Source organism: Callospermophilus lateralis, chromosome 2 (genome assembly GCF_048772815.1).
Source record: "Callospermophilus lateralis isolate mCalLat2 chromosome 2, mCalLat2.hap1, whole genome shotgun sequence".
Classification (NCBI taxonomy): domain Eukaryota; kingdom Metazoa; phylum Chordata; class Mammalia; order Rodentia; family Sciuridae; genus Callospermophilus; species Callospermophilus lateralis.
This window is the reverse complement of record NC_135306.1, coordinates 71,667,752-71,956,109: the sequence shown is the minus strand read 5'-3', so window position 1 is coordinate 71,956,109 and position 288,358 is coordinate 71,667,752. Positions and strand designations below refer to the sequence as shown.

Sequence of the window (288,358 nt, the reverse complement as noted above, 5' to 3'; positions counted from 1 at the left end):
GTCTTCCCTTTAGCACACATATGGAAAAAAGTATAACAGAATTAGCAAAAACTCATTACCACTGCTAAGAAAACAGCTCAAAATTGGTGCCCCACTCTTGGTGAGAGAATAGCATCACACTTATTAGTAAAGGTGATTGACTCATGAAAGAAATGGTATGGGAACATTCCCTTTTGTCTGATGTCTCTCCACTTATTAATGATAAAATCCCAAGGGAAAGTTCTCTTCAGAAATCAGAAAAATTTCCTCCTATCTGTGAGTATTAAGGTAAGTAATACCTTGTCAGATTAGCCATGGCTGCTCAGGTGGACTTCAGTTAAATAACTAGGTAAATTATAGAGAGATTGAGGGGTATAGAATGAATTCATAATCATTTACTGACCATCAACAACAATAAATTGGTGAAATAGAATTCCAGAACTTATTCTTCCTATCTAACTATAAAATAAAATTAGAATTACTTTAAAATACTTTAAGTACTTTAAAATAATTCGTAGTTATTTTTAATTTAAATATATATGCACCAAAGGTCTATGGTTGGCATTGTCAAGAAAGTAGGAGGAAAATAATTCTGTTAATATCATAAGACTATTAGTAATGTGACCATGATCACTGCTAGCGATAACAATAAAAAAACTCAAATACTGGAAGATCCAGGCCAAAGGGGGCAGGCTAAGAGGCTGCCACTCTGTTCACTCAAAAGGAAAGACAAATTCCCTTGAACATTTAGTACTGAACTCTGTTGGTCAGATATAGCCTATAATTTGTGCCCCTGTGGTTAAGAGTCAGATGGGAGGAAATTTAAAACTCAACTAGGGGTTGCCTAGAATAAAACATTGAGAGGGAAATTGTGTGTTTATATGGTTATGGTTACCATGTTGCTATGGCAACCCTCTGTAAATACTGACATGGGTAACACCTAACTCATCCTTGTCTCACTTAATTTGGCTTCAGACAGCAAGAAAATTGAGTTATCCTCACTCAGGTACACATTGAGACAAGTGCACACACAAACAAATACATAGACACATACAAAACCAGGAAAGAACATTTTAAACACTTGCGCAAAGCCAGATGTTCTATCTAATTTCCAAAGCATTTTAAATACATAAAATTGATGAATGGAGATGTAATATCACAATGCACTGTACCTGTATATACCATTGCCAAGGACAAACAGACAGGAATTACTTTAGGAGAGTATGTTTTAATATGCCTTCATTATTTATAGTAATCTTTTAGAAAACCAAATAAAATAACCATCACATTCACTCATTTTTTGGATTCAATATACCAAATACCTAAAGCATTCCATATATTTATTTTGTAGAATTTTCTGGTAATATTTCTAAAAGGAAAGAAATGTAGAGTTTTGTTTGTATGATTTGGGGGATTTAATTGTGTGTGCTGAGGCAGAGGAAAATAAATAAGAGATTTAGAAACTCCCCTGTTTTGCACTAAGTAAAAGAGAAGTAGCCTGAATTAATGACTGTGTTGAAGTCAATGCTATCTTTTTCCCTCCTGAGCGTGCTCAGTGCCTCACACTAGGCTAATAAAATGTTGCCTAGAAGCAGTCATTAGAGAAACTACTTTACTAAATAAGAATGTAAATAAGAATGAATCACAATTTGTAGTGTATCGATTGTTTTAAGGGAATATTTCAAAGTACAATTTACATAAACTAATTGAAGACAACTCCAACAAATTTGTTTACATGATAAAATCAAGCCATGGGCTCCTATAACTAGAGAACTAATAGTCCAAAGTTGGTAGATGTTTACACTGGAAGCTTAACACAATTGTTTCATCACAATAAACACTACACATCCACAGCTCTGATACACTGTCCATTTTACCATAATAGCCAGATAAGAAAGCACTTGAAATTCTCTACACACAGATAAACATATACGGTTACCCTTTGTTAATATTGAGCACAGAAGAAATAATTTTATTACTGCTTTCTAGGGCTTGTGAGAATATTGTAAAGGGTAAAATGTAGAACTTAAAAAAAATCAACATGTTGATTGCTAATAAATAACACTTCTGGATACAAAACAACAAAAAAATAGCCCCCCCCAAAATAGTCTTATAAAGTCCAGGGAATAATTTTAAATACCTTTTTTGTTGTTTTTAATATATTAAAACTCCTGACATCAGAGACCAAAATAAATAAAGAACAGGTCTCAATTATAGTTATGGTCAAATGCTGATGAATCGATTCAAGGAAGGGTAGAAATGAGAACAGAATTAAGAGAGCACCTTTGAAAACACGATTCTACTAATCAAAAAATAGGAGACCAGACAGCAGGAAAATGCCAAGAAATAAGGGTATGATGTCTGCCCTTTCCAGGACATTTGTGTTAAAGAGCAAATTAATTTTTAAAATTTGGACACTAACAGGGTCTAGTCAAAGAAAACATTAATGTATGCAATGAAGAATTTTCCTCCACAGACAGGGACAGTAAGCATCATTACCAGATGGATGCAGAATAACATTTCTAGTTCTATAAAAGTAATTTTCAAAATCATATCAAAAATTCTCTAGTTCTTTGTTTCAGTTTTAGTCAACTTAAATTTACCTGTTTTCAGTTAGGGAAACCTAAAAATTATTGTTTGTTATATGCTTTTTAAAAAACATTAAACATTTTTCACTTTGATCCCTTTACCATTTTAATTTAAATTTCACAGGATCCTATACAGCATGTAGGCCAACGCCAAAGACATGGAAGTGAAATGAGGAGTTCAAACTCCTAAGTATTTGGAAAATGGACTTCCAATAGAATGGCTGTTTCTCTCAGAGAAATTAGTCGAGTGGCTGTTTCTCTGGCACAGAAAAGAAGAGCTAACAAACCCAGTAGCTCACATGTCTATTTTTTTTTTCTCAGCCATGTTCTAGAATCATCCACAATTAAACATCTTGGTATGAACTATATTGCAATGAACAGCAATAAAGTGAAGAGAGTCTGTGGAGAGTACATTTTGAGCCTCCTAAGTGTCATTAGTCTTTGGCTTCAGCTTCTCTGCTAGGATGGTAAGGAGACAGTCAGGCTACGTTAATGTCAACTCTGGTAAAATTGCCAGTGACACGGTCACTTCAATTGTTGAGAAGTGCACCCTGTCTACCAATTCTTTTTAAACCAATATTTAATGAAGCTTTCTGAAAATATTACATATGGCATGTATCAACCTATGACATGTGGCCTGAAACAACCGATATAAATTTAACTTGCAAAATTAGATATGAAGGGCATACTAAACCATTAGTAATCTGTATCATTTAACTCTAGCAAAAATACACAAGTAAGTAGGCATGACACACTTTGTGGATAATTTTGATCATCCCCACAGTGAGTGAGGTTTAGATGAACTTCTTGGGGTTTGTTGGGGAAGTGTTGGAGAGGGATCTTTGGAGGAACTTGATGTTGGAAAGAAACACTAGTACTTACATGTCAGGGTTGCACAGGAATGAAGATGGGAGTGGAAATGGAAACTTCAGGCTGCATTACTGATGAGAGATGTATTTTCACTAGAAAAGTACCACAGGGACTGGATGACATTGTTAGGGGACTGATGATGTCGTCATCTACTGGAACTGGTTATGATGATTAGGCAAGAGCCCAGCAGGGACAGTGTAAGAGAGAATACACAGACATAGCAATTACAGCCCTATCATCAAGAAAACCTCTATCCCACTTGAAACATCCACAAGCAGAAAGTCTGAAAGAATGCACAGCAGAACACATTGACATAAGTTACAAAAATTGTGCTGACGTTAATTATCATTTTTGTTTTGAAATCGAACTTAGCTTAAGTAAGAGAAGAAGCACAACAGTTGACCCATTGAATTTCAGAATGGAAAGGGTGAAGAGTTCACCCAACTTGGGAAGTAAAAGTAGTTAGTTCCAGGTACGAATGATCTCAAACATTTTTTTGGTTTTAAAGAGAGAGAGATAGATAATTTAAATATTTATTGTTCAGTTTTCAGCAGACACAACATCTTTGTTTGTATGTAGTGCTCAGGATCGAACCCGGGCCGCACGCATGCCAGGCGAGCGCCCTACCGTTTGACCCACATCCCCAGCCCTGATGATCTCAGACTTTTGGAGGGATTTTGAGTCAATAGGTTTAATCAGACCATGTTGCCCAGTGGGATTTCTATAAAGAGGTATATGCTTCATATCTGTACTATACTTCATATCTGTAGACACATGTGGCTGTGAAGCACATGAAATGTGGCTAGTGCAACTGAGAAAGTGAATTTTAATTTTACTTAATTTTAATTAATTAAAATTTAAATTTAAGTGGCCACATGAGGCTGGTGGTATCAGTATTAAATAGCATAGCTCTGGAGAGTAGAGAATCATTATAAGTTTTAAGCAGGAAATGACAAGATAAAAACAGAATTTTAGGTAGATTAATTTGGCAGCAGTGTTAACAATAGGGTTTTTTTGGTGGGGGGGTTGAAAGTTCTCTTGAGATTGTACTGGATTTATAAATTGATCTTGGGGAATTGACCTCTTTAAAATAATACTCTTCCAAACATGAACATGATGGTTTGTTCATTTAATTAGATTTTTCAGTTTTTAAATATCTTTCAATAAGATTTTATGGATCTATAGCCACTTAGTTCATAAAAATAAAAATATGGAAAGAACCTAATGTTCATCAGAATGTAATGTGTATAGAAAATTCTATTGTAAGAAAAATCAATAGCTATACACAGCATTATAAATACTATTAAAGAAATGAAGTACACTTAGTATTTCTTTTTTTTAAAAGAGAGGAGAGAGAGAGAGAGAGAGAGAGACAGAGAGAATTTTTAATATTTATTTTTTAGTTTTTGGCGGACATAACATCTTTGTTTGTATGTGGTAAGGATCGAACCCCGGCCGCACGCATGCCAGGCGAGCGTGCCACCGCCCGAGCCACATCCCCAGCCCCCACTTAGTATTTCTTCATTTAAAAAAAATATTATCAGACATACAAAATGTCATTACTTATATGTATAGTAAAAATACACAGAAAACCAAGAATTTTACTATGGTTTACTATGGAAGGCAAGATGGGAATGAGGATGCAACAGGAGGGAGTTTTAGGACTTTTATTAACCTGGTTATTTCCCAGTGTGGGTTGTGTACTAGACATTCACATTACAATTATTCATTAAATTTTAAGTGTATATTTTATGTACTTTCCAGAATTTGCATCATAATAAGAAAGAGGTTTAACAAAATATAAGGCAAAGCAAAAACAAAATTGAAATCATCAAAATAGAGCAGATGCCAGATTGCAAAAACATAGCCACAAATCCTTTGTAGCTCTTCCAATTCAAGAGGTAGAGCCAGTTTCCTTCCCCCTCCATAGAATCTAGGCTGGATTTGTGACTGTCCATGGGGACATTAGCAAACGTGGTGCAAGCAGAGGTTTGAAAAGTACTTGCACATTGGGTCCCTATTTTGCTGCTTTTGAAACCCAGCTGCCATCTGAAGAGGCTCAGGCTAGTCTGCTAAATGCTAGAGGCACATGGTTTGGCTTGGTATTGCTCACCTCAAGCAACCATCAGACCTTGAGTGAAGCCCTCTGGAACCAACAAACTCCAGGTGTGCCACTAGCTGACTGTAGCTTCAGGAGGGAGCCAACATTTATGACAAGAAATTCCCTGGCTAAAACCAGTCCTAATGACCGAACCAAAAATCATGAACTAAAAACAAATCTTGTAAACTAGAAAGTCTGGGTTTATTTTCTTTCAGCAAAAGCAAGTTGTCAATGAAATATTTAGATATTGCCAGTTACCAAAGCAGAGTACCTTCACACCATCAGTGATTCTGAATCCAAGTATTTTCACAGTAAAAAGTGAAAGCACACTGAAGTGCATAGTTTTTACTTTCTGATCAACAGGCTGCTGCTGACGAGCCTCAAGCATTAATTTATCATATGGGTTTCTTTAAAAGTACGTTTGCGTGAAAAAAAATGGACAGTCTGATTAGTCTCAGTTTTGCAATTCATAGAAAAGTTATTCAAGTCAACACTTTTGAATTACTCCTCTGTTAGGAGAAAAAAGAAACAGATAAATAGTTACTCAAAGAGAGCATTTCAGGAGAGGGAAATATGACCCAAATAATTTTCTTTCTATTGATAAATACACCCTGAGGTTATCGCTTGCAAATATCCTATGTCAGCCTTTTGAAGTAACTGTGTTGTAGACAACTCATAAGTAACTCTATAAAGAACCCGTATTTTGTATAGGATGATAAACCGAGAAGTATTTCCTTTAGGTATAAGAGTTGAGACAAGGGCTGGGGATATAGCTCAGTTGGTAGAGTGCCTGACTTGCATGTACAATCCCCAACACCACAAAAATAAAATAAAATAAAATAAATAAACAAGAGTTGAGACAAACTGTTTCAATGAAATATTCTCAACTACCTGTGTCTAACTTTCTTTACTTTATGCTTTTTCTGTTAGGGAATTTTACTGTCACTGCACTTTACTTTTACTTGTATGAAAATCAATTTCATATCTATAGCTCTATTTTCAATTTTCTGTGATCAAATCAACTTTCAGTTATCTTTATAGTAGCATTGCTAGAATATTCCATTAATAACTTATATAATAAATTAGAAACAAAATTACCCCTGGATGTACATATTCATTAACCCAACCAGAAACTATTATATATTTGTGACATTTCTGCATATGGACTGCATTCTTTCTCTATAGTCCTGGTTACTTTGCCTGTGGAAATATTTCCAATATTTCAAGACCCGTTTAAAAACGAATATCCCTCTGAAGACATACCTACATGTGCCTCTTGCTCTAGTTTGCACAATTAATCGGTTGTGATATTTTCCTTTGCTCCAATGGAGCCATTTTCATTCCCCTTAGCTTATCTGAAGTACCTTAAAAGCAAAGATTATGTCTTATTGTTTGGGTTCTCCACAACATTAGCACAATGCTTTATTTATACAAAGGAGCTCAATAAATATTTGTTAATTTTGAAGTTTAAAATCCAATCTTACATCTTTACTCAGACAGAAACTTATCCCAGTAGAGCATACGTAGATAGTAAGAAGTGAAATCAATTGGCTGAAATGTTCTAAAGACTGTGGGCCATATGGGGTACAAACTTTAAACGAGTTTCCTTCTGATGTTATCCTTTTCACATGGAATCTCTATGGAGTTTCAGTAAACTGATCTAAGTCAGCTACCAAAGACTTCACTTTGGTGAAGAACTTGAGTTAATGGGAATGGTAAGAAAATGGGTAAACAATATTTTGAAGTGAGAAAGAAAAAAATAAAGTAATTTAAAAATGAAAAGAGTATTTAAAAAACTGAGATTCAACCAATATTCCCTAATCTTATAGAGCAATCAAAAAGCTCAAGGACTGAGGAAAGACACACTTTAGAATTTGCCATGGTCTTAAATATTTTTTTTAATTAATTTTTATTGTAGGTTGTTCAAAACATTACATAGTTCTTGATATATCATATTGGTCTTAAATATTGACAAGTATCCTGTTAGTATTCTTTCACTTACAAAGTGATGAGTAATTATGAAATTAATTGAGCTTAACACTTCATACTTGTGCATTTTATCTACATAAAACAAAATTTCTTATATATGGTTCCTCAGCTACTATTTTTTGACTTGATTATCACTAATTTCTATATTTTCCTATAAGTAATATAACACCTGTTTGGACAAAATGAACATTATTTGAAACAAATGAAACAACCCTCCCACCCAAGTTTAATATTCAATATATCTGTGGAAAAACAATTTTCAATTATTCAAGAAATCAAAAGGAAAGGGGGAAACAACACAGATTAAGTAGCTATTCCCAAGCAATAGCAACATATTTTTTCATGTTTGTTAACCCTAATAACAGTAATATATAAAATAGTAAATATCTTTTATTAGAGATTCTACCAGAAAACTCTATTCCTCTGGATCATATAAAAGAGAATGTTATATAAAGTTAATTGCTTAGTTGCAGAGACAAATACCAATAAAAATCTATTTTTATAATGAATTCAGAGTTTGTTTCATGTTATAGGGCTGTTTCATTGAATATATTTAGAGATGAGTAAGATTTAATAGCCATACAGATAAATTCATTATTTACAAGAAAACACAGCTCAAATGTTTCACTGGTATCATCCATAAATATTTTTCTGCTGTACAACACATCAGTTTTCATTAACATTATTATTATTCACAATGGTGTCAAAGGCTATTGGTATCTTGCTGGTAAAAGTTATAGGGCCCAAGAAAGTTTGACACAGGTTGGCTATAATTTGTCCTGTTTGACAGTCAGTCCCTTATTATTGTGACATAAGTACAGATTCATATGGATGATGAGTCTACGACTCTTATTGGCTAGTATCAAAATGTCCAAAATTGATAAGATTCTGAAACTACATTTGCTAAAAGAAAAGCAATGATAACCTTAGAATATCTGATTCTTCATTAATAAAAGGAACCTATCATTCCCCATTAAAAATGTGACTTGAAAATAGATGTATTTATCTTATACAATGCTAACTTGAGACACTGTTTGGAGTTCCTTGTGTTTTATAACTTTTGAGGAATTATTATCCTATGTAAAATTAATATTCACATATGTTACCTGCACAGCTCAGGAGTTAGTATGGCAATTAAAAGACAGATCAAAATATGCTCATATCAAAATTTTTAAGGTAAAATATCTATGTATCCAACAGATGATGGTAAAATCTTGGTATACTTGTTCAAATTGTTCATATTATTAATTTTAGGTGAGACAATAATAGAAGTAATTATGTCTGAATCAATTAACTTTAAACCATTTGAGTTGTAATTTTGGCTTTCATCAAAGCTATCATTGTTAACTTGAAAAAATAGGCAATATTTTCAGTATCTGTGACTTAAGTATTAAGCATGGAACAAACACATTCTAGAATAATCACTAATGTTTTTAACCAGTTATTCTCTTTTTCTCCTTTTAAATTAAGTGTTTAAATATTCTTGAATTTGCATTCAATAACCTCATGGAGAGGCAGAAGATTTAGAAGGGAGACCTGGCCTGCAGTGCTTGATTGTTCCCATATATGTGATCTGTTCACTCCCTGATTCTTCCAAGAGCTTTCCAATGAACAGCTTTAAAGGGAAGACTGTGGGGATTGTTAGGGGGACCAGAATGAGGGGGCGGGAAATGAAGCATCTCGGAGGAGTGTAAGAAAGGTCCTGAGGAAGTGGGGAGACAGTGACTAGTGCCAGACATGGAAGGACACAGCAGCATTCCAAATATCCCAGGACCCAGTAAGGGAACTGTGGGGAGCTTTTCTGAATCCAAAAAGGGAATGTGAAGCTTCAAAGTCAAAAGACCTGTGGGCAGTATTCTGACATGTTAAACAACTGCAGTGCCAGCCCACAAAATAACGAATCCTAAATGCCCAGAAATATGGTGTGTTGTCTTTTACAACAGGAGTCCTAGTCTTGCTTGATTTTAAAATCTGAATCTGAGTTCTGAGGTGATTGATGGTCAACACAAGTATCTATCTCTGATCAGTGACAGCACACACCCAAAATACTAAGCTACTTTCTATTTATAGACCTAAGACTGTGCCTCATGCATCTTTGCATAGTTTTTTTTTTTTTTTTAATCCTACCTTCATCTATTTCAAACAATGTTTTCACAAGAATCCAAATTATTTCCTGGTAAATTTCTGTACAACCATTAATCAAATAAAATGGGACCTATAAGGACACCACGGTGTAAAATGTGGGCATCAGAGTGCAGCCTCTGAGGGCTTCCTTTGAAGTCTTTTCCCCCTCCCCCACTAATGGATTTAAGATGACTACATTGGAAGAGGCAGAGGCGGGACAGAAAGGTGATGTTGTGACAAAATGAGCTTGGTTGTTTGGAAGCAGCCCTGCAGCAGGAGCTCTGAATTAGGGGCCTTATGAGTTTCTCTATGATGCAGATAGAACTTCATGATATATTTAAATCCTTTTCCGCAAACATTTCCCTGATTTGTTGCCAAGCAGTCACTGAATTTAGTAATCCAGACAGATTACCAGAGGGGGCCTATTTTTAGGGTCCTTCTGTTGCTGTGGCAGTTGCCGCTGATCGGATTATGGCTCTATCCTACCCATGTAAAACGCACTGATGCTTCAAGAGAAACCTGCGCTCCACTCCTGTAATTACAATGTCAGACTCATAGCTGGATATTTCTCTCTGAATTTATTTTGCAGCTCCACTGTGGCCAATCCATTATTAACTCATGAGATGGTGTGTTGTCTTTTAGTTTTGCTTTGTGGCTATCAAACTAGCGCACTATTGTGTGTATGTGTGTGTTGGGGGGAGGGTGGGTGATAGTAAATGCGTGCTGCGGGTCACAGAGGACATACATAATTTCTCTTGATTCCGAAGGCAAAAAATAAAAATGTAACTCAGACATTTCTCTCTTCTCTAAATGACAACATCTCCATCTAGTGGCGAATCTGACCTCGCATGTGCTATTATGTTTTACTTCACCACCAGAGGAACAGTAGTATTTACAAATTTGTCTCAGAATGCACTTTGAGTTTTCCTTTAAAATGTAAATGTTGTGCTAAGAAGAATAGATGTTCCCTTAACCACATTGGACCCTATCCCGCAGTCTTTGTAAAGGAAAAAAATTGCCACTTAGCTCAGAGGAAGTTTATCCTCTACTGTGATCTGATATCTATATGCAAAGCTTGCCTTTTGTTTTTAGTGTTTGCTGTGTTTTTGTTTTGTTTTGTTTCTGAGCAAGGCATTGAAAAAGAGGCAGTTAGAAACTGCAATAAAATTAAAATTGTATTATTTACATATAGAGTCTCTTACCTGATCTAAGAAGTAAATTACTCACTACATTTCTCATCTCCCATAAGACAATCTTTTATCAATTTTATAGCTGAGACACCCAAGGAAACTAACATACATTATAGACAGATAAGAAAATAAATGATATTTTTCCCTGAAAAAGTGAAGGCTAAAACAGAATACTTACTTTTTTCCTCTTCATAACTTAATTGGAACCTCAATCAAAAAGGTAACCAGGAATTGATGAATGTCTGTTAGAAATGTTCTTGATTTTATTTTTGTTATTGTTAACACAAATGAGAGATCATTTTATCTAATGTTCCAACTCATATCCCATTATTCAGCTTGTAGTAGCAAACCTGTTTATGTAGGGCAGATATATAGTCATCACCTGGCCAGGTGAAGCTGGCCACTACCACCAGCAGAGCCTCCAGCAGTGTGTGGGGTCAGCCTACTGCAGAGCCTCGTTCTTAGAGCATCTGAAGCCCAGCTTTGTTGGTGTACCATGGAAATCTTGTCTCTCCAAAAGAGATTCCCAAATGCTTATTGATCAATGCAAAATTGAAAGCATGTATGAAGTCTTTTCTGAGTCTGTAACTCTGGAATGTGCTGCCCAAAGAACTTGCCATCAAATTCTTTCACTTCAAATGCTGAATGCATTTGGGTCCTTGACAAACCTTTGATCCAGTGTATGTCAAAGTCCAATGACATTTGTGTCACTTTTTCCCTTCCTGCTTCTCTCTCTACTTCTTTTTCCTCTTCCTCTTCCCTTCTCCTTTTGATTTTCTTTGTCTCTTTTCTTTCCTTTCTTCTTTTTTCTTTTTTCTCTCCTTCTTCTCCTCTTTTTATTTCTTCCATCCTATCCTCCCTCCCAGTACTCTTCCTTGGCTTTCTTCTCTTTGACAATAATAATAACACCGATAATATCAATCACAAAAACAGAGCAGCAACAACAAATAGAAAACTAATAATATTTGGACATCTGAACCTTACTGAGATTATCTCATCTAATCACTTTAACCTCATTCCTATTTTATACTATGTATACAAATGAGCAAACAGGGGCATTATGATAAAGTAAACTTTTCAGCATATTAATTCAGGACATATATTTGGACACATGTTATGAAATTAGGATATAACAGGCATCAAATCAGATATATATTCTTATAGAATTTACATTCTAGAAAGAAAGACAGCATGAGAAGTTTAACAAAATAACTACGAATTATGAAATAAAATGTACACTATAGACAGAAAATAGAGTCTTAAATAAGGTAGCAAATATAAATTGAACTGTTCATATATAGAGTAATATGGTCCTTAATGATGGCAATGATATATTCTGAGAAATGTGCTGTTGGGTGATTTTGTTGTTGCATAGTTAATTGATTGCCTGCTGATCAAAATGTTGTTGTGCCACACTTGAGCACATACAGACACACCCAGATGATGAAGCAACTAAGTCCTCGAAATCTGGGGTTCTGTTTCTCTGAGCTGTTTTGGACTCCTGCTATTTTAGTTTTCTTGCCTATTAGTCTTACACTTTATAGTGTCTCTGTTTATATTACCCTTAGTCTTTTTTTTTTTTTTTTTACATTCTGAAAAGATTAGGCTTTCACTTCCTTAGGTGAAATATTACACTCATACTTTGTGAATTGTACCCCTATTGGGACCAGGCTCCTCAGAAATGTTTTCCAGAGCTAATATCTTAGTTAACTTGCATAGATGGTCAATCTCATTCATCATGTCATGAATCCTTGCCTAAATTTCAACTTATGGGGACTTTTTCTCTCTGTACCTAATAATTATGTGTGTATGCACACATTTTAAGGATAAAAAAGTTTGTAGGTTTTTAACACTATATTTTAAGTCACTTTAGAAAATTTGTAATGTCAAAAATAATCATTTTTTTCTAATTTTAAGTAATCTAAAATATTGGAAATATTATTCCTTTTCAAGATTTTAATTCTTTGGCACTAAAAGTTCACTATCCCCTATTAATATACTACACAAGAAACAAACAGTAAACTTTGTAAATGTGGTGACATTTTAAACAGTGGTGAATAAAGGAGAGTGAATACAGACTGAAAACAACAACACTTAAACTGATTGATGAAATTTCATTTTTTTCTTGAAGTATTGTTAAAGTTTTAAAGATATTCTTTAAAAAGGAGATCATAGTTTTAATATAGTCCATGTTTTAATTTATTTTCTGCATCCCTAATGCTTACAAATTAAATAAAATATTAAAATGCATATTTTAATTTCATGCCACACTAAGATTCCTCAGCAAATATAAATAGTATTTCTCATTACACTTACTTAGGTTTTATTGGGTACAGTCATGTTGTCTAATGTAGACCATCCATATTTGTCATACATTATAGAAAAACAATGAAGATAGTACTACTTAAGAAATATAAGGATTTTCTGATACCCAAAACATAACATTTGTCAAATAAATATTTTTGAATGTGTTAATAAATGAATGAAAATCAACATTTCTTAGATTGACAAAGCTATGTGGCCTCAGGACAAGGAATTTGTATGTTTAGTGTATTCATTCAACAATGTTTATGGAACCTTTTCTGTCCTCTAGCAACTATATTATATTTTTGGAATTTCATTTTTAGAAACAGTGCCTGCATTTTATTAGAGAAGACATACTAATAAATTATTGCCAATTAAAAATTGAATTTCAATCATCATAAGCTTTAAGAAGAATTTCAAGATACTAGAATATACTTTGTATACAACCGAAGATATGAAAAATTGTGCTGTATATGTGTAATAAGAATTGTAATGCATTCTGCTGTCATATATAAAGAAAAAAGTGAAAGAAAAAAAAGAATATAATAAAGGAATGATCCACTGTGGGGGGCCACTGGTGTAATAATAAAAAGCTAATGAGTTATCAAAGGTCTAAAACTCTTTTAACAGAGCTCTAAGAATCCACTTAAGCTAAGCAAAGCTCGAATTTTTAGAGTATTTTTATTAATACCTGGTATTTCTATAAAAGCAGAGCCTAAACCGAACAACTAATCTTAATCATGCTGTAGCAAATTAAAAGACACTGCACTTTCCCATTGCCTAGATAGTATCAGAAACATTTAAGGTTCTACTATGAAATAGGTCTGTAGATTAGATAGAAATATTGTGTCGATGTTAATTTCCTGATGTTGATCATTTTACTATGGTTTTGTCAGAAAATGTCCTTGTTCTTTAGGAAACACATGCTAAGGCATTGAGTGATAAAGGGAATCTTGTTTAAACATGTTTTCCAATGGTTCAAAACAAATTCCTGTGTATGAGAAGAAAAAGAGAGAGAGTGCAGGGGGGACAGAAAAGATGGAAAAACAGGAAAATGCCAAAATTAAACTCGGCATGATAGTGTACACTTATAATCCCAGCAACGGAGGAGGCTGAGGCAGTAGGATCACAAGTTCAAGGCCAGCTTCAGCAACATAGTGAGGCCCTAAGCAACTTATCCAGATCCTGTCTCAAAACAAAAAGTAAAAATGTAGCTCGCTGGTAAATCACCTGAGTTTGATCCCAATACCAAAATAGATAAACAAAATTTCAAATTAGGGGATCTGAAATAAAGGTATAAATCTTTGTTCTAGTCTTAAAACTTTTTTGTAGGTCTGAAGTTATTTAAATTTTTTAAAAATTACAATTAGAGTGTATGTAAAATGATACTAGACACAATTCCTGGCAAGTCGTCATGTCGAGCCTAAAATCGATGATTTTCAAAAAACAACTTGAGTCAATCACTGGATATGACAAATTTAATAAAAAAGTACTTGCCATTCAACCTTTTAGTCCCTAGGTGAACTTTTAATTCACAAAGTGGAAAGTAAAATATCTGTGTGTTAGGTATAGGATCACAGAGACAGTTTTAAAAGCTGCTTAGAAAGTTTTAGTTCAAAAAACTGAATTAAGCACAGGAATTTTTATCCTCTCCTTACTACAGTCTTCCTGAAATTACAACAGACATACACAAGAAAATTACTTATGACGGGAAAAAAATAGAAAATACAGCATCCACCAGTTACAGTTACACAAATGTTGAATTTCCATAATATAGAAAATCAATAGATTCTTATTGATGTGTAAATGGGCATATAGAAGGCAAATCAAAACATGTGCAGAAGAAGGCTGAGAAGAAAATAACCACAATTTCTTTCCATTAGAAAGTGGCCATGCTGGGCTGGGGATGTGGCTCAAGCAGTAATATGCTTGCCTGGCATGCGCAGGGCGCTGGGTTTGATCCTCAGCACCATATAAAATAAAAATAAAGATGTTGTGTCCACCAAAAACTGAAAAATAAATATTATAAAAATTCTCTCCTCTCTCTCTCTCTCTCTCTCTCTCTCTCTCTCTCTCTCTCTCTCTCTTAAAAAAAAAAAGAAAGAAAGAAAGAAAGTGGCCATGCTCCCAAAAGTGGCCAACCTCAGAGTAGACAGACAAAGTTCAGGAAGGGCAGGGTTTCCTACAGAGTAATTAGTGAAAGGCTAAATAGAGAGTGATAGAGTTTCCATATTTGCATCTGGCTGCAATATATGCCACCAAGTAATGGCATCAGAGGAATGATAATCCATGGTGTTTATTTGACCATAAAGAAGAAGACCAAGATATTGCAGAGTTGTCCAGAGGCCATGCTGTTATTAAGTCTTGGCCAACCTTACAACCATACCCTCCAACTTCTTATTATGAGCAGGAAATAAATTCTTACTCATTTAAGCCATGATAGTAATAATCAAGTTTTCTTTCATTAGGAGCCAAAAAACATTCCCAAACTGAGCCAACATTTAAATACGTAAACACAATAATCTGAAAAACTCAAAATAATGATATACTTAACAAACAGTTATAAATGTAGGTAGGACCAAGGAGATTGAGTAAGAAAGTTATTAACTTCATCTTTTACAATAGGGATATTAACATATACTCTCTAAAGTTAACAAACCAAGAAATAGAAGTTTATGTTTCTAGTAAGAAATATTGAGTTAATCATGTAAAGGAAGAGAATGTACATTTTTCAAATGCCTTATCCTGTGAGCATTGTAATTTCCCAGACAATATATGAAAGAAAGACAAAATTAGGAAAAGTGACCTAAGGAGTTTAAATGAATTTTAAAAAGGAGTAATTCAAAAAAATATATGTTGAAAATATGAAATGAGGGAAGATACCATACAAAATGATATCACATAACTTTCTTAATAGTATGTCCCTATTTACCTGTACAAATAAAACATGCATAAATAATTTGATATGATTATTCAGTGTATTTCCCAGGTGTCTCTTGCAATTTTTTGTCCTAAATACGTTTTCTCTTTCCTTCACACAGCTGAGAAAGAATAAAAGGTTAACAATGTAAAAAAAAAATTCTTAGAATTTAAGGTAGATTTTAATTTTAAGAATCCCTGGAAAGAGGTGATTGAGTATTATTGGATTTTATGTGCCTTCAATGGATGCTTTTCTTCCTTACATTTTTTTTTTTATTTTCAAGGATCTCTTTTTATTTTTCTTGCCATGTCAGATATACACCCTCAATCAATGCTAATAGTCTTAAGTAATTGAAAATCTCTTGTTTATGTGTGAACTGGCTTTAGACAATCTGTCATAAATCCAAGTGTCTACTGGCATATCACCAAGAGACAAGAAGCAAGACTTTAAAAACACTAGATGTTTTCTGCTAATTCTATTTTCACAGTGCTGAATTCTAAATAGAGTTATTAGTTCTTATTGATACTTTTGGCTGTTAAAATCCAGAGGAGTCCTTCTACTAGTAAACATTCCTAGTAAAACACCCTTAACTTTTGTTTGTTTCCATCCTTAATAATTTTAGTAATCTTTGGTAGTCATTAGGGTCCCTGAATTTCTATCTGCTACCAGTGCAAAGATCCTGTTAATGGTGGCCAGACGTTATCCATCTCTCACAGTGTTATTCTGTTACTCAGCAAGCCTTAAATTCATTTTCAGATAGGAAAGGTGGACACAGAGAGCTTCAGTTTGCAAGAATCATCCAAGTGTTGGAGAAGTCGCTAGATATACAAGGGAGGTGGGCTTTGAAAAGTCAATGTTCACACCTTAGGCTTGAAGGACATGGAAATGCAATGGAAAATAAAACCAAGCATGCAGATGATGTCATGTGACCATAAGTTAGCCAAGTAACCACCTTAGGTCATAGATAAAACACTTAAAGAGAATAGTCAGGGGACACAGAACCCATGGAGGGTAGGGAGGAAGGGAAAGAGGAGAGAATCAGAGGACCAAACTCATGGGAGAAGATGATATAACAGAGTTGTTGAATATAGCAAAGAGAAATAGGGGGTAAAAGTGGTCATTTTGACTGATAAGGTCACAAGTGGTTTCCAAAGTCATTTTGGCAGAGTAATGAAGAGTAAAGTAGGGGAAAGGATCACCAAGGTGTACTTTTTAGGAGCTACAGATGAGAAGGGGGACAAAAAAAAAAAAAAAATGTGTGTGTGACTTCTAAAGCTCCATGCTCTATTAATCTTAAACAAAGTTACACTGAATTATGGACAATGGATGTTTGCATTCTAATGCTTTATTATAAATAAAATAATGAATGTATAATATCATTATTATGTTTCCCTAGTACATATATAGTTTTCCCATTGTAGTTAAGTTTTTATTCTTTTATATCCTTTTAAAATATTTTTCATACTTTTCAGTGGATATAGATAATTTGTCCTGGGCTAGATTATAAATCCTATACAGATATAGAGCATGCTTTCTAGATTTTTTAAAAACATTTTACTACATGGTTCTTTATTCTGTATGCATTGAAGAGGAAGTTCAAAATGTTGCCACTAGATGGTGCAAAAGATCAAAAGTTGGATGAAATCAGGGGCAAAAATCTTCCACCATGATCCATCATTTTGAAATAAATTATGAAGTTGTACTTTTCAAATCAATATGAAAGCTACATTTCCAAATTCTCTTGCTAAAATATATCTGAAAAAATATGCCAACTCCTTATTAGTGTTTAAAAGGAAGATTCTCCTGGGGAAAGCCTTGGAAATATTGAAGTCAAAATTTTAATGACTGGAATCTAATAATGGTCTTACTATTTCCTGGACAGATGGACCCTCCATCACCCAGCACAACATAAGAAGCGTGCCTAAAATTTCACAGTTCAATTCTGAACTTTCTGTCAGAAAACATTAAGTTTCCCCAACAAATAAAAGAAGGGGAATTTCTTCATTTACAATTTTATCATTTTTTTTTTAGCACTTTCCTCATTTTTGTGGAACAATTGACTAACATAAAACAATATTAGGATGCTACACAGTAATGCTCACATAAGAATTATATATTAAATGTATTTAAGAGCAGAGATTTTAAAACACAGTTCCTCATTTTTATAAGCTTTTTATTGTGGAAGGATTATGGTTCCCTTTGCCACTAAATGCGAGTGTTCTGGCAATACATTTGCATTATTGTCTTTGCACTCTAAACAGCACCACATGTGCACTCTGATCAGAACTCATGTGGACATATTCACCACCCAAAAGGAATCGCAGAAGTAGGATCACTTCGTGAATTCCTCAGTGGATCAAAGTTTCCTCCTCACAGCTCTGTCTTGGTATCTGTTTTCACTAACCAGCCCCATTACCTAATGGAAGTAAGTAATGCTATCCTCAGCTTAGGTGGCCCCAGAAGCCTTGGCATATGCTAAGCTTGACTATTTATTTTTGTTTTTATTTTTTATGATAGAAAATCCTTGAATCTTTTAAAGAAGAAAGAACTAATAAAAGTAAAACTTTTAAATTCAACTAAACAATGATGGACCCTAATAGTGTCATTTTCTTTTGAATACATCAAATCAAAAGTAAGAAAAATAAGAGTAAACAATGGGCAAAATGTACCCACTTTTAACACCAACGTCATTTAATAAATGAGCTTACTATAACTTGACTTCCATTAATAGGAAGTCAAGTTTGTGGTTTTAAGTATAAGTCATTTTGTTTGATTTATTATTTGTCTCATGTTTTTTTCACAAAACTCACCAAAATATAAATTAAGACTTACTTTTAAGTATAAAAAAATTGGGGGAAAACTACCATATATGACTAGGTCATAAATGTTCCACAAATCACAACTTATTTTTAGAGAAAATTATACTCCCCTTTTTTTTTCTTTTGACTGTGGTTAATCTTGTCTTTATACCAAGTTTCCACATAATAGTAGAAAAATTAACCTGGTGACCTGTCTTGTTTAAAATCCACTAATAATAGTCCTTTTAAGAACGGGCAATGTCTCACCACCCAAGTTTACTAACTATAGACTTTAGCCTCCAATATCAAGTAATCCCTAGAAGGATAAGAGATGGATAAGGGACAAAAACAGAAGGACCAGAGGACACTGGGCCTCCAACTTCATATTCTCCAATGACTCCCTTTCCCAGTACATGCCTAAAATTCTTAGACTAAAGCCAGCAACGGAAAGGGTGGAAGAGAAATTTAGAAACCACACTGTTTTTCCTAGACAAATAAAAGGAGTATCTAAAAGTAAATTATCAGATCCAATGAAGTCACAGCAGATGCAGAAAAGTTAACTTCTTCCCCTCCTAAAGCAGAATGTATGAGTTCTTGAAAAGTAAATAATTTTCAGACAAAATAAATAAGCTAAATTCAGGGCTGGCTTCAAAGATGTATGGCCTGTGCAGATGCACAGGGCTCCATGACCAAAAAGTCCAATTTTGGTTATTAATGTTTTGCTCTCAACTTCTTGAATTTCTTTAGAATTTCTGAACAAGGAGCCTAATCTTTTTATTTCACACAGCTCTGCAAGTTAGGCTTGTTAAGCAAGTTGTGCTTGCTTAACTTTATTCTCTTGTCCTTTCAAAATATGATGTAAGGGCACTACAGAAAAGCCAATAATTTCTTCCTTCCTCCATCTCTTTCTCTCACCCTCTCTCTTTCCTTTTAAAAATACTCATAAAATATGGTTTTTCTATGACTATGAAGGTATGTTTTTTGGGTACTTTGCTATTTTTCTCCCATGGTATCAGACTTAGAAAGTTGTAAGTAGGACCCTGAAAGCAGAGATTAGAAGGAAGACATACAGACGCTAGATAAACTAGGATAAAGATATTTAAAATATAAACACTGAAAATGAAATCAGTATTTTGAATAAAAAAATTGTGTTTGTGTGTTATTAAAGCAATTTTAAGTCTAGGGAAAAAAATAAATTAAATATAAAAGTTAAGGCATCTGAAATTAATAGCTGGTTTGCACTCCGCCCACACAAACTTTCCAGTGGTCACAGTCCCCATGAAAATGGAACCACAATAATTGTTTCCAGTTAGAAAAAGAGCCTAAAATGTTTATTTCCATATTTCCAGTAGACTAGCCAAAATCAGTATTCTTTCCAGATGAGTGGTTTGATTGGTTGATGACTCAACTTGGGACTAAGCCTGAGTTTCTGTCGACCCCTCTGCTTGGGCCTAAGGAAAAAAAAATAAATAAATATGTGATTTTTTTTTATTTTTTCAAATCACAGGACATTATTAATCTGGAATCACTGATAATAAATAAATAAAATCTACTTTCTCTAAGCTAAAACCCATGAGGTTCATATGAGCTTATAGTTACATAAATTGGAAATAAATAGTTATTCAAAATAAGAAGAAAATGTGCTGGTGTCCAGGTCATAAAGACTGAGGAGGATGAGTCTGACCACTTATGAACATTGTTAAAGAAGTTGTGGACACACTGGTGCCCTGCATGCAGGGATCAAAAAGCTCCTCCTGTCTAATGGGGCGGATACAGGTTCCTCACAGAGCTCTGGCCATTCCCAGGCCTATAACGCATTTCTCCAGCTGCCCACACTGCAATCAGTGTTGTTGGTCGATTCGCCAGTTCTCCTTTCCTGCCTCCCTTGAATCTCCAGGCCTAGTCAGCTTCTTTCCCTGGTCCACCTGTCTCACCTGTGGCAATGGTTCTGGATTCAACAGGAGCAGAAAGAGTAACACCTCTGTAATCTTTGATACCCAGATGTATTAAAGGCATTTTCATTTCTATTCTTTTCTTTTATGTCTAATATGCTGAATTTGAACCCTGCTCCTTTTCATTTTCCCTGCACCTACATTGGATCCATTTATAGTTTTATATTAATATACAAAAAGACAGTCTATGAATAAGCTATCCTCTATTTAAAAGGCTGACACTATTTAATAATCTTCAGTGAGATAAGAATATAAAGAATATAACCCATAGCCTAGTTGACTACATGTGATAAATCCACTACATTTATCTTTGCAGCAACTGGAAATGGTCTAATGTTTCTAATATTACAGGATATTTCATAATGAATTATCATATTAAAGGAAGATCTCTTTTTTAGCAATGCATTAGGAGATCCTCGTAGTAGCAGTAGCTACTATATATTAAAATTTACTGTTTTCTGTGTGCTGCATGCTGATGATCACGTTCAGTTTGTATCATGATCATTAATATTCTCATTTCACTGATGAGCAAACCCAGCTTAAAGAGGGTAAGAAACTAGGCTGAGCCCCACTACCAGTGCATATTGGGGCTGGGATTAGACTCAAACTGCCTAATTCTGAGTTATGGCTGTGAAGACACTGACCTCCTCTGAGTCCATTTTCAGAGTCAGAAATTAAACAGTAATAATAATTGCCAGGAGCATTTTTTACATGTCAAACACACAGAAAGTATTTAAAAGGTGGGTTGCTTTGGCTATTGAGTCAGCATCTCCAGGCGTTAGAATCAAAGCTAAGGAAAAAGGATTATTTCCACATGACTGTTTTTTTGGTTTTCTGGATACCAACAGCTGTTTCTATTCCAGTATTTCTGGTTCAGCTACAGCAGGCACATAAATTCATCTTAAGAATTTTTTTATATGATATTGGGGCAGGCCCCAAATGGCTATAGTTAGGCTCCCTTGTTGAGGCTTGTGGTGGACTATGAGATGTTTTGTTATGTTTTTAGTATGTAGCCAAGGCCATGAATTGGCTCTATATGGTTAGTGTGTAGTCAAGACCAGAAACACTCTGATTCATAAAATTGTGAGCCTGCACCTACTTATGTAACGTGTTGGCAGTGTGCATTCTCTGTTTGGCCTACATATAAAAAGGACCTATGAAAAAGACTTGGGGGCTAAATGGCAATGACTGGGGCAAAATGTAACTGGCTGGGGGCTAAAGCTGAAGCTGGAAGCTAGAGACTGTTGTCACATCTGAATAAAGACACATAAAACTGTGTCTTGCATCTTTTTCCACCTGCTGGGAACCTGAATCTGTATCCTGGGACCATACAATTATTCAAAGTCATTTCAGTTTGGAGTTGAGAATTAGCTTAATCCAAATTTAATCACCACAAGATCTCCACCATCTATATCAGCAAATGTGGATGAAAACCAAAATCTGATTCAATTATTCTGTTTGGCCTATCATTAACAATTATGTTAGCTTTTGAAAACATTGAATTTTTTCACTTTCTCTTAATTGGCTTGATATTAGCTATTCCTCTGATTATTTCCTGTTAAGTGTCAATTGTTTTAACTCTATCATATATAATCCTTGTAGCAACTCTGAATAGCAGGTAGGGATCGCAGAATTTTACTAATGAAAATTTATAAATTAGAAAAGGTAATTGTTACCGTTGGGGCCACGGTAGAAGTTTGATTAGACAGATCTTTTTGGTTTCCAGGTCACTATCCTCTGTACCACTCTGCTCCTGTGTCATATTTACAAATATTTACAAATGTCTTTTCTTCTCCCTTTTCTTTGGCTAGCAATATTGCATAACACTTGCAAAAAACAAAACAAAATGAAAAAAAAACATGATTATTCTTAAGTCTTGTTCATAGAATACAATCCTCTGAGCCAAAAAGTAATTATGCTGAAAAACTGTTAGCATATAATTACAACTCTGGAATGCACTAAATATAGAGGCTTAAGTGCTAAAAAATGTCTGTTAGGGCCCTTCAGTTGATAGTTCTAGGATTACTGAAGTTACCAAGAATGAGAGGAGAACAGGTAATGTTTAGAGTGAGAAAGTATAAAATGTGAGCATTTGAAGAAGTAAAGATTGTAAAATACCCACAAAGTACAGAAAATGCCAGAGAACATGCTGACCCAAGATGGGACGCTGGGTAAGACCCAGGTCATGTCACTATTATTTGTTTCCATAAGAAAGCTGTCTTTTTCCTAAAAGCAATTGGAAGTCAACAAAGCAGTGTTAACTCTGTGTGTGTGTGTGTGTGTGTGTGTGTGTGTGTGGTGGGACTGTTGGGTGGTAGAAATACTAATGATGATCATATTTTCTTTCTGATAAGGTAATCATTTTATACTTACAATTTTGCAATTGTTATTGTTAGTATTTAATGGCAAGAAATGTGAAAAAAATTAAAATGTAGATTCTAATGGTAAGGATACAGATATCCTAAATTTATTCATTAAAAATAGAAATCCTTGCAGGCTCTGTGGTACACACCTGTAATCCTGGTGGCTTGGAGGCTGGGGCAGGAGGATTGTAAGTTTGAAGCCAGCCTTAGCAACTTAGGGAGGCCCTAAGTAACTTAGTTAGTGAGACCCTGTCCCAAAATAAAACATAAAAAGAGCTGAGGTTGTAACTCAGTGGTAAAGTACGTCTGGGTTCAATCCCCAGTACCTGCCCCCATCCCCCCAAAATATGAAATTCTAGACCAAACTAGCATCTTGGAGTTCAACCTCATTTTGCAGATCTAAAGGCAATTTACTGTGAATTCTATTCTGATGAAAAACAAAATTAAAGAATGGGTACAAAAATATCTAACTAGAGATAAATATCAAATGCGTGCTAATGGTAGATTGCCTATGAGAGTAGAGACAAAAGAGAGCAAGGTATGGGATAAGTCAATAAAAATAAGTAAATAATATCTTGTAATTAACATGAAGAATAATTGGGAATATTTTGTAAATTTTAGACCTCTCCTCAAGATAGTAAGTAATATTTTGCTTGATTTTCCCTTGATGAATAACCCATAATAAAATGGGCAAGAGTGTTTTATGCCTTAATTTTTAATAGGAATTCCGTGAAACTTAGATATAAGTAATTCTTGCGGGGGGAGGAGCTGCTGTCCTTCGGTTGTAGTCAGATATTCACAGGTGTCGTCTGCTTCTACCCACTGACGGCCAGTAACACCATCTCCCATTCGTAGTAGCTTCACAATGTCTCCTGACATTGTCCTGTCTTCTGGGGGCCAAACCTGGCCCTGATTGAAGACCACTGACTGAGACCAATTATGCCACCCTATTTCCAATCTGATCAGTGACTCTTAAAACACAGTCTGCTGATGTGGGGATGGGAGAAAGTTTTCTAGGAGGGAAAAAGAATGAGAGAGAAAATACGCAACCGGCTCCACCTTCTCTTACTTCCCTTTTTTCTTTTCATTTTTTTTTTTTTTTTTCCTTGCTGGAGCTCTGGCTGCCATTTTGAAACAATGAGATAACCACTAACTGGAAATGCCAAAAGAACAGAGCATTTCCTGCTGTCATCCAGTCCTAACCCAATGCAACAATGCAAACAGTCTTTCCTGTATTTGGGGGAGGAGGATGGCGAAAATAAATTCCCACTTATTTCACCATTATTAGACATCTTTTCTGTTACCTATGAAGGACCACAATCTTATTTGATATGTTCCTAGAAACTATCACTGTTCATTTCATACAAGGTATTAAGTAACAAGTAGATAAAGGAAGAAGGGAGTCAAATAAAGGGGGCTTGAACGAATTGACCTGGGAACTCCAGTGGCAGAGGTATTATAAGAAGTATCACAGGGTACAATATATGGGTATTTGCTTTATTATTTAATAATAAGAAAAGCATGCAAATGAGGATAGATAAAGTTAATATATAAGTAAGGAGCGAGGAGCTTGTGGAACATTTTAGACATAGATGAAAGACATAAAGCAAGTACATCCTGAGAATAAAAAGAGATGGAAGGACCAATAATTAGATATTATAGCATGACATATTTTCTCTCTTGTACTACTTCTAGATATGATTACTATTTTATTTGAGAGATTAATCATTGATAGTATTTAGTTTCTACTTCTCCATGTCAAAACCAACAAGTATTGTGTGTGTGTGTGTGTGTGTGTGTGTGTGTGTGTGTGTTAATTTAAAAAACTAATGTACCAGGCCAAAAAAAAAAAAAAGTAATAGAGTTTGTGCCAATGCAAAATACTGACTGCATGCTTAATGTGTTTGTACATTCATATATTTAATTTTTCAAGTATATATTATCAAACAGGACTGGGTTAGGTACTACAAACACAGAAGCGAATCAAACAAGCATAGTTCCTACCCTTGTGAAACCTGGAGAAAAACAAGGACAGCTGATTAGGAAATTACAGCACAAGATTATGGAAAACAGGAGGAAGACTTAACCAAAGACTATTTGGAAGAATTAAGAGCTTAACACAGATAGATCTGAGCCATTCATTTAATTAGAAAGACAAATAGAAGGGATAGCAAGTTTTCCCTGAGTTTAATCATTACATACAGAGTATGGTCAGAATTTTACCTACACCACAGTTTACCAAGAGAAATATCCTGACCAGGGGGAACGTTATTTCTTAGCATGATCTTTAATTTTAATATCTTGTTGTGGAACTTAAGACTATAACCTTTTTATTCATCCCCTTCTCTTAAATCTTGACAAAAAATGTTTATTTCTAATAGCTGCTATTTGCATGTCTCAACCACGTTTTCTTTAAATCTGGTTATTAAAAGGGCAGATGCTATCACAAAAAAAATCGGCAAATAATGCAAAATTGCCTTTCATTGTTTTGTTCACTAGATTTACCACAAAAAGTAAGAAGCAAGCAGGAAGGAGGAAGAAAGGTAGGAAAGGGGCAGGCAGGGGGAAAAAAAGAATCCGGTATTTGTAAGAAAAAGAAGATGTATTTTCTTTTGTTACTTTTGGATACTTGTGATTAAAATCATCTCCTGTCAAAGGCCTGGCATCTGAAGTAAATTTTTACTGAGTCTCATTCCTTCCTCATACATGTCCTTTCTTCCCACAACTTTGGGAAGGAGAAGAAATTTCAGGACTTCAAATTAGGTGAAGAGTTTGTAAATATGCTATTAAAAGTAAAATCTATCAAAAGAAAAATTAATAAATTGGATTTTATTAAAATGTTAAACTTTTGTTCCAAAAAAGTCATGTTTGTATAAATATGTCAAAATTAACTCTACTGTAATGTACAACCTTTAAAAAGAACAAATTTTTGAATATTCCTAAAAATAAAGAGAATGTAAAGAAAGCTACTCATTACTAAAGAAAATATTACAAACAGAGAAAATCTGGCAAAGAACTATTATCTAGAATATACAAAGGAATCTCAAAAATTATCAATAAAAAATAAACAAGCAACAACACCAAATTCTAGCAAGGGTGTGGAGAAACTCAACCACTGTTCCATTTATGATGACAAAGTAAAATGGTATTACAACTTTGGATATGTTTGGCAGTTTTTTTAGAAAAAGTCAACATGTAATTGCCAAGAAACAAACATGAGAAAATTTTGTTGGTGCTGCCATTTCAGTTTTGTACTACTCCATGAAATATTGCAGATGTCAATTATAATGTTGGTGCAATAGAAATCCAGACAGCCTCTTGGTAATCTGTACTCAGATAACAAAATGTTAAGGAGTTCATTTTCCAACTCCATTAATATTTTCTTCAATTTAGCATGTGAAAATGATTTCATTAAATAATTGTCAATTAGCATTCAGGCTCCAGTCCCTTGATACCAAATTAAATCTCTGCATTACACATAAAAGAAAATCAGAATAAAGAGCCAATGACACCAATTGTCTTGTAACACTTTATTTTCAACTACTTGTACCTTTCTCAGGTAGTTACCAGAACAACTTGTTTATGGGGTTTTAGGGTTTATGGTAAACATATTTTTTTTAAAAAAAGTTTCTCTCTACTATATAGAGTTGTGATATAAAAATGACTTATAGGCTATATATTTCAGAAAGTAGGTAGCAAGACTGTAATCCCACTGAGCAAACCTTCCTAGTTAACCCTGTTACAGAATGAAAAGCTACAATTCAGCAATCTTCTGATGAGAAGGCTTGAGAACATCAATGGATTGTTTAGTTTCCTCCACAAAGGGCCACCAGGATTTTTTCATAATCTCCCTTTGTTTCATCCTGTTGATTCAAAAATAGTGTACCTTAGTGCTATGCAAAATCTTAAACAACATATTTTTAAATGTAGAAAAATTGCATATTTACAGACTATAGCATACATTGCAGTACATCAGTGATCTGGGATCTATAATCAAAATACTGTTTGTATAATTAAATAATACGTACAGCCAAAATCTGGTAAGTGTGGATTGTTATACAAAAAGCAAGGGCTTTCATGATTCAAATTATAAACTTCCCTGAGTTAATTATGTTGTATGTTAGAGCCATTTTTATCTAAGGGTAAAATACATTATATGGGATTGAATACAGTATTACAAATATAACCTCATATATATGAGAAAAATATTTTGATTCACTCACCAGAATCACTCACTTTTTATTTGTAGTTTTTAGTTATTGGATACAAATAAGTGTTAATTTAAATAGTTATCAATCTTTCAATATGTTCAAAACCCTTGACTTTTCTTTCTGTCTTATATTTCAACATCCAAATGAAATAACTTTAACATATATTTTATACATTTTACCATGATAAAATTAATTAAAATATTTTTAATAATAAGCCTTTTATCTTCTGACAGATTTTAATTGCAAAATAAATCATGATGTCTATGCTGGTAAAAATTCTGAAATATTTTGAATATTTATGCAAGAGCAAGTAAACATTTTCATGAATTAAATTGAAAAATGTACTAGTTCTCCATTACTAGTGAGTAGATTATGCCAGTGAAAGTTTATTGACAAAGTATTCACCTAGATATACTGAATTAATCTTATATATGAAATTTATGGATACAATGAGTTATCTCTTTTTTGTTTTTGTCATTTAAAAAATAAAACAAGTTATTACAATGATATTTGAATACTTCTATTTGAAGAAACATAAAAACCTCTTCCAGCCACACTATGAACCTATAAATGCTAGACAAAATGTTAATGTAAATCTAAAGCGAATACAAGAAAGAAATGTAAAAAAAAAATCAGTTACTTAAATAACAGGCAAATAATTTTCCTTATCTCAGAAAATAAAATTTTAAATTTTGTACAGATTTAATTATGTATTTAGTCAGTTCTTCTTTTGAAGATGTTCCTAAAAGAAATTTCATTTGTGGAGGTGAGACTATAAAAAGCACTACATACCAGAATGGCTTGGCACAGAGAGATACCATACATCTTCTGATAGTATGCTTTGATTTCATTCATGTCGATTTCAGAACGGGAGACCATAACTCTGATCAACGTCTTATGACGGGTTCCAGCACCCTGTACAAAAAAAAAAAAAAAAAAAAAAATGTGCCATTTCTTGTATTGTATTCAGAAGGAACTCTCATTAAAGAGGGATTTTAAAGTGAATCCCTTTTTATCTTTCATATAAACTCTATGGAGAAACTACCTCCCTATTCTTACACCACACACACACCCACACACACACACATGGGGGTACCCAGATAAGTGGTAATGAAATTAAAAGAAACCAGCTGCCTAATTAGAGCTTTTCAACCTCCTAACTGGTCTTCTACCAGTCAATCTTTCCTATGTCTGAACCATCCAGCAATTGCAAATAAAGAGCATTTTTTACAAAATTGTGACTCAGATCATCTAACTCATCTAGTTAAAATACTTCCTCAGTCTCCTGTTGCTCTCAGGATGAAAACTAATCATTTTATCAGCCTTAAAATGTCCTGCTTGACTGCACAACCTCTTCCACTGTGCACCATCACTCTGATGATATTTACCACCTGAAAACGGTTGTGCTACTGTCTGCTTTCAAGCTTAAGGACGTGCTGTTTCCTCTTCTTGGACCATCCTTGCTTTGACCCCCTTATCATCCACCCTTGTCCTTACCTGGCTCATGCATACTCAGGTTCAGGTTTTAGGTTAGCTGACAGCAAGCCTACGTGGTTTCTGAAGTCTGGGGCACATGTCCCTTTTTGCTCTCCCTTAATGCCAAGTAGTCATCATTACCCATCCAAATACCACATGGACAGTGGCTGGCATGGTGGCTGCAAATGTGCTAAGTACCCTATACCAGTACCTGTCATTTTGTGTTAGGCATGCCTAACATATCTACCCTCTCCCAGGATTCCTTAGTAGTATTTGAATGGTTAGAAACCCCCTGTCCCTATATTTCTCATATATTATATGAGAAAAAAAATATATATATATATATATATATATATATATATAATGACCTCCTCATTTTGGAATACAAAGAGTAAACAAAGATAACTTCATAACTATTCATTTGAGAACTCAAAATGAAAATATAGAGGTGGGATCCTGTATAATACTGTGCATGTTAGACAGTAAAGTTAAAGTGATATAGTTTTAAGTATCTCAAATTCATCTTAGTAATACCTTCTACTTCTGTAACCATGGAATGACATTTTAAAAGATTCACTATTAATTCATGGCATGAAAGATAGCATAATAAAAAAGATAAATGAAAAGAAAATGAAAGATTATAAAACCCACAACTTTAGTGGAAGTAGGCTACTAAAATCACACATTAAAAGGGAAGGTATATCACCCTTCCCTTGGTGTCCCAAGTTTTGCAAGTCACAAGTCAGCCATAAATCACTTACAAGCTGCCATTACAACCACAGCCATGTATTTTTAAAAATGCAACAAATCTAACACAAATAAAGTGTTAGATTTTCTCTTGCACTGAATAGAAAAAAGATTCTCTTCAATGAGAAGATATTAACTTCGATTTTCAAACAATATTAGGTTTTCTATACTGCAAGTACATTTATTCTCTAAGCAAAGCATATGAGTGGATGGTACCTTCATGGCCAGATGAAGCTTCTCAGCAAAGAAAGCTGGTTTGCTTGTGGCACACTTCACTGCAAGAGAGACGAGTTTTAGTTGATATATTCATCACAGAAGAAAGATGCATATGAAAGAAATAGGAATAGAGAGTTTTGCCAATAGGTTTCCATGTACCACTAGTTCTTTCCCATCCCAATATGAGACATTCACCTTAAAGAAAGATATTGTAACTCTCCAGATGGTGGTCCTGAAAATATCAACTATTTCCTAATTATATTTAATTCATCCCAACTGCAACTTCAAGAGTTACAGCTATCCCAAATAAACTCTCAGTGCACACAGGGAAACAAGCAAGTATTTAAGGTCATACAAGTAAGCATTTGAATCATTTGTAATAAGAACATTTTTTTAAAGTCCTGCAATACAACAAGCTTTAAATATAAAGAAGCTGCTCAAACAAAATACTAGCACAGGTCTATTTGTGGAGTTTTCTTAATTTGCTATTCCAAGGGAGTTCCATGGACCTACTCCTATCTACCAGAGGCTTGTTAGAAATGCAGAACCTACTGAATCAGGATCTGCATGTTAACACAATTCCCAGGGTATTCAACCATAAGCAAGGTAATATTTGAGCAGCACTTCTTGAGAACACAGATTCTTTTACTCTGATGGTCATCTCAATAATCTAGAAGACCTTTTAAACACTCAAATTTTCAGAGGCCAACTTCAAACTGCTAAATCAGATTCTCCTAGGCTTGACCAAGACCATACAACTAACAAATGGTAGAATAGAATTTGAATATACATTTATCTAATTCCAAATCCCATGCCTTTGGTGACCATTCTTGACTGCCCAGAAGCATGTCCATCTTAGTGTACCGCTTGGCATAAGTAGGTATTCGATAAGTACATTCTACTTCTCCATGTTTTTGAAAAAGGAAATAGTATCTGTTGCTATTAAGAAGATTATCATACTTCTTTGTCAGTCTTACAAGTAGCCTCTATCTGAAACATGGATGTATCACCTCTGAAGGTTGGTGCTTTGTTTATTTGTTTGACATATTAGGCAACATTAAAAACACAGTTAGTAGTTAGAAATTTCTTTGAAGCCCAGGATTACATACCAATGGCTGTAAGGCACTTCTCAATGTCACCCTTCAGCTCCAGGTCCAGGACTTTGTTCATGTCATGTTTGCTGTATTTGGTATATTTCTGAAAAACTGAACATTAAATTTAAATTAAGGTACATACGAATCATCCTTTAAAAAAGTCTAGCAAAATCAGGGTAACTGATTCAAGGAAATTCTAGGGTTGGCTAAACTCCAGCCACACTTTAAAAACTATTCATACAAATCAGCATAATATGAATACTTCATCTCCTCCTAGGAATGTAACCCATGTGGCCATTTTGGTGCTCCTGTATATTTGGGGAAAAGTTTGCAAGTGTTAACAGTTATTAGAAATGATACATGATGGCAACCATAACACTTACTACAACAAAATTATGTGCCAAAGCAAATGGATGTTCCCCCATATAAAGATCTGCATGGTGATTTTCTCATGTTTAGCATTAGAAATCAATGTGTTATAATAAGACAATGAGCTTTAGATAAACATTATGGCACTACTCTTGCCTTGGCTACTATTGGGCTCAGAGCAAGTCTTATGCTCAAAGGTAATAAGTCTTTTTGAGCTTTGTTTGGTTTTGTTTTAACTTTTGTTTTCTGTAATACCTGTGTAATCTTTTCTTCTTTTACCCCCAAGTGTTTTGGTTTGTTTTGCTTTGCTTTGTTGTAACTTTTGTTTTGTTCCATTATATGGGTATTTTTTATCATATCTAAGCCAAATCTTTGGGGAGAATAGAAACTGTGAAAATAAACAATGTTCCATGTGCCAAAGATGTAAAATGTATTTCCAATACACTTTAAAAATGGGCAAATAGCTGTATTGGGTCAGGAGCACTGTACCATATGATAAAGGAGGGATCTGAATAAGACTTTTCTCTTTCCCTGCTCTATATGTCCTCAGTGAAAAAAATTCCATTTTCCATGAACTGATACCACAAAAATATTTTTCTTGTTACCTCTACGAAGATGGGGATAGCTTCTTGAGGTAAGAATGGTATTGAACACATTCACATCTGTCCCCTTTCTTCTTTCTCCTGCTTCATATAAGGCCTGTCAAGAAACACAATAGATAAATGCTTGACTGCCAAAATGTTGTGTCCATCAGGATGGTAGATTTTCCCCAAAGCTTTTCTAGACAGTTGCTCTGTGCTCAATACAATCAGAGGATGCCAGAAGAAGACTGCACATTCCTCAATGACAGGGACCAATTTTGTTTGTCATGTCTGCCACTAACTCTCTCAAGGTCCCGTGTAAACCCTAGAGACAAGAATATATTTGCAGAACACATGTTTGCAGAATTACATTGCCTTAAGACTATGCTGCACATCAAGACCTCTTCAAGTAACTCTCTTTAAAAGATTCTTACTCTACTATTCAAAGTAATTATCATTAAATGGTACTTGTAAATCAATAAATTAACCATAAGCTAGATCAGGTGTTTTGATATTATAATTCCTAAGATTCAAATGCTGACTCCGAAATTTAAAGGCTATATAATCTTAGGCAAATAATTTGACTTTACTGAACCACAAATTTTCATCTTTTGTAAATGAAATAGATAATCCCCTGCCCTATTGTCATAAGTGTGCTCTGTTAACTTTGAAATGTTAATTACTATCGTCCTCCTGGGTCACACTAATCCATGTAGCCTCTATAAATATACATCTAAGTGCCCTGAGAGTCTTAAAATGGAAAACATATTCAGAAATGTCACAAGCAAACAAGAATAATTTTTATCATGGGCAATTATTCAAGTGCTCACTCTTGTTCTTTTATATGCTTGTAAAATTTCTGTTTAAACAATCAAACTTTCAATAAAAAGTTATTTTTAACTTTTCAAGCAAAATGATCTGCTATGTATGCATTTAATTAAACAAAAATTAATTAGTGCCTGTTGCAAGATAATGTACTGGTACAGTATGTTGATCTAGGTGGACAAATAAGTTTTTTTTCTTTAATGACTCATTGTGCTGGGAAAGCATAATGCAAATAATTGTTCTTTTTAAATGGAAATTTCAGATCCAAAAATGTTCTGCTTTTTTCTAACATCAACAATGGTTTACTGCATAAATAATGGTAACTTCATGAATGGTATGCAACAGTATGTTTTCAATGATATAACTTTGATATTATAATTTAAACTGTTATAATATCACTGCAAAAATTTTAGAATATAAATTTGTATCTGTAAAGCATTTCATAATCACAGTTAAAAGAATGTTAGATGTGCTTACTGTTTTATATTTTGAACTTAAAATTTTTTCTTCCCTTTCTTATACTTGATAAAATTAAAATTTAGAATTGTTCTCAATAAAGCAATTCTTGGAAAACAAACAAACAAACAAACAAAAATTCTCATTGTTCTCTTTTAATCCTCTCTGGCTGTATGAGATCCATTGAAAACTTAAAGACCATATTTTCAGTCTTGAACCAGGAAGCTGTATCTCATTCAGGGAAGGAATGTTAAGGAACCACTGGCTTCTCAGCAAATCTGAACCCTGATGTCACACAGGGTGACCTGTGCAATGTAAGAAGACCTACTGAAGCAATATTTGCTGAGCTCTTGCTTACCCTGGCATCTGTATCAGCCAAGTCTTCGTTCACACCCAAATCTTCACATCTGTCACCCTAAAAAGAAAAAAAAAGTCTCATTCTATCATAAGCTTTAAATAATCACATGATTTACTTAATTCCCTTGAACTCAGACACATAATAATTTTTGAGAAAAGAGAGTCAAAAGAGAATCTTGTCTTGTGAAAACATGGATAAAAGTGAGGGGCACCATACTAAGTGAAATAAGCCAGGCACAGAAAGACAAATACCACATGACCTCAGTTAGATGTGGAATTTTAAAAAGCTGAACTCACAGAAGTGGAGAGTAGATGGTTACCAGAATCAGGGGGAAGGGAAGATATTGACCCAGGAGTACTAATTTTCAGACTGGAAGCATAAGTTTGGGGATCTATTGCACAGCAAGGTGACCAAAATCAATGATTTAATATAGTGTATATTTCTAAGTAACTAAGAGAGTAAATTTCAAATGTTTCATCATAAAAAAAGGATAGGTAATCAAGGTAATGAGTATATTATTTACCTTGATTTAATAATCCCACATGTATACATACATAAAACATCAAAATGTACCCATAATTGCAATTATGATTTATCAATTAAAATAGTATTTAATTTTTTAAAAAGAAAATAAAGAAAAACATTTAATTACTTATTTCTAGAGAGGGTTCAAATATCAGATTTTACTGTTCATGAAAGAGCAGAGAATTTCCCAAAGTATTTGTTATACCTTAGCAAGAGAAAGCAAAGCATTCCGAAAGTCTCCAGAGGTGTCTGAGGTGATGTCTTTGGCTAGATCTCTTTTCAGTTCTAAGAAATAAGAAAAACAGGTTTTTTAGTAAGCTATTGAAAAACAATGGTGCTAATGATAGAATAACCATATCTGACATGTCTGTATTGGCTTACAACCTATAATTGCCACAATGTCCACTGACTTATGAAACATATTTCAAATTATTATCCTTTTTGAATAAAATTTGAGAAATTAGAACCGGTGAAATTTTAGATAATGAAATTTATTTCCTAACCAACCTAGATGTCCTTCAATAGATGCATGGATAAAGAAACTGCGCTTTATAGACCCAATGAAATATTACTCAGTCTTAAAAAAGAATGAAATTATGGCATTTGCAGGTAAATGGATGGAGCTGGAAAATATCGTGCTAAGCAAAGTAAGCCAATCCCACAAAACCAAAGATCAGATGTTTTCTCTGATAAGTGAATGCTGATACATAATGATGTGGGAGAGTGAACAAGGGACGAATGGAGGAACTTTGCATTGGGCAGAGAGGAGTGAGGGGAAGAGAGGGGAGGTGGTGGTGAGAAAGCTGATGAAAGAGATGGACATTATTACTCTAGGTACATGTAGGATTGCACAAAAGGCGTGACTGCATTGTGTACAACCAGATACATGAAAAGTTATGCTCCATTTGTGTACAATGAGTCAAAATGCGTTCTACTGTCATGTATAGCTAATGATAACAAATAAATAAATTATTTCCTGTAGGGCTTTGGAAGCAATCTGAATAACACTGTGAATGAAAACCCAGAGTCAAAAAGTTTTTTCTAACAAGAATAATTTGCTTAAGTAAACATTTATCAAATAATTCTGAAATAAAAGTATGCCAGAATTAAGCAATATAGTGAATAGAGCAGGTATTTAAAAGAATAAAACAAAAATACTCACTTCAACATAAATTATTTATTTACTTTAAAAAGTGTAACTATCTTGTATGCAATATAGCTTAATGATGTATGTATGTGTATAGAGATATTTTAACCTGTCTATATACACACATTAACTGTACAAAATCATGCTGTAATAGAAAAAAATTAGCTGAATTTGTAATTGACTAGAAACAGAGCAAAATAATAAGCTATCAATGGACTAATCTTCATCATAATGGAGAAATATGGATGTTTACCTTTATGAAATATGCTTTATCAAACAAAAATTAATAACAATGTCCCTTTTGATTATTATCACTGATAAATAGATATAAGGTAAACATAATGACATAAACATTTCAAAAATTAAGTTAAAATCTTCTTGCTTTCATACTTTTATTATATTGTTCTAAAAACAACATATAAGAACTTTTGGGCTTTCAGGGCTTGCTATGAGACCAAGGGAGGAAAATATCTAATGGAGGGAGTCATGTATTGGTTTGGGGAAAGAAAAGGAAAATAGTAACTGATATGTGGGTATCCTCTTATTAGTGGGGAGCATGTCATTTAAATGAGATATTTCACTGAATAGGTAAAATGAGTCATGGTTGGTCTCTCTATACCATGAATCTAATTGAGGTAAAGAGTATGGGAATCATTTATGTTTATAATGGTACAGTTAAGGTTTCCAACATAGAATTAAAAGTACCTAATTCTTTACCTTGTCAAAGACAGATGAACAATATTTTTGAAGATGTTTTATTACATACTCTTCTCAAAAATAAAAAAAAAACATAATACTGGACCATTTTTATAAAATAACTCTCAGAACACAGTGCTCTGAATTAAGATCTCTATCCTAATAACTTGAGCCCATTAGTTCTAGATGGACATTTTCTATTAAATGCCAGCCCTATGTGACCTGGGACCTGGGATATCAGTACCCTAGCACATTGAATGCTGCCTGATAACAATGTATGCTTTCAGTAGACATGTGCAAAACAGTAAAGACACATTTTAATAGATAGGCTTTCCAAAGCCTACACAACCAACATCTGCATTTAATTTTAAGATAGTGTATCAGGATTCCTTTCCCAGGAGCACACTTGGACTGTTGAACACTACAACTTACCATCTCTGTAGACTCTGTTAATTTCTCTTATTTCTCTGTTATTTCTTGATGCCAAAATTTCAATCAGAGTGTCTTCATCAGTTCCAAGTCCCTGAATTGAAAGAAGAGAAAAGGAAAAACATATACAAATCTGGATTCAAGAGGATCAACCAGATTTTTTTAAATTTAATTTGAATTCAAGTTGTTTGAATTTAATCATGTCAATTTCACCTGTAATTTTAATAATTATGATAAATTCTATTTACTGTATGCCTCTAAAACAAATTGGGTTTAAAAACCAATATTTCAGGTAAAGACATAAAAATGCAGATATTTGACTTAGATGATGTTCAAGAAGGATATTAGTGCCAACATTTATTTTTTCTCTACTAATTTATATTTATTGAATTATTGATTTACTAATTCACCGAGCTCCCACTGATTGGCATACACTATACTAGATATTGAAGAGGTGATGCTAGGAATAAGCAGACTTGCTCCATTTACTGTCCTAAGAAAGGAGTTTTGCCTAATCAGGAGGGTTACCTTCATGGCAGCACGGAGCTCATCTGCATCAAATTGAGCTGGAGTTTTCAGCAGAGCTAAAACAACTTCCTCCAGGTGACCTGTAAGGGCTTTCTTCAGAGTTTCATCCAGGGGCTATAAGAAAGTTTAGAAGAAGTTAGGTGCTAGTTTATATAGCAATGTGGTGATACTTGATCTTAGGTCATCTTGAAAGAACTTCCTAAACACAGCCATCTTTTAGAGCTCCTTCCCTTCACCTTGACAAGCATGAGAGATATTTAGGAATGTCATCTTCATTTTTTAGATCTAGAGAGATTAGATGAAATTTACTGAATCTATTTTTAATTTCTTAGAGAATAGGGTTCTCAATCTTAATACGGAATAGAAATCACACAGTTCAAAGAACAGAAATCTGTGTATCAACAGAAAATAGTAGTAAGAATACTTCAAAAATATGATATGAAATTTTCCAAGCATTGAGCTTTGCACTGCTCAGATAAGTACTATCATTGAACATCAATGATTTACAGCTTTCTAATGGCAGCAATTTAAAAAATTATATCCATATTTTCTGTAGAAGAAACAAAGCTTACTTCTAAAATAAATATATACAAACTTTAAATTTCAGCTCATTTTAAATTTAGCAGAAGATGCATTTCAATCAAAATATATTCTTTGTCACCTATATTAATTTTAATATTTGTTATGTTCAGATTGAAGACTTATCTCTAATATAGAACATCACTTCTGCAAAGAACTTACACAAAGATGACCAGCATATGAAACCAACTAATTTGCTAAACTTGAATCAATTGTAATGAAATGGATGAATAAATACTGCAATGCCAGTCTCAGATATAATGGGAAAATGATAGCTAGAAACTTGAAGAACTAGGTAAGTATGCTTCAGAATCTATGATGATGCATAAATGAAACCCAAATCAAACTTCAAACCTACCTTTCCCTTTTCCTGGAGGTATGCAGCTTTGATTTGTTGACGCTGAGCATTGTTTCTCTTAGTCAGAATGTCAATAATGGTTGCTTCATCCACACCTGGAAATAAAGAGACTCCAGGCTTTAAAATCAATTTTCCTCATAATCAACAACTAACATATAATGATTCATTTTTGAGGTGCTCCAAGTGAGGTTCTTAACAAACAAAAAATATAAATTATATCATCCCAAGAAATAAATGCCACACTACTATCAAGCTAAAGTACTTAGGATGGCATTTCATTCATTTGAATGAAAAATGAAACTCCAATTAATTGTCCCTGAACCTCAGTGTCACAGGGTTTGGTCCCAGTTTAAACCCTAAAAGTGATCAGAATGGTGACTTCAGGATTCAGTATCTGCTTGAAATGGGCTCAGTGGATACCTGTTATAGCAATTATTCCATTGATTATACCACATTTTTCAAAGTAACAAGAAAGGAAATATATCTTCATTCAACAAAGAGAACTTTAATCTTCAAATGAAATTCTCTTTCCAGTCTCTCAAATCTATTATTCAACAGCCAATGGAAAGCCACTTTGGAGTTCTGGGGAGCAGCTGTTCTCAGGAGACACACTCACCTTTAGCCATTATGGCCTTGTGCAAAGCTTCGACATCCGAAGAAGGATTGAAGCTAGGATAGGGGCTCACGGCTGACCCAGGACCACCTTTGGATGATTTCACAGTTTGCTGTGGTAGAGAGACAGGCATACATTAATGTCCATTTACTTGTGTTAATTCCATTTTAATATGGTAACTAAGTCATTGTACTTACAATATATTCCTGCTCTTGGTTGTCAATAAACCAGGCCTGCTTGAGGAATTCTGATACCATTGCCATTTTCAAAGAAGTCTCTGGAAAGAAAAGGGGTAAATGTTTTTATGAAACAAACCCACCACACACAAACACTCCCCTTACATACCCAAGACATAGCATTATAGAGTTACCTTGTGCTTACTTGCTGGGATTGTATTTAGGGGCATAATAAATATGAAGTGTTGGTATTTTAAATGGTCTAACTCTAAAAAGGAAACTCATAGCCTCCACTCAGAAACTGAACTCTTTCTTGGTATATTTAATCCTAACCTTCTTAGAGCAAGTGCTGGCTGAGCAAAGCCTTTTACGAAAAGAGTCAAGATTAATCTGTCAGAAAGTAAAAGAGAATAAAACAGAGAAGTTGATCTTATTTGGAAAGCTGAAAAGAGTTTGCTGGGGCAAAAAAAATGTTGACAGAAGCTGAAACAAAGAAGTTCAAATGTATGTCCAAAGCATTAAGGAAATGATACGTTTGTAAAGACAAAGTGGCATAATTTCATTTATATTTCAGAAAGAACCTTCATTGCAGGTCATGGAGAATGACTAAGAGACAGACAAGTTGGAAGATTGGAGATCACTTAGTAGGTTATTAGAGAACCTGTGTGAGATGAATTAGGGCCTCTACCATGGGATGCTTAGAGAAAAAGCATAAGTTTTACATTTGTGAGGTCAATATTCTGTAACAATCTGCAGGTGTGGTTTACTTAAAACTCAGTTTACTCAAAAATCCATGTATTTCTTCCCAAATCATCCACTTTCTTCTTCCATTTCTGGGTGAAAAATGGTTTCACTACTTATAGTAATTGCTATCTTCACATTTCGTTCTATCTGAACTAAGTATTAGACATGTGTTTTTTTCCTCAACACACATGCACGCATGCATGTACACACACACACACACACACACACAAAGCTGGACATGGATTATTTTGTACCAATATTTTTTTCTAACAAGAAGGACTGGAGTGAAATTGCAACATACATGCCCTGATGTCAAACTTTATCTTAAATAAAATTTCTTAAATTGTTCTGTTGTGATAATATTTTTACTTAATGGAGCATATGTATTTTTTAAACTTAATGCATGTTAAAAATTAATGTGTCTTCTGTTTTCTTCATTACACACACACAAAAAAAAAATGCCATCAATGATCCTTTTTCTCTGGAGCTGTATTTTAGAAGCTCATACTGAAAATCTACCCTGATATCTCTTTCCAAACCCTTTTGTTATATCACTTTGGAGACTACTCTCATGGATTCTTGTGAAGGAGGTTGAAAAGATAATCTCTGCAGTTTTAAATTCATGATATGAAGTGAAGTGACTCATGAGGAGTAAAACTCATAACCTGATTCCTTAACAGCATGTTCAGACAAAGTATTTTAATCCACACCTGCTGAAAAATGACTGCATTTCCAAGTAATGAGATTAAATACCTGAGGGAAATAATATCCAAAGCAGAAACAACTGCCACTTAATTATCATGGGGATTGTTCAAATTACTATTTTGTCATCTGTGTGAAAAACCAGTATATTGTGCATTCAGTTAATGTATTTTCTTCTCTCCAGCAACCCATAAATTTAGCTGTTTTCCTATGGTAAAGTCATGATGTGCAGTTTTGCACAAGATTTTACTTCCCATTATAGTCTAATCTGGTGCAATTGCTGTTGCCACATGAAATTTCAAATGCAAACTGTTTAATTGGTACATCCTACATTTCATAGCAATTCTAGTAAAATTTCAAATATTCAGAATTTCTTTTTCATCATCTCACTCAAACCTTTAATACAGTAGAATCCTCAAAAGAAGTAATATAATTGGTCACTTGGCAAAGTTTTTTTTCTATTACTTATAAAAACATGTTCAATAATTCTATTCTTTTCAACTAGAGAAGAAAAACTCCTAAAGAGAGCAAAGCAGAAACTAAGAATATTTGCAAATGTGCTATTAAAAGTACATCAATTTAAAACACTGAGAAAGTATAGGAAAATAATGATATTGCTGTATTAATTACATAACACAAAATAACAATAAGGGAGTTGAATAATTTATTTGACATGAGTGTCCTTAGACAAGAGAGCTTTGTGACTTGTAACTTCTGAGTGCCTACATTTTAGTCTGGACTCTTGGCCTAGAAACATAGTCTAGGAGAGAAAAGCATGAGAATGAAATCACCCTCAAGACAGTCCAGGGAGGGAAATGAAAGTTGAGTCTGTCAAATAACATCTTCTAGCTCTTTGCAAAGCTTAGACACAAGATCATGGTAGGATGTAAGAAACTACTCTAAAGGAAACATATTTTACCATAGTCTGTTAGTTTAGTGCCCTCATCAAATTTCATGTATTAACAGAATTTTTGCATAACCATAGCACACCTTACAAATACCACAGCAAAACAAAATTTTGGCCCAATTTTATTACTAAATCCCTCTGCCTATTCAGTACTTTACACTGTGTGTGAAAACCACCTTAAACTTAAGAGTTCACAATAGAGTTTCTTTTTTAATACTATGTTTAAAACTTGACTAGGGTTTTTAAGATCCTATTCTACTAACTATTTTAGGTTAATACGTATTTTAATTAGCTACCAGTGAGTTTCAAACCAAGTTTATCTCCATGAAGAGCATCAGCTATTTTGGGGTGAAATTAGCTATTTGTACATAGGGCTGACCTACAAGAAAATTAATAATGTTCCACATTTCTTCTGACTGATGAACAAGCACTATATACCAATCTCAGTTTATCTGTGGACTAAATGTGTAGCTTTTTAAAGGTTAGAACATTTTTGTATATTTGTGTGTCCTAAGAGAGTCCCCATCATTTTTCTATCCTTATCAGCCTTATGAAAGGCAACTTCCAGAATTTGTGACAGAGGAAGCTTTGTTCTGCGGTTGACCATAACTTCCTGGTTACAACAGTGATATTACTATATTAACTGCATAACACAACATACAAAAGCTAACCGGCTTGAGCAATTTATGTGACACAAGAGAGTGTCCCTGGAGGAGATATCTTCGTGATTTGTCTTGGTTACATGCAAGAACTATCAGAATTCTGCAATGCCAGTAGCATCGCCTCTTGTTTGGAACAACTTTATCATCATAATCTCATTTTCTGTCTAGGAAAATAGAGTGTGATTTTCAGTCAGTGTTGTAGCTAGTAGTGGCCAGAATTGTGACACAAATCCATGCCTTCTGACTTCTACATATTACATGCTTTAAAAATTAGTGACCAAAAGACAATAATATCAAGGACAATATTATTTTTAATAACTCACACTTGAAAATCACATTCATTAACAATCAAACCATGGAGACTATAGCAGGTTTCATAGCAGCACTAGGGAGTTTATTTTTAAATGCTTTGACCTAGTACTTTTTTTTTCCTTGACTATGTATTTTATAAATCCTTACCATTGCTATTCTTGAGAAGAAGACAATTAAACTATACAATGGCCTGATTCTGAGGAACCAATTTATGAAATGTAAATTTATAGATGTTTTACTTCTAGCTTTTTGAACAGGGAGTTTCCATTGCCTGAAATGTGCTTTCTCCTGCACACCCTCTTCCTTTCACCTAACTAACTGCTTACTTCTAAGTGAGGACTTAGCATAAAGGACCCATCACATCCTACACCAAGCCTTCATTGAGTCCTCAGCACTGGATTGACCTTCTGTGCTCTCCCAAAGCATACTGTCTTCATCTCTGCAGTAGCTCAGCCATTGTGCTCTTACCCCTTTCTGAGGACTCATTTATAGCCCCCAGAAGCATTCCATGAGAGCAGAGCAAATATACCATTCATTATGTACATCCTAACCCTGGCAAAATGCCTGGTATTTAGTATGTTTGTAACTATTATTGAATTAATAAATAATGCATGATTGCTAGGATTTTAGAAAAGATCTATACCGGTTTAATCAACATCTATCCATATCTATAGAATAGCAACTTAAAAACTAAAGTACTCCTGGCCTTGGATTTTCTTCATTTTTTACTTATTTATTACTGGTGCATTTTAATTATACGTAAAAGTGGAATTCATTATATCAAGTCCAAATTTGTATGTAACATAATTTGCTGAGTTTTCCCTCTCCCCCCATCCACTTGTTTTACTATATTGATTTTCCTTCTATTATTATTATTATTAATAATATCTTCATCATTATTTTAATTAGTACATTATTATATACATATATATATAAGCAGGATTCACTCTGGTATATTCATAGATGGATGTAGTATATCTTGGTAGATTTCTTTTCCTAGTAGTTCCTCCTGCTCCCCTCCTCCCTCACTTTAGATCCCTTTCCTCTATTCTATTAGCAATTTGACCCCAAGAAAATATCAAACTTCTCCAGAAGGTTTTAATTGATAAAATATAAATCTTGGAATGAATAGTATCTAAAAACCATTACAGCTCCGAAGTACCAATCTTAAATTTCACCTTGAGTAGTTGGAGGTGAAGAAAGTTAGCCTGATGAAGGAAGGCTACTATTGGATCTATCATGATCTTCATGATAAATATCTGTTAGAACTCAAAGGAAAAGGAAGTAGCTTACTTCAAAACAATTTATAGCTTATCACCAAATGTAATAGGCCCATTCACTTTGCTTTGATGTTAAATAAGTCATAAATTAATGGTTCTAGAAAGAATTAAGAACAATCAGTTTAGACAGCTAGTATCATGTACTGAAATCAACTTTGCAGATGTTTTGATTGAAAAAGTACTTAATAAGCTTGAAACTCTAGCTGGTTCCCTAATAGTGTTGTTATTATTTTGCCAACATCAATCATATGTTGGGTGTCTGCCAGATGTGGATGCCTGGAGCTAGGGCGGTAACATAACTTCTGGGTAAGAGATCATTTCAGAGTTATGAAACCAGTATTTTTCCACATTTGAATCATTTGTAACATGCCTTCTCTTACAGCTACCAAAATACTTTTCTGCAGACATAGGAGAACATTGCTTTTTCAAAGTGTCTACATAATTTTAGGCACAACCAAAGCAAGAAAAAGCACATCTTTCTTAATTAGCTAACATTAAAAATTAAAAATCAAGGCATTTAATTAACATTTAAAATGTTTAAAAGAAAAATCCTTGAAGGAACATTTGTAAGGTTATGATTCATAATCTCTCACGTAGCAAAGCTCTCAAGACTTGCTTTGTGTTTTTCTAAGGAGTTCTGTGACCATTAGCTCATTCAACAGTCAAGATACTGCTAAGCTAGAAGAGCTTTTTGAAGGCCCCTCTGGCATTCCCATGGGATGACTTATCTGACACCACCCAGGAAATATTTCCTTTCCCTTAGGTTTTCAAACCAGCACTGGAAAAGCCTGTCAATGACACAGAGACTCCAGGGAAAAGAATGTGACCACACCCTGTTTAAATGAAATGAGTAATAAGCGGGCCTTCTTAAACTATATGAGTAAACATAACATTAATTTTAAAACGTTAATTGCAAAGAACACAATTACCGCTCTGAGGTCTCTTTAGTTTGCCTTACAAAGAGAAAAATAAATTATAAAACTTAATAGTTCCTTGTAACCTATCAGTGACACCCCTGTTTCTCTGACCAACCCCCCCCCCCACCAAGTACCCCCTCCAGCATGATTTACATGTAACATACACACACAGCTCCTGGAGACAGGGGATCCAAGGAGGAAGGAAGGAAAAACACAATCTTTCCAGGCTGCCACAGGCCAGGCACATTCTTTCCTTCTTTTCCATGGTAACTCAACAACAGGACAGGAAGAAAACTTAACATATTTTTGAAAATGTTCCTTAAATAAAATAAACATTACAATTTGCGATTCTTAGAATGTACATAAATATCCAATGTGATTTTACAGATTTATTAAAGCATATTAACGCAACTAGCCACAAATTCTATAGAAGCAATAACATTCAAGTTCATCAAACTCCTTAGAAAAACACAAAGAAAAATCTAAAGAGTTTTTACTGGTGTTGGAAAAGTTTTCAAAACAACCCAAGCTATTTAAAGGCAAAATCAAGGCTTACCTTTTTTCTACCTTCTGCTAAAGAATGAAAGAGAGGCTCTTCTCTGAAGGTTGCAGTCTAGAAGTGGAGCCTTGTACTTCTGATTTTATAGGATTTGAACAGAGGCCACACCTAGCAACCAGAAGTTAGTAATTGGCTTCCTTTTGTTTGAAGTACAAGGCTCAGCTTTGTCCAAAAACAAAGTGAAACGACTCTTGCAAAACTACTCACTAAACCAACTCAGCTGACAGTAAGAAGAAACGGAAGGACAGATTTTTTTTTCCTCCCTTCTTCCTTTTGCACATTTTTCCCCCAGTGGGAAAGAATGCGATACAGTTTCAAGTATGCAGTGCTGTCTGCTCAGATCCTAATGCCAAATATTGGCACACTTTTAAATTAAATAGATTGTACATTAACTTGAAAACCAAAAAAATCAAAAGAAAGAAAAGGATTTGAATTCCAGCTCCATTACCTATTACTATGTGACCCTTAGGACATATTTAATTTCCCTGAACTTGTTACTACTTTTGTATATAGGAGTAATAATACCAATGCTGCCTACCCACAAGAATTCTTGTGACAATTGCAAAAAAAAAAAAAATTGTAAATTTTAACATTATTCAGGGATGAGTAATTTTCTGTTTTCATATCTCACCATCATTTTTTCTGCCTTCAAAATAAAATTATTTTTGTACCTGTAAGAAATATTAAAAAAATTCCAGAGGGGTTCCAAATTTTGAACAGAGTTAAAATTAAAAATTTGAATATTATAACATTCAATAAAAACACTAGCATTAGAGCAAGGCCTATCTATATTAATTCTTTTGAAGAAAATCATTCATCTATAAACTTTGATACAAATAGATCCTTGACACTGGAAAGTGATTGAACTAAAACTACACATTCAAAGGATTAATGGAGTAGCAACTATCACAGAGCAGGTATCATAAGAAGTTTCCCACCTGACATAAGGAAGGGGAATTTGTTCCCGTAACCTCAAGAGTGATTCATTTTTAATTCTTTATTAAACCTTACAAAATAATGTATGATGTTTCCATAAAACTATGCACAAATGTGAGCTGCCTCACACATGGTTCTGTTTATTTTGCATTTTAGTGCTTTGTTCTTTTTCCTCTTTCCTCATAGATATCTCTGGTAATTATGTAGGTCAGGCAAGAAAAAACAATGAGAATACCTTTGTAAGATTTGGCAATATTTACAACACAATGCCAATTTCAATGAAGTCAATATAGCCTACAGTCAGATGGTCATCTAATTTGAATATTGGAAAAAATATCTATCTGTATTTTGGTACCTATCACATTGTTAAGTGCTAAATATAAAAATTAATTAATTAGATGCTAATTAATTTGATTGATATCTTTGAAAATTGATCTTGACAGAGGTAAACTAGCTTCCTAATAGTATATTTACATTGTCAGCTGAGAAGGGAAAAGATAATTATGTAAAATATGGTTTCTTTTCTTTTTTCTATTTGTGTTTATATTTCTAACTTTGGTCTTGGAAATGTTGGCTCATACTTCCATAATGACACTCTTGTGAAATGAAGAAAAAAGTCCATGTATTTTTAAGTAAAATATAGCAATCTAAAAGACATGCCATCTTATTTTGTTTTTGTTGAAACCAGCAGCATGAACCAAGGGAATTGCTTTACATGTTCAGATTTGCAATGTGCTGACAAACCCAAAATAGCAACAATAAACATAGTACTTGTGGTAGAATTTGGAAAAAGAAAGTTTAAGGAACATTTTTCCAAAATTAACTTCCAGCTGTGGCTTTAAAGGCAAGGGAAACTCCCAAACTTAAAGGAAAAGAAATTCACTAATCCTGGAGTAACATTGCTGTGAATAATCTGTTGGAATCTTTTTTCCCCATACAGTCATAATGCCAAGTAGATTTTTGGAAATAAAAGAAGACATAAAATATGTTACCACTGAAGGAGAGTCAGTTTTTCAATGCTGTACGGGAGAGAAATGCAGATAACTACAACCCCAGAGAAAAGACTCACCACTCTTCTGTTTCTAGAAGATGATTCATCAGCTCCATTTACTTTACAAATAGCAAGAGAACATAAAGTAAATGAAGAGGAGGAAAGAAAAGCAGACAGTTAAAAGCACCTAGTACATATTACATTTTCACAGCATACTTATTTCTACTTCTTTTTGTAAAATCTGACAGTGAATAGGAAACAAAATAATGAGAAAAAATAGGGAGCCTCCCATGTACCCCTCATACTGTGACAGAGAAAGAGCAGCAGAATGTCTGACATTGGTGAGGTTTCTCCCCAACCTTTTTATTAAGCTTTCTCTAAGCACTATTTTCTCTAAGCACTCATATGGAAGAAGAAGTGTACTCAGAATCATGGGAAAGAGCTGGGTGCAGTGGCACACACCTATAATCCCAGAGGCTCAGGAAGCAGAGGCAGGAGGATTGTAAGTTTAAAGCCAGCCTCAACATCTTGGGGAGACCCTGTCTCAAAATAAAAAATAATAAGGGCTGGGAATGTGACTCGGTGGTGAGGTTCCCCTGGGTTCAATTCCTGATATATATATATTATACACATATTATACACACACACACACACACACACACATACATGTGCACACACACACACACACACACACACACACATATATACACACATCATGAACAGTGGTTCACTGAAATCCCCAAATGTCCCCACAGCTTTCTTATACTCACTATTTTATTACCAATGAAAGTCATTGTTTTAATTTCTAATGTGTTCTCTTATAAAAGGACTTTGAGAACTAATGCTCTAAATAGGTTGCCCGTTACCTGTAGATAAGTCTAGGTAGGTATGTTTAAATATGCTACCTCATTTGTTGGATCTCATTTAAGAAAACAAAAAACAAAGTTATCTGTGTGCAAACAAGACCAAAAAAAGCAACTTCATTTTCTTAATCACATCTGGTATAGGGAGATGACTGGTTAAAAGAGTAACAGATCAACCCTTTGATAAATTATGTTGCTTTTCCTGATAGAGATTCAGGGGAAAAAAAAAAAAAAACAATAAAGGTATCAACCTGAATGCAACAATAAAGCCTGGATCTGATATTTCTCTAAAAATTAGTCTGTTAACTAAAAAAGAAAGTTCAGTTGACAAGATAATTCCAAAGATATATGTGGACTATATAATTCCTAATATAATTACTCAGAATCATTTTAAATCTAAAGGAAAAAATTCATATATACATTTTACAATATAGCAAGTCTTCAGATAATCATCATTAAGCCTGCTCATGACATGAGCAAAAGTTTCCACATCCTTAAATTTAGAAATGATGTCTGTCTTGATTTCTATTTTAATCAAATTGGTTAAAAAATAATTTAAAATATTTCTCTTTTTTTTTGGGGGGGGGGGTGTAATGGGGTTTGAACTCAGGGGCATTTGACCACTGAGCCACATCCCCAGCCCTATTTTGTATTTTATTTATAAACAGGGTCTCACTGAGTTGTTTAGTGCTTTACTTTTGCTGATGCTGCCTTTGAACTCACAATCCTCCTGCCTCAGCCTCCTGAGCTGCTGGGATTACAGGCATGAGCCACACATCTGGCTAAAATAATTCTGTTTTGCATTTATTTTTATTGGTGCACTATAATTACATATAACACAATATTCATCCTTCCATATTAATATATACACATAACCTAGTTTAATAGAATATTTATTTTACCTAGAAGAGTTTAAAAAAAAACTGGGTGGGAATGAGATCTTCACAAGCAAGACTGTTAGAAAGGATGCTCTGCACATTGCTATTTGTTTAAAAGCAAGATAGCAGCAGTAATTAAAATAAAATATACACACAAGAGGATAATTCCAAAGAACAGAGAGCAAGCTGAGAGCACGTAATCCTGGGCAAGCACTGAGGAGAGAGTGTCAGGAAGGAAGATGTGAAACCCATTATGAAAGGCTGGTGTTTAGAAAGAGGCTTTAGAGGGGCCTGTATTTGGAAATCCAGAGGAAGATGATGGCCTTAAGCATAAGTTTCAGAAGTAGAGTGGAGAGAAAGTGGTTTGAGAAGGGCATTAAGGGCTGAGGGATGGAGTTAAGTGACCTCACTCTCAGGCATAGACTTGCAGTAAATGGTGATAAAGTGAAGGCAACAAGGCATTTACTATGAAGTGAGAGTGGAAAACCTGCATATATTTCTGGGTAGAAAGTTAGAGGCTATTAAGGTAAGAGAGTGAAGATAAGGAATGAATGATGCAGTTGAGGGACCATGCTTCTAGAAGATTTCAGAAGATAGAAAAATCAGTACAGAGAAAGCATTACTACCCTTAGAGAAGAGGAATACCCCTTCCACCAGGAATCTCCTCGTATTCTCCTTTCTTGTTGAAGACCTGATGGGAGGAAGGCGAAAACCCAGTAGTATAAGGGAACAAATGTAGTCATGCTAAGGGGCAAAGATGTAGCACTGGCAAGAATGTTCAAAGGGAAGGTTATGGGAAGCAGCAGGGAGAAGACAGCCATCTGCAGGCCAAGGAGAGATACCAGGGTCAGATCCTTCCCTCACAGTCCTCAGAATGAACCATTCTGATGGCTCCTTGATCTTGGACTTGCAGCCTCCAGAACTATGGGCAATACATTCTATTAAGCTGCCAGACCACAGAACAGCTGCAACTGATGCTCCCATAGTCTTAGGGGAGGCAAAGGATGGGCCAGAATGTCTGCCTCATGAAGCAGTTGCTTTTCCATGCCTGAAGAACTGAAGCTAATAGTGGTGAACGTGTTCCTTGGGGTGCACCCCCAGGAAAGTGCAGGTGCAGAACGGCAATTGAAGAAGAAATGTCTCTCATTCATAGAAAACATACATTTTTGCACTGTATCAAATAATGACTAAATATAAGAATAGCTCTTTGACGAATATTTGCTCTTCATATTTGGAAAAGTTGATTACTATAAAGAGGTTTTAAAAGACTTTGTTTTGTGTATATGTTATCTCTGATTTTGACAATGTCTTAGAGCAACACTTTATTTTCATGTTGCAAGACAGATGTAACTAGTTTAAAGGAATCAGATAACGCTTTAGTTTTGCAACAACATATCACATTTTTTTTTCCCAACAGTTATAATCAGGGCAGGGGATATAATGCCGAGTTTAATAACCAAATAATTCAAAATGTTTTGCATTGACAAAATAACTGAACAAAAATATTGGAAGTAACTGTTGTATAACTAGCTAGCATATAAAAATCATTGACTTCACTTTTCAGGTATTTATATTTTATATACCCAGAAAATAAGGAAACTCATGCAAGTACCATAAAATGAGCATCAGAATATAACATACACAGGTTGGGGACCTGCACACTTTTTATAACTATGATCATCTTTAAGCTCAAAGCCAAACATGCAAATTCTAACATTTTCCCTAAATCTGATACATAACCCGGAGTCTTTCTGAGAGACTAAAAATAAGCACAATGTGAAAAAGAAACAATTCTAAATTCCACATGTGATAGTCAGGTGGAAATGAACTCCAAGAAATTCGAATTCGGCTAATGGGTTTATGGTAGTCAATCCAGAGAATTAAAGATCCTTAGGCTTCATCAGAAGCTCCTCTGCCTATTTGAAACTGTAGCCCTGTTGCTGGGTTAAGGTTTTGCATTTTTAAGAGGCTGTGGCAGGTGCTTGCAATATGCACACTGAGGTTTAATTTCCATCTGGGTGAAAAAGAAGTCAGCTGCCTGAAGCTGAGGCTTATTTGCTGTGGACACAGGTAAATTTGCTCAAAGTACTCTAAGTGTAAAGAGAATAAAGGCTTAGTTGGGTAAAGAGGGAGCACGAAAACTCACTGGGATTAGAAATGATGGGTTAGGCAAATATTCTTTACAGCATGTGATATTTGCCATATGGAAATGAAATGCAGATCAGAAAAACAACCTCATGAACTTCTTAAATCGCAGTGTCTCCTAAACTTCCTTTAAACTGAAACATCTAAGTTACATTTCTATGCAGTTTGAGTGTACTAAAGTTAACATAACTATGAGATATTTTTTAAAACTCTATAGATGGGGTTTTGTTGTTGTAAAAAAGCACTTTGTTGAAGAGAATTATATAGTGAATGTCAGTAACATAAAAAAAGACTTTCTGAAAAAATTAATAGAGAATTCATTTTGTTAACAAACTTGCTTTTGCAAAAGGAGTTACAAAACTTCTCAATGTTTAACTGTGGTTTGATGAATCATGACTTTAAAATTTGCCCTGAGGTACAGAAGTTGTGGAGGGAGATTGTGGGAGATTGCATAGTTTTGTTTGTATCTAAATAATGAAAAAATAATACTATTTTTTTGAAACAAATTTATTTATTTACTTTTTTATTACCTTATTTACTTTTTTCATTAAAATGACAGATATTTTAAAATAAATTAAAAGCTCTTAAAAATAAAATATTTTTTCAAGTGACTCATTTCACTTTAAGAAGTGGTAGAAAAGCCACATTTCCCCCCAAGGGAAGTTGCCAGAATTGCTTAAAGTACTTCTGACTTAAAGAAGTTGCAGTGCTTAATAAATTACAGTAAAGTTACTTCAGCTATTGAGACATAGCATTCTTTATTTTTACTAGTTTTACAGAGGCTCAGAAAAGACTTTCATTTCTAGAGCAAGGCATTCTCTGACTTGGAGCCCTCTCTGATGATTTTATTCCCCCGTATTTTAAGACTCAGCTCAAACCCAGTTCTCTAGAGCAAAACTTCAAGTCTCTGTAGAAATAAATGTTGCTTCTGTTGAAAGCAAACAGCATATTGGTGGGATCTTGAATAAAAAATCATTTTATTATAATTTGTAGTGTATCTGTCTTATGCCATCTCTCTACTAGATTGTTTCTTTAAAATTCATTCTTATTCATATCCAAATTATTTTCAGGGCTTTGTCTGTTGTAGGTATACACATGAAATACTCAACAGTTATTCAATTGTTTAACAGAGTGATCCAAATCTACCCAGTAACTGTGTGTTAATTCTTCAAAAATTGTTACCAATAACATAGAACTAGGTGCTTTGTCAGGCACTGGGTATTCCGTGATAGACAAAACAAAAGATCTACCACCCTCACAAACACATTCTAAGGACACAGTCACTACATTATGTCAGAAAGGTAAGCTTACCCTTTCACCCTAATGTTTTCCCATAGTCTGTTCACACATAGTGCAGTGCAGACTGAAATCAGACTTTTGCCTTAGAAGGTAATGGATGATTGTCTCAAGGCTTAGCTCATATATTTACAAGTATAGGCAATATTCGCAGTTACAAAAAAAAAAAAAATACTATAAAATCCCAACACAAAGGCGGTAATAATTAGATCTTTGAGGGCATCCAAATTCAATTATCTGCCCTTTGTGGCCATGATGCAAAGACAGCACATCCATTTATCCATCCCTAGTGTGGGCCTTAACAGGAGACTTGGAAAAGCCAGTATCAGTGTTGTGTCCAAGAGAGAGAAGGACTAACTCATCCTTCGGGGTCAACAGGAGCAGGGGCTTAGAGGAAGGGGATCAGTAGAAGGTCAACTAAATCCAGCAGAGGGCCAGAACGCCTGACTCAGCATATTTTGTGTGAATATGATGGATGAGTATGATGTGTGAGTATGATGGTTGAATATGATATTGAGCTCTTAAAATAGACTGGGAAATAACAATTAGGCTTGACTAGGGAGGAGGATAGAGAAATAGGTTCAAGAGGACACTGCAAGGGGCCTTGGTAATTGCCCAGGAGGAAAGTGCCTTAAGCAAGGGAGTTTGTCACAATTGTAAAGTTAATTAATCAGTCTGTAATATAAAGAGTGTCTTTTATATTATTGACTTATTTTAAAATACAAGTCATCTGGATTACTCAGGATTGCAAGTGCAGCAATTGTACAACAAGGAGTTTAGGCAATGACTGGAGTATCTATGATAACTGAAGGGTTAAACCAGGAATCTTTTGGGATCAGGAATTTGAATAATGTTAGAAGTTTCTTTTTCTTTCTCTTGTCTCTGCATTTATCAAACTTGTTTTTGTTCTCACAGTAATAAACATGACATTCAACATTTCTGTTCTTGCTTCTCAGAGCTTCAGTAACATCTTCTTTCTTCCCCTCAAATAGAAATGAAAATAAAAATCCCATGGAAATGTTTCGATTGACCTAACTTAGATCTGACTTAAAATAATCCACTGTGGACAGAGAGACTTAATTAGAAGACTCTGCAGAACCAGTTGGTTGGTTTTACCCAAAACAAGACAGAGTTGTTCATCCATAAGGCACTGGAAGAATTAAGAATTTTAATACTAGTGAAGGCTGCTTCTTAGACAAAATAATGAATTCTATATCGCCTTATGGCAGTGGAATCCACTGTCTTCCTCAGTAACTCATATCTGGAAAGGTTTTAAAACCATAACCATCCAGATAAAATTGATCATCTTATTTTCCTCTTGATATAGCTGAAAAAAAAAATTTTTGTGTAACCAACATAGTGACTTATGGTAAAGACAGAATTTTTAAAACAGATAAGAAATACAGTATGTTGCTCCTATAAGTAATAGTAGACACAAAATAAATTTTTCCCATGATCCTGACTTTATTTTTAAAAATCCTATTTTCAGAATAAATATCATCTCATGATTATTCCAACTTTAAAGTTAATTGGCTTAATGCTTTATGTAGTCAATGTTTTTTGCAAAAATAACAAATCATGTAACATCTTATTATGAACAGCTACAACCAACATGACAAAAATTTTAAAATTATATAACTCGAGTTTGGTGGTATCTCTGTATAATTGTTAGTAGAATCTCATTTCATTCACTTATTCTCTGTCTTAGTAATATCTTAAGAGGATAGTCAGATGAAGACGACCCCTATGCCAGTGTACAATCACCCATGTAATCTTTTGTGGTTTTTGTTTTTTAATTTTCCTTTAATCATAATCCTTTCTATTCATTAATTAGGGTTCTATTATATAATTATTTCATTTTATCGTGGTTGACTACCATATACTTTGTCAACCCAATTTAATCACAATATGATATAAAATAGCGGGCTACATTGATTAATATTGAATAAGGTGTACTTAGTTGCCTATATAGAGCTACTAAGAGTCAAATAAAATAAAGATCAAAACTTATTTTCATGATCTTTCATCAGGCCGCCAAACATAGCATGATTGAGAAAATGAGTACTATTAAAAACATAGTTTTTGTCAGGTCATAACTAATTTTGAGCATTCTCCCAATCTCTGTTATACTTGTTGCTTAGCTTAAAGTTCTATTTAAAATCACAGGAGATAAGAATTATCCAACAATAGTTTACAGTCTACTCAAAGTTCATATTGATGGTAGGTTCATATCGATGATATAAATATACTTAGGAATAATTAGGGATGTCCTTTATTTTACATTTAGGAAAAAAAAACACTTCTCATGTGGTATCTCAGATTGATGGTTAATTGAGTTCTTAGGATCCACACTTAACTCAATGGCATATTTACCAATCATTTTTGTGACTGTAACTCTAAAACAATATATGTGTCATCAACACCAAAAGAAGATTTGATCCAGGTCCTGAAAAATAGAAAGCAATTTCCCAAAGCCTTGGAAGATTGATGTGCAGCATTACATGTAAATATTGTTTTAAAGGAAGACAATATACAGTTCAAAAGCATTTATTTTCTGCTAAGAAATGAGGAATACATTGTTCCAATGAAAGAACAATGTATCCTTTCTATGAAATCTAGTAACTTGCTTTCCTTTATTTTCATGTATTGCTGAGGCTCTCAGCCAACATCCCCACAGTAAAACCTTTTTTTCCCTAGGAGTTCATCTTTTCTCATCACATTTTTTGCTACCTGAAGTAGTGATCCTCTTTTGCATATGTTCATTGCACTTGGATAAAGGAAATTTATGGTCTCAGGTAGAACTCTCTGTGATGAAATAGATGTATTTTTCTATTTCTATGTATACGTCTATTATATCAATGCTGAGAATGTATTTGAAAATGTGTATAGAGAAACAATAACATCGCTAATACTTGCCAACCTATTTTTAACTGACCTTGTTTATTAAAACCTATTGTCCTGATTCTGTACCTAGATTCAAATGAAGTCATACTTTGTAGACTCAAGGAAACACTTTTCCTCTCAATTTCATTTCTGAGGAAGAACACAAACACACATTTTGTAAAATGAAAATATGAGTTTCATCTGTTGCCTTAATGTCTAAAAAAGACCTAAAATGGGAAAATAGACATCCTTTCCTGTCCTTTCTCTTTCTTTTTTCTCTCCCTTTCTCAAACTTCAGTTCTTTCTCTCCCACTCTATATTCTGAGCCCATGTGTCCTCATCCTAGTGAGACCCTTTCTGTACAATTTCCCAAACACTTTAGATTCCAACTTGTGCTCATTTGGTTGTTCTTTGGAATAACACTTCCCTCTATTTTCCATAAATCTTTGCATTTTTTCAAGCCCAACAGTAACCCTCGCTATATACTCCCTAGCTTTCTGATTCAATCCTTTGAAAATTCTTATTCTATTTTTTATGAGCATTTCATGTTTCCATAGTCTTAGAAATTCCTCTAGAGCACTCACTATTTTTATTACTTCTTTAATTTAAACCTCAGGACTTTCATGTTACAAATTATAATTGTCATTTTTCTAATGAGAAAAAATTAAATGAAACTCACCAAATTTCATACTTTTTTCCCCTAAAAGTGAATTAAGTGACAATATTTGAATTCAGGCAAGATAATTTTCTTCTTCACTGACTTTGCATTATACTAGATATTTGAATTAATTGTTACATATATCCAGTTGTGATTAGGAAAAAAATATATGAATATATAATTGTGACTTAAGAAAGATTATGCTGAAATTCTATTTACTGAATTGCTGCAAATGTCTAGTTACTTGTGCAGTTTTGTCTGTAATTATGTGTTTGATTTCTGTCTCCAAAAACAAACTGTAAATTTATTGATTTCTTATTTGCCCCATTTCCTAGCACAGTGTCTGGCACATAGTAGGCACATAATAAATACTTGTTAAATAATTTATGAATGAGGATATGATATTTAAAGGAGGTTATTTGGACTAAGACTTCTTAAATAATAAATAATCACACAGAACAATCTGGTTTAGCTTTCACCACTGGGAAGCTGATATTTCCTGAAAGAAAATCTGCTTGGACAGTATCAAGGAGAGCTGATTCTGACCTGTTCTATATTTCAACACAAGTTTCATAAATGATAAGGAGATATGGAAAATTTATATCTATGAAATCAATTCCAGTTTCAGTTTCTGCATTCTAACATTCTTCTTGTTTTCCATTTCTTCATCTTAAAGTGAAATTCCTCGCTGTGAATGATAGTGATGATAATAATGAAGCATGACATTGTTGTTTAATAACCTGTCATAGACATGTTATTAACAAGCAACATTTGTAATAAGGAGATTTAGAATGATCTCATAAGGATAAATAAGCATTACTTGGATATAGTTTTAAAAGTTGATGAGAAGGTGGCAGGGTGGGGTGAGGAACATGTTGACGATGAAACTAAAAAGAGGATCAAATATAAAAGAAGTACTGCCTGCCTTGGAGGAGTTCCTGGATAAGTCCTATACACAGGACACATGCAGAGCTACTTGAAATCAAGTGAAGGGGCAGGGGAGCCAAGTATCCTGGTATAACCAAATGAGCTCTGTTTCTTTAATGCTCTGAATACTGGATAAAACACATCTCCTATCAGTCAATAGTCTTTCTGTACCCATGAAAACTCTGAAACATAAAACTTTGCAGGGCACTGTGCCCAGGTGGGCCGGTGACAAAGGAATGACACAACAGTGTTTACTTAGAGTTGACTAGCTCTTTCTTTGTGGTTTATGACTGAAACTCTACAGATCCCACCCTCTAGTGTACACTCATGTACTGAGATTGCTCAGGAAAGCTTGAACTTCTCTAAAAAGGGCAAATGGAAACCAAGTCAGTAGAGACTCAGCAGCCCCAAGTCTTTCCCTGGCAACTTTCAGGGTAGGAGCAACTCTCATTCTTTAAGATTCCCTCTCAGAGTGATCCACTCTGCTTTTGTGAATATGTTTTACTTCCTGTGAAAAGACTTCATCATATAATTTATTAAAACTGGATTGGTTCTGTTCTTCTATAGATTAGATAGACACATGGGTATATGTGTAAAGGTGTGTATGGGCATTCAACATTCACTCAGTGCCAATGTTCCTGGATAGCACTAACTTAAATTTCTTAATACTGTTGCCTAACTGATAACTGTCAGCACTTATGTTTAAAAAAGTTGAAACATATTGGAGTGGTGAACTGAATGGCAAGGATCACGGTGATCCTTGCCATTCAGTTCACCACTACTCTGGTTCATTCTACTCTGATTCTTGCATAGAAGCTGCATTGGCACTTCACCGAACAGCATTGTGTACAGATTTCCAAGGATAATACAAACTATAAAGCAAATACTGATTCAGAAAATGAAGTGTAATTGTAGTAGCTATTCAACCTATGGTCATTTTATTTGGAAAATGCAATGCTAAAATTGTATTAATAGAACTAAAAACAGTTATTAAATCATAACTCACTGTATTTATAAGACCTCTCAAAGAGTGCTTAAAACTACTGTATTGAATGAAATTTATGTATTTATAAATATATTCTTATTTTTGAGTATAGACAAAGTTATCTTCATGCCAAAAATTGTCACTGTGCCAATGAGGTCTATCACTGATCACTTGAAATTTATTCTTCTGACTACCAGATTCTTGAGGTGCTACAGAATCTCACTGAGGAAAAAGACATATCTGAATGTCTATCATTTTCTTCTCAAGCATGCAACCACAGAAACTTTAAGTAAAAAATAAAGAAGTAAAATCTTATCTGCTACAGCAGTAAAAGTGAAAATTTTTGTTGATTATCCCTTCTTCACAATAACACAATTGGAAAAGATAGGACAGGTGATACGATCACTGTGCATATTTCAAAACTGAAGCCCAATGAAGTTAGGATTTAGCCAAATTCAATGAATAGTAAACCAGGGAGTCATGACTTGAATCTAATTCTTCTACCTTTGAATGCAAATTTCTTTACATCAAACCACAGCACCTACTTAAGCTTAGTCATTTGAAGGCATAAAATTATCTAAAACTTCAACCTAGAAAACAAAATTAGAGGATGTCAAGAAAGCCACACAATGAGGCTAGAATATGAAGGCTTTAGTGACTATGAACTTACATCCAGTTACCCTGTAGTAGTAAAATAATTTCACATTGAGCGCCTAGCCCAACAGCCCCATTTTTGTAGCACATGGAACCTCAGGTATCCATTCTGATTCTGTCTTTGGGAGGGTGAGAGAACCTCAGAAGTACACTTTTGCTTCTAACTCCTCTAGCATTAGTCAGTTTCCTTGACAATTCTTGAAAAACCAGCTATTCTGGAGTTAGCACTCCTAATGTGCTCATACTTTTCAAAAGTTTCCTCCCTTTTGAAAATTTTTGTTCTTCTCAGTAATTTTTCATACCTGACAGTTTAAACAAAGCCAAGTGATGAAATAATGAGACAGTCTGATTTATTCTTTGTCTTTATAATAAAAGGAATCCAATGCAAAGGCACCAAGCAAGCCTAGTTTTTGTCCACTCCCGATCTTTTCTCTAGGTTGATTGTTCTTGAACTCTACTATTTTTTGTAATTTTCTTTGATTTAGTTTCTGAAATTGTTTCAATCCTTGAATTAGCTTTTAACCTTTAGTTCTTTTGTCAGAATTCTTCCTTCATGATTTCTTTACTTCAATTCACTGAAGTCATTGACTACATAAATGCTTAGTTTCTAATTTTCTTAGAATTCTTTAGGAAAATAAAAAAAATAAGCTGACTCCCCAGACAACTTTCTTTGTATATTAGGTTTCAAATAAGTTATAAATCCTAGAAAATTATAAGTTCTATTGATTACAGCAAATATCATTTAAAGTGCTATTATTCCATCTTCAAAACAAATCGACATGGATTAAGAAAGCTAACAGACACAGTGGTTTACGCTTATCTCATGTGGTTTATAGAGTAATCAAATTTATTCAGTGAATGTCTAAAAGCTCTGATCCTCTGTTTCTGAAATGTATTTAATTAACTGATGGCACTAGTCATTGAAATTTATGGTTTATTCATCTTCTAGAAATTTAGCACATTTTATGAGATAAAATACTTTGTTTATATCAATGGCAATATGACATAATCTTGAAATGTCAATAAGAATTTCATCTTAAAGTCCTTACTAATTGTTGAAAATCCAAAAGTAACTTGATTTTCATTTTTCTCAAGCTAATGACCTTAGATATTTAATGAAGAATCATCAAGATAAAAGGTCTGAAGTATAAAAAACTTTATAATTTCTAAAATCTCTGGCTTTCAAAATATAGGATTTTGAAAAATTAACAAAAAGCTTTAATAAACACTATTTTTAATGAAATAAATTTGGGAAAGCAAAAACAAAAATCTACTATAAATTAATAAACACTATTTTTAATGAAATAAATTTGGGAAAGCAAAAACAAAAATCTACTATAAATCAGCACTTTTAAATGAAGGAAGATTTGAAATTTTCTGATGGGACATGGGTAGATATCTTTTCTCTCTCGAAGTTTGGTCACTGGTTTATAATTCAGCAGTTTCAGGTAGAGGACAAATGCAGTTAAGAAATGTTTCAGGAGATGTCCTTTGCATTGTATATGACTCATGGCTGATGCTTGAGTGATATGACTACTGGGTGTAGATGGGGATTATGTGGAAACATAGGAATTATCATTCTGAAAGGACTCTCACAAAGTAGTTGGAATGTGGACAGTCACCTCGGGTCATGAACGCTGAAGACTGATTTGGTGAGCAAGACATGAAAGGCACTCTGGATATGAGGCTGGGGCTTGCTACAACTGACTCATAGAGTAGAGCCATGAAAGCATGAAAAAATATATCACACAGAAAATGCAAACATCAAACCAGTTGTTGACCAGAGTCCTGAACATCTTATTAAAAGGAAAAATATCTTGGCTCACTGTGATGTTAGAATGTGAATCACAAATGCTCATCAGAGTAGCTTGTTTTTATTGGCACTCTATCAGTTTTATATATTGCTAATACAGGTTTAAGTATAAAGGCTAATCCACCCGTTTACTATTTGGTTTTTAGGAAGGTACAAAAGAACTCACTCATCCAGAAACTAACTTTATCTGAACTCCAGTATATTGAAACTTTGAGCCATGAAGTTTTTTTAATAAGTTAAATTATAATTGAAAACATTAGATAAAAGATAGTAGTCACATAATCTAATTTTAAGGAATCTGTTATTACAAAGTAAAATCTGTGATTGCAGAACAACACAATGACATTGGGTGAAGATTTAAGGCTAGAATTCATTAAATGGCTTCTAATCATATCCATCTATTTCTTACTCTATTCCCCATATGATTTATATAGAACCTGAATATTATCCACAAAGAACTCTTTTTCTCTATCTAAAATCATGTGTTTTTTTTAAATATTTTGTCTTCCAGTTTAACTTCAGCTCATCTTAAGTAATAAAAATAAAAGGTAATATTTACTTATTATGTGCACATCATAGGACATTGGTCAAAAGTTCACAGCATACATTTTCAAAAATAACCCTTATAACAGTTATATGGACAGGATACCATTATTATCCCTACCTCCCATAATCACTTATTTGCTTGAACAACTTTCTGAAGTTCTCACTGTCCCTAAGTGAGAGAATTACGACTTAAATCTAGAGCAATTATTCTCTATAGACTATGCCTAAATATCTGTCCCACATATAAATTGAGAAAATATTAGCATAGAGCTCACCCATATCCCCCTGTATACTTTATATCTTCTCTATATTACTTATAATATCTAATATAATGTAAGTACTAGGTAAATCATTATTACATATTGTATTGTTTATGAAATAATGACAAGGAAAAAAATCTGTTCATGGTCAATACAGACACAATTTTTTCCAAGTATTTTGAATCCACACTTGATTGAAAGATGAATGTGGTTGCCTGAAGATACAGAGGGCCAATAATATCTGTTATAAAACAGGAATGAGAAGAGGTACTTATAAAAAATAGACACTGTATAAAAAGGGAGACTCTTAGAAAAGATGACAAAGATGCTGTAAGATCAGAATATTAGCACTAGAAATCAAGGAGGGGAGAAAGGCAGAGGCATGGGTTTCTGCAAGTGAAGTGCCTAATACTGGAACCTGGAGGAGCTAAAAAGCCCCTGGTCTGAGTTTTAGGCCTGTTGGAGCATGTTTTTTTTTTTTTTTTTTTTTCTGTCAAGGCACTTCCTCTACTGGTTGCTATAGAAATAATTATACTACACAACTCGGGGAATCAGAAGCAGATGCATGTTAAAGCAGAAATGCTGTCATCTTTGTGTGTTTGCTCCTAATGGCCTCAGAATTAAAAGAAGATAAAAACAAAAGACATCATTATTTAAACTGAAATTTTAGTAATAAGGATTTCATCATTAACCCAAGTATTGCCCTTGGGTTAAGGCTCTTTGCTCCAAGCCTCAGAACAGTCAGCTAATTCAAAAGAAAACAGGAAGCAAGAGCTGCTGTCAAGGGGAAGAAGGTCTGATTTTAATCAAGAAATGAGAATAAGTATATCTTGGAGGGTGATATCATCTTGTAAATAAACGGTTGTGCTGGGGTGAGGGGAGTTTCTGTCACCAACTTAAAAAACTCCAAAATGTAAAGCTGTCAATTTACCAGCACTATGTTCACTTTGACTCGTTCTTTATTTTAAATGTTTTTGAGGCAAAATATATGTGTGTGTGAATACAAATGTCTATATATACATATATATAACATATATGAAACATATATACATTTATATCTTTTTATTATCTCTATTCAGTATGACAGTATTTCAACTTCTAAACTTTTGTAATAAATTTTGTTATCTGATAGGGCAATCTTAACAGCCTCTTATTTAAGTCTCTCTCTACCGAGATCCTTTGATATAATTCTCATAGAAAACAGCCAGTCACAGTTCCCATTTTGGCATGGTGATTTCTGGAAGGGCCCTATGATAGCAATTGTGGCTTTTTAGTCATTATGAAGCAATGAATAACAAAGTTGCATCTGTTCTGTATCTGTTCTGCAGGGGCCATTGATTATCCCTTAACTTATCTGATGTTGAAAACTTATAATTCCAGCTTAAAAAACACTGACAGACAAGTATATATCTCTCCACCCTAGTTAATCATTCCATGTTAAATCACCTGGCTACTTAATCTTATCTCATGGAGTTCAAGTAATTCAACCAATTAAAATCTGAGATAAAGGCATGGGTGTAATAATGTTTGCATTTTGATAACCAGTGATAACCAGGTATGTTTCAGTTTCATAAAATGGAAGGAATTAAAAGTGCTAAGTGGTCGAACATGGTGGCACATGCCTGTGATCCCTGTAACTCAGGTGGGCTGAGGCAGATGAATCACAAATTCGAGGCTAGCCTAGGAAATTAATGAGAGCCTATCTCAAAATAAAAAGTAAAAAGAGCTGGGGATGTAGCTTTGTGATGGAGCACCCCTGGGTTCAATCCTCAATATCTAAAAACATTAATGACACCAACCAAAAAAAAAAAAAAGTGCCAAGTGGAAAAATGTAATCAAGAATTTGTTAAACAGAAAGCCCATTGTAGTAAATTCTAAGGTATAAGACATCCTGTTTGCAAGGGTTTGAGAATCTCTTTGGGAAAAAAAATGGCTTGTTTATATATAAAAGTCATAACAAACTTTTCAAGGCTGAAAGTGGTGAATGTTAAATAAATGGTCAAGCTTATGTTTGGAGGAAGGGGTCGGTCATCAGAGGAGGCTTCCTTGAAGTTTTGAAACAGAATAGTATTCATTTAGAAGGAAGGTGCAAAAGCTATTCCAGATATAAAAGGCATAATTAACAGAGTAGAATGCATACAGTGGATTGCTGATTGTCATTTCAAATTGTTCGTGAATTACATGTAAAGTTATGTGTACAGAAACTTCCATGGTATGTACTTGTGGAATACCAGGCTCTTTCTGTTCATCTGAGACCTCGCTCAGGGTTTTTAAACCGAGACCATATTCCATGGGTACTGATGACATGAGGTTTCTGCTCAACTTACCTTAATCATTCTCATTCTGTGTGTCAAGCCATGCTCTTGTCAGCTGCCCATCTATTTTTTTCTTTAGAAACACAATCATCACTTCAGATCCCTAATGGGTGAGGATCACCACGTAACCTCTGCTATTCTGAAATCCTGTCATCCCCACTGACAACAGGGAGCCCAGTTCTCAAACAGTACTGTCTACCACCACCCTGGTGCAGCTTCCCTGGTCCACCACTGAGCTTCTCAAACTGCCTGCCCCTCCATCAGCAGCACATGCCTTGTCAGCTTAGAGAAGAGAGCATTCTCTGGCTCTCCCAATGAGCATAGTCAGCTGGGAAGCTCTCTGGTGCTGCACAATAGACTCATTCTCTCATGCTTTCTTCTCTGAGCCTTTTGATCCCTTCCTCAAAACTCTGCCAAGGCAGTTCTGTCATTTCAACTTAATTTCACCTGAGACTTTCCCTCCCTGCCCCAGGCTTTCAGTGACCATCCAACCAGTGTATTAGGACGATTTCTGGACACTCATGCCAGGGAGTTTTCATTCATGGGAGAATGCTCCTGTACTGACAAATTCTTTATTAATTTTATCTGTCGCCATCCTTAGCCCCATCTACAGTCCAACACTATCAAAATCTAATTTTTGGCATATTTCCCTGATTCCTTTTGCTGCACAATTTCATGCCCCCCCTTCCCTGGTTGGCCCCTGCCAGGATTTGGACATTGGTAGAGAACTGGAGTTCCATGTTCTTGAACTCATCAGTCCCTAATTCCCCACTCAGTGTCTTAGAGATTCATCCTTCCCCTCCAGGATTCCAATTTAGGGGAAAAAACAACCCACCATGGGTGTGATTTAGACTTCCCTATGGTTCTACTACTTTTACCATAAATTGTGTAATCCAATCTTCAGTTCTATCTACCTTTTAGCAGCAAACAAACAAACAAAAAACCTTGGATTTCTTTAAATGCTGCACTGGAGACCTTCTAACTTTCACAGTGTCTCTGATCAGTAACTTGTTAGGGTCTGTAAACAAGTCAAGATGGCGCCTGGCATTTTGCCAGAGGGAGTGGTTTATGAAGTGACGAGAGCGAGCCATTAAGTGTGGAGATTCCTTATTGGTTGACTGCTGTATCTAGTTTATGTTAATTAAGATAAGCTGTGTGGAATGTATATATACCCCTCCTGTCCTACAATAAACGGCTCCCACTCCTGCTGTATCAATCTACACAAGTTGCTCGTCACCCCCAGGTTATTTTGCTGCAGCTAGACTGCGGCAGTAACTGACAAATATGAGCTTGTACATTTTCTTCTTCAATAGAACATCAATGCTTAGCCACAACTAATGTCTCAAAAGTCCTTATAATAACTGATTTCCCCCATGGTAGATCATGCAGAGCAGTACATCTCTTTTCACCTGTATCCATCCCATCTCACCACCAGTGAAAGTTACAACAATTGTAATGATAAGATTTCGGAGACTCTCTAATAATGGGACCCTATTACTAACCAGTTGTCCAGTGATCTGATTCTAGAATCCCTTTCAATGCATTTGCTCCTTAGGGCCATTTTTGAAATGCGTTCTTTTCATTTGGGCAACTTCATTAATTTCCCAGAACTGCTGTAAAAAAAATACCACAAACTTGGTGGCATAAGGCATCAGAAATATAGTCCTGGATACATCTGGAGACCATAAGTCCCAAATCAAGGTTAGTAGGATTGGTTCCCTCTGAAGGTTCCAAATAAAAATCTATTCCATGCCTCTTTTTAATTCCTGGTGGTTTTCAGGGAATCTGTGGTATTGCTTGGCTTATGCATAAGTCATTCCAGTCTCTGCCTGTGTGTCCACATGATATTATTCCCTTTGTATCCCAGTGGGCACATGACACTTTTCTTATGTATCTAGGTCTCAGAGTCCAGTCTCCCCTCTTTGTGTAAGGACATCAGTCAGATTGGATTCAGACCCATTTAATATAGTCTGATCTCACCTAGCTAGAGGCCTTATTTTGAAATAAGTTTACATTTACAAGTTAGAGGACTTTAACATATCCTTTGGGCGGGGGAAACTATTGAACCCATAACAATGTCCCAAAGATAAAGACAGATAAATCCTATGATGATCACCTGTTTAAAACACAGGAAAGTGAAGAAATGGGAATGGTAACAGAAGAAGATAAATCAAGGGTATATTATCAAGCAACACACACCTGAGGGTAACTTCTATTCATTCCCATCAAGGAGTTCTGGGAACAGTTTAGGTCATAACTCTGAGTTCATTGTCAGAGGCCAAGAAGCTAGGTTATTCTTACGTGAACATTTACCAGCCACAGATCAGAGCTATGACTGAGGGGCTATAAATCAGGAGACATATTTGATTCCCATTTGTGCATCCTGAAGGTAGCTTTTATGGGTTGAGTTGTACATGCCCTCACTCCCAAATACGTATGTTGAAATCTACCTCCAATACATCAGAAAGTGACTATATTTAGAAATAAAGTTTTTAAATGAAAAGGACTTTCTTTTTCCCATACCAGGTAAGGAGGGAGGTCTCGAGAAACTAAATCCACTAACACCACGATATGGGACATTTGGCCTCCAAAACCATGAGGAAATAGATTTCTGTTGTTTAAACGACCGAGTCTGTGTTATCTTGTAATAGCAGCTGAACAAGTTAAAGTAGAGAGGCCCCAGAAAACCATGCAGGTTCTGGCTCATGAGAGTGAGGACTCCCTAGAGGAAGGTGGGTATGGAGGGGCAGGGAATCTGAGGGGATGTGGAAATAGCACCCAGTGTCTGCTTTGACCCTCACCCTTCCTTCCTTGGAAACCATTTGCAGAATGTGTGTTTTTTGTCCCCATCTGTTTAGCTTTTGTTTCAGTAAACATTCTTCTTTCCAGAAAGAGCATAATAAAGGTTCTAATGCAATCTGAAGCTGTGACTCATACCTGTCAATGTGGGCACTAAAAATTTTGCCTAGGACTGCTTTTATATAACAGAGGCAAAATCAAGGATGGCTGGACCATGGGAAATTTATTTTGATTCATCTTGATGTTTTTACATCTGCCAATAAGAGTAAATAGGTAAGGCAGCAGTTTCTTAAGGATGAAGGCAAGGTCCGGAGTACAGTTACTTCAAGGTAGAAGAAATGGGTTTCCCCAGAGAGTGATCAGTATAGACAAGGTACAATTAACCAACGATGAGGAAAACCTGGAATAGGTAGTAGGGTCGGGGAGCTCTTAGCTGACTGATTATACAGAATACTATTTAGTTCAGCATTATTAAATTCTGTTTCTTTATCTGCACATACAAGGAATCTACATCTCAGTCCTAAAAATAAAATTCATAATCAAGTTTGCAAAATTATTGTCTGTAGGTGGAAAAAAATGTGCGAAACAGTCACACAAAACTTCTTTGCTCCCATAAAGAATTAATAATAACACCCACAATATAGCCTCTTTGGTTAAATTTGGCTATATATGCTTTCATATTTCCAAATCTAATTACTATGGTGTCACATTGAAATGACATTCTATTATGTAAAGTTATGTTAAAGTTGATCTTACTTTAGTCACTCCTTATCATAACTTTATGGTTTGTATGATTTTATTTTTACCTGAGGTTGACTTTCTATGTTCATTTCTTATAGGAAAAATTTGCTATGAATTTTTAAGTCACATATTAATTATTAAATCAAGTATCTTATTTTACACTTAAAATCACAAAATAGCAATTTAGCTTTTAAATTTTTAAGAATAAAATATACAGATGCAATTCTCTTATTAGAAAAAGAAGAAAAATAATAAAAGTGATATAATAAGATTTTAAAATTAGGAATGCTATTAACAAATATGCATATACATATATAATATATATGTATATACATATGTATAAACATATACAAGATTCAGGTTATTTCCTTGTTGTTGTTCTTCCAAACATGACAAGTAATATGAGATCAGTTTTATTTTCAATAATGGAAGTTGAAATTTTTACATGTAATGCTTAAAGTGATAACAAAAACATTAATGTAAAAAAGGCTGTAGGTTATTTTTAAAGACTCCAAACACAATGCAACAGTTTTTCAGATCTAGAATAAACATCTAAATAAATCTTACATGGAAAATTGTGTACCATATGGAAAATGATCCTGATGTTAGCATCACAAATGTTCTCCTCACAATTAATGTTAATTTGCTTTTAAGCCTGTTAATCAGAACAGCCAAAGCTTGTGCTGTAATACAATAAAGAAATAATTTTCTTCCAGAGGAGCAAAGATTGAGTTAGTATTCAGACCCAGAAGCTGAATACAGACACAAAGATGAACTTTCCAAATCAAGTCAGTCTCCAAGAAGACACACAGAAACAGACTTTAAAAAACAATTCTAAATGTAATAACTCCATTCTTATAGATCAGTAGCTCATTTTGAAAGAAGAAACAAAAAATGCATTACTCTTATGTAATTGGAAAAGTTAAGGATCAATGTGGCAAATATGCCATAAACACACTAATCACCATGTTATAATATCATCTCATTTATGCACATTCTGAGTTGTGTAAATAGTAATCTCCTAATTTTCTGTTACCCACAGAACCTCACCCTTGTTCTTTATCTTTTCATGTCTCCGAGTGTTAAAAGAGTGTCTCCATGGAAGTAATTAAGTCCAGTGGCTGAGAACAGCCACCTAGTGTTCTTACTCTCTGGTTTCATTCACCTAAACAGCCATTTTCAATTGAAGCAGGTAGTGGTTTATCTACTACACTATTTCTACCTTCATCAAGGTGATATTTCATTGGTGTGATGGACATAAATAAAAAGATAAATAAATAATTATCTTAAAATTCAAAATCTTCCACTTATTGTACAAACTTGAATAAATGAACCTACTTAGCATCAGAATATTTTTAACTTGTAAAATTGGGTCATAATATTGCTTAAAAATTGGTGTATATATATTCAATATATACATATATATTCATATATATACATATACATATGTGTATACACACACATTTGTATATATACATTCTTTGTTTGTTTGTCTATTTATTGGTACCTGAGATTAAACTCAGGGGCACTCTGAGCCACATCCCCAGCCTCTTTTTGTATTTTATTTAGAGACAGGGTCTCACTGAGTTGCTTATCTCCTCGCTATTGCTGAGGCTTGGCTTTGAACTTATGATCCTCCTGCCTCAGCCTCCAGAGCTGCTGGTATTACAGAACATTCTTCGTTGAGATAAAAATTAGTCTCCATCAAAAAGGAAGCATAAATCAGAATTACACTGGACAAGGAGCAAATGCTCAATAAAATTAGACTGGACAAGTAGCTCATTACATAGATAGAAATCAAACTCATGGAACTAAACATGTACTTTACTCAGATTTTTTAAATTATAAATTGCCTTTGTTAATATGACCAAATAGAAAGAAAAAAAATGGAACATGTCCTGTTCTTTATCATAAGTTGCAGTTTCTTTATCTTTTCCTGAAAGTTAATGGAAAGATGATAGATTCTTTGAATATCAAATTACCTTATGAAAGAGGCCATCATTTTGTCAACTCTAAAACTTAGAAATCATTGTTTTAAGTTTTGCATTATAACTATGATATGATGTGAAGTTAGTTTAAAATTTTTTCATCTTTTAAGTCACTCAGTCTATGGGGGGAAAAAAACTCTGAGCTTTTTCTTTATTTGCTCTTCTAATCAATCTGAAACCTCTTACAGGAGGGAAAACAGTTGTTGTGGTAGCAGCTTATCTCATGCTGCTGCTATAAGAGACAGCAGTTTTCTAACTCTAAATATAAGACGAAGTTTTGATTCTCCCTCATTATCTCAGAAACCTCTGGTTAAGTTAAAGAGAGATCATCCTTGCAGACACAGTGCCTAGTACATAGCAAATGCTCAATAAAAGTTAACTACTATTATCTGATTCCTTTCTCTATTCTCACTGGGTTTTCCATGACCTAGAATCTTACTACCTTTGCCTTATGATACCTTTACAATAGCTGCCAGGAGGTTTTTCCTTCCCCAATATGACCTTTTCTCCTCTTCCGTTCAATTGTCATTAAATTAAGTGCCCAAAGGAATAACTGGATCACTAGGATTTCATGACTTTCATGAGTTCACACTTTAATTATTCAAGACCCACCACTCTGCCCCTTTCTAATTTAGTTCCTCCTATGGTGGGTCAAAATGAACTCTATATTCCAGCTTAATCAGCTTATTTGCTGTTCTTTGAAGAATCTCAACATTTCCTTCTTACATGAAATGCCCCACTCACTGCTTTCCACCAGCCCAAGGACATGTCCACATTCCCCATCCTCCAGATGTCTCCTTCTCCTAATCCTCCCGGTTGAGAACACTTCCTCCCTCCTCTTGTCTTTTGGTTACTTGTCTCATGATCCTTATCACTTACTACTTTCTAATATTACCATTTGTGTACCTGCCTTATCTCTCTTCATAGAATATAGGTCCTTGAGCTAAGAATCCATATCTGGTACATATTTTTATTCCCAAACATTCTAGACAGAATAAATATTTATTGACTAAATTAATAAATTAACCAAATCTGTCAGAATACAAAGTGAGAAGTTTAAGCATCAAATATCCCTGTTTTTTCTTACCAGGGAGGTGCTGACTTAAATTAGGATATAATTTCTGGAGAACAAAGGAGATTTAACCCTTCTTCAAATTCCTCCTTATCTCCAGTATTCTACCAGCAGAAAATACTGGAAGTTGATATTCCTATATTGTCTGATAATGGCTTTGTCACTTTAGGTCTAAGAGTTACGCACTTGCTAACAAAGTTGTGTGTTAAAGAAACAAAAAATGGCAAAACATACTCAGAATTGTGCAGAAGATGCATTTTTTTTTTTTTTAATCTACGCTGAGCTTCCAAAAGAGATGGTTCTGTGCAGTATTTGGTGGGAATCTGATTTCCAAAGGAATGTATTATAGTTTACCTAACATGAGACAGGATACCAGCACATTCTAAAAACCTTCTGGGGAGAAGAGTCAGAGGGTGTAGCTGAATCTGACGATAATTTTCAGGGGCCTAAAGGAAGACATCAGTGTATCTGAAGTTGGGAACAGTAAATTCAGGAAATAGGAGATTGAACTCAAGCAACTCATTGCCTCACCTATGCAAATTCACACTCATTGCTGAGTCAAACTGGGTCTGAGCAGTCACCCAGTATCCTGGGAAAATCCAGAGAAGTCAAGGAAATAATTAGGAAGTCAGGAAGAGATAATTACTGGAATAGACTCAAAAGGGAAACAACCCAAGTTAAAGCAGGAGAAACAATGGTAATTGCAAAAAGGTGAGTGAATGAATGAACAAGATCCACATGACTTTGTGTATTGCCCTTCCTACACATAATGACCTTCAGTATGCCTTCAGGAATTCTTATAATTATGACATATTATTCATGTTACCTAGAAATCTGACCTGACACTTTGGGTGATTCATTTTTATTCTTAAGTAGTGGTGGCAACAAACCCTCTACTTGATTGTAAAATGTAATGCTGAAGAAAGTGACAAATCACTTAAGAGGTGTCTCTCATGAACCATAGGTCATCTTTCCTGGAACAAAGAGGATGTGAGATTTCTAGTCAGTACTGTGTTGGAGTTGCTTCTTACAAGCTCACCAGAGCCCACTGTGCACATCTCTTCCCAGAGCCATGTTCAGTGATCGTATGTAATTATGACTTATTTAACATTACAAGCTAGAATTTTTCCCTTGTCTGGAGAGCTGGTGGTTAAATATTTCTAGCATAGCAACAGGTCTGCCTTGGTCTTTTCTTCCAAACATTCTCTTTTGTAGTTTAATTCCACTCTTCATGAGATTTGGAGAAAGCCCATCATGGCCTTCATCCGAAGTTCAAGGATTGTGCCAATGTTTTTGTTTCTAGATGATTTTAAAGTTTTAAATCTTGCAGTTGCCAAGGGACTCCTGAATTTCAAGCAAAGACAGTGAGAACAACCTACCTCAACTCTTCATTTTGCTACCTGGAAACTCCAAGTATTCCTGTGGTTCCTCAATGTATCCCATCAATTTCTTCTTAGTATCTCAAAATGATTCCAACAAAACCTATGAGCTAGAAATGATCTCATTTCTTCTCTGATATGTCATTACTTAGGGTCTTCCTTCCAAATACCAAAATATGTTTCCCCTTCCTCTGGGACAGGAAGGCATTTATATGTGTTAGTAAGTATAAGCAACTTAGTATGTACCTGGCTATGAGAAAATAAAAGAAGAAATGTTTTATGACACCCAAGAAGCCCAATTTATCTAAAAATCAACCATGTTATTTACATTTATAATAAAGATTATGACTGATATTTTAGTTAACCTGAGTTATATCCCATTAATCATTTTCTCATTGAGATTATTTCTATATGGTACACATATAAATCATATATTCATGTTGTTTCAACTATGAAAAAAATCTATCTTATTCCAAAGACCATATTTATTTGACTTCAATCATTGTACATCTACATCACCTACAATTTTATGAGATATTTTCAAAGTTTAATATTATTTAAAATAAATAAGACCTCTTGATATGAATAAGTATTTGAACAGAAAATAAAAGACAATGGAGGATCATTAAAGACATTGGCTCTTGTAATACCTGTAAAAATATTAGTTTGATGCATATTGGTATGATAAAGAAATCCAGAAATTTTATTAGAATAATAAATATGTAGAAATGAATTGAAAAGAATGAGATCCACTCACTAATACTTTCTCTGAGTTTACATTAAAATGAAAACCTGGTGTTGTAATTTTAGTTTAATATCGGGGGTCTAGAAAATCCACTCTGATATTACAACGGTCTCCAGGTTCACATTATTAAGTTGAGAAGTTTCCAGAAGAAGATTTTTCTCATCATTTATTCCCAGAAAACCAAGCACTATAGTAATTCAGAACAGGAATTAACTAGGATATGTTCTAGGCTGTCTAACTCTCTATCCCTCAGGCCATCATGAGTTAATCATGAACTAAGATGCCACTCCTCCAGCAGAATGAGAAAGGGCTCCCTGCCCTACCCAGACACCCGAGAACTCGGAGTGGTTATGTTACAAGACTGATCCATGTGAAAATGTGGGAAGGAAGTATTGCATCATTTTATTGTATTCTGGTGACTACATAGTTCATAAAACCTATGCATTCTACTGAATAAGCTGAAATTTCATCTTTCCATGATGTCATTTCCACTGTCTTACTAACTTTAAAGAATGTGATCTTGTAAATGTAACTATGTATTTAAATATAACTTTAAAATGTGAGTACATAAAGAGAAAGACTTAAGTTATTACCCTAAACTCCCAAGTCTCCAAAGGGTGTAACATAATGATTTGAACTTATTAGGATTTCTGTACCTGTTTTGGATTGAATGCAAAATATTTTTAAAAGGTTAGAATCATATTGATCATTACTAAAAGCAGTTCCAAATTTAAGCATCTTTTCACTTAATGAAAACATAATATGCTTACAGAATGGGGTCTTCAGGAAATACTGTGAAACCATCAAGGAGCTGAAGTTACACAAAAGGTTTATCACCAGAGCCATGGCACAGGGTATCACTGTCCCTGATGCTCCCTTGCCTGGAATTGTTCCGGATGAAACACAAACTCATCCACCCTGGGTGACTAAAGGTATTAAATGTGATGAAGAATATGGACAGGGTAAGCCATGATTAATTGCTTAGTGAGATGAAACTTCAATACAAAATGTGCATGTATGTTAGTATTTAATGTTCATTATAAAAGATTATTGACAGCTTCACCTATAATACCACTGATTCAACTAGTATATATTCTTTTTACCTTACTACTAATTTTCACTCATGTCTCTCAATTTAATAACAGCAATAATTCTAAAGAAATTAATCCCAAAATTAACCAGGTAGAAATTTTACATTGTCCTACATTGTATCTAACATGAACAATTTTGATGAGATCTAATTACATGTCTGCTCCTATAGATCTGTATTTTCCTATAGATCTAGAGTCTCCTCTAGATCTGTATTTTCCTGTTTCTTTTCAGAATTAAGAAAATATGTCCCTGTAAAATTAAAATGTCAGAAAGCATTAAACCCAGAAGTCTCACAAAGCTGAGAATGAGTACAGTATCAAAACTTGGCAAAAGCTTATAAGAAATCTGAAGGATGATTGGAGAATACAAATGGCAAAATGTGTTACACCATTGGCTACCTGAGAGAGAAGACCTTTCTATACCATTGTATTATTCAAATGGGAGAGGCTACATTGTGGTAATAAGCCCTAAAATCTCATCAGCTTAATATATAAAACTTTATTTTTGGTACACTCAGAGTTAGCTGTGACTTGGTAACTCTGGAGAGCAGCTCTCTTTCCAGTTGCAACACAGGCATGCAGGCTGTTTCTGTCTTGTGGTCTCAGAGTTGGGAGTTCTTGGTTTAAGGGTGGTTGTGTTGAGAAAAGAGAGAGCAGCTAATTGCATCTGGACTCCTCAATGCTGGGCTCACAACTGACAGGTGGACTGAAACACTGACCTTACAAATCCAAATAGTCCACATGATTTCCTTTATTTCACAGTCTCCACATGATTAATTTGTGCCAATAAGACTATACTGACCAAAGGGCAATGAGAAGCAGGGGCATGTCCCTCTGAGATGAGACCTGTAGGAGCCAAAGTGAGTTCCTTGAGCTTCTTCTCCAACCGCCACAGTGACTGAAGTTTCAAACGGTAGGGCTAGAATAAAGAAGAGAAAGACCTGGGCCCTAAAGTGGTTATTTGGAAGGGAGCTGTCTAGAGAACTAGTGGACCAAGAATGACTAAGGACAAGTGAGGAGGATTCACTAAGCCCTGAGATGTGGGGGTTATTTCCACAACATAAACCAGACTATTGACACCTTAGTGAAGATGACAGTTTCCCAAATAAATTCTGTGAAGAAGGTTCTGGAGGTCTAAGTTTCTTAGAATTCTGCTATTGTTGACAAATGGGCATCACAACTCCCATGAGGGCCTGGTATGAACAGGGGTAGGCTGTGTGGCTGGAAGTGTACCTATCCAGTTTAGCAGCAGCAATACATTTCAAAATTAACAGCTAATTCTATGAACAGGCCTTCTCTTATTCTTACTCATTGTCCTTGTTTTTCCTTCAGAATCTATGAAAACTCTCCTGAGGTTCTTTTTATGCCATGGACAACAGTTATTTTCAGTAATAAACCTGAGTGGCCACTTCTTCCACAGGGAAAACTATACCCACTCAGTTCGTTTATTAAAGTAGGTCTTCTGATTGTGTGATCTGTCATATGGAAAAGAGTTTCAAATATTTTTTAAATTGGACATGATGTAGATCACACCAACTGTTGACTCAGGGTCTCTCACTCTGGGCATAAAGTCACTATTAATATTTGTACTATGTCTGCTTCTGATGTGTTTTTAAATATGCATGTGTAAAAAAGGGTCTGGACCTCTTCAAAATGAGAAACAATTACTGACATATTCCTATCAAGAGCAAGACTCTAAAACTTTTTTGAATAGTTCTGCAAATTTTAGTTCAAATATGTCACACATAGTTTTAAATTACTCAAGGAGAGATGGATATCTTTGCCTCAGGGAGGGATGGACTGACTCCATGAATGGAAACAGCGGTGAGAGGAGTCACGCATGCACTTGAATAATTTTACTTTGAGTATTGAATCTTTTGGTTTCAGTCAAGATGTATGAAGTCAGAGTTATGACTAAGAAGTCATTTTTCTCTTTCCGTATAACAAGTGAGACAGAACAGACTGCTAGAGCTAAGATAGATTAGTGAGAAAAGAAATGCCGAGTTAGCAAATGCTCTCCTTTAAAACCAATATCAGGAAGCAGAATGTTCAAGTGCTTCTCTAAATTTATAGACCTATTAAAAAACAAAGACTTTTCAACACCAAAAGCTACATGAGTTTCAAAGGCATCATTTATAGACAAATATAGAAAACTACAGTCATGTTGCAAAGTGATTAGCAACAAGATATTTCTTCCTTGTTTATGCTACTTTAAGGCTTACTTTTAAATATGTTACTTTAAGGCTTACTTTTAAATATGTTACTTTAAGGCTTTGTCTTTTAAACACACTAGCTTTTATTATGCTTTAGAAAAAAATGACAAGTAGAATCTTGTTATTCAGAATCTTTTTCATTTCTCACATACAAGAAGAATTTCTTCCTTGTCCCTGGAACAATGAGTGTGTAAGAACTCACGTGAAGGACTTTAGCCAATCACATGAAGCCTGGTGTGGAATTTTCCATTGGTGGTCTCACAACAGAGTTCAAAGAATTCAGATTTTGAATCATTTCAATTTCATATTTTCTGATTAGAGGTGCTAAATCTGTAGAATTTACATTTCCAGTGAACTAGGATGGACACTTCAGGTGAAAGACTAATAATGGAATGGAGCTAAATGGTAACATATTGCCTCCAGCCCAAGGAGCGAGGGAGGAAAGAGAAAGTTCCCTGAGGAAAACAGAAAACAAAGAAAGGAAATTTCAACTGAATTCATAATTCCACAACAAATGGTAACCTGTTTAAAAGGCTGATACATTAAAAAGCATGTATTAAAGTAACATAAATGGGAGAAAAATCTTGCTGCTGATCACTTTATAGAATGATTCTGGCTTTCCTTATTCTTCTATAAAGAGATACCTTTAAGATCTATGTTGCTTTAGGTGATGCAAAGTTTTACAGTAATAATTGTAAATTGAACCCCATCTGTTTGTTTTTCACTGCGGAAGATTTTACAAACCAAGGACAGTTGGAACAATGCTGTCATGATGTAATGACTAGTTTTATGAGGAGACCAAATTGTGGGTAAAGAGAATTTAAAATGTTGGGTTTATTTGTTGTGAGTGAAAGTCTTTTGGAGAGAATTCAATAAAGATTGAAGATTTTTCTCTCTTTCCTAGTTAGAGATGGTTTTTCTAAAAATAACCAACTACTGAAATGGGCCAATTTATAGACTGGTCTGACTTTTCATAAGGTATTTTAATTTTCAAGAAAAATATATTGAGTCAGACATCACTATGTTTTCCCAAGTCAACAGAAAAAAGCATCAGATAATGACAAATTTAACAAGCATTTTTAATGAAAATTCTCAGAATAAGCCCCTGGAGTCGGAAAATGGTTTCATTTACAAGTAACATGGTCTATGTCTAACAGGAGTTGAATGAGAGAGAGATGCTTTTTTTTTTTTTTTTTTTTTAAATGAATGAGGAAGTGTGAAAGGGGATCTCTGTTGGCATTTGTTCACAAACTCAATGCTGTTTGGCCTAACATCTCTGTTGATCTCCAACTTTGATGCTTGAAAACTATATACTGCTTTATAGTGGCAGGTCCTTGGTAATGAAGAAGACTACCTTGGCCTTAGAGCTCATGGCAACAGAAGAGAATGACTTGGGGGCAGATTGACCTGACAAGGAAGCTCAGAAAATAACAAAAAGCTTTTGTGTCATTCAATATTGAATTTCAATATGTAGGGATATTCTACAGAGCGATATATTTGGGCTTTTTATAATTTCCCTGTGAGAATCCTCAATATTTATATATTGCCATTAAGCTGGTTAATAAGATGTTGAAAGCAGAGTTATGGAATAAGGATGTCTCTGGACCCTGAGGCATAACTTATTCCATCTATCTACTCTCTTCCACAAATAAAAATCTTTTGCAAAATAGTATTGATATATAAGAATTTGGTTTACACTTGTCTCACTAAAAACTCAGGCATTTTAATTCTTAAAATGGCTTATCTTTTGTATAGATACAGAGGAAAGTTGTAATATCAAGGACTTTATTGGCAATATAAAATAGCAATGTGTTTTATAGTCTCACCATCTCTAACCATGTCAAAAATTGAAAATTCTATAAACACAGGTTGAGCTTCATTTTGGTTATGAATCAGAGCTCTTATTTTTGTACTTAGATGATGTTGGAGATCAGAAAAATTTAGAGGTTTCCATCCAGACAGAGACATAAACAGACAACATAAACTATCTTGCCTAACAGCTAAATGTACCTTCTAGCATGATTCAACAATGCTACTAATTATAGTTCCCAGAATCCTTAATTTTGTGCAGCATGATGTGTTCTCTCTGCACTGTTCTAGTATACTTGCTCCCATCTGCTCCTGTCCTATGGGCATGAACATTGTTTCATCGGAGACATTGACATTCTGGACCATAGCAAAGAAATATTAATTACAAAGAATTATTTTTATCTTCCTTACTGTGTGAAATTTAGTCCATCTTTCATTTAGGGTTGGTTTCAGGCACCTTGATTCCTTCCATATACATTACTCTCAATGTTTTTCACCTGAGATTATCTGTTTTTTTTGAAGTTGAAGAGCTGGGAGTGCCCTCAATGGATAGATCTGGCATCAAAAGAAAGCTGAGGTTTTTCAGGTGGCTCATTGGGTGGAAAGAAAAAAGTACAACTGTGGAAAAAGGTATTTGATGACACAACATGCAAATGTTGTTATTAACTTGTAGAACAAGTTTGGTAAAACACACCCAAACCAAGATAAAGAACACCCAAATAACCTATTCTTCCTAATAGATTTAGCACACAAAATTTTCAATTTTCTTACAAACAGAGAATATTAAAAAGCATGTTATTTTATGCTATATTGATAAAATCTAGAGATAGTAAGACTTGATATAACCTAAAGTTGTTAGAAATAAGAATAAATCTGATAGATGTATCTATCTCACATATTAGCCTAACAAAATAAAATTTTCTAAAAAAGTACATTTTTTGTTTATAACTGTTACCAATAATGAAGATAATAATAATTGCTCCTCTATAGAATTTATTAAATGTCTTATACTTAAACATTTTTTTTTAATTTTACAATAGCTCATTAAGTTTGCACAATATCCCTAATTTACCAACTTACAAATGAGGAAAGCATGTCCTGAGGTAACAATCCTTCGCCTAAGATCAAACTACTTAACTATTATAGCACTAGGAATATAGGAATAGAATTTAGGTTTTTCAGTATTTCAAGGCTTATTTTTTAAACACTCTTAATTTTGGCTCTCAACCCTTAAATGTATCCTAATAGGGAACTGGGAATGTAGGTAATAAGGAACATGTTAAAGAAAAGAAAAGAAAAAAATATATATAAATGCACACATATGTTTATATATATTATTTATAACAGAAAATAGTGAAAACATTAAAATCTGAGAAGAATATCAATAAAGTAAAAATGTGTATGATAGGATGGCAAATAGAAGAACATTCAATGTACTAAAGACATCTGATCCATAGCAATAAGAAATAATATAAGTAATAAGCAGTATTTAAAGAGACAATGAGCCATAATTTGCCAAAACTCTTCCATGGACTTAGAAAAAGAGGGAACACATTCCAGCTCATTTCATGAGGCCAGTGTAACCTTGATAGTAAGCCTGACAAGAGTACATGAAAGGAATACAGAGCGATCACTTCCCTGAACATCTCATTTATCAAATGTGAATATTATTTATTTGAACAAAAACTGATAGAAATCCTGAAGAAGCAAAAAAGATAAAATGGCAAATCTTAATGTGATTTTTGAATGTTAAAAATTCAGTTATGTAAATGTGTATATGTATGTGTATATTATATATTTTTGTTTATGTATTCATATATTATTGATATTATCACTTGATCCTATTATTTATATTTATGAAAGTATAATACATAATATTATTTTATGTTTATTTTAACCCAGTGATCAATGAAAACAACTTGGAAGTAATTACTGAAAATAACGAAAGGCCGATTGAGCTCCAAGTCTTCCCAACAAAGCAACCCTATGTTCCTTATGCTTTAGCCATATCCTACATTAACAAGGTAAATACATTGTCCATTAAAGAAATACGCCAGGAAAGTGTTTTGTGTGTGTGTGTGTTTTTTTTTTTTTTTTTTTTTTTAGTTTGCTTCTGTTGATTTATGTAGAAAAAATGCATGGAAATGGATGCAGATCTTTTTGGAATATAGGCAAGAATTTAATACTTATGGGGCTGGGGATGTGGCTCAAGTGGTAGCGCGCTCACCTGGCATGCGTGCAGCCCAGGTTCAATCCTCAGCACCACATACAAACAAAGATGTTGTGTCTACCAAATACTAAAAAAAAATAAATAAATATTAAAAAAATTCTCTCTCTCTCTCTCTCTCTCTCTCTCACTCTCTCTCTTTAAAAAAAAGAATTTAATACTTACATATTGAATTAAGTACAATCTATTTAAATAATATTATAAAATTCATCCTAGCAACCCATGAAAATAATGGTAAGAAGCGTATGCTATTACCGCCAGTTAATAAATATGAAAAAACCAAGCTTGATAGTAAAATTACACTGTAATACTACTTTGAGGGATGTCATCCAGACTCATGATACCTTAAATATCCTGAGACAGCAGGTTGGTGAAACTTGGATGAAACATAACACCTTTTTCCAATTTGGTAAATCTCTCCTCTAAAATAAAGGTAGGTTTCATTTCTCTAAAGCTTTTTAAGATATTTTAAATTACCGCCCCCGTCTGGGGTTTTTCATTTCAGAATTGATATGTAAAAATGTATCTAAACATCATTAAATAATATGACTGGAGTGGGAGGATTTTCCACTATGACTTCTTCTTCAGATTCTTTGATGAGTCTTCACTTTTTCCATCTCAATAAGAACATCATCACCGAGCTACTCGTCCTGAGATATTAGCAGTTAATCATGTCTGCAGAATGAAGCCCTAGATCCTGTTGTAAAACACATTTTTCTCCAACATAGCTGTGGACCAGGTCAGAAAACTCTGCTTCCCTACTGTTATTCTAAGCAGTGTTGCCAGGTAACTTGGCATTTGTTCTAACTATACTGATGTGGGGAGTCTTTCTCATGAAAAGTAGTAGTAGTTTCATGAGTCAGGTTGGGTCATTCTGTCTTTGTATGAGCTCATGCAGTAGATCTTGGAATATTGGAACTGTGATGTCTGGAGGCATTTGTAACCTCCAAATTCAAGAACACCTCTGTATAATCTTGTAGAATCATCTAGAATGAATATACATGACATTTGGTTTATAAGAAAAATATTAACAAGAACATGACAGAGAAGTCACTTGATCTTATTAGATACCCCCAATTTTGTCGCATATACCAACTCTGTAACTAGCCAATGATCACATATTACAGACATTTGCATTCACTTGAAAAAAAATGACAATTTGAGAAGACTATTCATGAATCATATTGGATTGAAGTTCACATGCAACTGCAACTAAACATTTCTTTTCTGATTTAATTTAAATATTTTAATTCATTATATACTAGGAGATGGCTAAAATAAATCTTTTAATTATTTTGTTGAAGGACTGTGATTGTAGATTACAAATTATTTTTTGGCTCCATTGGGAGAGATTATATTTGGGCCATGTTGGTCACATAATCTTCCATAATGAAAATAGTAATACTATATTTTCTAGTACTAAATACTTTTTCTCTTTCACATCTTAACATCGTTATCATAGGAAATATGGCATTAAGTATTAAATAAGCTCTTAGTATGTGCTAGGTACTATATTATCAGTAAGAATAATAAGAAGTGGGATAAAAAGAATTGGGTTTAGAGATGCAAGTAAACCTGTTTCTACAACTAGATACATTAAGAACTAAGTTTAAAAAGCAAAAAATTTTAAATAACAAATATTTTCTCATAAGTTGGAGTTTTGAGGAGGCTACAAGTAGAACATATAACTATAAGGAAACACTCAGGCAGGAATCTTTGTATGTTTTGTTCATGGATGTGGTCCCTAAAGCTTAATAGAGATAATTCATGGAACAAATACTGGATGAACATCTGAGCTACTCAAAATCATGCAAAAATACTGTAGCCAATTTAAATAAGAACAAGGATAGAAAGATAGCTCTTCTATTGTGTCAGGCCAAGTTCTAGGTGAATTATTCATACTAATGCATATACAGTACATTATTCTCATTTCATAGACAAACAAAGAGTAACTTTAAGCAATTGATCAAGGGCAGTGTCAGAAATGGAATTTGAACCCATGTGTTCTGGCTTTGGCTCTGGGCTGTTAATGTGCTATGCTGCCTTTGTGAGATCTTGGAAATTTTAAAAATTATCCCATTCAAACCACACCTGGGCACTCACAGCATTATGGGTAGACTCAGTAAGATGAGATTCTCAGTCTTTATTCTCGGGCCTGTTCTGTATTACACCACTGCAGGAAAGTCCAACAGTCCAGTCCTTAGAGGTGAGGGGTGTTAGAAATTATGATTTTTTTATAGTTTTTTTTAAGAGAGAGAGATGGAGAGAGAGAAATAATTTTTTTAATATTTATTTTTTAGTTTTCGGTGGACACAACGTCTTTATTTTTTTATTTTTATGTGATGCTGAGGATCGAACCCAGCACCCCACGCATTCCAGGCGAGCATGCTACTGCTTGAGCCACATCCCCAGCCCAAGTTTTTATAATTTTAATAACAAAAATAATATAGTATTTAACCATCCTTAGTGAACCAATCTTTTAGCTTATTTGATGTAATATGACTAAGGTTAAGTAAGAATTGTTGAACAAAATCAGCATGATATTAATTTGGAGATTACATGTAAATATTAGACTGAGAACCCATAAATTAATTAAAAGAACTATCAATACATGTAGTCGAATCTCTTAAAATAAGTATTATAAAATAATGTCTTTGGTAATTACATAAATACACAAAAAAAATTTATGAAGAATGGCCACATTTAAACAGGGGTTATGCTTCTCTTTCATATTAAACTGTACTTTTTTACTATTTCCAAGAATTAAATAGAACTATCCAGTAACTTAAATTCTATTTTGATAACAGAGTAATGACAAATAAGACCCAAAATAGTTTTTGAATAACACATACAGATGGTAATTTTGTTTAATAGAAGGTTTGGATTTATAATGGCTTTTCTTAAAATTCAAAATGCAAACCTGAGGCAATTTAATTGTGTTATTCATGGCAGTAAATGCAGAATCAATATCATTAGCAAAGCCACTGTGGAGGTATATGGGGCCAGTTTTGTTTATTGTTCCTTTTGAGAGAGGTGAGAAGACCACTGGTCACCTCAGGTTTCCAAAATATTTTGCTGTAGGGCAGATCAGACTAGGCCAGAGAACAGCAGGCACTTCTTATACCTCCTAAAAAAATTAGCAAAAGATTTTTGTGAAGGATATCAGTGCCTTTAGCACATAGTGATCACTATGAAATTGAGTAAGATTCAGGTCTCAAATGCTGACCTTGGAATGAGGAAGAAAAAACTGACCCCATATATTTGGCATATGTTGAAGTTTGAATGAATAGCTGATCAAAGGAGTAACTCAAGAGAAAAGATAATTACCTGGGAACTACAGTCAAAAGACAAAGGTTTAATTGTCAGATTAGCCACTTACTAATAATACAATCCTGAAGAAATCTCCTGTCTTCTCTAAATAGTAATTTCCTCCCCTATAAAATTAGATTAATGAAACCAATTGTGAAGATGATTTTTTGAAAAATAAACAAGATAATATCTGACAAATGTTTAATACAAACATAGTAGATGGGAAAAAATTTTGAGGTGAATCCTGAAAACACTGTGTTACATTTTAATATGCTGCTTTACATAGTTGTTTGGGTTCTTTTCACTTTTTATTTTTTCTCTTCTGTTACCTTTTTTTTTTCTTTTTGCAGATGACAAAGGACATGCAACAAATGCAGCATAAACATAAGCAAATAATCAAGCAAATGCAGGTTATGAGAAAAAAGGAAAAGGTGAATGATGATAAACAATGCCACTACAGAAATGCTATAGTACAGGCTGGGGTTGTGGCTCAGTGGCAGAATGCTTGCCTAGCATGTGTGGGACATTGGGTTCAATTCTCAGCACCACATGAAAGTAAATAAATAAAATAAAAGTGTTGTGTCTATCTGCAACAACAACAACAACAACAAAAAACAATTAAAACATTTATTAAAAAAATCTATAGTACATAAGTGCTAATAATTTACCAGTGAGCCAACTTCTCATGCACTACAACCAATTTTATGTTACAAAGTATAATATGTTTCACAACTGGTCATATGTTACACTTTATTGGGTTTTTATTTGTCAAATATACCTATTGACATATTTAGCAAAATCTATGGTTTTTATTATTTAGATAAACACTACCACTGTGGTATGGATCCTCACAAAAAGAGTTTGGGCCTGGTTGTGCTATACAGCAGGTGACCGCTCCCCCTATACAGCAGGTGACCGGAGCTCCCCCTACTGGTCAATTGTGTGGATGCAGCTCTGCCTAGCTGATCAAAGCCTTGAAAGTATCTAGAGCTTGTCAATCTATAGTTGGGAAGACATCTACACACACACACACACACACACACACACAACACACACATGACACTACTTATCCACAGCTTCAGTCCTGTCACACATATATAGGCTTGACAAATGTTGAGGATGTGGGAGGTAACATGAAAGGTACCCTCTCAAAATTTTGCATATCAAAACCGAAGACCAAGCATTACCCACATGAATCAGCATCCAAAACTTTATGACTACATTTTAATTTTGTACAAAGTTTATGATAATAAATAATGTCTATATTAAGGGGAAGTGCAAGTGAATTTTTAGACTTATTTGCTTCTCTCAGACTCTTCTTAATTTCTTGATTTGCTAAATTAATATTTACTCCATGCCTACTCAGGGCCAGGACATATGCCAAATGGTAGGGATACAGCACTGCTGTATACTCAACCAACAAGATCCCGTCTTCACTTAGGAAACATTCTAGTGGGGAGAGGAAAATATTCACTTTAGCTCATACTGAGTCTCTGAAGTCTCCAATATACAAAATGTGTCAAATAATCAACAGTATATTTTAATCATTTCCTCAATAAAGTTGAAAATACTGAGTTCTGATTCTTTTCCTCTTGCTTAAACACTGCATTTGGTATATTCCTTAGTACATTTGTAGCTCTATTTCTGGTTTCTTGCCAATGTTCTCAAATGAGTCCAAACATGTTAATAAGTAGAAATATTGTGAAAATCAGATAATGTGATATGAAAAATGTGAAAATCAGTGGTGCTTCCGACATGGAAGTCAGTATGAGATATGCCTATGTGAAAGAACTTATTGCTGGTTTTTGAAGACCTTGATCCTTTTCCAATCACCCAAAATATGAGTCATCTCTATCACTAAATTTATCATTCTCTTCATTTGCAAAGAATTATGGAGTATTACTAAATAAAGTATGAGTTGCAAAATCCCCATGGGCTTGGAAAGAGCAGGAAAGATCATCAAAACAAAAATGCCTATGTACAGACTCTGGCAGGGGCTTGTGTTTAAGGTTACCTTCTGTTAAAGCTCAGTTTTTAAGCTACTCAGATTTTTGAAGCCAAACGCTAACCTTTTCAAGACTAACTTGTTGAGCTTTTATTTATTAAATCAAGAACTGTCCACAGAACACTGTTTTGTTTCCATTTAGTTTGAAGCAGTTGTTTATTACCTTTGGGCTGAAAAGTAACTTAACATCAATGTACAAGGTTAGAGGAGGCATGAGATCCAGAGTTACCAGCTGCTCTTGTTCCCATGAAAAAAAGGTGTCTTTGATGGTTACAGCTGTTCTGACCAAAGAGGGGTCGATTGAGGTTTTATCTTATGGAATGTGTCCAGGCAACAAGCAGCAAGATTTCTGGTTAATGAAAGCAGTTTTAAGGATGCTCTAAAATTTTTTTCTCCATATATAGAATGACCATGATATGAAAATGAAGCTAATCAAGAGAATATTTGAAGCATATCATGACCAGACAGTACAGAAAAACAAACACTGCCAAGATACAGTAAAGGTAATGTTGAAATGTATGCTGTCTTCTAGAAAGATAATATTATATAAATACAAAATAGGCCCACAGAGATGATTATAGCTAGTTAGGAAAATGTTCTGGTTTGGAATGTGTTCCCAAAAAACTCATGTGTGAGAAAATTGAAGAAAATTCAGAGACAAAAATGATTAGGTTATGAGAGGTGTCCCCTAATCAATGGCTTGGTCCACTTACATGGATTAACTGAGTGGTACTCTAGCTAGGAGAGGTGTGGCTGGGAGGAGGTAAGTCACTGGTTGTGCCTTTGAGGTATATATTTTGTCCTTGGTGGGCAGAGCTCTTTCTGCTTCTTGTCGCCATGTCCTGAGCTGCTCTTCTCTGCCATGTTTCTCTGCCATGGCATTTTGCCTCACGTTGAGCCCAGAGCTATGAAGTTGGCTGTCTGTGGACTTGACCTCTAAAACTGTGAACCGAAATAAACTGTTCCTCCTCTAAATATTCTCGTCGGGTCTTTTCATCACAGTTACAAAAAGTTGACTTAAACAGAAAATAAAGAGCTCCCTCTTCATATTGAACTTCATTACTGAAGTATTATTCACGTATTTCTCCTCTGATTCCTTCTGCTTTCTTCATTCTTACCAATGGAAAACAAATGACTCAAAACTATTTGCAGCAAACTTCTTTAAAGTGAGATTAACATAGCAAAAGGAAGATGTTAGATGTCTCTTGGCTTTCAAGAGTCTCATTCAGTCATAATGCATAATGTTTAATATAAGTCCATGAAATCATTCCAGCTTTGTCTCTTGCTTGCAAAACATGATCGCTTTGATGATGTATTTATATTTTTAAAAAGTCTGAAAAAAGGAGTCCTTGGTAATTTATAGAATTCTTTATCTTTTCAAGTGACAACATTGCTATTTGGGCTCTTGGAAGAGATCATAAGATCTTCCATAGCCCACATTTTTTAAACTTCTCCACACTCTGAGCCAGGCTCATGGTATAGACATTGAATCCATGTAAATAGCAAAAAGAGGGAAGAATTGGGAGGTTAGGCCTGGAGGAGGTCAGCCTTGCTAGCTCTCAATAACCTCACCTCAGTCAATCTGCAAATTGATACTCCTGAATTATAATTTTAATTTGTGACATTTCTTATACAATTAGAAAGTTAACAGTACACCTAAGTAGCAATGTTATTTTTTCTAGTCACTTTCCAAATTTCAATTTAAGCTACTGAAGCTGTAATAAATTATTATAAACTTAAGTGACTTAAAAACAACACAAATGTGTTATTTTAGAATTCTGAAGGTCACAAGTCCAAAACTTAAAGTTGGCAAAAATCAAGGTGTCAGCAGAGTAGTGTCCCTCTTCAAGCTCTCGGGGGAAATCCATTTCTTTATCTTTCCCAACATATAAAACTGTGCTTGTTTTCTGATTTGCGGCCTCTTCCTCCATCTTCAACACAGCATGATTCCTCTTCTTTCATCATCATATCTCTACTGATTCTCTTCTTCGGCTTCTGTCTTTCACTTTTTAAGACTCATGATTACATTAGACTCCTCACCCACACAATGCAGGCTAGTTTCCCTAATTCAAAGTCAGTGAATTAGCAACATTCTACCCAAATTTTAGTTGTCCTTTGCCATGTGACCTAATATATTTACAGGTTCTGGGGATTAGGTCAGACAATGGGAGGACTTCTTTGGGGTACACACACAGAAAAGTGCTTAAGTAAATGGTGTCAGTTTATAGATCCATGTAGCAAAACTTAACTTAAAGCCTTGAAACTTGCCTTTAGGTTCTTGGGGAGATTAAATGACTCATTGTGGCCACCCACTAATTTTCTGAATTGGTCATCATTATGTTAAGATTTATTCAACACATATTCTGGCATGATTTTTAATTCCATAGAAATTTACTTACGAAGTTTTGAGACCAAAATTGATTTAAGAATTTCTTTATATCTTAATATAAAAATTTTTATGTTAGTAGCAAATATAGTAATAAAAGTTATATTTCCATAATTTAAATTTTTTTTCTCTTTTTCCGATACCTTCTTTCAATATCTATAGGCTCTGCTGAAGAGAAATGATGAGCTTATGGAAGAAAAGCAAATCCTCCTTCACCAAGCAAATAAGAAAAATGAAAAATGGGAGAGAGAAAAAGTAGGTTATGAAATATAAGCTTTATCTTTCATTGTTTGGGCCTGGTGGAGATCTCCATAGAGATCTGGGGGACTCTTGCTGTACAATGGCTCATTTAATTTCTAGTGTTTGTGAATAATAGTTCTTCATTTTTTCCAACCATAATTTATTACGCAACACCTTGTAGTCTAGCATTATAAAGAGGAATAAGACAGGATAAAGAACATATAATTTGATTGCAATAAAGGTAGACTATTGAGAGACAGCTATGTGTTATTAAGAGGATACTAAGGAAAGGCTTCTGAAACAGCTTCGAGAAAGTAACAAGACCACAACAGATTCAGTCATAATATCCTAGCAGATAGGTGCCTGGCCTGAGTATAAAAGCAGAAGAAAGTATGAGTCAAATTGAGAATAGAGTAGAGTAGGTGTACCAAGCTCCAGGTAAACCATGAAGAAAGACCAGACATGTGAAGGAGCCCATGTCGGTAAAGGACTACAAGCTGTGTACCACTGGAGAGTATTAAAAGGGATGGTGTTAATCACCACCTTGGATAGCTTCTCTTTTGTGCTAATTGGGAGCAAGTATTGAGAAGGAGGCTGGAGGAAAAGGAAGGGAAGAGGAGAGATGCCTGCTTTTGAATACCCAGTTCATGTGATAGTCTGGAAAGATGGACAGTAAGTGCACACACAACTGACATGAACAGGCTTGTTGCTCCTATAGGTTGCATGTGGGAGCACTAGAAGCATTTTAGCTGCGGACTGAAGAGAGCATCTCCGTGTGTGTGCGCACACACACACAGACACACATACACACACATAATTATCCCAACTTACTTAGGATGTTCCCCAACTTATAATGGGGTCATGTCTTAATAAACATATCATAAATTGAAAATATAAGTCCAAAATGCATTTAATACACCTAACCTATCAAATATCACAGCTTAGTCATACAGTACACTTTATTTCCCCTTGTGGTCTTGTGGTTGGTGGAGAGCTGGGTGTCACTGCCACTGGCCAACTTCAAGACAGACAATAATACAGCATACAGCATTTGGCTATTCCAGGAAAAGATACAATTTCAAAATTCGAAGTCTTGTTTCTCCTGAATGTTTGTCAATTTCACATCATCATAAAATCAAGCCACAAAATCAAGCCATCATGAATCAAGTCCTCCCTCCCTCCCTCTCTCTCTCTCTCTCTCTCTCTCTCTCTCTGTTTGTATGTATGATATAATATACATATATTATTAAATCCCTCAGGCATATGTATGGAGGAAATTATGAATCTGCTAATTTTAATTCAAACAAAGACACCTACTATAAATGTTTTTGCTTATCTATAAAGACATTGTTTAATAAAATATTATTAATTTCCTAAAATTAACAAAATGTTAGAAAATGTGAACTAAGAAGAAGAACACAAATATAATTAAGTTAGTTTTAATTTTAACTAAAACTAATTATGTGATATAAGCTAATTGGAACATGGGAGTTAGGAAAAGAAATTTAATTTTTGGATGTACCCAAAGCTGGTATATTCTCATACTCTCGAACTTTACTATTCCATATTTGCAAGAGTTCTATAAATTTTTTAGTCTCTATATTTATATTAGTAGTATATTAATCTGATCCTAATTATCACTATGAATGTACATCATTGACTTTTAATTTCATGAAGATTCTTGGAAGTAGTGTTCAAACCTAGGTAATTGCACTCATGGTACAAATAATTTTATTTAAAATATGTAAACTTTAAACATTTTGCTTTCTTCTTTTTTAACCATGCTTTTGAAAAACATTTTGTCTTCAGAGCAAGACATTTCACAAGAATGTAATAGTACTGTTCCTATAATTTGCTTTCAGATAGGAGAAATAACACTCCCAGTATTTTCCTCAAGGTGTATGTTTCAATAAAAAGTTTGATCCAGGCATGGTGGCATATGCCTGTAATCCCAGTGGCTTAGGAGGCTGAGGCAGAAGGATAACAAGTTCAAAGCCAGCCTCAGCAACAGTGAGGTGCTAAGCAACTCAGTGAGACCCTGTCTCTAAATAAAATATGAAAAAGGGCTGGGGATGTGGCTCAGTAGTTGAGTGCCCCTGGGTTCAATCCCAAGTAACAACAACAAAAAATTATGAGTGTTACTAATAAGAGTCACTTGCCTCCCAGAGGTTTTATTCAAATGTCACCATGAAAGAATCAAGGCATTCCTCTCCCTATGTTTCACACATGAGCACTGCTCTCTCTCTCTCTCTCTCTCTCTCACACACACACACACACACACACACACACACACACACACACGACAAGTCATGTTCCGTCACTACTAGAGTATTGAAAATTTCTCCAACGTTATTTTTATATGTCTTAGATCCAAGGATTTGTTCTTTTTTGCAGTAGCCCTCATCTCTGTACAGGTTGAATTCTTAGTCATTTTTGAAACTCAAACTAAATGTCACCTTCTATATGACGCTTTCCTTAGAGAACTCCTAATGGAAGCAGTCATTTCTTGTATGTATAACCCCATTGCTTATACGTGATTCCTTGTCTTCATTTTCTTGTCATTTCTTTAGCCTACTAGACATGTTTCTATTTTCTCTTTGGTGGAGATAAAGTGAGATAAAGTACTCTTCACTAGTATATTTCTACCACCTAATTTGTCTTAATTTCCAATTTAAAAAACACAGTGTGTTCGATAACTCTTCATCGCATTGACTGTCCAAGAATGGAGAGCTCCTAGGTAATAGTTATGGTTTATTTTTTCCTTTTGTTTATTTTTCTTTCTGGTACTATTTTTAACAATTGTCACAATACTTCAAGGTCTGTATACATAGGCACTAGGCCTGGCATTGAGTGTATAAATACTGTCAAAACAAAACACCTCCAGCTGAGTAACATCAACAGCACACAATCTGACTAGAAATCCAAGGTCAAGGTGTTAGCAGTGTGGTTTCTCCTGAATCCTCCCTACCTGGCTTGCAGGTGGCTGTCTTCACACTGCACCCCTCTTATAAGGCCTTTTCTTTGTGTGGTTGTCCTTTTGGTGACTCCTCCTCTTACTGTAAGGACATTGGTTCTATGGAGTAGGACTCCAACTTTATTTAATCTTGTTTGCCTCTTTAAAGGCCGTTATCTCCTAACATAATCATACGTGAGGGTATAATATCAGCATAGAAATTTTAGGGACAGGCACAATTCAATCCCTAACAGGCATGCTCGAGGGCCTTGAAGAAGTGAAACTCGTTCCTTGTTTTAACCTGTCCCCACTCTCAGGATTACAGCATGATGGGGAAAGTTAGAAGAAGAATTATTGCTTAATGCGAGTGAAAGGTAGTTTTATGATTTGAAATGTGGAAGAAACTTAGGATGTAAAGGAAGTATGGAATAAGGAACAGGTAAAAATTGGGGGACATAGAGTACACGAGCTTCTGAAGGAATATCATGATGGTTTTGTGGGTTTGATGTTCAATAGATACAGATTTGAGAATCAGAGTTAACTTAAACCTTTGCAAAGATAAAGTGATCAGGTCAATTAGGAGAACAGTGATAAGGAACTCTGTAGCACCATTATTCATGAAAAACTCAGGAGAAAAAAAAAAACATGAACACACACAGAGAAGATTCCGACAAGTACTCAAGCATGAAAATAGAAGATTTAAAAGCAGCCATTTCAATAATCCTTGAAAACCATTTAAATTAAATTAACAAAACTAAGAACAGTGTAACTGAGTTTTACATTCTCAGATTTAACTTGGGTAAGAATGAAGGTTATGTTTGGAAAAGTGGTGACACACCATGTTATCATTATTTTGAAATATGCATATTGCAGACTCAGTTTCTGGAAACTTTTGCTCAGAAAATGAATTTTCTGCATTCGCATCATTTCTAAGTAAGTAATTCTCCCCAGTGTTTCAGCTTCATTAAAACTAGAAATTTTAATTATTCCTTGTATTTCTAGTAGTGTGTCTGTATTTCTCTCTATGGATATATAATCAACTGATCTAATCTTGTATAACAGAGCAGTGTCCTACCTGAGCTTTTAGAAAGATGTCAAATTACTTCTGTTTTTATAAATTTCTTTCAATCACATGCTTGCATATGTATATATGCACACACACGTCACACAAGCCTTGTTTTACGACTATGCTTATCAGAAACATTATGATGTAAAGATCTTTAGAGGCTTCTAATGTAGCAGAGTAAGATCAGATCAACTATTATACGCATAACAAAATACAGAATCAGATCAACTATTACACACATAACAAAATACAGAACAAAAGTTTTTAAAAATTAAAAATAAATCTACTTGAGGGATCAGGACAGTAGAAGAAATCAAACATTTTGAAAGTAAAACTTGAAGGAAGAAACTATAGTGGTATTTTACTTTTTGCAGCTTAGATCTGAAGGAGACCCCAGCTGTAGAATGGCTCTGGACTAATAAATCTGTGATAGAAAATCTACCATCCATCTGGCCTTGGGAACCATAGAATGGGGCCCAGGGTCATATGGCAAGTGAAAAGTGAGGAAGGAATTCCAGAATGGAGAGGTGAAGAGTAAGGGAACTCCCAATTGTATGTTTAAACTTTCCCTAAGAGATTTCTGAACAATAAAGTTTGAGGGAGACTCCAACTATCTTGGTTAAGGTCCAGAGAACCAAATGAAGCTTTGAGCTGCCTTTGCCAGTAATTTAATTTTAATCAATTTTTATTTACTGTTAACACACACACACATACACACACACACACACACACACACACACACACATTTCAAGGAATTATAACTGTTTCCAGAGGCTCAAAAATACAACATCCATAATGAAAAGGACATAATTTAAAGAACCAGAAAAACATTGCATTCCGAAGGATGAAAATGATCAATAGAAGTTGTTCCTGAGATGAGCCAAAGGTGGGAGCCAGGAGAGAAAGTTTTTTTAAAAAAAAAAAAAATGTTATGACTATGCTTAAGAGTTTCTTTCTCTTAACTCTGGTAAAAAGGGGGAAATAAAACCACTTAGAACAGAAAAAAGTTAAAGAGAACTAAGTAGAAATGTAAAGTTCTCCTCTGTTCTTCTTATTACAGCTACTAAAGAACTCCAAAAAATCATGGGGGATCTGGAAGAAATCCAGGAAAATTTGAAATTTGCACATGTCCATCCAAGTATAATAAAAGTGTCCCCTGCGAAGATGATATCATGGAATTTGGATGTAGAAAGAGGACAGGAAAGTGAAAACAAACTTGAAAATGTAACTTTTCTCATAACTTTAAAATAACTAAAATAATTCTTGATAATAACAATCTAGTCACCCTTCAAGTAAATATCCTTCTGGAATTTCAGTTTGCAATATGAGGTGATCTATAAAATAATTGAGACCATTACACCAATTGACATTCATAAGGCATGTATTTGAAGGCATTTATTTCATAAATACTTAAATACATTTAAAGATCTATTTTTTCTCCTCAAAAAGACCTTTAAAAAGTCACTACATAATGTCATGTTGAGATGTAGGTTATGGCTGTTAGATCAAGTATATTCTCTAGATCCGTAACTCACTAGATACATGTTGTAGCACAGCTTGGACATCTTCAAAACTATAGATGCTGTGTCTTTGATAGTGGAGATCTATTCTCTTTGACTTTCAGAGAAAATGCCTAGATGAATATATTCCATTTAGAGCTCTAGTGAATCACTAGTTAGAACTAAGACAAAACATCATATTGGTTTGTAGTGATCAGACCTAATCATAGGGTAAAACAGTGGAGAAATAACACATTAAAAGAAAGAAGAAAACTATCATTACCTTCATAAGAACTTTGAGTCATATTTTAAATGCCAAAATTCTGGAACTAAAATATATATATATATATATATATATATATATATATATATATATATACACACACACACACACACATACAATTATATAATGTATATATATAATCACATATGTTTATATATTTTATATTTATATATTGTATATATATTCTGCAGTTACATATCATATATAGTACAAATATAAGTATATGTGTGTGTGTGTGTGTGTTATAGGTGTTTTAATAAACAATCATGTAATTCGGCAGATATTGCCCCTTACACATGCACTCTTTTTTTAAAAAATATTTTTTCTAGTTGTAGACAGACATAATGCCTTTATTTTATTTATTTATTTATCATTTATTTGTTTGTTTGTTTTTATATGGTGCTGAGGACTGAACCCAGTGCTTTATGTGTGCTAGGCAAGCGATCTTCCACTGACCCCAGCCCCAGCCCTACACCTGTACTCTTAAACAAGTTATTTGTTGTTCAAATGGCTGACTCTCCTTCCATACCAAGTTATGGCAGGCATACTGGTCATGGATAGCAAAATTCAACCTCGTGACTCATTGCTTTGTTCCTCCAGGGAATCTCACCCAGGCTCCATGTCCAGGTGTGCCACATTTGCTTTTACCTAGGAGAGCCCCATCCTGAAGATAAGGCACTCCTGACTGATCCAACTCCATTCTTGAACCCCAGTCACCTCTTTCTTACTGGGTTTCAGCTTCCCATCTAGCTCTTAGATTCTTCTTTTCCTGAGAGTAAAACTGTCCTTGCCTGACTTGCCTCTTTCCCATGGATTTAACTATACCTGTTTACCTTCCTTGCTCCAATCAGACCCACATGTACCTACATCAGTACACACACAGACACACACACACACACACACAACATTTTCAAACAGGAGATAAGGATTCAGCTTCCTAGGAGCATTTTTTTTTTTTTTAAGGAGGTTTAGAGCCCAGAGTCACACATACATTATGTGCATGGAGCACAGTTTTTGGTGGCTCCCATTGGACTCAACCACAGAATCTAAACTCCTTTAATGGCAAGACAAAATGTTTCCTATGCCTGCCATCACAAGAGCAGTTCTTTATTTCAGTTTAGAAAAAAAAAAAATTATAGGTAAGCAGGAAGCATATATCTGGAAAGATCTTCTTAGAATTAAAAGAATATAAATAACCCTTTTATCTTAACAAAATGCTTTGGTCAAAAATACTAAAATGCATTGGCCAAGATGCAAAACAAAATGAAACAAAACAATTTTTAAAAATATTTTTATTTTTAGTTGAACCAGATAAATTCAAAATAACAAAACTGTCCAAGCAAAAAGCAGTAACCTCTTATATCAAGACTATTCTTTAACTCTTCTGAAAACCCAGGAAGATACTTCAATTTCATTTTCTTCTTCAGAAACTTTGATCCCTCAGTGATCATTGTTACAAACTGATATTTAATTACTAGTATAATCTTGATTTTCAGTGGTGAAAGGTAATCATTAGTTGTCTCCTACAAATTTCCATTAGTTCCCTTGCTGTATTTAAATTTTCAATTCACTTTGATAAAACAAATACCTATATTCTTACGCCATGACCTTCTCAGATTTATTTTCCTGCTTACAAAGGTTGTTGTCTGTAAGCAGTGTCTTACTGTATAGCCTCAACCTTTCTGTTTCCATGACCTATTGTAGTGAGTAAATGAGTGTTGTGAACTGTAATAGTTTTGTGAAGAATATTTAAGTCAAGAACAGATAGTCATCTTTGATATTAAAGAGAATATGACTCAGGCATGGTGGTGCACACCTGTAATCCCAGAGACTAGGAGACTGAGTTTGGAGAATTGCAAGTTTGAGGCCAGCCTCAGCAACTTAGCCAGTTTCTAAGCAACTTAGCAATAATCTGTCTCAAAATAAAAAAAGAAAAATGGATAGGAATGCAGCTCAGTGATAAAGCACTCCTGGGTTCAATCTTAAGTACAAAAAAAAAAAAAAAAGAGAGAGGAATAAATAATAGTAATAGCAAGAAAAATAAGAAAAAACTTTAAAAAAATAAAAGTATTTCAAAGTAATCACTTTATAACTGGTAGTATTTGTTCCACAAATGCATTTTAAGTTAATTCAATCTTTCCTTATTCTCTTAAATTCTAAAGCAACTGATAAATCACCATTACCTAAGAAATATTTCAAGATCACTTGCAAATTAGTAAGTAAGTAAACTAGGTTTAAACCTCAAGAAATCTATAAAAATATTCCAAGAAATTTTTCACTTTGTAAATCTTGAAAATTAATTTTGTTATAAAAATTAAGCCAAGCAGATTGGTGCACACCTGTAATCCTAGCTGCTTACGACGCTGAGGCAGGAGGATCCCAAGTTCAAAGCCAGATGCAAAAACTCATAAAGGCCCTAAGCAACTTAGTGAGACCCTGTCTCAAAATAAAATAAAATAAAAGAGCTAGGGATATGACTACGTGGTTAAATGCCCCTGGGTTAAAACCCTGGTACAAATAAATAAATAAATAAATATGTATGTAATTATAAATATGAATTTTTAATTATTTTATATGACTATTCCACAGTTCATTGAAAATTGATATTTTATAGCAGCATAGAAAATTAAATATGAGAATAGGACCTAAAATAATTTTAACTTACCATAACAAAATTATCAAATGTAAATGTAAATGTGACTAAGGAAAATATAAAAACATGACCCCATTGCTTAAAACACAACTAATTGCTAAAAATCTTAGGAATGTAGAATTTATTATTGGTCTATACAACTAAAATGTACAGTGAGGTAGTGATAGCCCTCTAACACTTGGACACATTCATGAAAATAATTGTTTTTTATGGAGAATTATTTCATATTTAAAAGGCAAATTAATAATCAACACTAGATGTGATATTTATTTTATTTTCATGATACTTGTGAATAGCCAAGATTTAGGGAGGAAGTATAGAAGCCTCTTAGAATTTTGATTAAAAGTTCACAATCTTCAAAGCCATTTTCAAGATGTAAAGTACTAGCTTTTGATAGGATTTATGTTAGTTACCTTTAAAACTCATGTTGAGACTTAACTGCCATTGTAACAATATGAAGAAGTGAGACCTTTAAGAGAAGGTTAAGCCATGATGAAGTCATGAGTGGGTTTAATGCTTTAGTAAAAGGGCTTTCTTTAGGTAGTAGACTCTCTCTCTCTTGCTCTTCTTCCTTCTACCAGGGGATGACATAGGAAAGAAATCTTTATAAGATGCTAATATCTAGATCTTGTGCTTCTCAGCCTTCGGAACTATGAGAAAATGATTTTCTATTTGTTAAATTAACCCAGTCTCAGATATTGTGTTATTGCTACACACAGGCATGGACACACACACACACACACACACACAAAAAAAAAAAAAAAAAAAAAACTAAGACAGATGAGATGGGCTTCCTTATTCATATATTCCACATTTACTTTTTAAGTTAATGTTGACTGTTTTCTAGGAACATTTCACTTAACTAAACATCCTTTTATATTTGCCTCCTTTTACCCAATTAGAGTACAAATAGAAATTTTCTGGGAAATATATTTCCAAATACCCTTTAGAAGACTGTGTGTGGTATTCTATAAAAGAATTCTTAAAGGTGGTTTCTCTCCTCAAATAATCACCCTGTTATTTGAAAAGATTAAACTATTATATACCAAAATGTCTCTCAATTTAAAATTACAAATCACTTCCCATAACATTTCTGGAGAATTTTATAAAAAATATTTCAGAACACATATCAGAATTTAATTATCTGGCATTTTATACACAGTACTTTACTTCCTATAAGCACATCTTATTGTTGCTTTTTATCACATGAGGGCACAATAAAATCTGCTCTACTTTGTAGCTTAAAAGGGGAAACATAATTAGCTAGAAACTGAAGCTAAACTTGTATTCTTTTTTACCAGACTGTTAACGCAATGGCAGGAGGGAAGAAGGTACTGTCCGAGCAACATATAGAGGGGGCCCTATTCACACTGGAAGAAATGAAACAGGACTTACTCAAACGAGAGAGAGCTATTAACGAAATTTTGCAAAGTGAAAGTGAATCAAGAAGATTGAATGGACCTCAAGAAACAATGAGTCGGTTATTGGAAATTTTAGTAAGCATGGTAAATATCAATGAAAATTTCCAAATGGATCTTTGGTGATGAAGGACGTGAGTGAGTGACAAGGATTTTGATCCATTTGTTGTTTTTGTTGCCCCGTGCAATGTGCTGGAGCAAATGATTCACCAAGTCAGAATACATCAGAACAGAGGAGTCATGAGCTCAAAGATAATTCACACCAGGGGTTTTCTATCCTTTCTAGAATTTAGATTCTTTGTCTTCAAACAAAATCTTAGCTTATCCCTGAAACCCAAAATTTAAAAAAAAATTGGAACACAAAATAATAATAAAAATTAGAGATGCCATTGGGGATACTGGACTGGAGCCATTGGAACTCTAGAGGGACAATACTTGCCCTCCCCCACCCCCAAAACCAAGCTTTCCAGGGGTGTTCACAAAAATTATTGTGGTCCAATCCTTTTATTTGATGCAGGGAAAACAAGGAGTTGAGATCACCCACAGTCAGACAGCCTGTGTATCCAAGGTAAGTTTCCCCTCAGATACCCTTCAAGTACATCGTAGTTCAGCCTGTTCAGAATAGACAGGTAATCAGACATCTAACTGATGTGCAGACAGCTTATATTTTCCTTCACAAATCCAAATGTAATTTATAGCAAGAAAAAGGGACAAGAATACATGCTATTCCTTCTTTTGAGAGGAAAACATTGTTAATACAGATGATCCTTGACTTAAATCCCAATAAAGTGCATTGTAAATTAAACATATAGCTCAAAAATGCATTTCATATGCCTACCCTACCCAACCTCATAGTTTAGCAATGCAATTCACTGTGGGATGTCAGTAGTTTGCTTCATGATCATGTGGCTAACTGGGGGCTATGGCTCACTGCTGCTGCCCAGCATCAAGGGGGAGCATCATACTACATGTGGTTAGCTGGGGAAAAGACCAAAAACTGAAAATTTGTAGTATGGTTTATACTGACTTCATATCACTTTTGCCCTGTCATAAAATAAAAATATTGCAAATCAAACCATCATAAGCTGGGGACCCTCTGTACATAGTGTGCTCATTGGGAAAGATGATCAGCAACATGATAAATGGTAAAATAGCATTTTAATACCGACTTTGCTGCTCTTCACCACCATCAAGACTGTGATTTAAGTCCATAGTGCATTGATTAGGACATTGAGATAATCACAGGTTTCACTTTTGTGTGGGCCCCATGGTCAAAGCCTCTCTCATTGGCCTTTAATTAAAGCTGATAATTATCTTTCATATACTAAAGACAAAGGAATGTTGATGGATTTGTGTCTTTAATCTTGAAAGCTTGTTACAAACAAATGCTCTGATTATGATGTACACTATTAGCTTTATATGTTAATATTAATAAAGTATCCTATAATTATCATGAACATCTTAATAAACACATAAGTGCCATAATTCCACTTCAATTTTTATACCTTTTTTTCTTTTCTTTCTTTTAAAATTGTTCCTGAAAAATGCCAAGTTAATGGTTGAGTTTGTTCTCAGAACTAGTATTTATAACTTTAATTACCTAAGTACAGAGGTAGTGAGGTATGGATAATTTAAGTGATTGGAGCTTACTGGACATCCAAGGTCAAAATGACATTTCTTTGGAAAACATCAACAATAAACTTATCTTAAAATGATAAAATGAATTATTTGTTCAAATATAATGTGACTCATGTATTATCAAAAATTGTCCACTATGTTAACAAAAAACACAGAGCAGTTTTGGAACAAAATAAAAACTTTTTTTTTTTACATTCTACCAAAGAGAAAAGTAAAATTTTAGGAAAGCCTATTTACAAAATGTGAATATTTTGCTAAAAAAAACAAAAAACAAAAACAAGTCCTGTGTTACAACAGTACATAACTTAATTGGAAGGAAACAGCAGTTCCCTGGTGTTACAGAGGGCAAGTTGCACAAAGGCTGGTGTTTTTGTACAAAGACAGGATCCCAGTTCAGTTGCTTGGATTTATTTTAAAATTTACAAACCACATTTAAGCATGATGTAAATACAAATTACAGTTTGTCAGTGTTACATGCACATTGGGTTGTGAAAGAAAAAAATGCATTTGAAAAGTTGCAGATAGGATCTCAAGCCACACTGAATTTCAAATGACATTCAATCCAAATAGCTCTTAACTCTTGACTCCTCATAACTTCTCAGGCTGTTGGCCATTTAACCTTTGTCCAAACACCTCCAGTGTGAAACAGAATAAGTGAACGTGGTAAGGAGAAAGGTTCAAGTTTCTCTCCGTGAAATGATTTAATCTTAATTTTCATCAGGTCCACATTATATACTGTGACATTCCCGTTGCAAAACAAAGAATCCATCACCTGCTCACAGGAAATGATGCTGAGATGTCTGAGCACGAGCCTGCAGACACGTGGACAAAGACATCATCCCATGAAGCATTTTGTAAGGATGAAACAGAGGAGTTGCAAAGGTATTTTAACGAGTTATGAATTTATAGACAGAATTCTTGGAATTACATGTTTATCATTCATTAATTAATAAAATATTGCTTTGTACATAAAGTTATAGCTTTCAATAAATCCTATGTTACAGGATATTTTCATAAAGAAGAAACAATTTAATGAAATATTTGAAAGTAAAACAAGGATAGGAGTAATATTTTGAAGCTTGAGTTATATTCCTCTGCCTTTTTGACATGCATTTCCAAAATTCCTGTAAAGAAGTCTCTCTGTATATTAATTGGATTTTATATCAATATTAACTCTCTCAATGTGAATTTAATTTTCAAAATCTGGCAATATAAATTCATGACTATTGGAAGGATCACCTTGTCCTAACATATCTGAAGATATGGAAATGCTATTTCCTAAGGAATAATGTGACCCCAAATTTTCCAACTTATTTTATTTAACATGTTACACTTCGCACTACTCAGCAGGCTCTAACTCAAATGTCAAAATGTAATCATTGTGATACTTAACAGCATCCTGACTTTCTACACTATGATGTTAATGATTTTGTGGCAATTTTTTGCAGAACGACTCTGATGCCCAAAACTTATTTGCTTTATCAAGACCTAAAGCAAATAACACTGGATTGCATTATAAAAGGAAAACTTCCCAAATTAATCATTGCAGACAGCCCATCACCACAGATAGGTGAGTAAATAATTTGTGATGTTAATTTTGCATTTTTAAAGTCAATATATTTTCTATGAACTTTTTCTTACATACTGACCTATATGGGCTACTATGGAAAACAGTATGTAAAAACGTAGATGTGTAACCGATGTGATTTTGCAATCTGTATACAGGGAAAAATGGGAGTTCATAACCCACTTGAATCAAATGTATGAAATATGATATGTCAAGAGCTATGTAATGTTTTGAACATCTAATAAAAAAACACATTTGTTAAATTTAAAGTATTTAAAGAATAAAATTGGCTTTAATTTTTTACTCACAACTATTTAGAGAATGTTTTATTGTGTACCTCTTACTATTTATGTTAGTAAGCTTTATAAAAGTGTAATTTACATTCACAAAAATGAATCCATTTGAAGTGTTAAGTTCAATGGATTTTAACAAATGCATACACTTATGTAACTATAATCATAGTCAAGACATAGCATTTTTTTCCCTCCAAAATGTTCTTTACCTTCATCCTCCTCTGAAAAATAATTAATCTACCATCTGTTACAAGTTAGTCTTGCCTATTCTGGAATTTTATATAAACAAAATTATTATAGTATCCATTATGGAGTTAATAGGTACTTTTTTATATCTGGCTCTGCTTTTTTGTGCTCACCCAGCATAATATTTTCTGAGATTTTATCCATAGTTCCTGATTTTCAACAGCTCATCTCTTTCTATTGTTGAGTTTGGTTCCCTATTCACCTATTGCTAGAATATTTTGCTGGCTCTCAGTTTTATACTATTATGAACAAAGTGCTGTGACTATTGGTGAATATATGTTTGTACAAACATGTTTTTACTTTTGTTAATAAGTATTTAAAATTGGATTGCGAGATCATGTGGTAAACTTGGGTTTAAATTCCAAACACATTTTAAAACTCCAAACTGCAGAAGTAAAAACAAAACATGAGAGCTAATATTTCTCTTCTCCCTAAACTTGCCTGCCAACTTAGTTGGACTTACATAATAAAATTATCCAGTTTCATATATGTATATGTATATATGTATGCATAAATGTACCCATACATGTAATATCTGAATAATAAAATACTGGGGGTAGGCTAGACTAACATAGCCTTGGTTTTTAAATTTTGAATTTAAATATAAGGCATACTAATTTTCTATTGCTTCAAAATGAATTACCACAAAATGGCAATTTCTAGGAGTCATGATTCTAGTTACAACTGAGTTTGGTTCTCTGCTCAATGTTTGATAAGACCTGATGAAGGTATTGACCAGGAGCCATCTTTTCTAGAGTTTGGGATTATTTTCTCCCAAGTTCAGGCAGCTGCTGGCAGAAATGAGCACGTTGTGGTTGTAGGACTGAATTCCCCATTTTCTTGCTTGCTGTCAGCTGGGGGTTGAGCTCAATTGCTAGAGGTAGCTCCTGGTCCCTTGACCCAGGCTCTATCCCAACACAGCAGATTGGTTCTTCAAGGCCACCGTGAGAAAATCTTTGATTTCAGTAAGAGCGCCAGTCCATTTTTTATTTTTTATTTTATTTTTATTTTTTTATTTATTTTTATTGGTTGTTCAAAATATTACAAAGCTCATGACATATCATCTTCCATACATTTGATTCAAGTGGGTCATGAACTCCCATTTTTACCCCAAATACAAATTGCAGAATCACATCGGTTACACATCCACATTTTTACATAATACCATATTAATGACTGTTGTATTCTGCTACCCTTCCTATCCCCCACTATCCCCCCTCCCCTTCCCTCTCATCTTCCCTCTCTACCCCATCTGCTGTTGTTTAATTCTCTCCCTTGTTTTTTTTTTTTTTTTTCCCTTTCCCCTCACAAACTCTTATATGTAATCAGTCCATTTTTTAAAAGGCTCACCTGATTTGGCCAGGTGTATTCAGGGTAATCTCTCTTTAATCAACTCAAAATCAATTGAATAAGGATCTTTAATCATATGTGAAAATTCCTTTGCAATAAGATGTAACATAATCTTGAGAGATATACCTGTCATAATCATAGCCCTGCCCACACTCAAGGAAAGGAGATCATGCAGGTCATAAAGGGCCAGTATCTGGGAAGTCGTAGTATAATTCCACCTACCATACAAGGCAATAGAGCCAATCTATTCAAGTGTGTTTACTCTTCTCTCTCCACTCCTTCTCTTAAATTGAATGGCCATATATTTCTAAACTGAGCAAGAATGATTATTTTGTCAAACAGGGGGCTGGAACTTCCATTACTCTAGGATCCTGCTGCATATGTTCTTGTTCACTTTACAGGTTGTACATTGAATCATTTCAAGGCAACCACCTAAGAAAAATGCTTTTAAAAAAATTAAAATACAATGATTTGCTTTTTTGTTGTTCACCTGAAAATTATTAAAATGAGTTTAAATCTCAGGTATCTCCTACTTTAATGATGCTGTCCTCCTTTAGCACCAGGCAAATATCAAGAGACACCACTGATTCTGGATGATCCATAGGCTGCAGAAGAAATATCAGAGGAGCTAAAAGAAGACTGGAAGGATGAACCAATAAAGAACTACTCTCCCTCCCTATTCTCCCTCCCTCCCTGTCTCAAATGTAAGCCAGCCCACCTTCTTCTTTTTGGAAGGGTGTGAGGTGCTTTAGCCCATAGACAAAATCCTTAATATTTACATGATATGAAATCCTAAAGTGTATCTAGTCAGTTCCCGTCAGATCCAAGAGAACAGTTTACCCCAAGCCAAGTTATACACACTGGTAGAGATTTGGATGGCTCCTCTAATCTATCCAACTCATCAATTTAATTTTAGAGTTTTGAATAAAATCAGAAACTTTACTTGTTCATCTTCGTGTCTCTTTTTTCTTCTGGTTTGGGGATAAACTTTGAATGCTGTGTGTGCTAAAGAGAAAGAGCTTCCAAAGAAATCTGACATGAAGGAATAGTTCCAGTAAAACCAGTGGAAACTTCGCTCCTATTAATCACCTCTTTATGTGATGTTTTAGTCACCTTTTTTGCTGCTGTGACTAAAAGACCTGAAAAGAAAGACTTTTAAGAAAGAAAAGTTGATTTGGAGGCTCACAGTTTCAGAGTCTCAGTTTCCTAGACAGCTGGGTCCACTCCCTAGGGCTCTAGGTAAGACAGAACATCATGGTAGAAGAGTGTGGCGGAGAGAAGCCGTTTACATGATGATCAGAAAGCAGAGGGAGACTCCACTGGCCAGATACAAAATATATACCCCAAAGTCATGCCATCAGGGACCCACCATGGATTTGTGTTTTACTCATCTCCAACTTGTCCAAATGCCATAAAAGTAGGAGTTTTAGCCTTTAGTGAGGCCCGCCTGTAACTCTAACTGTGCTTGACTCTGAGGCAGGAGAATTGCAAGTTTGAGGCCAGCCTGGACAATTCAGTGAGACCCTGTTTTAATATAAAATAAAAAGGGCTGGCAATATATTTCAGTGGTAGAACAGCCCTGGCTTCAATCACCAGTACAGCATTAGACAGTTGTATATGAGAATTACATAGAGAAAGCATTCATAATAGGGAAAAAATAAATAGAGAAGTACCAGGACTGGAAAGGATGAAAAGGGGAAAATGGTAGAAAATTTACAAAAGGTTTGGAGCGAAAATTAAGATTCTGAGGTTGTGTGTCTAGCCATCTGAGGCACTACATACAATGTACCAGTAGGTGGTGATAGAATACACATATTCCTTCATTCCAAAAGTCTGAGTTGGTCTCTTTCCTGTCCACATGAAAAAACAAAATAAAAACCCAGAAAAATAAACAACCACAATGATCATTCAATCAATCAAATACTGGAATTTAAAAAATGATTGATTCATTTTTAATGATGTTGGCTCTAAAATAAATTATGCTTTTAGTCACATTATGAACAGAAAAGAAGGGAAAATAAAATGCAATGTCATGTGAAAAAAATGCCGGAAGGCAGTGTCCACTGAAATCCTTCATTTAGCACTTTTTTCCTGAGGTTTTTGTTTTGTTTTGTTTTTTCAATATTCACAAGAGATTTTTCCCATGGCTACTTAGTAAGAAAACGTAAAAGGAGTTTTAGAGATTTGCAGTCCTTTTTCTCAGATTGAAGGAGAGAGAACGATAAAATTTCAATATAATATGATTGTAGTTAAGAATACACTGATGGGGGAGACTTTTAACTTCTCCATCCAATAGTTCATAGCTTTACACACAAAAGGAACAAAAATCTCTCAAGAAGTAATAGAGCCATTCTATACCCATCTGATCTAGTTCCTCAAACCCATGTTCAATAAAGTCTGGTTTCTCTGTGGTCTCTGGATACACCAAGATAGATTTTGGAATGCTTATAATTTCAAGTCCAACAATGTTTCAGTTCAGTTATAATTTAACCACTGACAAGACATATAAAATGGGCATATCTCCACTGGTTTCTTATCAAAAACAATGCTTATCTGCTTATTCCTGGCAGTATCTTTCCTCCTCAGTCTTATCTACCCCCTGGGAGTCAAGAAATTATTTCATTTCTTCAATGTCCTGGAGGTACAGCAAGTGAAAAAGTTTGGAAGAAACTGTAGGAAAACAAAGGAAGCATTCAAATACGTACAAGAAGATAACTTCTAAGTCAGTGAGCAAGGATGTTTGTAATTGAACTGTTCTTTCTCCTTCAGGTTTAAGATTTCAGGAATAAAACATTGTGACTGTAAGATTATAAATACTAGGCCACTGGTGGAGGTCTACAGGACTCCTTTGGTTGTCTTTTCTTTTTTCTTTTTCTTTTTTTATTTTTTGGGGGGGAATGGAATCCAGGGCCTTGTACATGCAAGCCAAGCACTCTTCCAACTAAGCTATATCCCCAGCCCATGTAATCTTTGTGTGTGTGTGTGTGTGTGTGTGTGTGTGTGTGTGTGTGGTGCTGGGGATTGAACCAAGGGTGTACATGTGAGGCAAGCACTCTACCACTGAACTACAACTCCAATCCCGGGACTCCCTTGGTTACCCACAAATTGGACAGTATGTGAGAGATGGAGTTTGCCTCCTTTATCAGATATTTGGGAAATGAGGGGAGGGTATCGAAGTGAAAATTGTGAATTGGCATCATTTTATGTGCTTTTCTTCTTGCACTTCTGACTCCTCACGCCCACATCAAGGAGGCAGCCAACCCCTTTATGCTTTTTCTTTTTTCTTGGTACTGAGGATTGAACTCACCAGCACTTAACCACTGAGCCAGGTCCCCACCCCTTTTTATGTTTTTATTTTGAGACGGGATCTTCTAAGTTACTTAGGGCCTCACTAAGTTTTTGAGGCTGGCTTTGAACTCAAAATCCTCCTGCCTCAGCCTCTGGAGACACTGGGACCACAGGCCACACACCCAACTCCCTCTATGCTTTTAACTTAATGGGAGGTCTGTTCTGTAGGACGAAAGGCTAACTGGGAGGCAGATGATTTGTAATCCTGACGTCCATTGAAGGAATTATGCTGGAGAGACGAAAGAATGACAAGAGCCTTGTGTTATAGAAAAGGTAGGTGGGAAGCATCATCTAGAGGGACATCTGTGGATTCCTGTTTGGCACCATAGTTCACTCCAGCCTCCATACTTTGATGGGCTTAGGTCCATCACCTTTGCAAAGTCTACTGGTCGTCTTGGCAGAAACGAAACCCAAGATTCTCTGATTCCACTGGTCCTTGCAGGTTTAGACGAGGCACGTTCATGGCAATCCAATGGGTAAAAGGTCAAATGGCTTCATAATCAACTTATTTTCCATGAGATGAACATGAGACCCAGATTGACTTATCATGGGGTTAGAGCTCAGAGAAAGAGTTAATCTCATCTTAAAATAAAATTCTGTTTCTGATATTTTGATTTAACATTTACATCTCTTTGTTTAATTTCTCATAAAATGAAAATTCAAGTGAATATCATTGTTATATAACAAACCAATCTTTGTGAGATGGAAATTACAGAGGGGTGGAATCTGTCCACTTTAACATCCTTATACCTATTCCTGTGCACTGCAACAAAAGAATCTTGTTTGGGCTTTTATAATACGAATCAAGAGACTTCCTTAGAGCTTTATTACCCAACGAAATAAAGGAGTTATGGTTTCTACATTAGGGTAACAAAGAAGTGATAGACAAGACCTGTCTTGAGTCACACCGAGACTCCTTTGGTTCACTGTGTTCTTTCCACACCTGTCTTATTTTATTTCAGTTCTTTAAACAAACAAGATGGGTGCAGCCTGTGGTTGGGAATTCTCAGTAGGTAATATTTCATCTTTTTTTTTTTTTCTTCCTTACCTACAGCTCAATCCAGAGCGGACAAAATACTTCACACAACTTTATTTTAAAGGAAAGGCAGCCCCCCCACCCCCGCCGGAGATTCTGCCTTTGATGAATCCCAGAACCATAATAGGGGGTCCTTTCTCCCATGATTTCCTCCATCCGTAAGGCCCCTGACCCTTCAGATCAGTAGATCTAGTGCTCATTCACCCCTCTGAATTCTCTTGTTTTCCCACAGTGCTTAAAAAACTCCACAAAGTTGTTGTGTTGAGATTTTTCAATGTGCTTTACCAAAACCAGATTTTTCCTAAATATCATATCTGCTTTCTTTACCCCATTCTCCATAAAGCACATATAAATCAGTCTTTTGCCTATACCATTACACCAAAATTAATGTTTAAATATAATTTTTAAAGAAGTAAAATTATGACTCTCATACAGATGTAGAAAATGAACATGTGTTATTTATTTTACTTCAAGAGAACCAGGCTGATATTATAGCCAGTTCAAAGAAAAATGTCAAATAGCACACAGTTAGATAGTGCAATGGAATATTGAAATGATTTCCCAATAGAAATGAAATTGATTTTTAACCTCAGTTAAATCATTAGCAAACTGAATACAGAAAATTAACTAAAATCACTACCAGACAGGTCTAACATTTATCTACTATGTATAGAGTTATAACATAGCTCAAAGAGAATGAACAAGGGGAAAATCTGATAACTCAGAAGAGTTGTCAGGCAATGTATGATTTTCCATCAAAACAACATTTTTTAAAGTCTTGATCTTGTTAAGGTTATTAATGATGTGTACATTGACAAATTCAGTGTCATTCCCCACTAATCACCTTGTTCCTACTATTAACAGCTCTTTACACAACTAATGACTTCCTCCTTCTGGAAAAAAATTACTTGGTGTCTTCCTTGCTGATTCCTCCTTACATTCATAAGCTCTTCTCCATCCACACTCAGTGTGGGGGTGATTTGATCCAGTTCCAAGAATTGAGACCAACTGTATGCTGACATTATTTCTCAGGCTCAACTTCTCCTTGACACTCCTGACTGGTGTATTGTTCTTATTTGCATCTGTCATCAAGTTCCCATCTTAAATTTCTGTTGTCTGAAATTTAGTTTTGATTTCTTTTAATCTGCCCTCCCTGCCACCCCCACCCCAGACATGTGCATGCACCTGTCTTCATATAGGTACGTGTTTAGGTAACATCATCCTAGATATCTTCCATTTGTCCTCCAAGGCTCATTCTTCACCCTTCTAACCCATGATTGATGACAACAAACTAAAACAAAAGTCGTCTCTTAATAGTCATTTTTGCAGTAGGCCATAGCACTCTCCCCTGGCTCATCTACCATCTATTTGCATAAGCAAACAACAAATTTTAAAAACAAATATCACATCCCTTTTGATTCAGCCCCATACCTCTGTTCTTCTAACTCTCCCAGATCTCATTCTACCCCAGCCCTTTAGGTCTTCTGGCCACTCCTTGAATATGCTTAGTATATTCTTGTGCCTGTGTCTTTTTGCTTGCTGTGGTGTCCTTTCTTTGATATCCATTTGATCTGTCCTTCAGTATAACTAGAACTCCTTTCATAAATGTCACTTGTTCAGGGGGTAATTTTCCTGTCTTATACATAAAAGGACATCCTTATCCTAATCACTCTTCACTTTATTCCACATTTTAGTTTTTACCTACACTTGACACTAGGTATATACCTGCAGCATGTTCATATTTGTTTATATATTTATTCACTATTTTTCCTTCTTGGCAAGCAAATTTAATAAGACCAAGAACTTTATCGGTTTTTGTTTTTTTGTTTTTTTTTTCAGTAATGTGCTGATTTGCTGATTGTGTCTGTAAAAATGCCTGCATCCTTAGGTCACATCCAATGAAATGTGTGGAGTAAAGAAAGAACAAATAAATGAATTCTCAAATGTTACAGAAATTATGCTTTGGCACCCTGAGTGATAGATGATGAGTCCTAATCCCATTGGAGTCCCAATCATTTTTTAACAGAAACCAAAGACGTTCCCTAAATATAATCTCAAATACAATCAACTATTTGAAAGATGTCGATTGGTCTCAGTGTGACTTTAAAGCTGAAACACAAACAAAATCAGAGTTGTGCAATAATCTCTCAGGAAGTCAATTATGAGGAAATAAGGCAGCTGGATAAACAAAGATGGAGATAAACCAGAATGTAATAGTGGGTTCAAGCTGTATTTTCTCTGCGTCAAAGAGCATAATTATGCCACTGATGTTATAATTAGTGTCTGCTTTCTAATTAATAGAATTATCTTGAATAAAATAATGACTATCTAGTGACTTCATAAGTCATCCATTGGAAGGGAATTATTAATACATCAAATTTATATTCTCTAAGCATAAAATGGGTGACTATCATATTTTAACACAGCTGCTTTATTTTGTTTACAGTTTTGCATTTGGATATCCTCCATTCCTTTTGTTGTAACAATATTTCTGAGATTTCTTTAATGAAGCAACATCTGATTTATACTACATACCTTTGATAATATTTCAACAATTCCCTGATGTTCAACTTGTCAGATCAGTCGGGGCAGGCAATGGCCAAAGGAGGCAGATTTAAAAGGGCCACTGAACAGGCTTTATTGAGATATCACTCCTGGGCAGAACGCGATCAGACCCACAGAGGGGACAGGGGAAGGGTTTGAGGAGAAACCGCATGGAAGCTCGACCCGACTGGACTTTTATGGGGCTTACAGCAGGAAGGGAAGTGCTTGGGACAGGAAAAGGTGTTCTTAGAGTCCCTTGCCCCCTTGGAGTTGGTCAGGGGAGCTGGCTGAACTCCAGGATTGGCCAGGGGGTCCTGCTGATTGACAGGCGTTAGTCAGGAGATCTGGCTGATTGACAGGCATTTCCGCAGGCATCTGATTGATGTTCTTTTCCTGCGCGGGCTGCTTTATTCTAAGTTGCCACCAGGTCGCCACCAAGTTGCCACCAAGTCGCTGCCACTGACCTAACACAACTCTATCCCATTAAATTGTTTTTCATTATATCCTGATGATAGTAGTAGAGAATAACTTACTATATTTCTGAAGATTATCAGCAGAAGAATCATCTGGGAAAGCCAAACTGAAATGTCCATACTCACGGCTCAGGAGATTGAAGTAGGAGGATCTAGAGTTCAAAGCCAGCCTCAGCAACAGGGAGGCACTGAGCAACTTAGTGAGACCTGTCTCTAAATAAAATACAAAATAGGGCTGTGAATATGGCTCAGTGGTTGAGCACCCCTGAGTTCAATCCCTGGCATCCCCCCAAAATACCCCAAAAAAATGTCCATACAAAAAAAGTCCATTAAAAAAAAGAAGAAGAAGAAGAAAAATTACACTGACTTATGCCTGCTCAAGTCAAATGAAAATAGGAGGAAATAACTGACTCAAGCAATTAAAAAGAACAACCGATAATTACTTCATAAATGACTTGTTCCAAGAGTTCAAATAATAGTAGTTCCAGAACCTGCCATGTCTGTATCCTTCTTGTTTTCTTAATGTTGAGGTGGTTTTTCAGACTCCTTATGACAAGAAGTTTGAAAAAAATTTCAGTTCCAGGAGGAGTCTCTTCCCAGTTGCCCTTGTCTTAGCTCTGATTGACAAGTTATGAAAATCAATAGCTTTTTCTCTGACTTAGCCATACTCTGGTTGAAAGTAAGGTGAAAAAAATTATATTTATAACAGGGACAAGACACAACAATTCTTTGAACAAAATATGGCAAGAGTAACATAATATACAAATAAAAGTTAATTAATGAACCTAAAAGTACATAAAATAAATTTAATGATAAGAACTATCATGGGTATGTCATATAACTAAAATTAATATGAAAACATTGCATAACTCAAATTAAAAACACAACGGATTTTTCTATGGAAGTATCTAACATTATTCTATAACGTGTATGTGTGATGGTAAATCCTGGTTGTAAACTTGATGAGATGGAGAGACACCTAGAAAATTGTTAAAGCATGCTCTGGGTGTATCTGTGAGTGTTTTCGGAGATCATGGCATGTGTGTCAGCAAACTGAAGGGGGAAAGACCTGCCCTGAATGTGAGCAGCACCATCCCATAGAATAGGAGTCTAGATGGAACAAAAACTGGAAAAAAGGGGAGATTTGCTTGAGCTGTCATGCTGGGCTCCTCTGAGCTTTATGCTGTTCCCATTGACCACAGGCAGCATATATACTATTTTCTCCAACCTATAAACATGACTTGCACCAAAGGCTATCCAATGGGTTTTCAGGGACCTTCAGCGTTGGACTGGGGCTGCATCATTGATCTCTCTTATCCTGAGGCTCCCAGCTTCTTGGATGGAGCACCTACTGATTTCTCTGGCTCTCCAGCCTGCAAACAATTATTGTGAGACTATGCAGGCTCTGGCCATGAGAGTCAATCTAATTTTCTAATTCTCTCTTATATCTGCATTCCATTAGTTCTGTTCCTCTGGAGAACCACAACTAAATCTCAAGTTGTAGAAGACTAAGTCTCAAGAATAGCAAATAAATTTATAAACACTGAATAATAACAAGAGGGCAAAATAGGAGACTTCCAGATACTTAATTATAAAGTCACTGCAATAAAAGTATGTGATATTGACCCAAGAATATATAAATTTATTAGTTATATATGATTGGGCATTCACAGGAAGATCTAGTATTTGTGTCGTTTTAATCAAATAAATGAGGAAGATTTGTTAATTTAAGTAAATAATATTGCTATGGCTGATTGTCCACCTAGAAAGAAACAGAATTGGATCCTTCCTTTTTCTTTCCACCTAAAGAAAATAGAGTTGGAATCTTATTCCTTTTTTAAAAAAAAATATATTGGAGAAAAATTTAAAATATTTATTTAAATTTTCAGAGAAGATCTTTCTAAGCATAACGGGAGTCTCAGAAACCATAAAAAGAAGGCTAGATACATCTATTTTAAAGTTACAGTTTTACATGGCAAAAGATATTTTAGACAAAGTAAAAAGAGAGATTCAAAGATGCATCTATAAATTAAGTGTGGAAAAGCTTATGTTTTGATTAAAACTAGTTATTGAAGAAACATCACATGTACAATTAACCTGTAGAATTCAGAGGATCATCTCACTGTATATGTGACTGAAAGAAGTTTCAGACTTTTTCAACCTACTGGAAGAATTCCAAAGTTAATATTTATGCTTCTATTACTCAGAAATGTTTTTCTGATAACTCTAGAAAAATATGAAAATTACTTCAATTCTTTATTTTTAAAATAAATAATACAGAATGGTGCAATTTGGAAAATATAAGAAGTGAAACAGAGGAAAAAGTACAAAGGCAGTATACAAAATAGTTAATAAGATATCAACATGTTCCCTCCTGAATTTTGTTTTCTTGTCAAAAAGACAGTTTGGGTCAACAGGCTTGAGCTTTTGACCAAGAAAAAAATTCTAGAAATGTAAATCATCAGAGGAAACATCCTGTTTTTCAGTCCTCACCATTGAAATGAAAAAATGGGATTCTGAAAAATACGAAGTAGCCATGCCACAAGTAAATGGCCACTTCTGGACTACCCCTTAATCATGAACAAAATATAAACATTCTAGGAATACATATAGTTTTTAACTAGAGTGTGTTTTAATTAATGGGAAAAATCCTGTAGCATCTCTATCAAAGGAAATCAGAAGAAAGAAATCTTAGCAAAACTGCTTTCTCAGGAGACCATGGTAACTGTGAGCTCAGATCATCTGTACTTGGGAGAGTAGGGTGAGGGAGATCATTCACTATTGAAAGCCTTCAGTGGATAAAGGCACTCAATCTGTCCCAGATGCATTTCATTAAAAGAAAATAAACTAGTTAACATTGCCAACATCAAGTTCACTTAAGGTAACAAGTGAGCGATATTTCTGATGGTCTGTCCCTTTAACAAGGGACATATTTGTCATCAGAATGGCAGAAAAAAAATGACAGAAAGTAGCAAATGTTAAAAGATGTAGAACAATCAGAGAATTCTTTTATCTTGGTGAAGTGTAAATTCTTACAACCATAGCGAAAATCTAACTGGCAGTTCTAAAGTTGAGTGAATGAATTCTTACAACTCAGCAATTCCTATTCTAGGTTTTTATGGTCAGCAGGAATGCATATGCATGTTCACCAAAGAATGTGCTCAGAAATGTACACAGCAGCACTTTTCATAACAGACCCAAACTGGACACTGCTAACTAGCTTTTATCAGCAGAATAAATTAGTAAATTGTAGCATATTTACCTAAAGGAACACTCTACAGCAATAAGAATGAATGAAATTTATTTAATCCAACATGGAAAATTCTGCAAAACCATGGCTAACTCTTACAAACATAGTACGGAAGAAAATAAGTCAGGCATGAAAGAATATATGCTGTTTAATTCCCTTTATATATAAATCAAGATGAGACAAACTCACCTATGACATCCATTACAGACTGGGGCAGTCTAATATCCTAGAAAAACAGTTTGATTTTTATCTCAAGACCAGAGGCCATTGTTGCTACTGCTCTGGAGACTGGTTTTTCATACACTTGGCTCTGTTTCCCAATTTTGTGAAACATCCAGTGTAAGAATATTGCTAATTTGAGAGAGATCATCTTGTAAATCACTTGACTGCCCACCCAATTTTGGAAAGCCTTTTTGCATAGTACTAGTTTATGACTCACAAAGGACCAGCAAAGTGAACTTCCAATAAACACTTTGAATGTGAATGAGTTATCTGAGTGCATGCCAGAGGATATTACACTTTAGACACTTAGCTAAGCACTGGCTAAGACAATAGGTAACTTGTTTCTTCCTTCTAAAGGTGTTAAACTCTCTTCTCAATATAATGGATTTTTAACTACCTTGTCCTCAGCTACTCTGAGGTTGCAAAAACCCAGTGCTGTGCCAAACAGATACATGAAGGTCAAAAGGTCAGGAACAATAGCTGGAGGCAGCTGAAACCCAGAGAGGACTGCCAAGTATGGAATGCTAGAAAACAGAATTGGAGAGGCCAAGTTGGCAAGAAGAATCAAAGAATGAAGACTCTTTAAAAGAGTGACCCGCTGTGCACCAAAGTAAGTTGGTAGAAATATACAAATATGATTTACCAACAAAAGGCATTCACTTTGCCCAGGTCTTTTGACAATCAGAAAATATTGCAAGTGAAATGTTTAAATGTACCTCTATTTATTTGCATGAGGAGAGTAGAAGGAAGCCTGAATTTTTGATCATCTCATAAAGAATAATGAAAATATGTATATACAACTATAAATAGATACAAACACATGTGATACATGTATACATATGCAGATGGATATATACATATGGTACATAAATATAGATATATAATTGTTATCATTTTCCTCTTCTCTTTAGGGTAAAAGAGCTCTTCTGCAATTAGGAGTCATAATTTAGGTATTTTTATATCTGACACCCCAAATGCCTGGCTTACCGTGGGCACCTAAAAACATCCATAAACAATAAAGTGTTATGCAGACATAAGGAGCTTCTTGACTGATTACTGAATAATCCCAGACATCTAAGGTTTTATATTACAGTTAAGTGTCTTTCTTCATTGTCAGTCACCAGATTCTGTTTTTAATTTAATTAACACACACATCTTCAACCTGTAGTTTTGACTCATAGTTCCTAACTCTACTCTGAGAATCTGAGGATTTCCCCTCTCTCTAGATTAAATCTATTAATTTTTGCCATCTTTAAACCTTGCTTTGCCCTTTATGTGCATTCACAGAAATAGAGGAAATTTATAACCTCTAATAAGTTCAGTACCATATATAGAGTATAAGCTTAAACTGAAATGAAAGCAAATCATAGTTTTTTTTAGTAGTATCTTTAAAACACACTGTCATATCTTACTATTCCCCTTAAGTATACGTGAATTTTTATCAAAATCAATAAAAGCATACTTGCAATATTTCACACTTACTTTTGAATATAACATACTTTCTTGCCAATAATATACTTTTATAACAACACTTAAATAGCCAGAAATATTCATGATTTCAATGCAAGTATTGCACTTTATTAGCTTTAAATTTCTGCTTGAAATATTTCAAAGATACATAAAACTATTTTATTTACAATGATTTAGTAAATTTTGGCATTTTTACCAATGAAAAACAATTTTAAATATTATGATGCTGACAAGATTTTATTCAAATTAAGTCAGATACTCTTGAAACCACTGGCATCATGGTAAACCATACAAGCTTTGACTTGCATTTGATATGGATTTCAATCATGCAGTAAACTCTTATCAGCAGAATGATTTGGACATAGTACTTAACATTTCTGAGCCTCTTTTTGTGCAAAAAGTTACTGTCAATACTTAGTTCACAGTCTGTGCCAAAATTGATCATTAGAAATGTCCACTACATTGATTGGCGCAAATACTGTATGGACATTATCATTATCAATAAAAGCAAACAGCAATAGCTGGAGAGAACTAGAATAAATCAAGGTGAATATCTGTTTGTCTATTTCAGCATAACAAGATGATGATAAGTAAGAATATCCCTGGTTTTGAAAACTAACAATTTGAGTATCTGCTGAGATTATGGGGTCTTTGAAGTAATCTTTGGTTAGAAAGCAAAGGTTCAGGAGTTATGCCTGGGACAGGGGTCAAAAGACACATCTCTCCAAGGCTAAGAGAAGATACTTTGCCTTTATGTTTTGCCAGCTTCTGAGTGTTCACAAAGTGGAGTGGGACAATTCTAATGTGAATTGGTGCAAAAAGTGGGTGAGGAGACTGCCGAACCACAGAGATCAAGGAAAGCAGACGATTGGCCCAGGATGAAACCCTGGGGATAGCCTGGGTTTAGGCAGTAGGTAGTAGGACAATGTAGTTTGTGTTTGCTTGTTTGTTTTTTGTTTCCCCAGTTTCTTTCTTCTAATAGTGCCAAATCTTCAAGTTGGTTCTCAGAATTACACTTAAATCTCTGTCATTGAATATCAGTTCAATCCCAAAACTCATCATTGGGTATGAATTGTACAGGGAGAGAGTAGTGATCCTTTCTCTCCACAGAGTGAGCAGAAGAAGTGACAGATGCATCAAACAACAAATGTTTGAAATGAAGCAACAGCCTGAGCAGCTGCTATTGCTTGGTGTCCGCAAGACCTGGAGGTCAGAAAGTGAGCCAGCAGCAGTGATGTTTTGGAACACGCTTGAGATGTTACCCTTGGAAAGTTTCCTAGATATACAAGAGGCACTGTGATTGTAAGTCCTGGAGAGAGCCCTAAGAGTCTAATTTCCATTAAAATGTGCCAAAACAATGTGTATCTGGTGCCACAAAAGTGAGTTTAAAAAAAATAAAATAAAAGAATTCAGGGCTTATTTGATTAAACTTGTATGATACACAACAAATAAGTGAGAAGACTCTACCAATCTCAGACACTTCCTTTTCACTGAAGCTTTTCCTCATCCTCCCATGCATCTAGTCATTTAATCATAAATTAATTCCATTACTCATTGAATATTTAATCAACATTCATGGGGATTTTACTATCTACATAATTATTAATTAGGCTGCAGATGAATGATTTAAATTTGCATCATGGAATGTCTATTACATGTCTATGGTACTAGACAATGGACATACCATGGGAAGAGAAGCAGATGTGCCCCTGCATTGATGGGACTTGCAGAGTAGTAGAGAAAAATGTCATTAAAATAATGAATGAAGCCAATATTTGAGCAGGGATGGAGGATGTGATTGAGAGAGCAACAAACGATTATAGCCCAGAGCAGTGCCTCATAGAAATAAATGTCACTGTAAAGTCTGGGAAAAAGAAAATTATGCTTAATAAATGAATTTTAAAACATCAGAACTCAGAAAGACTTTTATTATTAGCCATTAAAATGAACTGTTTGGAACTTGGCCATCTCACTTAGCTGGAAAATGTACCCTGTACTATGCTTCAGTACCCAGGGGTAACTGATAAAGGTGACAGGATCGTGTATATGGGTGTAGAATTTACTCTTGGTAGGGCCTGAGAGTCATATTGAATTCAGTAACTATTCTCTGTAAACAACTTAAAAGATAGAGGACCTATATGCTTTTATGATTTTTATTTATTTTGTTTCTCCAGCGTGAAAAATCTGCATGATCATCAGCTGTCTGCATCCTGTGTTTTATGCTTGTGTAAAGAGAAAGCCAATGGAGGCATTCCTCACAGGCAATTTGTTTTTATAGTCTGTGAAGCCATAAAACAACTCCCTTTAGCTACATCTGATTTAAGGTATATATAGCACAGTGCTTTTTTGTTTGTTTGTTTAAAGCATGTCTCTTGGATTTTGTGGGGAGGTGCATGTGAATCTGAAACATCAATGGGATATGCACACATCTGGAGTCCTGGAAACATCTGTAGGTCTCCCAACCTAATTAATAATTGTTTACATAGTAAAATCCCCAAAGGTTCCCTCTGTATCTCTTAAAAATGCTTCTTCTTTCTTCTTATAGTATGTGGGTTGATATTATATCTGGATTATGTGTTTAACTGGGAAAAAAAAAATAGAGAATTGCAATATGAGAAAAGGCCCTGGGGTCTTTTCAAATTGGTACCCCAGTGTTCTCCTCGAAAAACATGCCTGGCCAGGTACATCCTGGGCTCCCTTGTATCAGAGAGTGACTAATGTTTCAAAAGGTCTTTGTCTTTATGTTACAAAGAAGCTGGAGAGGCTGTAGCTATAAGAAGGGCAGAGAGATCAAAGTATCCACATATTCTTGCCTGTAGAAGAAATATTTCATTCCTACAACTCTGCCTTTTACTTCATTATGTGATGATTTTAAGGACTTCGCTCATCTTGGATCATCAACTGATGCATATGTACATACATTATCAGCCACTCCACAGTAATAATTCTGTGCATAGTCTCCAGTTGAGTATTTCAACTGTTAATGTTCATACGCTTTTTGATATAATATTTGTTTACACAATGTTGCTTCTAATTGTATTTCATAAAATAACTCTTCATTTCAGGATGAGGAAATACATGCAATTGAAATTAACTCATTTTTACATATTAAACGACCAACTTACTCCTATTTTGCTCTTATACTTTCTTTTCCTGATATTATTCTTATTCATGTTTCTAAAAATATATAAAATGCAAATATGAGTTAAACAAAAATTGTGCCTAAGGCACAATTAAATAATGTACTATTGGACTTTTACAGTAAAAGTATAAATTAGTATTTTATGATCCATGTGAAAAGCTTAAAAATGACCTTGCTTACTTAACAAGAGTGGTGAGAAAAATATATTTTTTCAAAGAAAATATCAGATAAGCAGATTTCAAGATTTTTGTGGTGTTCTAGTCATCCCCATTATTGTTGATTATATGAAAAACTTGATTATATGGAAAAAAATACAGGAAGGTTTTGTACTGATACACTACCATGGGGATAATATAAATAACTTCAAAAGCTTTTCTAGAAAAGCACAAATAGTTTAATTGGTTTATTCCCAAGGAGAATTCTAAATTTATATGTCTGAAAATAAGACTAAGTCGTGACTGATTCTCAGTGTCTCTGAAGTGCTCAACTTCTCTGCTTTCCTTGCCACACCCTGACCAGGATGTCTTCATCTGGAGGACCACACCTCCCTAACTGCTCCCTCACCTTGGACTAACCTCCTGAGAAGTGCTCTATCTCCCCACCGGATTCTAAGTCTTTATGAGGCAACTCCATTTTAAAATTGCGATCTGAAACACTTGTTTCGTCACTGTCCGTTTAAAGTTCATTTATGTGCCTTCACTCAATAACATATTCAATTAAATAAGCACACACTTAGTACTGTGTACTATGTTTGAAAAATAATAAAATTAGCATCTCCTTCTTTCTTTGGTCATCACATGTAATTATGGAAAGAATTTTCTCCCCTCAAATTTTATGTAGTGAATCCTCGACCCCTAGTACCTCAAAATGTGACTGTGCTGTACTTAGAGATTTGACCTTTAAAGGAGTGACGAAATTAAGGTGAGGATCCTACTTCAATAGGACTGGTATCCTTATCAGAAGAAAGGGAGCCACCAGGGATATACGCACAGAGAAAAGGCCCCATGGGGACAGAGGAAGAAGACAGCCATCTGCAAGCCAAGGAGGTACCAGGAGAAAGCAGCACTTTGATCTTGTGATTTTAGCCTCTGAGAAATGAATTCCTGTTGTTGAAGCCACCTAGTCTCTGGTATTTTGTTATTAGAGCTGTTCTGACAAACTAACCCCCCCACCCCCACCACAAGGGTAATTTTGTATAGTTACCAAAAAGAAGTTAGTAATATTATAAAATCACTAGTTTGCCAGGGAATTAAATTTCCATGTGGAACATATAAGATGGTACCAAAATGGATTTTGAAGAAATCCACCTTCATGTCCTTTTCTCTACCTCTCTAAATCTAGCCCAGTTCCTCTATGAAATGTTGTCTCCTGGACAAAGCCCTCCTGGCTCCCTTCTATGTCCCTACTAAAGACCTAGGTCCTGCATCACTGAAAACAAATATACGTAATGTCAGAAACTGGCTCTTTTGAACACTATATTTAAAATTAACATGAATATAATTTTCTACTTAAAACGTGCATAAAGGGAAGGGGAAAGCATCTCTTGCCTGCTCACACCATCAGCCATTCATCTTTGCCTTCCTCTCACATCTCACACTCGACAAATTTAAACCTGATTCACATCTCCTTTGTCATTACCTTGAAGTATACTTAGTGTCTTGTGATTGAGGCCAGACCATACACTTTGAAATATGTGACACAGAATTGAATCAACAGCCTGGTTCAGGGCTGTGCTCCTTAGATTGCTTGTTAAATAAACTTGGGTCATCTAACTTTTCTTAATTAAATAAGAAACTCAGTCTGCAAATCTAAGCAGACGAACTGCCTTAGTAGTAGAATTGTGGTTGGAGTTGATACAGTTTGGGTTTTATTTCTAAGCCATAAGTTCTCAGGTCAATCTCAGATCTGGGCATTTTTTCAGTTTAGGTCATTGCAGAATACCGGGTATGAAAATGAGTATCTCACTTTTTGCTATATCTTTTTTTCTCATACACTTTTGGATTTATTTTCCAAATATCAACATCTTCTTAATAAGATATTTATTCAGTTTCCTGTTTTCATATGAAAAGTACTCGGATGTAAATAAGTTGGGATTATCCCAAATAGTCCTTCATAAAATAGATAAAATTACATTTTAAGAAGAATTCATTTAAACACTTTTGCCATCATCTCAATTGCGCCATAATGATTTTTTAATTTTGTTTTCCACCAAATTTTTGCCCAATTTGGAATAACCTTTGTGTGGGTGTGTATCACTGTTCATATGTATGTGTGTACACATGTGTGTGTGTGTGTATACACACATGTGTATGTATATAATAATGAAATATAATCATATATTGACACATATATACTTAGTATATATCTAATTTTCACTACAATGGCTTTTGATTCATTAAATGCTATATAATAGTCTTAAAATTTTATTTCAGTTTTAATTATCTTATATGAAGAGCGCCACAAAATTCTTATAAGAATATAACACAATTGTGGAATAAATAGAAAGTAATTAATTTTCAAGCTCCTTTGATTTTAAAATGAATGAGAATGATGAAATGAGTCACCTGTTTCATTCTGATCCTAACATGTTTAGGAAGAGGGCTTTTTTCAGCATCACAGAGAAGAGCCCGGTCTTCAGAAAGCATCTCTGCTGGAGCCCAGATCACCATACATCTGGTTCTTTCTTCTGTCTCTCTCTCATTATGGTCACCAGATTTTAGCTCATCTATGACAATGACAATGAATGAGAGCATGTTTTCTAAGACATTCTAAACCATACATCATGGACTCGCCTGCCTTGACTAAGAACCAGGCCTCTTCATGGGTGTCACCTACTGGAGGAAAAACTTGGTTTCGGCCTTCATCTGAGGTCACAGACCTAGAGCGCTACAATCCATACCGGATCCTTCAATGAATTTTGTTTCACTTTCATCATTTTTTAAAAGTAATTCATTGTTGCTAATATTTAAACACCAGATTTCATATACAAACCTGAATTTCTTGTGAGGACTGTATCCTAACCAATGGCACCACTAGTGCGTCCAGCAAATCTGTATTTCTGTCTTGTTTCGTAACTGGAAGACCTGACAAGTCTGGGACAGTGTTTTACTTCTCAGCAGTTCACTAGGCTGAGTTGATGGAGATGACCCCCACCACTTAATGCTTTACCAAGTACAATTCAGTCATTTTTGGTATTTTCTTTATCTTTTTTTTTTTTTTGGTTTTGAGAATTGAGTTCAGGGTTGCTCTACCACTGAGCTACATCTCCAGTTTTTTTTTTAATATTTTTATTCTGAGACAAAGTCTTTGCTAAATTATTTAGGGCCTCACAGAGTTGCTAAGGTTGGCCTTGAACTTGCAATCATCCTGCCTCAGCCTCCTGAGTCATGGGAATTACAAGTGTGTGCAACTGTGCCTGGTTCATTTTTGGTGTTTTCCGTTCCTCATTAGATGCTTGAGTTTGTGACCTCTGGTTTAGATTAAACATGAGTAATTCTCTTATAGTATCCAGTCTTTAATCATGTATTTATTTTTCTCAAACAAGTGTCTCCATACACATAGGATTTCTTACTGGCACTTGTGTTAACCCGGTTTCTTCAAACATTACTCAGTATTTAATATAATAGTAAATTATTAGGATACAGAACATGTAGAGTTTACTAAGTGAGAAAAAAATGCCACTAAATTTACCTAGACTGTATCTCTTCTTGTAATGGGCTTTAAAATGTTTAGTATCACTCAGCAGGATCACTCTGTGTGGAGAATGGAGGTATCAATTGTCAGATCAGGCGAGGCAGGCAGCAACCAAAGGAGGCAGATTTAAAAGGGCCACTGAACAGGCTTTATTGAGATATCACTCCCGGGTGGAACTCGATCAGACCCACAGAGGGGACAGGGGAAGGGTCTGAGGAGAAACTGCATGGAAGCTCGACCCGACTGGACTTTTATGGGGCTTACAGCAGGAAGGGAAGGGCTTGGGAAAGGAAAAAGTGTTTCTAGGGTCCCTTGCCCCCTTGGAGTTGGTCAGGGGAGCTGGTTGAACTCCAGGATTGGCCAGGGGGTCCTGCTGATTGACAGGCATTAGTCAGGAGATCTGGCTGATTGACAGGCATTTCTGCAGGCATCTGATTGATGTTCTTTTCCCGGCGCCAGCTGCTTTGTTCTAAGCCACCACCGACCTAACATCAATCTCTGTAACCAACACATCTTGCAGTGCCTAGGAAATCCTAGGCACTGTTTTCCATCATTTTGCTTGTTACAGAGATTGTGAAGTTGCCAATAGGTACATAGGAAAATCCCTCTCTCCCTAACAGTCTAGAGTGTGAGACATTAGTTAGGACCTTGGGTGAAGATGCAGAAACTTTACAATATTTTGAATATGCATAAATTGGTAATGTTTGCCAAATTATTTGGCTTATAAAATTATGACCACAAGAAGAAACTGATTTCCATTAAAAAAATTTACATATCTGGACTTAGTCCTGCCTCTGCTACCCTCTCAGCATAAGACCTTAGGCAGTTGGTTTCACTTGGCTGAGAGTTTCTATTTCAGAAAGATGGGGATAGAGATGGCACCACTGCAGTGTTATTGAGGCTCAAGAGGGATGTTTCAAGATTATGTGCATGACACACAGTAGGGGTTTACAAATATTAGCTGTGATAATCATTATTCCCACCACAGTCATCAGTATTGTCATTATCCTTACTTCCTCTGCAAGGGAGCTTTCATCTCAGTCCTCCCTTTTATAGCTTCCTTTTAGTCAACAAATATCTATTGAATGTTAAGTATGCAGCAGGCAGTGCTGGGATAGAGGACAAAGCAAACAAAAGGAGAGGGGGAAAAAATCTATCTAGTGGCTCACACCCCAGTGGGGGAATTCAGACTGCATTTGAGGTATCAACTGGTCATAGCAGTGCAAAAGATGAGCCCATGATAATCTTGGCCCACACCTCCCTAACAATGAGCTGTGCTGTGATTTGGATATAATTAGTCCCACAAGGATTGGTTCTGGAAACCTGGTCCCAAATCTAAATGTCTTGAGTGGTGGGGAAGCTTTAAGGAGGAGGCTCATGGGAGGTGATTATGTGAGCAGGATCACGAAATTCAGGAGGAACTGCTGTTCATTCTGTGGGAGTGCATTAGGTCTCATGTGGCTAGACTGGTTGTCCTGAAGAAGGGTTTGAAAGCAAGCCCATCTCACTTGTTTACTCCCCTTCACACATGCCCCATGCTGCTGTCATGTGTGATGCTCCAGCTTGGTGATGCCTCTACCATGTTGTGACATAGCAGAAGTCTCTCTCCAAAGAGCAGACAGATAGGAATGGACTTTCAACCAAATTTGGACTTTAAACCTTCAAAAGTGTGAACTAAATAAAACACTTTTCTTTATTAAAGCATCCAGTCTCAGTGATGTTGTGATAGAAACACAAAGCAGTAAAATAAGCCTGATGGGTTGCTCTGAATTGGACTTTCCTTAAATTTATATTAAGGTATGACTCTTCTCATTACAAAGGAGGAGAGAAAATGGAACTTCTTTAAAAAGAAATAAGAGTAAAGTTTGGTTAACAACAATATAAATCTTTACCAGATTAATAAATAGCAAATAAACAAGTAAGCCAATTTCATCCCAAAATTAATTTGGGGAACTTACTCATCATAACTTAGTTTATACATATCAATAAAGATGCAGATTTGCTTGAGAATAAAATAGCCATGCAAAGTAGTGTCTGCTGTAATACTAGGAAAGTAAAATATAGCTTTTAGCACGTCCTGAAAATTTAAATTTTGAATTACTTGCTTTTAAATTGTCTCCTACAACTCACAGGCTATTTTTTTATTGATTTTATTTTTTTTAAAATATACGACAGCAGAATGTATTACAATTCATATTAAACATATAGAGCATAATTTTTCATATCTTTGTATAAAGTATGTTTATGCCAATTCATGTCTTTATACATGTACTTGGGTTTTTTTTGCATTACAATTCTTATTACACATATATACCACAATTTTTCATATTTCTGTTTGTATAGAAAGTAGGTTGACACCCAATTTGTGTCTTCATACATGTACTTTGGATAATGATGGCAAGGATGTGGGGGAAAAGGCACACTCATACATTGCTGGTGGGACTGCAAATTGGTGCAGCCAATATGGAAAGCAGTATGAAGATTCCTTGGAAATCTGGGAATGGAACCACCATTTGACCCAGGTATCCCTGTCCTCAAACTATACCCAAAGGACTTAAAAACAGCATATTACAGGGACACAGACACATCAATGTTTATAGCAGCACAATTCACAATAGCTAAACTGTGGAGCCAACCTAGATGTCCTTCAGTGGATGAATGGGTAAAAAAAAAATGTGGCATTTATACACAATGGAATTTTACTCAGCAACAAAAGAGAATAAAAATCATGGTGTTTTCTGGTAAATGGATGATGTTGGAGAAGATAATGCTAAGTGAAGTTAGCCAATCCTCTCCCCCCAAAAAATGCCAAATGTTTTCTCTGATATAAGGAGGTTGACTCATAATGGGGAATGGAGGGGGAACATAGGATAAATAGATGAATTATAGATAGGAAGGAGGGGAGAGGGGGAAAGGGAGGGGGCAGGGGATTAGCAAGGATGGTGGAAGGTGATGGACATCATTATCCAAAGTAGATGTATGAAGACTCATAGACTATTTTTATTTATGTTTTTACAGGAATAATACTACATCTTTATAAATCTTCATTCTTTCATAAGTCAAAATAATTTCCACCTATTATTAAATTAACATGTGTTAAACAATTGCACTTACTATATTCAGAGCATGTGTATGACTAATGTGCATGGAAAATTCTTAGTATTTCTATGACAAGATTGGCCATGGTAGGTAGACTAAATCATATCAGTAAACTATAAGGAACTCATTAAGTCCTTTTGGTGTAACCAATGTGTTTGTGGCTTTTATTAATAATTTAGGAAAACAAAATGTCACATCTTAAGTAATTTGTGGGAGCAACAATGGAATAGAATCAAGGAAATCTGAATTCTAAACATGGTTCTCAGTGAGATGTTGGGAAATCTTTAATCTACTTTAATTCCATTTAAGAGTTATGAAAGAAGGATTGGTTGTGTTAAATGATCTCTAAATGGTTTCTAGAACTAGAGAAAATGTGGGCAGCTGGATCCACAAAAGGGGTATGGAGAGGAACATGTTGATACAGGCAAGAGGCTGTATGTATAGGAAGAGGTAATCCTTCCAAAAACTAGGTCCTTTGCTTATTTCGCTTTCCCCTTTGTTCAGTATTGAGGACATCCAATGAATAATGTCCATAGTATTTACCAGAGTTTAGTACAACTGCAAGATGGATGTAAATCAGATAGAGATTAGAATATTCATGATCAAATGATCAAAGCTGGTTGCACCATGTGGCTTAATAAGCTTGCTAATTCTCTCACCTGAATTAAATATAGGTCTCTTCTTAGTCTCTGGCTAAATCAAACATTTTCAGGTTTCCTCTGGGAACATGGAAATTGAAAGAATGAACAGGGCTTGCTGTCGGAGAAAATGCCCCTTTATTGAGGAACAGCTCTGCATATTTATAGAGCCAGGGGTGGTTTGACAGTTATGACAGTTTAATGGTTGAGCAGCTTGACAGTTGGCATGGGGAGCTTTCTGATTGGTGGGTAAGGATCATGTGAGCCAGCAGGGCTAGTCTGATTGGTGGGTAAGGATCATGTGAGCCAGCAGGGCTCATCATTGGATGGCAGGATCATGTGAGCCAGCATGGCTCACCATTGGACGACTCTTCTTGGGGGATGGGGAAGTTAGTCTTTGGAGATGGGGTGACTCCCAACATTCCCCCCTCTTTGTTATTAAATGAGAGTGGGCGTAGACTCATTATAGCTGCTTCTTGCTGAGATGGGACAGTGTGGAAGAATCAGAGAGGAGGGAAGTAAGGAGCCCCCACAGGAGGGCAGAGAGGACTGGTATAACTTCAGGAACCAGATCAATGAAGGTTTCTTGCCACCACAGATCCAGGATGGTGTCAGTCCATTCAGCATAGGTCTCGACTAGAGGTATCATCAGTAGCCAGGAGTTGGTAATTCCTGAGAAGAAGCTGGTTAAATTGGAATGAACTTTATCATAAAGGGAAGGAACAGGCACAGGGAGTTTTATAGCCCAAATCTAATGGGGTCTCTGGGTATGCAAGCTGCCTAGTTGGCACAAGGAGAGTTAAGTGTTCAGCCTTGAGCAGGGGCTTGGGCATTTGGGCTTGAAGCAAACAGGTGATAAAGAACCAGACAGAGGGTTTGAGAAGCCAGGTCATCCTGCAGCTAACTTTGTTTGACATGCCCTGAAGACCAGCCTGTCCTGCACCTAACACCCTCAATTCCATCTTTATTCCTAGTCCAATCCAGCTCCCTCCCCTCTCTATTAAGGCTGCTCTTCAAATTCTCTCCTACCCGGGTGTCTCTGAAACCAGCTTGCTTCTCTTTACCTTTCTCTGGCCCTTGGATCCCAAAATATCACTGTTCCCAGCTTTCCCTAATCTTTTCTCTCTTCACACCAAGAAAGCATGGGCTTTGTAATAAAGAAAGCAGCTTCTTCCACGCTCTGAATGAAGGCGGCCAAGGGAGGATGGTGGCCCATTGTTACCAGATTTTCCTTTGAGAGCAGTCAGATCTCTCCAGGTTTGATGTGAAACATCTCAACTTTAAATACTTATACTTGAAATTCTTACAAAACTGGGAGGGTAAACAAAACACACATGTTCCTCCTTAGGCCCAAAAGGCAACTGGTAAATTGCTCTATTATGATCACACTTATTCAGGGGTCACCATGCTCTGGAAACCTAAGCAGTTTGTCAGAAGGACAACACACAAGGGTCCCACTACTGGCCAGATCCAAGCAAGTGTGTGTGTGGGGGTCTGGCTGGAGGGGACATTAGGGTCACTTGCCTTGAATCTCCAGACATAGGGCGAAGAGAGGACCCAAGAGGGGCCAGAAATGAGGGGGAGCATTTTCAAGAGTACTTAATGACAGGTGATGATCTTGGCTCTTCTGATGAAGGTGTAGGAGCGCTGGGCTTAAGCCTGGAAATATGAATCCATGGGGTAAGTTGGTAATTAGGTAGTTTGAGTTTGGCTGCTGAGGGTGTGCATGTAATCACCTGAGCAGGGCCCTTCAATTTGGTTTTAAAGGGGTCTTTTCCCCAGTGGGCAATAGTAAACAAGTTTACCAGGTGTTAAGGAGGTAGGGTTTTGAGAGAGAGACTGGGGTCAGGAAGGAGCCAGTCTTGATAGCGCCAGAGTTCAGAGTGTAGATGGAAGAGGAGGGGCAGGGCATAGGTTTCGGAGATGGGTAGGGGTTCTGTAGGCAATCCGGGAGGAACGAGGGGACGGCCATACATGACTTTGAAAGGTAAGAGATTAGAAGGCTTCTTTGGCAAGGCCCTAATGTGCAATAAAGCCAAGTGGAGCACCTTTACCCAGTCCAGGCTTAATTCCTTGGTGAGCTTGGTGAGGGTCTCTTTAAGGGACCAATTGGTCCTTTCAACCTTTCTGAAAGCCTGGGGGCGGTAAGGGCAATGGAAATGCCAAGGGAGTGATATTGTGTGAGCCAGTCCCTGAGTGATCTGCGAGGTGAATTCTGGGCCATTGTCTGATTGGATAGAAGTGGGCATCCCAAAACGAGGGATTATGTGAGTCAACTACCGTAGAGGCCTGCTTAAGTGAAAAGGCTTGTTTTTCACTCGGGGCATGTTGGTGAAATCAATCTGCCTGTCTGCAGCCAGGGTATGACCGCGGGCCTGATGAGAAGGGAAAGGTTTATTGGTATTGGTTCTCTGGCAGATCTGACAAGCGGAAGTGATCCATTGTAGGAGGGTCTTATCATATGGGGAAAGGGTGAAAAAGGAGTGAAAGAAAGTAGTGAGACTCTGTGGAGTAGAATGGAATAGAAAGTGAAGAAACTGGAAGAATTGCTGGTCATATTTGGGCCGATCCCCGGTGGTAATGAAGAGTAGCCGAGAGGAGGTAGAGCTCTGTAGGGCGGCTGATCAAGCCGCCTGATTGGCCTTGGAATTCCCCATAGTAGTAAGGGAGGAGTCAGTTTGGTGGGCCTTGCAATGGATTATTCCCAGTTGGGAAGGCAGCCTGGAGGCTCGTAGTAGGCCAGAAATAAGTGTGGAATTAATGACTGCCATCCCTCTGGTGGTCAATAGCCCCCTTTCTTTCCAAATGGCTGCGTGGGGGATCAGGATATGGAAGACGAATTATATAGGGAGAGGGTTTTTCCCTCCACTAGCTCGCATGCCCTTGTGGCAGCTATGAGTTCAGCTTGTTGGTTGGTGGTATTGGGTGGGAGAGGTTTTGCCTCTATGATGGATGAGAGGGAAACGACAGCATACCCCACCACTTTAACCCCTTCATGTATAAGAGGGCAGAGGTCCCTAAGAAATGGTGGTAGGGCAGGGTAAAATCGTCTCTAATACCTCCAGGCATTTGTGGATGGTATCTTGTGAGGGAGAAGATGGGAGGAGGGAGGCAGGGTTTAATGGAGAGCAGGACTGAAAAGAGATGGAGGGATTTTCAAGGAGAGACAAGGAGGGATCGAACCCTTGAAGGAGGAAGCGACCGTAGCCCCTTGTAAGTGAGGAAATCCTTTAGATGGTGAGGAGATGAGATGGTTAGCGGGGAGCCAAAGGTAAGCTTGTGTGCTTCTTTCTGGAGGTCATGGGCCACTGCTAGGGCTCTGAGGCATGGGGGCCAGCCCCTGATGGTGGGGTCGAGCTGTTTGGATAGGTAGGCCACTGGTGCAAATGTGAGGCCATATTCCTGACCTAGAATGCCCAGACTTTGTCCCTGTTTTTTATGTACATAGAGAGTGAAGGATCAGGAGAGGTCAGGGAGATGCAGGGTGGGTGCCCAGAGAAGAGCCTTTTTAAAGGGCTTCCCTACCGCTGAGAGTAGGGTTTCATCTTGGGGGCCCTTGGCCAGATTATACCCAGCCAAACCCAAGAAGGAGAGTATGTCATCTTTGGTCTTTGATGTAGGTATAGACACTGTCTACTGTTATGGCCTTTTTCCCTTGAGAGATAGAGAACCCTAGATATGTGACCTCTTTACCCATATCCCTTTAAGGCCAAGAAATTAAGTAGGAGAACTGTGTCATCTGTTGAGCACCCTTTGGACGGGCTAGAAGAATTTGTAGAGGTTTGCAAGAGGTGAGGAGTGCAGGATTGGATCAGAGAAAGAAGAAAGCCTGGAAGAGATCACTTAGAATGGAGGGGTCCAGGGATCCAAAAAGGGGCCATCTGCTTTGGTTGTCTAAGGGATAAGTGGGCCAGGCCTGGGTGCTATATTTGATCCAAGAGGCATTGTAGGGGACAGTTGACCGGCAGAGAGGACACATTACCCATGTAAGAAGGAGGGAAGAGGAGGCAGAGAAGGAGGAAACTGATTTATTGGCAAAAGGGGCATCCCCACTAGAGCCAAAAAATCAGGAGTGCCTAAGTGGCAGGTTCGAGCTGCAGAGATTGGTGGTCACTGAATCCTGACAGTCGAAGCTCTCGTCCTGGACGGAGCCGGAGTTGGAGCCAGAGCCATGGGAGACCTTGGCCAAGGCTTTTTGGAACCCCTCCTGGAGAGGCTGGATACTCCCAGGGCCGGAAAGAGGGGAGAAAAAGGGGAGGGTAAGCGTCTCTCTAGTGGACGAGTCTTAAAGGTGAGAGGACTAGGACTTTCGAATTTGCCCAAGGAAGGAGTCCCTGAGGGCCACTGTAGCCTTAAAGGCTGTGGTGGGGTGCCTTCCTCCCTGCAGGTGGGCAAAGAGATTTGCCGAATGATAATCAACATATTGCAAGAGGGTGGATTCGGGGCACTGGGGGTGAAAAGATTGGAGGTCGGAAGCCAAGGTTTGTCCAAATAGGTGTGGACTATCTCGAGATGCCTGAGGAAGGACAGTCCAGGTTAAAGGCAATAAGATATCCTTTAAATCTATGACCAAGAAGTGGGTGACAGTGTGGGGGATCTGAGACAGCAGGGTGTATGGGTTGGGAACCAAAGGATGTATGGGCCTAACGGAGGTGTTAAAGAGTCGTAGGTCCTGAACTAAGCGATAGGACCCCTTGGGCTTTTTTACCGCTAGTATGGGAGTAAGGGGAATGAGCAGAATGGAGGTGCCTCTTGCTAAGGAAGTCCTGAATAATAGGTTGTAGGCCCAGAAGAGCTTTTGTAGACAGGGGGTATTGAGCCTGATTGGGAAAGGTGTTGGGATCTTTGAGATGAATGTTAACTGGTGCACAGGAAACGGTGGAGGGGGTGTGGGTATCCCATACAATCGGGTCAACCAGGTTCATAGGTAAGGGGTCTTTTTTAGTATGGTGTTTCATGTCAGCCTCACAAGTGGAGCAGAATGGCCAGTTTTCTGCCAAAAGGGCCAGAAAAGATGAACAGGCCGATTCTGGGGCCTGACTGATGCCAGGAGCCCGGATGTTGATTGTTGTGTTGAATTTAGAGAGAATATCTCGGCTGAACAAAGGAACTGGACACTGGGGCATAACTAGGAACGTCTGAGAGAATGGGAAGTTGTCTATGGAACAGAGTAATAGGGGAGTCTTTCTTGGATAGATGGTCCTTCCTCCTACCCCGACAATAGGAGAGATGGACGGCACTGTTTGCCCCCAGAATTCTGTCAGGACTGAGAAGGTAGCCCTGGTGTCAAGAAGAAAATCAATTGCACCCATCCACCTGAATCTGCACCCTGTGTTCCTGTCTATTGATCATTACGGCCGGGGATAAGGACCCAAGGCACCGTCAATTGATTGCCATGCCCAGAAGGTCGGAGGGTTCCCTGTCCATAGGCCTCCTATGGGATCTAGGACAGTCAGAGCTCCAATGACCTTGTTGCTGACATTTAGGGCATGGAGTACGCGGAGTGCATGGTGCGGGGCATGCCCTGGCCCAATGTCCCTCCTTGCCACACTTGAAGCAGGTGCCCAGGGGAGGGGAGGGGTTTCCGTGATGGGTGGCGACCCAAGGAAGCACCCTGCAGGGCCTGGGCGAGCATAAAAACCTTAAAGTTACCGCCAAGATCTCAGTCTGGGGGTGGCAGGGCCTTGTTCGAGCTTTTTTAGTTTGGCCTAGATATCCGGGTAGCTCTGTGAGAGGAAATATGTCATAAGGACATGACGGCCATCTGGGGTTTCAGGATCTAGGTTACTGTTGAAGGGCTTTTGTAAGCCGATCCAGAAATCCCGATGGGGTCTCCTCTTGCTTTTGAATAATCTCTTGTAATTTTTGGAAATTGATGGCCTTATGTGCCGCTTTTTTGAGCCCAGCAATAATACATGCAGAGAATCGGTCCCTACTCTGTATGCCAGCTTGTGTATAATCCCAGTCAGGAGTTTGATCTGGGGTAGCAAGTGGCTCCAGAAGGTGATTGGGATGAACTCCGTGAGTTTCATCCTCATGGGCTCTGGCAAGTTCCCAGACTCTGATATGTTCCTCAAAAAGGAGAGTATTAGCCAATAACATATAAGTGAGGCTATAAGCCCGGAGGACCCATTGAAACTCTCTTCTGTGGTGAATGAGTCCAACCTTCGCTTGAGTTGCGTGAGATCATTCATAGAGAACAGGACATGTACCCGGATAATGCCCTCAGGTCCAGCAACCTCTCTTAAGGGGGCCATGGTTTGTGGGACTAGAAAGCGGTACCTAGTTTGGGGGAACTAAAGGTGTCGGCCGAGTCAGGGGGAGCACCTGATGGGTTGGACGGAGCCGACGGGGGAGGTCCGTAGGGAGAGGATTCATCTGCTGGATAGGTCAGGGTAAGAACGAAGAAGAGAAAAAGCCTCAACATAGGGGATCTCCTTCCACTTTTTTGAGTGCTCACAGAAATTAAACAGATCTCTGAGAATTTCGGGATCTAGGGATCCTCCTGGGGGCCATTGACTTTGATTATCTAATTGATAGTAAGGCCAATCTTGTGTGTAGAATTTAATAAGGGAGAGTCTGCAGGGAGGGAAGAAGAGGCCCCCATAGGTCAGGAGAGGGACAGAGAGAGGAGTGCTGTTCTTCCACCCCTCAGGACCTCCTGCTCATGAACCAGGCTCCAGAGAGTCCACCATGACCGTGAAGGTCATGGTGGGGTGCGTTCTCTCCTCCAGATTGGGGGTCAGAGGTTTGCCAGACAATCATGGTCAAAGTCCCTGCGTAGCCTTTCTGAAGTTGGATACCCAATAGGGGAACTCACCTACTGAAGAGCCATTGTTGTGTGAATAGTAGCAGTGCTCGAAAGAGTGGACCAGAACGGCAAGCCTTGAGAGAGGGGGCCCTCGAGCAGTGAGGCATTCCCCCTCCTGGGTTTCAGCACCAATGAAAGAACGAAAAAGACTCCCCATCAGAGAAAATGCTCCTTGTTGAGGAACAGCTCTGCATATTTATAGAGTCTGGGGTGGTTTGACAGTTATGACAATTTAATGGTTGATTGGTGGGTAAGGATCATGTGAGCCAGCAGGGCTAGTCTGATTGGTGGGTAAGGATCATGTGAGCCAGCAGGGCTAGTCTGATTGGTGGGTAAGGATCATGTGAGCCAGCAGGGCTCACCATTGGACAGCTCTTCTTGGGGGATGGGGAAGTTAATCTTTGAAGCCTGGTCGACTCCCAACCGAACTACTCCTGTGGTGATGGCCAGTGCAATATATCTTCACTGAAAGTTGGCTGACCTGAAGAGAAACCAAGAAGTGGCTGAGACAAATGTGCCCAGGGTCTTCTCTAAAACTCATCAGATTGAAATGTTGCTAATTATCCTCTGGAGTGAAGTGAATGTGAAGGTAATCTAGTAAGTCAGAAAGAGCCACAAGAAAATGTAAAATGATTTAATCAAATCCAGGCATGATTACAGAGGTGTAAAGAGGAAAGGTGTACAGTTTTGAGTATGGGTCTAGAAGGTAGGATATTAGTTATGTGATGCTTCAGATCCAAATAGATGTTTTGGATGGTTTGTCTATTATTTGGAATTTCTATCTTTCCCTATGCTACTCTTTTTAGTTCATTTAAGAAAGTTAACGTTATTGTAGTTTAGTTATGAAGAATGATTATGAAATTTGCCTTTTCTCTACAAAAAATAAATTCAATAGAAAGCTTCAAAGTAAAATGAAGTATTAGAAAAATAGTTAACAAAATGCAAATTTTAAATCACTTAAAGTGCCCCAATATCTAATATTTCTCACCTCTCAGACCCCACCATTCATTGCTATTTCAAAGGAGAATCACACACTTTAAACAAAGAGAGGAAGTGACTCTGAATATTTTATTTGGGAAAGCTTCTATGTAGAGTGAATTTTTTCTGCCTTCATATCTGGGTGGCTTCTTTCCAGTGTTTCTTAAAGAAAAGTATTTTATTTATTTAATAAGAAAAATTATCATTATAAGAATTATAATTTTTATATGAAAGCATGTTACTCATTTCTTCTTGAATTTTTGTCTTGAATTTCCAGATATCCTATCAAATGAAGAAAGTTCCAATATAGACAATGTTGACACTGATCTATACCCTGAAAACAAAACAAGAGAACAAATATCATGAAAAAAAGTGTTAATTATATTAGCATTCAAAATTTACTTCACATATGAATGCTAAAAACTAGGGGTAAAGAATCTAAATATACCCATAAATCAATGCAGTCGCAATAAATTAACTATTGTAAATTAATCTGATTTTAAAAATATAGTTGTAACCTCCCTCACTAAGATAGTCATTATTCAAACAAATAGAAAATAAGCAGTGTTGGTGAGGATGAGAAGAAATTAGAACATCTTGTACACTATTGATGAGAGTGTAAAATGGTGTAGCTACTGTAGAAAACAGTATGGAGAGTTCTCAAAAATTAAAAATAGAATCATCACATACAGCAATACTCTTTTGGGTTTATACCTCCCAAAAATTAATGTAGCATCTTAAAGGCATATTTGTGTACCAATGTTCACTGAAATATAATTCACAATAACTAAGAAGTGAAAGAAATCCAAATGTTCATCAGTGGATGAGCAGATAAAGAAATCGTTGTATATACATACAATGAAATATTATTCAGTCTTTAAAATGTATATTCTGTCCTGTACTACAACATTGCTAAATCTGGAGGACATTATACTAAGTAAAATAAGGCAATCACAAAAGACAAATATTTTATGATTCCACTCATCTGAGGTATCAAATGCAGTCAAATTCATGGAAACAGAAAAGAGGCTGAGTGGAGAAGGATTTCAGTATTTAATGGGTATCAAATTTCAGTTTAGAAATATGAAAAAGTTTTAGCTGCCTGTTGTACAACAATGTAAATGTATTGAAGGTACTGAAGTTAACACTTAAAATTTAATGTTATATATTTATAACCATAATTAAAAACAAAATGAAAATTTAAATATATAGATATATGAAATTTGTAAGAAAAGCCAAATTGGAAACTTTGAACTATATAAATATTATTGGTATGTATTTTTTGTGGTGAGTACTCAGGGGCACTCAACCACTGAGCCCCATCTCCAGCCCTATTTTGTATCTTTTTTATAAGAGACAGGGTCTCACTGAGTTGCTTAGTGCCTCGCTTTTGCTGAGGCTGAGTTTGACACTGTGATCCTCCTGCCTCAGCCTCCCAAACAGCTGAGATTACAGGCATGCGCCACAGCGCAAGCCATTGGTATGTATTGCTCAGCTTTTTCATACTACAACAAATAAGCTGAAATAAAGGGAAAGGTTTATTTGAACTTACAGTGTTAGAGGTTTCAATCCATGATCAGCCAGACCTGTTCCTCTGGGTCTGGAGTAAGATGGCAGATCATGGGGCAGAGCAAAACTGTTAACCCCATGGGAAGCCAGGAAGCAAAAGAGAGAAAGAGGAAGGGAACGGGGTCCCACAACCACCCTCAAGAGCACACTTCTCATTACCTAAACACCTTGACCCTCTCTTCAAGGTCCCACCACTTCCAATAGTGTCAAGCTAGAGACTAAGCTTTTGTGGAAATTTAAACTCTGACTATAGTAGTGCCATAATAACTGTAGCTAAATTTATACAATAATAATTGCAAACAAATTTAAGAAATACAATTATAAATCCAAAAGACAAATAAAATCAATTACCAATGAGAATATAAAGAAGAAGGAAAAAATAAATTCCGAGATACTTCATCTAAAATAAAACTGCTACAACATTTTTGGCATTTTGCTTTTAGTTATACTAAGAAGTTTTGCTTTGCCCATCTGTCACCTTTCAGGAAGTATAAGAGATTTTATAGGTAAAAATGATTTTTAAGAAACAACTATGAAATTTAAAGAGAGTAACATGATAGCAAGATACATTGGTATAGTCATTCTGAATAGGAACTTGACAATAAAAACTCAACAATACTATTATAAGAAAAATTCTACTTCTTAGCATGAGTTGTATTTCAAAAAGGAGGCAAAACTCATAAAAAAAAAACATGGTCACCTTAGCATCAGCCCAGATTCAAGATCATTTTCTGGCAAGACACATGTTACAAACAATCATGATGCCTATGAGATGGGCTAAATGTGTGTGAGGTTGTACATTATGGAATATTTTGCAACCTTGAGAAACAAAAAATTAGAAAAATGCCTGGCAACTGGATTTGGATATTTAAAGCATTTGGTTTCATAAGAAAAAAAAAAGACTTAGATGTAAATTACATGGTCATATAAAAATACATGGTTATATGTGAAAATATTAATCCTATTTTATAATAATGCATAAAACAAAAACAATAACATTTTAAACAGATTAAGAATAAACATCTATGGATTGGGAGAATAAATAAGGAGTAAGGACCCAAAGTAATAAATGAACAAAAGCAGCCATTATGTGGACAATGATGGAACTGTACCGTGAACAGGAGACTGTGATTAACTCAAGTTTCTGCTCCTATAATCAAAATAAAGCAGGCATGGTGGTGCTCACCTATAATCCCAGGGCCTGGGAGGATAAGGCAAGAGGATTGCAAGTTCAAGGCAAGCTTGGACATCTTAGTAAGTAATATATTTTAAAACATAAAGTCTGAGGATATAGCTCAGAGGTAGAATGTTCCTGGATTCAAACCCTGGTATTGCAAAAATAAGATAAAAATAAATGAAATAAGAATAAGGTTTTCTGAATGATATGGGTATAAGACACAATACTGTATTGTTTATGCAGTATAAAATAAACAATACAAAATGTCCTGAAGAGGAAGAGGAGAAATAGTCTAAACTGTAAACAGTAGATAACAAGATATTGTACTCTATCTTCTGAGCCAAGCATTTGCCTAACACATTGACAAAAATTTTCATATATCATCTTCAAAGAAGTCACTCACAGTGCTAATATTTTTATCATCATTTAATGTGGCTCTCTTGGTAGCAGCATATTTGTTATGGCAAGTATTAATAAGGCATTGGTAATGTCTCTTAGGATACAGAGGCAGCATGAGCACTTATTTCTGTCTACATTTCACATCACATATAAATTCCATGCAGGAAGAGTCACATTGATAATTAATGTGAAGTGAATACGGTGTTTAGAAACATAAAGAATGTAAGCAGATCATTTTAAAACTTGCATCCATTTTTGTTGGCAATGGTAATACTTAATATTAAAAGAGTGTAAATGGAAAACTAAATCACCAAACTCATTATTCTCCTTAGAATTTCTTTCAATCAATATGTACATAAGCATGATTTTTATTGTTGTTTAACTCAAGTTTCTGTTTAATGAACCAATTCTTGTATTCAAGCAAATGCATTGAATAGTAAAGAGGTGATGTCATTCAACATATAGAATGCATCACACAAAGGTCATGTTCCCAAACATTGTTATATCCAATATGCCCATACTAGAATCAATTATTTTTTGTTGTTGTTCTTTTTAGATATACATACAGTAGAATGTACTTTGACATATTAGTCATACATGGAGTACAACTTATTCTAATTAGGGTCCCATTCTTGTGATGTGGAGTTTCACTGGTCATGTATTCATATATGAAATAGGAAAATTATGTTCAATTCATTCTGTCTCTCCTGTTCCCATACCTCCTTCCTTCCCTTCATTTCTCCAGTGAGTTTTTAAAGGAAACTTTTAGCTCTATTTATACTGCCCTCCCTCCACCCTCCAACATTGTGTATTAGCATCCACACATCAGAGAAAACATCCCCCTTTGGTTTTTTGGAATTGGCTTAATTTCACTTAGCATGATAGTCTCCAGTCTCCAGTTTCATCCATCTCCTGGCAAATGCCATGATTCCATTCTTCTTTATGGCAGAGTAATAGTCTGTTGGGTATATTTACTACATTTTCTTTATCCATTCATCTGTTGAAGGGCACCTAGGTTGGGTGCATTTAGCTGCTATAAACATTTATGTGGCTGTGTCACTGTAGCATACTGATTTTATGTCCTTTGGGTATATTCTGGGTCAAATGGTGGTTCCATTCCAGGTTTTCTGTGGAGTCCCCACAGTAGCTTGAAAGAAATGTCTTCTGTCTGTTCTTTTTTTTAATAGTCAAGAATTTAACTCTTCTGTCCTCTTCATGTGTTTGTTTATCTATCATTTTATGGTTTAATGTCTTTCTTGGAGATACTTATGATGTGAGTATTATCTCAAAATTCATTTTTATACATAAAACCTACCCTAGTGAGAAACAAGGGACAATTGGAAGCTTCTTGTAGAGTATTCTTTATAATTATTCTTTATGTGATCTGATAAAATATGCAGATACTTTTGACACATTAGTTTGAGACCTCAGAGTGCCAGATGTGAAATGAGGAAGACAAAATAGTTGCTACTTTTCTTACAGAACCTTACCTTCATGTTTGTCATCACTTATCAGTGAACCACACATTCTTCACTCATGCCTGTGCCCTTTCCTCAAGCTCAAGAAACTTCTGTTTCTAGGGAAATTGAGAACATAAGACTACAGAAATCTTCATAGGACTTTTAAACAAGACTGTAAAACTACCACGTAATCTCACTTTCTGGACTTCAGATTTGCTAATGACATGAGTAGGATTCATTATGGCAAGACCTTGATGAAAAGAACCAAGGGAGATTACAACTTTCTGGGCACTCAGTGCATCTCATCATTGTCCTCTGTTTCTCACTGAAACTTTCATCCTGGTATAAATTTACATCCTTGTAATAAGATAATATCAAATCGTAATGTAGTACAATTAGCCAATTTTAGGGGCTGACAAACTCCCAGGGGGCTTAATAGACAGCAGTGGACTGTAGCAACTGGGAGGGCTTCGCTGGAAGCTGTGAGTAAGCCATCATTTGCTTTCACTACGAGTCTTCTTGTCACTGTGCACATATCTCTTGCTAAATAAAGGGCACAGACAATATTGGCCACTGCACAGATGATTACACTTCTGGGATCAAAGTTGACATTCTTGGATGCCAACACTATCAATACTTTCATCAACTCAGATGCATCCATGGTGACAGATTTCCTCAAGCAAACAACAACAGTGAAGGATTCTGCTTCTGCATTTAGAATAGGCAACAAAAGTGTGTGCTTTTTTTAATGAATCTTTTAACTCCCTCCATAATTCATTTAATATAAAAGAATATTTTTGTCAGGAAATAAAATGTGTTTATGATATGCCTGCCTGCAAAACACTCTTCATTTTTTAATATAACTTGCCTCATTATTTCCATTCTATTCATTACCACTATGGACACCATGTTAAGTGTGAGGAGAAAGGCATCTTCATGTTTATTTCTCATTTCCATGAATATAACATACGAACGATGGATAAACTGGAGATTTCATATAAGGAGGAGAGACCATCGGCCAGGAAAAGATATCTGATTTCTGTCCTTGCTTCCAAATGCTCTTACAAAATCAAAAGCATCACTAAAATTATAAAATATGTGGTCACCTCTCCAAGAGTGACTATTAAGTCAAATATTATTTTCAGGAATAAGTCGCCAAAAATTAAAAAAATGAAAACTTTATTTTTGCAGTTTTAACCATAGACTAAATAGTCTTCCACCCTTTAAACATTTAGAAAAAAATGCAGAGACTCAGTGTACATAGTTGCTGCAGTCCAGTTGCAGCAAAATATCCGGGGGGTAACGAATAACTTGCGTACGTTGATGCAGCAGGAATAGGAGCCGTTTATTGTAGGATCTGAGCGATATTTATACATTTTATATAGCTTATCTAATTAGCATAAAATAGATACAGCAGTCAACCAATAAGGAATCTCCACACTTAATGACTTGCTTTTGTTACTTCATAAACCACTCCCTCTGGCATTTGGCCAGGCGCCATCCATACTTGTTTATAGACTCTAACATTTCCCTGGCAAAATAACAGGTGCCAATCTGACTTGTTTACAGACCTTAACACATAGTCTCCTTTTATCCATGGTTTTGCTTTCTAAGGTTTCAGTCATCCACAGTCAATCATGGTCAGAAAAAATTAAATGACAAATTCTAGGAAAAAAAAAATTCACAGGTTTCAAATTTCACACATTCTGAGTATCATGATATCTTACTCCATGAAGCTCTATCTTTCTGTGCCATGAATCATTCCTCTACCCAGCATATCTACACTGTATACACTACCTTCCACTTAGTTATTTAGTAGCCATCTTGGTTATCAAATTCACTGTTGTGGTATGTGGTACTTACAAATCATTCCTTAATAGTGACACCAAAATGCAGGAACAGTGATGCTGGATTCGAGACATGAAAGCTTTTGATTTAAAAGGGAAAAAAGTGCATGGTGAAATTAAAATTGGTGGAAATGAATCTTCTATCTATGAAATTGTGAAAAAGGAACAATTCCTCCATGCCAGTTTTGCTGGTACACTTTAAACTGCAAATTATAGTCACAGTGCATGATAAGTGCTTGGTTAAAATGGAAAGGCATTAAATTTGTAGGTGGAAGACTTGAACAGAGAATGTGTTTTGATGGATGGCAATGTGCTACACTAGGAAGTATTACATATAGAGTGCAGGGATGGGTAAAGTTTTTAGTTTCAGGCATTCATTGAAGATCTTGGAATGTATCCCCCAATGAGTAAGGAAAGACTACTGTAGTTGGTGGAAAACTGTTCTTACTTGATACACTGAGAGGAGAAAATCAAATCATTGTACAACAATTGACATCTTTATCCTCAATTTAATTCTTTTCACATTTCTAACCACCAGATCCAAATCCTACTGTGTAAGTCACTAACAAACAGAAAAAGATGTAGACAGCAGCCGTGTGGTTTGGAAACTACTTGAGGCCACAGGAACTAACATTTAGCTGAGAGACCTGAACCCTGTCACTTTACTTCAGTGCATCCCAGTATCCTCATCTGAGCATTCTATCTTGCAGAATTAGACAGACATTCTTTCAACAAATATTTACAGAACCCCTGAATGTTAGACTCTAAGAATTCAAAACAAAATTACATAGACTGGGAGGAAACTAGATAAACAACAACAAAAAAAAGATCACAAAATGGGAAATGCTATTAAACAATTTGGTACAAAGTAATCTACCATTTTTCGAGAATCAAATTAGATCGTTACCCAAAGAAGGAACTTAGTGAATCACAAACCATTTGGTGTGTATCTAATTGGCTGACTCCCATTCTGTCTTTAAACTTCCCAGGCTGTTTATTAAGGTGATTTTTAAAAACTTTCCTATGTCTGCGTGACCTGTTCTACCTAGACATAAGTGGCTGATCCAAAGATGGCCCACTAGCCCAGGACAGATCTTCCTTAGGAATAGGAAAGAATTAGGCAAGATCATCCTCTCTTTCAGGAGTTAGATCTGTAAATTCTTAAAATCTGAAGATATAATTTTGAAGCCACTGACCCACCAAGTGGACCTAAGAAACCATGGAAGTAGGTCTGAACAATAAATGGGGTAAAAAATAAATAAATAAATAAATAAAAGAGAAGCCTTGTGACCTTACATTCATTGTTGCTAGGGCTCTCTGAAGACCTAGGTACACTATTATTCTTAGGTTGAATTCCTTCTCATTTAAACTAGCTAAATTTGTTCCTATGCATATATAGAATATTGTTATCTATCATATTTTATGGTAAAAAAATAGAGAAAGATAGAAAACACAACTGTCACACTTGGATTACTTAAGAGACCAGTAGCATTGTTGGGTAGCATACTGGTTGGCTATTGTCAACTTCTAGCTTTCTTTCATTTTTTAGTAGACTGATACTTGATTTCTTCAAAATATTTTTAAGTATCTTAATAAACTACAATAATTCCTGCCAATAGCAAAGAGTTATCTTCTAGTTTAGATGAGCATGATAGGCTCTACAAAAGAATGCCAAGAGTCAAAGGAATATTTACCTTGGAAATCTTATGCAGCATAAATAATTCTATATTATCTGAAAGAAAACACTATCTTATCTGATTGTTTTGCCCCTGTAAACTCACAGATGAAATTAATAAGCTCCATCTACTTGGCACTGGTTTTCCAAGTAACGATCTTGGGAGTTAAAACTGAGAGATCAGCCAAAATGAGCATGTAAGCTAAAAAGAAAAAAAAAACAAAACACAAAATCAGTGCAACAGCTACTATTTGCAACCCTTCCTTTCTTCTCTCTGTTTCAAAAGATAACACAGTGAGGACTTCATCACATTTAGTTCTTTGCAGCCTGCTGACTTTACAAATCCTCTCCCATCAGTAGTAGTTAAAACCATTTACTGCACTCTAAACATGTGATCCAGCACTAAGTAAGGCAACTGCTTTTACAACTGACACCCTGCGAATTATAACTCACCCTGTTACAAAGACTCTTAGAGAGATGAAGTCATTTTTTTTCTCCTATTTATTTCCCTATGTTTTTCTGAGCTTAGTTATGAACGATCTGCCTCTGGATCTTGCTTTTTTTTTTTTTTTTTTTGGAAATCCAATGTGTTTTGGGCATACACCAAACACCACCAATTTGTTTAATGGTGCTTATCAGTAGCATTTCCAAAGCAGGGTAGAGTAGGTAACAGGTGTGTGTCTTAGGAGAACACTGGGCTCTCAGAAAGGTGAGTTTCTCACCTCCCTCTTCCTTTATTAGCCATAGAACTTTCATTAAATTATAATCCCTCTTGACTTCCATTTCCTCATCTGTGTAATAATTACAACAGATAAGAAGATCTTAGAGGCTAGCTCCCTTCTTCGGGAATCAAAACCAACAGGAAAAACAGGGCAGAAGCCAGCATGTGAAGCACAAAGTGAAATGCCCCAACAGGTGATTCTGCCAGAGTCACTACGATAGTTAACAGTTCATCAGCAAATCTAAGTAACCATGTAATCACTCTGGATTCTTGTTCAGTCAGAGCCCTTCTAGTTTCTTTTATTAAATTCTCTTTGGCAGTTTACCATGCTCAGTCACATTGCCAACTTTCTCAGGAACTTTCTTGGAAAATCCTGGAGGCACATTCTGTTCCTGTTGTTTTGAAGGTGAACTCTGGCTGAGGACAGGGACTATAAGGCTGCTTAAGGACAGGTGGCTTTGAAGTCGAGATTCATGCTGAATACTAATGCTTTTAGGAAAAAAAAAAAAGAAAAGAAAAAAACACGTGAGAAGAACATAGGTTGAAAATGTTGGCACTGATTCTCAAACCTAGTCACACCTTCAGGAGCTGTTAAACAGTAACAATGGCCACATGGACCAATTACATAAAAATCTCTAGGCACAGATGTACTTTTGAAAGCTTCTCAATGGTGACTAAGGGATTCCAGGTTGAGGGCATTTTAGGAAAAACAGCATGCAAGTCCAATCATCAGTCTCACAAAATCTACTCATCCCATTACAACCAAACATGGAAGGCGCACCTGTGCCCAGAAAGCTTGCCTATTAGTATGAGGAACATGGAGGAGGGACCTAAAGACTGAGAAGGATTTTGGCAAAGCTGAGTGTGTCCTAAGAAACAAGAAGCATCCCTGCCACCACAGCAACAGGGCCCAGAACTTCCCTGCAGAGAAGGGCCCGAAGAGAACATCCTGCCCTGAAGACAGGAGGGCTGGACCTCCCACTTGCACTTGCATGGGGAGGAGTCTGGAGCTGGAAGGGACATTTGGAAGCCAGGAAGAGAGAGAGAGAGGCTTCTGCAGCCTGTACAGGAGCTGTGAGATTTCCCCGTGAGTGGCTGCATGAGAGGTATGACTTCAGGGGCAAGGGGCTCCAGAGAAGGGAAGAAGATGGAAATTGACCTTGAATAACACAGGGCAGGAGAAGGGAGATGGAAAGATGGAATCCTTTTTAAATTGCTGGTGTAAGACAGCGGTAGGGTCAAAAGGTACATAGCAAGGAGCTGGGAAAGAAAGAATAAGAGGCTGGGTAGGGTAAGGGGGTAAGGGGGCAAGAGGAGCCAACAGTACAGAGATGTTGTGTTGCTTGGAGTCTCAAATTCCCTCTGACTAAAGTGCTGCACCAGGACAATACTTATCACCTCTGGGATATCAGCAGGCTAAGGTGCAGGAAGATGGATAGAATGAAAAAGTAAAGGAAACTTAGAGTCATTTTTGCTATATATTGCTAGGTAAATGACCTGTGGTTTTTGACCCTCTTCCTGTCAGGGTATCTGCAACTTAATACTTAACAGACTTGCTGTTTACTATTTTAAAGTAAAATAGTCAATATTCTTTTTTTTTTTTTTTTACTATCTTATATTATGCAACTTATTACATAACAGACTTTGTTGTTTACTTCGGAGTTTTGAGCTTGGTAAGTATTCGGGGTTGCAAAGTCAGCTTTTAATGAGAGCATCCAAAATTGTTCTTTGGTAGCCAGACTTTCTCACAAAGGGAAGAAAGCAAGCCTCCAAAGTAAATGATAAACCCTGGATGGTAATATATCCCCTGGATGATAATCTTCAGGACCTAAGCTAAGCTTCAAGGTTATACTGAAAAAAACAAAACAAAACAAAACAACAAAACAAAACAAAACACGTATTTCTAAATATCTAAACTCTAGAAGTTATCTGGCATCCTAAAAAAATCTGTCCCAGGCCTACAAACCATAGACATTCACTCACCCACTTGCAGAAATTTTGCTAAGTGGCATATAATCATGTCACATTTAGCTACCCAAAAATGTTTTATTTCTAATGTTTTACCATGAAGCGTCCCCTTCTCTGATGTATAGAAACTCATATTTGGTTAATTTGTGCAAGTACCTAATCACAGACTATTGATAATTGCCTGAGAATGTATGGGTTGAAAGGTTTGTTGGGAGAGAAATGTATTCATTTGCCTCGACCTGCAACTCCATCAGTCAGGGTCATGCCAGGTAAATCGGGCTGCCATGAAATAACCACACAGACACAGAAAGGACATTTTTCTTGGGGTTCAGTGATGGCTCTTCTGATCCAGCTCCCACAAGGGAGGCAAAAGAGGCAGGCAAAAGAGAGAGAGCATGCCTGAAGCCCTATTTATTGGGAGGAAGACACTGGAGAAAGTTCCACTCAAATAAGGCAAGGGATTGGGCATCAGTGGGTTGCTTGGTGCTGTCTTATGGTCAGCAGATGACTGACATCTTGGAAGACCACATCTATCTCAGGTGCTGTGTGGGATCAAAGGCAGAGGGAGCAAAAAAGACACACAAGTCACACAGCTCAACCAGAGCAGCGACATCAGTCCAGTCCCCTCATGTGCTCAAATGTGCATAGCTCACACACACAGCCCATGGCTGGCTCGAGACACTCATTGGTTAAAAGAAAACTCTATTCCATGGTAATAAACGTGGGGCTAATGTTTATAGTGTGCTTGCAATAAATAGACATTTTAAAGTACTTTTTATATTATTTTAATTATATATAAGAAAATTTTAAAAATTATATAGAAGAAATTAAATATAAGAAATTTTTTCTCTGTTTTACATATGACTGATGATGAGGCCAGAGAAGTTTCAAAATTTGTTCAGGCTAATGGCATGTAAATAGTTGAAAGAAGATTTGAACCCAAATCGTTTAGTACTTGTGCTTTTTAGCCTTTGATGATATCACTTTCTAGAAGGGGACTTTTCCACCAGAACCTGAAGTTTCTGGGCTAGCAATAGTAATCCTTCTCCATAAAGTACGGTATATGAGAATCATGGAGCTAACCCTCCAAATTGGGTTATAGATCATGGGTTCTATGCATGCGCTATATGGCCAGGGGTGACATGTTAGCTTCTCAGGGGTCTTGTCACCAAGTACAACAAATGAGATGGCTTATAGCAAGGAATTTATTAACTCACAGCCCAGAGGCCAGAAGTCTGAAATCAAGGTACTCTTAGGGTTGTGCTATTCCACAGACTGTAAAGATGAATTTTACCTTTCCTTTTACATCTTTGGGTGGCTCCAGGTGTTCTGTGGACTCATGCTGCCTCACTTCAGTTTCTGTCTCGTTCCTTCCCATGGTCTCTTCTTCTCCTAGTCTCTCTTATTATTGATTATAAGGACTCTCGTCTCTAAATTCAGGGCCTATGGAGATCATTCAGATTGTCTTATCTCAAGATCTTTAATTTAATTACATATGCAAAGATCATTTTCTTAATAAGGTCATATCCACAGGATCTTGGGTATAGTTATATATATATATTTTGGAACTACCATCGAACCCCCTAGAGATGGGATGTGACAACTATTACCATATCTGCATGATTGGGGAATTGAAGTGAGTTCATGTACATTGTTACCTACTTTTCTTCTTGGTTTTTTCCTATGAAAAGCAGTTTATCAGGGTCTCTGAAGTTTTCCTGGATACAAATGCAAGCTCTGTTATTTCATAGTCTATTATTTAAATTTAATAAATACCTCAGTATTTATCAGTAAAGTGAGGACTTCTAGCACTACCTACCTAAGAGTTAGTTATAGGAATAAGAATGACTTATTATCTAGGAAGTACTTAATATTGGGCACATAATGATAGTTCAAAAACCTGTAGCTTCTCTCCAAAGAAAAGGAGGTGCTTTACAGAGAAAGTACTATTTAAAATTTTAAAGCACAAATTGGAGGTTACTAAATGAAATAGGATGAAGAGGAGAAAAATCACTTGAAAAAGTAGAGAGGGCTAGGCATGGTGGTGCACGCTTGTATTCCTAGTGGTTTGGGAGGCTGAGGCAGAAGGGTCACAAGTTCAAAGCCAGCCTCAGCAACTTAGCAAAATGATGTCTTGCAATAAAAAAGAGAAAAAAGGACATGGCTTAGTGTTTAAGAATCCCTGGATTCAATCTCCAATACCAAGAAAGAAAAGAATGAGAAATCAGAAAAGAAAAAGTAGACAGGTTTAAAATAACTGGGCATGGTCAAGAAATAAACTGAAATATGAGTGGCAGAAGGTAAAACTAGAAAAACTTCATATACCAGAACATCAGAATCATCCCTGAATCTTCAATCTCTCTTGAATCCCACAATTAGTGACATGGTCCTATGGTTTCAACCATTAACATATTTCTCACCAGCTTGGTCTCTATTCCCAGTTACATTACCTAGATCAGGTCCCCATCAAATCTTGCCTAAACTAGTTCAAAAGCTTTCTAAAGTAATCAAGATTGTACTCAATAGCCATTAAGAACAACATCATCAAAATTAAAATGACTTACATAAATAGAATCTATATTCCTTACACCACCAAATGCCTAAAAGTAAGTGACTGTTTCCATAGCTCTGTGACAGTTGATATTTCTGCCATTTGTAAGACTTTCCCGTTTTGGATGCTGCAACTCTAACCATCACATCCATGTTTAGAATGAAAAGAAGGGGGAAAGCCCCAGGTGTGCAATTCTATTACTCAAGAAACTTACAATCCACATTGTAAAGCCCAAACTGCTAATTTAATTTTCAAGACATGCTTGATTCTATGAAACTTGATTGTTTGCTCCCTAGTTTTTTCCTTGGCTATTGGATACTGTGTTGTCTCACTCCAGTCTGCTCATCAGAGTCAACACACATATCTCCTCAGCTGCTGGGAATTTCTACTGCTAATGGCTTTCTACTGCATCCCCCAGGAAATGTTTCCCTTGGTTTCAGGACACTTTCTCCTTCAGATATCCCTCCTTTCCAGGAGTGGCCTGCAGCCAGGGACTGGCTGATGCACAGATGCAAAGGTCCTGATGATTTGACTCAATTCAGGGTAGCCAGGAAGGCTCGTTCTAGCTCCATAAATCTGCAGATGCTTGATACTTTGATTAGAATTACATTTACATTGTGGATTAAGTTCACTCTCTGCTCAAATTTGCTTTCCCACTTCCTTACTAATGTATCTTCTGAGAATTCCCCTCAATAAAACATCTACGTAGAAACTTCAATTCAGAGACTGTATTCAATGAAAAGCAAACCCAATGAAAAACAGCTCAATTGGCATTGGCATTTGTAACAAACTGAATAGGATCTTAAGGGCAGTGCTGGCCTTGTAAGGATTTTAACACCTTGATAAACTGCTTCCTGCAAGTCTAAATTCCTACCATACCAGAGCAATTTTATTCAATTTGCATTTAAAGTTTTAAGTGAGAGAAAAGATTTTCTAGAGGTGGCTGATATTAGGAAGGTTTGCCATCTGCCTTCCCCAGTAGAAATTGTATTTTTCCTTTTGTCTTATCAAAATGACTACATAAAACCACAACTCTACTACATAAAAACACAAATGTCCATATCAACACAGAAGATTTATAATGTTTATTAACATGGCATCTCCATCATGGTCATCCTCCACCCCAGGCCTGCCCCATTATCACCACACATACATATCACCACTATAATACAAGCAGTATGCAGACATGGAGTCTCAGATGAAGATATTGGGCCCTTCTCAAAAATAACCAAAGTTTCTTTTGCACATAGAATACAAGCACTCTGCTATCTGTTTTGATAAATGAAATAAAATTTTGTGCAAGAGCTAAATGAAATAATTGTGAAAGAATACATCATATATTATTTACATGTTTCTTTGCTTCTATAGCATTTTTTCACTGTCTTAAACCAACCAGTACATGAAATAATGAGAGAGATTTCATGATAACCATTAGGGGGTGAAAAATTATAGACAAAGAAAGCTATAAACTGAGTTTTAAGCTACTTTTGAATCTCACATCAAACTCTTTGGATTGATCTTTTGCTGGAGCGATATGTGTAGGATATTACTCATACAGATCACTGGAAGGTATTCCTATCTGGTTGTCTAAATCTGGGATCAGCAGCTACTGACTCTATGAACCAGTCTTTGGCCCGCTATCTTGTTAGTGTCTGAGCTATCTGAATTGAGCAGGTGTGAGATTTACAGTTTGATGGCAGATCACTATAACTCCCACGTGGGACCTCTGAGAAGAGTTGGCAATTGTGGCAGTGATAGGTGGAAACTGTGTTAGTAGCATGTAAGGAAATATTCTTCTGTTCATTACAACTCAGTAATTATTTAATAATATGTAATACAAAAATATAAATGGATTTGTAGATTACTTATTACAAACTTTTCTATATAAATGTTGATGAAGTAATTCAAGTTTTCAATAATGCGTTGCTACTTTTCTGATAGAGTAGCTTACTATTATATACTGCAACATCATGTATCTACCCTTGTACCCAGGCAACAAAATTTTTAAATTTTATCTTGAAGAGCTAATCATCCAAGGGAATCAAAATATATGCACAAAGATGATAATTGAAGCATTGTTTATGACAGAATTTTGAAACCACCTAAATTTTATTCAAAATAGCATTTTGTACAAGGAATACTTTGCATCCATTAAAAATGATATTGGGGGGCTGGGGATGTGGCTCAAGCGGTAGCGCGCTCGCCTGGCACGCGTGCGGCCCGGGTTCGATCCTCAGCACCACATACAAACAAAGATGTTGTGTCCGCCAATAACTAAAAAAAATAAATAATAAAAAAAAACTTCTCTCTCTCTCTCTCTCTCTCTCTCTCTCTCTCTCTCTCTCTCTCTCTCTCCCCCTCTCTCACTCTCTCTTTAAAAAAAAAATGATATTGGCAGCTCAATATTTATAACCATGGAAGATGTCCCTGCCATATTGCTAAGTAGAAAAGTAGACACCACACCACATGCATAGGAAGAACTAATCTATAAAAAATTATACATGCACCCAAACACACATACATTCACACATTCATAAAGAGATGATATCTGGAAGCAAGTTCTCATCTGTTTGTGAAGGTTTAGGAAGATATATACTCTCTTCTTCATACTTTACCACATTGATTAAATTTTTTACAGTGAGCATACATATATTTCCATTAATAAAAAATTAATCTACATGGATTTTTTAATCATGATTTTATAAATCAAAGTTTTTATGAATATGCCCATTTCCATACTTTCTAAACTTATTCAGTTATTTGTCTTTATTATAGTATTAGTTGTGTTCTCATAGTTGATAAAACCTTAACATTATTTGAAGATATAAACTTAGTGAGATGGAAACCTTCTCAGGATAAGGGACTGATGCTCATAGAACAAACTGACCTGACTGGCGCTGAGTAATCTGGAAATTTTTTTGACCTTTTTTTTAAGGCAGTGTTTGAATATCTGAAATTTTCTTAAATGAATATAAAAGCTACTCTTCGTTTATAAAACCAATTTTAAAAAGTAATAGTCCCCAGGAGTAATTACTGGGACTGTACTAATAGCTCTGGATTTGACTTGGGAATGGAATAAATCTGTTTAGAGGACTGGAGACCAACGCAAGAAGGTATTAGTTCTTCTATTCTAAGAAGGACTCAAAGGACTCATCCATTCCCAGAAGATGGCCCTTTATTATTCCATTTACTTTTCTAAGACTCTCAAGAGACAGGGTTTATTCTATTTTTTAAAATACTATTTCTGCTTCAAGTTGCTCATACTTACCCAGATATGCTTACAATGTTCCTGTAATTGTCAATGAAAATTGTTTGTAACTTTTAGAGGAATTGTACTTTTCTTCTTTTTAAGAAGTTAGATTCATTCAACTTATCATGCTTCCCAACATATTGATGTTTTGAAGTAAGCAAGGGTAAAATTTCCCTCAGAATCATCATCAATATGGGAATACTTAAAGAAAAAAAGGAAGGAAGGATAAATTGAATCCTTAAGGAGATTCGGTGGCTAATTTTTGAAACTCAGAGTATAAATGAAGAATTCCCCAGAACATTTGGTCTCAAGATTTGAAAATATAAAAAGTAGTTGAACCAAAGGTCAATACTTGATCTCAAAGATGGTTGGAGCAGATCTAGGTAGCAACCCCCAGCTCCCCACAGCCCAGAAAGGAAACAGTGAAAGAACAGAGACAGTATTGGACAGCTTGAGACTTGGATTTTGGTTACTGGATCAGACAATAAGGAAAGGATCTTTTGACTTCAAACCCTGATCGTGATGGGATTAGGAAGAGAAAAAAATACAGTAAACTTACCTCCTTAACAACAGCTGTAAAGAAAAATAGACCACGTTGAATTGTGAGAGGAACAGCAAAGATAGTGAAGGAGTTCACACAGTTAAGCCTCAATTGAGCTCAAAAAGCTGTGCCAGCAGGGCAGCCATTTTGTACCAACTATTTAATCTCTCTAGAAGAAATTAAATCAATAGAGCTTCTCTCCACCTATAGCAAGTAACAAATAAAACCAGAGGGAACGATTCTGAAATGGGCTGTCTCAGTAATCTATCTAGAAGGAACTTATAGAGGGATCACTGCTAACTGATGGTTGCCAAAACCCCCTCCCCCTCATTTCAGATAAGGAAAGAGGGGTGAAGCTGACCCAAGAGCAAATCATTTTGGGGAAGTGCTAACCCCAACCCTGCACCCTTCACAGCCTCTGCAGGAGCTCAACAGCCAACTGACACCCTACCTACCTCCTGGTTATGGGTAAAACCCCAGTGAGCTGCACCAGCCAGGAGGGAGGCTTCTGTGCCACAAATGGCCCCCAGAGAACCTGAATTCACAGGCCTTTCAGTTGTAGACAGCCACCAAATGCCGGGATAGGGCAGACCATTATAAAGAAGTGGATGGGAGCAGGCACTCAAGGGTTCACAGCCACATTTCATAGGAGTTCAGATAAAGGTAGTCAACAACACTCTACCCCAGTCATGGGGATAGTACCTCAGTGATCTACAACAGCCAGGGTAGAGGCTTGTATGCCACAGACCACCCACAGAGCCTGCATTCACCATCCCCACTGCTTCAGAGAGCCACCAAGCTCTTAGCTAGGACCACTAGAAGAAATTTCCACAAAAGTCAGCAATAGCCCTGAGACCTCTGCACCTTGGACCCCCACACTGAACAGAAGCATCCAGCAGACACAACATGTTCCAAACACACAGTCTTGAGCCCCTGCACTAATAAGCACCAACTGGAGAGAATTCTACAGTAACCAGGGCAGTAGCTCTTGTGCCCTAAGAGGATCCACAACTTTTGGTACCATACTGGTCAGTTAACTTGATTCTCATTCAACTGCATGAAACCACAGAAGATCTTTCCTGAGAATAAATGAAAGCAGCCAATGGAGAATGTTTTACATATACAATGGCAGTACACCCAAATTGAAAAGACTACAATACCTGTACCTTAGACCATGGCACTCTGCAAACTCCTAAATATACATTTGATATCCCACTGATAGCACTGAATACCTGAAGCTTTTCTTTTGCAAGAACTACAAAGACTGCATCCCCTCCCAACGAGGAGTAACCTGGATACTAAGTCACAAACATGAAGGGTCATCACCTCTGACCCACCAGAAAGCTAGTAGGCACCTGGACACACTAAAGATTGGAGGGGCTATCCTGGAATTGCAGCAGGTTAGCTGGTGTGATCACTACCTCCACACCCCATGGAAACTTAGAGGTAAAGCCAAGGAGTGGTGAGTGTCTTCTAATTCCAAGTCCTGATGAAATCCAAATCAGGCATCTCCCCAACTTGGTGTAGAATATTATAAATAATTCTAATGTCAGTTTTGATAATTCAGCTATCTCTTTTTATATTGAATTTGTAGATGTTCCCTGACTATTTGATATCAGGGTCCTCAAATCAACTGATCATATTTTCTTCTAATATTTTAGACCATTACCTGGAATTATTCTTTCTAAATTTGCTTTCACGGCTCAGGTTTCCACTTGTTCCTATTAGTCTTTTTTTTTCCCTCTTGTATTACTTATCCTGCCTCGAACCTCACCCATTTTATTCTTTTATCTTCTTTTGTATTATTTTTCTGTCTTTTTTCTTTGTCAGCCCATTTTTTTCTCTTCTCCCTTTTCAATAATAATTCAATAATAATTTTACTATCCTGAATAACTGATTTCTCAACCTATTCAAGAACACTATTACAATTTTATACTTGGTTTAGAGAAACTGTAGAGAACAGTTTGAATACATTTCCCTGTCTAAGCTTTACTAGTACATGTCTTTGCTCTGAAGTGATTACAGTTAAAAGGATTTGGTGTCTTCTCTCAAATTGGGCCAGATATTGCACATTGGAAAGATGCACACTCAGCAGGGGGGCACTTAAGACAAAGAAGCCCACTAAATATACTTTGCATAAAAGTAACAGAGACAATCATCCCAGAAACTAGGTAGATATATGAACAACATGAAAAAGCCAGGGTGTGCTTTTGGGATGTATATTTTATCGCTAGCAAGCTACCACAAACGGCACCCAGTTCAACAACTGATCCCATTGAAACCACAGTGGAGAAAATGTTGGATAAAGAATTCAGAAAGTTCAGAGTTAAACTACTCAATGAACTAAAAGATAGAAGGAATAAATTATGAGAGAAAATAGAGGATGTGAAAGATCATTTCAATAAAGACAGCTTCTGAGAAATAACCAAACAGAAATCCTGGAAATGAAAGACTCAATAAATTAAATTAAAAAGCATCACCAATAGATTAGACCACATAGACGACAGATCCTGAGGTCTCAAAGATAGAGCAAATAATCTTAAAAATAAAGTTAACAATAAAGAAAATATGTTAAGTGACCATGACCAGAATATTCAAGAAGTTTGGAATGACATTTAGAGACCAGATGTAAGAATCATTGGTGTAGAAAAAGGCACTGAGAAATAAACTAAAGAAATGCACAGACTTTTCAATAAAACAAGATCAGAAAATAGCTAAACCTTTAGAAATGAGATGAAAATCCAAATATCAGAGGTACTTAAAACCTCAAAGAGTCAAGATCAAAAGAAATTATCTCCAAGACACACTATATTTAAAATACCTAATATACAGAACAAAGATAAGGGATGGGGATATAGCTCAGTTGGTAGAGTGCTTTCCTCACATGCACAAGGCCCTTAGTTCAATCCCCAGCACCCACAAAAACAAAATAGAACACAGATAAAAATTTAAAAGACACAAGAGAAAAGCAACAGGTCACAATTAGATTTTCTTCTGGTTTCTCAGCCCAGACCTTAAAGGCAGAAGAACATGGAGTAATGTATTCCAAGTCTTAAAAGAAAATGGAAACCGACCAAGACTGCTATAGCCAGCAAAACTATTTTGTTATAGTTTAGATATCAGGGGTCCCCTAAAAGCTCATGTGTAAGTCAATGCAAGAAAGCTTAGAGGTAAAATGGTTGAGTTAGAAGAGCTTAAATCTAATCAGCATTAATCCTCTGGTAGGGATTAACTGAATAGTAACAGGAAGGTGGGATGTGGCTGGAGAAGTTTGATCACTGGGGGTGTGCTTTTGAAATGTATATTTTATCCCTAGCAAGTGGAGCATCCATCTTTCTCTCTCTCTCTCTCCTTTCTGGTGTAATGTCTTGAGCTACTTTCTTCCATCATACTCTTCCACCATGATATTCTACCTCATCTCAGGCCCCAAGGTCTCTGAAATTATGACCCCCCCCCCAATAATCTTTTTCTCTTTAAAATTGTTTTTCTCAGATCTTTTGGTCACAGCAGTGAAAAAGCTGACTAGAATAAAGATAAAATGAAAGCTTCCCATTATAAGCATAAACTAAAAGAATTCACCACCACCAAGAGAATAATACAGAACATTCTCGATGAAATATTTCATGCAGAAGAAATTTTCAAAAAATTAAAGCCAGCTTATGGATGAATCTTACTATAGCAGTAATCAATTAAAGGAGAATCAAATCTAAATTAAACATCAGAGCTGAAACTAACGAAATGGTGAAAAAACAAAATAATAAGAATCAATGCAACAAACAGATGGTTCTTTGAAATATGAACAATATAACAAGATTGATAAGTCCTTAGCCAAACCAAACAAAATAAAGAGAAGAACCAAATCAATAAAATTAATGATGAAAGTACAGTATCACCACAGACACTTGTAAAAATACAGAGAATTATTAGGAATTATTATAAAAAATTATACTCCAGTAAACTGGAAAGAAATTAATAAATTCTTAGACACATGTAACCTACCCAAACTGAACCATGAGAATAAGAAATCCTAAATAGGCCAATATCAAACGATGAGATTAAAACAATTAAAAGTCTTCAAACAGAAAAGTCTAGAATCAGAGCTAATCTATTGGACCTTTAAAAAAGGAACTCATACCAATTTTCCTGAAATCATTCCATCAAAAAGAAATGGAGATAATACTTCAAAATTCATTCTATGAAGGCAGTTTCACCCTGATACCCAAATCAGATGAAGACACATCAGGAAAGAAAACTACACACCAATATGACTAATGAATACAGATACAAAAGTCATTAATAAAATATAAGCAAATCATATTCAGAAACATTGAGGAGATAGTATGCTTATCTAAGCATGTGGGTTTTATCCTAGAGATGCAAGATAAGCTTAATATACACAAATCAATAAATATAATTCACCACATAGATAGAATTATGAACACAATTACATGATCATCTCAATAAAGCAAAAAAGACTGACAAAATATACCATCTATTCTTTCTAAAAACACTGGAGAAACTAGGGAGAAAAAGAACTTACTTTAACATTATAAAGGCTATACATGACAAACCCAAAGCCAACAAAATACTGAATGAACAAAAATTAAAAGAACTTCCCCTCAAATCAGGAATGAGAGAGTTATGCCCACTCTCACCACTTCTCTTCAATATAGTTCTTGAAACTCTAGACAGAACAATCAGGCAAGAGGAGGAAATTAAAGGGATACAAATACAAAAAGAAGTCAAATTATCTCTGCTGGTATGTGATCCTCTTTCTTCAAGATCCAAAACTCCCTAAGAAGACTTCTAGAGCTCATCAACAAATTCAACAAAGTGGCAGGATACAAGTTCAACATACAAAAATCAAAATAATTCTTTTACTATAATAATGAATCTGCTGAAAAAGAAATCAGAAAAACTATCCCATTCACAGTAGCCTCAAAAAATAAAATAAATTACTTAGGAATAAATCTAACCAAGTAGAAGAAATACCTCTACAGTGAAAATTATAGACTACTGAAGAAAGAAATGGAAGAAGACCTTAGAACATGGAAAGACCTCCCATATTCTTGGATAGGCAGAATTTATATTGTCGAAGTGGTCACACTACCAAAAGTGTTCTACAGATTCAATATACTCCCCATCAAAATGCCAATGACAGCCAGTCATGGTGCACACACCTGTAATCCCAGTGGCTTGGGAGGCTGAAGCAGGAGGATCCTAAATTCAAAGTCAGCCTCTGCAATGACCAGGTGCTAAATGCTAAGCAACTCAGTGAGACCCTGTCTCTAAATAAAATACACACACACACACACACACAAAGATCTGGGCATGTAGCTCAGTGGTTGAGTGCTCCTGAGTTAAATTCCCAGTAAACCCCACCCCACCACCAAAAAACAAACAAAACAAACAAAAAAGAAAACAATGACAGTTCTTCACAAAACAAACAAAAAAAAACTGTCCTAAAATTCATAAGGAAGAAATAAAAGATCTAGAATTAAAGATCAAAGCAATACTTGACTGCACTGGAGGCATCCCAATATATCTCTCACAAAGAGGATATTTCTCAAAAGAAGAAATACAAATGGCCAAAACATTCAACAGTCTTATCAGTCAGGGATTGAGGCTGCCAAGACTGGAACTACACTGGAGCTTTAGGTGTTTTAAAACTTTTATTGAGATTTTAGTTATTTTTGTTAGTTCTCTAGTTAGAAAGAAAAATATATTGTGTGTGGTGTGCCTCTAGCCTTGATTTTTCAATAAGTCCTGTTGGCACACTTTTGTGTGTGTCTCTGTGTTTTTTGTTAGTGCTTCTTTGAAAATGTAGGTTTTTCTAGAATATTGTGTTATTGCAGAACCATCTAGGAACAACAGTTTTCAAGGAGGATTCTCAACATTGCATAAATTATTTCATTTAATTCTTAGTACAAACTTTTCCAGATCATTGTAATTATGCCCATTGTTTTTTAAAAGAGTCAATTATAGTTCAATTTTTTTGGTAAAAATACTGAAAAGAACTTCCATGTGTTCTTAGAACAGTTTTCCCAAATAGTAACTTTTTTATTCATTTTTTATTTATATATGACAGCAAAATGCATTACAATTTATATTACACATATAGAGCACAAATTTTTCATATCTCTTGTTGCCCCTTTTTATATTTTATTTTGAGACAGGGTCTTGCCAAGCTGCTTAAGGCCTGGCTAAGTTGCTGAGACGGGCTCTAAACTTACAATCCTCCTGCCTCAGCCTCCTGAGCTGCTGGAATTATAGGCATGTGCCACTGTGTCCAGCTTTATTCTATAACATTTCAATTTACAGAAGCAATTGTCTAAAGAATATAATACAAACTTTATAATTAAACTCCCCTACATTCCAGAAATTCAATTCCCAAAAGCTTTGCACATAGATGGTAACTTCTATATAATAAACTGTTCTAATTATTTTAAATTTGAAAAAATTAATAGCATGAATCAACATTAATAATTAAACCTCTAAAAAGTAGCCTATATATTTTCAAAACTCTATATACATTGGATTAATTTTTCTAAAAATCACTGTTACCGCATGCTTCTATTATTATGTTATCATTGCTGTTTTGGTCATGAGTATCCTGCTTAAATGCAGAGATAAGTTATATAAATAGTAATATAAATTTATATGGAGTCTACTTTACTTTAAATTTTCAGTTTGTTTATTCTTTTTCAAGATTATGATTCCTTGATTTTGATGGGTAAAGTTAAGAAGTTCTGAAAATAAACATAGTATCTTAAATACAAAGTAGTATCAAATTGATATATGATGAAATGGTTCAATTTTTTTAACTAAGTAACATAAGAAATATACATATCTCAGATATCATCATACACTTTTAAAACCAAGTCCTGGAAAACCTAAGCCCATGAGAGAAAGTAAGGAGCAAGTGACCACGTGGTTATTTTATTTGGCCCACTGTTTTCAAAGATGTGGGTTTAGCTCATTAGCAAGTCATAATCAGTGCTTTTTAAAAATGAAATAAAACAGGTTGGAAAATATTTCAAGCTATCATAGTCAATATAATATTAATGTGAAATTTTAGTTTTATTGACTATCTAATTAGGTTGATCTACAGATGCCTCTGTACCTGTTTTAAGTTGGACCTGAAGGCTTCTCTATATGTAGCAAATGTAATCTGATATGCAGACTCTATCCTACTTCTATAGGAAGTAGTTGGGTCTCAGCCAGTCGTAAGTGGCTACCTGTGCATGTTGTGTTCAAGTAAGGTAAGAGCTGTAACCGATAGGGCTTTCTCTGTACCTCACTTTTATTTTCTGTGTGTCACTTTCTGCGTGTTGACTATAAATATAAGCTGCCTATTTGGTGGAGCACACCATTCTGAACAATTTCTGGTTCAGACTGCTTCTGATTCTAGATTCACAAATATAGCCAATTAAGACCTACAAGACTAGAGTTGTAATTTTGTCTTTCATCAGTGTGTGTATTTGTGCATACATAAATGTGAGTTTCCTTTTGTATACAGTATGGAAAAGGAAAATAGTTTATTGTGACATAATCAAGAAATCTTGAAAGCCATTGGTTTAATCAGTCTTAGATTCAATTTAGTTTTTCACTATTATTTCCTATAGATAAAAATGTTCTATATTGTATTCTTCATTCATTTACTTTTTTTCTATGCCTTTAGTAGATATTTCTAAAACCATGTCTACTCCCTTTCCCCAACTAATACACACAGATAAATGCTTCACTAAAAATTGTCTCCTCTACTATTTATTTTCTCATTGATATTACAGAAGATTCAGCCAGTATACCAGTTACTTACTTAACTATTTAAGGTTTTCCTTCAATTGGTAAGAATCTTGCATCCTTTCCTATTTAATAAAAGCTCCCTTTAAAATGTTGATTTCTAGTTGCTCCTCATTATATACTGAATTTCTACACAATTATTTGATAAATAAATAAATAAGTATTACTGACAAGAGCATTCTATAGTATACAATAACTTTTCAAAGACACTCCTTCTAACAAATTGTTCGATCTGATCCTCATGACTAAAAGCATTCTCCCTGAGATTGTACAATGTAAGCTATAAGAAGTATACAAAATTTCACTTTGACTGAGATTATAATAGGACAGACTTCAAATTAAATCTGGCAAGCAAACATGGTTAATTTGGCCCAAGCATTTTAATCAATGCCCTATATTTAGGTACTAGCAATTCTCACATTAAAAACTCAGCTTGTCTTTAAAGATTGTAACATCTGGCAACTTGAGGTTTACATGTGACTGAAGGTTGAATGGCTTATTCATTTGGATGACTCACATGGGTAAATATTTTCCTTTTCTTCTTTCTTTCTACTAGATTGTGCATTCTCCATAATTCTCATATAATGTATATTACTCAAAATGCAAAATATGTGTGGGATGAATAAAAATTATGCCTGGACTACAGTACCCAAGGTCAGTTTTTTCCTTAGTTCATGTTAATATTTTTGACATGTAGTTATACATGTTTATGTGGCACAATGTGATGCTTCCATACATAAATGCATTATGAAATGATAAAGTCAGGGTAATTACCATATCTATCACCTTAAACATTTAATGTTTCTTTGTCATAAAAACATTCAAAACTCTCTCATCTAGATATTTAAAATACACAATGCATTACTATTAGCTATAGTTACCCTAGTGTGCAATAGGACACCAGAACTCATTTATCCTCACCAACAGTAACACTGTCCCCATTGAAGAACCTCTGCATGCTTCTCTGCTCTCCCCTCTCTCTGTTAACCAGTCTTCTGTACTCAGCTCTTCTGGACTCCACATGAGTGAAGTCATTCAGAATTTCTCTTTCTGTATCTGGCTTATTTTACTGAACATAATGTGCTCCAACTCATTCATGTTGCTGCAAATGACAGTATTTCCTTCTTTTAAGGCTTCATAGTGATCTATTGAGTATATGTACCATGTTTTCTTTATTCATTCATTGTTTGATGGACACTTGGGTATATTCTATCTCTTGGTTATTGTGAATAGAGCTGCAATAAATACAGTAGTGCAGATATCTCTTTGACATACAGATTCAATTTCTTTTAAATATATACCCAGGAGTGGAATTGTGAGATCATGTTGCGGTTTATTTTTTGATTTTTTGGAGAAACTTTACACTATTTTCTATAACTTACTAATTTGTCTTCACAACAGTGCATAAGAGTTCCTCTTTGCATTTTCACTGGCATCTGTTATTCTTTGTCTTTTTGATAATTGTGTTGCTAACTGGAGTGTGTATTTTGCATGATCATTTTGATTTGATCTCTCCAATGGTTAGTAATGTTGAACATCTGTACAATGTACTTGACATCTGTTGATATTTTGGGGGAAACAACTAAGGAAATTGAAGAGGATACAAATAAATAAAAAAGATACCCCGTATTTGTAGATTGAAATAATATTACTAAAATATCCATCCTTCTGCTGTAGTTTGGGTCTTAAATGTCCCTCAAAGATTCATGTTAAAGGCTTGGTCACCAACCTATGGCACAATTAGGTGTGGTGAAGATTGTAGGAAGTCAGGCCTAGTGGGCAGAATTGAAGTCCTGGTGCCATGCCCTTGAAGGGTTATTGTGACCCTGGTTACTCTCTGTCTTTGCTTTCTGGCTGACATGAGGTAAGCAGCCCCCTCTGCCACATGCTCCCACTGCCATGATGCACTTCCTCTTCATAGGGAAAAAATGTTAGGCTAATCACAGACTTATTCCTTGGAACCATGAGCAAAAATAAATCTTTCCTCCTTTTAAGTTGATTATCTTAGGTATTTTTTCACAGTAATGGAAAGCTGACCAATGTCTACCCCAAATGATCTGCAGATTCACTGCAATCCTCCCATCAAATTTCCAGTGTCATTCTCCACAAAAATAGAAAAAAGTTCAAAATATATATGAAAACATAAAAGAACTCAAATATCCAAATTTACCTTGAGCAAAATATATACAACTGGAGGAATAATTTCCTGACTTTGAAATATAGCATAAATCTATCATAACTAAATCCACATGATATTGGCACAAGGGCAGACACAGAACAATGGAGTATAATAGAGAGCCCAAAACTAAATTCAGACATTTTCAGCCAACTGAATTTTGACAAAATCTTCAAAAACACAATGAAAAAAGAAGAGTCTCTTTAATAAATGGTGCTGGGAAAACCAGATATCAAAATGCATAGAATGAAACTAGGTCAATATCTCTTACCATACACATAAAAATAACTCAAAATGCATTAAAGACTTAAATTTAAGACCTGAAACTATAAAACTATTAGAAGAAAACATGAGGAAATACAATATGACATTCATTTGGCTAATGACATTTTATATAAAATCTCAAAAGCACAGACAAAAGAGAAAAATATGGGTTTCCAGTTTTCTCAGCACCATTTGTTGAAGAGGTTATCTTTTCTACAATGTATATGTTTTTGGCATCTTCGTCTAATATGAGATAATTTTATTTAGGTGAGTTGTTCTCTGTGTCTTCTATTTTGTACTATTGGTCTACATGTCTATTTTGGTGCCAGTACCATGCAATTTTTGTTATTATAGCTCTATTGTATAATTTAAAATCCAGTATCATGATGCCTCCTGCTTTACTCTTCTTGTTAAGAATTTCTTTGGCTACCTGGGCCTCTTATTGTCCCAAATAAATTCATGACTGCTTTTTCTATTCCTATGAGGAATGCCATTGGGATTTTAATTGGAAGTGCATTAAATCTATATAGCGCTTTTGGTAATATGACCATTTGGACAATATTAATTCTTTCTATCCAAGAACATGGCAGATCTTTCCATCTTCTAAGGTCTTCTTCAATTTCTTTCTTTATTTTTCTATAGTTTCATTGTAGAGGTCTTTCACCTCTTTTGTTAAATTGATTCCCAAGTATATTATTTTTATGAGCCTATTGTGAATGGGGTAGTTTTCCTAATTTCTCTTTCAGAGGATTCATCTCTGATGTATAGAAATGCATTTGATTTATGGGTATTAATGTTATATCCTGAAACTTTGCCGAATTCCTTTATTAATTCTAGAAGTGTTGTGGTGGAATTTTTGGGATCCTCTAAATATAGAATCATGTCATAAGCAAATAGTGATAGTTTGAGTTCTTTTCCTATTCATGTACCTTTAATTTCTTTCATCTAATTGTTCTGACTAGAGTTTCAAGGACTGCGTTAAATAGAAGTAGTGAAAGAAGGCATCCCTGTCTTGTCCCAGTTTTAAACCCCCATCTCTCAACATGCACAAAACTCAACTCAAAGTGGATCAAGGATCTAGGAATTAGAACAGAGACCCTACACCTAATCAAAGAAAAAGTAGGCTCAAATCTTCACCATGTTAGATTAGGTCCTGACTTCCTCAACAAGACTCATAAAATGCAAGAAATTAAATTTTAAAAATCCATAAATGTGATGAATTCAAACTAAAAAGCTTCTTCTCGGCAAAGGAAACAATCATTGATGTGAAGAGCGAACCTACAAAGTGGGAAATACAGCACTGATCTCCAGGATATATAAAGAATTCAAAAACCTTAACACCAAAAAAACCAATAACCCAATCAAAAAATGGGCTAAGGAAGTGAACAGACACTTCTCAGAAGAAGATATACAATCAATCAACAAATATATAAAAAAAAATGTTCAACATCTCTAGCAATTAGAGAAATGCAAATCAATACTACTCTAAGGTTTCATCTCACCCCAGTCAGAATGACAATTATGAAGAATATAAACAACAGTAAATATTGACGAGTATGTGGGGGGAAAGGTACACTCATTCCCACATTGCTTGTGGGAATGCAATTTGGTGCAACTTTATGGAAAACAGTATGACATTCCTCAGAAAACTTGGAATGCAACCACCATTTGACCCAGCTATCCCACTCCTCAGTCTATACCCAAAGGACTTAAAATCAGCATACTACAGTGATTCAGCCACATCAATGTTTATAGCAACACAATTCACAATAGCTAAACTGTGGAACCAACGTAGATGCTCTTCAATAGATAAAGAAACTGTGGTGTATATAAACTGGATAAAGAAACTGTGGTATATATACACAATGGAATATTACTCAGCATTAAAATAAAATAAAATTATGGCATTTGCAGGTAAATGGATGGAGTTGGAAAATACCACACAAAGTGAAGTAAGCCAATCCCAAAAAACCAAAGGGCAAATGTTTTCTCTGAATTTTGGACACTTATCCAAAATGGAGGAGCAGAGGGTGAATGGAGAAACTTTGGATTGGGCAAAGGGGAGTAAGGGAAGGGGTGGAGCCATAGGGGTGTGAAAAATGGTGGAATGAGAAGGTCATCATTATCTTAGGTACATGTATAATTGCATAAATGGTATGACTCTACATCAGGTACAACTAGAGGAATGAAAAGTTGCGCTCTATTTGTGTATAATGAATCAAAATGCATTCTGGTATCATGTATAACTAATTAGAACAAATAAAATAAAGAGCGAAAATAGACAAATGAGATGACATCAAAATTTTTTAAAAAACTGCTCAGCAATGGAAACAATCAACAGAGTAAAGATGCAGACTGGGAGAAAATCTTTGCAAAGTACACACTGGACAAGAGGTTAATATCCAGAATTTCTGGAGAACTTGAACAGTACAATATCAAAAAATAATCTGGAAAAAAACGATTAGACATTTTTAAAAATCAGTTTTGAAAATGGCTTAAACAACTAAAGGTTTAGTTCCTTGTCCTCTTCCTCACTTCATGGAGAGGTTAGCCCACTGAGATCTTATCTAAGCTCAAGACTTTAGTAGCTATCATCTCTACCATGATACAAGATATTCAGCTCTGACCTGCCTCCTGAATTCTACTCACATGTCTCTAAATGTCTCTCAACTCGGAATCTTTGTGTCAAGAGAGGAATCTATCATCTAGCCACTGCCCATTGTTTTTAAATTCTACCACCATTCTCCAGGCCTCAGCAATTTTACATTGCTCCTTTCCCCTTATTAGAAATATTCAGTGTCTTATCAAGTTTAGTCTTTTTCATTTTTCAAAATATCAAGTGTCTCTTTCATTGCTCTCCTTCCTCTACCCCAGTCAAGATTTATCAGGTTAACAGATGAACATAAAGTCATTCTTGCCTCATGTCTTTTGTCCTTCTAATGTAGATTTTTTTATAACATTAACAAACATTTATCAAATGTCTTAAGAGATAGGGAAACAACAGTAAGCAAAATTATCAGAGTCTCTATCCAAATAATGTAATGTCATTACAAGAAAAAAAATATTACAAGAAAAAAAACCAGAGTAAAACAATAGTGAATAATGGATTAGGGAGACACAAATTTGTTTTACATAATTGTATCTCTTAACATTTAATTTTACATGCACTTAGGGAAATGCCTTGCATACAGTTTCCAGATCAAACTTCCTGAACTATTCACCATATGCTAGTTCTCTATTCAACACATTGAACAATTATTCATCTATAAGATAAATGGGATAAATGCTACAGCACTTAGCTCAAGGTTGCTAAATCTGGCTTCAAGTGCTCTTTCTTGTCTTAGGACTATAATACAAAACTCTAGCAGTATTGTTTAACTTCCAGTTCTTTATGCTTTTCTACTATATTGATTCCACACCTAACTGACCCACCCTTCCCTTTTCAGGGAAAATGCCTTGCACTTTAGCTAACATGCTAACATGGTCTAGTACAAAAGTCCCTTACCTGTGGTAATTCTTTCCTAATCATAACAATCTCCCCTCTGTAGGTCATCCAGTATGACACAGAATATATAATCTTATAACTGTGATTGTATTTTACCTTCCCAATTGAATGACACAATTTTAAGAGAAGAATATCTTAAATCAATTTGAATTCTATTCAATCTTACAAAATGGTTGTAAACAAACTTGTTTTCGTTAAATATGTGTTGACTAACCAGTGGAAAGAGTTGACGATAGTCAACTTTCTGGGCTGTGTCTACCACATGCTAACACCATCTGCCCTTTTCTCTTGATGACTGTACCATAGATAGAACATTCACTTGAGTCGTGCGTGGGTGACTTTTATTTTCTCCCTTGAAAGCAGTGTGTCATGGTAATCCAAATAGGTTGTATATCATTTTCTGTCTAGGCTGAAATATTTTATCAGGATGTCCATTTTCCACACTAACCACAAGGGGGCGCAGCAGTCCTTTGCCAGGAATCAGAATGACTCCATAGTTTATCCACTTGGATATTATAGCCACTTGGATATTTTATTCTCACTCATACTTGTCCTCATGAATTTTTCCATGTTTATTATTTTTTCTTCTATATGTGTTTCCCACAATTAATTTCTACCTAGATTCTTAACTCCCTATTTTTAATGAAATGGATCTCTAAAATGCTGTCAATACTTTTTGGCAAATATTTCTTGTTGAAAATCATAATGAACCTACAATAAAATTCTAACACATGCAGGAAGTAACACTTATTTTTGTCCTTCAGTTTTCCCATAGAGCTGAGTGTAGATGGGTATTCACTATTTGCCAAATAGGATGCGTTTCAAACAAAAAGCAGGAGTTCCGGTACTATACATGTATACGATTTTAAAGTTAGGATAGTAGAAATAATGGAAACCATAATCTCCCAGTGTACAAATCTGTGGTTGCATTCTATTCCAGTGCTCTTTATATGAAGCTCCATTTTCTCTTATGATCTTAATAGAGCTAAAATCATTTTTCATAAGTTGGCAAACACTTTGCTAAGAATTATTATATAAATGTTGCACTGGGTTCTAATTACTGCAAAACACCATAAATCAAAGAACAGTATTGTTACTTCACAGTTGTTAATCAAGTTGATTTTTCTGCAGCCATAAGAAGGCTTTGCACTGAGTGAATAAAAAAGTTAAATAATAATAATAATAATAATAATAATAAAGAAATGATAACAATAATGATACTATATAGTATAAGTTTAATTCATGTTTAAAAACCTCATGGATATATATATATATATTTATATAAATACACATATTTATATAAATGCATATATGAAGCTCTCTAAAGCTATAAATAAATGAGAACCCATATTAGCATTACTATGGGAGGAAAAGGTTACTTTTACAAAAGACCAGTGGACTTTATAACGAAGAAATCCATTACTTTTTCCACTGGAAATATAGTCAATAGGTGATTAACCAGCATAATAATAAGAGTTCAAAACTGATCCCTAAGAATAACTTCATGCTGCACAATGACTAGCAGAGAATGGACTTGTTTTGCAGGAGTGATAAAAAAATAGTCTTATGCCATATTTCTGAGTAAATTAATTACATAAAATCTATTTACTTCAGTGAATGTCAGAACAAGATTAAAGCATCCAAATATTTATTATTGGTCAAAAAGCTCAGGCTCAGAAAGTTTTTCTTGCACCAACTTCGGAAACAAGAATGGCCAAGCACTGGGAAATTACTTCTAAGTTCATTTATTAGAATATATCCCTCCCTGCGAACTTTGCTTATTAAAATTTAATTACATAGCTATTTTTCTTGTATTTAAATTGAGCCACTTACTTTCTCCTTTCAAAAATTAGGATATAACAAAAAAAATTTACCCAAATATCTGCTTATGATTTTTTTGTCTTTATATTAAAGAGTAACCTTTACCCATCCCACCCTACCTCACCTCAACATCTCACCATGCCATAAAGGAAATGTATAGTATTTCAGTCTCCATTCCCCAATAGAGAACCATATCAGAAAAACACTCCCAGTCCCCTTTCTATGTGGAATTTTCTCCCTTAGATGAATAAGAACTTTATCTGATTGGAGAGTTTGATGAGAACCTGAAGCCCACTGTGCCAGGCCTGGAGTGGGTGAGATGATTGCTGTTGAAATTCTTATCCAGGAATGGTCCTGAAGCTTGACCATTTTTTTCTTAGAATAATCTGTTCTCAAATGGAACATATTTTTCTCATCCTGCTCTTCGGTGTCCACTTGGTAACTGCCTGTAGGAAATACGTGTCATTCTTTAGTTACCCAACAGTTAGTTGGGGAAATAATATCTCAGCGGGACAAGGTACTATAATACTTTCAGAATAATTCTGATCTGGACTTGGATCTTCATGTATCACCTTGGGTTGGTTCTATTGTTTATAACCCATGGAAGCAGATTTATATGTACTTATAATTCTATTTTAAGCTGTAGAACTGTATATCCAAGTGTCTGTTATGCATAATAGGCATAATAGCCCATTCTCTTGGGCTTTTCAAAGTAGCTTTGAAATTAGCACATCCAAACTTTACTCATCATCTTTTCCCTTGGGTAAAAGTAAATAAACAAAATACTGGCTCTTCATCTAGCATCCCTTGCCTTGGTGAATGACATACATTATCTCTGGTAGTGCAAGGTAGAAACCAGAAGTATTCCCTTACCTCTTTTCTATTATTTTGCATATTCAAATCATCATGGAACACTATTATTTTGCCTCTTGAGGATACAGCAAACCAACCACTTCTTGCTGTCTCTACCACAAACTCCCTATTCTTAACTTCAAGGTGGTGGGCATGGGCATAGCAGCCCAAAAAAAGTGCTATACCCCAATAATTTGGAGTGTGGATGTGAACCAGTAGTTAAGGTAGATCCAGGAGAGCCTAGCTGGTAAGGAGTTAATGGCCTAAACATATTGCATAAAAAACTGGACAACAAAGAATTAAAGAATTTCAAGAACAAAGGTCATGGCTTCTCTAAGTCATGAAAATACAGCAAAATGACAAATGTGATTTGTATGGCAAAAAAATCTGTAATCTGATGGGAAGATCCCTGGGTAAGATGACTTCATCGATTAATTCTGCAAAACACTTAAGGAGGTATTAATATCAATTCTTCTCATAATCTTCCAAAAACTAAGAATAAGGATACACTTCCTAAACCAATCAATCTCTAAGGGCAGAATTATCCTAATACAAAAGTGAGACAAAGATACTAAAAGAAAACTATAGAACCATATCCCCAATATATATTGATGCAAAAAAAAAAATCCTCAGCAAAATATTAGCAAACTAAATTCTGTAACATATTTAAAGGTTTATGTACTATGATTAATTAGGATTTATCCCTGAAATGCAAGTTTGATTCAACACACAGAAAATAATCCATGAAATACACTGCATTAACAATAAAGGGCAAAATTTGGGATCCAAGATGTTGGACTAGAGGGAGGCTGCATTCCGTATTGCTCTGTGACCTGGAATTCAGGTAGTGGGAATACTGTTTCTCTTCAAGTGATTAGAGGACCCCAGACAGCTGCTCCTGCACAGGAATCATGGCTGCTGTGCTGCGCAGGTCTCCAGGCCTCAGCATCAGCACAGGACTCCTGGCCCCTCACCCACCCAGACTTCAAGGAGCCAGAACAGGACCACCAGCATCAGTACCCATGCAGGAACTAGGGCCTCCACTCCCATGTGGACCCCCATCTACCAACTTGGGGTTTCTCTGGTCACCTCAATCTTGGGACACTGTAACAACTGCCACAGTTCCCTACACACAGTAGCCTGCACCTGGGGACTCCACACAGAATCTGGAGACAGCTGCCAGCCACAACACTGCAAACCACAAAGCTGTATCTCAGAACATGCCGCCCAGCGCCACTGCCCAGACATCCCATCGCTGAAAGCAGTCACCTCCCTCTTGGGACACCTTCATCGCCATCTTTAGTTGGGGCAACCCACAGCTTGGAACACTGGCCTATATCAAGGTACCTATAGTTCCCAACTCCACCCTTTCCCTAGCAGCTACTAACCAGGCACAGTGCCTGTGGCTACATGGCCAGTTCGCAGCTCCCAAAACCTAGTCCTGAACTGCCCAATATAAAACAGTTCTCACTGACAGGTGCCCAGCCCCCTGAGCGCAGCCCACAAGAACTCCAGAGAGGAATGTTCCTGATTAGGAAGTAGAAAGGGAGGGAGTGAGTGAGATATAGTTTAGAGACTAAATAGAGACCAGGAATTATGAGGGTTACAGGCAATATAAGGAGATAAGACCAGGTGCCCACATCACACGAGTGTGCCCCAAAGGAGATCATTAAGGTGCAGTCTCCCATCAAGACCAAGTGCTACACCCCACCTCCAGGAGCTCTGCCCCCAGCAAACAACAGACAAACCCACCAGCTGGACGAGAAGGGAAGCAGGAAGGATACCGATCTCCAACAAAAACAACCCTTGTATCTTCCTTTGATATTTTTCTTTTCTCACTGTCTTTTCTTTCACCCTCAGATCTCCAACATTTGTGAAACCAAGTACTTTTCATAAATTAGGCTTCTGAGGACTGGGATGTCTGAATAGTATATTATAGTTGTGTTGTTTATTCTTTTATCTCTTATTTTTACGTTTTTTATTTTTCTTAATATTTATGTTTGTTTGTTTATTGCTCTCTACTGTCTTCCCACTTACTTGTCTCCACAAAATCACTTTCTCTCTCTTCCTGCTACTAACCAACTTTTTAATATTCATCTTTCAGGCTTTCTAAAATCTAAAAACTCTATATCCTCACCTCCTACCCCTTCTATATCTCATTTTACACCTCAACACCTGTTCTTTATCCACCATCAGAAACTGTAGATCCTTTTGCAAACCTACTGTTTATATTGTAGATAATACTTGAACTCACCATTTCTGTATATTGTGACAAAACTGTTAACGTCTTAATAGTAGCTATTGGGTTTAAGATTGTATACTGTTTGTATTGGGACCTGTTACTATTGTTCTCCCCCTTAAATGAGAGGCATTGGAATCCTGCAAGGATGCTTATAGCCTATAGGGTAAAAATGGTAATGCCTTGGATCTGCAGTGCTAGAAGGGAAGACACACAAACAACATGAAAAAACAAGGGAAGAAAGTGCCCCAAAGAAACCAAGATACTACATTGTTAGAACCCATGGCCAGCACAGCAGAAGAAATGACAGAGAAGGAGTTCAGGATATATATAATTAAATTTCTGTGAATAAAAGGGTGGTAAAAGAAAGCAAATACAGGAAGCAAAACATCATTTTGATAAAGAGCTACATAAACAAATACAGGAAGCCAAGATTACTTCAATAGGAGATAGAGGTTCTAGGAAAACAAACAAACAAATGAACAGAAATCCTTGAAATGAAAGAAACAATAAACCAAATTAAAAGCTCAATAGAAAGCACCAACAACAGATTAGATCAAATGGAAAAAAAGAACATCAGACAATAAAGATAAAATATATAATCTGGAAAAGAATGTTAACCACATAGTGAAGATGGCAAGAAACCATGAGCAGAATGGTCAAGAATTGTGAGATAACATAAAAAGACCAAATTTAAGAATTATTGGGATAGAGGAAGGTATAGAATTCCAAATCAAAGGAATGAACATTCTATTCAAAGAAATAATATCAGAAAATTTTTCAAACATGGAGAATAAATTGGAAAATCAAATACAAGTGGTTTACAGGGCACCAAATGTACAAAAATCACAAAAGTTCTACACCAAGGCAAATTATAATGAAAATGCCTAGCATACAGAATAAGGGGAGAATTTTAAAAACCACAAGAGAAAGTAATCAGATTACATATATATGGGAGAAAACAATTAGGATATTTGCAGATTTTTCAACCCCAACCCTGAAAGCTAGAAGACTCTGGAACAACATACACCAAATTCTGAAAGAAACTGGATGCCAACCAAGAATGTTTTATCCAGCAAAATTAAGCTTTAGATTTGATGATGAAATAAAAACCTTCCATGATAAACAAAAGTTAAAAGAATTTACAACTAGAAAGCCTGCATTTCTGAACATCCTCAGAAAATATTCCATGAGGAGGAAATGAAAATCAGCAGAAGAAGGTATTACACTAAAGAAAAACACAATCAAAGGAGAAACCAAGTCAAGTTAATATCAAAACATAAACAAAAATGACTGGGAAAATAAATCATGTCTCAATAATAACCCTGAATGTTAATTGCTTAAACTCACCAATCAAAAGACATAGACTGGCAGATTGGATTAAAAATAAAAAGATCCAACAATATGCTGCCTCCAAGAGACTCATCTCATAGGAAAAGACATCCACAGACTAAAGGACTGAGGAAGCAAGCAGGAATTTCCATCCTCGTATCAAATAAAGTAGACTTCAAGCCAAAGTTAATCAAAAGGGATAAAGAAGGACATTTCATACTGCTTAAGGGAACCATAAATCAACAAGACATAGCAATTATAAATATATATCCCCCACACAATGGAGCATCTACATTTATCAAACAAACTCTTTTCAAGTTCAAGAGTCAAATAGACCATAAGACAATAATTCTGGGTGACTTTAACACACCTCTTTCACCACTGGATAGGTCTTCCAAACAAAAGCTAAATGAAGAAACTATAGAACTCAATAATACAATCAATAACTTACACTAACAGACATATATAGATTATTTCATCCATTGATGTGTAATTGTACTTTCTTTTCAACAGCACAAGGATCCTTCTCTAAATAGACCACATATTATGCCACAAAGAAACTCTTAGCATATATTAAAAAAATAGGGATACTACCCTGCATTCTATCTGATCATAATGGAGTGAAATTAGAAATCAATAATAAAATAAAAAATAGGAGCTACTCCAACACCTGGAGACTAAATAATATGCTATTGAATAAACAATATGTTGCAAAAGACATCAAAGAGGAGATTAAAACATTCTTAGAGGCAAATGAGAACACTGATACAACATTTTGAAATCTCTGGGACACTATGAAGGCATTACTCAAAGAAAAGGTCATTGCATGGAGTTCATTCCATAAAAGAAGAAAAAAATCAACAAACAAATTACCTAACATTATATCTCAAAGTCCTAGAAAAAGAATAACAAGTCAATACCAAAAGAAGTAGAAGACAGGAAATAATTAAAATCAAAGCTGAAACCAATGAAATTGAAACAAAAGAAACAATTGAAAAAAATTGACAAAACAAAAAGTTGGTTCTTTGAAAAAATAAATAAAATTTATAAACCCTTAGCCAGGCTAATGAAGAAAAGGAGAGAGAAAACTCAAATTACTAACATCCATGATGAAAAAGGAAATATCACAATGGACATTACAGAAATATAGAACATAATTAGAAATTATTTTGAAACTTTAAATTCCAATAAAATAGAAAATATTGAAGGCATCTACAAATTTCTAGAGTCATATGATTTGCCAAAACTGAATTAGGCTGATATACACAATTTAAACAGATCAATTTTAAGCAATAAAATAAAAGATGCCATCAGAAGCCTACCAACCAAGAAAAGCCCAGGAATAGATGTATATACACAGCTGAGTTCTACAAGACGTTCTAATAAAACTAATACAAATACTCATCAAATTATTTCATAGAAATTCATTCTATGAGGCCAATATCATTCTATGAGGCCAATATCACCCTGATTTCAAAACCAGGCCAAGACACATAAAAGAAAAAAAATTTCAGACCAAAATCTTTAATGAATACAGAGGCTAAAATTCTCAATAAAATTCTGGCAAATTGAACACAAAATATATCAAAAAGATACTCATCACATCAATAGACTTAAAGATAAAAATCATATGATCATCTCAATAGATGCAGAGAAAGTGTTCAACAAAATATAGCACCGCTTCATGTTTAAAACACTAGAAAAACTAGGGATAACAGGAACATATATCAGCAATGTAAAAGCTATCTATGCCATGCCTGAGGCCAATATCATTCTAAATGGAGAAAATTTGAAAGTATTCCCTCTAAAAAATGAAACAAGACAGGAATGTCCTCTTTTACCACTACTATTTAACATAATTCTTGAAACTCTAGCCAGAGCAATTAGACGAATGAAATTAAAGGGATGTGAATAGGAAAAGAAGAACTCTATCACTATTTTCAACGAAAATGAGATATCCACATGCAAAAAAAAAAAAAAAATTTGGTTGGCTCTTTACCTTAGACCATACATAAAAAATAATTCTAAATGGCCCAGGGACCAATCTCTAACAACCAAAACTACAGGATTCTTAGAATAAAACACAGGTGGAAAACTTTATGAGATTGGATTTGGCAATGATTTTTTTTTCTTATGATGCCAAAGGTTCAGGGTACAAGAGACAAAATAGATTGGATTATATCAAGTTTAACTTCTGGGAATCAAAAGACATTATTGAGTGAAACTGTAACCTGAAGAATGAGAAAATATTTGCAAATCACGTAATTGATAAGGGGTTAATATCCAGAACGTGAAAAGAATTCCTACAGCTCAACATTAAAAAACGCCCAATTGCCAAGAGCAGTGACACATGCCTGCAATCCCAGAGCTCGGGTGGCTGAGGCAGGAGGATCATGAGTTCAAAGCCAGCCTCAGCCAAAGAGAGGTGATAATCAACTCTGTGAGACCCTGTCTCCAAATAAAATACAAAATAGGGCTGGAGATGTGGCTCAGTGGTCAAATACCCCTGAGTTCAATCCCTGGTACCCACTCCCCCCCACAAAAAAGAAACAATTTAAAAATAGGCAGAATACTTGAGTAGATATTTCTCCAAAGAATATATATCAATGACTAATAATCACATAAATATATGCTCAACATCACTAACCATTAGGAAAATACAGATCATAACCACAATAAAATTACTACCTAAAACATCCTCATCTCTCACCTGATCTACTGCCTCAGTGCTTCATAACCTACAGGTTTTCTGGACCCTGTTCAATGAGTTCACCATGCCATAGCCAGAGGCATCTTTTCTATTAATGGCATTCTATTACTCATTAAAGACACAACTCCTAGCATAATCTATAATTAGGTCAGCAGATTTTTCCCATAATAATATTAGGTTTTGAGGATCAGACAGTCTTTTTTGCAATTGTTCAGCAAAAATAGCCACAAGCAAGGTGTAAGCAAGCAGGTGGCTCTTCTTATGGTTTGGACATAATGTTCCCCCAAAAGCTCCTGCATTAATGCAGGAGATGTAATGATTAGATTATAAGAATCCTAAACATAATCAATGGATTAATCCATTTGATAGATTGATAATTTGAACAGGTTACTGGGTGGTAACTATGGGCAGGTGGGACATGAAGAAGAAGGTGGATCACTGGGGATGCACCCTTGGGAATTGTCTTGTTCCCCTGGCTTTTCTTTTCTTTTTCTCTATTTTTTCTGCTTCCTGGTTACCATGAGATGAGCAGCTTTCCTCCTTCATATCATTCACTTGTGATGTTCTGCCATCACCTTGGGTGCAAAGCAATGGAATTGTTGACCGTGAACCGAACCCCTGAAACTGTGAGCTTAAAATAAACTTTTCCTAGTCCAAGTTGTTCTGGTTAGGAATTTTGGTCACAGCAATAAAACATAACCAATAGCTCTGTTCTAATAAAATTTTATCTATAAATACAAATGATGGGCTAGGTTTGACTTGTGGGCTTTATTTTGCCAACCCCTTTCCTATGATATTATGCATATATCATAGCCCTCCTTACTTCTCCATTCTCACCTTCAGAGCATATTCACTGCCATTTCCATTGACATGACACCTACTTCATACTTTTGTACTTATTACATTCTTTCCCATCAAGAACTTTACAAATGTCTTTCTTTCTGCCTGGGATGCTCTCAATTCTTCCCTGTAACTGATTAGCTCTTATACATTCTTCAGATTTTAAATTATTCCCCCCTTACTCCGTAAATTCATCTGTTATCTCCCCTCTTTATTATACTCCTGTGTCCAGAGCACCAGTCGGGTTGATAATTCTTCACTCTGTAATTATTTGATTAAGGTTCATTCTGGCCACTTGATGCCATTAAACTGTGAGATCTATGAAGGATCTTTGCATCCCTAGGATCAAGAGTCCAGCACATAGCTGGCACTCAGTAAATTCTTATTGACTGACTGAATAAATATTTGGCTGCATGGGTGATTATCCCTGTTCCCAGGAGCACCAGCTTTCAATATCCCATTGTGATCTGTGGCTTTTCTGGAGTCCTCTCTTCATAAATTGTTTCTGATAAAGCTTTTTGCCTCTGTCCCTTCTATCTCTCTATCTCCATATCACTCTTCCTGTGCTTAGAGGAATTTGTATTACTGCTAACTCACCTCTCTGTCCTTCAAAATATCTTTCTCTTCTAATGAGTATTCATCTTTTCCTTTGCCCCTAAATGCTTAGCTTACACCATAGATTTGTCAAATTTCTTCAGCCAAAGATCTCTAGGAACACTCTGTATGTGTGTGTGTATGTGTGTGTGTGTGTGTGTGTGTGTGTGTTTTAATGGGGATCAAACAAAGGGCCTTGTACATGCTAGACCAGCACTCTGCCACTGAGTCACATTAGCCCTCTAGGAGCATCTTGTGGTAGAACACAATTGATTTAACTGACTAATTGCAATGAAGGAGACCATGCATCATGGGAAACGCTGGAGGAAACTCAGTAGAAGCCTGTAAGAAAGTACTTTGAAGATTTAGAGTTATGTTTAGTAATTTGGGGGAGATTTCAAGTTCTTTTGTTCTGGATTGGCTGCTGCTACCAGGAAGTAAGGATAATTCTATGATTGGGAAACTTAATCATTATGATCTAAGCAGTAGAAAAGAATGGAGCAGAGTAAAAGTTGTAATTAGTGAAAGGTAGTGGTTCCTCTTATTATTTGGTCTTTTTTGTGGTTTGGATGATGTTTTTGATTTTTTTTTTAATGTTAAGACATTACTACAGAAGGTGGTTGTTTTTTGCTTAGCTCCATCAAAGTCACATGGTGGCCTTGTCTAATTTTGCCATTCTCCGCAAATATGTTCAATAGGGGAATTCAATGGCCTAGCTGACACTGGCATGCCAGCTTCCAGCAGTAGGGAAGCCCTGTAGTAGTGCCAGGAAGCTCCTAGATTTCAGAAGCAGATTTCCTCCTCCTCACAATGAGCCCTTCCAGCAAAGGGTGGGGGCCATGTAAAGGGTGTCCACATGAAGGCTCTCTGTGCCTAATTCTGTATCTGGCAGTCTGTTTCTGGGCAAGCAGATTTTTGGCCAGAATGTAATAGAATTTCATGAAAGAACACTTTTGTTTATAATTTTTTATTTGTTCATAGTTGAAAAGTCACATTAAGTTATGGAGTTAGATAAATAAAAGTCCTTACTTACTGAAAAATATATGGCATTCATTGTCCATGTTCACTATAATAATCACAGAGAAGATTTTTTTTCTTTTTTTTATTGTTGGTTGTTCAAAACATTACATAGTTCTTGATATATCATATTTCACACTTTGATTCAAGTGGGTTATGAACTCCCATTTTTACCCCATATATAGATTGCAGAATCACATCAGTTACACTTCCATTGATTTATATATTGCCATACTAGTGTCTGTTGTATTCTGCTGCCTTTCCTATCCTTTACTATCCCCCCTCCCCTCCCTCCCCTCCCCTCTTCTCTCTCTACCCCCTCTACTGCAGTTCATATCTCCCCCTTGTATTATTTTTCCCTTTCCCCTCGCTACCTCTTGTATGTAATTTTGTATAACCCTGAGGGTCTCCTTCCATTTCCATGCAATTTCCCTTCTCTCTCCCTTTCCCTCCCACCTCTCATCCCTGTTTAATGTTAATCTTCTTCTCATGTTCTTCCTCCCTACTCTGTTCTTAGTTACTCTCCTTATATCAAAGAAGACATTTGGCATTTGTTTTTTAGGGATTGGCTGGCTTCACTTAGCATAATCTGCTCTAATGCCATCCATTTCCCTCCAAATTCTATGATTTTGTCATTTTTTAATGCAGAGTAATACTCCATTGTGTATAAATACCACATTTTTTTTATCCATTCGTCTATTGAAGGGCATCTAGGTTGGTTCCACAGTCTTGTTATTGTGAATTGTGCTGCTATGAACATCGATGTAGCAGTGTCCCTGTAGCATGCTCTTTTTAGGTCTTTAGGGAATAGACCGAGAAGGGGAATAGCTGGGTCAAATGGTGGTTCCATTCCCAGCTTTCCAAGAAATCTCCATACTGCTTTCCAGATTGGCTGCACCAATCTGCAGTCCCACCAACAATGAACAAGTGTACCCTTTTCCCTACATCCTCGCCAGCACTTGTTGTTTGACTTCATAATGGCTGCCAATCTTACTGGAGTGAGATGGTATCTTAGGGTGGTTTTGATTTGCATTTCTCTGACTGCTAGAGATGGTGAGCATTTTTTCATGTACTTGTTGATTGATTGTATGTCCTCCTCTGAGAAGTGTTTGTTCAGGTCCTTGGCCCATTTGTTGATTGGGTTATTTGTTATCTTGTTGTCTAACTTTTTGAGTTCTTTGTATACTCTGGATATTAGGGCTCTATCTGAAGTGTGAGGAGTAAAGATTTGTTCCCAGGATGTAGGCTCCCTATTTACCTCTCTTATTGTTTCTTTTGCTGAGAAAAAACTTTTTAGTTTGAGTAAGTCCCATTTGTTGATTCTAGTTATTAACTCTTGTGCTATGGGTGTCCTATTGAGGAATTTGGAGCCCGACCCCACAGTATGTAGATCGTAGCCAACTTTTTCTTCTATCAGATGCCGTGTCTCTGATTTGATATCAAGCTCCTTGATCCATTTTGAGTTAACTTTTGTGCATGGTGAGAGAAAGGGATTCAGTTTCATTTTGTTGCATATGGATTTCCAGTTTTCCCAGCACCATTTGTTGAAGATGCTATTCTTCCTCCATTGCATGCTTTTAGCCCCTTTATCAAATATAAGATAGTTGTAGTTTTGTGGATTGGTTTCTGTACCATTGGTCCACCCGCCTGTTTTGGTACCAGTACCATGCTGTTTTTGTTACTATTGCTCTGTAGTATAGTTTGAAGTCTGGTATCACTATACCACCTGATTCACACTTCCTGCTTAGCATTGTTTTTGCTATTCTGGGTCTTTTATTTTTCCATATGAATTTCATGATTGCTTTCTCTATTTCTACAAGAAATGCCATTAGGATTTTGATTGGCATTGCATTAAAGCTATAGAGAACTTTTGGTAATATCGCCATTTTGATGATGTTAGTTCTGCCTATCCATGAACAGGGTATATTTTTCCATCTTCTAAGATCTTCTTCTATTTCTCTCTTTAGGGTTCTGTAGCTTTCATTGTATAAGTCTTTTACCTCTTTTGTTAGGTTGATTCCCAAGTATTTTATTTTTTTTTTTGAGGATATTGTGAATGGAGTGGTTGTCCTCATTTCCATTTCAGAGGATTTGTTGCTGATATACAGGAATGCCTTTGATTTATACGTGTTGATTTTATATCCTGCCACTTTGCTGAATTCATTTATTAGCTCTAATAATTTTTTTGTAAACCCTTTTGGGTCTGCTAGGTATAGAATCATGTCATCTGCAAATAGTGATAATTTAAGTTCTTCTTTTCCTATTTTTATGCCTTTAATTTCTTTCGTCTGTCTAATTGTTCTGGCCAGTGTTTCGAGAACTATGTTAAACAGAAGTGGTGAGAGAGGGCATCCCTGTCTTGTTCCAGATTTTAGAGGGAATGCCTTCAATTTTTCTCCATTCAGAATGATGCTAGCCTGAGACTTAGCATAGATTGCTTTTACAATGTTTAGGTAAGTTCCTGTTATCCCTAGTTTTTCTAGCGTTTTGAACATAAAGGGATGCTGTACTTTGTCGAATGCTTTTTCTGCATCTATCGAGATGATCATATGGTTCTTATTTTTAAGTCTATTGATGTGGTGAATAACATTTATTGATTTCCGTATATTGAACCAGCCTTGTATCCCAGGGATGAAACCTACTTGATCATGGTGCACAATTTTTTTGATCACAGAGAAGATTTTGAAAGCCCTCAAAAATCTCTCCCAAATACATAATCTTTGAAATAATTTTCCCAAGATTGTCCACACATTAACAACTAAGAAAACAACTGGATTTTGGAAAAGAGTCAATCTAGCAGAATTATTTATTGCCTGCAGCCATTGCTGCCTGGTGTGACATGTAAACAGATTTATGTGAAGAAGCCATGCATCAGTTGCAGCCTGGGAACTGTGATAAAGATAGCTCTATCTCCTCTGCACAGTTTGAGGTTTCCTGTTAACATCAGATGGCACAGTGATAACAGGAGTTTCATAATCTTGCATTGGCAAACAGGACCAGAGAGCAACCTGATTCACACAAATTTCTCTGGGACCAGTGAAATGCAAGTAATGGAGGCTTCCAGAACCCTGTTTAGTACACATTTCCAGAAGACTTTGATCTGATCTGAAGCTGTGCAAAGACATCATCAGTTCAAGGCTGAGCAAAAATTAATCACTAAGCAACTGATCAGACATACAGTTTACTGACTGGGGCAATGGTGTTGTATTTGAAGCAACCTTGAATTTCAAGGACCACACATTTATGAGTTTTTATGATAGCACAATTTTAATAGCTTAATTAAATAAAATAAGGCACAGGTATGTAAATATTAGTATATGCAAGTTTACCTAGAAGAGAGGACACTGGTGAACTGGATACTAACGGGGAAAGCACTCAGAAATAAAATTACCTAAAATGAGTCTTCAGAAATATAGAGGCTTGCTAACCTTCATTACTGCCTTTAATTTTTTGATCTGTACCTAACAAGTTCCTTTTCCCACCCCCATAGATATTTTCCACTTTTATGGTATTCTGTAACTTTATATTTGTTAGCAGCAAATTTGCCTACTTTGAATTGCACAGAGAAAACAGAACCACTGGGGATGAATACTCAACTCATTGACTAACTAGCAGATCTGCAACTAGAAACATTTGGTCTGTCTGGTGAGGAGTTCTCTTTATCTGCGGTTAGTCTTTCTTGTCGGCAATGAACTCCCCACTTCTCCCCCTTCTCAGGGCCCTTCTTACTCAGTTCTCTCTCTTTCTCTCTCTGTCTTACACAAACTCACCTTCAATATTTCCACCTCTCTATCACCTTTTATTCCAACATAATCAATATCCTCCTATTGGAAAAAAAGGTCTCTCAAGATTTACATTCCTTACTAATTATTCTCTATTCAGGAAATGAGATAGATTAATATCTTATCTCTTCAACAACAACAAAAAATTATTGAAAGAGTTACATAAACTTACTGCCACTCCTGTCTAACTCTCATTTACTCATCAGTCTGCTGAAATTTTTCTTCTCTTCCAGTTATACCCAGGAAAATGTCTTGCTCCAGATCACCAACTAGGTGAACCCCATCCTAGGTCTGGTTTACAATTTTCATAGCAAACAACTTCAAAATTCAGTGGCCTAAAATAACAGCGATAATTTTGTATCTGACTTGGTTTTTGTTTTTCATAAAGTAGGTCAGGGTACAATGGGGTTGGCCCATCTCCCTTCCACAGGGTCTGTAATGCCAGCAGGAACACTTGAAGGCTGAGGTTTGGGATCACTGAAAGTCTTGTTCACCCACATGTCAGGAGTTGATGTTGGCCGAGAGCCGAGACCTAAGCTGAGAATCTCAAATGGAACATTCTTCCTTTGACCTGTGCTTGTTCACACCTGATCGAGGCACACATCTGGAGAGAACTGGGAGAAAGTTATGATGACCTACCTTGAAATAACATAGCATCATTTCTTCCCTACCCTGTTAATTGGAGGTCACAGGCCCCCTCTCATCTATATTGCTCTGCTTCCTATGTGTATTATGTTTAATAAAACAGAACCAGCAAAGAACTTCATAATATCGAATGCTTGGAAAGTCCAGGATATTATTTTCTCTTTGCAGTTGTCTTAGGTCTGTGTCTTCTGCTACAACAAAATAGCTTAGACTTAGTGATTGAGAAACAACAGAAATGTATTTCTCACAATTCTGGGGCCTGGGAAGTCTAAGATCAAGGTACTGTCAGATTTAATGTTTGGTGGGGGCTTCTTTGTCCTTCTTGCTGCATCCTCACATGGTAAGAGACGAATTTTTCTTCCTCACATCATGGTAGGAGCAAATCAGCTCTGTCATGCCCTCTTATAAGGACACTAATAGCCTCCCTAAGGCCCCATCTCTTAAAACTATCACCTTAAGGGGTGGGTTCTCACATATGCATTTTGAAGCAGCACAAATGTTCAGACCATAACCAAAGTCATACAAGGTCCTTTTGGAAGATTAGAACTAATCTTAACTTGATGATATTACCAGTTTGTGCCCATCATATTCCAGACCCCTTCATGCATTTGTTCTAATTCATGTTTTGGAGTAACAAGTTATACATACTTACCATTGATGCAGGGACAAGCTTTGACTTTTACTCAGTTCTAGAAGAAAAATTTCATATTTATCCAAATCTAAAATCTAGTAAATTTGTTTATGTTGAGCCTCTATAACCTAAATAAATATGTATTTTATAATATCCCTTTCCAAGCTATCTTTTTTGCCCAATGTACACTTACTAATTAGATTAATTTATACTTCAGTTAAAATTCTTATTTTATTTATTTATTTTTGGTACCAGGGATTGAACTCAGGGGCATTCAACCACTGAGCCACATCCCCAGCCCTATTTTGTATTTTATTTCAAGACAGGGTCTCACTGACTTGCTTAGTGCCATGCTTTTGCTTATGCTGGCTTTGAACTCAAGTTCCTCCAGAGCCTCTGGATATCTAATCATTCTCTGGCTTTTTCCATGTTTTTTTGCTAGAAAATACCTAGAACTTCTTTAAATAGTCCAAGAATTTTGCCTATTGATCATATGAACTTTGAATATTTTTCTTTAGAACTTAATATAGGTTGTCTAATTCTTCTTTCCTCAAAGAGTTAGAATTATACTATGTGCATGTACAAATATATCACAAGGAATCCCACTATTTTGTATAATTGTAATACATTGCTTAAAAAAGGAATTAGTGTCTAATGTGAAGCTTATCCAAAACTTGAATTCAAATCTCCATAATTGTTTATCTATTTTTGGCTTAATTTGGTAACTTATTTGGATTCTAAAAATACTACCATAATAAAGCTGTATTGGATTGGGGATTTTTGTTAAATACGAATTTTAGTTGCACTTGTAAAAAAAAAAAAAAGTGAGATGACACATGTTAATTTGCTACACTAAGTATTTTACTATCTATATGTATCCCATAGCATCATGTTAATAAAACCTTTAATATTTATAATAAATTTTATTTTGAAATAGAAAAATAAAATAATGTCAAGATAATTTTAAAGAAAAATCTAATATTCAGCATTCCAAATGAATAAATGGCTTATTACCCAAAAAAAGGAAGGGGAAAATTGAAGAGCAAGTAAAATTCCATAAAAATTTCATGTTAGAATGTAAACTTGTATATCCATATGCAAAAAAGCATAGAGCTCCCTCAAGAAACTAAAAATAGAATTATCATATGATCCAATGACACCACCTTGGGGTGGGTATATATTGTAAATATTGATATCAGTTTTATTAAAAATATAACTGTACTGTTATGTTCATTAGAGCAATTTTCATAATATTCAAAATATGGAATACCTAAATGTCCACCCACAGATGAATTTAAAAAACACTGTAGGTAGCCACAATGGAATAATATTCAGCCTTAAAAAAGATGAAGTTCTGTCATTAGTGACAACTGAATGAACCTGGATGATGTTAGGCTAAATGAAACAAGCCAGGTACAGGAAAACAAATACTGCATGGTTTCAATAGTAAGTGGAAACTAAAAATGTCTCTAAAAGTAGAGAGTAGAATACTAGTTGCCAAAAGCTAGCAAGAGGGCATGGGGAGAAGTCAGTCAAAGGATACAAAGTTCCAACTGGATGGGAGAAATAAGTTTTGAAGATCCATTGCACAGCAAATTGAACACAGTAAATAAAAAGCACTATATACTTCTAGGTTGCTGGGTAATAGATTTTAATGTTCTCAGCACAAAAGAAAAAAAAAGTAAAAAGCATGAGATGATTGATATGTTGTTTATTGAGATATAATCATTCCACAATGTGTGTGTATGTGTGTGTGTGTATCTCAAAACATCAAATGACACCCCATAAATACATACAATTATTTGTAAATTTTTAAATTAAATTTAAAATGAGAGATTCAGCTTCCTTGAGAACTTGTAGGTTGTTTGAATACATCTGCTTGCCCACCTCTGTCATTAGACTTAATTGCCAAACCCTTCCAGGAGTGGAGAAGAGATAACTCAGATAGGTGATCCTCATTTTCCCCCTCTCTAAATCTCTGAAGGGCAGATGTTAGCAAAAAAAAAAAAAAAAAAAAAAAAAAAAAAAAAAAAAAAAGTTTGTTTGGACATAATCCCTATGTCTCCCCAAAATCTAGCATGTTAAAAAACAAATACACAAACAAGTTCTGACATAGGAAAGCTATATATGAGATCATATTGAGACTTTTGAGATAGAAAAATCTAAAGGGTAAATTACAAAATTCATTGAGACTTGGGTGTTTAAGATACATCATAATGAAACAGAAAAGAATTCCTATATGAAAATCATATTGGCATTTTTGAGCCCAATCATATGTATCAGAGTTTTTAGAAATTTTCAAGGGAGTGAGACTGGACAGAGTGAAGATAAAGGGAGAGTCACAAATCAAGGCAAAAGTTTTTAACAATTTAAACTAAATGAAAGTGAAGCAAATAAGCAGAATGTATTGATTTTGCGAACATTCTTAGGAGAAAACACATTGTCCAGTAATATTGGTTGTTCTCCCTCTCCTCTGGCCTACTGCTCTCTGGGCTTCAAATTCAGCTGGACTGGAAACAGGAAACATTAACACTTATTAACTTAGACTCTAAGGCCACATCTCAACCTTGGTAGATCACAAATGTTTGTGAAATGGATGAATAAACATTGGGGCTTGGAGTGACTGTGCATTTTTTAGAAAAGCTAACAAACGTGTCTCTGTCATTTTGTGTTTCTTTTTAAGTGGCCAGAACTTGCCCCAAAGGGACCTATCTCACTGCCTCCAGTAAGTGTCAGATTTTAGACATTTCCGTTTAGCATTTTATATCAGGCAAGGGATATTAGTAAATGTTTTAGCTTATTATTTTCATTTTATTTTATTCCAGAAATCAGAATATACTCTGAGTTTAGGAAAGAAAGACAACTTTAAATTAGTGCCATACAAATCATTATAGAAAGCAGCATACTAGAGGGAAATGTTCATGGCCAGACAGCAGGAGTCCTAGGTTCTGTCTACCACAAATTAATGCAAATGTCACTAAGTCATTCTGCTCAATAACACTAGTTTCTTCAATGATATAAAAATTTCCAAAAGAAAGCAAAAAAAAAAAAATCACACTTATTAGAATAAAGATAAATTTTATTCTCAAATCTTACAAGTCGATTGATTAACAAAATACCTGACTTGAAATTGAAATCAGTAATTAAAAGCTAGAGAATATTTTCTAGGTCATCTTCTACAGATAGAAGCTTTTGCAGTGTTCATTATGGAGAATTTCTTTGCTAGTTGAGATTTTACTACACTTAAAAGGATGTCACAACCACTTGGTCATAAAGGCAGATTTCCGTTAAAGAAGAAGAATTCTAGAAACAAAAACAGTTTTGCAGCTTTACAGACACTTGAATGAAGTCAATGTTTTAGTTTTGGTTTTGCTTGGCAAAACTCAGTTTTCTGTGCTCAAAGAAATAGCATCAACTAAACTTGTGTTAAAGAAAGAATGACAAGAATCTCTTAAACATTAAATGTCTCTTAAAAAAACATTTTGGATAGTGAAGTGTAAATTAACCCAATATCCTAACATTGAATTTCACTTTTGAAAATATACAAAAGATCTTCGAAATGGACACCTGAATTCAATATTTTAAAAGAAAAATACAGCATTGCCAACGTAAATTGTATTGTTTTGCCTTCTAACTCCTCTCCCCCTCTACTGTCTTCTCCTGTCCTCTCCGATCCTCTCCTACTCTCCTCTCCATCAAGTCTTTCCTGTTCTGTTCCTCTTAAGAACACTGCTGTTTATGTTTTATCAGAAAATAAACTTGATGAAATTCCCATTAAAAGCTCTATCTTGACTGTGTTGGGCAGCATTGTGGACATCACCTCGGCCTGCCCTCTATGTTCCAAATTCAGGGATCAGTGGGAGAGTTGGGCAGAGTTCACATACAGAATTTGGAACTCACCCTCTCTAGCTGTTTTTCTAGCATTCTCTTTTTATTCTCTAGCAACCCGGGACACTTGATCTCCTCCTCCCTGCTCTAGGAAGGAAACTGGAATGCCTAGTTTTAGCTAGCCTGTGTACCCATTGCTGATATAGTACATGAGAAACTTACCCAGGTTGATTGTATTGGTGATTTAACTTTCCTCCAAAACGGCCTTGTTTTCTCCATTTTCTTTGTTCTTCTGATAGTTTATTTTTTTATTTTTGTGTTTTTCTCTGAAGTTTATAGCTATCCTGTGTAGGAGGATCAGCGTTTTTAAAGGTTATTCCTCCTTGTTGGGTACAGAAACTCATTTTGGGTGTAACAGGGGAAGGGAGAACATGGGGGAAGAGAGAGCTTGAAGATTCCTGTTGGTTAATCGCACAGCAACTTGGGTGAAGGGATCCTTTTGACATTCTTGGAGTCTGAAGTTAGATAGTACATAATTTCCCTTTTCAGTTCCAAAATTCAAAACTCACTGCTGATTGTAGATTGATAAAGTCTTCTGAACTTTTCTTTCATAGAACCTGCTCAGAAGGGGCCAAGCTTGAAGAAGAGAGAGCTACAGTGGGAGGGAAACAACTGGCCCCATTTTGTGAACATTTTCTCCTAATACAAGTATATTATCAAATAGTTCAAGACCCTTTAGATGTTCTGGAATCTTTTTAGTCTTTCCTGATTTCTAAGCAAGTAGATATTTAAAGTAAATTAGATGACATGAAATTCCAAATACAAGTACCACAGTATTCACCTTAGATAAAACTTTCCTACACAAACTTTTTCCATACCTAACAAAATCAATAAAATATTCTTAATGTTAGCTAATACTCATTTCATAGGTAAACTTCCTCAGTTGTCTCCAGAATGACCCCTACTACTCTTGCCTAAACCAGGATCCTAATTAGGGCCACAATGAGAGCTACACATTGTTTTTTGTCTGTATTATTATTATTTCAATTGCCTGATGAAGGAAATTGGAGGCTCTTCCTGTAAAATATCTATATTCTGGATTTGTCTATTAGGTTCTTGGGATTCTATTTAATTTGTTAGTCTTTTTTTTTTTGATACTAGAGATTAAACCTAGGGGTGCTTAACTACTGAGCCATATCCCTATCCCTTTCTTTTATATTTTATTTTGAGATAGGCTCTCTTTAAGTTGCTGGAGACCTTGCTAAATTGCTGAGGCTTGCATTGAACTCATGTTCCTCCTGCCCCAGCCTCCTGAGCTGCTGGGATTACAGGGGTACATCACCACTCCTGGCAACTTGTTACTCTTGTCCTTATATTTGTGTGGTTACATATTACTCTACTATAACTACCATAACAGATACGATCTCAGATCAAATGACTTAAACAGTTTAGAAGAGTGGAAATCCAGGATCAAGGTGTCGGCAGGATTAATTTTTGGTTAGGTCTCTCTCCTCATAGTAAGAAGACTTTCTTACTATGTCCTTCTGTGTTCTTCTCTTGGGGCCTATTCTCTCCTGGTGTCTCTTCCTCTTCTTCTAAGGATAGCCTTCCTGTTGGAATTAGGGATCTGCCCATAAGACCTCATTTTACCTCAGTATCTTCTCAAAGGCTGTGTCTCTGGATACAGTCACACTAGGAATTAAGACCTTAGCCTATAAATTTTGAAGGGGCTCAATTCAGCCCAAAACAACTTGCAAACAAGAAGCTATAGCTACGTTTGATGGATCTTAGGTTAATATCATTTGAGTGCTATAAAATAATATAGACAATGTTTTGTTGTCTTTTGGTATGATGTATAACATACGTATACACACATATGTATATAACTGGAAGCCTCTCTATTTAGTCAGGCATGGATGTTTAATTTTGTCAAATGCCTTTAGAAATTATTATATGAGTCATTCCCTTAGATTTATTAATATTTAACTTAAAATTGAAGCATGCTTGAATCCCAAGGAAAAAAACCTCATCTGATTGTGATACATTACTTTTACTTTTAAATGTGTACTGTAGGATTCTATTTGCTAATAATTTATTTAAGATTTTTACATCTGTATTCATGATATTATTCTATAGTGTTCATTTCTTTTTATTCATTAAGTTTAAGCTTGTTATTCTTGTTTTATAAAACAATCTTAGAACTTTAATTTCTTTTCTATGCTCTAAAACTATTTAAATACAGTTGGTATTATCATTTCCTCAGGGTTAGTGAAATTTTCCTGTAAATATTGCTTACCTGCATTTCATACATTCTGATATATACAATGTCTTAATTCTTATTTTCCTTTGCAGTCTGTAGTTTTGTTCATATTTCCCCTTTAACTCAATAATTATCTAACAAATTTTCTTATTTCCAATTGAAAAGATGTTGGTGCTTTATAATTAATTGAATTGTGTACATGGAATATTGTTTGCCTCATGTTTATTTTTTAGAATATAAGGAGGTGCTTTATGTGACCTATTAGAAGACCACTTGGGTGAATGCTTTCATGTAGGCTTGTATTCATCACTATTTTGGTATCTACTCCTTGTCCATCATGAATTTTGGCCTTTAGGTTTATACTGTTCTCTTCTTAATCTTCTTAATGCTTGTCAGGTCAAATTATACCTTACATGTTATTAAAAATGTGACTTTTGCTACAATTTCCTATAAAGATATTATCTAGCCTTTCATTTAAAATTTCCTGAATCATTTTCTTTTGGGGGGGGGATGCGGGGGCTGCACTGGAAATTGAACCTGAGTCATTTAACCCCTGAGCCATATCCCCAGCCCTTTGTATTTTTTAGAGATAGGGTCTGGATAAGTTGCTCAGAGCCTTATTAAGTTACTGAGACTGGCTTTGAACTTGTGATCCTCCTGCCTCAGTCTCCGGTGTCAGCTTGAATCATTTTTAAAAATATGTATTTTATATATGCAATGAGGAGTTGAGTCTTTGTTTTGTGAATCAATCTAACTTTTTGTCATTAGCAGGTTAGAACATCCATTTATATATTGCTTTGATTGATACACCTTGTCTGAGTTCTACCATTTTATATTATATTGACTATATGCCTAGATGATATATTTCTTTTGCTCAGTTTTGGCAGTTCTGATATCTTGGATGACTTATATTTTCTTCTAGTCTGTAGGTCTCATTTCAAACATCACCTTCTCAGAAAGAATTTGTCTAACCTAACTGTATACTTCTGTGCCATGATCTAAGTTATTTATTATATTCCTTTCAAGTTTTTCAATATCAGTATCAGAAATTATCATCTTGGTTATTAGTTTAATAATTGATTAAATTTTTCCCAGTGGACATGTGTTCCTTTATGAAAGGATCTCTCCTTTCTCCCTCACGCTTTCTCTTTCTCTCTCTACACACACACTCAGCTTTGTATATATGACTTTTTAATGTATGCTCTCTCTCTCTTTATCCAGGTATAATTAGGGTCTGTGATTATATACATTGGGTAATACAAGGTATTTAATAAATATTATGAATGTTATTTGAAGCTGCTTTTTTATTATAACATATTCTTTCTGTAATATCTCACTCATTTTAGGCATTCAGTAAATCTTTTGTACTACTGTATGGAAACCGTGATGACTGTAACTTATATGAAATGTGAAATATAGACAGTGGTATGGTGATGATGAGGAGGATAATAATGATGATGATGGCTAATGTCAGGGAGCATTACTGTCACCAGGCTCTGTTTTGAGATCTACACACTTATTAGAACATTTAGTCCTAATGCTAACATTCACACAAATGCTGTAACAGGTACCATTACTAATCCCCCCTTTTACAGATGAGAAAACTGAGTCAAATTATCGTTTAGTTAATGTTCCCAAAGTCACAGAATTAATGAAGATTTGTTAATATTAAGCTAGAAGCTTTGATGGTTATAACCATATTGAAAACAGGAAATATGTACAAAAATGTCATCATAAAAGAAGATTGATGTTAATTTAATACTTTATATTTCTCACTATTGTGTCTTAAATGTAATTATTAATTTCCCTCATTATATTTTGAGCTTTTAAAATGAATTTTAAGGCACTTTTAAAGTTCTCAAAATGCACAGAAAGGTTCTAAGTTAATAGCAATAAGAATAGTTTATATTAGCATAGCATTACTATGTGCTGGACACTGCTTTTTGTGTTTTAAATATATTAACTCATTTAATTCCTACAGCATAGGTATTCTTATTATGCTCATTTCATACATGAGAAATTAAAGCATAAAGAGGTTTAGCAACTTTTCTAAGATCAAAAACCTTGTAACTGGCACAGGCAGAATCTGTACCCAGTCAGTTGGGTCCGAGATCAATGCTTTTATCCATCATGTGTGCCTGTGACTGATTTTGTGATTGATAAAGACTCTAATGGCACGCACATTTCATTATAGGTTAACATGATTCTAGGCATCATTTCTCTATTTACTTATCTATTCAAGTCTTAGATTTATATACCTAGATAAATCAAATAAGAATAAAGTCTAGTATTAGTAATTAGGAAGTACATTTAGGAAAACATGCAATTCAGAAAGACTGCAATTTCCCCTTAGATAATATCAATCAATTAACTGAGGTTAAATTTTAAACAATTTTTGAGAATCACAGCCATATTTTGTACTTATTCAATATTGTTTTTCAATTATTCTCCCTCTGATGCAGTGTATATTGGATGCTACTTGAAGTAGTCAAGAATTTAGTAGGTTTAGTATTTTTAAAGCATAGTTGCCAAAACAAACCTTCCAAACCAAGAGTGACTGTTGCATTTTAAAAGATTATGACTTTTCTCCAAATATATAATTTTATAAACCACTATACATTCTTAAACTTCTACCAGATTATTAATTACACATCCCAAAATAAAATAAAATAAGAGGTGATTAAGTATAAATTTCATCAAGACAAAGTTTGGAATTGAGCCCATTTTATTGACTATGTTAGGAAACAAAAATATTATTTTAATAAAAATAGTAATAACTATAATTAAAAACTGCTTTTGAACAAAGTTCATCACTCAGAGTTATCTTTAGGTCCATTTTTTAGATGAACCCATTTAAAATGAGAAAAAATATTAGTCATCACAAGCATGTCTATTAGGAAGTATTGAAGGAAAATGAATCTATTTCCTTTAAATTAAATAAATAGGTTAGTTTCTTATTCAAAAATAACATGTAGTATTGAATATATGCAGGACTTTATTCATATATAATAATATGTATTTTAGAGGTATTATTTTACATATAGCACTTTATATATATATTTCATAAGAATATATAATTATAGAGTCTAAATATAAGGAATATAAAAAATTGTTATAGAGTAAAAGAAGGATATTTTATAATGATAGAGTTAAAAACCAGAAGGAAAATATCCATTTACATTTTTGCTATAAAGAACTTTTATTTTTCATAAATATTTCTGTTGTTTTCAAATTTTCTAGACTCATTTGATATTTCTGATCATTACAAAGTAAAACAAAATTCTTCTACAAAAACAGAGGGAATAATTATTTGAAAGGATTAAAAATTTTAAATGGTAAACATGTCTTCTAAATAACCTAGAAGCCATAGCCCTTATATTTCTAAGTTTAGTAATCCCTTTAGTACTAAATAAGGTTCAGCCTTTTAATAATGTAAACAGTAAATCCATAATATCTCTACTGAAATGGTTTCTATGTGATTCAAATATTATACTACTTATGCTTCAATGTCCCACTAAAGAATCACTGGAATTTTATACTGTTTTTATAATTTGCTATAACAATAACAACTAACAGTAGGTTAACAAAATTGCCCTAACATAAGTAAGCAATGTACACACCCATATTTTAATAACTAACCCAAATAACATACAAACACAGAAGGCAACGGTAGATTTCCTCAAAAAATAAGAACAATAAAAATTAGAGGATCCTACCTTCTTAAACTCTAAAATCCAAAAGTATTTTTCATGCTTAATTTAATTATAGTACTTAACAGACCTTCCCTACTTCGTTTAAATCTTATCACAACTGTCAGGCCACTTATTGACAGATTCTGATATCTTCATTTAAGAATAGCTCAGGAAGGTAGTAAAATGTGTAGATGTAAATATCATTATCCAAGTTAAGCTTCTCAATCTTGCCAGGTCCTTTATCTGAGAAGAGAAATTTCTGCGGTGTCATTTGTCACCATCAATCCTTCTTCTTAACCCTATAGAAAATCAAGTCAAAGATTTTTGGCTTTTAAAGAAATATATATCTTCATAGTTGGAGAAGAAGTCCAGTTACTATTTTGAATCATTTTCTTATAATTCTCAGAAATTTCACTTAGACCAGACTCATCAAATAAAGAGTAGAAAGTTCTTCAATAAATCTTCAATAAATTCCATTTCAAACCAGTTCTTTGGGATCAAAAGCAAAAAAAAAAAAAAAAGAAAGAAAAGAATTTAAATGGAACATTTCCAGGAATAAGAGCATGGACATGCTTTCTCATCCTGTTCTTGCTCTTCAGTCTGATAAGGTGATCCAGATGAGACATCGACTTTCCATTTCATAGACTCTAATCATGGAATCATGGGCTTCTGTCCTGTTCATGAACCCTAGTTTGCAAATTGAGGTGTTGCTCTCCTTTTATTTTTAATACTTTCACAGGATGGAACAGGATACATTTTATCTCCTTGACTATGTGATTTGGGGATCAGTGAGTGAAGGTATAAGAGTTTGCATTGCAAAAAACAGTCAAAATAGCCTGATGATAACTTCACCTTCACTGGAGACTTTTATGAGTTCCCTATAAACTCTTTAAATAGCTGATGCTGACTCACTTGCTTTGGGGGCACACTTATTGTGGACAAAAAATTTCATGGCATTGGATTATGGGATCTCAGATTAGTGATGTTGCTTGGCAACACAAGAGCATCCTAGACTTTTTCATTTTGACTTACCTAAATTCAAATTTCAAACTTTCAGAAAGAACCCAGATGGTTTCAAGATTTAACATTTTTTATCTGTAAGGAAAAAATATATTCAATTTAAATTTATTCCCCTAACACAAGAAACTCTAAGAGTTTGTGCTAAGCAATTCCATTTATATCTATGTTAAATGTCTTTGCCATTTCCTTCAGTCTCCATCCCAGCTGTTCTCAGCACTACCCACACTCAAAAAAATCTCTTCCCATCTACATTTTTAGTCATAATTTCTGCTCCAGGAAGGAATATACAGGAATACAAGTAATGTCCTCATCTTAACACCATAACACAATGAGACCGGGGTGGGGGCAGGCAGAGAAGGAGAAAGAGAGAGAATTTATTTGCATCTAAACAATTATTCAAGAACTTGCTTTTTTATGTGGCAAATACTCCTTTTTAAAGGACGCAGATAGTAAATATCTGGAAGATCCAAGAAAAATGTCATAAGATATTTTCCCAAAATTTATCATATCAACAAGTGTTCATAAAGAATTTCCAATAAGACATTTATCACAGTATCATTTATTAATGCAAGTTATTTAAAACATTTAAAAATTTCCAAAATTAAGGAATAATTAATAACGTTAGTATTTCTATGGGTTGTAATCCTATGTGGACATTAACCTCATTGTTGTGGATTATTTAATGATAAGTCAAAACATTAACAGTATATTAGATTGTTAATTACAAAACCAGTCACAAAAGCTATGTATAGAATAAGACACCATTTCTTTTCAAATATGAAGGGGTGTGTGTGCACACTGTGTGTGTGAGACAAGGACATAGAAGCAACAAAATATAAAAGGCTTGATTGATTTTTATTTTAGTTTTTTTCTAACATTTCCTCAATTATCTATGCACTATTTTTGTGGTATGAAAATAAGCCAGTTCAAAATTCTTTTATAAATGTTGGGCTGTAGAGTAAGTGGGTTATCCTATTTCATCCTGTGTGAGTTATTAGGCTTCTGTGTGTCATCTTTAGTCTCATCCTTCGTTCTTCACTTTTTTAAGGCTGAGGTCACCATTCTGCAAACAAACTCTCCTTTCTATCTTGTTCCCTGTTAGATTCTACCAGTAGGAGTGCTGGAGGGAGGCTGGGGGAGACTTCCTATTTACTTCTTGATTCTGTGGGTTTCATCCCAGCAGTGGCCCATCACCCCACAGCAGCATTCCGTTCGATCACCTGCTTCCTTCAGTACTCCTGGAGAAAGCCTGGCCACAGCCCTTGGTAGTGCTAGCAGAAAGTGGGCAATGGCTCTTTTTTACATGGAGCTGACTCCTGGCTTCCATTTCCATTTACTGAGTCACCTCTAAAATTGTTAAATTTGAGTGGAGACTAAGAATGATCCTAAGTGTCTGCGGTAAACAGATGACCATATGACAACATGGAGTTTCTGGCAAGTTCTGGAAAGAGGATCACAGTGTACACTCACAGGGTTTAGGAACAGATCTATGTTCTTTTCAACATTTCTTCTTCCTCAGCCTTCATCTCTTCTTCCCCTTCTTCTTCTTCTGTTATTTTTGATGGCAGTGTTTTGGGTATTTGCTTGTTTTTAAGAAAAAGTTCTAGAGTACTTTTGATCCTATGGAGATAGAATGCCCTTGAAGAGGACTTCATAACGACCTTGAAATCTGAACTTCTGTTCATGAATCAGGTATTGTATGGACAACAAAGCCCTAAATTTGGGCAAGAAATTAATCACCAAGTAAATATGCTTTCAAGAGATGCATAAGATGCTCAACATTTTTATTAGTCCTCAGTGTTCTTCTTTGACATCTCCTCCTGCTTCATGGTCTCTCACTTAATTCAAGGGAATTCCTTATGACCGAGAAGAAAACCTTGAGCTTAGAGATAGTTAGATCCTAAAGAACGCATCCTTAGGAAACAAAAGTTCAATTCAAATTGACGTTAAAACTATCACCTGGCCACTTTGCATTCTTCATGATACTAACCCATACTCAGAGGAGGTTTGTATGTTCTGGGGCAGTCAATGTTGATTTTCAAAGATTATTTGAGTAGCTTCTAAACAGTGACTGAATTCCCTGAGCACATATTCATACTTTCTGTTCAATAACAAAAGTTAATAGAACACTACAGCAACTACATATGTAGTTTCCTGGAGATTTATACACTCAGACACAAAGATTTAGATAGGCCCACCAGTAAAGAAACATATTCTGCTAAGGACAAATGGAATGTGGAATGGGTACAAAAAGATGAAGATTACAAATGGTAACCATGACCTTAAGATTAATTTCAGAAATGAGGACCATAGTATCTATGCATGCTTTATTCATTGCTTGATACATGCAATTATACAGTTGAGTTGACCCTCTCTGAAGATTCCATATCAGCAGATTCAAACAGCTGCAGATCATCAATATTCAGAAACATTTGCATGTACACTGAACATGCATAAACATTTTTGTCACTATTCCTTAAACAATAGAGTATAATGTTTGTTTATATGACATTTAAATTTTATTAGGTATTGCAAGTAATCTATAGAGGATTTAAACCACACAAAAAGATTTTCATGGGTTTGTATGAAAATATTTTGCCACTTTATGTAAGGGACTTTAACAGTCGTGAACTTTGGTATCTGCAGGGGGTCCTGGAAGCAATTTCCCATAGCTACCCAAAATACATGACTTTATTTTTATTAATATACATGAGCTCATTAGCTAATTATTTTTATCTTTTTCCTCTTATTATATTATGTAAGGCTTTGTTGGTTTGCTCTTTTTTATACTTCATATTACAAATCTCCAGGTGAGACTGGGAAAAATTTGAAAAGTCATCAACATCATCCATAAATGTAAACCATGACTCTCAAGACAGATACAACTTTCACCTTTATGCCTCCTATCCAGAGAGAAGGGAGAACAAAGAATAGCTGTGACACCTTTCTATGCAAAATCATAGCTTTTGCTTTACAGAAGTTCAGAAAATATGTGGAGGCATGTATATATATATGCAGAATAGTAAAAGGGTGAACTATAACAGTTTGGTAAATTACTTTTTTTCAACTCTAAATTTTTGTTCTGTTCTCACTGAGAATGAAGCCTGCATTTCCTCTTTGCCAGATGTGTCTTTCTAGGTTCTATCAGAAGGAGGCACTAGAGGGAGAATGGACATCAGAAGATAGAACAGAGAATATATTTTGCTGACTCATTCGGAGGTCAGGATTACTCCAATACTAAAACCAGACAAAATATTACAAAAATTTCCAAACCTCCTGGAACTAAAAAGCAAATATATCAAGGTTTCAAGATGCAAGACTAACACACGAAAATTAATTGCTTTTTAATTTCAGCAATATATGATACTTACTGTTCCTCAGCATTTCCTTAGCAATACCCTTGAGCCTGGAAGCAGAAGAAACAGTCCCTTCAAAGACAAGCAGAATTTCCCTTCATCAGTCTGGAGCTCACCTCTGTGGTCCCTCTCCCAGCTTCTGGCTTTGATGATCCACACCAACACCTTGCTATTTTCTCATAGCCCTGTGGGCATAGCTGCTTCCTGTGGGGCAAAGCTGTTTCCTGTAGTTGATTTCTGTTCCCTTAATGTTCATTCTTTTACTTCCTTAGTCATCACCCATACTAAATCCTCTCTGTAATAATAATTAGTGGGGTCCATGATTTCCTGCCTGGATTTGACTGATATGAATACTTACCACCCAGGCTGTCACTGAATTTTACACACATTGTTTTACTTAATATTTATAACAGCCCTGTCAAATCTATAGTGTATATACATTATCCAGTATATTAGATATGTAATATTCAATGTAATTTATATAAAATTTGCATATGTAATATATAATATAGGTATTCCAGTGTACTGGGGCTGAGAAAACTGAATTAAAGTTTTTTTTTCCTTGTAACTTACTCGTGTTTACAATAGAATGCAAAGAGAAAAAACTGGATTTGAATACTGATCACATAATATTGATTCAAAAGGCCACCATCTGAAGTATAAATAAACAAAAGTGATATATCCACATAATGGAATACTATTTAGCAACAAAAGAAGTGTGTGTGTGTGTGTGTGTGTGTGTATAGTCATATGTATATGTTATATGTGTATATATGTATATACATATATACACACACATATATGTATACACACACTTCATAAAGAATGAATCTTGAAATACTCTATGAAAGAAGTCAGAAATAAACAGTCACATATATATGGTTCTATTTATATGAAATGTCCAGCATAGGCCAATCTATACATACAGAAAATAGATGTGTGTTCTCTAGGGTCTTGAGGGAAAGGAATGGAGAGTGTTAATGCATGTGGGGTTTCTTTTGGGAGTGATGAAAATCTTCTAACACTCCTAGGTAGTTGTGATAGTGACACAACTTTGAATACAATAAAAACCAAATAATTTACAGGAAACCCAATTTAAATTTAGAAATACATGTAGATTAAAAGTAAATAATAGATTAAGGTAAATAATAAAGGATAAAGATATATTAACATTAATAAAAATTGTGACAATATTAATTGCAGGCAGATCAGACATCAGAGCAAGGAATATATAATTATATAGTGTCTCTATTTATCAGAGATAAATAGAGACACTATATAATGAAAAAAAGAGGAGTTCAATAATGCAAGAACTTATAACAAATGTTAATATGTATGTACCCCAAAATAGAACATCAGAATCTATGAAGTAAAATCTAACAGAATTTCAGTGAGAAATAGATGGATCTACTTACATAATTGGAGCCTGAAATGTCCCTCCATCTCAGAAATGGACAGATTCAGCAGTCAGAGATTCGGTATGGGTGTAATGAAACTGAACAACACTACTAATAAGCTGAGCATAATTGACATCTCGAAACTACTTCATCTAGCAATGGCAAATTGCACATTCTTCTCAAGCTGACATGGAAACTCTTATTCATCAAGATAGAGTAAATTCTAGGCCAAAAAACACACCTGAATTAATTTAAAAGAATAGAAATCATATAATATATAAACTCATACCATAATGTTCTTAAATTAGAAATCAATAATAGAAAAATTGCAAAAAAATTATTAAATACTTAAGAGATTAAATAATACATTGTTAAAGAACCCAAGGATCCAAGCAGCCATCTCAAAATAATATTAAGTATCTGGAACTAAATGAATGAAAGTTAAAATGCAATTATTTAGAATTTGTGGGATGCATTGAATGCGGTGCTCAGTGGAAGATTTACAATAATAAATTAATATATTAAAAAAGACCTAAAACCAGTAATGTAAGCTTCCACCTTAGAAAACTACAAAAATAAGAGTAAATTATATCTAAAGTAAGTACAATAAAAGAAAAAAAATAAGGATCAGTTGAAAAATCAATAGAGAAAACCAACAAAATCTAAAGAAAAAATTGATTAAGTCCAAAGTAAGTACAATAAAATAAATAATATGAATCAGATTGAAAATCAGAAGAGAAAATCAACAAAACCAAAAACCAGCTCTTGGAAAAGATAAATAAATCTTGTAGGCTTTTAGCCAGACTAAATAAAAAAGAGCAAAGTTACAAATTATTAACATGAAAAGTAGAAGAAGAGGAGGATCTCGAGTTCAAAGCCAGGCTCAGCAACTTAGGGAAGCACTAAGCAATTCAATGAGACCCTGTCTCTAAATAAAATTTTAAAAAGGTCTGGGGATATTGCTCAGTGGTTGAGCATCCCTGGATTCAATCCTCAGTACCAAAAAAAAAAAAGAAAAGAAAAGTGAAAGATGGGACATCACTATAGATCCAATGGGCATTAAAAAGAAAATAAGAGAGTATTATGAACAAACTTATAGCCATAAATATGAAAAACTAGATGAAATAGGCTTACTTCTTAAAAAAATACAATCTACCAAAGTTCACATTAGAAAAAATATGAATAAATATACACCTATAAAAGAAATTGAATCAATAATTAAAAACCTTCCAAAACAGAAAGCAGGAGATCCAGATGAGCTTTTTGGGGATCTCTATCAAATATTTGAGGAAGAAATTATGCCAATTTTCTACATCTTTTCTAGAAGATAGAAGTAGAAGAAATACTTTCTAACTCATTCTATGAATTCAGCATTACCTTAAACTAAAACCAAAGAGATTCTAACAATCAACCAAAGAAACAAAACAAACAAATAAATAAACAAACAAAACACTCCTAGAACTAAAAGACAGTGATAGTCAATTGCCTTCTTATTCATCAACTATACACAAATACAACTTGAGAATAAAACTTACTAATATTTAAATTATCACCCCCTGAAAAAGTAAAATGCTTATGTATAAATCTAGAAAAATATGCACAAGATCTGTATGAGTAAAAACTGCAAAACCTTTTGAATGATATCAAAGTCCTAAACAAATGGAGAAAGATTAGAAAATCATTGATAGGAAATATTGTCAAGATAAGAATCCTAATCAAATTGACTTATAGATTAAATGCAAACAAAATTCCAACAAGTTATATCATAGGCATTGAGAAACTCATTCTAAAGTTTATATGGGGAGGGAAATGACCCAGAATAGCTAACTCCATATTGAAGGACAGACACAAAATGGAGGACTAACACTACCCAACTAAGACTTACTACAAAGCTCAATAATTAAGACAAGGTGGTATTAGAAAAAATTAAAAAGCATGTAAATGGAACAGAATAGCAAGCCAAGTAATAGACTGACATTTAAAAAGTCAATAATCTTTGACAAAAGAAAAGGTACAATATTATGTAGTAAATATAATCTTTTAAATAAATGGTACAAAGAAAACTGAACACACACACACACAATTATATATAGCCATTTCAGCTCAAAACGAGTCATAAAGCTAAATGTAAAATTGCAAAGCTATAAGGCTCCTAAAAGATAACATAGAAGAGAACTTAGATGACCTTGGGTTTGGCAGTGGCTTTTTATACACAGTGTCAAAAGCATAGCCTGTAAAATAAATTATTGGTAATCTAGATTTTATTAAAATTAAAACCTTCTACTCTATGAAATTGATGCCATGAGCATGAGAAGGCCAGACACAGACTGGGTGAAATATCTGCCAAATGTACAACTAGCACTTAGGGTTATTGTCTAAAATATACAAGGAACACTTACTTACAACTCAACAATAAGACAACCAACAAATCACCAAAGAAATGGACAAAAGGCTGGGTGCATTGGCCCATGTTTGTAATTTCAGTGACTCAGGACGCTGAGGCAGGAGGATTTCAAGTTCAAGAACAGGCTGGGCAACTTAGCAAGATTTTACTGCAAACTAAAATATAAAAGGAACTGCAGATGTGGCTCAGTGGTTAAGCATCCTTGATTCAATCCCTGATCCAAAACACACAAACAAACAAAAAATGGACCAAAAACTGAACAGACACTTCGCCAGAGAAAATATACAGATGGCATTAAGGGCATTAAGTCTAAGAAAATCTTTTCAACATTGTATGTCATTAGAGAATTATAAACTATAACAACAATGAAATAACATTACACATCTGTTACAATGTACATAATCCAAAACACTGACAGCACCAAAGACTGACAAGGATAGAGAGCAGCAGAGGCTCTCACCCATTGCTTGTGGAAACAGAAACTGGTAGAGACACTTTGAAAGATATCATGGCATTTTCTTTCAAAACTAAATACATTCTTACCAAATGATCTAGCAACCACATTCTTTGGTATTTATTCAAATGAATTGAAAACTTCTTCACAAAAAAAGCCTCTACATGAGTGTGTTCAGAGGCTCTATTAATAACAGATACACTTGCAAGCCATCAAAATATCCCTCAGTAGGTTAAAAAAATAAATTTTGTGCATCCAGACAATGAAATATTATTCAGTAATAAAAAGATATGCTATCTCAGAATAGAATAGACATTATGATTGCTGTATGTATATATGTGACTCTATGACCCGTGTGATTCTGCAATCTGTACAATTAGAAAAAAGAGAAATTATACCCCAATGATTCAAATGTATGAATTGCCAAGATCATTGTAATGTCATGTGTAACTAATAAAAAAAAAGAAAAAAAAGACATGCTATCAATCATAAAAAGACATGAAAAAAATTAAATGCATACTACTCACTGAAATAAGCTAATCTGAAAAAGTTACATATTGTATCACTACAAGTATCTGATTTTTGAAAAGACAAAATTTTGGAGACAGTAAAAGTTTTAGAGGTTTCTAGGGGTTTGGGAGTAGAAAGAAGAATAGTCAAAACACAAAGAAAAAAATTATGTGTGTGTGTGCATGTGTGTGCGCGTGTGTGTGTGTATGTTGACCCCAGGGGTGTTTACCACTGAACTACATCCCCAATCCTTTTTTAATTTTTTATTTTGAAACAGGATCTCCTTAAGTTACTTAGAGACTCACTAAGTTGCTGAAGCTGGCCTCAAGTTTGTGATCCTCCTGCCCCAGCCTCCTGAGTTGCTGGGATTATAGGTATGTACCACCACACCTGGCTACTCAGAGAATTTTTAAGACAATGAAAATGTTCTGTGTGATACTTCAATGATGAATACATGTCATTATACATTCATCTTGATCCATGTAGTGTTCAACACCAAGAGTAAACCCTAATATAAAACTTTGGGCCATGGATGCTAATGTGTGTTGATGTAGGTGCATCAACTGTAACAAATGCATTACAAGATGTTGACAGTTGGAGAGTCCTGATTGTGGGGAGGAAGAGAGCACATGGGAAGTCTCCATACTTTTTTATTCAATTTTGCCACAAATATAAAACTGCTCTAAAAAGTTCATTTATTTTTAAAAAAACCTTGCTTTTTATATATTTTTATGCCTTTATGACTAGTTTCAGGGTGTAAAAATGAGACATGTTGTATGGTAAAATAATAATATTACTACTGTTCTAAAACCATGTAGTTCTAACACTGTGATATGTATGAAGTCTTAATTTTATCCATTTCCAAAATTCATTATACATTTTAAATGATGAAGTTATTATGTCCAAACATCTGTTAGGTTCTAAAATTTCCAGAAGGAACAAATTACAGTCCCTACTTCAATTGGAGCAAAGGTCAAATAAATGAAGAATTGGGAAAAAGTATGAAGGAATGGCCACAGGAAAAGCACATAAAACCATTCACCTCGTTTTCACCTTCCCATTTTTTCAGCTCCCCTTAGAGTAATCAAATAAAATAATGTATTTAAATGTTTTTGAAATGCTAGTATGTCTTAGTCACCAAATAATATGAATTTAAATGTTTTTGCTGATACCATGTTTCATTTTTAAAAGGTAGCTTATAAAAATGGCATATATCACATAAATTATCAGTTCATTTCTAAATATTGGTATTTTTAAATGGAGAATAACATGCATAATTATATGTGTGTATCATATTTAATAATATATTTTAAGAATGAGCTATACATCATATTTACCATATTATACATAATAATACACTACATTTAATAGTGTAACTATAAATGCCTACATTTTTGTACTGGAAAGCCTCTTTTGAAAATGCTCTGTGGAATTTTCTCTTCTGTCCCCACTCCTTTTATTTCTCACTTTCCTCAGAGTTATACTGTCAAAGCAAGTGAGGAATTAGAAGAATTTTTTTTTAAAGTAGAAATAACAACAATAACCAAAAAAATGGGAAGAAGAGAAAGTGAGAAGCACAACATTAACAAATGCATATTTAACCGAGTCTGGGAGATCAAGGCCGACGGCACTTGGTAAACACTCTTTGGAGACACAGTGCTCAAAGGTTGTGTTTGCTGTTGTGCTTGGCGTTTGCTTTGCCTGTGATCTAAGACACCAGATGACCAGTAATCTCACTTGCCCTTTCTTTTCCTACTCTCTGAGGGCTCTGCATACACCTCCTCCCCCCACCCTCACAACCTTGCCTGCCCTTGGCCATGGCCCAGCTCCCTTGCTCCTAGAAAGATGTCTGGGGTGGTTAAGATTCCGCAGGTCACACCTTGGCCTGTCAGGACCTGGCGCCTCCTGTGCCCAGCATTAGCCCATCGCTTCATTTCACCTCCAAAGAGTCCAGCGACAAGTCTGCCTTGTTAGACTCAAATCTCAGTGAGCCCAAGGCAGCCGGCAGTTTCCCGTTTGGTTTCCTGTCATATCTCCTTATGTTTTGGCAGTCTGCGACATCCACAGTTCTTATTAACCTCAGTGAGAGCCATGCCAAGGCGAGTGAATGCTAGGATAGGCGACTTGACTCCAGGGTTTTTACACTTAGTCTGCACAAGGTCAGTATTTACAAACTGCATATGGTTGGGCTTGAATTCATGATAAATTTTTAAAGTTTTAGTTTGATTCAAATCCTCCATAATATACTAAAGCTATGCAAAAGCCGAGGGGACTTGCCCATGGCACTTCCATTTGAAAGGTTTAATTCAACTTTATCATGAGCTTTGGACTTCACAACATCTCTGAAAGATGGGAGGGTAAATATTTCTTCCATTTCACTGCATTCTATTCAATTATTATCCACTCATTCATTTAACAAACTTTTTTGGAGAATTATTTGTCAGCTTTTTGTCACTGTGACCAAAATTCCCAACCAAAACAAGTCAATGAAAAGACTGATTTTTGGCTCATGGGTTCAGAGGACTCAGTCCCTTGTCAACTGGTTCCATTTCCGTGGGCCTGAGGTGGCACATCATGGCAAAGAGCATGACAGAGGAAAGCTGCTCTGCTCATGGCAACCAGTACGCACAAGGAAAGAGAAAGGGGCCAGAGAGAAGATAAATCCTTCCAGGACATTTCTCCAGTGACAGACTTCTTCTGACTAGGTTCTACCTGCCAATAGTCCATTCAGGTATCAATGAATTAATCATTTAGGCAATGACTAATCATTGCTCAAAAGGCCCATGTTGGAACCTCACTGCACTGAGGACCATACTTGCAACACATGAGCTTGTGGGTGACATTCCAGATTGAAACTATACCAAGAACTTTCTCCACTTAGCCCTGATTTTGGAGTGGAACTAAGGAACAACATATTGAATTATGTTCTTACCAGAGAAGCAGAGAATTGGGCAAATTGTACACATAGTAAGTGCAATGACAGATAAGCAAAGAACAGCAGAGTGATCCAATTTGACAGCGTAAGAGGGCACAAGTGAAGGCTGCTCAGAGGAGACAGAGCCTGAGCTAAGACCTAGAGAAGCAAGTCATTGCCAGGAAAAGAGGACACAAAAGACCCTGACATTCTGCACCTATTTACCACTTCTATAAACCCTATGGCATTCTTATTCATATCATTGCCTCTTTTCATATGTTTCAATCCAGGTTTAATGCAGTTATAGGACATAGGCAGTCAATTATCAAATAGCTGGCAGAGATGGGACAAGGTACTTAGCCTATCTAATTCCTGTTTAGTGCTATTTCCACAAAGTGAAATTATTTCCTCAGGAGGAACGAATGTCATTTGAAGAAGGCATTGAGAGTACAGAAGAATCAAATGATACATTTAGATGGCTTCAACCTATCAGAAAAAAAAAGTCTAAGAATTTTGCCTGAAGTACACCAATTTTCTAAATCCCTAGTACAAAATAAATGGATGAGATTTTCCATTTCTATTTGAAAATGGGCTTATTATGCAGTGACTGTTTAATAATGTCCATGAAGCACAGGCCACTACTTAAATTTTGCTAAACAAAAATAGTACCCAATTACAGTAAAATTCTATACTTTTTTGGGTGTGTGTGTCGGGGGGGGGTGGTCATTAGAGAATGTAGAAATTTGCTCTTACCCAGCCAAAGAGAATGTATTAAATCATTTTATTGAATAATGAGAGGAAGTGAAACAAGTAAAAGAACATAAACACATTTCTCCTGTAAATTTTCCTAGAAAAACAACAGGAAGACCTTTACCAAAAAAAAATCACTTAGAAAAATTACTCAATGGAAAACCACAAGACTGAGAATGACATCTCCACCGGTACTTGCTGTGCAGCTCCGGATGCTCCACTTGAGCAGGGTAGGCACTTGGCTTCTATTATATGTAAATAGTCATTGTATTTCAGTTAACAGTGTTTCATTGGATAAGTTAAATGACATTCCAGAAATAATTAGAATCATAAAATCCTACACATAAAAAGGTAATGTTTAAATTTACAACAAATTAAGTATCTTGCATGTATTAATAAACAATATTTTTATGAGCAGATATTTGAGGGAAAGAGTTCATACAGACATCTCAGGAAAACCTTGAGTTTCCAGGAGGCCAGATTATAGCAACTGCTGTTATGCTGTCTGTAATTTATTTTAAATACTTTAGTATAGACAGAATAATGTGTGGGTGGATGAAATACCTGTGTTTTACACGCTGGAGTGAGTTTATTTTTTGAAATATGCTAATGAGGAATCCACTACCCAAGGGTAGTTGGACCATTTGAAAAACATCAATCAGTGTTCTATAACTCACAAGTTGTAATTCTTAGTGTAATGACTAAATAACTATGAGGTTTTCTGTTTGGGGTATAAGGAACTGAACCGAGTGTGGCTTCATGCTGAGCCAAGTCCCTAAATCCCTTTTAATTTTTTATTTTTAGACAGGGTCTCTCTAAATTGAAAAGAGTGGTCTTGAATTTGGTGATCCTACTGCCTCAGCCTCTAGAATAGGTGGGATTGTATGTGCCATCAGGCAGGCCCATAAATCCCGATGGCTTCTAACACCACTTCCCATCTGCAGTACAAGAGACATTTGAAATACCTTTTTCCCATTGTAAAGGTGATATGAGAACATGATGAACCCATGCTTACCATCCTTCAAAACTGAGCCCTGGCTCTAGGACTCTCATTCTTGCCCATGGCCCAGGGTATAATAGAGAACTTGCCCAATTATAACTAAAGACTAGCTGATTCTCCCTCAAAACTATTGTCACACAGGCCCCAGAGCAGTTTTTATGCATGGTACTGGCCAGTGTCCTATGGATGGAGAGCTGGGACTTCACCTAGTTTAAAGAATGGGAATTTAAATGTTGTGTACCCTTAGTGAGAAATCTGTGCTGGATTGCATTTGAAACTTACTTTCCCATAATGTCCCTCATGGTGTGTGGAAGAAGGAAGTTGGAGCAATGGTTACCTCTAAGTGGGGAGAGAAGTAGGGAAGGGTTGAGATAGAAATCAACTTAAAGAGCCTAATAATTGTGATTGGATGAATTGCCTTAAGCCATTTCACCATTCATTTCCCTTTTTAGCATTATTTGGAAAAGCAATTCATATTTCCCTTGTGAAATGTGCCAAGCATCTACTATAAACTGTGTATGTTGGGGAGATCATTACTTGGTGTACCATAACACAAGTTCCTATTCCAAAAACTTCAAAGAATCTATTTCTTGAAAGCATTGCTTCCTGTGAGGAGCTAATGGGATTTCATCTTTTTTGATAACAAGGATCACGCAGCTGGCATTATCTCCCTTTTCACTCTGTCTTTTTTAAAACCCAGAATTGTTTAATGTTCAAATTTATGTCCTCTGGGCTGATACAAACAGCTTTCATTTTAGTTTTCATCCTTTGTTTTAATTTTTGAATTTTAGTCAAATTGCTCTATTTTTATTATAATGAATTTTTATTTTATTTGCTACCTTAAATGCTTTATCCACCAATTGGATTGCAAATACAGACATATTTACAACTAAATTTATCATATAACATGGATTTTAAATGGTAAGAGAATTTGACAGCATTAAAATTTTCCTCTCCACCACAAGTTTAATGTCATAGTAAATAATTGAAGAGTCAAGAAGTTTGTGAACATTAGAAGCTGCAGTATAAAAGCTGAGGGCTATTGTAACAACTTTCAATGTGTACTAAATTATGAGAAAATGGAAAGTGTGAACATTTTAATAAAGAATTTAATTAATGTACTTTTTTATCAAAAGATGGTTTGTTCAAACAATAAAATTAGAAATAAGTTCTCACAATACCTCTTTTACTTGATATCTTTAATAATGTTCATTAATGCTTAATAATGTAATATCTTTCCAAGTTTTCTGTATTTTAACAGAAGATTATCAAGCACAGGTTTTAAATAATCCTCCTATTCCTAATACCCTCACCCATCCCATCTCCCAGCTAATAATAAATGCAGAATCTAATGCAATAAAAGGTTTAATGCCATTGTGAAGCTTGGGTTATTTCAGGTGCTGAATTTGTTCCTTGTAGAAAATCATTCAAATGGGCTGCAGCCATTGATTGGCTATTGCTACTTTCAACATCCATGAAGCAGTGGCCCAATCTTTCTCTTTAACATTTATTTCCTTTGTCCTCAACATCTTTGAGGCTTAAAATTGGAATTACTTTCTTAATCTTCATGTTGTAGTACTTACCATCTCTCTCATTAGTCTAATTTGAGTTAATTAGAATCTATGTTACTTCTCAGACTGTGTTATAGAAGAACAATTGAAGAAAGAGGCACAGACACAATTATGCCATTTTATTGTCTGGAGGAGACAGAAAGCCAGTGGGGCTTCCCTTATTAGGTTAACATCTACCTGACTTCAAAATGTTCCACTGATACAAATAGCAAAGGGGGCCATTGGAAGTTCCAAACTCCATCCCTTTTTCCCTTATATCCACCATACAATCTGATTAATCCTAAGGTGATGGAAGAAAAGAAATGTTCTATGTGTCAAAATGACAAAGTCCATTACATGATTTACAAAATGAGTCGTGTGGGTGATAGTTGTGGGTGAGCTCATGTTTTTATTCTTAAACTGAATTCCTTTTTTGTCATGTTTTATTAAAATCTCCCTTCAAATCTATGTGAATGAAGTATGTGCCTGAATAATCTCTTTGGACAACCACAATGATTTGATAAATGTGAGAATGAAATAAATATAAAAGCTTTGTGGCTCCATTACATCCCAAACGTTGACAGTCTGGCAGTGTGGTATGGTTTGATGCCCCAAAGGAAGCTTTGCTTTTGATGAGAGATTTGCAAAGACTGTTGTTGTAAAGATAAGACACTGCATTCTTAAAAATCGATGTGGTTTAAGCCTGTCCTGAATTTCAATGAAATTCGTAAAAATTTCAAAAGAAACCTGATATGCAATATAATTACATATATTTGCCACTTACTATATTAAAGTGAACTGCCAATTTAATGATTAAAATTAGTGACTATTAAGTAGATAATAAATATGAATGAGTCATTAATGTTTAGCAAATAGATTTTTTAAATTTTCTCTCCAATACATAGGTACCAACAATATTCATTGTGTAGGAAGAAAGATCTCGAAACTCACTCCTTGAGAAAATTCTAATTGAAAATCACTGAGAGCCATTAGAACATGAATAAATGTAAAACAAATGAAAAACAGATTTTAAGGTACCAAGATCAGGTGGTAGGAAACAAAATAAATGTCAGCTACTTAAGAAATCTACATTGAATAAGAAACTACTAATACTCTTCCAAAAGGGATATTAAGGACTTATCTGAAAGATATTCTCCTCAGAGCCCACTAGATTCATAAAAGCACTAGCTAAGTTGTTTTTCCTTATCTTTAAGTAAAAGATAGCATGAAAGCATTGCATATCATTAATAAAAAATAGGTTTTAATTGACTGTAGTGCAAAATTGCTTCTCAAAAATGGATGATATTTTCAGGAAAATTTTCAAGGTAGAACTTTTTTCATAGGTTCACTTAGATAAGTTATACAGAATAATTTAAATAAATATGTTGTATTTTGGGGGATACTATATATCCAGGTATTTTGTGGCTCTTTTAAAACAAATTAAATAATAAAACATGATAAATATGTTTTATTGAAAATGAAAATTCAGTGAGTTATATGGTTGGGTCTGTCTTTAGCCTATTATATTTATTTCTGGTGCAATGCTTATGTCTACGGAACTGACTAACAAGTTATGAGTTTTAATTTTGTTTGCAAGAGCAAATGCATTCTATATGAATCAAAAGGGGAAATTCACTCCAACTTTCTTGACTGTAAAATAAAAACAATACCTGCTTTACTTATCTCCTAGTATTACTTTGAAAACATTATTAAAGTATATATGAAAATTGGAAGACTAATAAAACCTTTTTACAATGAAGTAATAATTCAGGATTTTTAACTAAAATATGGTGTAATTTATGTAATTTTATGTATTCTATTAGTCATTTAAAAATTAAAACAGGTGAATTTGAAATTTTTCGGTCACATTTTATTTAACACCACATATGTAAAATATTAACCCAATATATAAATAATATAAAAAAGTAATATGAGCATTCTCCTTTTCTTTTTCCATTTTTTAGTAACTAAATCTTCAAAGGCCAATGCATATCTTATACTTAAAGCAAATCTCAATCTAAAGGCTAAATTTTTACCATAAATATTTCATCTGTATTGAGATTCATAAAATTTCTAGTTGAGGAAATTGTAGCAAGCATATTTAACATTTTTAAAAGTAAAAATTAAAGATAGGTTCTACAATCACCCTTCCTTACACACTTAGTACCCACAGGTGACCTTAGGCTATTGTGCTGAACAGCATGATAAAATTAAGTAACCATTATAATTGTTTAAAATATGTATTTGTTAATAATAGGATATGCTTTTGTATTTTTAAAAGGCATTGGATCTCAAAATGTAACAAACATTTAAAATACTATATTCTGATAAAGAAGTAAGTTAGCCATCAAATATAAAAAGTAATATCTTGACAAAATGTCTAGGTTTTATAGATTATTCAGCATAATGGATGTCTACCTTGGTTCATATCAGTTTCTGGTATTAGCTTATTAACCTACTCTGTCATTTTTTTGTCATAAAATGACTCTGATATCTAATACTTGCATTCATAATTTTCTCTTTAGAATACAAATAACTCAAATGTTGCCACATTTAAAACATCTCTTATGCCCCTTTTAATTTGATTGAATTTTATTGTGTTTTTACTTTCAAGGAAAGAAAGAAAAAATTCAATTAATTTCTTTGTTCATAAGAGTAGCTTTTTGGTGTAGAGAAAGGATTTGGAGAAGACAAGTTGGGTGTTTTATATGTATGTGTGTGTATATACAGATGTTTTTAAAGTCACAACTTGGAAAATGAAACTATGAACACAATTCTCAATATTCACACTCTACCATTCATTTTCCTAGTCTCGGGAACAATAGAAAATTTGCAGAGTTATAGCAACCATTAAAAAAAAAAATCAATGTTTAGTGCAAGTTATATTGCACTATTTTCTCTAGTTTTATATCTCTCCTATATGTTCTGGAGAATGTCCACTCTTTAGAGAAAGTTTTATCATTTTAATGGGAAAAAAGCTTGCAGATTCGTTCTATTATATTATTTTATACTACCTTGTCACCATTAGGAAACAAGCAAAACTGAATATAACCTTCCCTTCTCCAAGTAAATGGATAAATAGCATTCAGACTCTTGATGTAAAATGTGCTTTGGTTTAATTGACTTAAAGTCTCCACTAATTCCACATGTAAAAATATATGTTAAATCTAGACACCTAGTAAGTATTTCAGAAATTAAATATTTTCATTATTCATGATTTTATTCATTGAAATTGCCTACCTTATTTTTCTCTAAAAATGTCTTCAAGCGACTTCCTGTTTTGGCACTTTAATGAAATGAAAAAAGACAATCTTTGCAACAAAAATCATATAAAATTATTTTCCTTAAAAATCATATGATTTTAAAAATGTTTTGAAAAAAAGTCAGAATACAAACCTTCGTTGTCTGTTTTATGTTTTATGTGAATTTTCCTACTCGAAACCAGTCAGTAAGAAAGTATCTAAAGGACTGGGAACGAACTGATAATTAAAATTAAAATTGCTTCAGTTTGCAAAATCTGTTCTGCCTTACAGATAATTTTGTGTCTGGACTTGGGGTGAACTTAAAAAACTTCATGAGTAAATGGCATAAGCCAGTTCTAGGTTCACAAATTATTCTCCCTTCCATTTAAAATTACACAGAGTGCTCCTGCAATTTCCTTCAGAAAAAGCAGATGCCTTGTTATGTTGCTATTTATGATGTCCTCTGAATAGAGAGGCATTGTAATATCTACATCAGCAATGTAATTCATGGCACTATAAATATTCTGAACTGTCTGGTGACTCCATGATGAGGCAGTGAATTTCAGTGACAAAGGATTGTTCTATGCAGAGAATGATGTGCAAATAAGAAAAGCATGTAGCCTCATTGCTTTAAGAAAAAATAGCTTCTACAAGACAAATCCCATCGCAGGAAGTCTGTTAAAATATACCCGACAGTTTTTATACTGGTATTTTATTATGTATAATCCCATTCGTAATCAGTAATACATCAGTTAAGGCATAGAAAAAAACACTGTTTCACATATTTTTACTTCATAGCAACAGTTATAGTGGGATTTGCTGTACAGAATGTAAAAAGGGAGTTTCCTCTTGATACTCCTTACAAGTTTATGAGCTAACTAAATCTTTTTCAAATTTTAATATACCGACTGGAAAATATGTTTTTCATAAAAGCATAAGGCCATATTTAGCCACCCATATGTGAACACTTATTTATATGGTTCACAACACATAAATACATGCTTAAATTCAAACATATTCTGTTTAAAGCACAATAATTCCTTGTCCTCTTTATTCAAAAAAAATATCCAAACTTGCTATTCTCTGAACATAAAGCTGATGGGAGTTGTCACTTTGTATGTGATGAAGGCCCTTCATGTTCCGATAGGTAGCACAAATGTAAGTCAGCTTTGCTTCTTTACATGTATGTATCTTTTTGTATTTTGAACGGTAAGAATAGAGATGGAGAACTAAAGAATGTGTTGAAATTTTCTTCCATATTCTTCACTCTTCCCTAGACTACTGTGGGCTTTTTGTCTAGGTAGCAATTCATTTCCCACCTCCTTTGTGCTGACACAAACTAAAAATGTTGTGAGCTGGGTCCAAATGGGTACGCCTTCCTCCCTCCTTGCCTGATTAGATTCCTGTAAAAGTGCATTACTCCTACCGAGTTGTCCAAGACCATAACACCTTCTGCTGTGCTCAGATCCATTATGCACCCTCTGCTTCCCTCTTCAGTAAAAAGGAGCAGATTGGGAGATGCATATATTGCTCCATTTCTCAAAGTATGTCCCATAACAGAAGCATGAGCAGTTTCTCAACTTTTTAGAAAATCAAAATTCTGGGCTCTACTTTAATCTACCAAATGAGAATCCCTAGAGAGTGAAAAGCAGAAATTTGTATTTTAAAAAGTATACCACATGATTGAGTTTGAGAATAATTGTGTAGTGAAAGGCAGTGCAGAATGATCCCCAAGGTACAGAGTAAGAAGTAGAACCAGCCTAGAATGCACGTGCCAGTTCTCAGCTCAGATCCAACTGCCTGTGACTCTGTATAAACATCAGCCTCCTCTTGTATCTGTACTTCTTAAGGTCTGTTTGGGTAATACTTTAAACAGAATTTCCCTAGGACCTTACTTAACTTGGATAAATCAATAACAACATGGATGTTCATATTGTAACAATGCAAAAAATGATATCATAATAAATGATGCATGATTTTCGTTAAATGTTTCTTGACTTTGAAGATCACCTTGGAGACAAGGGCTCTGATTATACTCAAAAGTCTCCACTTCTGGGAGCCAGCTTCTACAAATGAGCACATCTGAATATCTAAAAGTGCCCAATAAAATCTTTTTGAGTAGCTTCAGTGTTTTTGTTTGAGAAATAAAATTCTCTGGAAGGATAACTTTGATGCACTGAACCTCATTTTTCTTCATCTTAGTTATCAAAATATGCATCTAAAGAACACTGTGAAATGGTACTTCAGTTCTCTTGGCACTGTCTGCCAATCTAATGCATTAGCACTCTGTTCTCTATTAGCTCATAAATTTGTGCACCCAAGAATGAGCTATGGGCACCATTATGATTGCTTTATTGTTTGCAGCCAAGATTTACTCTCTGTCCCTCTACTCATGAATAATTTCTTTCTCAATTGCCTTTTTGTAATTTCTGTGTATTTTAATTTGACACATTTTTTTTTCAAGTTATCATGGTGGCCTGTCTCTTGCTTAAAATATTTTTTTTAAAAAAGTTGAACCATCTTTCCTCTGGAAGTATTTCACAAATGATCACAGTGTCATATTTTGGAAAAAATACAAAGTGTTCAAAGGGGGTTGGCGCTGACACCATTTCATTGCAATAGATAAATTCTAAATACCCTTTATGAGAATGCACTTTTAAAGTCACAAGTTGTTGAAAGAAGACAAGTTGTCAGGAGTGATTATGCTTAACAGGCTTTATTTCCCTATCTATTAGGCATCCCATCCCCCTTGTCTCTAGGGAGATTTTGTGTCAAGTACAATGAAATTACCATCACTTGGGGGCTGGCACTGTCAGACATAATCCAGGTAAAACACATTTGTGTGATGCAGCCAAGTATATGACTTAGTGCACTCATGATGGGATTCCTTTTGGTCTGAAAATTGATAGGCATAGCCAGAGGGATTATGTAAGTAGTCAAGGGAATGAAATGCAAGGCAGAGAGTGTAACTCTATCCTAGTCTGCAAAGCAAGAGACAGCATGTACCTGGCACCATGCTGGACTAAAGGGTGGTGCCTAAAAATGGAAGCACAGTTACTTTTTATAGTTCAGCTCCTCACAAGGATTTACTCTACACAATATATTAAACAATCTCTTCACACTGCCAATGCTACTGCCAGAGTGTTTCTAAATCATTCCATATTTTGCTGCTCAGAACTCTTTTGGAATTTAGGCTTCTAAATTATGGTGATTAACCATTTAACACTATACTAGGTTCCTAAGTGTTATATTAAAATTCGTTATCTTCATAACAAATTTTAATATAACACTTAGGAACCTAGTACACAAAGATTTCTTGTGTCACCCCCCTAAGACCATGATACATGGTATTCATGTATTTAGCAATTTGTTTAATACACCTACTCTCAGCTTCTAGTGATATAATGCTAGCAAGACACAGTTCTGTAATGATAAGTGGATTTGACAGATTCACAGACACCATAATATGGTGAGTTTCATGGCCAGAAGTCATCAGATGTATTAGATGTTGAAAGAGCTTGAAGGAAGCATGCTGACCCCAGATTTAAACTGTTTGGAGTAGGTTCCCTAGAATAAAGTCACATTAAGGTTGAGAACTGAAGTAGTAATTAATCAAGTGAATAAAGTAACAAACAACAAATTAAAAAAATAGGTAAAATAAATAAACAAAGAGAGAAAAAAAGGAAGAAAATAAAGAAAGATCTCTACAGATGGAGCAAATAGCACATTCAAATTCACATAACCCAGATCAGGGCATTCATTTTGGGAAACCAAAGTAACACAGTAAAGCTCAGCATCTATGGACAAAGTAGAGAGGTGAGGCTGGGAGATAGAGAAGGCCTAGAACACAAAACAGCTTTGATACAGCATGCTAAAGAGCTTGGATTTTTGCATCCAGAGAACAATAATACTAACAATGCTAACAGTCTTTAGCATTTGCAGTGAGGTTACTATAACTCACTATTGTGTCAGGAGAATTATCTGAATTTTTGGAGAGAAGATTGAAAGGATCAAGACTGGCAGGATATTTAGTGATCTATTATAGCATTTTCATTCCTCATAAATAATTCTAAAGCACAGTGCATGAAATATTGTAGATACTCAATAAATAACTGGTAAAGTATTATTTAAAAAATTTCCTCTTGCACTATATTGTCTAGTGTGAGTGTAGGGAAACAATACACTCCTTCTAACAAATTTTTAAATATCTCTTTAGAATTCTTTTAAAGCTAAAAAGCTTTCCTTTGGAAACATGGTCACATCACTAATAACCTATTATGAAGCATTCAAATGGAGTGGGAAGGGATTCCTTTAAAGAATAACTTTTACCTTATCCCTGGACTTTAGCATCAAACTTACTTAACCCCAGTCATTATATAAAGGCAAAGCACTTTGGACATGGCCTTTCTCAATATTATATAGGAGAAAGGTTTTCACCACAAAGCAATTAGACCTTGTTATCACCTGTTACGACATTTATGTAATCAGTTCTCCTCCCCGCCTCTCTCAAAATGCAGTGTCATTGATGTGGTACCTGATTGCCAAAACATTCATCAATATATTTACTGCCTACATTCCCAACAGGTAAAAATCGAGAGGCTGTGTGAAACTTGATTCTGAAACAAAGATTGCTGCCGGAAAAACTGAAAGCTTCTTAACCCCAACTGCTTTCAACAAGGCAAGCAGATGATTAACAATTTTATTTGCAAACAGGTGCAGGGATGGGAATCAGTTCATCTATTCATATTTTATTTTAATAGAGAAAATTTTAGTTAGCCATTCTTTAAACATTTGAATGCAAAATAATTCATGTTTTTAAGATGGGAAAAATCATGTTAATGTTTAATTTGCCCTTTCTAGGCATATAATTTGAGTCAAATGATTATATTCTATTGCAAATAAGTACCTAATAATCAGTTTGAGAATGCAAAGTGCATTCTCAAATACATTCTCATACATTAAAAAGCTTGAAAAGCAAGCCCATTGAACTTAAAGCCTTGTTGCATGATTAGGAACACAGAGGTCCTAAGAATCCAAGTCCTTCCCTTAGCTAGCCATGCATGGTTAACTTTTGGAGGATGGACCTGGAAGCCTGACCTTTGACTAGAATCAACATTATATCCACTTGATCTAGCATCTTCATTTTATATTAGGATTTTCCAAATTGGAAGCATGAGTAGATTATGAAAAGCACCACTTGCAATAATGTTTCAACATATGTAAATCAATAAACATAATATACCACATCAACAGAATAAGGAACAAAAATTATATTATTATCTCAATAGATCCAGAAATTCAATCTATAAAATTCAATATCCATTTATGAAAAAAAATCCCTCAACAAACTAGAAAAAAATTTACTTCAACAAATAAAGCCTATGTATGGCAAACCCATAGCCAATGTCATACTGAATGGTGAAAATCTGAAGTGTTTTCCTCTAAGGTAGGAATAAAAAAAAGGATATCCACTTCTACCACTGTTCTTCCATACAGTAATGGAAATCTTGGCCGAAGTAATAAGACAAGAGAAAAAAATGAAGGGTATCCAAATGGGAAATTATTCCTATTTGAAGATAACATGTTTTTATATACAGAAAAAAAGTAGATTTTACCAAAGCAAAAAAATTACAACTGAAAAACAAATTTAGTAAGGTTACAGAATAAAAAATTAGCATGTGAAAATAAGTATAATTTTTATACACAAGTAACAGACTTGCTGAAAAAGTAATCAATAAAGCAATCATTTGCAATAGTTACAAAAAATAAAATTCAATTAACTGGGCATTAATTTACATTTTGATCAACTATTAGAGTCACTGGCCTCTATGGAGAATATCTTAGTTTATCATTCCTTCTTTGATTTCCACTGCCAATATTTAGGTAAAATTTCTCAAATGCATGTGAATTTCATATATTGATTTGTGTTCCTTGGTAGCTACATAAGCTCCAAGAGATTTCTTTGAAAAAGGTTTGAGGATAATTCATAATATAATCATTGACTATCTTGATATAATCATTGTTTAATTAGTTGGTCTTCCTAAGACATAGTAACCAAAGTTTTCTATTAAGCCATTATGCCATTTTCTTACCCATGAAAGATACTGAAATTAGGGATGACTCTTTTTGTTCCTTCTCACAAATTGTTTTTGTTGTTGTTATTGTTGTTGTTGTTTTAGGATAGGCTGAGTTGGTTCACAATAGCATAGGTAATATAGTTTATGTTTCACAGTTTTCTAAATTATAGAGCAAAATGTAGATCTTCTAACATCCTAGAAGAGCATTGACATTCCATAACATCACCCTGAAGTGGGTAGGGATAAAGAATTGAAAAGGCATTGTGATTCTGAATCTGAGACTATTACTAAGGAATCACAGCATTGGAAAGGATTCTCCTTATTGAGTGCTCTCTGTGTAAGACTGGTGGACCCAGTGGGTCATCATCCAATCATGGCAGTGACAGCTGGTTTTAAAAAAATTCCCAGGCAGAGCTCCCTGCTGCAACAGAACCCTGGCATTCCTTCTGAGAAGTTGTTTCTTTGAATGGGTCATACTGTTTCTCTTTCAGAAATCTAGGATTTCTATCCTCCAGTTATTTCGCAAAGATAATTACTTTCATTAGTAGAGCAAAAACTTACTGTTTTTGCTATTTACAGCATTACTTATTGAATTATTTACCTTACATTATTTATATCAAATACTTGTTGAAATGATATATTTATCATGTCATATTTAACCCAGTGTATATGTGTAATGTCATGTATCATGTTACCATAAAATACAATTGAAGAAAATTTTATGAAATAATACCTACCCTTATGACATGAAATCCACACTTATTTTTTTCTGCTACCTTGTATATTTTAAAATGTTGATCTAAATTGATATCATTACTTTTTGGTTGTACACTGTATTTGGATTTTTTGATTGAAAAAAATACAGTTTTAAGTCATATTAAATTATTTTTACAAATATTTTTTAAAATATGTCTTTTTAAGGATCTGGGAGTTTTCCCTACCGATAACTGAAAGTGGCCAAAAGCTTAAAGCAAAGAAATGAAGTGATCCTTTTTGGGATTTTTAAAAGATTATTCTGCCTGCCCCAAGGAATGTGGCTTGGAGGAGACGGTCCACTTGAGGTGTTCCCCACCTGTTCAGGAGCCTGGTGCCTCACTGGGTAGCAGTGGTGTCCAGCCTCTGCTTATCATGTTCAGGAGGCACCTGGATAATGAGAGCTTGAAGATGCTGTGATCTCCACCTTGTCAAAGATGTGACCTGGGAAACAAGGAAGTAGAAAAGATTAGTCTTATTTGGGGGGCTGGGGCTTCGAAACATCAAAATAGAGACTACCATGTACCAGCCATGAGGGCTTTGTGATCCACTTGGTTCTAGAATTATAGTCGCTGGCTTATTCATTCATTCAAGTCTCATGAAGTCATTCCTATGTTCAAGACCATGGTGAGTGTCTGATCCTGAAGGAGATTCACACGTTTTTCCCTGAAAGAAAATAGAACCTATTTTCCCCCAAAACACATCACGTGTTTTCGGTATTTCATTTTTTCCTTTTCTTATGTAAAATTCTCTGAAAGCCTAGCCTGGCTTATTTGTACTGAGAGGGACTTCTAAGATCAGAAAAAAAAAAAAAAAGAAAAAGAAAAATGAACCCTCTCACTACCAACAGCACGAGGGGAAATGAAAGAAAAAAAAAATCAGTTACTTGGTTCAAACTGGTCTTCTCTGTGGAAAATGCTTCCAGTGATAAACCTTTTCAGGTTCTGGGTTTTGTTTTAAAGAGTGGGCATTCTCTTAATTCTGTATTATAATATTTTATATGCCTTTTCAAAACATGTTGGGCTAACTATTAAGAGAATCAGTTCTCATGAAGAAGCCAAAGATGAATGAAAGAGACTCCATTATTCATAAACACACACCCTTTCATGTATTTAAGCTACCAAGAGTCGTACTGGCAACAGCTGAAACACGATTACAAAATACTAAGGGACATAAGATAAAGATCTGAGCAGTAGCATAGAACAGGAGTAGGGTTATTCAAAGCACACTTTCTCCCAAACCCCAGCATACACAATAACTCCCTCTGTGAGTAGCAGGTTTCGGTAGAAGATCAAAGAACTAATACTTGAGACTATATCAAGAAATCTAGTCATTAAAGAGCCAAAAATGTAGATCAGAATCTTCTTCCAGATTAAGTCAGGATATGAAGCAGAGGAAAATGAGCAAAAATATCTTTCTAGTAAAGTGAAGATTAAGAAAAAAAGAAAGAAAGAAAAAGAAACCAGTAATCTCTAGTTCAAAGTGGACCCTTGAAAGGTAGGGCACTAAAATATGGTGTCTATTTGGAAATCTGTAGGCTGATAACTGCAACCACCACCACCACCCAATTGCTAATCATTTGTCCCAAGTTTCTGAAAATTATAAAACCAGTATAGAAAATTTAAGTCTCTAAGTAAGAAACAAGGCATTTAGGAAAATTATCCAATAATCCTGGTACTTTTATCACTGCAGGCAGACTGGTTTCAATAGGAAGCCATTAATAAGTTTCTACTTGCCCCAGATAATTGGTATTTGGTATTTTTTATAGGTGGTTTGTAAAACTAATGAATATTTTGTTACTCTTGCTTTAACTTGTAAAATGAAACATTTAAAACCAGATGATCCCAGTGCACTTCCCAGTTGTCATCTCTTCTAGGATAAAGCCTTTAAAGGATAAAGCCAGTGGTTCAGAACACATACACCTATGAAAACAGAGCCACTTTTCTGACAGTGGAGAATGGATCTGAGCTATGACATTTCTGGTAGATGGCACCACTAGGAGGGTCTTGAGGAGCTCTGAATGGTGTCACCGTGCTGATGGCTAATTCAACATGTTCCATAAAAGCCACAAGTGGGCATGTGATTCCACACCACATCTACTGTCAGAGATCATATTTTTAGTCTGAGGTAATGTACTTTTCTCTGGATTTAACCCACAATTATGGTTCGACCTTTATTTTCTTGCATAGTGAGTCAGCATTTTTTGATGCGGATAAAAACATAAATGAATTTCCACACCTGCGATTATACAGCCCATAAAAATATAATCTGCAGTTTTATCATTTCCCATGACATTCTCCTAACCTTGTGCTCTTTATAACTCAAAGGGCCCTTATGTACGAGCTTTTGTAACAGGGCGTATACCTTGTGTACATACCTGAAGCCTTGTTTGTCTGTGGTTGCTGTGGTGGTATCGACAAGAGCATTTTTGCAATAGGTGTTGCTGTTTGCATCAAATCTTTAATTCCCACTTGACTTGTCAAAGCCCAGGAAACGCAGTGACATGTGACTGCCTTCCCTTGTGTGTGCACAATGCCACCCAGCATTGCGTGACTCCTGTGTGCTGGTCTTGTGAAGGCAATTGCCATCTTGGCAAGCCCTTGAGGGAGCACCTTGTCCTGAGGAAAAAATCAAAGTAGAATGTTTCTGAATTTGCCTAATAGTCATAGTTCAAGTGCTGTGAAAATACTTGTCTTCTGTTCATTAATAGCCATTTTGTAGATATGTATGAGAGGGGAACATCACTAAAGAGATTAGAACATGATTTCAAACATATCATTTCAAGAACATATAATAGCCTAGTTTATCTTAAAATGTGTGAGTCTTAAAGCAACTGTTCACATATAAGTAAGTGGAAATATAGAGTCCTGGATAGGAGCCAATGGGGCCAAGTTCCAGAAGGAAATACTTGTAATATACTGCATTATTCAGGTCTCTAATCTCTTGGATTGTTATATAATGTTTCGTTCCACTATTTCAAAATGCTTTCAAACCACAGAAGGTCTTCAGCTTTGCAAATAAATGACTGTGCCAACATGTTTCTGCCACCCTGTTGAGCCACACTGTTAGAAGAAGTCCCTTAGCATAAGTTATTTTTGAGAAACTAGATTCATTTGGTTGGAAGCACCATAATTTTAATAACCATTTAGTATAAGAATCTGGAATCTTATTTTGTTTTAATTGTGTTCAGGCATTAGCTAGGAGCAATGTAAGGTGTAGGGGAGAGAACAAGAGGACTAGAAAATTATTCCCGTTCTCAAGCTGCTCAAAGTCTAGGATAGGAAACAGACACATAATCACAATTATAAAACAGCATGATTGGATTATAAGCAAGATTTCTAGGCCCGTGCTGAGATGAGGAAGAAGAAATAGAATTCTGATGGCATAATTTGAATTCCTGGATTCAGCTGTCTGAGGCCTACTCTCTTCTTGTTCTATTTGTTTGAATGCATTCTGTTTTATTTTGTTTTGCTAAAATAGTTTGAGCTGAGTTTCTCTGTAGTTGAAAATGTTCTCATTGACATAGAGAATAAAAGTCAGACAAGAGTGGAAGCAGAGAGCTGAACCTAGAGGAATTATAGGTTCTAGATGAGGGTAAACATGGTATTAAAGAAAAGAGAACACACCTCAAATGAGCCAGACCCAGGGACATCTTAGAGGTATGAGTTAGGGAGAAAGGGAGGGAGAAGGTCATGACTGCTCTCTATAAAGCGCTCTTCACTTGAATATCTAGACAAGTAAAAGAGGTACTTGGAGACATAGGGCAGTTCTCCCTGGGGTTCAGTCCAAGCCAACCTACAGAGTCTGCTGCACCCTATTAAGAAACCAAGGTGAAGAAGCAGAGACCAGTCCTGTATGCATCTCCTCCTAGACCCCCTGAGTTGTTTCCAAGCTCTGTATAAACAGCCTACAGAGTGCTCTGCTCCTGCATGGAGTGGCTGGGCAGGTCAGAGGTGAAGGGTCTGCTGAGCTTGGTGATGGCGTGAGGGTGAGTGCGCATGCTCTACTTCCCTGCCTCCCACCCTCATCTTTGAATCCCATCCTTGCAGGTAACTCCAGGCAGGGCAGTAGTTCAACCCCAGCCCTGGAGGAACAGGTGACACGAGTTTCAGGGAGGTGGTGGTGCATCTGTGCCAGCAAGCAGCTGAAGAGGGACTTCTCTGCCCCTATTCAGACACTGGGGATCAACCAGGTTGATTTGTCTCTCAGGATGGAAATGGGGAGGAGGGAAGGCTAGGCAGGCTCAAGATAGATGGTAGTCCTGGGAAAAATTCAAACTACTAGTTTAAGTCTGCAAGCTCTGAATAGCTCCTTCAGCTGGTTCAATCTACGTGTGAACACTGACAAATCGGCATGAAGGGAGTGAGCATGAGGTCCACACGTGAAAACACGTGCACGACGTATGGCTCAAGGTTATGTGGCCCCTCTCACAGGCAATCAGATGCATTTAAACTAAAACTAAGCTAAAGTATCATTTGATGGCTGATAATTTGGAGCAGGCAAATGAGAGGTTAGAGTGAGATTATCGTTTTGGAATTATGACATTCACTTTATGGTACTTAAAAACACAGAATAGCCTTACCCTGAACCAGATAATATCTTAAGGATATTGTTTAGCGAAAGAAAAAGTTATGTGCATAAAATGCTCACTATAAGCATTCCATGGAATATCAAATACATTCAGGAAAGCTCAGCTCAATGGCAACAGGCAAACGAATAACAAAACACTGCAAAAATGTACATAAATATGCAACTAAAACCCTGTGGAAATATGGAAAGTAGTTATGGTAACTTTTTAAATAAATAAGAAATGTACAAGAAAAGTCTCCATATTATGAGGTCTAACTGTATACATTTCAACAAAGACTAAGTTGAACAAATAAGAAAACAAAGTAATGCATGTATTGAACAGTTTATGAATGAGAATAAAAAAGAACACTATTCATGAATAGTGTTTGGGTGACAGAAAGACAAGTTCAATTCTAGAAAATAAAAACAAAGATAAATGTGAAAAAATAAAATTGTCCATTTAAAAAAATATTACCTAGCATTAAGTTTTTCTGACTTCAGGACAAGGAATAACTCCTTGAAAATACAATAAAAGCATTTACCACAGAAGAAAAATGATATAATTGATCTTATAAAAATAAAGAACTTCTGTTCATTAAGACACCCTAAGAAGCATAAAGTTCAAGTCATAAATGGGGAAGAGTTTTATTTGTAACAGATAAATCTGACAAAGTATTATATACAAGCTATACAAGCAATTGAAAAGTTAGCAAAAGACACAAATACATACTTTACACATGAAGAAATATAAATAACCATCAAAGAAGTGATAAAAAAATTTATCACAAAAAAAACCATTTTAAATTAAAGTCACACTGAGATATGTTTCATACCAGGGTTGCCATATGCAGCTCCATGGGCTGTACACTGATCAATTCTAGGGGGCACCCTTCATATGAATATAATAAAAATAGCATCCCCTGAAGCTGGGCATTGCATTGAACCTATTTCATACCATTAAATTGGCAGAAATTCAAAAGTGTGTAATAACAAGTCTCAGTGTGATTTTGAAATAATGGAAATCTCAGTCACTGCTTATGAAGTGCAAATTGATGCAATTCCTTTGAAGAATAGTTAGTCATTTTCTTCCATTATCTACTAAGATGCAACTAAATCTTGTGGACTGTTTGATATCTAATAAGCATAGTGGAAAAACTGGAGTAGAAAGTCAAATATTCCCTATGAATTGACAAAGTCCTACAACATGTGGACATAGGTATCATTAATCTAATTTAAAAGATTTAAGAGAATGTTGAGTGGTTGAGTTTTGCTATTAGGTTCTCTGGTCATTCTATTACTCCCCCACCCCCACCGCACGGTCGAAGGATTGAACTGAAGGCCTTGTGTGCTAGGCAAGCACTCTGCCACTGAGCTAAATCCCCAAGCCCTTCTATTACCTTTTATGATTCCTGTAGTTATGACAATGTCTATATCAAGGTACCTATAAACAGACCAGATATATTTGTTGGGGTAAGACTAAGCTTCTATAAATATTGCCCAGGAATCCAGTGTCCTGATGATAAAATCAGTCCCACTCCCCTGTTAGCAAGGAAGCTTTACTCTTTGAGGTCACCTTGGCAGATTTCCTCCACATCACTGTCCTTCCATTCCCTAGGTATCAACTCTATTTGTATAGTCAGAGCTGACTTCTGGCCTCATCTAGCTTCCCACTGGTGGAGAAAGGAAAGAGATTGTGGAAAAGGTGCTGGTAGGATGTGGATTGGAACCCCGAAGAGAAAGAGTAAATATCTGGGAGTGGACACAGAGCAGTCATGGACCATCTGTGACATTGTTGCTATGGAAGATGACAGTAATAGATTTTGGTGGAAAAGTAGCAGTCCATACCTCACATGGAATAATAGTTTTCTACCTAGGGGAACAACGCCAGCCAATCCACCCTAAACAGAGATGTAAAGAATACGATTCCAAATATGGAGATGATAAAGTAACATTTTAAAGATGTGCTTAGAAGACAAGTCCATAAAAATTCTTCAGGGCTTTCTACTTTTAAACAGACTTATGAAGATGTGCAGACTTTTGACTAGAGGATGAGAGGAGGAAATGTAATATTCTTCCAGTCACTGAAACTTCTATATATTCAGTTATTCAGAATATGAAAACAAATTTGGCTGAATGACAGATTAATCTCTATCTAACATGGAAAAAAAGTACATTATCAATATGTAATTGTCACAAATTGAGAATATTAGCAAGGTGACATGGTCATGGTAAGTAAAGAGTTTTGTGAGATGAAACTTTGTATGTTAGCCAAAAAGAATCATAAAGCCCCTTGTTTTGTTAGACAGGTTATTCACAATTCTAGGAATAGAAAATGATGATAATGCTAATTAATGACTTTTAAAAATTCTTTGAGCTGGGTATGCTAATTGGAGACCCTGATTCTTACTGTAAAGTGAGCATTCTATCTGTGCCAACTTGGTTGAACAATGGTTCAGGAGACCTGGAAGTAATAAACTATTAGCTCATTATTGAACAGATACTATGTGGTCTATATAAAAACCTGATCCTTCAAGGTTTTATCCACCATGGTTTTGTATTTAGAAACAATGAGTTTATTTCCCCAATTTTATGAATTTTGCCTTTATAGGGAAAACACCAAGAGTATCTTCCTATATGCTTACTGGGGTAAAATAAGTTTTCCCTGCACATCATCGATGATAGCCCAGGTAGAGACAAACATTAACAACAAACAAACAAAAACATCCAGTACTATTAGAGTTAGTTTGGGGACTGAGTCAAATGTTAGTAGAAACTATAAAAATAGATACATAATGTTGATTTCAATTTCATGAAGCTGTGTACTCCAGTCAAATGGAGGAATGAATACTTCACAATTGGAGCAGAGTGGAATCTATGTGCATAGTGCTTCTTAAAATAATAATTAAAAAGTATATTTGGCATTAGCTTAGTGCTTCTTAGAATTTTGCTATCTGGAAGGATTGAATTGCTGAAGTAATTTCATATTTGAAAAAAAATGTATCACGGAAAATCAACTAGTTAATGTTATGTGGATTATCCAGAGTGCTTCCAGGACTTTAAACTGTTGAAGTCCATTTTCTGAGAGAAACAGTTTGGAAGAGGCAATTTGGAAGATTCCATGTTTACGAAGTTTATGATCCATGTGTTTGCAAAAGAAACTGGTCTTCATTACAGGGAATATAAGGGCAAGAAATGTGCCATTGCTTTTTTCACTAAGAAAGTGACATCCTAATAGAAGCATCTCCAAATGGTTTAAAGAGAGCCTTTGAAATGTGGGTGCAGGATAAACCATGATACCATCTCCTGAAAGAAACTATTTCCTTCATTCACACACCATTTGTTTTTGAAATGTTTTAAACTCTACATGCTAAATTGCAGTTTCATGCTCTAATGCCATAGTAGTCTGACTTCAGAGAGAAATTGTGTTCCTGACTCCCAGGATGTTGTCCTTTCCAAAACCAATCAGGATCGCTTACTAATGATTCTGGATTAATGCCTAGTTTTGTTTTAGTCTTTGAAAGAGGGACAATGGTAGGGAAATCATCTTTTGCCCTTCCTAAAATGATCACAAACAACCATAAAAAACACACAGCAATGATGCCCTTTTAGAATATTTCTGAAGCGCCATCCAAACATGCTAATCATTATTTATGTTGTCACAACATCTAAGAATTGCAACTGAAACAATAAGACACAGGAGCAAAATATTGTAAATGTTGTGAAATTCATACTTCCCCAGGGCATCCATTCCTGGGTCAGTTTGAAAATAACAAGAACTATGTTTCTCAGACTTTAATATCTGTGGTGTTGCAAGGTTTGCATCCCCACCAAAAAATTGTCCATTATTAGGGGTAGGCTTGGGTTGTCACACATGGTCACAAATGAGCTGCTCTCTGCTACCCCATTACATTTTTAAAAGAATGTATTCGCATAGGTGAAGTTTGCATGGCATAAAATTATAAAATTATGATCAAAATTAGCTATTTTAAAGTGAATAGTTCAGTGGCATTTAGCACATTTATCGAGTTCCAGATCATTTCCATCACTTCAAAATAAAACTCTTTACTCGTAAAATGGTCCTTTTCCATTCCCTCCTCCCCAGTCCCTGGCAACTACCAATTCACAGTGTGTCTCATCTGCTTCTTTTTTCTCCCTCCTTTCCTTTTAGTGAGAGTTCCTGTCAAGGCTGTTGCTGTCTATAAAATCATCAGGCAGCACCTCCCCAATGCCACTTAGAACTGAATAAAATGGTCACTGCAGATAAGGGCACTCTCTCTCTTGGTGGTCATTAAGCTGCCGACATCCCTCTGCTGCCTGGCTGCTATCTTATGTCCCTGGGTATCTGATCTCCTGGGCATTGCTGTGTCCCTACAGCTGAGCTGCCATGAGTGATCTATAGGCATCTTCAGAGAGCCAGTGAGAATGTATTTTATGAGTCCATTAATACCCCCAAGCCACTGTGGGGAGACTGTGTCTATCTCTTCTCCTATGTATTTCTAGAATATGGGGAACAGGGATAAATCAAGTATTATTCAAATTTCTCTGTGTAGGTAAAAAGGTGACTTTTCATTAATTGAGAAGTTTTTCATTAATGAATTTCTGCTTACTCTATCCCTACATTATAATCAGAGATCATGATTGGGAGAGGGCACTGGAGGATCAGAAGCCAATCTCAATAGCAATTGGCCAGTTGTGATTAGATTCAGCTCTCATCCCTGACAAACATGGCATCACCGTTTACCTGACTGCTGCTATCTTTGCTTAGAAGGTGTTATTTCATAGAGGATCTTCATGCTTTGCTTAAAAATGCACTTGATAGGCAATGTATAACTATCTCCAAGCAAGTCAAAAAATGTCTGAATACTAGTGGATTTCAGCTTGAATTTAGGCTCAAACTGGAACTCTATCTAAATGCAAGTATAAAACAGCATATTGGAGCCAGGTGCAGTGGTGCACGCCTGGGATCCCAGCGGTCTAGGAGTGAAGGAAGGAAGATTGCAAGTTCAAAGCCAGCCTCAGCAATTTAGCATGGCGCTAATCAACTCAGTGGGACCCTGTCCCTAATAAAATACAAAAAAGGGCTAGGGATGTGGCTCAGTGGTCGAGTGCCCCTGAGTTCAATGCCCGGTATTCCCAGGCTCTCTCCGCAAAAAAAAAAAAAAAAAAAAAAAAAAAAAACCTGAATATTGAAGCAATAACAAAGCTGAAATGCTTTTGTAACTTTCAACATTAAATCGACCAAGAGTGTCTATAAAAAGAAAGAGCTAAAGGGAACAAACCCAAATCAGGAAGGATGTTTTAATACATATACATCTATGCATGTAAGTAATAACTGTGAAAAAATCCATATGTAGGAACATCTTCAGATGTTGATTGCTACTCATAAGGAAAAAATTTACAAAAATATGCACAAATCAAAAATGAACATAAAATTCTAGCAGTTTTGTGAACTAATGGAGTTTTTCTTAAAAATGAGTGTACACTTTCTTTTCTGATTGATAAAATAAACTCTATTTTGCTCGGTATAGCAGGTAGATACCATGAGAATTCTCCTTCTGACATACAACTGAAAATGCAAGGTAAAAATATAAGTAGCTATCAAATGCATACTTGGCCCACTAAGAAAGGAAATATTCCAGAAGTCAAAAGAACAAAGAAGAAACTGAAAATTGGGAGATAAACAAATTGGTTTTGCCCTTGAGAATTTTCATTCTTAAGAAACAGAGGGTTGAAGAGGCAGCTCAGAAGAGTGTCTGGGTTGAGTGAAGAGACGTAGGAACTGAGATGCCATATCTTTTAAGGACATGCACTCAAAAAGGAATGCAGTAGGAAAATAAGTTTTCTGAATGACCGGATGGAGATGGAATGCAGTCATAGCTCCTTAGCCTCATCTGTGGGTGGAAGAAAATTCTTCCTTCCTTGAGATTTCATAAACACAGGCTCACACTCATTGTTAGTGGTCCAGCCCTTACACAACTGCCATTCCCCCAAATACTGATGAAAGGGACAGCAGAAAGACAAGAATAAAATTTCCTTCTTCCTCCAAAGTAACTGAGTAACAGATATACTTACACATCTTAAATTTAGTGATGATAAAGTGGTAAATTGAGAACATTTACAACAATCTCAATATGATTCCCTCTCCCATATGGAGATTTGTATAAAGTCTGTAATCCTGTTCTATTCCCCAACACATTCTTGGACGTGTTATTTAAACAAATGAGCCTTTTAAGACATTCTGACTTTGGAGCTGGTTGCTGTGTTTTATAAATTATATCATCCTCCAAATGAAATTTTATGTGTTTTGCCAAGTAATGTTATTCAAACTGATAAGTTAATTTGAGATTTCATTAGTTAGTCCAGAGGAGAACTTTAGACTTTCTTCTTTACCCATTATGTACAAAGATATAATATAACTAATAATTTTCTTGAATCCCTTAGTTATACAGTGATTTGAGACTATTTGTCTTATTTAAATAAACACAAGACAAAGACAAATAGTACATGATAATTTGTTTTGAAAGATCAAATAAGCTGTAGGGAAGTCATTGAAATTAAAATTACAATGGATGATCTAAGCAGTGAATTAAAAAGGACTGAATCAAATATAAGTAAACAAGAGTATAGATTTAAGAAACTATTTGTGATTCAGCAAAGGGAGATGAAGATATGGGAATTTTGAAATAGATTCAAGAACACAGAGGCTCAAGTGACAAGGCCCAATATATGTCTAATGTAAATAAGAGCTAAGAATTCTGAAAAAACAATGAAGATCATGAAACCCAGATCTAAATATCACAGTTATTCCCAAAATGAATAAAAATAAAACATACATGTAGACATACATAGTAAAAATTAGAATACCATGAAAAAGGCAGAGCAGAGAATATTTATAAATGACTGAGGGGAAAAAATTGATAGCATAGAATCATCATTTTACCTAAATTTTTAAATCGAGATAATTTCAGAACAAAAAAGGAGAATGTCTCAAGTTCTGGTAATGGCAGAACAAATAATCTGGACTGCAGCCTCCACTGAAGGATAACTGGAATAAGTGGACAAAAATATTGATATAACAAACCTCTTAAAGACATAAAACTTGTTAACAAGATAGTGAAGTTCTATGAAGCAAGTAGGAGCCCTGAAAAGAGATCCCAGTGTATGGTCTGCCTTTACCATGGGCATTTTAGGATTGTGGAAGGCATGATGAGTGTCTTATTTGCCGAGTTGCAGTATTAACAACCGTGCTATTCTTGGCCCAGATCTTTGCAGAGAAGTGCAGGGTAGTCCTGAGGAGAGCCTCTTGCTTTAATCCCAGGATCCTGGGGTGATTGTTTTGGAAGAGCTGAAGATGGTAAGACCTTTGCAGCAACAAATGCACATACTCTTTGGAAGATGATCACATTTTTTTGTAGGTATCTGTTTATATTAAATCCCTAACACATAATATCTAGCAAAGCCAGAGGAAAAGAAAACATGAACAGAATCCTGAAGAAACCACAAACAATATAAAGAGAAATGATTCGAATTATCAGACAAACTTTAATGGGTGAGTGTTTGACAAAAGTGAAAGAGGAGAGAAAGTGGGACCAAAAATGAATAACAAGAAGATGCTTCTTGAATTAAAATGGTCTGTGTCAAGATTTCACTGGATAGGAAGTGGACACAACTGAAGGAAAATTTGATAAATTGGCTGAGGTAGAAGAAAAATTCCATAAGGAAGCACAGAGAGATAAAGATAATAAAAATTAGAGGAGAAAGGATGAATGACTAAATGATATAGTAAATAATCTAATAAGACAAAACTGGAGTCCCAGAAAGAAGTTCTGTCTGGGAACCTTCCTAAACTTATGAATGACATAATGACTCGGGTTTAAGAAGCTCTGTGAACTTGAAGCAGGATAAATCAAAAGAATTCTAACTATAAGTAAACTCAGTAAAGCTGACTAATAATTAAAAAAAACACACACAAAGAGAAGAAGAAAACACTTAGTAAGAGCAACAACGAAAAAAGTATCAGGGAAAGGAACAACCATTAGATTGATACAACAGAAGCCAATTAAGGGAGATGGCACTGAGATGGAGCCATCAAAGTGCTAAAATAAGAGCCAAGCTGGAAGTCCTCATCCAGGAATTACCATCTTAACAGCATGCCATAGTGTATTATATTAATTAAAAATTCTTAATGAAGAATTAAGAGCGAAGGCAAAATAAATACATCTCTAGACCAAAACATCTAACATAATTCATCACCAACAAATTTTCACTAAAATAAATGAAGAAATAAATCACAACAGGGTATTTTCAGGTATAGGTAGAATTATTCTGAGTGTGAGTTTGGAGATGCAGGAATGAAGAACAACCAATATAAAGGAAAAAGAGGCCAGTATATCTAAAGAAGTATTATTGAATGATGTACAAAGCACAATCATTATAATGTCTTGCTGTATTTGAAATATCTGTTTAAAATCTGCTCAAATTTTTTGGTAATGTGTATGTATAAGTGATTTAAAAGAAACATTTAAATCAAAGTGAAAAAACAGATTTCTGCTTCCAGCCAAGATGAAATAAAGAAGACTAGCTTGCCTTCCAGCCTGTTTAGTCTTCAGTTATAATAGAAAAATACTTGAGAAAATACATTGAAAAATTGGAGCTCATGTTTATAACACTCATGTTCGTGGACAGTTGGGTCCATTGCTGTGGTGATACAGTACATCATGGTGGAAGTCATGATAGAGGATGCTGCTCACTTGATAGTGGTGGGAGGTGAAAGAGAGACAGGAAGAGAAAGAGAAGAGAATCCCTCCATCCTCTTTGAAGGCATGCCCCCAAGGACCTAAAACCTTCCACTAGGTTTCGCTTCTCAAATTTTCTACCACTTCCCAATTGTGCCAAGCCAGGGGCTAAGCTTTCAATACAGGAGCCTTTAAAAGACATTTCAGATACATACTCGATTAAGACTGTAACAACCAATTCTAAACAAATTCCTCCAGAATCCTGAAAAGAAGGATACTTCAAAATCATTATGTGAATCCAAAATTATTCTTATTTTTAAAAATTTGGACAAAGACATCACAGGAAAAGAAACTACAGACTATTATCCTTCTTAAACAAGATGCAAAAATTATTAACAAACAATCAAATTCAAAAAGTCTCTAAAAAGGATACAACTTTATGACTAAGTGTAATTTATTCCAGAAATGGAAGGTTGTCTTAACTTTTGAAAATCAATTAATATAATTCTCTGTATGATTACCTCAATACTCAAAGCAGAATCATTTGGTAAACTTCATTATCTATCTCTGGATTTCAAAGGCTTTACCTGTTAAATGGGATTCAAGAAAAATCTATGACCAATGTTACAAAATAGTGAAAGGTTGAAGCCTTTTTCCTATGTTCAGAAATAAGACAAAGATGTTCACCTGTACAGCAGTTCTACCTGGGAGCATGCATATCCAGAGGGAGACACGTGTACTCCCACATCCACTGCAGACTATTCATAATAACTAAGATATGGAAACAGCCTAAGTCTGTCTATGACTGCATAAAACATTTGGGGGTAGATATACCTTGGAATATTAATCAGTCTTTTAGGAGAAGGTAATTCTGTCATTTGTGACTACACTGATAAATCTGAAAGACATTAGGCAAAGTTCAACAGCCAAAGAAGGACAAATAGCATATGATCTCATTCTTATGTGGAATATAAAAACACATTCAACTCCTAAATCAGAGAGAGAATGTTGGTTGCTAGAGGTTGGGTATTTGGAGAAGTGGTGATATTTGAGTAGAGAGTATGGAGATTCACTTAGGCAGCATGAATAAGTTCTGGAGCGCTAATGTACAGCATGGTGACTGCAGTTAATAGTATTGTATCTATACTTAAAATTAGCTAAGAAAGTAGATTTTTAAATATTATCAACACAAAAGACAAATGAAATGGAGCCAAAATGGAAAACATAATACCCAGTAATATCAATATAAGCTCAAACACTTAAATAAATACCCATCAACAATGAGACATATATTGGGAAGGATTTAAACGAATTTTAATGGGTGCTAAGGAAAATTTTAATAGATTAGCTGAGGAAAAGAGTAAAAGTGTTAAATTTAGATTTTGATAAGTGAAAAGATGCATGTAAGTTCTAAACTAATTCACTGAAGTAATAGTAAGGACGACATATAATTCTTAAACTAAAAGACCAAAGAATTAAAAAGCATAACAATGTGAGATGGTGGATATGTTAATTACTTTCATTGTAGTAATTTCACAAGGCATATGTATATCAAAATATATGCAATTTTGTTTGTCAATTATTCCTCAATAAAGTTGAAAAAAGACAAGACAAAAATCAATTATATCACTTAGACTAAATATAAAAGTAAAAAAATTATTGAGAAAAATTAAAGAAGAAACAAATTATATATGTCATGTTCATACAAAATATATACAAAACAGGAATACTGCTATAAGCTACATATATTAAATTTCTAACCAATATAGAAATTCAGAAATGCACACCAAAATAACTAATGAATCAAGGAAGAAATATCAATCAAATTTAGAAAGCATTTTGAATTGAGTGAAAATTCATATATTATATCTCAATCTATAGGTGCTGGTAAAGACATGCCCAGAGTTTCAAACGAAATGATGGAAGACTGAAAACCTAAATATCTAAGACTATAAAAGTTGGAGAAGGAAAAGCAAACTAAGCTAAAAAAGTAGAATAAAGGGGTTGGGGTTGTAGCTCAGTGGTAAAGTGCCCTGGGTTTGATCCTCAGCACCACATAAAAATAAATAAATAGAAATAAAGATATTGTGTATAATATATATATACACATATAAAATGGAAAAAAGAAAATTACAACAGAAATTAATGAAAATAAAGAAATGAACAAATCACAGTAGAGAGGACCAACAAAGCCAAAAGTTCTCTAAAAATCTAACAAAATAAAGGGGTCCTGACAAATATGATCAGAATGTAAACTTCTAACAGATTCTCAAATAAAAGAAATTAAACCCAGAAGGAAGGGCAGGAAACAAAGAGTAAATAATAGGCAAAGATATTTCTACAAGATTGGTGACATAAAATAGAAATTCACTGAATAAAATAAGGACACAATTTGGGTTTGTCAATCAAGGTGGAGCAAAAATTTGTAACAGACAAATATCACATGAATCACCCAGAGGGCTTGCAGGTGGCTGGACGTCACCCTGGAGTTTCTGATTCAATAGGTCTGAGATGGAGCCTGAGACTGCATTTCTAAAAGGTTTCCAGGTGAGGTGGATATTGCTCCAACGTTGAGAACCTCAGTTGGTTGCACCACAAGGAAATGGAACCCAACTCCACTTTAGTGGTTGCAACAGCTGGCTGCATACTGGGATTTCCGGAGAAGGTTTAGATTCATGCCCACACCTGCCTCACACCGCACCTACTAAATCAGAATCTGTTTTGTTTTATTTTTAATTCCCTGGATGATTCAAAAGGACAAACAGGCAAAAACCACTGTTCAGGTTTTATAAATGCTTCTAATACTTCAACAAAACAAATATGCACTCTCAAGTTTGCAAACCCAGCTTTCTGAGGAGGTATAATATTTAGTTTAGGGACCCAACAAGCCTGGGAAAGAACTGTATACCTTGATCATAGATACAGGTACGCAAGCAAAACTTTAAAATGTGTGAAAAAAATTCAAGCAAGCGAATGGAAGCCAAAATTTTGAGATTGTCCAAATTGTTTAATAATTGAAAAATGATATTCCACAAATATCATTATTGTATTTTATTTTTGTAACAAATACATATAAAATAAATATTCATTTACACTGCTAATGAAACTGAAAGATTTTCAAGATGTAAAGCACCTGAGGAGTTCTCCAATCCAAGGTACAGATAGGAAACTTACCTTTATTTGAACATAATATTTAGATGTTAACAATGAACCTGACTATGTAGAATAATAGGAACATGGTCAATGACAGAATGATCATTTGGCATCTCTGAACTTAAAGTTTCATTGAATAGCATTTTAGTTTCCCAAGGTTGCTATAACAATTGCTATAAATGTAGAAGTTTAAACAAACAACATTCTCTTATAATTTTGGAGACCAGAGATGGAAATTGGCTTCATTGGCTGATATCAGAGGAGGGAAAGACCTGCTACCTCCAGAGGCTATAAGTAGGGGAGAATCCATTTTCTTGCCTTTTCCAGTTTATAAAGTGTGATTCTTTGCATTCCTTGGCTCCTAGCCCCATCTGCCAGACTCAAAGACAGCCACATAGCATCTTGTTGGTCACATTGCCTTCTATTTCAGTAGACAAATGCCCTTTGCCTCCCTGTTATTAAAACACATATAATTGCATACACAGCCACCTTGAATGTCCATGAAAATCATATCAAGATTTGTACTTAAATCACATCTGCACACTTTCCTTTTTCATATAAAATTTATTTTCCAGGGATGTCTTTGGGGCCTTTATTCATCATTGAACAGTTCTATAAAATTTAACCAGGGTAATTACACCATTCCTTATCCAACTGCACTTGCTTGTAGTTCCCTGCTTTTAGCTGACTTTAAAAATCAATAATTTTGGAGGTCACACTGCTAGCTTTGTTATAGATGACATCTCTGGTATGTAAGTCATGATATAAGAGTTGCCTAAGTTTTTTTTGAGGGACTTGAAGGCAACTTTTGTTGAAACCACTGACTTTCTTGGACCTGCACAAGTGTGTGACAGATGACCTTTTGAAGTCAGGAGGAGGAAAACTCCATACCAGATTATGCTAATGATGCCATTTCCTCAACATGCATCTTATAAAGACTCAAAGTTTGGTTACACATGTACTGATTACTTCATCTTCGATTACCTATACCCATACCTTAAATTACCTGCCCCTTTTTTTCCATAAACAGCCCTAAATCCTGTTCTTGGTGAGATGAATTTGAGGCTTGGGTCTACCCCTCCTCACCTGGCTGCCCTGCGAATAAACTTTTTTCTCTTGAAAAACTTTCTGTATCAGTGATTGGCATACTGTGTGGTAGGCAAAATGGCCTCATTCAGTAATACATTTAGCTTTCCAAAGGATAAGGTTGGGGTCAAAGTCAAGTTGCAGACTTTGGTCAGATACAAAGTGAGAAACACAACCTCTTGGCATCCATATACACAACATATGAGTTTGTAAACTGCTTGTAATTAACAAAATAATACAAGGATGGAGATACAGATCAGTGGTACAACACTTGCCTAGTGTGTGAATGTGTGTGAGTCTATACACAAACACACAACACACACATATACACACACTAAGATATATGTTAATATATTAAAGTGTTTTTAATATACATATATATAACTATTGAGTTTTGCACTTAATGATCTTGCAATTTTCTATAGACAGCATATTTCATTCAAAAGAAATTTTAAATAAACAAAAAATGAATAAAAAGCAAAAATCATTATAATTGCCACTCATGTCTGTGAATGCTCCATGTAGGGAACAATAGTTAAATCTCTTTGCTCTAGAAGCTGGCTATTCATTTGAACTACTATTTGAATTACATAATTAAATTAGTGTTCTTTATTGATTTATTGGGGTAAAGGGGAGCTTTTTATGAAAACCACTGAATGCAAACATTCAATGGTCAAATTGATAAATACGTTGCATAATCTGTGCACAAGACAACTGTAAAAAAATGAGAAAATTACTAAAATCTTAAAATAGTCTACATTCAAATCGCCACATTCATGTTTTTAGTGTCTTTAATCTCTCCTTCTGCTTTAAGGAAACAAAGAGAAAACTGCAGAAAAAAAAAACACTAATTGCTATTTATGCAAGGTTATCTCAAATTCTGAGCATACCCTGTTTCAAGAGATAGCCTTGGTTTATAAGGTTTAGCAAAACCTACTTAAACTAAAACAATCATTGTATGGAAGATTTAATCTGCTATTTCTTTTAGAGACTTTATTAATCTGTGAGTGTTCTGATTATATAAGGTAAAAGGCATCTACCCTCAGTAACATGGGATGAAGAGAAAAACAATGATAGGATATCTGAGGAGCAGAAGAAATCAGAGGTGAGAAAATTTTTCTAAGTAGAGAAGAACGGCAGATGAACAGGAGCCCACCAACCCATATGTTCACTTACTCAAATTCCTTTTTTTAACATCAACTTGCCAGTCAAGCAGATTTTCTCACCACAAACAAGGTCTACTTTTTCAAAAATATTAAAACCCAAGAGTCAGTATTAAAACCCAAATAGGACTAAGAACAATGTGATATTTGATAAAATCATAGTCATCAAATAATATAGGGATAGATCTATTGTCAAATTAACCAAAGGCTGACCCATCCACCCATGCTTAAGGTAAGGAGCCCAGGAATGGGGTACATGGCTAAGCAAGAGAAAGTCAGCTTCAATCTAGGATTTTGAAATTCAAAAATGCAAAGAAGCTGTCTTAGTCCTTTCAGGCTGCTATAACAAAAATATCCAGAGACTAGATGGCTTAGGAACAGCAGAAATTTATTTCTCACAGTTCTGGGGGCTAGAAGCCCAACATCAGAGCGCCAGCAGGGTCAGGTTCTGTGAGGGCCTCCTTGGGTTGCACTTCTTGTGTCTTCACGTGGCAAAAATTGGCAGGAGACTTTTCTAGGGCCTCTTCTAAAAGGTTGCTAATTCCATTCATGAGGGCTTTACCTCATGACTTAATTACATCCCAAAGGCCCCACTTCCTAATACCATCATCGTAGATTTCAGCATATGCATCTTGTGGAAATGCAAACAGTCAGTCCATTGCAGAAGGTATTTTTGTTTTACCATCCACTTAAGGTTTGTCAACATATTTGCATTTTCAAAAATTTTGGTTACTCAAGTGGATAGGAGATTAGGATCCTTCCATCTTGTCAGTGTCTGAGGTCTGAAAGGAGTTCAGGAGAGGCTTCCTGTAAATGAGAGAGTAGTTTCAGTGGTTTCATTGGGAAGTCATGGTCTTTTTGTTTTTGTTTTTGTTTTTGGTATAATAACAGCATTCACAAACAATTGGAAAAAGTCCCATGCAAAAGATGAATAAACTATTACCCTATATTACTTATTTATTTGTGTGTGTGTGTGTGTGTGTGTGTGTGTGTGTGTGTGTGAGAGAGAGAGAGAGAGAGAGAGAATTAGCTTGTCCCTATGAAAGAAAAGATTAATGTCCTTTGTCGAGAATGCCAAGTTGAAGTACCAACCCCTCTCTACCTAGCACACAATAAAATACAAAGCCCTGGGTCCAGCCTTAAAATGTGCCTCTGTGGCCACTTTGTTCTCACCAAAGCCATTTTTCCCTCTATAAGGAAAGGAAAGAGAAGAAAAAATCTTTCACCCGTATAAACATTCCCAGGAATATACTCTTCTACAAAATAAGCTCTGGTATTCCATAAGACAGAAAAAACAGATCTCAGACAAAATTGAAGTTTGTGAGCAGGAAAGATCTGCTCTTCAAGTGAGTTTAAGGTTGAAGAATGTCTGATGAATAAATGATACTTAGTAAATACGTGTTGAAATTAAGTGGGCAGGTATGGTAACCTGTCTCCAAAGCTGGGGCTTCTACCTCCCTTCAGGAACTTCTGACTTAGACCTTTCTTATGTAACTACCCAATCAAGTACAATCAAGGATGTGCTCATCCAAAGAATGAGATGACACGCCAAGTGTGTCATGAAGCTCTGTGCTTTCACTGCCTGGACATCAAATAAACCAGTGTTTGAATCCACAAACAACTCTGAACTGGGAGCAGAAGAAAGTGGCAAAACACAGCTGTTTGGGCTTGGCGGAGTACCACTCTGCATATTATGTAACAGCTGTTGTGTAATTGTGCATTTAATTCAAAACACATTTATGAAAGACAAAACAATTCAACTTAAAAAAATGGGTGGGGAGGGGAATTGAGAGAAATGTTGAAAAGAACACAGAAATTTCTATGTGGTCTTTAAGCAAGATGGGCAAGGTAGACAATGATTTCAGAATGGTATTGCCTTAGAATCTAGGGATTAGCTGATTCCCCAAACTGTTCCATCTCTTGTTTTTAAAAATAAAATTTATTAAAAACACCTACACTTATGACCTATTATCTATAGTGTCTTTTGAGCCAAGTAAGTTACAATAGAAAATGGCCCAAAGAGCTGAAAATACTTCTTTACAGAAGTTTGTCTTAGATGAATAAAGACTAGGTGTCTAAGAGGGTGACATTCACCTGGAGAACCAAATCAGCTCATTCTGGAACCTCTCTGGGAGCCCTCTTACAGAGAAGAGGGGAGGGAGAAGAAATACCATATTTCACTGCAAGATTGTCACATTTTATGCTAATTTTTAAAAATTTCTTTGCCAAAAAAGTAGATGATGACCATTGTGTGAAGCTTTTGAAAAACTTATGCTGATGTTACTTTAAAAATTATTTATCACTAAACTGTCTTTTGTACAAGATTCTGATGCCTGGAATACTCGTGAACATAGGTTAATATGGTGGTGACGATTATTCGGTGAAATACGGTAGAAATAAGAGCTCTAGTTTTGGAGTCAGACTGGCTTGAAACGAAATTTTGTCCTGTACTTATTATATCTGTGGCCATAATCAAGGTAATTATCCTCCCTCTGTCTGTAAAATGGGGATACCAAATGAGGATGGAGAGAAACTAAGGCTCCAGGTTTGGAAAAACTATTTAATAAATTAATTTCCTTATCTAAATCTCATATTCAGGGGAGTAGGCAATTTCACTAGAAAGAAATGGTTGTTATAAATTCTTAATAATCAGAGTATCCAAAGAATTTTATCTTGTTCTTATTTTAACTTTTTTCTGAAGCTTCAGTACAATAAAGCATTGTACTTAAAATGGGAGTCCTGCAGTTAAAAATTGTACTTTTTGAAAGTTCCCAGCTTGAAACATTAAGAACTTAAACTATTCGGGAGTACTGCGTAAATTCTTTCTTTATCAATTGCATGTAGCAATGATTGGTTGATATAAACACCTAAAACCAGAGGTTACCTTAGTTTCATTATTTATTTATTTATTCATTCATTTACTTTTGTGGTACTGGGGATTGAACGAGGGGTGCTGTACCACTAAGCTACATTCACAGCACCACCTCTCATCCCCATTTTTAAAAAATTTTGAGGCAGGTCTTTGTAAGTTGTTCAAACTGCCCTTGGACTTGTGGTCCTTCTTACTCAGCTTCCCGAGTGGCTGGGACTACAGACCTGTATTGTCAACTCGGGTCACTTAAGTTTTACATGAAGTTTTGCAGATGGTACCACTATATTGCTAATTGTGGTGGTTGTCTATGACAGTGTCCTCTGAATTCCCTAAAGGTCCTGCTGACTTTTCTGAAATTACAGAAATTCTGAGATCTACTTACCCTCCTATGAGACACTGGAAATATATCTGATTGATTTTTCTTTTAAAAGTCAGGTTAGGGTAGGGTCTAGACAGAGGCTTTTCTTTCCCCAACAGCACCCTGATTTCTGGGAGATGGGGTGTTGACAGCCTTGTCCAGAAGGTACCTGGCTAGGGTCCTCTTCTTCCCAGCTTCTCCTGAGAACAAGTGCCCTTTTAGAGACATTTTTTCAATTTGAGAATTCTCAAATTCTCTGATTCCCAGTCTGTCAGAGAACGGAAAGTTACATAGTAGCATAAAAAGCACCAAAAGCCAAAAAAAATAATAACTGGCTTTAGTGGCCAGAGCAGCTGCACCGCAAACCCTTATCACAGGTTTCGGCTTTGTAAATTAATTCATCTGCAAATAGTGCACTGTCTCCAGATGCAACTTTGGTGCTGGACTGCTGGTTTCTTAAGGATTTAAGTCTAAAGTCCAAGGCTTCCTGCCCTAGGTGTTACAAATAAGTAGTGTCCTTTCTTTTTTGCTCCCAGTCTGTTCATCCAATCGTATCCCAATATGCAAATAAACCTTAGCCCCGTGCAGATAAAAAGGAACAAATAAAGCCAAGTGCTCTATCAGAACCAAATTGCTGAGCCTGTCACCTGTGTTCCAGGAGCCGAACCAGAAATGTTGTCCTCAGCAGTGCCAGAGTTACCAGTCCCACTCACCAATTTGAAGATTCAGTATACTAAGGTTAGTACGACTTGTGTGTACTGCTTTGCCTCGGGTCTGTAAAAAGTACATGTATTTAAAGCATAAAAGGTCAATTTAAGTAAACTTATGTTCAAGAGCCTTTTGCAAATACAAGAATAAAAGGCTTGCCAAATGAAGGTCTGGGTTTAGTGCCCTGATCAAATGGTGGATTCTAAATCAGATCGGACAACTTTTCAAAATTTCATTTCTTAAAATCTTTCCAAGTGAAAGAAATTCTCTGTTGTGTGAAAGGTTCTTGCACCAGAATTCAGTGGACTTTAGTAAGCAGTTCTATTAACTTTAGGACAGCTGGCATGTGTAATAAAAAAGGCAAATATTCACTAAAGGAATTTACTAGAAGGAGTCAAACAAGTGGGAAATATATTTTTAAAGAAGAAACACAGCATGCTCTAATAATATAACTTTTCTATATGTTTAATAAAATGAGTGTTAAATCAGAGAACTTAATTCTGATAATTGGCTGAAAGCTGTTTCAAAAACCTTCAAATGGACTTGTATTATTTTGCATATTTGGGGAAAGAAAGCATGCTTATTTATTTCTCCAACCAAGTTTGTTGTTATTGGAGCAGATGTGTCATTGTTAACTGATAAATATTTAGAGAAACAAGAGCAGGAGCCAGACCCAGACTTCAAAATCCACAGCCACAGAGAACTGGGAAATGGATCCTGCTGAAGTTGTTCTGAGAGTAACTCTGAACTTTGCCTATTTCACAGTTACAAGCCAGCTTCCCTGTCAGATCCTAGGCCTCCAAACAAAGAAACAAACAAACAAAGCAGTCTAACCAAAATCACTTAGAGTTAGCTTTATGGTCTGATGCAGAAAGTCAGGTACGAAACGAACTATTGCAACTCAGAGGATTGCTTTGTGAATTAACCAGCAAAAAACCAAAAGCCTTAAACCTGATGGAGCCCCACTATTACATATTGACTCTTTACTCGTGACTGTGGGTGGTTTTGCAGTCCTGAGGTCTGTTGCATTTTCATTTTCATAAGCACAGCAAATGAGGAAGCTGCTCAGATGATTGGCTCTTTTCCTTAGGAAAATGTCAGCAGAAATGAGCCTGTGCCTTTAACAGGGTTGACTTGCAGCTATGAAGTACATGAAAGCATTATTTCACAAGGGTTTATTAGAGGGAACATACTTTTCCATTTAATTTTATTGCAAATGGGAACACGAAAAATTTGGTGAGTCCATAATCTCTGACAATTTACCTTTGGCCAAGGTAGGTCCAGAAGATCACAAGACTCTTGACTTTCTTCTTCCAGGTTTGTCATTCACAGAAATCTCAATTCAAACTAGGTGCTTTTAAAAATACATGCTGTGAAGATCAAAATTATCGGCAGATTAGATTATATCACTGCAATTGTTAGAAAGGTATATTTTTCTATGAAAGTATCCCAGAAGATATGTTAGTAGTGTGGATGCTCCCTCACCCTTTATTGAATTTGACTTTGCAAATCTTCGTGTGTGTATTTAGCTCTAACATGAAATAAGCTTTCTACTGAATTAAGCTTCATCTTGCAGTTATCAATTAGGCATGTAAGTAACAGTACTAGACAAATAAGTTATTCCTTAAAAATCTAATACACAAGCACAGAACTAGTGATCCTTTAACACAGAAAGATATTGTTAAGATTTAAATCTCTTCCCTTCAAAGTCATTGCACAAGAACACCCTTCAAGGGAAAACGACTGACCTAAGTGTTCAAAAAAGAAGACAGGATTCAAAGACAGGCATTTGCTCCATGTTTAGTTCTACTCTGGGTGCAAATATATGAAGCAATTCGGTGAATCTTAATTTCTCATGCATCTTCTATATGAATCTAGTCTGCTCAGAGGGCATTTTATTATTTGACTTATGGGTTACAACGTTTTTACACTTGGAAGGACACCAGTTATGTATGTAATTAAATCTAAATGGGTGAGCTTTTTCAAATGCTTTTGCATTTCCTTTTCACTGTGTCCCACTGCAGAATTGTATTGGATTTGCACTTGCAAGAGGAGTTGGGCAAATGATCGTTGGGAAATAATTTTCTCGGTTACAAACCAAGAAAGCAAGGGTTTTTTAAGGTGTCTGTGGAATGAGCTTCTCCAACCAGCCCCTAAACTTCTGTATTATTTTTCTCTACAATTTTAATGTCTTTCTTTATTATTGCTAGAAGTATATAGGTTATTGGGGCAAAGGAGAGAGAAGGGACCAGAAGGGGATGAATAACAACAACAAAAAAATTTATATATCCATATGCTATAGATCTCTGTACCTGTACATGGATAGCTTCAGTAGAAGAGCTACATATGCTTAAGCTTAAGGCTGCTTTTCATCCAAACAAAAGAACCCATTGATGCATATCTTTTAGTGACTTATTTTTTAGTACAGTCAGATTATTTCTTTGTTGGGGTAGATGGAACAGAGATTAGAGTTGAAGAAATATTTTCAAAGATGATTCAAGAGCTTTTGGAAATTTAAAAACCTCAATAACATCATAAATCCACATGAACTTGGATCTCATCCCTGCCCTTATTATTCCCCCTTCCAATTGTAAGTGAATTCTACGTCTGCCAACCCATCCCTTGAACGGAGGCTTTACATAAAGAGCTTCTTTGAAAGTTATATGATCATTGGGCAAACAACATACCTCTCTCAGCCTCATTTCCTTACAAATAAAATGGGGATTATCCAGGTACCTCTTTTCTACTGGTGGGTGACAGTATCAAATGAATTCCCTGGCACATGGGAAGTGTTTAAGACTAAGTGTCCTAGTTACATTTATTTTTCCGAATTCCTCCCAGTTTTTCCAGAAATTTCTCTCTCACCTGACCTTTCCTGGATGGCTTCCCACAGGTGCTCTTCGCAGCTCATTTTCTTCCCTCGTTTTCCTGTCACTTTGTCTTGCACAGTCATGTCCCACCTGACAAAGATTGCAGTGGAGCGAAGTTCCTAAGCTTTATCCTGGATTTCAGGGATCAAGACTTTTCTCTTACGGGATTTGGTAACTCAGTTTTCCATTCTCCTTTCACAATACTGTTTTTACCTTAAAAAAAAAAAAAAAAAAAAAGACAAATGGGAAATTCAAGAAGACAAGCTTTCTCAGATAGGATTCAAACTCCAATATGTTTAACTTGATTATTAAATGGAGCGCATTGAACAATAGTTTGTTCATGTGTGAAATTTTCTTTCATTAGTTCATGACATTTTATACACATATATGCACACAGAAAAAATCATGGCAAAAGTATCTTGGGTTTACTCTGCCACTGACTGTTTTAGTTCTACACAATGATTTCATTGGCTCCATCACTAACAACCCTATGAAGAGGCTACTATATCGTTTCTAAACCTGAGGGAACTAAAGAACAGAGTGGCTAAGTAACTTTCCTAAAGCTACACAGCTGGTGAGTGACAAAGCTGAGAAGACTGGCAGACTGAGGACTTACACCAACTAGTGACTTGTCTGAGGCCAACACCACTATTTGGGGAGGTGGAATTGCAATGTTTTGTCCATTTTTATTCTGACTTCAATTGCCCATTCCTGACTACTGGAGGATGCATGACATTGAGACTCTCCAGCTGCTGCTCAGCTGTTCCCAGGCCAGCAAGAGGACATTTGCCACCAAATTAGAAAATTAAGAGAACTGTAGGAACAATGGAAAGGAAAGATATTTTCTGCTGTGAATGAAAAGGTGGGGGTTGGGTTGAGAGAGGCTGTGAGGCAGAGGACTTTGACACAGGAGTATGATCTCTGTGTGAACTTCATTTCTTCAGCACCTATGGATTACATTTTGGTCAGAGAAGGCAATTGTTTTTCTAGATCTCTGGTTGGTTTAAACTTTCTGTATTAAAAATATTTTTGATAGGAGAGAGTCATTAATCTGTGTAGACTGTGTGCAGGCACAACTAGAAGTGACTATGTTTTTCCCCACATTATCTCTTTTTCAAATGTCCACAGCAGACGAATTCAGGTCACATATATGTCTAAATACCCACCCTTCCCTGTTCTTTCCCTTTTTTTCTATCCATTTTTCCATTTCCTTCATTGAATAAGGTTATTGTGAGATTGCTCTGTGTTGGGTCTCATAATATAAAAAGGCTAGTATGATTCTTGTCTCATGGAGATTATATTCCTAGAGCATGTGTGGAGCAGAAAACATGTCAATTAAATATTTTCATCACAAATTATGGTAAGTCCTAAGAGGAAGAATGCTGGAAGCTGAGAGGGGATGAGGGGCAAGAGCTTACTTTTCAGGAGGTTGTTTGGAAGAATCTATTTAAGGAAGGGACATTTGAGGTAATTCTGAGGGATGCAAAGATTAGGGTGGCCTTGAAGAGTGGGAAAGAGCCAAGATTTAGCAGCCATAGCAGTGCAAAGACACTACAGACAAAACCTTTTTATGTTGAAAGAACTGTCCGAGGTCTAATATGGCTGGAATAAAGTAAGGAAAAGAAGGTGTGAGATTAGACTGAGATGTAGACTGGGTTCAGATTGACTGATGGTGTTTTTGTAGAGAAACGTCTGAGAGGCACTTAAAATAGGACTAGATTAGGCTTACGTTCAACAAAATGCTGATTGTGCGGTAGTAGCACTACTTTCACTTGAGAAACTTTTTTTTTTTTTTTTTTTTTTTTTGATACCAGGGATTGAATGCAGGGGAGCTTGACCACTGAGCCACATCCCCAGCCCTTTCTTTAAAAATCTATTCTTATTAGAGATGGTCTTGCAGAGTTGCATAGGGCCTCTCTAAGTTACTAAGGCTGGGTTTGAACTCATGAACTTCCTGCCTCAATCTCCCAAGTTGCTGGAATTACAGGCGTGCTCCACTGTGCCCGGCATTTTCTTTCTTTCTTTTTTTTCCTTCCCCAGTCCTTTTTATTATTGATTTTGAGATAGGGCCTCACTAAGTTGCTTATCACTAAGTTACTTAGGACCTTGCTAAATTACTGGATATGAACTAGAAAACCCTGGAAATATAGGTGTGTATTTCTAATACTCCTGGCTGACTTGAGATTATATACATGTATATATATGCTTCTTACTGAAGCAATATTTTATTTGCTTAAGGCTTGGAAGTAGTTGAATGAATAGCCAAATGGTTGTAAGGTGTACTGGTTTAACAAGGTCAGCCTGGCTTCAATTTTGAGCTTTCATACTTAGTAAATAATGTGACCTTGGCCAAACTTCTAATCTCCTTGAGCTTCAGTTTCCCAGTCTGTGAACTGGGAATAAAAATGGGTCCCTTGGAGAGTGGCTGTGAGAACTAAGTGGTTTGTGAAAAGTGCCAATATTTACCATTTGATCTTTTCTTGACCTCTCCTTCCCAAGAGATTCCTAAAAGTCTAAATTGCGCAGTCCCCAATGTTGGTGAAATTAATAATTACATTACTGTCACGATTCAAAACTGATTCCATCTATTTATCTTGATTTAGGCTCAGAATTAACCCTTGGAAGGAGTTAGCAAAGATGTTATCAGGGTTCCATTTCACAGCTCAGACAGCATGATGGATTTGCTCAAGGTCACCCAGATCCTAAGGTGCAAATATAAGAAGGTACTGCATTCTGAGTCCTGTCATTTCAGATTTGATGCTTTTCCACGTATTAATTAACTAGTAAAGACAGTAGTACTCCAATCTCACTCAAGAAAACCTAATCAATAGAAATCCTAAAGTAAATAGCACATATCCGAAGACAGGGCATTATCCCCATTTCAGAATGACTCTCAGTACTACAAGTGTTCATGATTCCTTTTATGTTGACATAATATTTATTCTCCCATACCGTTTTAAATAATTCCCCCCTGAATATTAGAGTAATCATCCTGACTAAAGAGAATTAGGAAGCATCATAAATCACATGACTTTTTAAAGGTGGATTTCGCCTACAGAATTTTTCACTACGCACCAGCTGGAATGAGCGAGTGGGTGAGAAGCACTCAGAAATGTTATGAGAACTAATTCATTTGAAGAGCAAGCTAATGTTGAGATAGTACCTCAGAAATGAAATGTCACAGGTCATCTGTAATACAGGTCAAAACAAAAACAACAACATCAGAAGGAACAACCCCTCATGTGAATGCAGACAGATAGCGTGGAGATGTGTTTGCTACACAGCACTGATCTGGTGTCAGATGGTGGAGGAGGGGGTTTAGGTTTTCATGACCATCACTATCATGATTGTGGTCAGGGGATATGTTACAGGTTGACACGGTATAAGTGGCAACATACAACCATGTTCAAAAGAACTTGAGCAATGATTGTTTCATAATTAAATATCTAACTAAAATCTAACAAACAAATCAGGAAAGAAAACATAGTGGTCCCTCTTTTTACTTTGTGTAGTTTTGATTACCTGTGGTCAACCTCAGTCAGAAAATATTAAATAGGAAATACCAAAAATAAACAATTCATAAATTTTCAATTGTATACTCTTCAAAGTGAAAAGAAAAAATCTTGCAACATCCTACTGTGTCCCACCTGGGAAGTGAATTATTCATTTTTCCTGGATATCCTCACTGTGTACACTACCCCCTTGTTAATCCCTTAGGAGCCATCTAAATTATGAAATCCACTATGTCATCTCATAATGCTTGTGTTCAGGTAACCCTATTTTCACTTAATAATGGTCCCAAAGTGCATATATAGTGATGCTGGCAATTTGTATATACAAAAGAAAAGTCATAAAGTGTTCACTTTCAGTGAATAAGTGAAATGTATAATAAGATATTTTCAGCTAGGCATGGTGGCACACACCTATAATCCCAGTGACTGAGGAGGCTGAGGTAAGAGGATGGTGAGTTCGAAGCCAACATCAGCAATTTAGTGGGGCCCTAAGCAACTTAGCAAGTCCCTATCTCTAAATAAAATATAAAAAAGGGCCAAAGATGTGGCTGAGTGATTAAGTGCCCCTAGGTTTAATCCCTGGTATGGAAAACAAAAAGGTATTTTCAGAGCAAGATACCATATTCACATAACTTTTATTGCTGTATATTGTTATAATTATTCCATTTTATTGTTTTTAATCTCTTACTTGGCTTAATTTATAAATTGAACTTTAGTATAGGAATAAATACGTTATATATTGAATTTGATTCTACCAGTGACTTCAAATATTCACAGAAGATCTTGCCAGGTTTGTGCAAATACAGTAGTACCCATTTCCCTACAGACAATGGGTACTACTGTATTTGCACAAACCTGGATTTCATGGCTACTATGTTTTGAGTGTCTGTGTGTGCATGAATGTATATCAAAAGTTCCCACAAACTTAGCAGCCTGGCTTGGAAAGGATGTAAAGTATTGCTGATATTTGGTTTTCTGGTATCTCAATATCTCTACCTGTTTTATTATAATGTTGCAATTGTTAAAGGAATTTGCTCCCTGCAAATTTGCTCAGATACCTCCACTCTCAAAACTTTGCTTTGACTGAGACTTCCTCTGTCCTAAGTCATTATCAGGCTCTTTCCACTGATCTCCCTGACTTTTTTTAGAAGTCAAAGGAATACAAATAAGAAACAACTGAATTGTGCTCTGCTTTTGGTATTTTATTTAGAAGTGAGAAGATTCTGTGCAAGTACTGGTATTATTGAGTGTTGAAACTGTTAAATATGAAGTATGCACAGAACTTTCTAGTGCTTCTACAGGATATATATGATATACAGAACTTACCAGTAACTACTTTTATTACTTTTAGGGCAGGCTGACACTATGGCTCAAACTAAATGCTGCAGTATCTTTTATTTTTCCCCGACAAAATTGAAAAGACTGAATGGCTTTTTTAAACAATCAGAAAAAAAAAAATGTATGTATTCAGATTACAGAAGTCAGGCTATAATATAAAATAAAAATGAAAGAATACTTTTATTTCTTCTATTTCAGTTTTGTTCATTTTCTCATTTTGTTTTTATTCCTTTGACTGCCGCTAAATATTTTCTTCCCTTTTGTTATTTCCTCCTTAATTTCCTTTTATATTTTTCTACTTTGAGTTTCCACATTTTGTTTTGCTGCCTCAGGGTTGAAAGGAGTTGCCAGAGATCTTTCTTTGATTCTTTTAAATGTTTCACACCAGCACCCCTCTCCCCAACTTACTTTTTTTATCTCTGTCTTATTGTTCATCATCCCTATCTTTAATATCTTATTCTCAGTGGGGTTTGGTACTTTGTTAGGCTCCTAAGGCAGGAGAACCTGTATACATTTGCAGCACACATCACTCCCTGTGGGGCTGCATACCCACCCACCAGTCCCCTGCTGTGACCCTGGCTTTCAGGGTTGCAAACCCATGCAGGTGACACAAAAAGAAACTCTTACCATTCCCTTGGGCTATCTTAAAAGAAATTCTTTGTGCATTAAAAATATGATAGGCCACCAAGAAAGTCTTGGCTTTCCTTATAAAACCCTAATGTTGGTGGCCCAGTTGCTGTCCTGCAAAGGTAATGTGATTTAGGGGGCCATGTTGGAAGGAGTCAAGGCTTCTCCACTTTAACTAACAGGCTCCAAAATCTTGTATGGGCAGATAAGGCTAGTGGGTCTTTATTTTGCCATTAAAATTCAATTGGATCTAACTCAAAAATGTTTTGTGGAAATCATTTATTTAGAATTGTAGTTTTATACCAAGTACATTAATAATAACTACAACAAAAATGATAATAGTAACTTGTCCTCTATCCCCAAATTATGACTTAGACACTAAACTGCATCCAGGAAACAGCTACTTGTTTATCAAAGGTAATAGGATATATCTATTTGACATATCTAAAATGTAGAGTAGAAATCAATTTTTAAGTTGCCTCAACATACTTATTGATTTCCTCATATAAAAGCACTTGGTTTCCATGAGTATGCATAAACATCTATAATTTCCAACCAATACTGTGAACTTTAGGTTGATGTCTACTGTACATGGATATTCAAAAGTATCCTGAGTCCAAAATTCATAAATAGAATATAGTGAATATGATGCTTAAATAGTACCCAGGAATGTTTTACTTTTATAACAACATCTCTTTTTCCCTAAAACTTCTTAAGGCCAATAACACATGGAAAATGAGGTTGTCTCCAATGACAGATCATTTCAACTGGACTAAAATAAAGTTTCACAACAATTATAATAAACATTCATTGGCCTAGACATCTCCATATGACCATTTAATGTAAATGCAGGAAGAGTGATTATTGAGCTCTATTGGGTCACACAGTTAGCTAGCAGGCAAATGCCAAATGTAAAGCTAATTAGATTAAAATAGTAAAAAGATAATTAAGGTAGTTCCTAAATAAGTTCTTCATAGCTAAGGAGAAGAGCATGGGGCAACACCTGCCCCTCGGGGCTCTTGATGGTCACATAACCTACGCTGAACTCTGTCTTAATGCTGAAAACTCTGTGTTTAGAAGAAGATACACGATTTTTAACTTTTAGACTTTAGATGACCTATTGCAGTAAATACTGCTATCTATTCTAATGCCTTATAACCTCATTCTTGGCACAGTCTCTGGGTTAATCACCTGGACTCTGGTTACTCTACTTCAAGTTCAATTGGAGTGCTTTAAAAAAAATCAATATTCTTAAAATTCTATAAAATCAATATTCCTAAAATATCTATTTGATGCAGAAGGGAGTTTAAGGTTTTCATCCTGGGGATCAAGATCCACCACAAATGAACTGGTTTTCATTGTCAGATCTTACCTATGACTTTCTTTGCACTGACATTCTCAGTTTGGGACTGATGTCTTCACTGTGTTGCAGCCATGCCAAGATTTGCCCATCCCTTGCTCATTTTCACCTTTCCATCAATCCCTTCTCTTCCTTCAACACATTTTTCCAGTGCACAACCCTCTCTTCTGTGAATCACTGCTTTGGCCATTTGATTCTATACCTTTAGTCCTCATGGGGTGACCTTAGTAGATTAACCAGCAATCTCCTCTAGAGTATAAACCTCTAGAGAGAAGGCCCCTGGCCAACTCATCTGCATTTTCGCACATTACCTCCTAGATGATGTCTCCAGTATTTGCTCATTATTTGGCAAAAATGTCTCTGATAAAACAAAAGTGACCATCTCGGATTCTGTAAATGTGAGCACAAGTTCAAATGATGTTCTCTGCTAAAGGTTAAAATTGAATGATGCAGAGCAATGGCTGGTAACTTGAAATTATCGAGAACTGATCTCTTCAGTTTGCCTGAAGGCTGCCAGATGACCTTTTATTATTATGTAATGTTAATGTTCATTTACAAAACATTCACTGACTTTTATCTGGGTGGGGTGTGAGGTGGGGGGTTATATACAGTTTAGACACACAACTCTGATAATAAAGCAAGATGGTCTATACATATTGTAATGATTCTTTTACCAAAAAAAAAAAAAAAAAAAAAACCAGGGAGTAAAATGTATTGTATTGAAGGTGTATTATTGAAAACTTGAAACTACAAGTTATCACAGACTTAAGAGTAAGAGGACCCAGATGGGAACTGGAAAATCTCACCAGAAGCCTAACAGCATGACATCTGTATGTTGTTTTCATTTGATTTTTTTTTTTTTTTTAGTGAAATTATACCATAAAAGGATGGAATTCTGAGTGTATCTCTTCAGAATGGGACTTCCATTCTCTCAGTTTAAAGATATAAAGTCTGAGGAGGTAACTCAATCTTTAGGGCAGAGGGAGACAGAATTATCAAGTGTGAGTGAATCTGATGATAGATTTGAAAGGCTGATTAAAAAATCTAGGGCAGGTACTATGATTTGTTTGAAATTTCACGGGCTGATATGTGAATATCTGACTGTAACACAAAGCAGAGCCTGATAACTAATTTTATAGAATACTTGCATGCTATTTTGGAGAAAGATTAAATCCAATTGGAGCAATTAGTGAAATCTTCATGAGGAGATGATGCCTTCAGCTAGAGTTTCAAGTACAAGAAGAAAATAGTGAAACTGCAATCTGAGAAGCAGCATGAATACAGGTGGGATGCAAAGACAGCCATGGTATTGGAGGCAGAAGAGTGAGGCCCAGACATGGGTGCCTGAGGGGCAGAGGCTGGAGAAGAACCCGAGGGCCAGATCACAAACTGCCTCCATGCTAAGAAGCTTGACAAGGAAGCCACTAAAGTATTCTGAGGAGGGGTGTAGACAAACAACTGAATTTGCTTGGTTAAGGAAGATTCTAGTAACTGGGTGAAAACTGGATTTTAATTAGGCAGAGATGGGGGGCAGGGCGAACAGGGAGAGAGTTGAATACTAAGAAGATACAAAGAAACATGAAGAAGTGACTAGGGATTATATGTATCATTAAATGAAGAGGGTTATGTGTGTGTATGTGCGTGTTACATGTATGTGTGTGAGAGTGTGTGTGTATGCGAGAGAGAGAGAGAGAGAGAGAGAGAGAGAGAGAGAGAGAGAGAGAGCGCATGAGCGAGGAGAGGCTGATTAAAGTGTTTCCCAGCCTTCCCTTGAGAAGAAAAATACTAAGCAGTAAAGACCTGTGATGCAGAAAAGAAAATGCTAAGAGTAATTATGGGTTTCTGTAAAGTGTGTTCCTGGTAGCTAATGTGCTGAGTCACTTTTAAGGAGACGTTGGCAACTCAGCACTTTAATCTGAATTTATTTTTCACTGAATTGAACTAAGCTGCTATTTTTTTTTTTTTCTTCTTTGGGTATAGTTTGATGAATTTTATGGTCTCCCTCTGTATTTGATTACCCTACCAGAGTAGCAAGGATTTTCTTGGTACTTGATCCTCTTCATATATCTATCTTTCCACATCTAGTCTCTGCATTTGAGCTGCTTTGGGCCCCATGGTCCTTTATTTATTCATGCCCGCACCTTTTTTCCTTTTGATTCTAGCTATCACTGAAATTCTTTTGAACTCTTCAGTATATAGGATAATGCTGTTTTGTTCTATGTACAATTGTATTGGTGCAGACAGGCAGACAAGGAGGCTTGTCCTTCCCCCTTTTGACAGCAAATAGCATAGTGTTCTCATGTGCAGAATGTACAATCTTGACAGCCATTGTTGGGAAATGTTTAATAGCTAAGTGATTTGCACTTAGCATAGCAACTGATTTAAACCTTAGGAAGTGGTTTTTTAATACATTCTGGATTGATCTATATACTTTTCTTTTGTAGCTATCAGGTAAGGAGAAATGTCTCAATTAAGATGAATCAAAATTATGAATCAAAATTAAATAAACTTGCTCATATTGTCATGGCTTCACAAAAAGTTGTAATATGTGACATCCAATATTTATTATGATTATTCTCATATTTCAGTAATAAGAAAAAAAGGAGAATAAATGAGAAACAAACTGATGATTAAAGATTTTTCTAGCATATGTCAGAAATAGAGCTTCACTTTAGTTGTCACAAATTACATTATCATTATCTTAATTTGGCATTATCAAATTTTTTTCAGTAAAAGTAAACGAATATTAAAGCTGTTTTTTAAAGGAAGTACAAATTCAAGGCTGCAAAAGTTCAAACTCAAGAGTTTTTAAATGACCTACTCGATACTTTCTGGTACTTTAATATTTCTGTTCCTTTATAGTGCATGTAGAATAAAATTCCAAATTTTCCAGACCACTGTTTCTTTAGATGCATGTCTCTTTCTCATAGATATATTAAAAATCTAGCACCTGATCTCAGCTAATGACAAATAAATTATAAGATACTCTTTCTAAAAGAACAAAATCCCTATGCCTTTAAAAAGTCACCGGAAAACACATCACTAGCCAAGTTTTCCTAAAAAACTTCTTTTTTAAACCCCAACCCAAAACTAGCTTTACAATAGTAAAATGAAGCATCACAAAATTTTCATTTTTGATATCAAATCACCAGTAACCCCAAATGAGCATGTTCAGAATCTGAAGTGGAAAACAGGAACAATGGTTGACAAAGATTAAACCCACCAAAACTTCTGCTCTTGCCTCAAATTCACAGCAATTTCAGGTAAAAAGCATCATTTTCTAAATTGTTTTCTCCAATCTATATTTTCTGGCATTGAAAAGACTACATACCTTTATGAAACTTAAAAATATTGTTCTATTTTATTGTGCACATATAGTTGTGTATATGTATGTGTGTTTATATATAAAACATCAGAAACAACCAAAAATGTTTCAAGGGAAAGAAGAATAAACAAAATTTAGGTATCATGTCATGCTTCCACTTAAGTTTATAAAAATGCCCCAAATTTGTTGCATATTTTTTAAAAAATTTAATCTACTTTCTCTGAATCCTTGCAGATCTTCATAAACAATGAATGGCATGATTCAGTGAGTGGCAAGAAATTTCCTGTCTTAAATCCTGCGACTGAGGAGAAAATCTGTGAGATAGAAGAAGGAGATAAGGTGAGTTTCAAAACACTAGTTCCATTTTATGCAGAGATGTTTCTTTGTTTCTCACCATTCTGAGCTCCTGAACCCCACTGCAAGCTTAAAATAATATGTCATCAAAATGTGACTGCTAGGGCAGTTTGGGAAATTTTCCAGGTTGGTTCATGAAGAGTACTTGATGGTCCTGTAATGATAATGAGCCTATGCCCCAGGTGTCATAATGATTTTTTGCATATTACTTTTCCTTGATTATTTTTAACTGGAATAATGTCTAGCTTTATTATACACCCAGACTGAATAAGGAAGGATTTGTCATAGGTCTAATAAAGAGAGAAATCCTTAATCATATAAAATCATTAAGTTGCTAGATGAAACTAAAACAAAGGTTAATATATTTCCAAGTTATTTCATCAAGAATCATCTAATTGATATTAATAAAAACATTTTAAATTGAATTTTAAAATGACTTAAATTGAATAATTGTTATTTTAATAACAAAAACAAAAAAAACAAACTTATTGAGTGACAATTTTTAAAATTCTAAATACTGTTTTAAGTTAATTAGAGCAGCTTTATGAAGAACGTGCACTTTTAGTTTGTTTTCCAAATGATGCTAAATGGCAGAATAGAAGGAGTGAGTGATTTACTCCAGGTGATACTGCTAACAAGCAATGAAACCAGCTTTCTGGTGCTGTCCTGCCCCCAGAACCTATGAGTAGCATGGTTACTGCTTTACCTTGAAATTATTATAAAGATTAGATCATAGCGTTCACTGTAACAATCACATGTTCCTGTCCATTTTCCACTTTTCATTCCCTTAGCCTCAATCCATGAGATCACAAATCTCAAAGTACTGACTGAGTCACACTGGCCTATTCCAACATAGTGAGAAAGCCGAGGGCCTGTTTGGATTTTTCAAGTGACTTTGGATTCAGACTGAAATACTATCAGATCAAAGTGAGACCAAAGAGCAGGAACCAGAGTGCTTCGGCAAAGGAGTCAACAATTTAAGAAGTAGAAACAGAATAGAATGAACAAGTGACACTTGCTTTCAGATTTCACTTTCTTTACATCCTAATGAGTCAACCATGCATAAATTCTTTACTCTGCTTCTTGTTGCCTTAGGGGAAGTGTCCCCACACACAAAGGTCCTTTATAGTATTACTCAACACTTTTCTATGGCTTCTGTCCCAGGCCACCACATTGAGCTACAAGTTCCAACTTCACCATGCCCAATGTCACTCCCCAAACACTGCTTGCTGATCACTGCCTCTGTGCATGTCCAGAGCTCAGTCCTCAGGAATAGTTCAAATCACCATCTATAATAACAGTACAGAGGTTCCATGTTTGTACTTACCCTCTTTGAACTCCTGCTCCTTTTGTTTAAAATAAGTAAATAGTAAATACATGGAGGGATAAATGATACGTACACAGATTTTCAAAAGTTCTAGGCACATAAAACCTCCGTCATTACAGTGTTTTATATTTCTTTCAAGCTGTCTTGAACCTTCCCAGGTAGAATTTTTCTCTTCTGTGTCATCATAGAGCATTGTATTTGCTGATAACCCTGGTGTTATATAGGTATGGATTACTTAGTCTGAGACAATGTACTCTTGTGGAGATCAACACTGCGTCTCAGTTTCTGGCAATGCTTCAATGCAGTTGAACAGGTGAATGCAGAAACGTTCTCTTCCATGAAGCTCAGCTAGTGCTGATGATCACTGCCAAGGCAGTAATGCTGAAAATTTGGTATACATCAGAACTTCCTGGAAGATGTTTTAAGACACAGATCCACACTTTTCTCTAGAATTTGTTTCCATAATACTAGAGTAGAGCTTGATAATTTGCATTTTTCACAAATTTGCATTTCTAACAAATCCTCAGGTATTGCTGATATTGTTCTTTGGGAAGGAAGTAGGGAAATACATTTTGAGAACCACTGAATTAAAGTATTAAACCCCAAATGATAACTTTCTCAGGGGTAGGTATTTAATTGGGGACATAAATTTGTTTAATTGACCCATAATATTTGCATATATTTATGGGGTAACATGTGATAACTCAATATGTATATACAATGTATAATGATCAAATCAGTGTAATTATCATTTCTACAATCTCATATATTCAACACTTGTTTATCTTTAGAACCTATGAACTTCTCTCTTCTAGTTACTCATAAAATATATATTAGATTGTTATAAACTGTAGTTACCCTGTTGTGGTGCAAAGCACTAAAATTTCCTAAATATATATATATATTTAGGAAATATATATATATATTGGAGGGTAGGGAAGATGGAGGGTTCAGGGATTTAACTCGGGGACACTCAACCACTGAGTCACATCCTCTGTTTTATTTAGAGACAGGGTCTCACTGAGCTGCTTAGCACCTCACCATTGCTGAGGCTGGCTTTGAACTCTTGATCCTCCGACCTCAGTCTTCCCAGCTGCTGGGATTACAGACATGCGCCACCGCACCAGATCCTAAATATTTTGAACCCATTATCCAACCTCCCTCTGCTACTTTTTCTACCTCCTTTTCTTAGCCTCTAGTAATCTCTATCATGCTCTTTTCTTTGTCATCAACTTTTTGTTTGTTTGTTTGTTTGTTTCCATCTATGAGTAAACTCATGCAGCATTTATCTTTCTGTGCCTGACTTATTTACTTAACATAATGTCCTCTGGCTCCTCCATTTAGTCACACATGACAGGATTTTGTTCTTCACATGGCTGAATCATGTTATATTGTGCATATAAACCACATTTTCTTTATCCATTTGTCTGCTGACGTGTGGAATCCATATCTTGTCTAATGTAAATAGTTCTGCACTAAACATGAGAGTGCAGGTACCTCTTTGATCAACTAGTTTCATTTTCTTTGTGTATATATATATACTCAGAAATGAGATATCTGAGTCATAATGACAGTTCAACTTTTAGTTTATTCTGAGGAAACTTCATTCTGTTCTCCATGATGATTGTCCTAATTTATATTCCAACCAAAAGAGTATGAGGGTTCTTTTTCCTCCACATCCTTTCTAGCATCTATTTTTTGTTTATTTGTTTGTTTTATTAATACCTGTTCTGATTAGGGGACAATGGTACCCATCAAATGTAGTTTTGATTTGAATTTCTCTGATCAGTTGTGATGTCAAACATTTTTACATTTTCTTTGGAGAAATGTCCAGATCATTTGCCAATTTTAAATCAGATTATTTGTGGGTGGTTTTTATTTTGGCTATTGTTTCAATTCATTGTATATTCTAGATATTAATTCCTGTCACATGAATAGCTTACAGTTCTTTCCCTCCCATTCTGTAGTTTGTTCACTTTCTGGGCAGAAAATTTTTAGTTTGATATAAACCCTCTGTCAATTTTTGCATTTGGTGCTTGTGCTTTTGGGGTCCTATCCAAAAAAGCATTGCCTAGACTAATGTTGTAAAGGGTTTCCCTATGTGTTTTTTTCTGATTTCTAACAGTTTCAGGCCTTTCATTTCAGTATTTGATCCATTTTGAGTTTATTTCGTATGTAGCAAGAGATAGAAGTCCAGTTTTATTCTTCCGCATGTGGATATCCAGTTTTCCCAGCTCCATTTATTAAACCTCTCTTCTTCAATGTGTGCTTGATGCCTTTGTTGAAAGTCAACTGGGTATAGATATGATGGGGGCATGGATTTTTATAGGTAAAAAAGTTGATTATTAGAAACTCTATTATGACAGTCATTCTACATCTCTAAGGTTGGACAGAGGAAAAACTGACCAATCCTGGCAAAGTGCTGTAGGATGCCCAGAAGCCTGTGGTATTCTTCATGTTAAAAAAAGAAACAAATATCTTTTATCAGAGACTTTTATAGATGGACACATTATTTCAAATGTCCCTCTAGTTTCTTGAGTGACTCTAGAAAGCCTGAGGAAGTAAAATAAAGCAATAAAGGCCTAGGTGTGCACAGACTGAGCACCCTGACAGTTGTCTCCTGCTTCTTTACATAGGCATAAATGCCACTCAAGTGGAAGATGGCGGATCTGTTTGTAGTTTGCAATTAACCAAAGAAAACAATATACTTGATGTTTTAGCCCTGGAGCCTTGAACATTTAGCTTTGCCATTGGATTACTAGCAGAACATCTTCCTTTGCCACTGAGATTAGTTTCACCAGGAAAACAATTCTCTATGCCTAGAATCTACATGAAACCTTGTCAGACAGTCTGAGGATTTTTCTTGGCACTGTTTGTGGATTTACCTTCTTCTTAAAGTGCTGTACAGGAAAGCTGATGGTGACACCAGAAGTTGTAGAAATGTTTGCCACTGATCTGCTCTGTGCTTACCAACCATTACTCCTGCCCACAGAATAGGCCAAAAACACTTTATACATTCAGCAAAGCTTCAAGTCCAAAAGCTAAGCTGATTGGCTGGACATTTGATCACCCCAGCTAAACTGTTGGTGGTACAAACTGTTTATGATAAGCAACTGTTTGCTTAACATTCAGCATTTCTAGAGGAGTGTTCTTTTTGGAATTTTTCAAAAACTTTTCTTTCTAAAAGAGTTCTTATTGTTCAAACAATTTTGCCAGCAAGCATACGCATAGTAAACATTGTGTATTTAAAGGTAGAAATCTAGTCAACTACATGGTCACAGTAAACCTAATATTCTGGAATTGACTCTTTAGATAATTAGCCAAAAGGCTTTAGGGATTTAATTTATGAGTAGAATGAAGCCAACAATGAGCAGTATCCCCGCCTTTCAATAGTATCCTAAAGAAAGAAGGCGGGCCAGGAACAAATGGAGGCTACAAAGCAAAGCACACATGTGGGTGGGAACTGTTTTCTTTTCACTTCAGTGGCTCTTTGAGGCTGTATGGACTAATCCTCAAATCTGCTTTTAATATTAAAGCATGACCTAACAAATAATTGCTGGGGATAAAAGTAAAAGTCCATTAAAGTAAGTGCTTGTGGCAGGTGTAAAAGGAAAACTGGTCTGATAACTATTTTCTCCATCTCTGAATGAATTTAACATGGAAATGTACCATCTGGGAGTGACTGAAAAGTTTAACTTTTCCTTAAATAGGCTGAAGAGGCATTTAATATCTCTCCATCATTCAAATTGTCTTTCTGTACTCAGCCTGGAGAACATGTCAATGCCATAAGCAACAGTGTTATTGATGGTTATGAATTTCAGTCAATGAAACAAATTATTTTCTGGTTAATTAAAAAATTACATTTCTGGAAACACAAGTTCTGGAATTAAAATTTAAAAAAAAAATTCTGGCCTTGAAATTTTTTTTAAAAATTACTTTCTTCCTAATAGTTTTGAATAATATCAAGCATTTGTTATATAATAGATCAATTGAAATGTGAGTATTATGTAATTGTAAATATAAGTAAATTATATAAGGCACACCCTTATATAACATCAGTGTAATATGATAAGTTCATAAGGTAGATAAACAAATTATTAAATATTTATTAAATGCATATTACAGACCCAGAATAATAAGAAATAGTATGTTTGTAATACAGATAACCATAAATACTCATTATTAAGGAGACATTATTAAGAGAGACAGGCAGAACACTAGATTTGGAGGCCAGATATGGGATCCAATTTTGGTTCTACTATCTGCTAGATTTCAGTCCACAAAGTCTACTCACCTGTAAGGCAAAGCCTGTGATAGTGATTACACTGGACCTTGGGGGCCTACAAAGTACTTATTTTAGCACCCACAGCATGGTGAGCTCTTAATGAGTAGCTGTCATCCAGCCAGATTAGACTGCCAATGATTGAAGTAGGTTGGGATATTTAAGCTGGGTCCTGAAAAATGTATAGGATTTTGAAAGTAAAGAGATGTGCTAGTAGAACATTCTTGACAAAGAAAATTATGAGAGCAAAGATGAGAAAGAGCAGAGTCAGATAGATAAAAAAAAAAAAAAAGAAGAAGAAGAAGTATGATCAACAATTTTGAGCAGGTGAGGTGGGGCCCCAGAAGTTTGAACTTTGAAAACCAACCAAAGGAGTTTGGCCTTGGGATTGTAGATAAAAGGGTAGCCGTTGCAAACATTGAAAAGGAAAGTGATAAGATAAAGCTCTATGAGGAAAGATTATTCTGGTAGTCATAGGCAAGGCAGCTGGGGAGGGAAGACAATGAACTTGGGGGAGCTGTTGACAATGAAATGATAACTACCTACATGGTAAAGAGAAGTAAAAACTGAAAGGAACTATTTATTAAAACATACTGAAATTGCTGAGAGTCATTTTCATGCTGCTTTGACTTCTAGGACTATAGTAAGAAATTGCTTCCATCTAGTGAACATTGAATGCCTGTCACATGAAAGCTGTGTATCAGGGGTTAGCTTATTTGATCTTCAACACAACCCTATGAAATAACTTACCTTGACTTTAAAGATGAGAAAACTGAGCCTCAAAGAAATTGTGACACAACATATTTCACTTACATAATAGATCAATTGAAATATGAGTATTAGGGCTGGGGATGTGGCTCAAGCGGTAGCATTTGTGCAGCCCGGGTTCGATCCTCAACACCACATACAAAACAAAGATGTTGTGTCCCCTGAAAACTACAAAATAAATATTAAAAATTTCTCTCTCTCTCTCTCTCTCTCTCTCTCTCTCTCTCTCTCTCTAAAAAAAAGAAATATGAGTATTATGTAATTGTAAATATAAGTAAATTATATAAGGCACACCCTTATATAACATCAGTGCACAAATTCCAAGTGCACAAATTCCACATGTGTGGATTCATTCCACCATGGTTATATTGTGAGGAAGTCAGGCCTAACATGGTTGTGTCTATGTTGAATGCATAGCAGCTTCTTGCTCTTGTCATCATTTCCTAAGCAATGCAGTGTAACAGCTATTTATACAGCATTTACATTGTCACAGGCATTATAAGTCATCCAAGGTAATTTAAAGTAGATGGGAGAATGTGCATAGGTTATATGCAAATACCATTTCACTTTGTATAAAACTCCCAGCATTGTGGACTTTAGTAATCACAGGGGTATCCTAGGACTAATTTTTCTTGGATACCAAGGGATTACTGTGGTTTTCATGGTTTATAATATGGTAGGATAAATTGTTTGGTCTTATGTCCCTCTCATTTGATTGAATATTTCAAAATATTCTTTATTTTACCATTCTGCATTAGCAGACTGATGATAGGAATTCTACAGAGTGGAGTGTGTGGGAAGTCTTTAGATGAATGGATCGACCATTGGACACCTCAAAACTTACACAGCTTGAGAGGAATCATAATTAAAACCTGGGTTATTTTATTCAAAAATAATAAACTGCCATTACTCTATTTTTACTCCTGAAAGTTTAAATATAAGAAGTGAACAAGAGAGAGACAGACATGATGCAAAAGACATAACCACAGAGCATGTTTATTTTTAGCAGCATTCTCCAGGGATGGGTTCTGTATGGCAGAACTACTTGTCTTGAAGCCAGTGTCTCCACATCCCTTGGGAGGCCAGGCTGCCTATGATAGCCCATATTTGGCTAAGGCTAATGGCAGAACAGTGAGCAGAAGCATCTAAGTGAAAGCTGTGTCACACAGATGTTTAAACACAGGGCTGTGTATGTTTTATAAGTCTTGGGATCTACAGATCATGCCAGCAATCTCAGATTCTTGTGGTTTGTTTTTTTTATTTTAAACCCCCAAACAGTGCTCTCTGTATTTACTTTCTAAAAATTTCAGAATTATGGCATAAAACAAAATAAGCAATTGATATGATTAACTGAATGCCCCAAAATATGCAATGTATATATATTTCTTAGGCAAGCAGGCAACAATTGCATATGTTTTATTATATGTACTCATTATTCTCCTAGAAGTTTGACAGTGAGATACACCAGTGTGTGGTGTATTATAATTAAAGAGTCTTTGCTTGTAGTCTGTAAATATTATCACTTAATCAGGACAGATTATACTTCTAAGAAACTGCTGTTGCCTCAGTTCATCTTAATTTGGTGATGAATATAGATGTTACCTGATTTACAAAGTTTTGACATCATTTTTCAACTTTACAAAGATGCAAAAGCAATACACATTCTGTAGAAATTGTACTATGAATTGTCAGTTTTGATCTTTCCCCAGGCTAGAAATATCCAGTATAATATTCTTTATGCAATGCTGGGCAATGCTCTCACCAGCCTCACAACAAGAGGGTAAATAACCAATACTGTACTGCACGTTGCAATAGTATACTGTAATCAAAAAATCAAATGAGAAATAATCAACACTTTAGTATAAGACAGGCATTAAGTGTTCTGAGCACATTAAGCCTAAGCTATGATGTGTCGTATGTCAGGTGCATTAAATGCATTTTCAATTTATGATACTTTCAACTTACTGCAGGTTCACTAGGATGTAACTCTCTGGGGATGTGGCTCAAGTGGTAGTGCGCTCATCTTACAAACAAAGTGGTAGTGCGCTCATCTTACAAACAAAGATGTTGTGTCTGCCAATAACTAAAAAATAAATATTAAAAAATTCTCTCTCTCTCTCTCTCTCTCTCTCTCTCTCTCTCTCTCTCCTCTCTCACTCTCTCTTTAAAAAAAAAATTCTCTCTCTCTCCTGTCTCACTCTCTCTAAAAAAAAATAAATAAATAAATCTGGGAACATCTGGTACTGTGAAAATAGTTTATTTATTTGCATTTTAATTTGCAGAATTGTAATATTGGGGCTTCTTGAATACAATCTGAGGAGGGGAATATTAATATGAGATCCATGCCTCACCAAGGAGGAGGCAATATCAATTCAGATTGTGAGCAACAATGACAGCAAAAAGGGTAGTTTCTTTCCTCTTGCTCTAATTCTCAAAGAGAATTATGTCTTCTGCAAAATATTGTAATCTACTGGCCTTTTGATGTCATTATCATTTATGGAGTTCCCCACTATGGTCAGTCCTATGTACAAAAAACTGTTGACATGATCTGTGCTTTTAAGGTATTTGCAACTGACGGGACAGGGTCAACACCAACATGAAGTAGTAAAAGAAGTGGTGATATTTGTAGTAGATACATTCTGTAGGAGATAAGAAAAGGTCTGAACAGGAATGTGTAGGCCAAGTTTGTAACTGAAGTGGGTTAGGAAACAAGAGTGTATGTGGCAGAGAAAAACACGAGAAGAAAGAGTGTGAACAAAGACAAGAGGCCAGTCCTGTTCACTAAGTGTGAACGTCATCTATTATTCAACTTTTGCTTGAATCAATGTAGTTTCAAGCAGTGTGTTATTAATAAAAAGAAACTACTTTTACCTAAAGGATCTCTTTGTACCCAAGTGGGCTTATCACAGGTAGACGGACCCTTCTGTAGAACAGTTCCACTACTTCTATGCCTTTTCCCTTTTGCACAAAAGAAATGAGCACACATTTATAATGTCTACTCTTCATTAGCAAAGGAAAGTTCCTATTCAGACCCCGATGTCAGGGAACTTTTGTAGTTGAAGAATTAGAATGTGTCATGAAGTATAAAGGGTCTTACAGTCAGACAGGCTCTCTTTAAAACTCAGTTCAGCCACTTCAGTTTCACTTCGAGTTATTGACCTTGGGCAAGTCTCTTTCTCTGTCTCTCTCTCTCTCTCCTTTGCTTTTAACACTGCTTATTAATTTCATATTGTAAAAGGAATGTTTTTTTCTAAAACTGGGTAAAATTGTCCTGCCGACAAAAACTTTTAGATAGACAAAACAATATTCAGTCAGAAACTGGAAAGAGGAAATACCAAAAGTTACACAGAAAAGGTACACAAAGATACAAGACTGCAATGCAGTGGTCATCCTGTAAAACCTTGGGATTTGAGGTATGAGGCAAAAGTGATAATGGTTGTCAGGTTCAGGGGTTTGGAAGTTCATATAACATCTCATCTGCTGCTTCCTAGTCTTCCACTTGATTTTCCTCATCTGCCCCACAAAACTTTCTACCTTATCTCCTACTTCATTATGATCAGTATGCCTATTAGGAATAGCCCATCAAAAATTAGGGACAAGCCCCCTAACTTGCCCCTGCCTGACATTTCCTCCAGGCATCTGGACTTCCTCCTCCCAAATGGCAGGATTCTGCTTCATTCTGTGCAGAGGCTGCTCCCCTCCTTCTTTTTAATACTGAGAATTTTTCATTCTGAGAATTTTTTTTAAACTGGGAATTGAACCCATATCCCCAGTCCTTCTTATTTTTTTTTTTAATTTTGAAACAAGGTCTCCCTAAGTTTCTTAGGGCCTCACTAAATTGCTGAGGCCACCCTTGAACTTACAATCCTCCTGCCTCAGCCTCCTAAGAAGCTGAGATTACAGGCATGCACCGCTTTGTGCCTGGCACACTGATTTTTTTTTTTTTTATAAAGAATTTCTCTTTTAGTTGTAGATGGGCACAGTACCTTTATTTTGTTTATTCATTTTTTTTATGTGGTGCTTGCTGAGGATCAAACCCAGTGCCTCATATATGCTAAGCAAATGCTCTGCCACTGAGCCCCAGCCCCAGCCCCAAAGCTGATATTTTTTTAAAGCATGTTTCTCTTTGGACTCCATTACTCCTGGATCACTCTATGCCCTCTCCTACACCTCCTCATTGTACCAGGTGCACAGCCAAGACTCCTGGTCCCACAGACCTGCTCCACCCATGGCCTCCAACTTTTCCAGCAGCTCCTGGCCAACAAGAGCCATCTGCGCTGATACTGCCTGGAAAGAGCAAGAGGGCAAAGACTGGATCTCTTTTCTCTCTAAATGCTTCAGTTTCTTCATCTGCAAAATGGGAAACATATTTGTCTTATAAAATTATTGAGAATAATATGAGTTAATATGAATGTAGTTACCGGAACATTACTTGAAATATGGGCAATACTCAAATGAGGGCCACTATTATAATATTATAACATTTGTATTCCAAGAAATCAAACATGTGCGGGGTATATGGAACTTATCATTCCCATGATTATCCTGCAGGTGTCATTACATCACCCTGTCGTTGAGTGCATAGAATGTGCTATACATTGGTCTAATGGAGACATGGCATCTGTTCATAAGGAGCTACAATCTATTTTATAGGGTTATTGCCATTAGGTTTGCTTGTCCAATGTGTTGAGTCTAATGCACTGAATTCTCTGTGACTAACAGGCAGACGTTGACAAAGCTGTGAAGGCTGCAAGACAGGCTTTTCAGATTGGCTCTCCATGGCGCACTATGGATGCTTCAGAGAGGGGACGCCTACTATACAAGTTGGCCGACTTAATTGAAAGAGATCGTCTGCTGCTGGCTGTGAGTATTAACCAAACCGGATGCCCAGTGAGAGCTCTAAAAAGCATTCACTGTGTGAATTGGCAAGTTGATTTGGATCTACTGAGCACTATATGAAATCTAAAATTAAAATGAAAAGACCTCATCTCCGGATCTGGGGTAGGATTTGAGATTATCTCAAGTAGTAATCTGCATGCCAGTTCCAGATGATGACATCTGCTCCCAGAATAGATTCTACAGTCTAAACTTTGGCAAACACTGAGTTAAACCAAATTAAACAAATTTCTTTCCTTTACTCCAGACCTTCTCGGCTCCCCTAACAAAATCACATGTAGTAAGAATCTCCTGGAATGATACACTTGGATTCTTAAACTTAGTTGACTACTGAACTCTTACAGTGGAAAATCTCATTGACTTTGTTCAAAGTGCTCAAATTATTTTCCTGAAAAAAAAAAAAGCTTATTTTCTGTTAGTCTAGCCCACCAAAATATTTACTACACAGCCACAATTTTACCTTCCTGAAATGTGTCTGTTAACATGCTCATAATTAAATGTGTTGCAGAATTAAATAATGTGAACTTTTTCACAGATGAAATAGGCAAAGAATAAAGAAAATCTATTTTTAATATGTTCATAAAAGTTGTGGGTTTTTTTGTGTGTGCCAGATTTGTTTTCTTAAATTTTAGCTTGTAGATGAGTCAGCACACAATATGTAGGGGAGGGCATTTTCTTGTCTTCTTGTCCAGGTAAAGACAATTTCATATAAAATAATTATAGTAAAGACAATTTCATATAAACTACTACCCAGATGAGATTTTAGAATCAATTTTATTACCTTTTGAGTCTTAAAGTGATAATAACAAAGAGCTCTACATTTTATTTAAAAATAATCAATGTCAATTATAGTTAATCAAAGGACAATTTGTTATGGTCCTTATAATTCAAAACATGCAAAAGTATAGAACCAGAAGCCATATGAAATAAAACTGTATTAACCACTTGTCCTATAAAAAGAAAGCAGTATTTGCTAAAACTTGGCTCTTCTCATCTGTCTGCATTTTGGGTTGAGAGTGCCGACTATCTCTATCACCATGAGAGCTGATGGGGGAAAAAGAACAGATATGAAAAAGTCCTGTTTGCTTAAATTTGGGATGGTGGGACAGCATAGTACAGAGGCAGAACAGCTTTAGAAGTTAGGCATCTATACATTCCTGCCAGAGAACCATCCCAGAAGAACACTAGAACCCAAAGAGCACTTGAAAGTTCTGCCTAACAGTGAAGGAAGAGACAAGTCACAATAGGTATGTTACTAGGTATGTCCAATAGGTATGTTGCTAGACCATTCCAATTATAGTTATGATGAGAGTACCTAAACTAGGAGATCTGTAATAGAAAATTCTGCTGAAGAAAATTCATGAATGAAAGATCCAGATGTTAAGTTTATGTGATTAAATCAGTTGTATCCAGTTGGAACACAAAAATTAAAATGGTTATTGGTTATTAAACTCTCTATAAAACTCTGGCTTTTTAATGGTTGTTGGATATTATGTTCCTAGCACTAAATTGTCACTAAAGATGGATTATAAATGAAATATTGTACCATTTCAACAGCTGGGTATGTATCAAATTGTGATCAACTCTTGAAATGTTAGTTAGCTGGAAAACACCCAGAATGTGAAAGAAAGAGCGCTAGGGTTTAACAACCAGAATCTCACTATCCATTCTACACAGATCCTTCCATATGAACATAAACAGATTATTTTAACTTTTTAAAGTCTGTATTTAAAGAGAAGGTAAGAGAAGTTGAGTTAAAATGTCTTCTATTTCCAAAATTCTCTAACACATGACTATTCAAAATATTGGTCATATATTGTTAATCAAAAAGTTTTGTGGAATTTTATATTTGGAGACTGATTTGTTTTTCAGACAATGGAGTCAATGAATGCTGGAAAACTATTTTCTAATGCGTATCTGATGGATCTAGGAGGCTGCATAAAAACATTACGCTACTGTGCAGGCTGGGCTGACAAGGTCCAGGGCCGTACCATACCGATTGGTAAGTAACTTGAGAGACGACCAGGGGTGGGCATAGGGAGGAAGTGATTACTATAGAGCTGAGTAATTTCAAACTCTCACTTTTAAAGATGTCAACCAAATAAGGCAAAATTATTTTCCCCTTGACTTTGAGCCAACACAATTCTGAACTTAGAAATTCTGTGAAGATTTAACAAACCGCTTTTAAAGTTGCTTCAGCACAATCACACAGAAGATAACACTGTGGATATTTTAGAAAATATTAAGTAAGAATATTCTTATGGCCCCAATTACTGATTTGAGACATCTCTGCCTTTAAGGGCCCAAACTTTTCAAAGCTGATCTCAAATTATTTATTTGGGTTTCATTCCCATAGTAACCTTTATACCCTTTCTGTAATGTAATTATTTAAGTCTCTTTGCATGTTCCAGTATGAATTAAGGATGGTTATCTGTGCCTGTTCAAACTCAGTACAGTTAGACCAGGTTAATTAAAAAAACTAATTTATTGATTTGTTTCAAATACCTTCAAATTAAGATGAGACTATGTTTATAGCCTTAATTAAGAATTTGTGTATTATACATGCATGTGTATGTATATATTATTTTAGTGGGGTATACACATAGCAGAATAGAAATATGAAAAAATTTTTATTGGAAAAAAGCATGATTTTGGAAAACCTTAAAGGTATAAATTTAACTTATACAAACATTGACATTAGAAATTCAGAATGCCTCCAGAATTGGCCCTGATGTACATTTTCAATCTAATTGGAGCATCCAGTAGGTTAGAAGTGACAGCCAGGAAGTTAAAACAGGAGAATGAGACCATAGTACTAACAAGAAATGGGCTAGGTCTGAAAACTATTATACTTCATCCTCAGGAAAAATGGAAAAGCCACTTAAAGTGCATGTACATCTTAAGGAGAGTTCTTGTTAATATTCAGGAGGCTCCTGCAGGAACCAGACCAGCACAGAACCCAGAGAACCATGAAACTCACAGGGTGACATGTCAAACTCCGAGGCATGTGAATTAGTCAAATATATGTGGAAAAGAAATGTCTTTTACTATGGGCGTTTTCTTCATGGATTAAGAGAATTTACTTTTGTGTTTGGTAGGCAAAACAGCATGTTAGAATGAGTCAGTAGAAAGGCTTGTTACTAACAGGGAGATATATTTTTTAATTTTACTATTTTTTAAAATCACATTACCTTTTAAAAACAGATTATATTACAGGTCGAATTTTAAGTTGCTAAAAACACATTTGAGCACAGTTTTTCTCTTAGCTAAAGATGATCTGACCTCCTTTCATTTCTTCTATAAAAATTGGAGAATGAAAATAATATAGAAAACAGCCTTCTTAGATGATGAGATAAAGAATTAATTATGAGTCGGATCTTTTCCAATTTTGCATCTTTACTTTGAACTAACTTAATTGTATGGTTTTTGTCATTCCAAAGACTTGATTTTTTTAATTTAGTAAATTGTTGGATAAAAGGCTTTGTTGTTATTGTTTTTCTAGTGCTGGGGCTTGAATCCAGAGATAAGGTCTCATTAAGTTGCCCCGTCTGGTCTCAAACTTGTAATCCCCCTGCCTCAGCCTCCTGAGTAGCTAGGATTACGGGCATGAATTACTAGTATGCTACTGTTTTACTTCTTTCTCTCACACTACCTTCAAACTACTACTCTATGAATGGCAAACACATTTGTCTTAATAGGATTGGGTGTGTGCTTTGTTTTTCAGATGGAGACTTTTTCACTTATACAAGACATGAACCTATTGGTGTATGTGGCCAAATCATTCCTGTAAGTTGTTTTCTTATAGCATTTCCAATGAAGGTTGGGGGGAGGGAAGGGGCTCTAACTCTGTTTAGTTTAGTGATGAAACTTTCTCCAACATAATTGGATGCTTGTGTGTTAGATGTGATGTAAATTTCAAATAGGACTTGTTGAACCAGGCCTTTTCTGTGACAAAATATGAACTGGGTAATTTAGAAGCCTATCCATATCCTGGCATGTCTCCTGAGGGTGTTTTAGTATTTTTACCACATTAATAAATAAAGCCTGTTTCTCTATGGGTTCATAGTTTTCAGAAAGCTATATTACACTCTCTTCTCAATGGCAGTGATTTACAAGTGAATGACAAAGTATTCGGTGTGGGTGTGTCTGCTGTGGACACCACTTCAGTGCAATGTAGTGTGACCCAGTACACTCCAACACTCAAGGTCTCCTGTTTAGACTCCTAATCATGGACAAAAGTAGCAAAGAGAGCTCAAATGGTGAAAGATACTTTTTAATTAAAATGAAAGAAATGATATCAGAGACGTTTGGAGCACTGTAGGAAATATATGGTACCCTTAGATAAGAGAATCTGATGCTCCAAATTCCTCTGAAAGAAAATAGCAATTTTTAAATTTAATCCTGAGTATTTCCTTTTAAGCCCAATGAATAGGAGACTCTCTAAACAGGGCTGATATACTTGAAAAGGCCGAATGAAAAGATGGCAAATTGTCCTGAATTTCTTAGTTGAGGAAGTGTCAATGACTAATCTTTTGCCCCATTGAGGTTGAAGTATAATCATATCAACATTTTTAATGAAATTTCTCATTAGTTCAAAATTCCAATAAAATCTGTAAAAACAAGATAATTTTAAATACTAATGATAGCTAATGTGTTTAAGGATTTGGCCTACTTTCTTGATTAATCCTAAGGACAATTTTGCAAAAGATGCTATCATAAACAGAAAACAAGTAACTTGTCTGAGTTCAAATGGCTGGTCACTGATTTTGCTGTGATCTAAACACAGTCACTTGTCCTCCAGACCTTACACATCTTCATCTTTAAAAAGATCATTTAGAGCTTTTTATTATTTACTAGTTGCTGTTCACATCCATAGAATCCACTATGATTACATAAGACTACTGCAGTTATTCGTTAACATCTGTGGGGAATGGGAGTTTATCATGTAGAAGTTACACTAGCAAATGTGCCTTTGAGCAATACAAAGACTCTATTGTTAAACATTGCTTTCTAGTGGAATTTCCCATTGGTCATGCTCATTTGGAAGATAGGGCCTGCCCTTAGCTGTGGAAACACGGTGATTGTCAAACCAGCAGAACAAACTCCCCTTACTGCTCTTCATGTGGCATCTTTGATAAAAGAGGTAAGTTTCCTAAATGAAAACATGCACAAGAATTCAGCCCTCCTAATTTATAACAAGAAGGCCCCATCTGGTGCTACTATAAGCTGCCTGACTTACAAATGGCTCTCGTCAGTGGTTGGGGCGCATCTAGCAGGACTGCTGGCTGAGATTCCTGGAGTCAACCCAAATGCAGACAGAAAGCCAGACTCAAGGGCTTGGAGTCAGTCATCTTATGACCAGATTCTTTTCTTTCTTTTGTCCAAATCAATGGACATAAATTCATGTTACAATTAATAGAGCATTCTTTCACATGTTGAAATATTAAACTAGTTTGCAACCTTCTACTGATGTCCTGATGAGTCTTGCAAATTTATTTAAACTTAAACAAGTTTTTAGTTTTCATCTATATGGTGGTTGCAGGCCACTGTGCCAGTATGATTGTTTATGTTATTGGGCCACATTATTTTCAAACACATGTCCATGTTTATATTCACTTTTCTTTTATAGTTTCCTGTACATTTTCTTTCGTCTTCAGAAATGGCAAAGCACACATCAAACTTATTTTCATCAACTATGTGAATTGCAAGAATATATTTTTTTTCTTGAGAACAAGTCATTGCACTTTGACCTTCCTATCTTACCCAAACTTATACCACTGTTAGTTACCAGAAACTTAAATTTCAGAAAATCCAAATTAACATCTTTAAAATATTTTTTATTTAAAATTATAATAAGCAAAAGAGATGTTAAAATGAGGCAATTTGATGCAAATAACATGAAATTTTAATGTGCCCAACTTAGTGGTCACGTTGCTTCTTCTTCCTTGAATTCTTCAGCTGGGATTGATATGGGTCTGTAAAGTTCCATTCTAAGCGATCTGATTAGCTTTCCTAATATATTACTAAATCATGTCAGTGGGGATTTGCAACTCAGATGATATGCCCTGAGCAATCAACAGCTACAAACTAGAAATATTAGATCCCTTTAGCTTCTTATTTTTACTGATGAAGTTTATAAAATATGTTGCTTTCCTTCCAGGTAAGTAATTCACCAAACACTCTTGTATACACTACTTTTTTGAGTTATTATTATGAAATTTGAGAGAGCCATCATGAGAGCAGTGATCCATAAACTCTGGGCTCACCCCAGGAATCTTTCTATAATGCAGCCCATCTGATTATTTTCATGTGGGCTAAGAAATGAAATAACAATAATAATAAGGAATAAAGAATGAAGGCACTTAGGTGAATTTTTCTTGGAAGAGCAATCATAAGATGAACATTACCATAATGAAGCAGCCTCAATCCTTTACTCACCTCTCTTTTGAATTAAATTCTGAGTTGTGTTTTAACTGTTTTGCTTTTTGCCTTTTAGGCAGGGTTTCCTCCTGGAGTAGTGAATATTGTCCCTGGCTATGGGCCTACAGCAGGGGCAGCCATCTCTTCTCACATGGATATTGACAAAGTGGCCTTCACAGGATCCACAGAGGTAATACCATTTACTCAGGCCTGCAGTGAAGAGACTGGCATCTCTCTCTACCTATTGGAATCATGTTTTATTGTAACTATTTTAAGCTGACACTTCCTTAAAACAAAAGTATTTTTTAATGATTTGTTCCTTATTCTGGCCTTCACATATATTTATACAACATAAGTAGATACAGTTTGGATGAAATGAAATACCAATTACAAATTCAGAAGGTAGAAGAAACTATTTTTAGTGTGTTCATTACCTCCTATTATGAGAAATATAGCCCCTGAGACTGTATTGTATGATTAGTTAAATTTATGATAAAAAATATTTATTACAAAATCTACTATTATTAAATTTATTTTGTGACAAATAAAAGTTTCATTAGTTATTTACACATTTTAATTAGTTTTATTATTTTGGTATATTCTTAGAGGTACAAAAATGTATATATAATTATCCAGATTAAAGTGATATTTATAGTTCTTACAGGGAAAACATATTGCCTCGAGCCAATCAACATTACACTTTCTGAATTAAAGATTATTCTTGATTGAGAGACAAGAGAGATTAAAAGTTCGTGGTGATTCTTATCCATGGACTTATTTATTGTGCCAGCCTTCTTGTAAACATGAAGTTTATGATAGAAAATACTGAGAGTATGACAGTTTGCAGATTCCTGTGGCTGTCAGTAGATGGATAAAAGGTCCATTAGCTAAGTTGGATCATGATATATGTGATCAATACATGCTCTGATATAGAGGAAAAATAACCTACTAACTAGTCATGCACATCAAGATCCAGCCTTCATGTTCTATATATTTGCTCTCTCACCCATGAACATTTTTTCTGATTTATCTCACGTCTGTATGTTTGGATGGGAAAACCTTTTGCATCTGAAGGTGCCAAATCTTGAAAAATGCCACTTGGTGTTTCTTCCTAATGAAACTTAACAATCGCCCAAACATCACACAAATTTTAAATATTACATATTCCCATCTTTGTGAGAGCAAACTAAGCCTCCTCTTTGCAACACTCCATTTCAGGTTGGCAAGATGATCAAAGAAGCTGCAGGGAAAAGCAATCTGAAGAGGGTCACCCTGGAGCTGGGGGGAAAGAGCCCTTGCATTGTGTTTGCCGACGCCGACTGTGAGTAGGAGGCTCATTGTTCACTCTTCACTCTTCCTCCTTTCTGGTGTCTGATAACACTGTACAGTGAACTTGAATCTCACAGTTGGGTTTGCTTCAAAGTGTAAGGAATTAATAAGAGTCCAGAATTACTCTTGAAAATCTTGTAAATTGTCCTGAAGTTAGAACACATAGATAAGTTAAACAAAGACACAGTTTCTTCCTGGTCTGAAATAAATTGCTATTGCCTCAGCTGAACCCTAGATAACATAAATGTTTTTCATTTAGAGGCCATGATGTATTCTTTTTAATAATTCCATATCTTTAATTACTGTTTTCGGCAAAATGAAATTCCTTAGCTATTTGGACTTAAGAGCAGCTGGGGAGACAGCAATTACAGTTCACCATCTCCCTTCACTCTGGGTCATATAATCATGAAATGAGATGGCAAGAAGAAAATTAAACCAATTTAAATAGCTCTCTCTTTTTTTCCAGATTATCAAGGATAGTTTTGTATGTGTATCAAGTCTACAATTATTATATGACCCCTCTATATAATTTTCTAGGTTCATTCTGATTACATTACCATATAGAATCCCCAAAATTACTTTCTAAATAGGTGGTAATTAGCAGAAAGAGATGGTCAAACATTCCTTCAACTCTTTCTTAAACAGTTGCATTATTGTTATGAGGCTGTAAAACTAATGGTTCATGGAATTGGCCTTTGTTACTCTTGTGATCTTAATCAAAGTTTTTTTAGAACACACTGCCTTATTAAACATTCTACAACCATGACATGATTACTAATTTGCCAAGACTGCAAGCTATTTTCACTACAACTTAAGCAGGTATGATTAGCTCACAAATTCATACCTAATTGCTTTAATGTTGAATTGAATCTTTGGCCTTTAGAAAAATAAAATGAAAAGAAGAATTTATTCTTGTGGTTTAGGATCTACAAATGAAGGAACCTAAGCATATTCTACCATCTAAACAAAATATATGTTTTCAGACATATATGAATGATATATTTTAGACAGATTTTGAAAATGTCTTTCTTAGAAATAATACTATGAGGTGAATAATTATAAATATTAGTGGGTTTTGTTACTGTTTTTTGGTTGCTTTGGTTATTGTTATAGTTGTTTTTTCAGAAAAATTATTCGTTCTACTAATCACAGTGTATGAGATTGTTTTGAAGTTATTTAGAGTAATTGACATTTCATATTTTCTTTGTTATTTAGTTAAAACCTGATTCCTAAAAAAACTTCACAATTATCTCAGTATAATGATATTTGACCTTGCAATCAAATTCACATTCTTGGTAATGTCCATATGAAAGTTGTCTTAATAACAATCATTTTTTTAGGTGCTGCTAATTTTTGCTATTGTTTTCATAGTAAATAAAGAATCACAAAAATTAATTTTTCACCTAGCTTTTAAGAGGTGAAATATCTTGAACCCATGTCTGACCATACAACTTATAATTTTTCTTATCACCACACTGAGATACATAAATGTACATAATCTGAAAAATCTGCATAAATATATGTAATCTTTAGAAAATATTTCTTCTTTAATGCGAATGCTCTCTTTGCAGTGGCCAGTGCTGTTGAATTTGCACATCAAGGCTTATTCTACCATCAGGGCCAGTGCTGTGTAGCTGCATCCCGGCTTTTTGTGGAAGAATCAATTTATGATGAGTTTGTTAAAAGAAGCGTTGAGCGGGCTAAGAAATATGTTCTTGGAAATCCTCTGACCCCAGGAGTAAATCAAGGCCCTCAGGTGAGCATAAAATATAAAGAATAGAATTTTTAGGGACAAGAATAAAGTGTCCTTCTTGACCCAATTTTGAATAATTACTTCTCATTTGTGCATCATCTTAGGTAATAAGACTGTACCAGTCCTGAGGTTTCAAAAAAATCTAATTCTCAAAGGTTCAGAAATTACTCTTCGTGTTGCTGATTTTTCATACCTGAAAACACTTTAGGAGGCATCCTGGGAACTAAAGATGAAAGGAAAATTAACAAACACTATCAATTTCTTGCTTTCCTCAACCTGCACACCTTTTGATTCCTTTTACAGTCCTTTGTCCACTTGGAAGTTCATATACACTTTTCTCTCTCGAACACAATCAATCCTTCATCACAGCTGCCATTCCACAGATACAGACATCTAGCACACCCCTAAATCCTCTGCAGAGTCCTCAGTTACTCTGACTTGATGTGTGTACTCTAAAGATTGTACACACATCCTCAAAGGTCCTAGACTGCTGGTTTCTAACACATTTTTCAACTCAGTTGTTAAAGCCCAAACAATCCCCCAGGCTCCCAGTTTTTTTCATTTACTCCTAACCATTATCAATAAGAGTGCTTCTGTCTCTCATTAGAGGTCACCTTTCCCTCTTCCTTGCACAGTTCTTTGTCATGGTTTGTTATTCAGACTCCTGGACCTTCAGTTCTGGATTTTTTTCCCATCCCTTAGGGACCTGGTATAGAGGAATCATCCTCAACTAGGGAGAACTTTGCTTCCCTCCCCCAGGGAATAGTTGCCCATGTATGGTGACATTGTAAATTGTCACAACTTGGTGGAAGGATGTAGTTCTACTTGCATCTAATGAGTACAGACAAGGCAGGCTGCTAAACACCTTTTGATGTGCAAGACAGTCCCACAACAGAAATCAGCTAGCCCAAAATGTCCACAGGGCCAGTGCCAAGAGATTATGTTCCAGAGACTAGACATTAAGCTTGCAGGCCTTATTGCCCACACTAAGCATTATATACTGTTCCATCCTGTAGATCTGAAACCAAACTCTATTCTTGACTTGCTCACCAAGCCAAATATAAATTCAATTAACCAAAATTTAGTGAACACTGCTATCAGTAAAACCCTGAGTTTGTCATCTGGCAATGCTAGGAGGAACAAGAACAGCATGCTCCCTGACCTTGTGGAGTTTATGAACTGGGTAACTTAGAAGGCTGTCTTAGATTTTCATTCCAAGTATTTAGGTAGAAAAATCCTAGGACTTAAGCAGTGCCAAATACTGAAATCTAAAAGCCTTAAAAATTACTGGCAAATAAAGTAGTAATTTGTTTTATCTTAATCTCATTGTAGTTTGCATTTGTCTTTGAGTTTAAGGACTACATAGTTGACAGTTTTGTCATAGAGTTGACAATTTTTATCATATTTGGTAACTTCTCAAATATCCATATCAAATATGCCAAGAAATATGATCAATTCTAATCTAAATTAGTCTCCTATTTCAAAAAGGAATAGGGTTCTTAATTTTCCTTTGTGATTATTTATGTCTGCCTATCTTTATAAACAAAACGCAGTTTTCCAATTAGAGAAGGAGACACAGGAAAAAGAGAGACGAGGGGAATATCTAAGATATTTAATATAGAATATTGGTTGGGTAATACAACTAGGGAGGAAAATCTGTTTAATTCAACAATAGTCTAGAACACTGAGCTAAAATATCTCATTATTTCTAAGAGGAAGAAGTTAAAACAGGGTTTGAAAAATTCTTGTTCATAGGATCCTAGAGGAAGTAATACAATGATCTAACTGATTAATATGACTTTAATCTCTATAAATAAATAGAATTTTATCACAGGTTGTGCTAAGTAAGTAGGATAAGTAGGTATGTTGGAACTTTGAGAAACAAAACACTGAAAAGTCCCCAGGGATTCTCTACTCTAAAAATTTGTCATCTGTTCTTATAAGAAAGAGTATACAGAAAAAAGCCACGTGTTCATTAAGCTTTATCCTTGAGCCTCATCCCAGGAGCTTGAGTGAACTTAGGCTTTAAAAATGTAGTTATATAATCTTCTTCATTAAATGCCTCAATAAAATTGTTATAGAGAATACAAGCAACAAAAATATTTATTTAGGGAAAATAGTTTCTAAAAGAAGTTTGATTCCTTTCTTATTTTGAAGATTAAGAACTTAAAGTATCTGAATGTTGAAGCAATTACAACATAGTATATATTATTTATATTTGTTTTATGTATGTGTGTTCATGTGTGTATATTGTTTCTTTATAAAAGTGGTTTTCCTATTTGGTTCATAGAACAAAATGTATATTTCCTTAAAAACTTGGAAATAAGTGTTTTCATTTGGAAAAAAAGTGATGCTTTCCATATAAAATGTATTAAAAACAGCAGAGTAGCATCTTATCATGGTATGGAGACATAGGCCTTTAAATCATACACTGAATTTTACATCTAACCTCCCTTAGACTCTATTTCCTCATTGGTAAGATGGGGTTAGTAAATTAATCTTGAAGGATCATTTTGCAGTGAAATGAGATAATCTATAGAATGTCTCCATCTGAGTGCTTGGTTCACTGCGTGTTCTCAGATAACTGTTAAGTAAATGAAAATCACATGCCTGTATTTATACCTGGCAATAATTATAAAGATCAATTTTTTAGACATCTACTTTCATCGATCTTGTTGGTCTAGTTTCCAAATACTTTGAGGAATGTGTCTTTTTTCAATTTACCGTCTTCTTCTTCAACCTACCAAGCCTAAAGAATCAAAGAGTTTGAACTTTCAAAGACACTAAAATATATACTTTAAGACCATCACAATAATGCCGTAGACTAACCATGGCCAATGACGCATTTCATAATAAAGAATTCCTTTCCAGGCAAGCTTTATTGAACAGTGCCTAAGATCCACAAAGAAAGCCAAGTTCATGATTGATGAATCCAAAACCTTCTGAAGAAGGTTTGTATTTATGGTGAATCAAAATTAGCTAGGCCAAACTGAATGTGTTTCAAAGTATAGCTGAAATTTTCTGTCACAAGTCGCAGGCTCTGGCATGGTGTTTCTCAGTCTTTCTTGTGCCTCTGAATCACCCAAGGATTCAGTAGATCTAGAGAGGGGCTTGGGAATTGCAGGTTGCTTCCAAGTGATGCCAGAGCTGCTGGCTCTAGTAGCAAGGCACTGCAATATACAGTCCTGTATTTTTTAGAAGTCAGAGATCACATGTTTCCCAACAAATAAATCCTTTCAGTGTCTTTCTGCAGTGCATATGTGTGGATTAGATGGTCACCTGGGAACCACTCTGGTCACAGAGTGGGAAACATTATGACTTGGGAAGCATTCTGTGAATAAAAACTGAAAATTATGATTTTGAGGTCATAGTCCAATTAATAAATTAAAATAGGCCAGAGGAGCTTTGCATGGAGGCACGTAGATCCTTGAGTATTTACTGAGACACTAGAATATCTTAACTAGAAAGAATATCTAACACCCGCCTTAATTTAGTTGTATTAACTAGTATACAGTAACATAAATATCTCTTCTAGACCAACTCTACGATTTCTTTGATCTGATGAGAATGAAGAGATTTTCTTTGTGGGATACATGATTGAATATTGTTCAGTGGAGAGCCTGCAGGAGCACTGCACCGAATATTGAGCCAAATTTTGTGAAACTACTTTCTGATTGAAAATAGCATTCAGTCTACTTAGATAGGAGTGCTAAGTCCCATACAGTTAGAAATGACTTCATGGAAGCTTTTTCTTGGTCTTGGGTGGTGGGAAATATTTTCAGAGTCAAAGAAGATAAAGAATAACACTTTTTAACTAGAGAGAAGGGACAACTAAGTTAAACTAACAAAAGCCCTCAACCCCCCTGCTTAGCTCCTGGATCTCCTGGTTTTCCTTTAATCCACAATGACATGGTGTTCATAAACAGAACTTCTAACTCCTTTTCCCCTTATAAATATCTTATTCAGAAAATTTTCACTTCTGTAACACTTGTCATATGTTTAGATGTGGCTCATTTAATAAAATATGAAGATAAAAATTGGGACTGGCCAGAAACTGAAATCAAACCTCCTGACCTGGGGAGGATGCCCAACCTATGGCCTGAGGGTGGTATCCAAGGTCATGGACTAGGCCAGAGGGGATGGTCCAGGATGGGAAAGTCCCCGCAGAAATATAGTAGTCTTCTCAAAGTTCAAAGGCATCTGCTTCCCAAATGCCCTGACTAATTAAGCCAGAATCACAGCTTTCTTTTTCTTGTTTCGCTCCTTTTATTTCAGTTAGGACTACAATTTCCAGGTAAATGTGTTAGATCATTAACAAACTTTTCTTCAAGAATGACAGTTGTGTGAAAGGGTCAGATGTGTTTACAGTGCCAATACACTTTCTTTTTTCTTTTTTACACAACTGTAGATTCTAAACATAGGTATCTTCAAGATTTCCTTCCTAAAATTTCATGAGAAGTAAATGTGCCCAGAGAATGAATCTGAACCTATGTCAGCTTTTAAAATTCGATATCAGATTTAATAGAAATAGACTAGCTCACTGAAGCCCTCATCAACAGGTCCATAACTTTATAAGTTGCTGATTTTTTTTTTCTTTTCATGTGATATTTTTCAAATAGATTGACAAGGAACAGTATGATAAAATACTTGACCTCATTGAGAGTGGGAAGAAAGAAGGAGCCAAACTGGAATGTGGAGGAGGCCCCTGGGGGAATAAAGGCTACTTTGTCCAGCCCACAGTTTTCTCTAATGTTACAGATGAGATGCGCATCGCCAAAGAGGAGGTAAATGGTTTCACTCTGTTCTGTCCCCTTTATTGCCACACTTTGTCTGCAGGTGTGTATACTATCTGTGCCTTTAAATTTCCCAGCTCTTTGAACATCTTTCTCAGCAAATGTTACTCTTTGTTTCTGCTGTTGATAAAGGTTGAAGTTACTTGTGATCAAGAATAAAAACAGTAAGGAGTCCACTGAGCCTGTGAAGAACTTGCAGCCAAACAGACCAGGATCGTAACAATCATTAGGTGCTTCCAGTCACAGGTTTTGCATGATAGTGTGAATAAACTTGAGAACATTCTGTTGAGTCATATATGCCAGACACAGAAAGACAAATCCTGAAAGATCCCAATTATATGTAGAATTTTTAAAAAGTTCAACTCAGAAACAGGGAGTGGAATGGTGGTTACCAGAGACTTTGGGGACACAAAGTGGAGAAGAGGAATGGGGAGATGCTGGTCAAAGGACACACAATCTCAGTCATACAGAAGGAATAATACCAAGAGAGCCATCATACAATGTGATGACTCCCATCAATAACAACATATTGTATACATGAAAATTGCTGAGAGAGTAGATCTTCAGCGTTTCTATCATGAAACAAAAAGTGCTTCAGCCCTACCTAGTGATGCCATATTTGCCCTATGGTCATTTTCTACGTTCATCTCCATGTTCCTCCCCATCCTCTCTGTGCTCTTGGCCCTGTGTTTATTAGTGGTCAGATTTCCCAATTTTGTGTGTATATACATATACATACAAATTTACTAATTGGGTATAATATAATATACTCATTAAATATTTAACCATCCAACACAAAATTAAGAATCATAATGCCTGAAAAATTTGGGGCCAAGAGTACATGAAAGGTGCTGAGGATATGGTTCAGTGGTAAAGCACTTGCCTAGCTTGAATGAGGCCCTGAGTTCAATCCTCAGCAGCACCCCCATCCCCCAAAAAAGAATACATGAAGAATGAGGAGATGTAGGGAGTAAATACTTATATTTACACATAATATATGCTTATTGTATATTTAATATATAATAATATGTAAAAATATATGGCATAATATGTTACATATTATAGTTAAAATATTTGGTGAGTAGAAACCACATAAATTAAGAAAAATGTAATCTAAGAAGGCAATGTATAACTAGGAAGAACTAATTTGCATTTAGGAAGGTAAATAACCTACCTCGTAGACAATGAGGGTTTTTATTAAATGCAGGGAAGATGAACTGACTTTGGGTGACAAAAGTGTCATGTAATACACTACAATAAGAAGACACTGACAACTCAAAGGTCCTCAATTATAACCCTTTCATCCTGTCAATTTGTACTTAATGTCCATGATGTGATGGATAATCTGAGAAGCTTATTCTCTTTAAACCACCCTCCCATCCCAAATTTTATTAAGTCAAGGGGAAAAGGACAAAATCAGATTTGCAAACAGAGGAAATGAATTGGAAAAACAAAAATAAAAGCAAACATAAATAAGCAAACCTACTTAGTTTCTCCATATCACTTCAGTCCTCGACTGAATTGTAATTATTGCATTTATTGATAAGTTTTTATCTCACTACAAGAATTGTTCTTGTTTATGTCAATTAATACCAAATAGAAAGGACTATGGAAATATCTTCAATGAGGTATTTGTTGTGTTCCTATAATGTATGTGATAGAATAGCTATCTGACTCCTTCAAAGTGGAAGCCTGAAGCTACATACTGTATTCAATTCAAATTATGTAAAATATGCGTGTGTTTATTGTAGTAGCTGTTCTACATCTATCTAGTTCCTAGATTACAACATCATGATTCAATTCACAACCTTAGGCTTTGCCCTCAGCCTCTACTGAATGGTAGTTCATACCCCTTATACTACTTAAATCAATGTTGGATACCAGAAAATCATTTGACATTTCTGATTTTTGCCCACCTTCATTTACATTTCCCAGAAAAAATCTTATAATACTCAGAGGAGCCTCTCTTTTATTGTAAGCTTATTTTTTTCAGAGAAAATCCAGCTGTTTTTCTCCTCCCTGGAGCTGAGAGCCAGAATGAATTGAGTGTGGCCTGTGCTAACAACAGTCTAGCAAGAGAGGTCTAGACTTGAATAAGCAAAATTGTGATTGTTGTTTCCTGTCCTGTGATTTTATCAATTGCCAGTGAACTCATACTTTGTTAGTATAGGGTAATTTATAATTGCAAGAATGAATTCTGTTTGGCATATTTAAGCGACATAAGAAAAGAAACTGAATAAAATCCCTTGTTGTTTTACCTATCTTGACTAATTGTAAAAAGATCCAAATACAGAATAAATGATATTTTAGTCAATGACACACTAATATATAAAACATTAATATTATTATGAATCATTACCTATACATTTATCCAATAGAGCAAGCATTGCTTTCTTGGGCTGTTATATGCAGTAATTCAGAAGATGAAGAAAGCTAGGGAAAGAATTTAAAATATATTCAAAGAAATCTGAAATTAATGATTTGATGCATAACCTTAAGTAATTGGGAGCTTAATTTCAACATCTAGAAAATTAACACTGCTTTATTTATGTGTGCCTATGGTATTCCAAAGAGAATTTAAAATGGTCATCACTTTTTTTACCTTTCACTTCTACAGATCTCAATTTTGATTCTTACACATAGGTCTAAAAGCAGGGTGCAATGGCTCACACCTGTTATCCCAGCTGCTTGGGAGGCTGAGGCAGGAGTATGATGAGTTCAAAGTCACCCTCAGCAACTCACTGAGAACTTGTCTCTAAATAAAATACAAAAAAGGGCTGGGGATGTTGGCCAGTGGTTAAGTGCCCATGATTTTCAATTCCTGGTACCAAAATGTAGGTCTGAGATGAGAAACAAAATCTTATCTAATTTAGGATAATCTGTAGAGGGAGAAATCTGCAATATCATTTTCAATTTTTAGTTTTAATATATTATATTTATTTATTTTATTAATTTCTTGTGTTATAGATATTCGGACCTGTGCAACAAATCATGAAGTTTAAATCTTTAGATGATGTGATCAAGAGAGCAAACAATACTCTCTATGGCTTATCAGCAGGAATCTTTACCAAAGATCTTAATAAAGCCATAACTGTCTCCTCTGCTCTACAGGCAGGGACCGTGTGGTAAGTCAGACTGAAGTTATATATGCCTTTCCAATATTAGCCACTTCAACAGGTTAACTTGAACTTTTCATTTCAAATTGTTTGGTCTGCTAGAAAAGTAGTTTTTTAAAACTCTCATATAATGCTAATGCTCAACTAGCTCTAAGAATCACAGCTCAAAAGCCTCTTTTTTTATTTGTTTTTTGTTTCATTTTGTTTTTATAATGGGTGGTTTTCTTTCAGAAACTCTGAAAATAAATCAAACACCTTCTCAATCTGAATGGCTAGTGATAAACATAAAATATTCCTAAGATAAAAGTGCTAATAAATGTCAGTATTACTATTGTATGTATGTACATTATTTCCGTTTCCTAAAAACTTACTGTATACTAAATATTCTAACAAACACAGTCTATACATCATCTTACATAGGCTAGAAATAACCTAATTAAATAGTATCATCTCCATTTTATAAGAAAGAAAACACATGCATAGGGAGGCATTTCAAATCATAGTTTTCTCTAAGTAAATATCCCTCAGTTTTCTATTAATGTATATTAAATACTTTCATTTTCAGTGTAGAATCAAAAGAGCAAATTTGTTTTCTGCACATTTTAACAGAGATAAGTTTGAGAATTTATTAATTTTGAAATAACAGAATGTTACTTGAATATATGATGTAGAAACTTGTTATCACATCATCCCACTGAATAGCTTGGGAATCCCATCAGGAATTTCCATACATATTAAAACAGAGTAGATCTTATTATTATTGCTTTATATCCCAGAGCATAATAATGTTCTCGTATTGTCTCAGACCTAATAGCTGCTTGGTCTTTCTCAGACAATGGTTGAATCCAGAGTTGCTGGGATTTTATACTTAATTTCAAAGTAAGGATTTGATTTTCCAATTTAAATGACAATTAAACTAAGCAAAAACAAGATTCTTTTTAAAACTGTAAACTTATTTAAGAAACCATTCTTCTGATAAGGGAAACAGAATGTCTCTGTGGCACAATGAGAATTTAGAACTCTAGGAATTGGGATATCAAGTTTTTAAGTAAGAAAACACCTGAATATTATTTCAAAATCAAAGTAATAATCAAACTTTTCTAAGTACAATATATTTACTTGAAGGTCTTCTCATCTTTTTGACTACCTTTTATAATAACATGAAAGTAGGGGAAAATATGAAAACTAATTTGGAAAATTGTATTCTTTAATTTTTTTATTTTTTTGTAATGAGAATCATATAAGTAATTAGATTTTGCTGTTAACTTTAGCTTCTAGGAAATTCAAAGCTAAGTATTGTTCATGGCCTACAAAATTGCATTCTAATTGTCCCCAACCCACTCCATCTTCTATTGTAATTTTTTCTTTAATTCTACTTTTTTTTTAGTAATTATGTTGCTTCTTTTTTTATTATTGGTTGTTCAAAACATTACAAAGCTCTTGGCATATCATATTTCATACATTTGATTCAAGTGGGTTAAGAACTCCCATTTTTACCCCATATACAGATTGCAGAATCACATCGGTTACACATCCACGTTTTTACATATTGCCATACTAGTGACTGTTGTATTCTGCTACCTTTCCTATCCTCTACTATCCCGCTTCCCCTCCCTTCCCATCTTCTCTCTCTACCCCATCTACTGTAATTCATTTCTCTCCCTTGTTTTTTTCCCTTTCCCCTCACCTCCTCTTATATGTAATTTTGTATAAGCATCTTTAAATACTTTGTGAAATCTGATAAACAAATCTATAATTAAATCCACTTCCTGACAAGGCCTTTGTTTAAGCAATTTATTGAACCAAATGATGAAAAAAATGAAGTATTGTGATACACATTGCAATCGCAAAAGAATGTTGATTCTAGTCTGAAAAGTACATAAAACTCAAGAAAAATCACAAAGCTCATTGAGTATAAGCAATAAAGAACATGTAACATGCGTATAACAAATCTCAGCCTCTAGTAAGCTGTATCCTTTCCTTCTAGAGCATATTGGCCATTCTATTTTATACTTCAAACTACCATTTCTTAGGGACATGATATACTACCCAAATGACTATTCATATATGCATAGTTGCACCTTTCTATTTATTTCTAAGTAGTGTATATATCCATATACTATCTGGATTCTAATTTATATTGCTGTTTAAAAAAAACTCAATGAGTATATTAAATTAAAATAAATGCAGTTATTTGAATTTCTAAAATTCCCAGCTTAGGAGTTATTTTATAGGTTAAGTATTATCTATAATGTACTTTTTTTTTTCCTTCAGGGTAAATTGCTACAGTGTGGTATCTGCTCAGTGCCCCTTTGGGGGATTCAAGATGTCTGGAAATGGACGAGAACTGTAAGAATAAGTTTCTATTGAGATAAATATTGATCTAGATGGTTATCACTCCAGGGAACTAATTCATGTTCACCACCTTAAATAAAACCTGCTGCTGTTCTCTTTTTGAGATCCATACCACCAAATAGCTTTTTAAATGTTGAATGTACTTCATGAGTTTATAAAGGCAACAGCAGAAGGGAAATATAATTTATTAAACCCCTAATATTCATAAGCGACCCTATTAAGCACTTTACACCAGTGATTGCATTGTTGCCTACTTGTAGAATGGTTAGATGTATGTATGAATGTAATCCATTTGGGAAACATTCTCAAAAAGAAGATAGGAAATCTAAATTGGTGATTTTAAGAAGCATATAAATAGAAGAACACTGTAGTTATTTAAAAATACCTCTTAAATAAATAAATTAGGTCAGTTATCCCTAAAAAGTTCAGTGTTGAGATGAATGATTCTCATTTGTTGAAATATTATTGATGCAGACTCTAAATTTTTAAATTAACTGAATGAGTTATTTTGGGTACTAAAATATAAACCCAGAGGGAAATTTGACTACAGAAAACATGCTTTATAGTTGTGACTAGACTGAGAATTTTTATACATAAATGCGTGTATGAGCCCTCCATTTCTTTGGAAACCAATATATATAGACTTTTAAAATATGCAGATATATTTTTGTATATGTAGAAAATAGTGACACTATATTTGGTCAATTTAATGGTTTAAACCATTTTATTTCCTAAAATTGTTTATATTTACTAACAAAAATGCATTAAGAAAAAACATACATATAAAGGCATAAATTGGTGTGATCATACTTTATATACAGAGATATGAAAAATTGTGCTGTATATGTGTAATAAGAATTGTAATGCATTCCACTGCTATAGTTTATTTAAAAAAATAAAATCAAGAAAAGAAAAAAAAAATCACAGATGGAATCAAACATAGAAAAAAGCTTCTCATTTTGTTAATATCAGGTAAAATGAATCCAATATCTAAAGGTCATGAATACACTAAATAGACACCAACTTTGTTATTTATCTTAATTGATCAGCAAAATTACATTGAAACAAACATCTTTGGAGAGGTAGACAATTGAGAAAAGTTAAAATGATGTATGCACTTTCTTAATACATGTTCATTATGTACTTGCTGTTATAAGGTCCTATGAGTCCCAGAGACATAATATTATGTTCCATTCTTCAAATAACTGCAGTGGCAGAAAGAAGATGTAAAAAACAGTGCAAAATACCTACACACAGTTTGAACAGTAGTACTAGACTATTAATAAAGTGGGAATTCATGCCTCAGGAAGTCAGGAAAGTAGTTGAAAGTCCAGAGGAAAGGGTATCAAGGGAAAGAAAATCTGAATACCAAGAGAGTTTAATATTTAATACTGTATTTCTAATTTTCACTATTTTCATCTGTTAAAAAAGGTGAGAGATTGTGGATAAAAATAGGAGTGGGAGAAGGAAGTACATCTTTGAGATCCTTCCCATGCTTAAGATTCTGTGGTTATGACCCCAGTGAGAATTTAGTGGCCAAAAATTTAATGATATTGATAGAGTAAAGGACCTCACAGTAAAAACAGGACTTCATCTAGGGCATGAAGCTTGTGTGGGACATCAGTAAGTAGAGAAAAGCATATTCCTGAATGGAATGGGCATTGGGCATGTTGAGGGGCTAGTGAGCGTGGGTGGTTGGTATGGATTTATGGGGGTGAGAAACATTATTTCAAAGATAAATTTGATCTAGATTAAGAAGTCCTGATCTGAGAAAATCAGCTGGATCTTATTAGTGGAGTAATAAAAAGCCATAAATATGTTTTGTTTTGTTTTTTTCTTCCCTGGTTTCCTCTCCTTATAATGTCCACTACTAGAGAATTTCTTGGCAGAACTAACTTCTTTGTATACAAAGCTATTATTACAAAGCTATATTACTCTGAAGGACAGTTCACTGCTGGCCCAGCGATCTAACACATTACCCTGGGAATGTTGACAAAACAACCAAAAGGAATGAAGTAACTAAAGTAGACAAAACATGTCAACTTTGTTGAATACATTTTGGTCAAACTTTAAAGCTAAAGTATAAGGAAATTAAATAGAAGGACTGAAAATAAGAATAAAAAAATCACCCATAATTTCCTTAAAATCTATAATGTGGGTCTAGATAATTTCCTTCTTTAAAATACAAAGAAGAAAGTTATGCTATTATTTTTTTTCACTTCAAAAATTCATCTGAGAATGCTACAGTTAAAGTCTATCTAAAAAACTTGGTAAACTTAATAAACAAGTCATTCACAACAAGATGTTTCAAAAGAATCACTGAATCCAAAGCCTCAAATAACTCTCAAGGGTTAAATTATAGTTTTCCCTCCAAAGTAGAAAGGCAGAATCAATCAGTCAGGAACAAAGTCCTTAAAGAGCCCCAAATAGTGATATGTACACCCCAATGTGTTAGATAGTAACACAGTGCCCTTGGTTTTTAAATCTCTGCTCCAGTGTTGGCACTGCAATAGGTTAAAGGCAGAAATCCGTCTTTGTGAAATCACACTCATTTTCATGTAGGTTAACATAGACCACTTGAGACTAGGTTAGTAGGACATTTCAAATTTAATTGACTCTCAGTAAATCACAAAGGTATTTCTTTTTTTCCTGTTCCTTTCAAAAAAGGGGAGTGAGGAAATGTTATTAATGGACTTATAGCAAGAACTCAAATGAACATTTTTTTTTTCTTGGTTATATTTGCCAATTCAATTCAGCACACATTTCCTCTGGCCTGCTTAATTAGTGTAAAGCTCATTTCTGGGCATAAAGGGAAAAAATGGACATATCTTATTAGTAGTAGCGTTTTCCCTAAGGTATGGACCATGGATGAAATGCATGAGCGTCAATGTGGAAGTTATTAGAAATGGGGTCTCAGACCTAACTCCACACCTACTGAGTTAAAAACAGCATTTGAATAAGGACTTGGTGGTTTGTATATTGAAGATTTTCAAAGCACAGAACTGGTAGCTTATACACTTAAGATAAAGAGAAATGTAAGCAGATGTTTTTATGTTCCATCATAGATATAATATATGCATTCCTAAGAAAGCTGACCTGTTTCTAACAGAGTATGAAAATAATCACACTCAGTATTCTCCTGAGAGTTCCAACTTCCCTTGTAACCCAAAATACAGTGAAAAGTCTATTGGTGAAAATCATGGGTTAATTTATCTACCTCTATGAGATAAAATGCTTATTAAAATACTATCTTTTAATGGGTTTCAGACAGCTGAGTCTAAACCCTTTAATTACTTTGAAGAGCATGCTCATTGAAGCTTTTAGAAGGTATTTTTAAAAGCTTAATTGCCTAAGAAAATAATCAGTATAAGGGGATTAGGTTTTCAAGAGCAAAAGATGTCTTCTGCATACCTGTCTAGATCACAAGAGGGAGGCTTAGGAAAGGATCAAGATCTTATTCCTCTGTAAGCTACATGTGCATAGGTGCAATGGTTTTAAGAATAGTTTAATATATATGCAATTTAATATCATCAAAACCATACAGAGAATAACTGAGCCAATCCTTCTAGTTCTCTTCAAAAAAGGGTAAATCATAGTTTCCTAAACTGGTGGGAGATAGAGAACTGATAACAAGAAACCAGGGTACAAACAGATCAACTAGTATTCATTGCTAGTCATTTGAGATGGACTTGGGAGCAACATAGCATGTGGGGAGGACAGAGGAGGTTGTACCAAGAGGAAAACCAACATCTGCAAAAAGCTCAAAGGCCTGAATGCAGGCCAATCTCTAACAGCTTTCCTCCTTAAAAAGAAAACGTACAAAACATCAAAAAGGAGAGAAAATTCCAACAATGAAGATCAGGTTTTTGTTTTGCCATGAATCAAAAGATATCGTTGAAACTACATCTGCCTAAGATGAGAAATCAAAGAGCCCAAAATAGTGATATGTACACCCCAATGTGTTAGACAGTAACACAGTGCCCTTGGTTTTTAAATCTCTGCTCCAGTGTTGGCACTTAGAATGCAGCTGGGAATAGGAGCATTTTCTACTCCTCACTACTGCTGTGCCAACTGCACCTAATAAATGCACAGCTTTACTGGGTACACTGGAGTGATTATGGCTATTTCTCCATATATATATACATATTATATATGTATAATTTATTTGAAACCAAACTAGAAATGAGAAAAGTCTTATAGGATTGAATTATCTTTTGAGCATTAGAGCTTTAATAGTTAAGTAAAAGAAAAAAATGTCAAAAGTGGATAATTTCTATGTATATCAACCGAAAGTGCCTAATTGTTTAAAATGAAAGATATTTTATGTCATTTTTTTATGTTTTCAAAAAATTAAAGACATTTTTAAGAAATTTTCTCCACAAGGGGATTTTTGCATAACCAGACAACTTATGGTCAACTATCTATTACATGAAATGTTCTCTGCATAGAAATAGTTTCCACATTTCCTTCTGAGATAAGTAAGAGTGACTTGTACCACTTCAGTGACTATTATACATTTATGCTGTTATGTTCAATGGCGTTTACAAGTATTTCCCCCCCTCTCTCTAGGGGAGAATATGGTATCCATGAATACACAGAAGTCAAGACAGTCACCATGAAAATCTCTCAGAAGAATTCGTAAAGATACACCAGAATGGACAGAACACTTTTCAACGACTAAGCATCTCCTATAGTCACTACTACTACGTGGGGTCTAAATAGAAAAATGTTCTTTTTTTGATTTTTTTAAACATAAGCTAATCACCTTAGTATTAATACTGCACATAGAAAGCTTGACATGTAGCTTATTCTGAAAGAATAACTTGATTGTTGTTATGTGACTCCCAATCCTATTCTAAAGAAAAAGGATGGATTTGGATGTAAGATCTCTGATTCTGTGGTAGTCATGTAGTTTTCTTTGTAGCTACTGATCCAGAATAGTCATTTTTCAGAAGACAAGCAGTAGTCGTGTAACCTCTTTCCCCTAATGACTCCCTAAAGTACTTAATATACATGCTAACTGCAGAGTAAGTTGCTCAGTTCCTGGTAGGTATGAAGTCCTTTTTTGTGTTTTCTAGAATGTTATGTCAGCTTGTCAAATAAAATACATAGGTGTAATCTGAATATAAAGCTTAATAAAAAATGATCTTGCATGAATCTTATTTAGTTTGAGATTCTTTTAGGTGTATGTTTGGATTATGGTGATTTACTCTCCCTACTATCAAAAACAGTGTTATATTAAGCCTAAAGATGAATTTAAATATAAAAGTCTAATCCACTCATTCTCAAATGGGTAAACAAACATAGTTCACTTCCCAGTAAAATCCTTGAAATAAATAACATACATTCAAGATAGATGGGATCAGACTTTCATAAACATTTATTGAGTTCCTACAAGCTCTAGGCAAAGGAGTTGAACAAAACAGGTGAATAGTGAATGGCCCATTATCTCCAGGTGCTTTAATTTAGTGGAAAACAAAGACAATCCCTGCCACCCAACAAATGAAGAGATTATAAAATAGAAATAAAGAGTCTGAAAACCCTACAGTGTAGTAATGGGGTAGTGATGAAGTCTAATTGAGGGACCTGGAAATGGTTTTATGAAGAAATTTGTCTTGAGCAGATTGGCAGTGAATAAGAGGGGAAAAGATTCTACATGTAATTTATCAGACACATTTCATTGAAGAAAATTTGGAGATAGTCTATATAATATATTCTCCTCTTGGAGTTTCTTTTTTTTCCTTTTTTAAATTATTATTAGTTGTTCAAAACATTACATAGTTCTTGACATATCATATTTCATACATTTGATTCAAGTGGGTTATGGGGTTTCAAATTGCACATTAGTTCATATTTCTAGGTTCTGAGAAGTCCTGAAACCTATTTACTTTTGTTTCAATATAAATGTTTTCTAAATTTATTTTATCAGAGAGCTTGCCTTCCTCTCAGCCTCATCTAACGCTAATACATTAAGAAATCCATGTTGTTCTGTGCAATGAGATAGCTTTTAGTGTTCCAAAGATCAGAAGGGAGCAGCTAGAAAAATGTCCTCTATGTAAAACTACCTACACCAAGCTTCTATTATGCCCTGCTGTGCTTCCCTTGGGAAGTGACTTAGACCCATAGAAAATCAAGAGCCTACGTATTACTCTACATATTCTAAAATACTCTAGTTCAACAACTAAGATCTTTAGAGTGATTTTGTTTCATAAATTAGTTTATCATTTTACATTAACAGACACCC

At 35.4% G+C, this 288,358-nt stretch overlaps 2 protein-coding genes and 1 pseudogene across 3 annotated transcripts; 1 reads left to right on the top strand and 2 right to left on the bottom strand.

Moving 5' to 3' along the window:
- Window positions 1-26,693: 26,693 nt before the first annotated feature.
- On the bottom strand, window positions 26,694-44,846 carry Anxa1 (annexin A1). Its single transcript, XM_076846056.2, has 13 exons — window positions 44,643-44,846; window positions 38,584-38,663; window positions 38,390-38,498; window positions 37,774-37,868; window positions 36,837-36,950; window positions 36,312-36,402; window positions 34,242-34,321; window positions 33,512-33,568; window positions 31,897-31,990; window positions 30,938-31,033; window positions 29,829-29,887; window positions 28,182-28,304; window positions 26,694-27,041 (listed from the first exon to the last, which is right to left on the bottom strand). Exons 2-13 carry the CDS (start codon window positions 38,647-38,649, stop codon window positions 26,985-26,987), a joined length of 1,041 nt encoding a protein of 346 aa, XP_076702171.1. The 5' UTR covers window positions 38,650-38,663; window positions 44,643-44,846; the 3' UTR covers window positions 26,694-26,984.
- Window positions 44,847-142,317: 97,471 nt separating this feature from the next.
- On the top strand, window positions 142,318-287,271 carry Aldh1a1 (aldehyde dehydrogenase 1 family member A1). 2 transcript variants are annotated; one of them, XM_076846054.2, is made up of 16 exons: window positions 142,318-142,423; window positions 199,037-199,133; window positions 202,525-202,653; window positions 237,640-237,719; window positions 250,956-251,060; window positions 262,175-262,315; window positions 264,221-264,350; window positions 266,073-266,134; window positions 267,363-267,491; window positions 268,845-268,958; window positions 269,987-270,089; window positions 271,669-271,853; window positions 276,470-276,634; window positions 279,611-279,768; window positions 282,034-282,108; window positions 286,684-287,271. In XM_076846054.2, exons 3-16 carry the CDS (start codon window positions 202,578-202,580, stop codon window positions 286,754-286,756), a joined length of 1,596 nt encoding a protein of 531 aa, XP_076702169.2. In that variant the 5' UTR covers window positions 142,318-142,423; window positions 199,037-199,133; window positions 202,525-202,577; the 3' UTR covers window positions 286,757-287,271. The 2 variants fall into 2 exon arrangements, with proteins under 2 accessions (XP_076702169.2, XP_076702170.2); XM_076846055.2 differs by lacking the exons at window positions 142,318-142,423; window positions 199,037-199,133; window positions 237,640-237,719 and having other exon boundaries at window positions 202,528-202,653.
- On the bottom strand, window positions 260,764-261,130 carry LOC143641406 (protein BEX4-like; annotated as a pseudogene).
- Window positions 287,272-288,358: the final 1,087 nt, after the last annotated feature.

What these genes read in the sequence shown, in the direction of transcription:
- Anxa1 (XM_076846056.2), bottom strand. Translation starts at nt 38,649, where the DNA reads ATGGCAATGGTATCAGAATTCCTCAAGCAGGCCTGGTTTATTGACAAC. An exon ending in ACCTCCAGGAAAAGGGAAAG is followed by an intron (nt 36,951 to 37,773) that starts GTAGGTTTGAAG and finishes ACTTTCTTATAG; the next exon opens with CCCCTGGATGAAACTCTGAA. An exon ending in TGGCTGATACAGATGCCAGG is followed by an intron (nt 31,991 to 33,511) that starts GTAAGCAAGAGC and finishes GTTTCTTGACAG; the next exon opens with GCCTTATATGAAGCAGGAGA.
- Aldh1a1 (XM_076846054.2), top strand. Translation starts at nt 202,578, where the DNA reads ATGGAAAACCACAAGACTGAGAATGACATCTCCACCGGTACTTGCTGT. An exon ending in TGAAGATTCAGTATACTAAG is followed by an intron (nt 237,720 to 250,955) that starts GTTAGTACGACT and finishes GAATCCTTGCAG; the next exon opens with ATCTTCATAAACAATGAATG. An exon ending in TGTGTTTGCCGACGCCGACT is followed by an intron (nt 270,090 to 271,668) that starts GTGAGTAGGAGG and finishes CTCTCTTTGCAG; the next exon opens with TGGCCAGTGCTGTTGAATTT.